At 46.9% G+C, this 284,815-nt stretch overlaps 10 protein-coding genes across 21 annotated transcripts in view; 2 read left to right on the forward strand and 8 right to left on the reverse strand.

Annotated features, from left to right (window-relative positions):
• Nucleotides 1-374: 374 nt before the first annotated feature.
• On the reverse strand, nt 375-15,832 carry LZTR1 (leucine zipper like post translational regulator 1). Of its 4 annotated transcripts, none has more exons than XM_063086043.1 (21): nt 15,577-15,832; nt 15,076-15,138; nt 12,661-12,717; nt 10,959-11,038; nt 10,288-10,396; nt 9,721-9,804; nt 8,803-8,860; nt 8,105-8,244; nt 6,875-7,076; nt 6,315-6,470; nt 5,738-5,848; nt 4,866-4,958; nt 4,606-4,701; nt 4,354-4,516; nt 3,889-4,058; nt 3,578-3,734; nt 2,663-2,789; nt 2,422-2,571; nt 1,746-1,851; nt 1,585-1,665; nt 375-1,297 (listed from the first exon to the last, which is right to left on the reverse strand). In XM_063086043.1, the coding sequence occupies exons 1-21, from the start codon at nt 15,774-15,776 to the stop codon at nt 1,178-1,180; spliced, it is 2,523 nt and encodes an 840-aa protein (XP_062942113.1). In that variant the 5' UTR covers nt 15,777-15,832; the 3' UTR covers nt 375-1,177. The 4 variants fall into 4 exon arrangements, with proteins under 4 accessions (XP_062942113.1, XP_062942114.1, XP_062942111.1 ...); XM_063086044.1 differs by having other exon boundaries at nt 3,578-3,689; nt 4,354-4,519; XM_063086041.1 differs by having other exon boundaries at nt 4,354-4,519.
• A 916-nt stretch (nt 15,833-16,748) lies between these two features.
• On the reverse strand, nt 16,749-28,360 carry AIFM3 (apoptosis inducing factor mitochondria associated 3). 4 transcript variants are annotated; one of them, XM_063086048.1, is made up of 20 exons: nt 28,330-28,360; nt 24,080-24,284; nt 23,729-23,838; nt 23,379-23,488; nt 23,255-23,299; nt 22,907-23,003; nt 22,711-22,823; nt 22,313-22,399; nt 21,771-21,862; nt 21,533-21,663; nt 21,303-21,418; nt 21,130-21,201; nt 20,997-21,060; nt 20,344-20,420; nt 20,124-20,241; nt 18,763-18,861; nt 18,423-18,498; nt 17,998-18,102; nt 17,338-17,358; nt 16,749-17,118 (listed from the first exon to the last, which is right to left on the reverse strand). In XM_063086048.1, exons 1-20 carry the CDS (start codon nt 28,358-28,360, stop codon nt 17,079-17,081), a joined length of 1,809 nt encoding a protein of 602 aa, XP_062942118.1. In that variant the 3' UTR covers nt 16,749-17,078. The 4 variants fall into 4 exon arrangements, 3 of the variants coding, with proteins under 3 accessions (XP_062942118.1, XP_062942117.1, XP_062942116.1); XM_063086047.1 differs by lacking the exon at nt 17,338-17,358; XM_063086046.1 differs by lacking the exon at nt 17,338-17,358 and having other exon boundaries at nt 24,080-24,317.
• Nucleotides 28,361-31,792: 3,432 nt separating this feature from the next.
• Nucleotides 31,793-32,137, forward strand: LOC134371185 (adapter SH3BGRL-like). Its single transcript, XM_063088212.1, has one exon. The coding sequence runs from the start codon at nt 31,793-31,795 to the stop codon at nt 32,135-32,137; it is 345 nt and encodes a 114-aa protein (XP_062944282.1).
• A 9,244-nt stretch (nt 32,138-41,381) lies between these two features.
• On the reverse strand, nt 41,382-72,316 carry CRKL (CRK like proto-oncogene, adaptor protein). Its single transcript, XM_063086779.1, has 3 exons — nt 71,518-72,316; nt 60,310-60,775; nt 41,382-45,422 (listed from the first exon to the last, which is right to left on the reverse strand). The coding sequence occupies exons 1-3, from the start codon at nt 71,826-71,828 to the stop codon at nt 45,288-45,290; spliced, it is 912 nt and encodes a 303-aa protein (XP_062942849.1). The 5' UTR covers nt 71,829-72,316; the 3' UTR covers nt 41,382-45,287.
• A 16,394-nt stretch (nt 72,317-88,710) lies between these two features.
• On the reverse strand, nt 88,711-113,918 carry SNAP29 (synaptosome associated protein 29). The gene is made up of 5 exons (XM_063087815.1): nt 113,564-113,918; nt 104,299-104,495; nt 99,993-100,078; nt 97,622-97,720; nt 88,711-92,705 (listed from the first exon to the last, which is right to left on the reverse strand). The coding sequence occupies exons 1-5, from the start codon at nt 113,789-113,791 to the stop codon at nt 92,548-92,550; spliced, it is 768 nt and encodes a 255-aa protein (XP_062943885.1). The 5' UTR covers nt 113,792-113,918; the 3' UTR covers nt 88,711-92,547.
• A 216-nt stretch (nt 113,919-114,134) lies between these two features.
• On the forward strand, nt 114,135-238,640 carry PI4KA (phosphatidylinositol 4-kinase alpha). 5 transcript variants are annotated; one of them, XM_063085694.1, is made up of 56 exons: nt 114,251-114,317; nt 117,085-117,187; nt 136,531-136,647; nt 139,861-139,954; nt 142,284-142,372; nt 144,512-144,584; nt 145,225-145,484; nt 146,016-146,082; nt 147,519-147,667; nt 149,364-149,429; nt 151,181-151,277; nt 152,619-152,810; nt 153,470-153,570; nt 154,257-154,386; nt 155,349-155,481; nt 156,643-156,738; nt 157,118-157,301; nt 157,932-158,035; nt 160,408-160,576; nt 163,406-163,456; nt 191,318-191,426; nt 191,760-191,896; nt 192,043-192,176; nt 195,070-195,152; nt 198,706-198,776; nt 198,859-198,983; nt 200,105-200,186; nt 200,477-200,560; nt 201,839-201,928; nt 203,383-203,502; nt 204,199-204,291; nt 205,838-205,994; nt 206,331-206,458; nt 213,843-214,001; nt 214,249-214,400; nt 217,023-217,130; nt 217,790-217,917; nt 219,100-219,219; nt 219,400-219,479; nt 219,732-219,925; nt 221,042-221,132; nt 221,504-221,671; nt 222,541-222,594; nt 227,433-227,553; nt 229,362-229,491; nt 230,608-230,678; nt 232,159-232,231; nt 232,319-232,389; nt 233,456-233,565; nt 233,961-234,065; nt 234,147-234,272; nt 234,608-234,728; nt 235,230-235,389; nt 236,105-236,194; nt 236,780-236,863; nt 238,159-238,640. In XM_063085694.1, exons 3-56 carry the CDS (start codon nt 136,549-136,551, stop codon nt 238,208-238,210), a joined length of 6,135 nt encoding a protein of 2,044 aa, XP_062941764.1. In that variant the 5' UTR covers nt 114,251-114,317; nt 117,085-117,187; nt 136,531-136,548; the 3' UTR covers nt 238,211-238,640. The 5 variants fall into 5 exon arrangements, with proteins under 5 accessions (XP_062941762.1, XP_062941763.1, XP_062941765.1 ...); XM_063085692.1 differs by lacking the exon at nt 117,085-117,187 and having other exon boundaries at nt 114,135-114,317; XM_063085693.1 differs by lacking the exons at nt 117,085-117,187; nt 236,780-236,863 and having other exon boundaries at nt 114,135-114,317.
• On the reverse strand, nt 167,929-179,046 carry SERPIND1 (serpin family D member 1). 2 transcript variants are annotated; one of them, XM_063087473.1, is made up of 6 exons: nt 178,974-179,046; nt 174,654-175,549; nt 171,370-171,643; nt 169,472-169,616; nt 168,524-168,723; nt 167,929-168,431 (listed from the first exon to the last, which is right to left on the reverse strand). In XM_063087473.1, the coding sequence occupies exons 2-5, from the start codon at nt 175,531-175,533 to the stop codon at nt 168,532-168,534; spliced, it is 1,491 nt and encodes a 496-aa protein (XP_062943543.1). In that variant the 5' UTR covers nt 175,534-175,549; nt 178,974-179,046; the 3' UTR covers nt 167,929-168,431; nt 168,524-168,531. The 2 variants fall into 2 exon arrangements, with proteins under 2 accessions (XP_062943543.1, XP_062943542.1); XM_063087472.1 differs by having other exon boundaries at nt 167,929-168,723.
• Nucleotides 215,185-215,655, reverse strand: LOC134371064 (prefoldin subunit 4). Its single transcript, XM_063088057.1, has one exon. It carries the CDS (start codon nt 215,648-215,650, stop codon nt 215,246-215,248), a length of 405 nt encoding a protein of 134 aa, XP_062944127.1. The 5' UTR covers nt 215,651-215,655; the 3' UTR covers nt 215,185-215,245.
• A 4,388-nt stretch (nt 238,641-243,028) lies between the features above and the next one.
• TMEM191C (transmembrane protein 191C) lies at nt 243,029-245,169 on the reverse strand. Its single transcript, XM_063083040.1, has 10 exons — nt 245,015-245,169; nt 244,586-244,709; nt 244,447-244,497; nt 244,223-244,303; nt 244,049-244,105; nt 243,867-243,926; nt 243,671-243,735; nt 243,516-243,588; nt 243,324-243,364; nt 243,029-243,233 (listed from the first exon to the last, which is right to left on the reverse strand). The coding sequence occupies exons 1-10, from the start codon at nt 245,167-245,169 to the stop codon at nt 243,029-243,031; spliced, it is 912 nt and encodes a 303-aa protein (XP_062939110.1).
• A 23,596-nt stretch (nt 245,170-268,765) lies between these two features.
• The window catches only part of HIC2 (HIC ZBTB transcriptional repressor 2), a 25,160-nt gene continuing 9,110 nt past the window's right edge, over nt 268,766-284,815 (reverse strand). Inside the window, exons 2-3 of the mRNA XM_063088193.1 lie at nt 272,995-273,092; nt 268,766-270,757 (exon numbers count right to left, since the gene is read on the reverse strand). Coding sequence (XP_062944263.1) covers nt 268,927-270,757; nt 272,995-273,020 — 1,857 coding nt within the window. The 5' untranslated portion in view covers nt 273,021-273,092 and the 3' untranslated portion in view covers nt 268,766-268,926. The remainder of the gene's footprint in view (nt 270,758-272,994; nt 273,093-284,815) is intronic.

Below are 284,815 nucleotides of genomic sequence, written 5' to 3' on the forward strand. Positions count from 1 at the left end.
CAGTATGGACTCACACAGGGCCTTCTCTAGAGTGATGAGAGGATGTGCCAGCCTGTCCTCAGCTCCCAGCCCAGACGGCATCTCTTTCACAGGAGCCAACAGTGCAATGCAGGAGCAAGGCAGAGAGGATGGGCCAGAAACATTCACCCCAGGCCACCCAGGGTTCCTCTTGGGAGGTGAGGGCCCAGTCTGGATGCCTTCCAAAGCCCTTCTCTCCCATGTGACTGGGTGGCCCCAGATCGGGGGAGGCAGGGAGTTATTGACAACATGGATGGAGAAATAGGAAAGATTGGCTGAATCCATGTCTATGGGTCTGCTGTGAGAGAGCCGAGAACCAGAGGCTGGCGGTGGAGACTGGGCCAGTGAGTCCTGTGTAGTTGGTAGCACTGCTGTGGCTTTAATGGAGGCATATCTATGACAGAATAAATACGTAGTGAGAGACACAGGGAAGGGAACTGGGGACACCTCCACTGACTTCTTCCTGGCCCAGCCCTGAACCCTGATGTGCACACAGGTGGGCTGGAATCCTGTGGCCCCTCTGAAAGCCAGGCCCAGCCCAGCATGGCTGACCTGTGGGCTGGAAGCTGACCTCGGGGCCTTTCACGCCAAAATTCATCTTCAGAGTCAGACCAGACCTGCCTATCACTGGTCTCCACTCAGCAGCTCTGGGTGGGTGGAGGATGGGGTGGGAGCAGTGTGCAGCCCAGCGGACTCCCTGGTGCTGCAGCAATTCTGCCAAGCTTCCCCCCCAGGACGGAAGGGCCTCCAGCAACGTGACCCAGTGCCTGGATCCACAACACGCCCAGGCCACAGGGGCAAGGCTGAGCCTCCCAAAGCCCATGCCCTGGCCATGCTTCCAAGTCTCTCCATACTGCTAGAGGGTGGCCAGGCCCCCTGCCTCCTCCTGCAGGGTCTCCATCTTTGAGCCCTGGCCTGCCACCCATACCTCCACACCAGGAGAGGCTGCCGGCCAGGGAGGGGATCTGCTGCACCATTTGCTTCCTGTGGGACTGGCGTCCTCAGTGAAATGGCGCCCTCTATGCCCCCTCAACTCCTTTCAGAGGCCCTCGGCGCTCTAGTCCTTGGCTCAGGAGGTGCAGCCACTCTACCACAGGCACAGGCATGGCCAGTACAGTCTGCAGTGGGCAGGCAGGCAGGTAGGCAGTCTGTGGGGCCCTCATATGTCGGCAGCACCCAGCTCTGCGCACTGCTTGTCGGAGATGTGGGAGGCCAGAGAGTCGATGATGTCAAGCAGTAGCTGCTGGCTCAAGGACCGCAGCGTGGGCAGCTTGGAGACCTGTGGAGGTGGCCAAAAGGCCAGAATGAGATGGAACCAATTCATGTGATGGCCAGGGTGGGTGGCAGAGTCCTCTGGGGGTCCAAGTGCTCAGGGCTCAGGCTGGCTCCAAGAATGGGGTGAACAGTGGCTAGTGGGGGGCCGCTCTGCTTAACCCATACCCAGGGCCTGCTACTGCAGAACATGACCAAACCCCAGGCACCCCATCCCCGCCCAGCCCAACACTGCCTTGGGTGGCTCCTGAAGGAGAAGGCTGGGACAGTGAGTGCTGAGCCAGTGGGCCTGACCTTGGTGAACTGGTGCACGATGATGTGCAGACAGTGTCGTTTCATGTCCAGCGCCTGTGTCTTGTCGGCTGCCTCCAGGATCTGCAAAAGCAGGGATGCTGAGACATGGCCCCACTGTACCCACCCTTTGGGGGAGTGGCTGCAGGTGCCAGGGCAGCTACCTGCAGCACATTCTGCACCGTCACATTCATCTCCAGGTTCTGCTTGCAGTACGCTTGCAGCCGGTTGTTGTAGAAGCCATAGTAGTAGGGGGCCGCAAACAGGTAGCTGGAGGCTGGTTAAGGAGCTGCTGCCAAAAGGACGCCTGTCCTCCCACCTGGCTGCCCTCCCCACTGTAGCCCCAGGCCCACCGCACACTGGCTTGCTCTCTAAATGCATTCTGAACCACTTGGGGGGTCGGAGACCCCATTCAAGATCCAAAGAAAACCACGAATCCTCTCCCCAGAAAAACACCCAAATGCACCTTTGCAGAGCTGTTCCACAGCCTCACAGGCCTCCGAAGAGCATCCTCACAGCCCGTGTCGGAAGTGACATACAAGGAATCTGTATGGTCACCTGTCACACAGAGCGATGACTGACCCCATCCTCCTGGTGGTTGCGAGGATCAAGAACCCACCTGTCCCTCCTAGCTGCAATCCCCTTCCTGCCAGCTGCCCAACTGCTCCAAAGAACCCTTGGAGGGCACCAGGCCCAGCACCAGGCCCAACACATCCTCCTAAGTTAGGCCCAGACCAAGATCATCTGGCCAAGACAGGGTGGTTGGGCCTCAAAGCCACCCGAGGTGGGTGTTAGGACCCTTCAGCAGTGACTGGGAGCACCCCCAGGGTGTGAGGATGCAGCGAGTCCTCGGGCGGCATGTTGACCTCCCCATAGTAGATGTAGCGCAGCATGGACTCGAAGGCCTGGCGGCTGGGCACCATCTCCCCGATGGAGATGTTCACTTGCCCATCTTCAGGCATGAAGGACCTGAACATGGCCTCAAAGTAGCTGCAGATGGGGTGGCAGACACCCAGTGCTCAGCGGAAGGAAGCCAGTACCTGGGCCCCACCCTGCCTTCCTATCTGGGCCCCAAACCTACCTGGAGCGAGCGGCCAAGATGGCCTTGTGGGCCGGCCGCGGGTTCCCATCCAGGAGCAATGTGATGTCGCAGAACTCTGTGCCCGCCCCCTCCAGGTACGCCTTCATGTCTTGGATTAGAGATGTGCCTGGGGTGTGGAGGGACCCTGAGCAAGCGCCCCCATGCCAAGAGCAGATCCTAGCAAAGGGCCGCTTCAGATTGCGGCCTTGGGACTCCACAGGCACCACCTCCCACACATCTGTCCACATTGCTGCCCTGAACGAAGCTGCCCTGGGCCTGAAGCCTCACTCTGGCCCTGCAGCGACGGGTCACCAGCCCATTTTCTTCTCTCCTCAGCCCCCTGGGCCAACTCAAGCACTACAGCCCCCGACGTCTGAGCTTCCAAGACCCAGCCCACTGCCTTCCTCCTTCCTGCCTGCTGGAGCCCCAACCAGGCCCGCTGCGTGGCCTCTGGTGTCTCCAAGAGCCAGCAGCCAAGGTCAGCACAGACCCCAGGGAGAGTTGGGGGAACAAAGGAGCCTGTGATGTCCCTTCCCAGACTAGGTGGGAAAAAGGAAGCAATGGGAGCACATTAGATCTGTGCGCTGTTCTCACCCCTCACTTGCCTAAAAGATGCCCAGCAACTCACCACTGGGACCCTGAGCCATCAGACCTGACATCCTAGCCAAAAAGAGATACCCTGTGTCCATCCCCAAAAACAGCCCATGAAAAGCACAGCAGTTTGGGGGGGGTTCTTCCTGTGAGGAAGCCTGGCTGCCCCTGTCTGTCCCTGCACTTGGAAGAGCACTCCGGGGTCCCACAGCACCCACCTGGGCCCCGAGGCCCTGGCAGGTCCTCTCCATGGCTCCCAGGTTTCCTACCCAAGATGAACACCAACCCTCCCATCCCCAGGGAAGGGGGACCAGGGCTCCCTACCGATGTCCACAGGCTGGTCTGAGGAGGTGCGAGGGGGCGGCTGCTGCTTCCGCCGCACAATCTCCACAATCAGTGGGGACGAGAGGTGCTCAAACTCCTTCATCATGATCACCTGGTTGAAGTGGGACTCCTTCACCACGAAGTTCAGGCAGTGCTCCTGGGACAGACAGGCACGGGCAGGCAGGCGGGGTCAGGCCAGGGCCACAGGCTGAGCAAGGGACTGGCAGAGGTGGGCAGGGTAGGGGCTGTGGCCTGGCACACCCCACCTAGCCCAGGAGGGCTCAGCCAGCAGCGGTGACCCCAGCCCGCACCTTGAGCTGGCCCAGCTGCAGCCTGGCAGCGCTCTCACACACCACCAGCACGTTCTGCAAGTCCACCGAGGCCTCGATGTACTGGCGGCACAGCTGCTCCAGGCGACACAGCTGGAAGCTCAGCGCCAACTTGTACACGTCCATGATGAGAAGCACGTCTTCCACATGGCCTGCACCCAGAGCACCTGAGCCTCGGGACCCCAGGAGGGGAGAGCTGGGGGACAGGGCCCAGGGCTCCCTCCTAGGATGAATATGGGTGGGGGCTGCCAGGTGGGAACAAGGCCTTGCAAGACCTCAGACGGTGGCTCCGCCACACGGTGGCTGCTGTGGCCACAGGTGATCAGGGGTAACAGAGCCTCTAAGCCTCAAGGGGCCCATCTGTAAAGCAGGGCTAGCAACACCCACCTCCTAGCTCTGCTGCTCCAACCCCAACCTGTTCCCCCTGCACTCCCACTCCAGACAGACCTTTCCGCGGGTATTTGATCTTGTCAGTGTAGAGGAACTGCATGAGCACCTCAAAGGGCCGGGCCTCAGCCTCCCGGATGGCCACGCGCAACAGGGGCAGCCGGGCCCCACCCACAGCTGCACTCGGGGCCTCCCTGGGAGCCAGGGCTGCCTCCTCTTCCAGCTTCTGGGGGAGAAGAAGGGAGCTAAAGGACATCTCATTGACAATGGACACAACTGCTTGGTGAGGGTGGGGCAGGGAGGGCACCTCACCTGGGCCAGCCGCTGCCGGGCCTGCACAATCTTCCTGCGGAGCCAGCGGCTCCGTGCAGTGACAATGGCCACATGGCCCTGAACGCACTCCTCCTTCTGTGCAAAAAATGATGCATAAGTGGAGGGCACAGGACTTTGGCCCTGGGGACAGGCACAGCCAGACAGGGCAGGCACCACTGGGTAGTAAGCCATGCCTCTGAGGGACAGACCTCCTACTCCATGGCACAGGAGGTGGGTTGAGAATAAGGACAGGCACCCACCTCGCCCAGCACAAACTCCACGTCGCAGAACTGGCGGCTCTCCCATAGCCTCCCATAGTCTTCATGCAGAGTGCACTTGGGGTAACAGGAGAACTGCAGAAGGAGACCCCAGTGTTGCCAAACATTGAGGATGGATGGCAGGGCAGGCCCAGGGTGACCATGCAAGCTGACCCTGAGGCTCCCACCAGTCATGCTGACCCTTGGGGCCCAGGAAGCAGGTGAGCCAATGAGGGGAAGAGGAAGTGCCTGCCCACCCCGAAGGTACTGCTCGCTATAGGCTTTGGCATCTGCAACTCTCTAGAGGCCCCACACCAGGAGAGGGGTTCCTGCTACTACTCTCACCTGCACTGGGCACCAGGCTTCAGCAGGACTGTGACGTCTCACTCTGTGCCTGGACCCACATACTCATGACCCATCAGCACACCCTGATCTCCCCCAGGAAGTTGTCCCTGACCCCACCATTTCCATGGACCCGCACCATGGCCACCTGCGCCTCTGGGTCTGGGAAGGGACAGCCAAGAGAAGCCATTCTCAGCCTTGGTTCCACTCTCCCCGGCTGTGGGGGCCCTTGAGGCCACAGTGCTAAGCCCAGCTCAGCCTGGCTCCCTCCACTGGCTCTGCTGTGTGCCCCCATACCACCACGCCCTGCCCCACCTGCACTGAGGTTCCCTCACTCCTAGTGTCATCTCAGTTTGCCCTCAACCTCAGGTCTCCCACCCCAACTGCCGGACTGCTCAGAAAGGCTTCCATCCCACCAGTCTCAGCCCCAGAAACAGGCACACTTGGACAAGCCCGGCCATTACCCACTGGGCCTGTTTCCTATCGATGGGGACCCGTCCACAGCTAGCCCTGCAGGTCCATGAGCCCCACACCTGGAACCTGTACATCTCCCCACTTCGGATGTTGTTGTCCACCGTGCCCCCGAAGATGTACATGGCATCTGAGATGACAGCAGCCGCATGGAAGAGCCTCCCGCTGGGCAGCTGGGAAGGGGGCAACAAGTTGGCAGGGTGGGATGGGGGTCGCGGGGCAGAGTCTCCAACAGTGCGGCTGGCTGTGGCCAGGCTGTGGGCAAGAACACGGCACTGCATGGCCGTGAAGTGGGCGCCAGAGAGCACAGTCCCCGAGGGCAGAGGGCTCCCAGTGCAGTCGCAGGCACAACAGGAGCAGGGGCTGTGCAGGTACATGGGATAGGTCTGGCTGTGCGGACCCACGGCATAGACAGAGCACTCAGTGCATTATTCTGCACCGACCCCAGAGGACAGAGCCTGAAGCAGGGCCCCCACGGGCAGGCCAGCAGGGTGTGGGCTCCTGGCCCTGTGCCTCCTTTGCTCTGCAACCCTGAGCAAGTACTTCTTTGGGCCTCAGACTCTTCATCTGTGTGAGGGGCTAATCACAGGGCCTGCTTCACAGGGTGATGGAGTCTTAATGACAGTCCCTGGCCCTTACCTCTGAGGCCAGCTGGGCAGGCTGCTTGGCTGAGGTGGTGCCAAAGTCCAGGCCGAACACATCTCGGGACTTCTTGAAGCCGCCCCGCTCCTCGGCAGTCAGGGTGGGTGCCTCCTCAGAGGCAGACACTCGCTCGGGCACCTCAGCCCCACCAACCTGGTGGGGAAAAACGTTCAGACACGTGACCAGTCAGCAAGGGTCAGGCAGGTGGCCCAAAGGTCTTCTGCCAACCCTGCCCAAGAAGGCTGTGGGTCTAGGAGGAGGGAGGAGCCGCAGGGGAGGGTGCTCGTTGCGTGGCTGGGCCAGACTGGGAGGAGGTCTGCAGCACAGCAGCCCAGTGCAGACACAAGGCAATCTGGAATGTTAAAAGCCTGAAGGCTGCAGGATAAAGAACGGGCTAGAGGGGCAGGTATCCAGGGCAGAGGGCCATGGCATCCTGACCTTGCTCTTGGTGGCTGTCTGAAGCCCTGGGAGCCCCCTGAGGCTGTGAGGAGCTGGGGAGAGGGTAGGAGCAGGTCGGGACCCCCAGGACCCCCTTCCTCGCCCCTGGCAGCACTCACTTCGCTGTCTGAGCTGGGCTGGACGACCTCCCAGGTCTGGAAGTCCACATCATAGCAATGCAACTCGTTAGGCAGTGTATTGTCGGCTGCACCCCCAAACACATATAGGTGGCGGTCAAAGGCCACCATGGTGTGTCCGTAGCGCCGCTGTGGGGGTGGTGGGGAACCCCGGAGCAGGTGCTCAGTGGGAATTCGTGTCCACCTGAGGGCACATGGCAGTGAACCAGTGCTGGGGCAGGGACCCTGTTCTCCCCGAGGCCTCTCCACAGCAGGCCCCTACTGGGACATCCCCCTGCAGTCCCTGTGGTGACCAGCCCAGGGTACTGAGAGGTCCAGAGCACGTGTGTCCAGCATCCCTTGCTCCACTTAGCTCTGGCACCAGCCCTGCCTGGCTTCACGCAGCCCACCATGAGGTCCTGCCTTAGCCTCCTTCTCCCCCTGCCATAGAGCAGGCCACAGTGACAGGGAGGAGGGCTGGCATCTGATCTGCAGGGTAGTCCCACTCTCTGGGGAGTGGAGTTACAGACAGACATGTGCAATGGCAGGTCACTGTGCTCACACTGCCCAGTTGGACAATCCCCAAAGCCAAGTCCCCATGGTGGGGAATGCCCAGACCCCACATCCTGATGCTGCTCCTACAATACTTTCTCCTTCCAAGGGTTTCCCTACAACTTCCACCAGAAAATCCCCTCTGTTAAGCTAGCGGGAGAACCAGAACAGATCCTGGCCCAGCAGAGCCATGCCATCTTGCTCCACGCTGACCCTCACTCAACAGAGTTCCCTTTGCCTGGGGTGCCCTGGCCTTCCTCCGACCCACTCCTGGTCTCCACAGCAGTTCCCAAGTTCCCTCCCAAACCCCCTTGGCCTGCAGCTGAAACTCCTTGTTCCCTCTCCTGTATTTGCTCCCAGAGCCAGAGGCCAGAAGTGCTCAGGGCCTACACACCTCCCCCTCCAGTCTTCTGACATCATATGAGAACTATGCTGGCCATATGTGTCATCTGTGGCCCTGAACAAGCTATTTGCAGGGCAGGGGGCATCCTTCACTCTCATAGAAGACAAGGCCCTATTTTGCTGAGCTGCACCCATGCCCCAAGGGGCCTGCCAGGGGCACTACACACCCCTGCTCCTGCTGTAGGCTCCTGCTGTATGCGATGGCTCTAAAGGACAGGCTGCCATAGCTACCAGACGTAGGCATGGGCAATGACCATGCCCCCCCACCAGGGCACTCACGTCTTGTCCTTGAATTCAAACTGGAAGAGGTTGTTGGTTATCTTGGCTCCACTCTGTCCTGAGAACACAAACATCTTGTCCCGGCACACAGCCACAGGGAAGTTGCAGCAAGATGGTGGGATCTCACCACTCTGGGCCACCTGAAGTGGGGAGGGGAGCTCAGCCTGGGGCCCTCACACAACCTGGGCTCATACTTCTATGCACTTAAGATTGCTGAGCTGGGACTTTTATTCTTGAAACTTCTTCTGTGAGGGTTCACAAATGGATATTTTGGAGAACAGCTTATAGCCCCATCTCACCCATGTAAATGGGCCCAGTTTTGAAGAGCTGGGCCTAAGATTATCAGGGTTAAATCATCAGGGGCTAAAACCATGTTTTTAAAGGGAAAAAAAGTCAAAGGGGAAAGGCCCCTAGCAGGACATTGGACAGCTTCCCTCACTCTGATTAAATGAGGATGAATAAGACCAAGTCACATCCTGCACGCACAGTGCTCTGCTCAGCCAAAGCACGGAGTCTTTAGTCACCGTGCAGCGCCACTGGAATTGGTTATCAGGGCTAGGCAGGTCAGGGAAAAGAGCCAGGCTGCAGTCGAGGCTGGGCTTTGGCAAGGGGGAGAAAGCAGCCTCTGGCCCACCCCACTCTGGCTTCCTGCACCCCCGACCTCCCCCCACCCCTCCTCGGCTCCCCGCACCCCTCACCTCCTCCCAGCATGTGAGCTCCCGATCCTGGAGGCCAATCGTCCACATGTCATTCAACCTGCATTAGAACAAAGGGGTCAGGACCCCTTGGGTCTGGTTATCAGGGTGGGCCTGGGCCTGCCCAGGAGGGATGGCTCCAGGGAAGAACAACCTGCCACACAGGTTAGGGGTCTATGATGAGGCAATGAGGTGGGAGTGGCTGGGGGTCCAGGGGGAGGCAGGTGCTGCACCAAATCCCTGCCATGCCAGCCCTGCTCAGCCCACACAGGGATGAGGAGCCTCATGCATGACATCTGGGGCCATGTGGCAGGGCCTGCCCCTCACTCAACTGTCCAGGGTCAGGAGAGGACCAAAGATATCACAGAAACTACCACCACCACTGTTCAGTTTCTGTAATGCTTAAGTTCTGGGGAATGAGCATGTGACACTTTTGCAATTGGAAAAATATAGCATATTTAGTATATGTTATATTTAATATTCATATTTTTTCATATTTTCATATTTTTATTATTTAATATTTATATATTTTATTAATATATGTTTAGTATTTAAATATTTCTAAAACAAGGAGGAAAATGCCTGTGACAGGCAAGAATCCAGGGTCTGAGCCCTGACGCTGCCCACCACCCACTCGCTCACTCAGCCCCTCAGAGTCACTCCTGGCTGTGGGCCTGAGTACCCACATCTGGGAAACTCAAGGGGCCACAAGGTCAGGTGAGGGCTCAGATCAGTGGCCCTTACATCCATCTGTCCAGCTTCCTCTTCCCCCCACACCCCTCCCAAGAAACCCCCAAACCGAGTGGTGCTCAAAGTCCATCAGGCCCACCCTTCCCAGCCTGAGCCCTCAAATGCCAGGAAGGCCTGCTCTGCCCCTCAGCACACTCGGAGGCAGGGTGCATGGGCCGGGCCACCACCTACCTGGCATTGCCATCATAGCCAGCAAAGATCCACAGCTTGTCACTGTACACGGTGGCCCCATGGGCTGACCTAGCGACAGGCAACCTGGTGCACGAGGGAGGAGGCAAGTGAGGCCAACCCATGAGGCAGGGGCCACAGCCGGGCTGCCATGGCCACATGTGCCTTGGGGCTCCAAGGGCCTCAGCTGGGACACCGGGAATAAGCAACAGCACCAGAGGCTAAACTAGTAAGGTACGGCAGCAGCTGGGTGCGGAATTCAGATATCCACACAGGCAAAGACCCTCTCCCAGTTGCCACCAAAATATCAAAGGGAGCACTTGCAGAGCAGGACCAGAGAAGCACCTGTCAGCAGTGCCTCCTGGTCTCTTTAGAAAGGAAGGATGTAAGGTTGGGAGCAGCTGTGGACAGCTGGGAGTTTGTACCAACTCCCAGACACCAGCCTGCTGTATGCCCTCAGGCCTCTCCAAGTCTTAGGCTCCTTATCTGTCATGGAACAGGGGGCAGATCCCAGGCCTGCTGCTACCCCGGGCCCAGACTAGTCTCAAAGGTTTCAGCAAAGTCTCTCACCGTCCTTCAATTTTCCACTCCGTCCACTGACCAGTTGCAAACTTGTATTCAAAGAGGTCGTTTTTATTCTTCAAGTTAGAATTGGAATAAATGTCCCCAGTATAGCCCCCTGGGGAAAGAGAGTGAGAAACTGTCATACCCAAAGGCAGTATCTTTTTTTTCAGACTGGCCAAGTGCAGTAATGAGAGCGGGGAAGAGTAGACAAGGAGTTAGATCTGTAACTGACTGTGAACACTCAACAGAGATAACCAAAGGCAGTATTTAAGTCTTCAAAGCCCTGGAAGCGGGGCAGAATCTGGCCCCATTCAAAATGCATAAACCAGGACCCCTTCTCCAAACCCCTTCCCACTCCCCCCACCCCAAGCACCAACTGCCTGCCTGCCTCTGAGCTGGCTTCTGGGGACAGAGATGAGCAGGATGCTGTTCTCTGTCCCCACCCAGACACTAGAGGCAGACAACCTAACTCCATGAGCTCAGGAAGGTTAGAGAAAGGGGCCCCGACCCAGCGCAGGAATTCAGAGGACTCTGGCAGACAAAGCCGAGGGCTGGACAGAGAGCACCTGCCAAGCACAGCACATGTAAAGACCGATGAGTCTGAGGCTCGGCAGGAGAACAGGGCATCTGTGGGCCCAGGAGACGGCACAGTACTTAGCAGGTGAGAGGCTACTTACCAAAGACAAACATGCTGCTCCCATAGACAACAGCTGAGTGGTGGTAACGTGGGGCTGGCGGCGTCCCAGTGGTGAAGGCCCTGGGGCGGGCACAGGGTGGTGAGTGTCAGCAGGGGTCAGCCATGCAGCCACATCCCCACAGGGCAACCCCTGCCACTCCCATGTTTCCTTTTACTTTTGTATTTCAAAGGTCATACCTGTCTCATTATAGAAACATTTAAAAAGTAACCAATAAGAAAAAAAAAAAAACAAGCACTAAACCTCATGTAATCCGACTGCCAAAAAACCACTGTCCACAACTCTCCATGAAACTTTTATTTAAAATGGAATCATGTGGTAGATACTTTGTAATTTGCTTTTTCAACGAAACAGTAAGATGTGACTAGGTCTTCAGGTCACTCCAGGATTGAAACCCATGTTCTCAGCAGCTACACAGTATTCCGTGGCCTGGGGGCCATATATTCTATTTATTGAATTAAAAAGCTCATTACACTGATTACCTGGGGCTGCCCCTTTTCCCAGCTTTTTTTTTTTTTTTTTTTTTGGCAGCTGGCTGCTTAAGGGGGTCTGAACCCTTGACCTTGGTATTCTCAACACTGCATTCTAGCCAACTGAGCCAACTGGCCAGCATTTTTTGTTTGTTTTTTGTGTTTCCTCGTTTTATACCTAAGCAATTTCTGACAAAGAATTGTAAAGCCTTCAGAATGATTTTTAAAATTTATCTGTAACTATTACCTGTACTATAAAATCAAGTGTGAGGGAATCAATATATAAACTTCTGCTGCTATCCCAGTGCCAGCAGGTGCTCCTGGGCAGTGGGTGGCAGTGCAAAACAGAGCTTCCCTGCTTGCCAGGCTCAGCGGCTGAGAGTCCTGGGCAGTCACTTGATCTCTTCAGCCCTGAAATCCTTTTTTTTTCAAAGGGGGCTATGAGACCCTACCACAGAGGGCTGCTGGAGACTGGCGGTCACACACAGAGCAATGTGGTGCCACAAGGGGCTCTGTTGGTCTGTGCTCCTATGAGAGCAGCTGGCAGAGGTCAGGGGGAAACCCTTTATCTCTTAATCTTGGGATCCATTTCTCCCCCTCAACTGTGAGCTGCTCCCAGGGCTGCTACAAATAGGCACAAATATGCAGTGCCCAGAAAAGGCAGGTGTGTTGCCCAAGGCCACACAGCTGGGGAGGGCATCTGTAAGAGGGAGGCCAGGCCTTACATGCTGCCCACTGCCTGTGTGGGATTTCCTGGCAGAGGATGGGCCCCATGTGGCAGGGAGTCAGACAGGAGCCACTCTTGCCAGCCCCTGGGCAGCACTCTGTATGAGCACAGATCCTGGAAGCATCGTGGCCCCGTGTCAAATCCCACAGCAGCCCCTGGCCCGGGAGATGGTCTGGTGACTGAAGAGCTCTTTTGGGGCAGAATTTGGAGACCTACAACTTCACCAAACAGACCCCCTTAATTAACAGGATTCAGAATAATCAACTGCAGCTGTGGACTGGAAAAGAAACCCAGGAGATGGAGGAAAACAGAGTGGCTCTGGGAGTGGCATCCCAGGGCTGTGATTATCTCCTGTTAGAAACTTCTCTCTAGCTTTCCACGATGAGCGTCACTGCCGAGCATGATTCTGCCGGCAGCCAGGACCCAGAACAGCGCTACTGTTCTCTGGCAGGAAGGGCAGAGCCCTGGAGCACAGAAGTCTGCCTACCTGCACCAGGAACAGTCCTTCACGTCGAACCGCAGGAGGTCGTTGAGCATTGTCTTCCTGAAAGGCAGCCAGAGAGAGGGTGGCGTTGGCTGGGTCTGTTCTGTAGGGCGTTGCCCTGCCAGGAGCCCAGAGATGGGCCCTGCATGCAGTCGGGGAGGCTGGGGGGCTGTTTTTGGCTAGGTAGCTGACCCCTGAGACCCGGACAGGGCCAGGCAATGGGTTAATGCCCAAGGGACAAGAGTGGTGACCACAAAGGAGGCTCCCCAGCTGATTTGAGCACTGGGGCTGCCATACAGGCACAGTCAGCCTGTCTGGGGTCAGGACCAAAGCATGACCCTGGTCCTCAGGAGCCCACCCAGTGGCTGATGTGAGGGCATGAAATGGCCCAAAGGCCAGAGTCACCACTCACACCTCAACCTGACCTCCATAATCCCCACTCGTACGTCTCACCCTCCTCTGAGGCTGCGTCACCATAATGCAGACGCTTGCCAGCACCTCAGCCAATGCCCCTTTGCTTCTCTGATCTTCCTGCCACCTCTTTATTGCAAAACCAATGTAACAACATTAATGACACAATAAAAAGGAAAACAAATCCACCACCTAACACAACCAACATGTTACCGTCCAGCCCTTGTCTTTATGACGGAAGAAGGGCAAACCAACAGAGCTTAGCACTCCCTCCTGCCAGGCCTGTGCCGGTCGCACCCCACACCAGGTGGTGCACTGGCCACCTCCATTGCACAGAAGAGATAAAAGACTTTGCCTGCGGCCACGCGGCTTGAAAAATAGTGGTGTGACTAATTCCTCCCTTTCCTCATTCACCCTCTCCCCCATGCTCCAGGAGGCCATCTTTGTACTCAGTCTTTACAAAGTTGCAACTAGAAAGAGACAAACTGTATCCTGTTTTTTAGTGTCACATTTCAAAAATGTTTCTGCTGTTGCTACATGGTTGTCATACTAACTACCTGCTGCAGAAAATTATTCAGAACAGAGGTCCCCCGTTTCCCACCCACTGCCCAGTGCTGGACACCAAAGTCTATTCTGGTTTGGGGGATTCTCATTAAAGCTCCAGTAAATGTCTGTGGGTAGATGACTCTTCCATATTTCATTCATCATTTCACAGACATGTATTGAGTTGTCTGGATGCCGGGTTACAGCGGTGAAAGGAATACAGGCCTTGCCTTGATGGAGGAGACAGATAATAGCCAACATCTGTCTGCTTCAAGGACAAATAGAGATGACAAGAGGCACGGGAGGGGAGGGAGGGGATGATCACCAGTTTGTCCAGGTCATCAGGGAAAGCCTTGCTCACAAGGAGCATCAGAACAGGGGTGGGAAGTGTGGGATGAGGGAACAGCCAGTGCAAGGGCCTGAGCTGGAGGGTGCTTGACAGAATCCAAATGTAGCAAGGCGGCCACTGTGACCCACTGCAGCAAGAAAGAGTAGGGGCACAAGTATGTAGGGCCTTACCAACTATCAGGAAGACATGGGCTTTTAGTCAGAGTGGTAGGGAGATATCACAGGGTTATGAGCTGAGGAGGAACACGCTCTGACTTGCATTTGCAATTGGATCCCTCCAGCTGCTCTTGGGGAAAGAGACTGTTGGGGAAACAGGCTGGAAGCCGGAGGAGCATGCCCAAGAAGGCCCTTCTGCTCAGTCTGCAGGTCCTAGGAGGGTCCTGACTACCCACCAGCCCAAGTCAGCTCCCCCAGGGAGTCCTGCAGGACCAAGGTTATAGTGCCAATAAAAGGCCAGCCCTTCTTGGGCATCAGGCCACGTCATGGGGCTGACAAGCAGGGCTAGGACTCATGGACACGACTGGTCATACACAGACACTCCACCTTCAGCACAGAGAAACAAGCTACAACATAACTGGGGACAGTTCATGTGAATGGAAGTACGCACATCAACAGAACATCAGGGGGTTGCCAGGAAGGTTGTTTACCAGGAATTTTAAGAAACATGGGAAAATCCTTACAAAAAGTAAAAAAAAAAACTCAGGAAATAAATAAAACTGTGTCGTCCATAACTTTGGGTTCAAATTGTGCATGTAGATGAACCCCAGAGGGAATTGCAGGGGGAGAAAATTGTCTGGCAGGGCTGGCAGTGGCAGGAGAGCTGGCTGTGTTTTTTTCAAGGTTGTGTCTACTCACTTAGAACAGGAGGGACATTTCCATGTGCCAAGCATGTGCTACCCACTGGATATCGTGCTGAGGGTCTTGAATGCAGGATCTCATTTAATCCTCCACATGATCTGGGAGGTGAGGGCAGGGAACCTCACAGATGAAGAAACTGAGGCTTAGAGTGATTAGGTAACATCTGGAAGGACAGTAGTGGAGCTGCCCAGGCCCAGTCCCTGACTACAATGCTTCTCCCTTCCTGGTCTAAACACCCTGATGCTCAGACTCACTCACCCGTTGTCTCCACCAAATACATAGATGGCATCTTTATAGGCCACCACTGTGTGCTTACTGCGCCTGGAAAGAAAAAGGAGGTGGAAGGTGGTAAGGCCACGACTCTCCTGGGGGTAACCAAGGAATGGCATTAAGCACCCGGGCTGCAACAGAAGTTAGATAACACCTCTCAACTGCCAAGAGCTACCAAGAACCCTAAATCCACCACCACCCAAAGGACCCTGCACATAGAACCTCTGGACACCCCACCCACCGCACAGCACCTGGGACCCCAACCCAAGGACCCCGTAAACACAACAGCTCTAGTAACCTGCTGGGGTCATCCAGCCTAGGACTCCCTAGAAATTCCCTGTCCTGCCCTGAACACCGTCCCGGACACCCCCTAGCTACTGTTACCAGATCCCATCCCAGGTCATCAAGCCCTGGCCTCGCCCCTGGACTCTCCCCTGGGACCCCGCCCGATCCCCCTCGGCCCTCAGGATCTCGTAAACTCCGCCGTACCGAGCACCAACGAACTCGTCGCAGGGCGGGAGGCGCCGCCAGCGATGCACTGTTTCGAAGGGCCCGAAGTTGAGCGTCAGATACTCGACGCTGTCTGAGCAGCTGTGGTCAAAGTCTACGCTGGGCGCTACCTTAGATCGCGCGCCACCTGCCAACGCCCCGGCCCCGATCGGGGCTGCCGAGCCGCCGGGCCCAGCCATCCCAGGCCCAACCGGCCACCGGGTCCGTAGAATTTGCAGCCACCGCCCTGGGGTGCCCGGAGGGACCACATTTCCCGGAGAGCCCTGCGCCGACGGCGCGTCACTTCCGGCCACCGAAGCACGTCCGCCCGCCCGCCCTTCCCGACGGGAAGTGCTCCTCATGACATTGCGGGCCAGCGGGGGACCTTGCCGACCTTACGGCGAGCATGTAACCTTTTAGGAAGCATTTCCGGTGAAGTACGGGCACCCGGTTCCCCCTTCCAGTGAACGCGCAGGCCCGTCCCCAACCCCATCGAGACCGCACGTCCCCGGCGCCTGCCATGCGGAACTGCCCGAAGACCCTCCGTGGCGGGCTCGCTGTTCCCGGCATGCCTTGCGCCTGCGCGTGGCTCAGTTCTGGATCGTCCCCCGCTCCCGGGCTCCCAAATGGAGGGTTCCGGGCTCGCAGCGGATTCCGCAGGCGCCCCAACTGTCCCCTTCCTGCTTGCGCCCCCAGTCTTGGGGCGTTCTTATTGGCTAGTAGGCAGCGTAGCACAGAGCTTCTGGATTCTCGTTCCTACTTAATAGCAGAGCCTCAGCTTCTTCACCTGCTTCTGGAGAAGCATGGAGTCCATCTCAGGACCCAGCTTCTACAGCCCTAAGAGGGCAAATACTCCCAAAGTGTCTAGCACTAGCTGCCTCTGACCTCCGAAGAAGCATTTCCTTCCTGACTCAAGCCCTTTGCACGTGCTGTTCCTTCTACCTGGAGTGCCCTCCCTTCAAAAATCCAGATCCAAAGGCACTTGCTGGAAAAGCCTTCCCTGACAGTGAGGAGTGGGGGTAGGGGACAGAATCAGTTGCTACCTCCTCTGGGCGCTCACAGGCCAAACTTCCTTGGTGTGGCACTTAGCATTCTGTGGTTGTGCTTGTTTCCCCTGTGACCTGCTTTTTACGTCGGGAGTGCTGGCCCAATTACACTGGGAGCCACAAAGATCTGCAAATGTGTGCGTTTTAATTTTAAGATAATACCTAATATGTTACAGGCTCCTGCAGGGGACCAATCCCAACAGAGGGGAAAGAGTCAGGACCTGTCCCATCTCCTGTGCCAGCTGTGAGTTGCAGCTGAGGCATTGGGGGGTGAGCATCTTGTGGAGGCAGCAGAGGCCTCTCTGGAGAGGAGCCAGGCAGCAGAAGGCAAGCACTGGGAGGACTCAGGTTCTGCCCTGGGAGATCCTGGGAAATTGGAGGTTGGCATCTGCCCCCAGGGCTTGGCATCTGTTCCTGGTGCCCCAGTGTGCCTGCCCAAGTCCACTGCTTGCAAGCTCAGGATCCTTTCCCTGTGAGCCAAGACATGTCGCCAGTCCTGCCGGAATGAGGGGAGAAGGAGTCAGGACAGAAGAGAGCAGGTTCCCCATTCTAGGCACCATGAGCAGCTGGCCCTTGAGAACAGCAGGGGGCCTGCTCTGTGCCAGGTCCTGGTGACCAGCAGGGATGTGTACTTGGGCAGAGGGGGGTAGACCATTGGGTAGAGGTTCTGGGCTGAGGTGGAAAAGACTCAGAATGGTCAACAAGAGGGACGTACTTGCTGTGCAGCACAAACAGCCTTTGCGAAGGCGAGAGAGAGACAGAGAGAAGGCCAGGAGAGAACATGTCACTCATCATGTCCCCTCTTAGTCCTCCATTGTTTCCAGCCTGAGGCCTACCCCTGTTTTGTGGCCTCCAGGTCCCCACTGGTCTCCAGGCTTTTCCCAGTCCCTGGGAGCTCTCTCCCACAGGGTGACCCTCATTGGCACCATGCTGGGATGAGGGTGATGGCTGGTGTCCAGTGCCCCCTGGACCCCAACCAACCATCCCACATCTCTGTGCAGGGTGTACCCAGGGGCATCACTGGGGCATTTCTCCACCTAGCTTCTGCCAGGATCAGCACAACCATATCCTGTGAGGTATCCCAGGCTGTCTGGTCGCTCCAGCAATGGGCCTTGAATTCTCACCACTGCACTGGTCCTGCCCTGGGACACACACCCCTCTTCCTCTGTCCCCTGTGAGAACATATAACCAGCCCACTTCCAAGCCACAGTCTTTGCTGCACACAACCTCGTAGCCCTGGGAGCCCCAGACTAACGGGGACCAAGAGTGAAGGGAAGGTCCCTGGAGGGCTGTGGGGCAGCTGGCTGCCATGGGCAGCTTGAGCCAGTCCTTCAGGGGACTTCTACCCCACAAGGCCACCCATGCCCACACTCACTCCACCTCCCGCTTCCGGATGGTACGGCCCGAGGCCAGCACCTCAGCCACCTTGGACACGATGGGATCGTAGTTCATGCTGGCCACGGCGATCACCTCGTCACCTCTGCAGGGAGAGGGTGGCTGAGTCTGAGGAATGCCCGGGAGCAGCCCCCCTTCTTGAAGACCCTGATACACTCCTGTCTACCTGTGTTCCAGGGAGGGATCTTGCCCAGGACAACAGGAATGTATTGAGCACCAGCCCTCCCTGCCTTGCGCTTTACCGCTTGGCCCAACACAGACTTAGATTTCCCTAGGGAAGCTCCAGCCTTCCTCCACAGCAGGGATCAGGGTGGGCTCCTGTCCTGGAATCTTGTCTGGGATGAGTTACCCTTCCCGACAAAGCTCCTGCTGCTTCCCTCCCTCGCTGCACCCCGTTGCTCTCACTTGGTGTAAAAAGCCACGAACTTCAGCTCCTCCAGATCCCCCTGGATGATGACGTCGTCGAAGCCTTCTCCATAGCCTGTGGGCCAGGCAGGCGGGCGGTGCCCACGCGAGCCAGGGAAGGGGATGGGGACTTCACAGGGCCCAAGCCCTGTGCCCTTCTAACTCCGCCCTAAACACCGAACCCCCAGCCCTGCGCCCTCTTTCTCTTTTCAGATAGGCCCTAGTCCCGCCCCCAGCGAGTTCTCAGCGGCGGCTTCCTAGAGCAGCTATGGCCCCGCCCCTGCGACCCTCATGGCCCCGCCCTAGCCCAAGCCCCGCCCCATCTGAGGTCGTGGCTTACCCGCGTAGCGCAGACTTTTGCCGAACATGGCGGTCCAGAGGTAGGGTACCGTGCTGATCTCCGCCTCCTGCGCCAGCATGTTCTGCGCCGCCACGCGCCCTGCGGGACCCAAGGCCGTTAGAGCCCCTACCCTCGCCCTCGCCATCCCCACTGACTGCCCCTAGCGCTCTGCGGACCCCTAACACGTGTGGCAACTCCTCCTGACCTCCGTAGAGGTCAAGAGGCACATCATTTCTCAACCCACGGCCCACCTGCGGGTGTAGCTGATTGGTGCAGGGGGACACACGTGGCTCAAAGCTACCCGTTTAGATTGCTCCTCCAGAGAATTCGAATGAAATGCCCTGCATCTGGAAGGTCTTCTTGGGGTTGGGGGGGCTGCCCAGCCATTTCGGGTGTGCACACAACTAATCAGATACATCAGGTCTAAAGAGGGAGCAGAATGGGGCACAAGTGTCCAGGGAAGCAGAGGTGACAGCCGCACACAGGACCCCAGAGAAAATAGTGCAAGTGGCTTCTCACTTCCTATGAGGCCCCACTAGACCCCCATTGTTGGATGTACACAAGAGTCCCTTGGACCTTCCCACCTAAATCCTAATTATACTTGGCTGATGAGTAGCCTTTGGTTCTTTGCTATCTAGCAGCAAATTATACCTTGGACATGAACAGAAATTGATACCAGGAGTGGAGTTTCAGGCACCAGACCCTCAGATAATGTAAAGACAGAGGGAAGGGAAGTGGATGCAAGGGGTAAGTCCCTTGTCCCAGGCTGGGAGTCTGTTCCTGGCACCTGCAACTTAGGGGCCCAGACCAGGTGTGCACAGTGGGTGAGGCTTGGGGTACTTGGTGGCAACCAAATGTGAGAAGAGGAAAGATATTTCTCAGAAAGCACAATGTCTCCACTGAGCCCAGGACTAGATGGCTGCCTCCAGGGGCCTGCACGAGACAGCTGAGTTCACAGAGACAATGGAGTAGCCTGAGAGACGGAGGCACTCAGTGGGAAGCTGACCTACTAAATCCCTCTCTCCCTTACCAGGTCTGGTCAGGAATTCTGCAGAACATGTGTCTTTGAAGACAAAAGGAAAGGAGAGACTAGTGGAAGGACGACTGGGGTTGGGGGTGTAGCTGGCTAAATGGAGGGTCCAGAGGGCACTGGAGGAAGGTCTCTGGAGATGGGTTGCAGGGCTTGCACTGTGTGCTGGCTTGATCACCTGGATAAGGCTGGCCAGACAGGCCATCACGGGGCCTTGAATGCCTAATACAGCATCCATGACCCAAGACCAGCAACTGAGTCATGGTCCTGGGAGAGGCTAAGACCCTGGGGTAACCTCCCATCCCCTAACTTGCCTTGGGGCCAGCCATACCCTGGGCATGAGCTATTTGCCAGTGTGGGATGTTCACTTTCCGGTTGTTCCTCCATGCAAGGGGGAAGGTGACAGCATCGCCAGCCGCAAACACACCTGGGATGTTGGTCTGCATCATCTGTGGGGAGAAGTCCCAGGGCTCTGTGAGTAGGACAGGGGCCCTGACCTGGACCTCAGGCCACCCCCAGTCCAGAACCTGGCCCGCCCTACCCAGCCCCACCTTATTGACAGGGATGAAGCCTCGGGAATCCAGACTGATGCCACTCTGCTTCAGGAAGCCCGTGGCGGGCACCGCACCTGACAGAACAGAGGCCACCACGTCCACTCCCTGGTCCTACCCTTCTCTCACCTTATCGCTCTGCACACCCCACACCCTTCACTCATGTACCAGTCCCAGACCGATCATCCACGGGCTGGCCACACTGGGGCCTTCATGTATCGTGTCCCTCTGCCTGGACCCCCACAGACCCCTGTGCCTCCCATCAGGCCTGAAGTATTGCCTCCTCCAAGAAGCACTCCATGAAGCCCCCAGATGGGGGTCAGTCGGTATGCCATGCCTCCCCAACCCCTGTGCTGCTGCATCCTAGCTTTGCCCGCCAAGATGGCACCTCACTGGAGGTGGGACTAGCTAGAGGCTTGTCTGTGTCCTGCAGCTCACACAGAACAGGGCATGGAGTTGAGTATTAGTGGACAGCAGTCACCAGGAGTGTCCTCCATGCCAGACCTTGACTAAGCCCCGTACACATGTTACCCAACAGCCCTGGGAAGTGGGCACAGTTGGAGTCTCCATTTTACAGATGTGGAAACAGGCTTGAGACAGGGAAGGGATTAGCCCAAGTTCACCTGTGAGCTCCCGCCTGCCCTCCCACTCACCAATGCCCACCACGCAGACGTCAGCCCGCACGACCTTGCTGCTCTTCAGCACAACCTCCTTCAGCTGTGGGGAGTGGGTGGGTGAGCATGGGGCCCAGCTCCCAGGCATGGGGGAGAGGGGAGAAGAGCCCACCTTTCCCTCCTGGGCCCGCAGCTCCGACACCTCTGTCTGCATATAGAACTTCACTCGGTTGTTCTCAAACATCTGTCAGGGCAGGTGAGCAGGTGGGCTGTGGGCGAGAGCCCAGCCAGAGGCTGCACTGGGCACCCAGTGTTTGAGGGGGCCAGGTCCTGGGGGACGCTCACCTTCATGAGGGCACGACCGACACGGTCCCCCAGGAACCTCCTGAAGGGCGTCTCCTCCAGCTCCACCACAGACACCGAGTGGGCCTTCTCGGTCAGATAGGCAGCCACCTCCATCCCTGGGGTGGTGGGCAGGGGGCGGCAGGCTGGCACCCTGCACCTCCCAAGGCCACCACTGCCCTGGCACTGGCCATAACAGCCTGACCACTGCCCCACCACCTGTAGCCACTCACCCAGGAAGCCGGCACCTACGACGACCGCATTGCGGCCCCGGGCCAGCCTCACCACGCGGTTAGCGTCCTCAGGCGTCCGGATGGTGAACACATTCTCCACCTCTTTGCCTTTGCAGCTCAGGGTCTTAGGGCTGAGGAAGGGCAGCGTCGGTGAGAGCCTCCCAGCAGCCGAAGCCCACCCATCCTGGCCAGTGCCCCGCCCAGTGTCCAGCCAAGGGCAGGAGAGACACACTCCCACCTGCTCCCTGGTGCCAGCAGCAGCTTGCTGTACTCCAGCTTGAAGCCATCCTTGAACACGACCTTCTTGTTTTTCACGTCCACTGTGACCACCTGCAACCCCGCAAGGCAGAGCATGAGCATGAGCATGGGCCTGGGCCTGGGCCTTGGCGCCCTCTCCTGAGTCCTATAGTATGCCCAGAGCCCAGCCAGACCCTCTAAGCAGCTCCCACAGGGCCTGTTCCTACCACCTGGGTTTCATTCTTTAAGCTTCAGACTTTGCCTTCCCCTCAAAGCCCTCCTTCCACTCCAAAGTCCCACCAAGTTCTCCTGTCCCAGCCCCGATCAGATCATCCATCTCCCTACACCTTGGGGCTCTGCACGTGCCCATGACCCTGCTGGAAGAAGGCCCCGTCCCAGAACTGAAGCACCCCCTAGGTGCCTGAGTAGTAGGACCAGGAGGACAGAGCAGCCCTCCACATCCTCAGGGCCCACATGGCCTCACGACCTTCATGGTTCTCACCAGCATTTCACCGGGCCTGGTTCCCACCCTTGACCACGTACCTGGGCCTCAGTGAGAACCTCGATGCCATAGGCTCGGAAGAACTCCTTGGGCCTCAGGGCCAGCTGCTCGGGCTGTGCATCCAGGGACTAGGAGACAGCCAGATTGAGACAAGGCCCAGCAGCCACTGTCCCATTTTACAGCAGAGGACATGGAGCTCAGGGAGGGTGAGACCAGCCCCAGGTCACATGGGGACTGCAGGATAGAACTCAACAAACCCAGATCTTTTGGGAGGTACCACAGATGGGCCTGGCACGAGTGCAGAGGGTAGCTGGCCAAACCCCCAAGGGTGACAAGCAAAGCTCCAAGTGGGCCTGACTGGGACCCATAGGGATAGGGGTCCAGGCCTTGCCCTGCTCTGGCTACCCCCTGTCTGGTCCCCACTCTTCCCACCCCTCACCTTGCTAAGCTTGGGCCGGTCATAGGGGAGGTGCCGGTCCAGCGTGCATAGGACGATCCGGTCTGAGAAGCCCTCCTGCCGCAGTGTCTCTGCACACACCAGGCCAGCAGCACCTGAGGAGAGGTCCTTAGCACCATGGGCCGGAAACCTCTTCTCTCCCCACCCCCACCCTGCCCCTCATGACCCCACCACCAACCTGCACCCACAATGAGCACGTTGGTGCTGCTGCTGTGCCCAGCACTTGGAGAAATACACTTGGCCATCACCTTGGTCCTTCGCTGCAGCTGCAGTGCCTGGGGATGGCAGTAGGATGGGCGGCAGCTGGGAGCTGGGGTCATCACCATCCTCCCTGTGCCACTATCCCAGCAAGCCAGGTCCTGCTGCTCCAGCCCAGCCTCATCCCCACCACGTAGCCCCTCCCTCTGTTCCCCAGCCACACACGCCAGGCTCCCTCCCACCGCAGGGCCTTTGCACATTCTGTTCCCTGGGCCAAGCTGCCTTCCTTGCCTCTGCCTTCTGCCTGAGCCCCAAGGTGCCCCCTCACCTGCTTGCTGGCCCGGACGTACACCTTCTCCTTCTCAATCTTCACCTGCAAGGGCTGCACTGCTCAGGACCAGCCCCTCACCCTGCACCCCCAGACTCCCACCCCACCACACTCCCAGCCCCACCTGGAACTTGTGCAGACTGTCCAGGCCCGGAAAGTCCTCCAGGTCTCCAGTGCTGATGTTGAAGCAGGCACCATGCCAGGGGCACCGCACACGGCCACGGGACAGCACGCCTTGGAGGGGAAGGTGCTAGGCTGGGACCACTGGCAGGGGCTCCTCTCCAAGGATCCTTGTGTCCCAGCACCTGCTGGCCCCTCCTCACAGCACAGGAGATAACACTAATAGAGGAGGACCCTGGGGTCCAGGGAGGAGCCAAGCTGGCCTGGGGCCTGGTGGGGAAGGGGTATGGATCCTGCACCTGCCAAGCCCCTTTTGGGAGGTCCCCCCTCCCACATGCACCCCGGCCATCTCACCTTTCACCAGGGGTGCACCGTAGTGTGGGCACTTGTGGCCCAGGGCATGGAATTCCCCATTGTCCTTCACCAGCAACACCTTCCCCCAGCCCAGCTCCACTTCCCGCATCCTGGGGAAGGGCTGCTCTCAGAGGCCAGGCCAGATGCCAGACACAAACTCCTGCAGGCACCTCCTCCAAGTCCAGCTTCTGGGGAGCAGGCCCAGACCAGCAGAAGCCACAGACAGTGACCAGGGCAGGAGCTGGTCATAGCCCCTTCCAGGCCTCCCCACCCCCGCTCCCCCATCTGTGGTTTGTACCTTGCCCTCCCACCTTGGGCCCTCTGATCCCCGCTTCCAGGCCCACTACCCACTGGCCATTCTCGAGGTCCTTCACATGGCAGACGGCAGCCTCCACACAGTCCTGAGGGCCAGGGTAGGTGGGCAGGCGCTCCTCGGCGTGGAAGTGGCGGGCCGTGCCATTGCCTTGGTAAGCCCGAGGGCTGCCCTTCCCGCTGGCTGAGAGCTCCTCCTTGCCCCGCTCCTTCTCGGGCAGCACCACCTCGATCTTGAGCTCCACTGTGGATGGGGCAGCTCCATGAGCACCCCCAACTCAGCCCACTTGCTCTGCCATCCCTCAAGCTGGGGGAAGGGGCCAGCTCCCCTGAGTGCTGGGAGGCTCAGCCCTGCCCCTTGACCCCCCAGAAAGCCCTGTGCCCGTCAGCTAAGAGGTAGAGGAGGGCCGGCAGGGGGTGCTCCGGGTCTGCCTGAATTCATTTCTGAGTGTTTTCCTTTTCTTTTTTTTTTTTTTAAAGATGACCAGTAAGGGGATCTTAACCCTTGGCTTGGTGTTGTCAGCACCACGCTCAGCCAGTGAGCGAACTGGCCATCCCTATATAGGATCCGAACCCGTGGCCTTGCTGTTACCAGCATCGCACTCTCCCGAGTGAGCCACGGGCCAGCCCTGTGTTTTCCTTTTCAATTACAAAATTGTGAGGGGGCACAGAGCAGAGCTCCTTTGAGCAGAGCTCCTTTGACCTGAAATTTGCCTTCCATCAGGAATCTAATCTATGTGGAGGAAAGAACCTGGATGCCCTAAGTCTTGCATCTTCTGGTGGGCAATGACCATGTCCCTGACAGCTCAGGGTCACATTTGAGGTATCACTCATGTGAACATTGGGTCCAAAACTGGGTGCAGCTCAGTTCATGGCTGGTGAATGTGGGTGACAAGAAATTGAAGATTTATTATTCTGTTCTTACAACTTTCCCATAGGTTTGAAGTTTTTTTGAAATTAAAAAAAAAAAAATGTACACGACATAATTTCCACTTCTTAAAACAGCTATTCTCACCAATTTAAGAATCATTCATCATTTATCAAGTGCTGGGTCTTCGTGTGCAGGGGTCTGGGACCCTGGGCGTGAACCCTACCTGGGGGTGTGCATGTGGACAGCATAGAGGGGCAAAGGCCCTCCAGAGCCTCCCTACAGAGGACCCTTCCTCCGCGTGCCCAGGGGGCCTACTCTAGGGAGTTAGCCAGAGGTTGTCATTTTCTTCTTTATACTTTTCCACATTTTCCAAATTCCCTATGATGTGCCTGGGGTATTTTTCTAATTAGAAGGGAACAATAAACAGAATTCACAGCAGTGATAATCCAGCCTCCTGGGCTGCTGCTGCAGGGGGGTGGTGAGCAATGGAAGCTAAGGCCTTGGCACAGCTGCGCCCGATGCGGGGGCACGAGGTGCCTCTCAACTCCCAAAGCACGGGAGACTCCGGCCTCCCCCTCCAGCCCAGACCCAACACTGCAGAAACAAAGAAGCCTGCGCGGCTGCTGAATCACATCTCGTGGCCTTTGCCTTTGTGCCGTCCCCTGGGCCCAGCTGCCTTCCTGCCAGGCCTTGGCCAACTCCTCGCCATCCACCAAGACACAGCCCAAGTGTTGCCTCCCCTGGCTGCCCAGCCCCACCATGTCCCGCATCTCATACTGTGCTGATCCCCAACCCTGGCCAGGCCCTGGGGCCTGGAAAAACAGCCCCCTCTCATCCTCATGTTCCAGCTCCCAGCTCAGGCCCAGGCACAGCAGGGGATAGGGACGAAGGTTAGTTTTTTGACCCAGCCTGGCAGGGAGAGAGCATGAGCAGATAATGGTCACCGAGACTGTCAAGTCAGGTGCAGGGTCATGGCTGGTGTTTTCTCCTCCATTTTCCACACTTTATGTAATGGTGTTAGAATGTTTTTGGAAGGATTAAAAAGAAAAATGCTTTGGACTCAGCCGATAGCTGCTACGTGAGCTGTGGGAGCTCACAAGAACAGCCTGGTGGGGGGGCCAAATAACAGCCAAGCCAGGCTGTTTTTATCCTCTGCCTCCTTCCATAAGGCTCCACGGCATGCCCGCTGATGCAGTCTCAAGGGAAGCCATTAAGTCATGAGCAGCAGTGGAAAGGTGGATGGGGAGGGCAGGGGTCTCTGCTCACCCACAGAACAGGATCAAAGCTAGCTCCATGATTCCCAGCTGCCCACAAGACCCCACCTTAGCCCTCTTGGACCAAGATGCCTTTGTTATAAAACAAAGAGAGGATAGCATTTACCTTTTTGGTGACAGTGAATGCTGAAGAATATAACATATGTAATCCAGAGGAGAAGCTAAATAGATGAAGTTGGGTAGTAGTGTTTTATCAGTTAGCTCTGAGCCTCCTGGCAGCCATGGCAAGGAGGGAAAGCCTTTAGGTAGCCATTGTGGCCTAATAAAAGGCAAGTGACCAGATACCAAGAGAAGTGCACTTCCTCCTAGTTCTGAGCTCAGCAAGAGATTTGCCAAGCGTCTTCCTGTCAGGAATATGGAACCACTAGGACAGAACACTAGGGAGCACAGCAGGAGCTCAGGAAGCATGTACCACTGTGCACTGAGCTACAGAACTGAGTGGCACAGGATAGAAAGTGAAGAATTTGCACAAAGATTTTCTGCTTGCTCTGGCATCCCTGTGGCTCCCCTGATTCCAGCTGAACCCTCATGCCCCAAATGCTCTTACTCCCACATGCTGAAATTCCCTGAGCCTCGCCCTTGACCTGCCCAGCATGGGCACCTGGGGCCTGGGCTCCGGCTGCAGCTCCACAGAAGAGTCCTGGTGGCAGAGCCAGCTCAGAGAAGAGGGAATAATAATGGTCCTCAAGTGCCTGCTCAGAGAAGAGGGGATAATAATGGTGTGCAAGTGCGTCCTGTGTGCCAGGCCCCATGCTGAGCACAACAACCTCATTTTACACACAAGGACAAGGAGGCTCAGAGAGGTGAAATCACCTGCCCAAGGCCACACAGCCAGGAACAGGCAGGGCTAGAGGGTTTAAGAGCCCAAATTCTTAGCACTGTTTCTTGGGTGGTGAGAGTGGCTAGCCCCTATATCAGAAGTCCTGGGGCCAGGGGTCCCAGGCAGGCCAGCCCTTTGAGGTACTTTAAAAGAACCTGCAGGTAGCATCTTCTGCCCAGGCCCTCCTGCCAGCCCAGCAGTCCCACAGGTGCCCAGTATAGGGCCAGCTGGCATCCTCCTGTCCACTTCAGATGGGGGAAGGCTGGGATTATGACAATGGATGTCGAAAGTCATACTTTGAGGCAGAGAAGGTGGTGGAATGTGGTCCAGGCCTGGGCGTCCATAGCACAGGAGCCAGGGGAGGGAGATAAGATTCCTGGGGCAGGCACAGGTGGGTCCCTCGGCCTGGGAGGCATCACATCTCTCCTCCCTCCCCCAAGGTCTCCCTCAGACTCAGGAAAAGGAGAACAGGCTCACGAGTTCAAGGTAATGGAGCCGATGGGTATCAGGTAAGGGGAGCTGGGGCGAGCTGGCCAGGACAGGGTGGCCTGGGCGGGGATGGGCAGAGCACTGGCTGGGCACTAGAGGCCTCTCCCAGCCTCAGTTTCTCTCCTGGCTACACACCCTGCCTCCCTGGGTGTTGTAAGGAGGGAAGAGAGAAAGTGGGGGCCAGAGACATAGGTCTCCAGTAGAGAGCAAACCCAAGCCTCCCCCAGCATCCTGGGACACCCCCACCCTGGCTGAAGCCACTTGGGCTGGGCAGAGTGGAGCTTTCCTGTACAAATGGGGAAGAAAGCCTGGAGAGACCAAGGCAGCAGCCTAAGGTCACACAGGGGGTCAGAAGAGCTAAAGAGGGCAGGGACCTGACCACTGCATCCACACAGCAACTTTCAGAGGTCAGGGTGATCAGGCCCATTTTGTTAAGAGGGAAACTGAGGCTCAGAGAGGTAAGTTGCATGTCCTAGGTCATACAGTGGCTGTGGATATCCCCAGAGCCCCCTCCCTGGGCCCTGGGGAACATAGCCCCTTCTCCAACCCCACCCGCAACAGAAGGAACCCTCTTCTCCCCTTTCCAAGAAGGATCCAGTTGCTATTCCCACCACCAGCACTCAAAGCCCAGGTAAAGAGGGTTACCTACTGGAGGGAGGCAGAACTGCTCCAGGCCCCCCAACCCCTCCTGCCTGCAGCATATTAACATTCCGAGCGGGCTCCTGCCTAGCCTGACCTACTTCGGAGGCCTGCCTGCGTGGGGGGGAGGGGGGACGGGGAGAGGAGTAGAGGGGGGAAGGAGGAGGAAGGGTGGAGGCATGAAGAGAGGAGGTACCTGGCTTGGGCTTAGAGAAGCAGCCGCCCATGGCGAGTGGCCTGAGGATGGGTGGGCAGGCAGGAGCACAGATGGTGGGCTTTCGGAGGCCTAGGGCGCCCCCCATGGGGCTGGACACCCTGCAGCCCTTAGAGATGCTGGCGCCGCCATCCCAGCTGGAGCTGCCTCTAGGACCTGCAGAAGAGACTGGGGGCATCAGGACCAGAGCTTTGATGAGGGGTGTGGGTAGGGATACAGACAGACTGTAGGGGCTTCTAAAAGAATCCTACATTTGAGTTGGGAACCACTGCGTGTAGGAGAGCCAACTCCCAGAGGCAGGGACTCTGGAAGGGACCTCCCCTTTGAGGCCCTCCAGGCTCAGCACCCTCACTCCCTGTTCTTACCTTTGCATGGACTGTGCCTACTGCCAGGGGAGTCCCTCTACCCCAACCTTGGTCCAGCCCCACAGTTGCCTCGTTTAGGAAATCCCTGATTTCATCTGTTTGTTCATTCGTTTGTTTTTGGCGACAGGCATGTATAGGAAACAATTCCCTGATTTCTGCTGCCCCCTCAGGCCCCAGTCCTTGATTTTCCCTTTCCAAATCCCACAGCCTGGGAGCTCTAGGACCCTCCATTTTCCCAGGAGGCTACCATGCCTGGGGTCAAACCATGGGTCACTTTGGACAGACCAGAGCCCTCCTTGTCCTCGGATTTCTCCTTCCTCCAATGAGGGTGACACTGGGTTCTTGCTGGCCCCGGTTCCCACCTGGCTGGCAGCCCCTGAATACCCACCTCCTCCAAGGGCAGCCACTGCTCCTTGTCCCCAGCCCAGCAGTGGATCGAGGTTGCTGAGCTTGGAAGGCAAGGCGAGAAGGGCAGGGGTCCAGGAGGCGGCCCAGCCTCCATCCCTCCTCCCAGTGTGAGCAGTGGCCAGGAGGAACTGGGGGCAGGGGGGATGCTGGGCCAGTCCACTGGTCCCCAGGGAAACCCAGCTTCCTAGTGAACAAAAGTGGGCGGCCAGCCCAGGCCTGATGGGGTTGGGGGAGAGGGGAACCAGGCATACAACCTGCCACAGCCCATGCCCAGTAGCCATAAGCCCTTCACAAATGCCCCCCAGCCCTCAAGTGCTGAGGTCACACCCAACAGCAAAGGGAGAAACTGAGAGGCCAAGGTCTCCTCAAGGTTAAGCAGCAGGTGGGGGTATTTGTGTGGCCTCTCACCACTCCTATGCACCTCAGTTCTAAGATAGGCAGGGGCCCTGGAAGCCCCTATATCACCCTGCAAGCCACCCAGCTGAGGGAGGGGGCACCTCAGCAGCAGAGAGATCACTGTAGCCAAGATGCCCTCAAGGCTACAGGTGAGCCTTCCTGAAGATGCAGCTTACAGGTGGAATTTGGAAGGCCTGGACAAAGGTGTAGCTGCCCTGTTTACAACTGACCTTCCCACAGTCCAACCCACTGTCATCTCCTGGAAGTTCTTCCTGAAGTTTAACTTGAGATGCAGCTGAGGCCCCTTGGTCTGGCCCAGATCCCAGACAGGGATGAGGGTGGGTGCCTGAGAGCAAGGCAACCAGGAAGAAAGGAGGACAAGGTGGCGAAGGACCATCTACTGCCTGGCTCCTGATCTTACTGGCCCTAGATGAGCAAGTTACAGGTGAGGAGGCAGTGGCTCTCAAGACACTTGGGTGTACCCTTGCTCTTTCCCCCACTTGTCACCAAGTCAGGTCACCTGTCCCACCCGCCCCCTCCCTGAGCACCAGGGGGCCCTCCCTAGGTCCTGACTTTGCCTCTGGCTCAGCCCTGCCCACCTCCTTCCTGCCTAGCCTCAGGCCTCACCTGCTGGGCCTTAGATCCCAGAAAACATCAGACCTGGTCTTGCCACTGGGGTCTGGCCCAGGCTGTTTCCTCCCCTCTCAGGTGCCCAAGGGTCTAGACCCTCCAGCACCTTGGGCCTAGAAGATTTAGTGGGGACCGTGTCTTCTACCTACAGTGTGATAGGTCAGCTTGGAGCCTGGTCACTTCCACCCAAAGGCACAGGTCCTTGCCAGGGGCACAGTACTCCCAGGTGTTTGCAGAGTGCTGTCCTTCCTTGCCCAAAAGCTGCCCTCTACTCAAAAGTTCTAATAGTGCCGAACGCTAACTACACACCAGGAGCTTGCGTCCTGTGCCAGGGACCTCCAACAGCATGTGAGGCAGGTATTGAATTGTCTCCACCTCACAGATGTGCCCCTGCTCTATCCCCCAGGGCCCCAGCTGGTGCAGGCTGGGTAGGTGTCTCCTTGGACCTTTAGCAGAAGCCTCTCCCCACTCCTCCACCTCTGACCCCCACCCCCTCCCATTCTTCACCCCGGGGTGGCTACTGCCCAGCTTGGGCCCTCAGTGGTTTTCAGGCGTCTTGGGGATGGCCTCTGAGCCATCCTGCATTCAAGTTTGGGGGCTCCCCTCCGCCCCTCCCCGACAGGGCTCCGGCGCAAACCTCCTGTCCACTCTCCCCGCCTTTGCACGTGCAGTTCTCTATGTCTGGGCAGCCGTTTTCAGCAGCCCTGTGGGCTCCACCGGTCCCCGCGCCAGCCTCGGCAGCCCAGGAAAGGGGACTGGCACACAGTAGGGCCCCGCCGCGAGCCGAGGAGGGGCCAACGGGGAAGGCGAGGAGGACAAGGGGCGCTCCAGTCCCCCCGCCTGTCTCTCTGGCACTGGTCAACGCGCGGACCCGGGGTCCGAGACCCACGAGGGCGCGCGCCGGCCCGGGGCGCGGGGTGGGGGCCGGGGTCCCGGGGGCGGGGGTCCCCGGGACGGGCGCTCACCTGGGCTGGGCGCGGGCCTGGGCTCTGGAAGCGCTCGGGGCCGCGGCGGCGGCGGTGGGGCGGGGAGGAGCGGGCGGGGGCGGGGCCGGCGCTGCGGCGACACTGCGGCCGGGAGCCCGCGGCGCCCAACGCCGCCCCGCCGGGCCCGGGCGGGTGGGGGGCGGCCAGGGGTCAGGGGTCAGGCCGGGGGCCTCGGCGTCCGGGTCGGAGTCGCGGGGCGTGGAGAGGACGCCGGGGGCCCCTCTGGCCGTGGATGGCCCGGGGCTGGGTCCCCGGGATCCTCGCGACCCCCGAGGGACGCCAAGCTGGGCCGCGCGTCGGATCTGGTTCTTTTTCCCTTTTTTTTTTCTTTCCTAAGACTCCTAACCAAAGTGGGCGGCCTGGGGGAAGTTGAATCACTCGGAGAAACCTCTCCAAGAAAGAAAACCCGAATCACAGCAGACCGCCCCCAAGGTACCCTCAGGCGGCGTTTGAAGAGTGCCGTCTCCCGGTGCTCCCGCTCCCTCCCACCCCTCTCCCCACACATAACAAGGTGTTTTAAATGATACTTTGTTACGTTTTCTTTTCCCCACCTGTCATTATACCAAAAGAACTTCCTGGCCCTAGCTTGATTCCAGCCGTTGCGGCAGCTGCTCCGCAGCCGTTTTCAGGACCCAAACAACCGAAACCGCTGTTCCCAGAATGGTGATCCGTGTACATATTGCATCTTCCCCTGGCTCTACGGCGATTCAGAAGCAGCAGCAAGATGTGCTTGGTTTCTTAGAAGCCAACAAAATAGGATTTGAAGAAAAAGATATTGCAGCCAATGAAGAGAATAGGAAGTGGATGAGAGAAAATGTACCAGAAAACAGTCGACCAGCCACAGGGTACCCCCTGCCACCTCAGATTTTCAATGAAAGCCAGTACCGTGGGGACTATGATGCCTTCTTTGAAGCCAGAGAAAATAATGCAGTATATGCCTTTTTAGGCTTGACAGCACCACCTGGTTCAAAGGAAGCAGAAGTCCAGGCAAAGCAGCGAGCATGAAACTTCAGCTTTCTGCCTTTTAAGCATCTTGAAAAACAAGTCTCCGTTGCTTTTATACAATAACAAAATTATCTTGGCTTCAAAAGAAATAGGCTTATTGTTGAAATAATAGATTAGGGGCCGACCCCGTGGCGCACTCGGGAGAGTGCGGTGCTGGGAGCGCGGCAGTGCTCCCGCCGCGGGTTCGGATCCTATATAAGGATGGCCGGTTCGCTCACTGGCTGAGCGCGGTGCGGCTGGTCACAAAAATGACAAAATAAATAAATAAATAAATAAATAAATAATAGATTAGTTGGTGTTTTCACATGCAAACAATCAAAATGAATACATAATTAAAATGTGAACATTATGGTGAGGAGAATGGGAGATGATAATAAAATTTTAAGTAGATATCATAGAATAGTATTGTTATCTGCCAAGGCATTTTTAGACACTTCAGTGATTTTTTTTTTTTTTTTTTAAAGATGACCGGTAAGAGGATCTTAACCCTTGATTTGGTGTTGTTAGCACCACGCTCACCCAGTGAGCTAACCGGCCATCCCTATATGGGATCCGAACCCGTGGCCTTGGTGTTATCAGCACCGCACTCTCCCGAGTGAGCCACGGGCCGGCCCCACTTCAGTGATTTTTACAAAGAAAGCACCCTATGCCTTTTTTGGTATTATTATTGCAGCTTAAGTATATCTACAGCTTAATGTTGGGGAATTTAAAAAAGAGGAAGAGAGAGAGAATATCTGTCTCTTGTTCCCAAATTGCCTCATTAACTTACTGTACAAGAATAAGTAACTTTTTGATGTGATGTTATTGTGATTAAAAAGTACTTGCAGGAAATGTTTATGATATGTTAAACATTGTAATTTCCTGCGATAATTATAACATTCCCAGTCTTTTGTAGATGAAACTTCTATGTATTGAACCACAAGTTATCCTGGCTTCTGAATGTAGCCTATCATTGCATACAGAATACATGACTTTCCACAAAAAAAAGCAATAGATGCATTCAGTTGACAAGTTCCTTGTTTAACTACATAGCTATGATGACATCATGTTTCTAAGTTGCTTGACTCATTGAAATACGCATGTGTATGTCATGGAAGTGGAATGGCAAGCAAGTTTAAAATGGCATCCTCTGCAAAGAGCTCAGACTTTTAATTAAATATTTTAAAATAGGTTGGCATTCATTGCCCAAGATTGGTTTTCCTTGAGTTTTCACTAAAAGAAATCTTAGTGGTTTTCCCCCCTTTAAAGCAAGTTGTGATCATAAATGCCACTATCTCTCAAATATCTGACCTTTTTGTTTCAGTTTAGGCATATATTGTGTGAATGCATTAATCGATCTTTTATATGCCTCTATTCCAGTGAAAAGCACAAGTATCAGATGAAAAGGGAAACTAAAAATATTAATTCTGAAGACTTCTAAAAAGATAAAAAAAAAAAAAAAAAAGGGCCGGCCCGTGGCTCACTCGGGAGAGTGCGGTGCTGATAACACCAAGGCCCCGGGTTCGGATCCCATATACGGATGGCCAGTTCGCTCATTGGCTGAGCGTGGTGCTGCCAACACCAAGTCAAGGGTTAAGATCCCCTTACCGGTCATCTTTAAAAATAAATAAATAAATAAAAAGATAAAAAATATGGCATAAATCACTTACCCAGAAGATGTACATATTGTACTTTAGTTACATAGTACTTTATTACTAAAAGCAAATACCTTTTACTTTCAACTACTTTATCATATCCGTTGTATGCAAGTCTGTACTCTTTGCCAAAATCAACATATAATGAAGACATGGGTTTGTTTATGGTGATTCAAACTTGATGCAATGCTTTAAAATAAACTCAGTACTTTTAGAAACATAAAAAAAAAAAAAAAAAAGAATTTCCTGGGTCTCCACAAACCGTGACGCCCCTGGTGTTGCGCGCCCTCCTCCAAGAAGCCTCCTCCCTGACCAGTCTCCCCCAGCTCTATCAGGCTGGTTATCCTGGCTCCTAGCACCCGGTGTTTCTCTATCCTGACTGTCTGGGTCTCTGCGTTGTGGCCAGGTAAAGCTTGTCCCCCCAGCCCACTGGAGTGCAGACACTATGCAGGAAATGAATGAATAACTCACATTCCAGGGAAGTGATGTTTTGTCCTATTATGGCTTCTTTGGCAGCTTGTGGTGGGTCCTCTTTTTTTGTTTTGTTTTGTTTTGTTTTTTTCCCCCCATCTTTCCCCTTTCTGGGCCTTACTCTCCTCTCCTGTAAGGAGGACAATAATGACAGCAGGCATTACTGCCAGGCCTAGCCAACTTTCCCAGGTAGTCCCTTATTCATGCCCCACCCATCCATCTTATAGATGTAGGCAAGCACAACCCTATTCCCTGCCCTTCACCACATCTTATATATGGGGAAGATGGCTCAGGGAGGCTGATTCTTGCCCAGGAGCAGGACCGGGACCTGCATGAGCCACACTCAGGCAGGTGGTGTGGTGCCTGTGCCTGGAGGGCACATATGGTTCGGCTTAAGCCAATCTTCTGTGGCTATGTGTCATTTCCACGGTGTGATTATTGCCACTGCCACAGAAGGGGTCCTGTCACTGAGCAGATGGCACTGCTTGGGACTGGTGCTCTTGGCCTCCAACCAGTTGGCCCCCTTAGTACATACCTGCTGATCTTACCACCTCCCCCCTTAGAGTCACACCCTAGTCAAGAAGACAATGTGCCACATAAATAACCATGGCTGTGACTTTGCATGCATTTATTCCTTTCACCACCTCCAAGTCTGAGGGCCTTTCATGAGGCAGCTCTACTAGGCCGCTTTTGGTTTTAGCTTTTGCTCCATGAAGATCTAGTAATTTCTGCCCCACCATGGGGCAGCAGGAACTGAGAAGGAAGGGTCTCTTTGTATCATCTCTATTTCCTAGATGGAGAAACTGAAGTTCAGAGAGCTTGGGGACTCCCCAAATTCACACAGCTGATCAGTGGCAGAGCAGGGCCTTGAACACTGGCAGGCTGGCTCTGCTGTGTTAAGCTGTGAGGTGGAGGTGTGGGAGTGGGAGAGGAGAGGCCAGCAGGCTGAGACAAGGCTACAGGGTCTCCAGTACACAGTTCAAGTCCTGTTTCGTGACCCAGGCAGTCACAGAGCTCTGCCCCAGCTTCCCCAGGACATGTGGGGCTAACTGTAGTGCACTCCCCCATGGGACTGCTGCCAGGACACCATGACAGGTGCAGAGACAGGCATGGGACATAGGCAGTGCTCAGGAAATGGGGTGGGAGCTGCTGAGTTTGGAGTATCTGAGATAAAACTTGGGAGACAGGTCAGTGTGGGGGCTGTGAGGAGGCCAACAACCTGGGGAGACATACTGACATGGGGCAAGTGAAGCCCTGACATGGGGCAAGTCCATTGTATCACCCTTAGCCCTGAGGACTGGGCTTGAGGTTCCTGCTGCCCCATGGTGGGGCAGAAATTGCTAGATCTTCATGAAGCAAAAGCTAAAACTGAAGGCAGCCTAGGAGTGCTGCTTCATGAAGGGCCCTCAGACTTGGGGGTGGTGCATGTGGACAAGGGGACCCAGGAAGACTCAGGAGGGAGGTCCTGATCTTGCCCCGAGGATGATTCTGGAAAGGCGATAGCATTCCAGCAGCGTTGGCAACACCACATAGGGCAAATGATTGGGCTTCAGTGAGGTGACCTGGGGTGCCTGAGAGCTTCCCCCAGACCCAGCAGACACCCCAAAGGTAGGGAGGGGGTTGCTGAGGTTTGAGCAGTGAGTATGGGGAGGATCAGCCCATGGCCTGGGAGAGGGGCTGATTCCTAAGCACTCCTAGCCCTGGAGCACCACCACTATGCAGCAAGCTTGTCCCTGCCCTCCTTACATCCACCCTCTGCTGTCAGTCTCCCCTGTTCCCCAACTCCCTTCAACCTAGTGTCACCAAGCAAGAGTGTGCAGGATGGTCCTTTTTTAGGTAAGAAAGTGAGCAAGCTTCGAAGTCTAACTATGGGATTGACACTGGCGCCCCCTGGAGGCCGGCCTTAGGGTATGCAGCGCCCTCCCTGAGCCTTGGGTTTCTGAGGGCAGAGGGCAGGTCTAGGGTCCTCTTCCCTGAAGGCTGAGGTTGGCTTCCAGGTGGGGAGACTTTAATTTAACTGACTGAACCCCTGGAAATGTTGAGGGACTGATACAACACAGCCAACACCTGAGCCCAGGCCAGCTGTGCTGAGGGGCAAGCTGGCAGCAAGTGGTGACCACAGCTGCGTGGTGATTTATTCGTAGGGAAACATAGGCTGGGGGATTGGAGTCTGAGCCAACCCCATTTTCTGCCCCATCCCTGACTCCCTGCCTCACCCTGGCTATTGCAGCCGAGCTTCTCCCCAACCCAGGTCTTTCTACATAGGTGTGACCAAGGTGTCCCCAGCACCCACTGGACTAGCTAGGGCTCTCCAACTCTGTGTTCAAGGTCAGCTCCAGCTCCACCGACTTCTTCAGCCATTGCCCTCCACAAGTTGCTGGATTTGCTACCAGTACAATCCTGTTCCCAGACTCTGGGGCAACAGTCTTAATCCCAGTCCTCAAGGAGGGAGGTGGCAGGAGCTGAGGACAGGTGGGCCCGTAGGAGTTTACCAGAGGGGTGGAGAAGAGCATCCAGGCAGAAGCAACAGTGTGGGCAAAGGCAAGGAGGTAAGACAGCAAATTCCAGGGAACTCAGAATGTGCCAGTCTAGTCTAACTTGGGCACTGAGTCCTGGGCAAGGCCCTGGCATGGAGAAGGGCTAATATGGAAGGACCAGGAGGAGCTGGGTGAAGGGTTTTCATTACATGTGTCTTCAGGAAAGAAACATACCAGCAAATAGAACTAGCCTTGGACTAGAAGGGGTAAGGGTGGGGCAAGAGGTCAGGAGACGCATGGGGAAAAGGCTGTAGGGTTGGCCCTGCTCCCATGGCCCTTAGATCCTCTGAGGATTTTCTTTTTTTTTTTTTTTTTTTTTTTTTAAATGACCGGTAAGGGGATCTTAACCCTTGACTTGGTGTTGTCAGCACCACGCTCAGCCAGTGAGCGAACCGGCCATCCGTATATGGGATCCGAACCCGGGGCCTTGGTGTTATCAGCACCGCACTCTCCCGAGTGAGCCACGGGCCGGCCCCTCTGAGGATTTTCTATCATCAAAAGATCGGCAACAGGGCTGGTTGGTTAGCTCAGTTGGTTAGAGCACGGTGTTTGTAACACCAAGGGTATGCAGTCCTGTACTGGCCAATTGCCAAAAAAAAAAAAAGAGGATCGGCAAAAACCTCCGCACATGACAGATGGACTAGTATAGCTCTCTTAGCCACATGTTGGAATATTGTTCAGCCATAAAAGGTGTCTACAGAAGGAGTGTGTAGTGGATTGCATTATGTCCCCCCAAAACTCACTGAAGCTTGAATTGTGTCCCCTAAGTTTTATGTATTAGAAACTTAGCCCCCAGTGTGACTGTTAAGAGGGTGGGAAATCCTATTATGGTAATTGAAAGGTGGAGCCTTGAAGAAAGAATTGGATTGTAGGACCGTGCAGTAGTGAATGGATTAAAAATGGTGGTCAGGGGCGTGGTCCTGAGGGCTTTAAAAGAAGAGGAGAGTCTCTCTTGCTCTCTCTGCTTTCTCTGCTGCCACCATCTTGCAATGTGAGACTCCTGGGTAACTGTCGCCACCACCAGATGGACTTTGGATTTCCCAGCCTCAGAAACTGTAAACAAATAAATTTCATTCTTTGTAAATCACCCCGTCTCAGGTATTGTCTTATATCACACAAAAAGGACTAGTACAGGATGTAATAGCATTCTATTTTCTTATACATTACTGGTGAAAGTGTAAATTGAAGCAATTCCTACAGAGGGCTATTTGACAACAGCTGGCAAAATTGCAAATGCTGGACTGGCTGGGTAGCTTCATTGGTTAGAGCATGGTGCTGATAACACCAAGGTCTAGGGCTTGGTTCCTGTATCAGCCAGTCGCCAAGAAAAAAAAAAAAATTGCAAATGCTCTGAGCCTTTGACCTAGCTATCCCACTCAGAGGAACACCTGAGATTGGGAAGGACCTAAATGTCCTCAATAGTGGACTGTCAAATGAGTGACAGTACATCCATCTCATGGGATACTATACAGCTAATGGAAGGGAACAAAGACAATATGCTGATTCACAACAATCTCTAAAACAGATTTGGGGGATAAAGCAAGGTGGAGAACAGCTATCTATGTTACCTTTGTGTAGAGGGAAAAAAAGATTGTATAATACATACAATGTATGTGCTTGTATGTTATAGACTAATTCTAAAATAAACTGAAAGTCAGAAAACTCTGGGGAGTGTAAGGGACAAAGTGGAGGGAGATCTTTCATCAGACACCTGTCTCTTGAATGCTACATCTTACGGATGTTTTTCCTTCAATGTCAAAGTAGAATTCCCCGAATTCCTCGGTGCTATTCTTAGTGAGCTCAGGTGGGCTGCAAACCGCCATTCCTGCAGGCTGGCACGGGGGCCTGGGTCCCTCTCCTGGCAGCCCTGTCCAGACCCCTCCTCCTCTTGGCCCCCGCCCCGGAGGCAGTTACTGGGCAGACCACTCACTCCTTCCCTCCTGGACTTGGCTGTTGGGGGGCTGCGAGCACCCGCTCAGAGGGCTTCCCCTCGTCCGTCGTCCTTCCTTTCTTCCTCCTTCAGACTCCTTATCCTGAATAGTGGGTTCCCCGGGGCCCTCCAGCGGGGCCTCGCTCCCTGCTAGCACTGGCAGAGCTTCGAGCTCCTCGCCTCCCCTCCGGGACCTTTCAAGGGCACAGGTTACTCAGGGCCAAAAGCCCAGGAAGTCTTGAAAGGGGAAATGCGATGGCCCTGTTGAGCGTCCGTCTCACCGCCGCCCGCTCCCCACCCCACCTCGGCTGCGACAGTGTGGGGACCGGCTGTAGCTTGGTCTGGAGATGGGGCCCGGTGTAAGGGGTCTAGAGGATGCAGAGCCGGGCGCGGCCCGGACAGGTGGGCGCCGAGGTGGTAGTAGTCATGAGAACCGGCAGACGAGGTGGTCGTCCAGGGTCCAAGTGATGCGGCCGCGCAGGGGCCGGCGCTGCAGCGGTGTCGCTGAGCACGCCTGCCGGAACCAGGCGCGTGTCGAGCCCGCTCGTCTGTTCAGGGGCCCCTGACCCCGCCTGTGGGCTGCCCTGCCGCCGGCGACCGGGACTGTCCACCCGCTGGGTCTCCCCCCAGAGGCGGGCAGGGAGGGCGCCCAGAAGTGGAGTCTGACCCCGCGCGGGGCTGGGATCCAGCCGCCCTGGCCACCGGCCGGAGTCCCGGCGGACCCCGGCCTCCCTCTTACATCACCGGGCAGAAGATGGACCACAGCCCTTTGTCCGAGGGCGTCCAGGAACTAGAGCCGCAGAGTGAAGGGGTTATTGGAAAGTGATTCTTAAACTTCGCAGCATATTAACACTCCCCCCTCTGGAGAACGTTAAAAGCTCCAGCACCCAGTCCCATGAAATCAACCTGGTAGAGGACAAGCGGTGATGTCTGAAGGCTGCAGGTCACCGAGTCTCAGGAATCAGGAAGGGAACGCACGTTAAGGCAAAGCCCGGCGCTCTCCCGGCCTTCAGCCCGAGCTGCTCCCTTGGCCTGGATTACCTGTATTTCCCTTCCTCTAGACAGCCAGAAAGCCTTCCCGAAACCGCTTGGCTCCAAAGGGCCTCCGCTCTGGAACAGGCATCATAACTTCCCCATCTCGCCAGGATTCCCCTGCGTTCCAGCTCTGACTACAAACGGGGCAGTCCTGCTCGCTGCCCTCTTAAGAACCGGGGTGTGCACGGAAGACTGCAAGAGCAAGGTTAGGTCATAACAGTTGGCTGGGGGCCACCCACTTGGCCAAAGAGCCTCCCAGAACGACGAAATGGAGAGGGGCCTGCGAGAAAAGCCTTGCTGTATCAGGTGTCAAATTTTTGCTGCAGGGGTAAGGTTTTTGTTTTTTGTTTTTTTTTAAAAAAGATGACAGGTAAGGGGATCTTAACCCTTGACATGGTGTTGTCAGCACCACACTCTCCCAAGTGAGCCAACCGGCTGTCCCTTGGGGTATGGTTTCAAGAGCCAGGAGCTAGCCTCTGCCGGAGAGCTCTGCCGCTGATCTAGCAGAAGCACCCACGCGGGGTCCCACGTCCAAGGGCTTCCCAGAGGAAACCAGTCCAGCATTGCTGACCAGGATACAAACCATTTCAAACAGAAGGTATTCTTCAAAGGTATCTCTGGGGTTTTGTTTCTTCCAGAATAATTTGAGTTTTGATATTTCCATTGAAGACAGACTTTTCTTTCCAATTCAGAAGAACCCTGAAAGTAGGAGCCAGGGACTACATTTTAGCAGCATAGTTCTACATAAATATGGATTGATATTATTTCCTGAGAAATACCACAAGAAAATTTGGACCTGTCAATACACACATAAATAGGCATGGAAATAGAGTATAGGATAAAATGTGCTGAGAGCTGGGGTAGTGGGGACAGGGACTGGCTGAGGGGTTGTGTCGTCAGTATGAGGCCTTTAGGGAAGTCAGTGGACTCCCCAACACTTCAAGTTGTCCACTTGAAGGTCCTCCAGAGTCATCAGGAAGGCCATATACAGACAGGAACAGAAAAGGACTTAAGAAAGCTGGACAGGGAGGGGGGGAGGGAGAAGGGAGGGAGGTTTTGGTGATGGGGAGCATTAATCAGCTACAATGTATATCGACAAAATAAAATTTAAAAAAAAAAAAAAGAAGGAGGGAGTCTGTGGGGGTAGTGGTTATGCAAAGGAAAGACTGAGGTGGAAAAAAAAAAAAAAAAGAAAGGTGGACAGATACCATGCCCTGACCTGGGATGAGGCTGCTTGAAACCATTCGATTCTGCTAGCTCATGCTGAACAAATATTTAACAGAATACTTCATATATGGGTGCCCAGAAGAAGGAAAAACATCCAAGTTTTTTTGCGGTGGTGCAACTCATGGGAAATACTACCTCATGCTCAGAAGGCTGAGACTGAGCACCAGGCTCCCATACAGCACCCACTATGCTCACACACTAGGATCCAGAGTCTTCTTTTTTGGAAGGAGGCTCCAAGTTGTCCTCTTCTGGGTGCCTGAGTGTGGGAAAGGGCTGATGCAAGTCCCCACTCTAGCCCTCAGTTGTCAGCAGCAGCGCGGCTGGGTCTCTGAGGAACACCAGAGGTTTAACCACTGCTCAACTGCTCGGGTGCTGGTGGGGGCTGACTGAGGAGACACTGAAACACCAAAGCCACCGCCACCACCAGCTGATGCAAGTTTTATTGAGACAATGTACAAACAGGCCATGGAAACAAGGGTTTTGATGCTGGGACCAGTAACGTAAAATGGAATACAAAAATAAAAAGGCACTAATCTGTTAAGAAAAGACACTCGATGTGTTCTAAGAATATAAGTCATTTAATACTGTTAATTTTATAGCACAAAATAAAACAAGCTATGATCCCCAAAAATAATTTTAAAAGCTTACACAGAAAATATTATTGCCTGAAGTTTATGATCTTTAAGTTATAGGTCAAAAGAGTTTTATGTTGTTGTTGTTTTAAAACACACAGTGAAGACCGTCTAGAAGCAAGGCCACTGTTCCTCCTGTAGGGACAACAATCCTGTCTCAGAGAACTGTCCTTCCATTCCTTTAGAATATACAACCAGCTCAGTGTCCACACTGACAGCAGTTACCAGGGACATAGTTCTCTGGTCCCAGAGGGTGGAGTTTGAGGCAGAGCTCAGTGGTGTCCACAGAAAAGCATTAGTCTTAGGTACTGTGTTAAGACAATCAATAATTCGTTCATTTTAAGAGGTTAATGAACATAATATTAAAGGGTTAAATTATAAACACCTGGCACAAAACCATGTCATCCCTTTTCAAAAAAAAAAAAAAAATGTTCATATTCCTCTGAGCAAACATTACAAGAGCAGTGGCCATCTGTCTCAGGCCCGCCTTGTCTGTAAACAGCTGTAAAGGAAAGCTAGCACAGTGACAGGGATGCGTGAGCTCCAAGGAGGGTGTAAGCTGTCCTTCCCTCCTTTCAGTTTTCCAACCATGAGCACAGAAGATGTTTAGCTTGGGTGACCAAAGTCATCAAATGGCAGCCAGTCAATGCATCCTCCTCTTCGTCAACCATGTCATCAGGTGGTAATACAGCACAGACATGACAGGGCAATACCTGTATTGGAGGTCCTTCCCAGGATAAACAAGTTTTTAATGAAACTGTAAATGCCCTCTAGTACATAATTTGTTTCCTTCCCAGGTGAAAAACCATAATGAGTTAATTTAACATCCAAATATTTTCTTAACACAGTAGAACACATCAAGTAGCAGTAATGAACAATCATAAAAAGAAACCATCTGGGTCAGATATGCATTGCTCTATGAAGCACAAATGTCTTCCCAGACCAGTGGGGAACCCAGGCATGAAGCTGAGGCAGGGGTGCTGCTTTTCACATATTTAGTGTGAAAAAGAGAAGTGCCCTGCCCCATTAAAAAACTAATAAGGTTCCAAGTCAAAAAGTTACTACTTTTGGCACATTTCTTGAAAGTTCAGAACTCAAGGTTCACTTTATTTTGAGCACTGAATCTCCTGGGCAGCCCTGGAGACATTTACCTAGGCTAAAGTAATAAGCTGGTTCATTACGAAGCCAAACCCTAGGCTTATGGGGTGTTTTGATTCTCAAGTGCTGCACACAAGGTGGGTCTTGCTATTGCTCAGTGACATGGCTGAAAAGAAACCTTGCTTTCCAAAACAGCCACATACTTCTTTTGCTCTGAGCCAACCCTATCAAATTAAAAGGTGGAGCCCTTCAGCTAAATGTTTTTTCATTTTTTTTAAATCTGGTTTTAAAAGGCCTTAGGGTTTGTGCTCTCTTTGAACAAGGCACACATTCCACCTTATGCTCAACTCCTCACTCAAGTGCAGGTGCCAACAAGGGTAAGGCTGAACTGGATCACCGGCAGAAAAGCAAGTGCTGTTTCAGGGCAGAGTTTGGGGACTCTATCACATGCCCACCACTTGTGGGTGCTAGGCTGGGCCTGAACTCAGAACAAGCTGACCAAACAGACCTAAACAGAAAAGGTAACTGCAACGGACAAACTTCAGAGCAGGAGGTGGCCACAATTCTCACTGGTTAGGAAGATGGACAACCATGTTGATATTTTTCCCAACTGACCATTAATTTTTTCACAAGAACACTCTCAAGATTCTTTTTTTTTTTTTTTTTTTTTTTTTGGTCGTTTTTTCGTGACCGGCACTCAGCCAGTGAGTGCACCGGTCATTCCTATATAGGATCCGAACCCGCGGCGGGAGCGTCGCCGCGCTCCCAGCGCAGCACTCTACCGAGTGCGCCACGGGCTCGGCCCTCAAGATTCTTTAATATGGCAGTTACCTGCCTGATGGAATACTGATTTAAAGAAAAATTGGAAAAAGAAGAAAAGAAAAATGGTTGTTTCACTGGTTCTGTCACCAGAATATATTGCTCTAAGCCCAAAATCTAAGAATCTCCACAGACAGGGCCATAGTTACAGCAGATGCTCAGTAAATGACACAGTTACTCATTAGGTTGTTGCTATATTTCTAGATCTGCTGTATGCATTCTGAGCTGAGGCTCGTCTTCACCAGGGCCCAGAAGGGAGAGCAGACTGAACTGAATAAAGATTCCAGAATTCTAGGGCCGACCCTGTGGCGCACTTGGGAGAGTGCGGCGCTGGGAGCGCAGCAGTGCTCCCGCCCTCGGGTTCGGATCCTATATAAGGATTGCCGGTGCGCTGCTCACTGGCTGAGTGCAGTGCGGCTGGTCACAAAAAGACAAAAAAAAAAAAAAAAAGATTCCAGAATTCTAGTCTGCTGCGTGCAACAGATGAGGGATAGGTCACACACATTGGTACCAGCTGGCTTGTATGAACAGACCTCTTTTAACTAAAAGGAAAAAGCTTTAACATCAACACACTGAGTTAATGGTAAATTGTTTAATGGTTCTCCCCAGTTACTAAAGCACTCGACAAACTCATTAACCAATTTCCAGAGTTTGCATTTCCTTTGCTTGGGAGCATCACAGACCCTTAAGACTGTGGAACCAGTATTAGCAGCACTATCTCTCTCTGACAGCCTGGTAAGGTTGGGCTGGGGGCAGGGAGGACTGGGCTTCGGTGAGTATAATTTAATGATTTGATTTAATGATTCATTAATAAATCCAATGATTCTATGAAGAACCTCACTTTTTAAAAAATTTAAGTCCTGTACCTTAAAGGGTACATTCACTGAAAAGCTGGACAGAAAATTGGCCAAGTGCTCCACCACTCCCCCACCCCTGATCCTGTCACTGGCAAAGCAAGCAAGCAAAGGTTTCCCTAAAGCACCCCCACTCTGATGCTTCTGGAGACAAAGTAATCCAAGAGGCTGTGCACACGACTGCTGACTTCTTTTGTGTTGTTTGCTATATGGCAAAACAAGGAACTACTGGCAACCAAGACAGTAGAGGCCTCTGCTTCGGGGTTCTTTTCATATTCCTTTAGTTACAAAGGCTCCAGTTTAGAAGCTCAGAGGCAGGCGTCATTCCTTGGACTATCACAAAAATCCAACCTGCTACTTAAAATCCTGTTCAGAACACACAAGTCTAATTAGTCTTCCAAAACCAAACCAAACCAAACCAAAAGAAAAACTATATTTGGGGTGGGGGGTTTAGAATTGTCTCTTCCTTAAGGTTCATTTCCTCTATTGTCCAAAGAAAAACAAGATGGCAGCTAAGTCACTGCTTTGTGGAATAGCAATGTGCACTATTTCACCACAGCCTCAAGCTTTCTCTGACGAACATGACAGAATCAGTCCCAAGTACAAACAGGGCAATGAGAAGGAAGACCCTTTCCTTGTCAACTTCTCTCCACTTGTGTGCTTCCACTAGTATTTCCAGTTTATGATGCAAAAGAATTCTAAAATCGGCTATTCTTTGACAATACGACTATGATACAAATGCCATGAGGCAGCCACTGTGTGCATTCCAAATGTGTATGAGAGACTGCCAGTCTGCAGAAAGCTGGACGTCGGCAATGCAGTGTAACTTGCCTATGAGAGAGAATGCTTTCCCACTTCAAAGGAGACTATGACAGGCAGAACAACAAAGCAGCAGGAAGCAGGGCAACAGCAATCACTCGTTTTCTTCTGGGTTTTGAGGGTCAATGATTTTGACGTGTGTAAAGGGGAAAAGCCCTTTACGCCCATTCACCTCGCCTTCCCACTGGCCATTTATGTTCATCCTTGTGACTTTCACAATGTCACCAACCTGTAGGGATAAAGAAGACAAAGTTAGTATTTCTCTGCAAACAAGAAAAAGTTTACATTAAATCACAAATAATATCCTATTCATAGGAAACTATTAAATTTTTTTTCAGGGCTAATCTTTTTTTCAGGGCTTAAACCTAAAAATCAAGCAGTGCCAAAGGTAAGTCATTAGCAATAAGCCCAGTGCACGTCTCCTCAGTTGGCAAGAATGCATGACAAGAGAAGCAGCTCTGAGCACAAGGCAGCCTTTCCCTACCCCCATACTGGCTACCAACCCCAACAGGACAGAAATGAACTCATGACTCTCTGAGAACGGTTAAAGTCATACAAAAAGGTACATTACAAAAAAATCCATCTCCACCCAAATTTACATGGGATGGAATTGCTGTCACCAAGATCTCTTTTACCAGGCCACCTCCCCTGAGCAGCAATGATGTCTCCCTGAGTTGTCCATTCCCTGCCCCCTCCGTGGTGCAGTTGTTGGGGGAAGGAAGCCCAGCTCTGAGAATCTTAAAACTGCAGGGTGATAAGAATTCTATTTACTGCCACAGGATAGGCACCAGTTAGGGGCTGGTCTGCTCATCAAGAAGGTAGGAATTTTACTTTGGAAGTGGTTTTCAAATTGTTCTGGACATCCACAGACTATAGGAAGGTGCTTTAAGGGTCCAGGGTCCAACAAATGTCTGACTGGGACTTCAATTTTTTAAAATTATATTTTATAAAGTTATAACCTCTGACACATTAACTTGTGCTGCCCTGGTAAGCTGCTTTTTATGCAGACTTTCCTTGGAATGAAGCTTCTTCTGCCATGTGTCTTACTGAAGACTATCCCCCAAATATCTAAAGGCTTAAAAACATCTACCACCACTTGCAACAAAATAAAGTTAGAAATAAAATGTATGCTGGGAGCTAACATAAGACTGCATCTGTCATTCCTAATGTTATTTCCTATCTCTCCTGCCCACTGTAACACTTAACTATTACCCCCAATTGCTTTTTTAAGAAATTCTTATAAATATCAACTCACAAAATACATTTATACTTAAACTTTTTAATCTGGCATATATTGGGGTTCTGTGCAACATTTCATGTTGAAAAGAGAGGTCTTTAGCTAAAGCTACTGGTCTAGCACATTGACTGCTTGCCTGGAGTCACCAAAGATCCTACAGTTGCTGAGTCAGCTTTAGAAGTCTGCTGCAAAAAGCTCAGGCCTTGCACAGTGAAGGCCAGCTCTGCTCTTGCCACTGTTGCTACTTTGACACAGGCCTCTGGCAAAGCCACACCTGCCTTTGCTTGTTACTAGATGGGTCACTGCACTGAGGACTGGACTCCGGGTGCCCAGAGAACATACATCTTGCCTTAAGTACATAATCTTAGACTGCCTTAGCTGATGTTTGATAAATGTGGAAGAGAACAAAATCTCACCTTCCTGAAAATCTTGCCCTGGGTAGCACTCTCCTGCATCATCTTGGGTGAGCTCTTCCCTCCAGCCTGGGGGCTGTGAAGGTGCTCTCACCTCCTGCTAACTACTCCCACCTCCAGTTCCCCCAGACTACTATCTGGCTGTACCTGGCCAGCAACCCTGCCCTGAGCCACCTGCTACAATCTATGTCGTAGCAGTCCAATCATCCCAACTCCCAGTCACCCTTCTCTCCTACAGCCAGACCCCACCCACCATACTGTGGCTATTGCTCCCACCATTTCACCAAGGATTTCCTGATGGCCCAAATCAACAGCCCGATTCCAGTTCCCTACTTCTATGATGTTCTGTGGCACTTGAAGTTGAAGACATCATCCAACCACCTCGCCTCCCTTCCCTCTACCCTGCCCCTCCTTTTTGTGGTATTCTGTAAAATAACCCTGCCAGATAGGTACTTCCCATTTGGCATTTGTGGAAAGCAAACCTCTACGAGGTCTAGCATTTTGGACTCCAGGATTCTGGCAGACACATCCAATGAATCTCCATTCTCTGCTCCTCTACCACTACCTCCCCACCCCTAACACATACCACTACACAGCACTCTCTGAAGGAGGGAAACTGCTTTACTCATTTTGCACTCCACGTATAATTTGGGTCTCTTGGAAACTACTTTCTGGAGAAGTCTGCAGAAGCAGGAAAAAGGGAGAAGAGAATAGGCTTATATCCCCCAGATGCTGGGAATAGATGGCCAAGCAAAAGAGCAAGCTTCTGGAGGGCAGAAGTGGCAGGTGCAAGGGCCTAACGACAGTAGAAGATTGACTTTTTAAAATATAAATAGAACCAGATCAACATGATGCTTTTTAACACCTCCTCCCCCGCAACCCTTTCTTTCTGCGCAAGATTAACATCCAAACTCTGATCTTCAAGGCTCTGTCTGTCTGGCTCCTGCCTCTTTCCGTCTCTGACTTCATTTCATGCCACTCTGCCCCTCCCCTCCCATCACACTAGCTTCCTTTCTATTTCTCAAACTTGCCAAGCTCTTTTTCAGATATGAACTATGTCACAGATGTGAGGACAGGATGTGCTGGATATGCCATTATACTTTTAACATCTCAAGATGTTAAAAATCACATTCTAGGGCCGAGCCCGTGGCGCACTTGGTAGAGTGCTGCGCTGGGAGCGCAGCGACGCTCCCGCCGCGGGTTCGGATCCTATATAGGACTGACCGGTGCACTCACTGGCTGAGTGCCGGTCACGAAAAAACGACAAAAAAAAAAAAAAAAAAAAATCACATTCTAGGTTTTTGCCCAGAATTGCCAAGCTGGTACTAAGAAACCTTGAACCTCTGTTCCTGAACAGTTGAATAAACATAAGCAACCCTGACCAAAGCCAAACAAGTCCTAAGGAGCATCCAAGCCTCCTTATAAAGCCTCATATGCAGATAATGAGAGCATAAAGGACTTTCAGGTGGCAGCTATTGTAGATGGGGTGTTTATTCTGATCAAAGCACTAGCTAGGTTCTTTATTGTGTACTTAGGATACATAAAGACATAAATTGGGGCTGGCCCTGGCTCACTCGGGAGAGTGTGGTGCTGATAACACCAAGGCCACGGGTTCAGATTCTATATAGGGATGGCCGGTTAGCTTACTGGCTGAGCGTGGTGCTGACAACACCAAGCCAAGGGTTGAGATCACCTTACTGGTCATATTTAAAAAAAAAAAAAAAAAAAAAAAAAAGGCATAAATTGAATGCGAGACCTACCTAAAACTACAACAGGATGCAAGCTTTTGTCTGCTTAAAACAGGTATAAGGTGGCACAGTGTGGTGGCCCATGCCATGAACTTTGGGACATGGCAGGACTGGAAGAAATGTCTTGGTTCTACCACTTTTAGTGGCTACGTGACTGTGGCAAACTGCTCAAGTTCTCCAAGTTTCAGTTTCCTTCTGATTTTGGAAGGTTCTTGAGATTATCAAATGAAGTCCTACATGGGAATTGTTAACCTGAAAACCCAGCTAAGTAAATGGTAGCCATTATCTGAGTAGAGATGCCTGAGTAGAACTCAGCCCCCATACCCATGCCCTTCAGAAACACTGAGGGAAGAGTTGGAATCAACACTGAGAAGTACAGCACTGTGTTAATCAGCGGGTTTTCAGCCTTGTCAGTAACAAGGGTCCTCTCCAAACTGATGAGGGGACAGGAAGAATGGCATATTAGAATAAGAGAAGAAAGACAGGCCAGAAAACAGGGGGTCTAATAAATTACTGTGATGGATACTAAGCAGCTGAGGAAAACAATGGGAAGGTGGAGAAGGTTGGTCAGGTATTAAAAACTGCCAAGAACACTCAGACCTCATGCCTTCCAATTAACTTGCGATTCTGGTGGTCTTTACAGGATCCTTTCCACACAATTCTACCTAATCAATTTAATAAGATTTACTGAACATCTACTGCATGGAAAATGAGCAGGTCAGCTCCTATCCTCAAGGAACTTCTGTCTTTGTTGTGGGATGGACACAAACAATCCACTGTCCAGACATGGCAGACGCTCAATGAATATTTGTTAGATAATAACACAGTGTAAAAAGCAGCAAGTGGCAGAAAAACAGTATTGAATCAACACTGCAGAGCACAGGAGCAAGGAGCAGCCTAGAAAGATAGAATGGCTGGGCGACTTCTGATGTCTACTTGACCATTAAAAGCCTCATTCTGGCCTTGCAGGAGTTTTCACATGCCAAAACATAGCACATCATTCTTCATGCTGTTTTCTATTGCAATCCAAGGCCCTCTACATGGGGAACAAGCCCCAGAACATCAACACAGAAAAGATGTCTTGGCTATGTTATACAGCCTTCTGCCCAGTTACAGGCCTAGCTGTAGACCAGTTTCTTCCACAGCTCTTCCAAACAGTGCTCGGGCTAAGATCCTAAAATGGTCACTAGCTTTGCAGCCATCTTGCTGCTTCTCTCATCACTCTCTATTTTGGTATAGTGCCCTTCCTCTGGGTTTACAGTAGACGGATCCAGCCCAAAGAAGTACTCACTTTGGAGGGCAGATCAATTTTGAAGTGGTTAGGTATCAACTTGGTTCAAGGAACAAACTAGGCCTAGATGTGGCTGACCCTATCAGTAGATCAAGACAAGGTACGTACCTAATGCGTCATCTTTACTAATTCTCACCCTATGGAACAGGACAATCCTAATCATTACCAGAAATGTCAAAATACTATCTTTGTGCCTGGCTGCACTTGGCACTTGGGAGTGTACACATTAACTCTAAAATTAAGTAAATAGCCAGAGACACTAGTCAGCCCCTTTCTTTATGTCTAGTGAAGCAAGAGGACACCTCCTGCTGCTGGCAATAGTTTTCTACAGCCCTACTTGTCCAGAGTGTGTCCAAGAAATAACTCTACTGTCTAACTCTGGTGCTTGATTCAAAGAACAGTCAAGGCCCTGGAGGCCCAAGCACTAGTTGTCACAGTAGTTTTTTGCTTCCCTAATCAGTCTCCAGTCCCTGCACTGATATTCTGAGATTGGTTATGTAACCTCTCAGGTTACATAAAAGTAAGATAAGAAGTACAATGATTACACTGGAATCAGAAGTCCTAACTTATGTGAGGTGAGTGATCAAACAACATCCTGAAAGTATATGCAGAATTGTATTTAAATGCATTCATGTATGTTGTTTTTCTGGAGAAAGATTCTACAGCTTTCACTGGATTCTCAGGAGTCTATAATCTCCAAAAGATCTAAAACAAAACAAAGACCCATATACTGTAATCACCAGGCAGGTTTCTTCCTGCTATTCATGGCTTTCATTCATTTAGTCATTCAACAAATACTGAATCTTTGTGACAGGCCCTGGATGGATAGAACAGAGAACAAAGCAGATACACAGCCAGCCCTCATGGAGTTGCCTTGGGCCCTTCACCTATTTTACTACCTGCTCCGGTGGTCTCTGTGCACTTGTACCTGAATCAAAGCTATCAAAGTTAGAGAGGCTCTAGATGGCCAGGACCCTTGTCCAGGTGCCATGGGTAGTCTCACGCATTCTTGCTCACACTGAATGCTGTTTTAAATGCTGAAAATTTGGTCTCTTCCTTAAAATTCCCATTACCCTTTAGTGCAGTAACTTGGTTCAAGAGGACTCATTACTAGTTAACACTTCTTGTGAAAATATAGGAATTTTATTTTAAGATGGTTGAGGGGTCAAATATATCATAGGCCAGTATGCTGTGATGCAAAAGATTGTGGTGTTATAGAAAGGAAGAAGTATCTATTGGCAGATGACACAATCCTATACATGGAAAATCCCAAAGATTCCACAAGAAATGCATTAGAGCTAGTAAACAAATTCAGCAAAGTTGCAGGGTGCAAGATCAACACACAACATATATCATTTGTGTTTCCATATACCAGTAATGAACAATTAAGAAAGCCACTCCAGGGGCTGGCCCGTTGGCTCAGTTGGTTAGAGTACAGTGTTATAAGACCAAGGTCAAGGGTTCGGATCCCCGTACTGGCCAGCAGCTCCCCACACACTCTAAAGCTAAACACAGTGTAGGGACCCAAATGCCCCAAGGGATCACACCCAATCACATAAGCCCTTCTCGGCCACACCCCATCATGGCGCTGGTGGCCCTTCTCTTCCGTATTCTCCTTCCCGCCGGCGCGAATTACACACAAATCAGCTCCCCCCAAACCCCATGCGGTATGCTAAGTAGGGATTGTATTTTAAGCCAATCAGCTTTCCCCTTAAAGCCCTATATATGTGTGTGTGTGCTGCCTAATAAACGGGTTCTCTCCGGTGGATCATCAACTGGTGTCGACTCTTCCTTTCACACAGAATTACCATATGACCTAGCAATTCCACATTTCTCAGCATATACCCCAAAGAATTGAAATTGGGGACTGGAACAAATATTTGTACGCCAATGTTCACTGTTGCATTATTTGCAATAGCCAAAAGGTAGAAACAATGCAAGTATCCGTCAACAGATAAATGGATAAACAAAATGTGGTATGTACATACAATGGAATATTATTCAGCCCTAAAAGTATGAAGTTCTGATACTTAGAAAAACATGGATGAACCTTGAAAACTTGTGCAAAGTGAAATAATTCAGACCCAAAGGACAGGTATTGTATGAATGTACTTACATGAGTTACCTACAATAGGCAAATTCATAGACACAGAGGTAGGTTAGAGGTTATCAGGGGCTCAGGAGAGGGGAGCTATTGCTTAATGGTTAGAATTTCTGTTTGGGGTAATGGAAATAGACGGTGGTGCTGGCTGCAAGACATTGTGAGTGTAATTGATGCTGCTGAATTGTGTACTTAAAAATGGTTAAAATGTAGGCTGGCCAGTTAGTTCAGTTGGTTAGAGTGCAGCCTTATAACACTAAAGTCATGGTTTTAGATCCCCATACTGGCAAGCCACCAAAAGGCTAAAATGTAAATGCCATTTCCCTAATTGAAAAAAAAAATGTTCAGATCCCCACAATGGCCAGCTGCCAAAAAAAAAAAAAAAAAAAGGCTAAAATGGCAAATTCTGTTATATATATATGTTTTTATACACACACACACACACACACACACACACACACACACACACACACACACACACACACACACACACACACACACACACACACACACACACACACACACACACACACCCACACACACCCACCCAACAAATTATATGATATGCCAAAGGCCAATGAATTGTATTCTATCTAAACAAAACTGCTTTAAAAAAATGTGATGGGAGGGCCGACCCCGTGCTCACTTGGGAGAGTGCGGTGCTGGGAGCGCAGCGACGCTCCTGCCGTGGGTTTGGATCTTATACAGGGATGGCCGGTGCGCTCACTGGCTGAGCGCGGTGCGGGCGACACCAAGTCAAGGGTTACAATCCCCTTCCCAGTCACAAATAAATAAATAAATAAATAAATAAAAATGTGATGGGGTCCTAACTCTGCCACATACCACCTGTAAGACTGTCAACAAATTACACAAACCTCAGTTCTAAGTGCATAAAATGGGGCTGGTGCTACCTGCCCCATAGAGGAGGCATGAGAATAAACTACTCTCTCTGTGAAGTCACTAGCTGATGATTCTTCTTACTCAACAGCTACTACCACATATAGAAAACTACCAGGTTGGAACAGACCTTGCCTGAACCACATTAGGGCCACAATTTCATGGTATTCTCACCCAATTTGCACATTAAGAGGAACAAAAAACTTTTAAGAATATGTTTCACTGATTCACAACCCAGGGAGAATATAATACGTTAGAAAGAAAAAAATATTATTAAAAATACAAGAGCCTTCTAAAATTCTAAAGGACTTCCTAAAGATTTCTACTTTTTTTTTTTGGCCTTTTTGTGACCGGTAAGGGGATCGCAACCCTTGGCTTGGTGTTGCCCGCACCGCTGAGCGCGCTGGCCATCCCTATGTAGGATCTGAACCTGCGCAGCGGGAACGCCACTGCGCTCCCAGCGCTGCACTCTCCCACGTGCGCCACGCGGTCGGCCCAAGATTTCTACTTTTGACATGATATTGTGATCAAGGAAGCAAGCCCTTTTGGTACTGAAGAAATAGAGTAAATAAAATTCCTAAAACTAGATGCTGTGAGGGACAAATGACACAACATAAAAGACAGAAGGATGGAGGAGTCTGGTCAGTCCTGAAGAAAGGCCCCAGGATGGGGGTGAAAATAATTGCTTGGGCCCTGTACATCCACACACCACCACAGAATGGGTAAAACACACCTGAGGTTCTTACTTAAGATGGTGAATGCTAGCTCATGAGCACTGCTGACAAGCCTTAGTAAGAAGGCTTTGCACTGCTGGAATGTGACTGAAGGTGAGCGAGAGCAGCTCCATAACATCAGGAGGCTATAACCTTGTATGGACTGCCAGAGCTGAGTTGATGCTTCATGACAAACATGTACAGACCCACTGTCACTGGCGGTATAACTACAGGTCACAGGGCCGGCCCGTGGCTCACTTGGGAGAGTGTGGTGCTGAGAACACCAAGGCCACAGGTTCGGATCCCTATATTGGATGGCTGGTTAGCTCACTTGGGAGAGCGTAGTGCTGACAACACCAAGTCAAGGGTTAAGATACACTCACCGGTCATCTTTTTTTAATTAATTAACTAATTAATTAATTAATAAACAAACAAACAAACTACAGGTCACCCAGCTAGAGAAACTCATGATGATCCCTGAGAGATCAAAAAATACAACCAGTACTACTGAAACCTAAATTTGTTTTGCAGACTACTTCATCTCAGTAAGTACAAGAAGCAATGAAGAAACTGCTAATGTGAATTTAATTCTGATCAATGAAGGCAAACTGATTGGTGAAGTAGAAATCTGAGAATTCCAAACCAGTCAGTAAAAGAAGTTTTGTCATGGGCCTTGGGAAGGCCAATTCAAAAGATTCAGATACCAGATGTAATCCAATGACTATGGGTTTCAAACTGGGGCAAAAATAATTCAAGAAGAAATTCCAACAACACAATCACATATGACCCTAATGGGAGTGAAGAGCAAGTATCCTGAGGACACTGGTGAGCTCAGAAAGAATGCTGCACATCATAAAAGAACATGGACCAAAGATGAAAGGATGTTCTTATGCTGATAAGGACAGATCTGTAAGTGTTCATCAAACACACTGGCAAGCAGGAGTAAGAGTCCAAGACTGGTCTCCTGCCATAAAGAAATTACATTGTAGGATACTAGCAGGGTCAAGTCTCTCGGTTTTCATCAAAACAGGAAAGATGGCAAATTCTATAAAATGTAAACCGATGAGCGTGACATAAAAATGGACAAAATTCTGGACGTGATTAGCAAACAGATGGTTTGTGTGGATTTAGAAAGAGAAGTGGAATGTCTAAAAGAAGTATGGGCTCACCAAGAACAAGTAACACCAAATGAATCTCAGTCTTTTTATAGGTATGAGACATAGATCAGGAGAGGCTGCACAGGAGGACTTTTGTACAAAGATCTAGATAGTGTTTTTATGAAACCTACAAGTTAACATGAAACTGAGGAGGGTAATCAATATGCTAGATGGCATAAACAGGATTTAAAATGATTCAGAGAAGTATAAAGATGGTACGAAACAACAACAACAAACCACCCCAAACAAAAAACCTCAAGAGAGACAACTGTAGAGCCACACACTAAGTCCAAACACTGGGCTAAGGCAAACACTGGAATGGGACTGGTAGTGGTTTGTTTTTCCCTTGCAGAGAGCTTGTTAACTACCGGAGCCACACGATACGGAATGAAGGCTTCATGAGAATGTATTTTCCAGAAATTCCACAAGGATCGAAATCTTTGTTTTGTTCACTATGGTATTCTAAGTTCCTAGCCTGCCACATAACAATCACTCAATAAACCTCTGCTGAAGAAGTAAATATTTTGGGAGGTATCCACATAGAGACTGGAGGGCCAATTGATTTAGAAACTGTAGAAGGTTAAAAGCACTAGGAGGTTGGTTAGACTAAATGACCTAAGGTATCACTACAACTTGTCTTTCTCCTTGGTTTATATCAATTACATCCCTTAAATTCCAATTACTTTAAGTCTCACTTGCAGACTGAGAAATTATTCTTCTTCTTCCACAGAATCTGTTCTGCTGACTTTGATTCCCACAGGCCCTCAGCTCAGGTCACCAACTGTTTTCTTTTCTTTTCTTTTTTTTTTTTTCCTTTTTACAAAAGTTGATTCTTAAATGTACAACAGGCTACCAACTATTTTCTTAATCCGTACCATAGGCGAATGTGAGACTGAGGCTCTATGAGATACTTGGCTAAAAATTTTCATAAAGCAAATACTCCTGGGTATGTGTACCCAGAATTAAGTACAATTCTATTATGGACTGAATTGTGTTCCCCCAAAAGTTTAATGTGTTGGAGGCTTGGTCCCCACTGTGACAGTGTTAAGATGGTGGGAAATCCTATTACAGTAATCTAAAGGTGGGGCCCTGAAGAGATGATTAGATCGTAGGACCATGCCATAGTGAATGGATTAATAATGGTGGTCAGGGGCATGGTTCAGAGGGCTTTAAAAGGAGAGCATGTGAGAATCTTTGTCTCTCTCTCCCCTCTGCCATTCTCGCTGTGACACCCTGCACTGCTGTAAAGCCACCACCAAAGAAGACCCTCACCAGATGTGTTCCCTGGACTTTGGATTTCCCAGTCTCTGAAACTGTAAGCAACAAATTTCCTTTTCTTACAAAGTACCCAGTTCCAGGTATTTTGTTATAAGCCACAGAAATGGACTAATACAAATTCTAAAGATACTAGGAAATTTCTCACCTTTTTTAGTCAGGAAGGTATACTGAACACAAGTGAGTAAGAATGATATTATAGGGAAATCAAGCATTTGTTCTAAATTTAAAAATCAATAAATAAAAAGGTAAATTTCCTGCAAACTTCAGAACTTCCAACAGTTGTGAGAAACTGCCTCATACCTCAAATGAAGGCAATGCAAGAAAATTGTTCATCTCCTCTGCTTAGTCCTTCTGTGATACGGCAATAGTCCATTTCCCCTGCTTTCTTTTGCTACTTCTGCCCATTGCCCAGTGTGCCCAGTGTGCTCACCTACCTACTTGCAGCTACTCAGTAATGTTAGTTTCATTCCTCTAAGCTCTTCTGTTTGCCAGGAATGTCTTCCCCTTCTTTACCCAGCTAGCTGCTATTCACCCTTCAAAGTCCCGTCAAGGGTCATCTCCTCCAGGAAGCCTTTTTATACCAATACCCACTCACACTCTCATCTCCACTCTCCTTCCTACTCACACTGCTGGTTTCTATCTCTATTCTTTCACTGGATGGTAAGCTCCTTGGTGGCAGGACCCTACAAGACACCCCATAGGTTGGCCGCATGAATGGATAATTAATGAACAAACTCTTAGAGAAATGCTGTCTTTTAGGTTAGGCTCAGAGACCGTAAGTAACTTGCCCAAAATCACACTAGTAAAAGCCAGGACTTAAATGCAGGTCTGTGATATTTCCCTTACCATCTCACTTCCGTATGTGTCAGAGGATGCAACTTTCACTACAGGTATTTAAAAGCCAGGACTTAAATGCAGGTCTGTGATATTTCCCTTACCATCTCACTTCCGTATGTGTCAGAGGATGCAACTTTCACTACAGGTATTTAATAACAACACCCTTGCTCCAAACATTCTCTTCTGGTTAATGATCTTCTTTTAGAAAGGACTACATTGCCTCCATCAACCTGAGAACATTCTTGTAGTGTGTGACCTGCTTCCTAGGAGCCCGCACAGCCTCACTACACCAAGTACACCAGAGAGCTGTGCTGTTTTCAAGGAGCAGGGACACCTCGATTCACCTTACACAGGTACCAAGTGTTCCCTTTCAAATCAATTCCCAGCAACACACTTCTTGAAATTACATGAGCAAGAGAGAAAAACTGCTAAACACAGACTGGTTTTAAAATCTCTCCTTTTTTTGTGGCTGGCCAGTGTGCAGATCCAAACCCTTGACCTTGGTGTTATCAGTACCACGCTCTAACCAAATTGAGCTAACCGGCCAGCCCTAAAATATCTCTTTACTTGCAGGAATATTCTTTAGAAAATCAAGTTTTATGGAAAAAACTTGTGAAATAATTCAAAGAATAAAGTTCACCTAAGCCATCATCATTCTCTGTGATACCATCAAGGGGAATAACAAAGCTTCAATTACTGGCACATTTTGTCCTACTTGTCTCATTTTAATTTTAATAGTTTTCCTGGTAACCTAATTGCAACAATCCCAAAAGAGTTGTTTTTAACAAGATCAGACAGGTATCACTATCCTTTTTTTTTTGGGATCCGAACCCGGGGCCTTGGTGTTATCAGCACCGCACTCTCCCGAGTGAGCCACGGGTCGGCCCGGTATCACTATCCTAATGGTTTTAGAAGATAACATAATCGGGCCGAGCCCCCCGTGGTGCACTTGGTAGAGTGCTGCGCTGGCAGCGCGGCGACGCTCCCGCTGCGGGTTCGGATCCTATATAGGACTGACCAGTGCACTCACTGGCTGAGTGCCGGTCACAAAAAAAAAAAAAAAAAAAAAAAAAAAAAAAACGACAAAAAAAAAAAAGAAGATAACATAATCACAGAAACATTTACTTATGCTACAACCAAAGATCTCATTTAAATATACAGAAAGAAATATCATTAACTGGAATTTGGCAAAGGTATATTTCTCAGGTCCCATTTACACTATCTCAGTGAAGCACCAAACTCTGATGAAGCTTAAATGACTCAGCATCAAGAGGAGGCTTAGATGTAGAGACTTCTCTGTCTTTGGGGTCTAAGATTTTAGGAGAGATGTGTAATAGCCAAGTATGTGGGTTATCTTAAAATGTACATCATTAGCCAGACTTTTCTTCCTACTCCTGGACTGTCTCGGTTACCCACCTATCTACCCACTCACCAAGATCTAATTTGTATCCTCTACAATACCTGGTGTTCTTGCTTCAACCCCCTTGTGCACACTCTAAAGGCACGCACACACACACACGTGCACACACACACACGCACGCGCACACACACACACACACACACACACACACACACACACACACACACACACACACACACACACACACACACACACACACACACCAGATATGGGTCTCAAAATGCACATTTTAGAGCCAGAGGTCAATAGGCAGGTGCCTGAAATTGACTGTAAACCTCACCTCCAAGGTCCTTACCCTGGTGTGCCAATAACCAGCTGCCTAACATACAAGAGTCACACCTACTCTCTGAAACCAAGCTCCCTACCCCTATGCTGAGATGACAGATGTGAAAATGCTTCAAAAGGCTGAAACCATGGTGCAAAATGGAGGGTATTAAGAGCCTATAGCATCCCATGTTATTCCAAGGTGCTGAGGTGTGGACCAGGTCACGGGTGTGTATTTGTGCAGGGGCAGGTTTATGTGGGGCTGAGGTGAGAAGGCTGAAAGGTCTGCTCAGCCAGGACTCTTATTTGTGGAGGCAGCTTCCTCTGCTTTCTGTCCTGTTCTTCTGCTGGGAAGTATAAAAGCACTCAGGTCCTCCCCAGTCTCTGGTCCCTGCCATAAGCTTCAGGTGCTCACTCTTTCTTTATAGTTAACATGAGAGAGGGATGTAATCACAGACTCTGAATGAAACCTTCAGGTATAGTTCACTCAGCTATTACTCCTGGTCCAAAGAAAATTGAGGACAGCAAATGGAAAAATGTACATTAAAAAAATTATAGCTATTTTTATGTGTGGGCAGGCTATTTGGGGGGGTTAAGCTTTGCTTTGCTTCTTTTGAAGCACCAGACTCCATTCCTTCATCCTTCTGTGATGCACCTGGGCCATCTTTCAACTCTCCCCTATTTTGACATTGGGGTGAATACACAGAGAACAATCACTAACTTAATCTGTTTCTATAATATACACGCAGTTTGATAATACTAAGGGAGATATTCAACTGTAACCATATTATAATGATACTTTATAGTAGTCTGTGGTTTATGAAGCACTTTTACAAGCATCATTTTATATGACTTCACAACAGCTTACTGAGGATAGTGTAATAAAGCGATCTGCATTTTACAGGTAAGGGCAGAAAAGCTCGGAGGTGATCTCCCCCAGGTTAAAAATAAATGGAAGAGAGCCTGGCTGGTTAGCTCAGTTGGTTAGAGTGCAGTTTTTTAACACCAGGGTCAATGGTTTAGATCCCCATACCAGCCAGCTGTCCCTAACTAACTAAATAAATTCAGCAAATCACAGTAACATGCCAACTTCTGCAAGTTTTTTGGAGGGAGGGGAGGGGCACGGGGCAGGGCATGGCTGGCCAGTACAGGGATCGAACCTTGGACTTTGGTGTTATTAGCACCATGCTCTATCAACTAAGATTTTTTTAAAGGCAGTTAATGTTTAGTTAGAAAAAAATTACTTGGCGATTTAAAATATTCAAGTTCTATTTCATGCTATTGTAATTTACAAAATCTATAACAAGCAAGGGCTGATATATTTTAAGGTAATTCCTCTGCCTAGTTGAAGAAAAATCCTATGACATTTATTCAAATTTCTCAACTGTCACAATGTTAGAAATATAGAATTGTACAAGTGGCTGTGTTTGTATGCTGATTAACCCTCTAGGTCATGGGTCTTCCTTAACAATCATCTTTCCTTACTGGAAAGTAAACCAGCTACTGTGAAAACAACATCTGTGAGGCTTTGGGAGCAAAAAAAGAACAGGCAGGATAAGAATTTGGGAGAAACAAGGAATAGGAAAGGACAAAAGAATCATGTGAAATACTAACAGTGCACCTTCCCAAATCACCCAGTTCTCTAGTTCCCATGAAGATAACCATAAATGAGCAGCCATTACTTTACAGAAACTAAATCAAAACTAAAAATGAAAACCAAATGTCAAAGAACCCAAAAAGCCAATCTTAATGCATTTTACCTCTAATGCCAAGGCAGTCTTGTCATAAGCACAGGGCACTCTTTTCTGGATTGCTTTTGCAAAGACAGGTCCATTCTGTGTAGATGGCAAAGGATTGATCGCTGCCCCAGGAGTACTGGAAACTGCAGGTAGAGGAGTTGTGGTCTGAGGTTGAGCATATGCATGAGCAGGTTCAGGGATCCCATAACTGTTGGAATTCCTATTTCCATGCTTTCCATGTGGTGAGGATCTCACAAGCTTTTCAACATAAGGGACAGGAATCATCCCAACACGGCCATCCTTGTTCCGGGCACTCCACCACTGTTCTTCAGGCTTCTCTATTATCACCAGGATCTCACCCTTTTTAAAGGGCAAGTCTTCAGCATCATTCCCAGGAAAATCATAGAGAGTCCGTACATATTCCAGATTTTCTTCTGCTGTGGGCAGGTTAGGTGCTGAGACAGATCCCATTGGTGGGTTTGGATACCTCAAGAGAGAAAAAAAAATTACTCTAAGAGAAAAATCTTACTCTATTCCAGTATCTGTCAAACTTCTTAAAAAACTACTCTCCACTATAATGAATTATTTCCCTCTCTATATTCTCGGTAGTTAAAAATGTTGTGTCATGTTGTACTTTCTGTAGTTTGTACCATAACAAAAGTGAATATTCTGAGTATGCCTTTTCAAATTACATGTCAAGTACAAACACACAAACACACACACACACACACACACACTTCTTTTGTTTACACACACAGACTATCTGTTTTGAATTTATTATTTAGATTTTGAGTTAAGTTCAGTAGCTGCCTTCCTTTGGACCCTGTTACAACCATCACACGCTCTTCCTCCCAGTCCTAATCTATGGCTCGCATCCTGCACACTTCCCTGGGCACACAGAGAGATGATGACAAAGGTCTCTGGTCCCTCAAAATATAAAACCAGAAAAGGACTTATATGCTTGCCAAAATAAAAAAATAAACCTCACATTTCATCTCATACAGGTATTACCATCTGACCATCAAAATGAACACCTGTGAAGTTTTCAGTGCAAAACTCACAGGCAAGAGCTTTCATCTAAGCATCAGTCCACAGGCACCACCACAACCTTTGCTGTACTCACAGATTCAATGTGTATTTGCTGAGTGCCTAGTAGAATGCACTCCCAAAGTCAGCTACAAAAGCACAGTCCCTGCTCTCCAGCAATATCCCATCTGCAAAAGAAGTACAGAAATCTCTCTTCACCTAAAAAATGTTCTGAAAAGTAACAAATACACCAAGTTTTGGAAAAACTTTTTCTCCCCTTAACTTTTCTGAAGCACTGAGTCTACTCTAGATTAACCAATCCTGGGCTTCAACTAGAGTCTGCAACTCTTTAGGAGATGGCTTCACCTGCAACACCATCACTGGAGCCTGGTTCTAGAACAGCTCTGAGGAAGTATGTTAGTACGGGATATGCCTGTTTAGTCAATGACATATAGTTCCAATTTGTTTTCTCTTCAATTAGCTCATGGTCATTTTCCTTCTTCCTTTTTCTTTCTTTCCCTCAATTAATGATACAAAAAGTATTTCATATATCAGGGTAATCTTCTATGTTGAAGCATTATAAGTAAAAAAAAAGTTTCAGGTAGGCCCGTGGCTCACTCGGGAGAGTGTGGTGCTGATAACACCAGGGCCATGGGTTCGGATCCCTATATAGGGATGACTGGTTAGCTCAGTTGGGAGAGCGTGGTGCTGACAACACAAAGTCAAGGGTTAAGATCCCCTTACCGGTCATCTTAAAAAAAAAAAAAAGTTTCCTTTATAAAAAGTGTCACCATATTAAAACATTCAGTTTTTAAAAAAAGAGAGAGAGAGAGAAAGAGAGAAATCCCATAGTCCCTGCCCTAAGGAAACTACAATTAACCCTCCCTTCTCTTCTCCCACTGGCCCCGTTTACGGCTTTCTTAAGAGAGTCCTATATATACCTGGGGAGTTTTTTCTGCCTAAAATCGCAGCACAGGTGTTTTCCCACATTCCTACGTCTTAATGATCACTTTCATGGCAGAGTGACATTTCATTCTGTGAGCCTGCTTCAATGAAGCATTCCCTGAATATTTAGTTTTTCTATTTCTCCCTATTTAACCATAAATTTTGCAAACCCTTTTGAGCATTATTTTCCCTATATCAGACTTTTTATAAAGCCTAGACTCCAGAACTGGAATTACCAGAGAAGAACATGAACATTTTTTATGGCCCTTGGAACATATTGCCATACTGCTTTCCAAAAGGGAGCCTTCATTGTAGTCAGAGTACCATGGTGATTAGGATGCACTTGATTTAAAACCTCAAAGGACTTGTTACTTATCAACAACTTTATAACCAAGAGCAAATTGTTTGTTATCAGTACACCTAAAAAACAGATAGCAGGAGTAAGAGCAGCAGTGATAGTAATAGAGTTAATACTTATCTATGCCAGACACTGTCTGCACTCTTTGAAGACATTAAATTATTTAATCCTTACAGCAATCCTGTGAGATAGGTGTTGTTATTATCCCTATTTTATAGATGAGTAAGCCAAAGCAGGGGTCACATTTGCACTCAGGCAATCTGGTTCTAGAGGAGTTCTCACTCACAACCTCTAAGCTAATCAGCCTCAGGGATAAACCCTGCTCCTTTCAGGTATATGAGAATTAATGTCATAATGCGTGTGAAACATTCACAATTCCTAACTTGCACCGAGCATCCAATTAGCAGGTGTACACACACACATACATCCCCCCCCTTTCCTGTGAAAAGTTTGGTGACTACCATATAAATTTCAGACACTTTACTAAGAGCACAATCAGTTCCACAGTTCCTTACCAGGGTATTTTATGATTTGTATAGTTAAAAGGTAAAAGCAGTTAGTTCTACAACACAGATCATGAGGACACTACTAGTACAGTTACAGTGGGGAGTAACATTAATGAAATCCATTCACTCAGGTATCCACCAGCCCAACTGTGTACTAAGTACTTAGGGGACAAAAAAAAGGAATAAAACCAAGTTCCTGCTCTTAAAAGACTGACAATTTAGTAGAGGCATAAAGCCTGTACTAAACAAGAACACAAAGTTTAATTAATGTGTGTTACAACAGAAGTTGATAGGGTCAAGGAGCACTCAAAGGAAGGAGTTTCGCTAAGGGTCAGGAGAACAAGGCAAGGAGGTGATGCACAAAAACTGCTGAAGACCAGATCCCCTCAAAGTTGAAAGATTTTGTTGAAGACATGTTTACATATTTGATTCTGCATTACAAATAGACTAGAGCCTCAAATTCTCCCTTCCCCAGCTGCCTTCGATTGAGTGTTCCCCTCAAAACTTGACACTAACTGTGAGAGTGTTAAGAGGGTGGGAAATCCTATGAAGGTAATTGAAAAGTGGGGCCTTGAAGAGGTGATTAGGTTGTAGGACCTAATGGATTTTAATCCATGGTGAATGGATTAAAAATGTTGGTCATGGGCTGGCTTGGAGGGCTTTAAAAGGAGAGTGAATGAGGAGGTTACTCTTGCTCTTTCTGCTGCACCATTTTCTGCCATGTGAGCCTCCTGAATTGCTGTAAAGCCATCACCAAAGAAGATCCTCACCAGATGTGTTCCCTGGACTTTGGACTTCCCAGCCTCAGAAACTGTAAGCAATAAATTTTGTTTTCTTATACGTTACCCAGTTCCAGGTATTTTGTTATAAGCAACAGAAATGGACTAATACAGATGATTGTTACCAGAGAAGTGGGGTGTTGCTTATAACAAATACTTGAAAATGTGGAAGCAGCTTTGGATATGGGTATTGAGGATAGGCTGGAGGAATTTGGAGGAATAGACTAGGAAAAGCCTAGATGCTGGTGAAAGTTTAGAAGAAAACCAGGGAAAGTTTGGAATGTTTTAGAGGCTGGTTAAATGGTGGTCAGGGGCATGGTTATGAGGGCTTTAAAAGGAGAGTGAATGAGGAGGTTAGTCTCTCTCTGCTCCACCATTTTCACAGTGTGATACTCTGCCATCACTGTCACCACCACCAAGGCTCTCACCAGATGTGTTCCCTGGACTTTGGAATTCCCAGCCTTAGAAACTGTAAGCAACAAATTTCATTTTCTTATAAATTACCCAGTTCTGTGTATTTTATTATAAGCAACAGAAACGGACTAATACACCAGCCTCCCCGCAGCCCACATAGCTGGTTCCCACAGGCAGAGACCAGGAGCTCGGCTGGCCAAGGCTTTCCTTCTGTAAAGGGACAGATGGTACACATTTTAGGTTTTACTGGCTATATATGGTCTTTGTCACATATTCTTTTTTTTAAACAACCCTTTAGAGATGTAATAACCATTCTTAGCTCCATTACACCATACAAAAAGTTCCTGTGAGTCTGGCCCAGGGGTCTGCAAACTATGGCTTGTGGGCCATATGGCCTACCGCATGGTTTTGTAAATAAAGTTTTATTAGCACACACCAAGTCCATTCATTAATGTATTGTCTAAGTTGGTCAGAGACTATATGGCCCACAATGCTTAAAATACTATCTGTCCGTTTACTGAAAAATCTGCTGAACCCTGGGTTAAAGGAGGCAGATGGTGCTTTTCTGCTTCTCTGGTGAGAGGGTGTTTGTGTGTGTGTGTGTGTACAAATCTGATAAAGATGGAATATGGCTTATAGTTTTTCTCCACTATTATACTGCTATAGTGACCTTGGGGCTCATTTTCTGATTTAGTACTTGCACAGATATCCCTAAATTTGACACCAGATCAGTCTCACCAGCCAAGCCCTTGACATAAATTCAAAGCCTTCCACTCCATATTCTCACTCATTTATTCATCAAAATCCCCTGCAAGGCACATATTAGTTCCTCTGAAGAGATGAATACATGATGTTGGCAGGTCAGATGTCTTGCCCTTTCTATTAGACAACACTGCCTAAAGAAATATTAAATATATTAATCAGAAAAATTCATTGCTTCTCAATTATTTCAGCTTGTTCTTTGAGCAAGAATGAAAATAACTCACATACTCCCACCTCCCTTTTAATGTTTACAAATAAAGAGTTTTCCAAGCCCATCAAACACCCTAGACCCATGTTTCTCACTCTCCTGTGCCTATGGTCCACGGCACATTTTGAGCTGCAAGGCCCTAGATTACTAACTGGTAACTGGCTTTTCTTATCTAATGATAATGAACCTCTTTCCTCTTTTGGTTAAAAGCATTCTCAGCTTCATGTATAAACCATATAAAAAACATCTTTAAACCTGAGTGTTAATACCTTCTAAGATTAAATCTCCTTATTCATGCTAAAGGACAAATATAATCAAGTTCTGGGGAGGGGGAGCTCCAAAGGTACTAGTAATATTTTATTTTTCTTAAGGGGGTAAATGGATAAAGATTTTTTTGTTACATACGTGTATGTATATATACACATATATTCTTTTGTATGTATGAAATATTTCACAATAAAAAAACAACAACAACAATAATAAACACCAGCAGAAGAATCAATTCCACAAAGATTGGCTAAGTATGTCTCTAGTGAAACTGTTTTAGGTAACCATTCTTTACCACTCAGTGGCATTTAAATACTGAGGTCCCTTCCGTCACTGGGCATTCAAGCCATCATTAATGGCTCTCCTTCCATGCCTGTGGCTGCGTCTACCTCCCACAGCTCCTCTTTCTCTTGCTCATTGTTGTTCTGACTGCTTTTTCCAGGTGATTCCATCTAAGCTTAGACTCCTAAATCTATATGTCCAGCCCCCACCTCTTTTTTCAATAACAAAACCATTGGTGGGCCAACCCGTGGCTCACTTGGGAGAGCGTGGTGCTGACAACACCAAGTCAAGGATTAAGATCCCCCTACCGGTCCTTAAAAAAAAAAAAAAAGACAAAATCAGTCTGCTAAACAGCACCAGGCTTCCAGCAGCTCCTCAAAAAGATTCTTCCTGTTGAAAACAATCATCCCCCTCACCCTAATCCTTTCTTCTCTCAAAAGCACCACTCAATCTTCTCTGAAGTTTACACTTCTTCCCTCACCTTCTAGGTGCAATTGCCCAGCAAAGACTGTCCATTCTCCACTTCACATTCCCCACTAATTTGATATTAGTTCAGTTTCTCATGGTCCCTTTCCAGTAACAGCCCTTAAGCAGTTTCTAAAAAGTAAAACCAATCATGACAATTCTCTTTTTAAAAACCTTAGGCTGCCCTGTGTGGATCCCTGTACTGGCCAGCCTCAAAAAAAATTAATAAAAATGAAAAAATAAAAACCTTAGATGGCCCCCACTGTTAAACTCATTTACAAAGCAGAAGAGACCCTTTTATAAGTTAGCTTTATCCTTCCTTCCTAGCTTCCTGCCCATCGCTCACATTAATTACAACTCTGTGCCCTTTCCAGTAGTCACTGCCACCTCCTCTCTTCAAGATTCAGTTGAGAAAGCACCTCCTCCTTCAAGGCTTCCCTGACCCCCAAGATGCAGTTGATCACCCTTGATTTTAAGCTCCACGGCATTCTATTTTTTCAATAGACAGAGCTTCTCGAAGACAAAAAACATGGTTTACTTCCATTATATTCCTTGAGTCTAGCACTGGGCTTTGGTATACAATAGGCCTCAATATATTGAAGTATTTCCCATTCATATTTCTATCCTTTTTTGCTTCTGAGAGCACAAAAGCCCAAGTACTCCAATTACCTCTGAGCACTGGTGTGCCTCTGCCTCTTCATTTCACTCTTCCACGGCTCTTCTCATGCTCTTAGCCATCATTCCAGACAGGTTGCCACAGGCCTGGTGGTCCCACCTTACTTAACATCTTAGCTCAGACCTAGCTCAGGATAATATGAACTGCCACTTCTAAGCAATGTCCCTTTTTACTTATCAGAAAGAATTAAAATATTTTATCCTTAAGAACCCTTAGAAATAATCTAGTCCAATTATTCAGATCAAAAGGAAAATTCTCAGGTAAAAAAATCTTTGGATTTGGAACTTTTTAAGACAAGTGAACAGATATGATGGGGGGGAGGGGAGAGAGGGAGGGGGAAGAGGAACAGGTAAAGGGTCATGAAAATCAACTACAATGTATATTGAGAAGAGTTTGTTAAATTAATGAACAGATGAGACAACCATTTATTTTAGTCAAATATACAATTAGGAAACACAGACACACAAAATAAAATAAAAAAACAAATCAATCTTTGGATTTGAGCCTTAAACAAGAGAAAGTCACAAATCCAATGGCTAGCTACTTTACATGCCATGAGAACCCAACTCTCAACTGGAATAAATTTCCATTCTTGGCATGACAACAATGTTCTGAATCAAGTTCAGATGACTTAAACTACTGATCAGGAGAAATGCAAAGGGGTTTATTCACAGTACCAAATTCCATGCTGATCAACATTACTAGTAATCCTTCTCCCCTATTCCCAACTATGAAAGTCTAGATTTGAATTCTTAAATATTTAGAACACGGGATATTGGGAGGAACTGCAACCATGCTTCCTGTAGTATCCTCCTGTCCTTGCTTGGCTTCTGCTTCACGGGTGTGAGGGTCCTCCTCTGGGCTATTAGGTTAGACTAAGCATCCTTCCTCAGTTCTCTCACAGCTACTTTACTATGCATGGAAATGGCCTTATAAAATAAAAATTTCAGAAGCATGACACAGACTGCCTGATTCAATGTTGGTTCCATATTACCAGGTATATGCGACCCTCACTGTTGAGTAAAAAACATTATTTTCTCAAAGGATCAACTTCTGTCAGCTTTTAATGGAAAATTTTTTTCTCATGATTTTTTTCCTAGCCTCCATTTATTTACATACACTAGAACTGAAAAATACAAGCAAGCTACACAAAATACACTTTCAAATTTCTAAACCATGGGAAAATGTACTTCATATCTAAACAATCCACCCAGAAATCTTTTGAAACATTTTGTTGTTAAATTGAAAATAGCCCTTATTAAATAAAAAACACTTCGGCCGGCCCGTGGCTCACTCAGGAGAGTGCGGTGCTGATAACAGCAAGGCCACAGGTTTGGATCCTACATAGGGATGGCTGATTGGCTCACTTGGGAGAGCGTGGTGCTCACAACACCCAACCAAGGGTTGAGATACCCTTACCAGTCATCTTTCAAAAAATAAAAAAATAAATAAAATAATAAAATAAAAAACACTGGAACTTACCTGAATATTAATAACTACAACTTAAACAGAATCTTAAAAATGCCTATACTCAAATAAAATGGAAGTGAAAACCACCACAGAATTTGTTTATCGAACAATTTGCAATATAAAAATTACACTCATGTGGGCCGGCCCATGGCTCACTTGGGAGAGTGGTGTTGATAACACCAAGGCCATGGGTTCGGATCCCATATAGGGATGGCCGGTTAGCTCACTGGGTGAGCACGGTGCTGACAACACCAAGTCAAGGGTTAAGATCCCCTTACTGGTCATCTTAAAAAAAAAAAAAAAGTTTGCTTCAATGCCTGAAAAGTTAAATTACTTAATTTATCCTGTTTGGGATATGAAGAAGCATTACACTGAGTTTTCCGTTTGGCCAAGATTCTACTAGCCACCAGCTTTCTATAAAAGGTTAATAACAGGCCAGACCTAATTAATGAATTTCAGGCTTGAGAGAGGCGATTCAAAGATTCAGTATAGGGCCAAGGCTCACTCGGTAGAGTACGGTGCTGATAGCACCAAGACCACGGGTTTGGATCCTATATAGGGATGGCCGGTTGGCTCACTGGCTGAGCGTGGTACTGACAACACCAAGCCAAGGGTTGAGATCCTCTTACCGGTCATCTTAAAAAAAAAAAAAAAGATTCAGTATAACAAGGTAAATCCAGCCAGGATCCAATTCAACCAGCATTGTGATCACCCGTGATACACCAAGGAAAATAAAAAACTAAATTACAGCAATATGCCTGAAGCAGAGGGCACAAAGAAGGAGAAACCATTAAAGCTGAATGTGAGGAGAAGGGTCAGGGAAAAGCCCAGTTATTTGTAAGGGAACTAAAACAACAGGTAGGATTTAAGTAGGTGGTGGAGTTAGGCGATCTAATGAAGAGTCAACAGCCTCAGCAAAGGTACAACACTATGAGTTGGTAAGGATCGCTACCAGGGAATAAGGAAGCAACCCAGCAAATTGCAGTGAAGGAAGGATGAGAGGGGGCAGACAAAGAGAAAATTACGTTTGGTATCTGACAAGACACATATATGGAAAACCAGGAATCGGTTTTGTGGACAGTGAGGAGCCACCGCAGCATACTTCTTTTCCTCCCTCTAGAAGGGGATCAAGCCACTGACGTACACTTTTGAAACAGCTGTATTATAGTAACTGTGACCTCAATGTAAGCACATGCCTTGTACACAGCATGGCTTAATAAATGCCTGAAATTAATTATATAATTCACTTTCACAAATTAGAGATGTAATTTATTTAAGCATTACAAATCCCATTATAGTGAGTTCTACGATTCTTTCCAATACTTTAAATTGGAATTATATTGTGCTCAAAGTTGACGGCAACCACCAGCATCTGTTAGGACTTGCAGGTTTCACCAATCAGATTCTTTGATGCCTTGGTCTTTATTATACAACACTTGATTTATAATCACTTTCTCCCCATTTTTCAAGTCCATTTAGTTCAGTAGTTAATCTTATAGTCATTATACTGTCACGATTTTGTTTCTTTTCCATTTCTATTCCACAGACGCAACACTTATGCATCCACTTGGTGTCCTTAATTAATTATAATAGCTTTTAAAGTTCAGAGTAAGACCTTGTCAGCAAATCTATAAAGTAAGAAACATCACCCTGAAAAATCTACATCAACACCCAATTTTAAATACATGTTTAAGAAGCAAACGAGGGTAGTAAACTACCTTTTTTTTTTTTTTTTTTTTTAAAAGATGGCTGGTAAGGGGATCTTAACCCTTGACTTGGTGTTGTCAGCACCATGCTCACCCAGTGAGCTAACCGGCCATCCCTATATGGGATCCGAACCCCGGGCCTTCGTGTTATCAGCACCACACTCTCCCAAGTGAGCCACGGGCCGGCCTGTAAACTACCTTTTATATTAAAAATTCTAGGCAACTTTTCAATTCAAATTTGGCATAATTTGAACAAAAGAAACCACTGATAAAATACTTATTAAGGCAAATTAAAGCAAATAATCAAATAAAATAATGCATTTTACTTGGAAAAGAGAATGCTTGATGATCAGTGTCACTGGGTTCTAGACTTTTAAAAAGACAGTAAGTCATTAGACTTAATACAAAAAAACTATGTTTGAAATTGAAATAAGATAGAAATAAGTGTCATTCAAAAATTTTCCTTAGAGGGCTGGCTAGAGGGTTAGCTCACTTGGTTAGAGCATGGTGCTGATAACAGCAAGGTCAAGGGTTCAGATCCTCTTAGGGAAAGCAAAAAAAAAAAAAAAAAAGGAATTAATTCTCCTTAGTAACATTTTAGCCTTATTCCACCTTGGAAATTAACCAAAGTAATCTCTAGTTTATTAATGGTCCCCCTTGGGGGAAATATAAATTTTCCAAAAAATATCCTCGTCAAAGCCAATGCACCTTCTCTTTTCTTTGTAATTACTGTACTGTAATCTTTGTAATTAATGTATTGTAAAAGAGAAGGTGTCTGTCCAGCTTCAAACTTGACAACAGAGTATCAACATACAATTGTAATATTTCACAGTTAAAGGTTTTTGTTTCTAACGGCTAAAACATTCTCATTTGGCGACTGTTCCAAAGGCTGCAATCCAGGAGTTCTTAACCTGCAGTTCAGAAAACTGCAGGGAGTCCAAGAACCTTGAATTGTGCGCAAACTGGTGTGTACGTGCATTTTCGGGGTGAGGGGGGCATGCCACGGCTATCTTCAGATTCTCAAAGAAGTCTATGGTCCAAGAAAGGTTTTTTTCAGAAAAAAAAAAACAACGACAAAACCCTGTATTAGTACTATAGCCCTGATAGGTGACGAAAAGCAAAAAGCCTACATTTTGAACTATGCGACCACCGTTAAACATATTTAAAAGGAATCCTCTCATCCAGTGACCCAGATCCTGACACTAGCCTCCCGTTCGGAACGCCTTCTGAAAAATAATTTGGTTCAGAATGGGGAGAAATGGGTCCAACATCTCCCCCCGCCCCAAGACAGCGACCGACCCCATTCTGGACCCTCCTTCGCGGTCAGGGTGGTTGCGCACCCGCAAAGGGCGGGCGCTCGAGTACCTGGGCGCGGGCTCGATTAGGGTGGTGGTGTCCAGGTAGTGGATCTTGTAGAACTCCAGCAGGGCCGGCAAATGGTCAAACTCCTGGTCCCCGATCTTAAAACGGCGGTTGGGCAGCGAGTTGATGATGTAGTGGGAGACCCGCGAGTTCTCGGACACCGACAGCACATAGTCCCCGGGGCAGGTGGAAGAGTCACGGACTAGGAACACGCCGTGGCGCTGGCCCTGGAGCCGGGTCTGCGCCTCCTGGCGAGACACCGGCCCCATGTACCAGGAGGAGCGGTCTGAAGAGTCGAACCTGGCAGAGGACATGATGCCGTGGTGGAGCAGCGACTGCTCTCGCCTGCTCTGGAAGCCTTTGCCCGTCAGACTGCTGTGGGGCCGAAAAAGGGCCTCTAGGTACACCTCAGTGCGCGCTTAGAGGGCCGGGCCAGCACCTTCCTCTCAGCTCTGGGCCCGCAGCATCCTTCGCCGCCGCCCCCTTGCTCCGGAGCCGCCTCACAGAGAGAGCCGGCCCGGGGATGCGGGGCAGAGCCCAGGGGTCGGGGCGGGCGACGCCGGGCCGCAGCGGTGGCCGCCCCGGGGCTTTCGGGCTGTCTGGAGTACCGGGGGTGCCTCCAGTGACTCCCGGCCTGGAACGCGCCGGCTCCGCAGTCCCACGGGCCTGCACCGACTCTCGCCGTCACACGAAGCACCGGATCCAAGAAGTGTTGCGCCTCTGGGACGATTTTGCCCAGCCAGTTCCCAATAGCCACAGCAACAAAATGGCGGACGCGGGAGAAGCAGCCGGCCACCTCCCCCTCCGCTCAGCGCGCTCCGTTTGCGCACGCGCAGGGCTCCGACTCCCCGCGGCCGCCGGGGCCCTCCCCGTGACGTCACTCTGAGCAGCCAGTCAGGAGCGTGGTCACGACGGTAGGGGCGTGCGCCGCTCCCGCCCGCTCCCGCGTTCTAGGAGGAGGCTGAGGAGGCGGTGGCAGCTGGCACTCCCTTCCTGAGCCGCGGTGCGCCGCCGGGGGCGCTGCCGTCGCCGGGTCTCCCAGCGTTGGCAGGAAAACAGCTGGAGCCGAGAGGGAGCGGCGTTTCGAAAACCTGCCTCTGGGAACAAAGAGTAACCAGCAGGCCGCGCATCGCAGGCCAGGGAGGCGTGGCACTGAGGTGACCTGGCCGGCCAAGAGGCCCAGGGTAGACTCAAAGGCTGACAGGCCCCGATGGGCCTAGGTAGCTCAGGAAGGGGATGACCCCGGGGGCTGCAGTGACCACCAGATAGGTGACTGGATGACGCAGGCACGAGGTAGCCTGATAGGCAAAGGGACCCAGGGTGGCTAGGTCACCCGACTGGTACAAATCGGGATATGAAGGTTGGATTGGCAGGATTAAGTAGTGTAGGAAGTCTGCAGCCAGGGGTACTCTGGCCATCACGGACTCTGAATTGCTCTGAATTGAAGTAAAATACAAACGCCTCTCGGGCGTGGCCTGAAGGCTTCACCTGCTCCGGATTCTGCCTACTTCTCTGAGTTAATCTCGCATTCCCCCTTGCTTACCCAGCTCCAACCATGCTCTTCTAATGCCCTCCTAGCCTATTTCTTCTCACTAGAGTCAATAACCCTCCGCCCCCCCCCCCCAGTAAATTTTAAGAGCAGAGATCTTGTCTGCCTTGCACAACGTTTGGCCCTAACTTGATGCTCCAAATATATATATATGTATATGTATATATATATATATATATATATATTTTTTTTTTTTTTTTTTTTTAAAGATTACCACCGGTAAGGGGATCTTAACCCTTGACTTGGTGTTGTCAGCATCATGCTCATCCATTGAGCTAACCAGCCATCCCTACATGGGATCCGAACCCGGGTCCTTGGTGTTATCAGCACCACACTCTCCCAAGTGAGCCACTGGCCGGCCCTCAAATATTTTTTGAATGAATGGCTATTGAAAAAAATCACCAGGTTAGTGGTGCGCAGTTATTGGTAGCAACACCCCCAGAACTGACAGACAAGAAAGTATGTCCAAAAAGGGAGAAGCAGGCAGAAAGAGCAAACCATACTTAGATCCCTCCACCAGTGGAATTTCAGTTTAGCAGTTTGCACCTCACAGGTTGAACATATCCTAGATTGTGGGGTGATAGGTGATGTCCATGCTAGGGTGAACTGAAGGGGAAATGTCAAGGTCTGTTTTCTTTTGTGACTCAGCATAGGCAGGTTTTCTTCTTCCCCAAAGATGTTTTCATGTGGTATTAGTTGTAGTCTCAGGTACAGTCTGAATAGTATAGAATTTTAAGCTGACTGCTTGGGTTGAATTCTAGCTAGCTGATTGACTAGCTGACTAGTTGGGCGACCTTGGACCAGGTACTTAATCATTCTGCGCCTCATCTGTATGATGGGGATAATAATAGCACTTGCCTCCTAGGTAGAACTAAGTGTATTAAACAAGCTAATAAATGTAATGTGCTTAGAATAGTGCCTAGCACATATTATTAAACATCATATAAGAGTTTTGCTTTTTTTTTAAATAAAAGATGACCAGTAAGGGGATCTTAACCCTTGACTTGGTATTGTCAGCACCACACTCTCCCAAGTGAGCCACGGGGCGGCCCTAAGAGTTTTCCATTATTATTATTCATTCTCTCCCTGGGCCTTTACCTCCTTAGCTTAAAATGGTGAGCAGATCTCTCAGTGAGTGAGTGAGGGTGGGGACAAAAATCTGCATTTGATTTTCTTTTTTCTTTTTTTTTTGCGGCTGGCCAGTACAGGGATGATCTTGGTGTAACCAGCACCACTCTCCCAAGTGAGCTAATAGGCCAGCCCCAAACAGGTATATTCTAAAAGCAGAACAAAAACTGACCACACCCGATGATTACTGTGCAGACACAGTGGTAACAGTTTGAATTAATTCTTATCACTTTCTATTGTAATTGTTTATAAGTATCTCTCGCTTCCTAATCTGAGCATCTTGGGACAGACTGTAGTATTTTGTTTGTTTTTTGGTTTTATAGTATTATTTTTTGTATTCCCAGTGCCTAGCACAGTGCCCAGCACATAGTTAATAAGTGGTTTTTGAATGTAGGTGGAAAAGGTGGGAAGAAAGCGGAGAAAAGTGAAAATTTATTTTAGAGGGCTGGCCTGTGGCTCCCTTGGGAGAGTGTGGTGCTGATAACACCAAGGCCATGGGTTCGGACCCTATATAGGGATGGCCAGTTGGCTCACTGGCTGAGCTTGGTGCTGACAACACCAAGCCAAGGGTTGAGATCCCCTTACTGGTCATCTTTAAAAATATATATATATATATGTATTTTTTTTTTAGAGAAGGTAAGGAAGACTGTAATTGTTTTGTTATTAACATAATAAATGTATTTAAAATATATATTTGGAACTAAGGTTTATTAACCCCATATCTCCCTCTTTGTTTAATCTTCCATTTGGATTAAACTTTGCCTTTCAATTTCCCTTTTTCTGTAAATAATATCACTGTTTTCCTAATATACAGGCTCAACTCAACACCTAACATATTATGCTTTTCAATTCACAGAACTTCATACAATCCATTATTTTTCTTAATCCAACCAAAGTCCTAGGAAATATCCCTTTTATAGGTGATCCAGAGGCTGTGAGAGGTTAAGTGATTTGTTCTAAGTTATATAATTTGCAAGAGGCAGGTGTGGCACGCTTAAGCCAGGTCTATTGTTTTGTTGTTTCTTTTTTTTTTTTTTTTAAAGATGACCGTAAGGGGATCTTAACCCTTGGCTTGGTGTTGTCAGCACCACGCTCACCCAGTGAGCTAACCGGCCATCCCTATATGGGATCCGAACCTGTGGCCTTGGTGTTGTCAGCACCACACTCTCCCGAATGAGCCATGGCCGGCCCCTAAGCCAGGTCTATTGATTTGAAGTCAGAGTCCCATATTTCACTATAACATGACCAAGATTTAGTCCATCTCTTTGTTTTGCAGATAGGGAAACTGAGGCCCTCCAAAGTAAATTCTGATACCAGAAAGGAATATCAGTCCTGGAATAGGATGGTTGGATTTGTCCCCCAGTTTGGATTTCAGATGCCACCACCATTCTGCTTCTAAAGTGCCAGGTTCCCCACTAAAAATTCCTCCTCAGTTGGTTAGAGCACAGCATTATAATACCAAAGTCAAGGGTTTAGATCCCCTTTATGCCCAGCCAAAAAGTGCATAAATAAATAAACAAAAACAACCTTTATTCAGTCTGGCCACTTAGCTCAGTTGGTTAGAACATGATGTTGATAACACCATGCTCCAGAGTTAGATCCCTGTTACCAGCCAGACACCAAAGAATATATATATTTGTATTTTCCTCTTAAAGATGGGCCAAAATACCTGTTTCCTCTTACTTCAAAATAGTATAGAGAGGATAAGGTGTGGGTTAGATAAAGATGAAATAAGAATGGCCGTGTGTTGTTGATAATTATCAAAGATAGGTGGGATGTGTAGGGAGTTAATTATACTATTCTACTTTTGTATTTATGTTTGGAATTTTTCATAATAAAATTTCTAGAAAATACTTTCTTTTTCTTCATTAGCACAGGGGAGACAAGTGCTTTAAAAAAAAAAAAAAAAACTTTCCAAAAAAATGTTCCTAAAAGAGATAACAAAAATGTTATCCTCACTCACTTTTTTTTGGAAGTGAGGAAACAGCAAGGAAGCATAAAAAAGGGCTGTAACGTACAGGTGTGATTCCACCTTAGCTTGTTTATTCCCACTGTTTCCAGGTGGTATTAACCTTAAACTCTCGTCTTCTACTATAATTACAATCTAGACTCCAAGGACTGATAAGGCATTTTGAACAACTTGCCTGGATTCCTTACTTCCTACCCCTGATGCTGCCTCTGCACAGACGCCACAATTTTGGGACCCACTATTTTTTTTTTTTTAAGATGACCGGTAGGGCCAGCCCGTGGCTCACTCTCACTCAGGAGAGTGTGGTGCTGACAGCACCAAGCCAAGGGTTGAGATCCCCTTACCGGTCATCTTTATTTATTTATTTTTTTTTATTTTTAAAAGATGACCGGTAAGGGGATCTCAACTCTTGACTTGGTGTTGTCAGCACCACGCTCACCCAGTGAGCCAACTGGTCATCCCTATATAGGGATCCAAACCTGTGGCTTTGTTGTTATCAACACCACACTCTCCCGAGTGAGCCATGGGCCAGCCCTTGGGACCCACTATTGACTTTTGTTCTCCCTTACCTGGGCAGACCTAATTTTGGGTGATGTTTAAGGTCAGGCAGACTTTCTAGATTGCTGTCTTACTGAAGGCACCAGAATAATCTTCTGTGCCTTCCTGCTGCCCTTGATTCTTTTCCAGCATGGATGTTAAGAGGAGAAGAGGTGTGACAATGTAGATATGGAATTACATGATGTGTTTACTTTAGTGACTTGATAAGATCAGCAGTCCTTAATCCTCTCTACAGGACTGGTTGAACTGTTTTGTTTCTACTGCATTTACTAACCGAAATCTTTGAGTTCTTTGCCTCCTAGGCAATAAATTTTCTTTCCTCAGTTCTTTTCAGTCACTGTTCCCCCATGTTTCATCTATATTTCTAAGTTTATCTTTCTAAAACAAAAAAGAACCTCATTGATGATTTTCTTTTTTCCCTCCTATTACTTTGCTACTACAATATGTATAATGTTTATATCCCCATTATAATTTTCCATGCCAAACTATTTGAAATATCAACTTAACAATCACTTTCATAGAGTGATATCTCTGAATTAAGCTTAGTTGTCATATCCAGAAGCTTTGTTGACCACTATAGAAAGCACTAGCCTACTTTGCCCAAGTGTTTTAAAGTGTGGTCATATTCCCCTTGCCATTTTCTAACATAGTTTTAATTATTATGTCATCTCTTTGTTATGTCCACTTTCTTATCACTTAGCTACTTCTGGGCTGAAAGGCAAATTCTCTTGTTTCTCCTCAATTTCAGAACACTCTAGAGTGTCATTAGTAAAGTTGTGAGCAGGGTGATTCCCCCTCACATTTATCTCAAAGAAGCCAGTTCTATGCAACTCTCTGGACGAGAGGTCAACAAATTTTTACTATAAAGAGCTAGGTAGTAAATATGTTAAGCTTTGCAGGCCAAGAGACAAATCAAGGATATCATGTAGGTACTTGTATAATGAGAAAAAACATTTTTCTACGAATTTTTTATTGATTAAATTCAAAATATATTAATAATTAAGTATAACCTTTTTGTTTTACTAATGGAATTCTTTTATTTAGGATAACATTCTGCTTAATTGGGGTTCGAAGTCAGTGTTCCCTATTAAATGCGGAGCTATTAATGCTGATCTGTAATGAGATTTTACATATTTCTTCTTTGAAAATTTCTTTCACCTTGATGGCACTGCCAATACCGATATCAGGCTATAAGCATATGATTTTAAATGAGCATATTAATTATTGGAAGGCATGTATAGAATCTATTAGATTCTTCTCTTGATATTTGCCTTTTAGCATATTATTGCAGATTAATCACCTTCAATTGAAGGTTAGGTGGAAGCTACTCAATCGTACAATTAAATTGATTTTGAAATATGGGAATTTCCAGGGCACTTGGCATCAAGATCCAAAAAATGCCTCTGCAACTGTGGCTTGAGCTGATATATTTGCTGCAAATCTATATGGGAATGGAGATCTTGCTTCTTGTTTTAACTTTGGACAGCACAAGAAGTGTTTAAAGCAGCTTAACATCACTTATGATTCAAGACAATGTTACTAATGGAATTATTGAAATGACTGTGCTACAGTATACTTTTGCATATAAGCACTGCTTTCTCCTATAATTTTAGGTTGAATTCATTAAGAAATATTATCAAGTCTGTAGCAAAAGCTTATTTCCAAAGCTATTAATTATTTGGTGATAATGGTTTATTTAGTACAATTCTTCTCTGTTCTAAAAAATTTCATTCTTGGCCCTGAGCTATAAAAACCCAGAAAACTCAATAAAACCTTATCACTGCTGAGCTGTTGAAATGCTGTGCGGTAGGACAAATCAGGATTTTTTTTTTTTTTTTTTAAGATGACTGGCAGGGGCTGGCCCGTGGCTCACTTGGCAGAATGCGGTGCTGATAACACCACGGCCACGGGTTCGGATCCCATATAGGGATGGCGGGTTCGGATCCCATATAGGGATGGCCGGTTCGCTCATTTGGTGAGCGTGGTGCTGACAACACCAAGCCAAGGGTTGAGATCCCCTTACCGGTCATCTTTTAAAAAATAAATAAATAAATAAAAATGACTGGCAAGGGGTCTTAACCCTTGACTTGGTGTTGTCAGCACCACCCTCTACCAAGTGAGCTAACCGGCCATCCCTATCTAGAGATCTGAACCCATGGCCTTGGTGTTATCAGCACTACACTCTCCCAAGTGAGCCACAGGCTGCCTCAAGTCAGGATATTCAACTTCCATTTCTTTTTTTTTTTTTTTTTTAAAGATGACCGGTAAGAGGATCTTAACCCTTGACTTGTTGTTGTCAGCACCATGCTCTCCCAAGTGAGCTAACTGGCCATCCCTATATGGGATCCAAACCCAGGGCCTTGGTGTTATCAGCACCACACTCTCCCGAGTGAGCCATGGGCTGGCCCTCAACTTCTGTTTCTCACAAAAATTCACAGACCTGATGATGGTTAAATACAAGAGCAAATGAAGTTTACTGTTGACACTTCTAGTTCAATAACACAAGATTAAAATATTTTTTGAAGATCAGTTCCAGATGGATAATTTATTTATTTATTTATTTTTTTAAAAGATGACCGGTAAGGGGATCTTAACCCTTGACTTGGTGTTGTCAGCACCACGCTCAGCCAGTGAGCGAACCGGCCATCCGTATATGGGATCCGAACCCGGGGCCTTGGTGTTATCAGCACCGCACTCTCCCGAGTGAGCCACGGGCCGGCCCCAGATGGATAATTTAATGAATAACCATAGGCTCTAAACACCTTACATCTTCTAGAGTTTTATAAATTTGTTTAACTAAGCCTCTTTCTGTTTCATACATTTTACCACCATCAATTTTAACACATCTTAGCAGATTCCACTTCAGGTTATATTGAATTAGTGTTTTCTCAACTTCTTTGAATATATATATTCTTGCTGATAGTTGTTCCATGCAAACTATTCAGAGAGGCTTATTCTTACAAAAAAAGGAGGGGAGAGGGTTACAAAAAACAAAAGAAAGAAAAGAGGCTTATTCTTCAGTGACTTCAAACTCAGCATTGACACCTCAAATAAAAAACAGCACCTAAACAGTGTTGGCAACATCTATCAACTAATCAATAAACAAGGAAAATCACTCAAAATCATTTCTTTTGTTTTTCAATTTACTATTGATGGTTCTCCCAATGACCTCAAGTCTTTTCCATTTGATATTCCATTTGAAATTTTCCAATCTTTATGACTGTTGCTTTCCTATAATTTGGAAATACTGTGATGACTGCTTAGTCTAAGTTGACATATATTGTATTCTTTTAGCACATATATAGTGCCATTACACAGTAAAGACAATGCTTTGCCATCCTTTTAAATAGCAAAATAGTCTACACTCCACTTTGTCTTGAAAGTGTGGCATTTGGGGCTTAGCTCAGTTGGTTTGACCATAGTACTGATAACACCAAGGTCTAGGATTTAATCCCTGTACTGGCCAGCTGCCAAAAAAAAAAAAAAAAAAAAGAAAGAAAGAAAGTGTGGCATTCAAAGTCCACTTTTCTTTTGATACAATAGATGTGCACTGGCAATTTTAAAAAGTAATATAAAATGCTGTGGTAGGGCAACAACATGTGGCATTTGAAACACTGTTGTTAGAACTGCATCACTATAAGGGCCGGCCCGTGGCTCACTCGGGAGAGTGCGGTGCTGATAACACCAAGGCCACGGGTTCGGATCCCTATATAGGGATGGCTGGTTGGCTCACTGGCTGAGCGTGGTGCTGACAACACCAAGTCAAGGGTTAAGATCCCCTCACCGGTCATCTTTTAAAAAAAAAAAAAAAAAAAAAGAACTGCATCACTGTAATTTTAACCACCCAACTCTGCCTTGTAGTGGGAAAGCAGCCATAGGCAATGTGAATTTATCCCAGTGGGTGTAGGTATAGCTTTATTCCAATAAAACTTTATTTACAAACCCTGAAATTTGGATTTCACATATTCACGTCCCAAATATTCTTTTGATTATTTCCCCCCATCATTTATCGATATAAAAACCACTGTTTGCATGCAAGCAAACAAAAAGAGTTGGTGGAATAGATTTGGCCCGTGGGCCATTGTTGTCAACTTTAATTATTTATTTATTTTGGCTGCTGGCCAATAAGGAGATCTGAACCCTTGACGTTACAAGGCTGGGGTCTAACCAACTGATCTAACTGGCCAGCCCTCGTTTGCCAACTTTAGACCAAAAGTCTTTCGTACTGAATGTGTGCCTTTTGTGCTGCTCCTAGTGGACCCAGGGTTTTTTTTTTTTTTTTTTTTAAAGATGACCGGTAAGGAGATCTTAACCCTTGACTTGGTGTTGTCAGCACCGTGCTCACCCAGTGAGCTAACCGGCCATCCCTGTATGGGATCCGAACCCGTGGCCTTGGTGTTATCAGCACCACACTCTCCCGAGTGAGTCACGGGCTGGCCTGGACCCAGGGTTTTTTAGGGTCACTGCCACAACTTCTAATTGACCTCTTCCCTGAAAAAGTCCTCTGATGATAACCACTCACCCATGGTAAATAAATTCTGTATTGGTTTACATCTTACTCCATCTCTCTGTGTGGCCCAGTTCTCTATTTCATGGTATTAAGCTCCAGACAGCCTGGCACATGATCCATGGTAACATCCCACTGCACTGTCAACCTCTGTCCCAGATGGAGCTCTCTCGTCTAGTTACGGTATTCCAGCCATAAGGGGTGGCTTGAGCCATCAGAGTTCTAGAACACAGAGAAAAGGTCAAATACTACCTACTCCCACAACACAAAAACTACCTCTCTTATGCCTTGTTTCATCTGGGACTGAGGCAAAAGCAGTGATTCTCAATGCTGACAGAACGTGTACCAAACAAACTGAGCTAACTGGCCAGCCCCTATTTCCCCTCTTTCTTACACTAAAGGAGACATATCCACTCTTCTGCATCTTGCTTTTTAAAAATCTAAAAATATATCCTGGAACTATTTCTTTTCTTTTCTTTTTTTTTTTTTGGCCACTGGCCAGTAAGGAGATCCAAACCCTTGACCTTGGTGTTATCAGTACCATGCTCTAACTGAGTGAGCTGACCAGCCAACCCCAAAACAAGATTTTTTTTTTTTTGGCAGCTAGCCAGTACAGGAATCTGAATATCCTGAAACTATTTTGATATCAGTATTTAGAGAGCTTCCTTGTTTGTTTTTATATTTACATACTATTCCCTTGTGAAGATATACATAGTTTAACTAGTCTCCATAGGTAGATATTGAAATTATTTCCAAATTCTTGTTATAAACAATGCCACAGTGTATAACTTTTTACTTTTTTTTTAGGTATGCAAGTATTTCTGTAGGGTGAAGTCCGGAAATGGCATTGTATATTAAAGGATAAATACACATCTATAGATATGGTCAAGCTGCCCTCCATAGAGATTATACCATTTTGTATTGTAGCAGCAATGTAAGAGGATGTCTGTTTCCCCATACCCTCATCAACAGTGTGTGTCAGAATGGGCTTGGCTTATGCAGCAGTGGCTTAAACACAACAAAAGTTTATTTCTGACATGGGAAGGGCAATGTTCCTCCGTGCAGTGACTCAGCGATCCAGGCTGATGGAAATTTCACCATCCTGAGGCTATACCAAATGGAAACTTGACCTTCTCCCTCAGTAGGTGAATTGGGGAACAGAACTGGAAAGTCTCTATACTTTAACAGCACCAGCTATTAAATCTTTCAGCCAGAGGAAATACGTTAATTTTGCTCACATTTTATGGGCTAGAATGAGTTACATGACAAGCCTAAATTCAGGGAGAACAAGAAATTGTATTCTCCATATTCTCAGAAATAGCGAACTGGATATTCATAAAATTACATGTCCAACTTTTAGATTCTTGCCCATCTGATAGGTGTAAAAAATGTTCAGAGTGGTTTTATTTTGCATTTCTCTTATAGAAATGAGGTCGAGCATCTTTTCATATGTTTAAAGGCTGTCATCAGAAGCACTTCTCTGCCTCTGTCAGATAGTGTTTCCCAGGTTGATCTTCACATTTGGCTCCCAATAAATTTTATGAAATTGAAAAATAAATAAATAAAATAAAGTCTATCATCAGTATTTTTTAAAGCTCCTAGCTAATTCTAATGAGCAGTCATGCTTACGCCTCCTGGGGCTCTCCTACTGAGTTAAGATTTTCCATTTGAGAGAAACATCTTTTTCCCTCAGTAGGATGGCAGTGATTGACCCAGTGAAAATTTGTCCTATAGCTGAGACCCTGCCTTTTATGAATAGAAATAGTTTGAGTCTCATTATAGAATAGCTTTCAATCAATAACCATAGCATTCATGCTGTACAACTTATACACCATAACGTGTGGTCAGATGGTCACTCTAATAGTCAGAGCTAGAAAATCTTTGCCTAAAAACAACCAAGATTCAATGCTTACTAAAAGTCCTGTATCAAATCTTGTGACCGCCAACTCTATTTGAAGGAGGAAGTATTTTATAATTGATCCTCACTATACTGTCATCTCTAATAGGGTAAGAATTTTTTAATGATGTGGACGGTAGACAGAAGACTTCAACCCTAAATCCACCTTTCATAACACAAGACTAAACCTCAAAAGATGGTATAAGACTATGAATATATATTTTTTCCCACTCAGGTCCCAGTTTCCACATTTTTATCTCCTACTCATCATAGAGCAGTTCCTCTGAACATCTTTCCTTGTGAAAGTGAAGACTATGTTTTTGTTTAAACCCCTAGATCATGTATGGTCCTCCCACTCAATTCTTAGTGCCAAGAGTATTAAAAAAGTACTCATGACTAAGGTCAGGGTCTAACCTTCCTGGGATTAGGCAATCAGATCAGTCTATACCTGCAACACCAGAGTGACTCAATGGTCTTGCAAAAGTTTACTCACCATGGGTTTTATGATATAATCATCTTAACTAACCAAGCTGTACTGGCATGCTTTCAGTGGCACCATTAGAAACCCCAATTCAAAGTAGTTTAAGCAGTAAGGGCATTTGTTATTTCCCGTAACACAAAGTCTGTAGTGGAGCATCTCAAGATGTCTGGGCCCTGGGTCTGCTTCTGTGTGATTTTCTTGGTTCTGACTTTCTTCAGATTTTGGGTTCATCCTGTGGATGATAGCGAGATGGCTGTAGTCATCCAAGCCTCACATCCAGTCATGACAATGCCCAGTGGAAGAAGAAGGACTGTCATTTCCTTATGTCCAATTTTAAGAGCAAAGAGCATTTCTTCTACAAACCCTCTGGGAGATTTCCCTTCACATCCCTATCCCATCAGGTCACATGCCCATTCCTAAGGCAAGGACCAGCAAGAATAAGGCCACCTGGGCTTGACTTAGGCCAAACAAGACTGTGGCTTTGCCATCAGAGAGGGAGGGAAAATTATTTTGGGGTAGACAATCAAGCAAATGTGGACTAAGACTCCCCCTTGCTGGATTTCAGGAAAAGAAGTCCTGTCTAAGATCCTGAGATAATGAACATTTAAGTGATGAGTAAACTCAGCACACCTGTATAGGGCATCTTCTGGGAGCTAGACTTGGGGATGCAAAGGTGAGTATGATAGTAGAGGAATAAGCACTAAGCAATCTTCTGATTTTTAACTTGGCTCTTCAAATAGCCTTCCTACAGGTGGAGAATGAACTTTTCAGTTGTGATGAGAATTTCGCTTTCTTACTTTTCACTCCCTTCCTGCCTTGCCCTCTTCCCCTTCCTTTTCTTACCATCCATTCAAAAAAAAATTACATTCAGAATTTTGCCTATGCTGTGCAAGGCACAATACTCTGGAGTCCCATCTTCAGAGAACTTACATCCCAACTGAAATTGTTTGACAAGTATATTTCTTTTTTTGTTTTGTTTTGTTTTGTTTTTGTTTTTTTCTTTATATATTTCTTATTATAAATGGGTAAGCATGGTCTTTTCATTTTAAAATTTAATGTGTTTTTGGTATCTGCAAGACACTGGCCACTTCTGGGCCTGTGGACTGGGGACCACCACATTCAGGGCCATTTTTGGAGGTTGCTCCCTAAGCTGACCAACTGGCTTCCCTAAATGACACTTTTGTCATAACCACAATAGGAACAAACAGAGGTTTTTAAGTGGTGGAATGACATGATCAGCATTAGCCTGTCTCAGAAAATAGGAACTTTAAGCAAAACGTTTTTGAAAAAAGAAGCCAAATCAACCTACAGCAGAACTTGGTTTTGACTTACTTTTTAAATAACCTAGAGGGTGAGCTGGCCAGTTAGCTCAGTTGGTCAGAGCACGGTGTTACAAACCAAGGTCAAGTGTTTGGATCCTCTTACTGGCTAGCTGCCCCCAACACCCACAAAAAAAATGGCCTAGAGGTGCTCTTAGTCTCAAAGGTTTGTGTGAGACCTCAGTAGATGCTGTGCCTCTAAGTACTGCCTCTGTGGGGTGACTGGTTTCTTTCACATGCATAATAGCTTGTTTCATTCCCTGTTCTTAGCCTACTGTCAAGTCAAGTCCTACCTAGACTTTGGGACATTCTGGGAGAATTTAAGACAGTAAAGTGCAAAGATCAGTGTCAAGTCAGCTTTGTTTTTTCTCTGGTCTGAGCTCCAGTTCTAGCACCTAGACTTCTGTCTTGCATCCCTGTTTAGGGAACCAGACCCTTGCCTAGGCCTCAGGCCAGAGTTCTGACTTTAAACTTGCTCTCCTTGGCTTTGCTAACTGGCTCAGGGACAGGAGGCCTCTCTCTCTCTCTCTCTCTCTCTCTCTCTCTCTCTTTTTTGGCTGGCCAGTACAGAGATTGAACCCTGGACCTTAGTGTTATCACTTTTTTATTTTTGCAACTGGCCAATACTGTGATGTGGAATCCGAACCCATGACCTTGGTATTATAAGGCTGCACTCTAACCAACAGAGTTAACAGGCCGGCCCTACCTTTTTTTTTTTTTTAAAGATGATTTATTGCTTCTCCTCAGCTTCCTCCTCAGTCAGGAGGTCTGTTCTTGAATTCCAGCCACACTGCAGAGCCTCTCCTACTTCTTGCCAAGCAGTTACGAAATTGTCTGGTGACACCAGGGCTAGAAACCCCACTACTCTGTTTTTTAATACTTGTGAAATGTGTTAATGACCAGGGTCCTTCTGAGTCCCTCATCATAACTGGGTCTGCTAGTCCTTTCCTTGTGATTTACCTCTTGTCTTCTATCTCAGCTCCCATCCATTTCTACCACACAAAGAAAATAAAGGCTGTGCTGGCTGGTTAGCTCAGTCAGTTAAAGCAAAGCCTTATAACACCAAGGTCACAGGTTTGGATCCCCATATGGGCCAACCACCAAAAAAAAAAAAAAGATAAAGTTTGCTAGGCATTGGTTTCTTCCAGCTACAGACTTACTTATATCTGTTTTTGGTTGAATTGTGCACCACTCCCCATGACAAAAATAATATGTTGATGCCCTAACCCCCAGGTCAGATGCTCCTCAACTTATTATGGGTTACATCCTGATAAACCTCTTGTAATCTAGAAATATTGTGTTGAAGATGCATTTGGGCTGGCCATTTAGTTCAGTTGGTTAGAGCATGGTGCTGATACCACCAAGATCAAGGGTTCAATCCCTGTACTGCCAAAAAAGAAAAAGAAAAAAAAAAGAGGAAAAGAAAATGAAAATTAAAAAATTAAAAACAATAAATAAAATGGGCCGAGCCCGTGGCGCACTTGGTAGAGTGCGGCGCTGGGAGCGCTGCGACGCTCCCGCCGCGGGTTCGGATCCTATATAGGACTGGCTGGTGCACTCACTGGCTGAGTGCCGGTCACGAAAAGGACAAAAATAAATAAATAAATAAATAAATAAATAAATAAAAAGAAAGGAAAATACATTTAATACACCTAATCTACTGAACTTCACAGCTTAGCTTAACCAACATTAAATGTGCTCAGAAATTCTACAGTTGAGTGTCGGCCCATGGCTCACTCGGGAGAGTGTGGTGCTGAGAACACCAAGGCCCCGGGTTCGGATCCTCTATATGGATGGCTGGTTGGTTCACTTGGGTGACCGTGGTGCTGACAACACCAAGTCAAGGGTTAAGATCCCCTTACCGGTCATCCTTAAAAAAAAAAAAAAGAAGAAATCCGACAATTGTACAAAATCCCCTAATACAAAGCCTGTTTTATAATAAAGTGTTGAAAAGATCAAAAGTCAAATTTTGAAATATGGCTTCTACTAATTGTGGACTGTTTCTGTATGATCGTAAAGTCAAAAAATCATAAGTCTAACCATTGTAAGTTAGGGACCGTTGTTAACTCAGAATATGACCTTATTTGGGGCCGGCCTGTGACTCACTCAGGAGAGTGTGGTGCTGATCAAGGGTTAAGATCCCCTTACCGGTCATCTTTAAAAAAAAAAAAAAAGAATATGAGCTTATTTGGAGATAGGGTCTTTACAGAAGTAATTAACTGAAAATGAGATAATTAGGGTGGACCATAATCCAATATGACTGGTATCCTTCTAAAAAGTGGAAATTTGGGCCAAAGAGGTGGACAGAGGGACGATGATATGAAGACAAAGGGAGAACTCCGTGTGAAGATGAAGACTGCCCTCTACAAGTCAGGGAGAGAGGCCTGGCACAGATTTCTCCCTCACCACTTTCAAAGGAACCAACCCTGACTTGATTTCAGACATCCAGCCTCCAGATCTGTGAGACAACAAATTTCTGTTGCATAAGCCACCTAGTTTGTGGTACTGTGTTATGGCAGCCTCAGGAATCTAATACAGTATCTGTGCCCACATTCTTTCTTCACTTCTTCTCCAAGCAAATGGTCTCTCTTCCTGGGTGTGTGGCTGATCTTTATTCTTCTGAGGCAGAGTTCTCTCTACCACCTCTCTCCTCACCTGCTCTTTCCCCTTAGCCTTTTTTTTGGTGGCTCGCCAGTATGGGGATCCAAACCTTTGATGTTGGTGTTATCAGCACCATGCTCTACTGAATGAGCTAACTTGCCAGCCTTCCCCTTAGCCTTTGCACAAGGTCCAGTCTCTCTCTTGACTCTGTTCTCCACCCCCTTCCTAGTTTGTCACCCTCTCTTTCTCCTTCACAGCCAAGTTTAAGAGAGTAATTGCCTCTTCCTTGCTGCATATTCACTCTGCACCCCTATAGGAAATCTGAACTCTACCCGTGCCACTCCATGAAACTATTTTTTTTTTTAAATCAATATACAATGTAGTTGATTTTCGTGTCTGCCCTGCTGTCTTTAGTGTACAATATTTGAGGACATTGAGCACTCCCTCTTTGGAACTCTGCTTTTGCTTTCCAATTGCTCTTTTCTTCCCATCTCTTGAGCTGGGTTCTTCTTGGGTGTTGCTTTGGCCTTCAATGTATGTATGTCCAGGACTCTGTTTTGGCTCTCTTCTCACTCTCCCTGGGCGGTGTCCTTCACCTTCATGTCTTTAACAGCCATATTCTGGTTTTTTTTTGGGGGGGGTGGCTGGCCAGTACAGGAATCTGAACCCATGACCTTGTTGTTACAAGGCTGTACTCTAACCAACTGAGCTAACCAGCCAGTCCGGTTTTTATGTACTTAAACGGATGAAAAAAACCCTGAAAGAACAGTATTTCGTGACATGTGAAAATGATATGAAATTCAAATATCAGTGTCCATAAAGTTTTACTAGAACACAGCCACTCTCACTTATTTTCATATTGTCTTAGGCTACTTTTGTGCTACAATGGCAGAGCTGAATAGTTGTGACACAGACCATGTGGCCTGTGAGCCTAAAACATTTACTCTCTGGCCCTATACAGAAGTTTGCCAAGTCCTGGTCTAGACAATGCTAGAAGAGCACTCTAATGAGATGAGTTTCAAGAAGGAAGGTTGTTTATAGGGCCGAATGTGGCACTCAACATGGAAGATCCCCTCCACCAACTCTTAATTTTTTTTTGGTGGCTGGCTGGTGTTGAGATCTGAACCTGTGACCTTGGTGTTATAAGGTCCACCAATTCTTTGAAAATAACTATGTAGGAGACAGAATTTGATTAAAAAACAACTTCACATTTTATTTTATGGAATATGGTCATTTGCTGAGTTGAAGACATAGAGGGTAAGAGTGTTCTGATACAGATTCCGAGCAAAAAAACTCCCACCCCATCTCCCACAATGGACACTATAATGACTAACTGATCATTTTGTACACAAGACATTTCATTCATCAGAGCTGAAGATGTTTAACAAAATTAGAAACTTTAAAAATTCTGCAGGGCCGGCCTGTGGTTCACTCGGGAGAGTGTGGTTCTGATAACACCAAGGCTATGGGTTCAGATCCCATATAGCGATGGCTGGTTAGCTCACTGGGTGAGCATGGTGCTGACAACACCAAGTTAAGGGTTAAGATACCCTTACCGGTCATCTTTAAAAAAAAAAAAAAAAAAAAATCTGCAGAAAAGGCCTACATAGGCAAAGTATAAGATTTTACTAAATGGATGTAGTGTACACTTAAAATTACATATTCAATAAAGAATAATTTTTTTTTTTTTTTTTTTGGTGGTTGGCCAGTACAGAGAGTGAACCCTGGACCTCGGTGTTATCAGCACTACGCTCTAACCAACTGAGCTAACCGGTCAGTTAGCCCTATTGAGAAGTTAAAACTGACATTTTTTTTCCTTGTAACCTGACTTAAATTCAGGTCTCCTTTCTTGCAGAATGTAAAAAAGACACACATGAACTAACTCCACTGCTGTTAAGTTACGAATTACTGGATGTTAGAAAAGATTTCCTCTGAAGGAGAATGCACTTATTTTTAAGTTAGTAGCACACTTAATATATGACCAACCTAATGTTAGAAAAGCCACTTTTTTTGAAGGCACAGTTTGTTTCCAGATCAACTGTGGAAATCAATATCTGTCTTATAATCCCCCACTACTAAATTTGACTGGCTTAAAAAAAAACAAAAAAACCTGCTTTACAAACCCAATCTGGCAAGAGGGATGAGTTCACTGGTCTCGTCCTGTGGTACCAAAGCCCAATTCACAGCCAGCTCCAGCACTGACACCTTTTAGTGTTTCTATGAGATGTGTCTAGTCAGTGGGGTCGAATGTTTTCTTTTTGATCACAATCATCACGTGAAAAAATTCTGGAGTTTCTTCAGGCCTCCCTTCATTCTCCTTGAAAATGCAAGCAACTTTGTTTTATGAAATACCATCAGCAACCAGTTCTTGGTGGGTGTGGGGGTAGGGAAGACCCAGCAGAGAGAAGCAGCTGGCCATCACGTAGTTTAGGGACAGTCCCTCAGCCAAGGACTTAGAACAAGAGAATCTGAACAGGAACAGGACAAAAATATGAGACCCTCTAATGTGTCACAGGAAGACAAATTTCCAGAAAAGTAAGGGCAACTCTCTTTCTGTATACTTGGGGTAGAAGCAAAGAACTAGGAAAGGGAGTGGTAATTGGCTTTATCAATCCAACAAAAGACAGGGAAGGTACATAAAATAAGATGTTATTTATTTATTTTTTCTTTTTTTCTTTTTTGTCTTTTTCGTGACCGGCACTCAGCCAGTGAGTGCACCAGCCATTCCTATATAGGATCCGAACCCACGGCGGGAGCGTCGCTGCGCTCTCAGCGCCGCACTCTCCCGAGTGCGCCAAGGGCTCGGCCCAAATAAGATGTTATTTTGCTTCAGATCAGTTAAATCATTAATCCCATTATGCAAATGGAAGGCCACTGATGAGAATGTTTGGAGTGTCCTTTACATGTATTTATTTGAAAAAATAAGTTTAGGCATGAGGTATAATGCCTAATCTCCATTAAGTCTATGCCTGATGATGATAAAGAAAAACAGTTATTATGACATACATGGAAAAAGGTGTTAGAGGAAAAACCTGGAAACAATTAGAATGAGTGGAAACATTCACACAAGCCACTGCACTCTGGTTTCATGCTTTTGAGCAGCCTTTTTGCTGAAAGCCCTGTGAACTCATTTTGTTTGGGCTGGGTGTTATGTTTACAATTCTCCTTCTGTCAGTTATCAAGAGAATAACAATGCTGAGCTGATCTGATAAATAAATGTCTAATCTGATTAGCTTTGATTAAGTCCTCACACCCTGGAGTACTTATAATGATGTGGGTCAGAATCCCTGAGGTGGCTGGAACATGACCATTGAGGCGGTATTTTTAGGAAGGTCATGCATTATGGGATGGGGACAAACAAATTGCTATGTTGCAGCGTTTCAAAGAGGTTTCCTTTACTTTGAGGGACTTTCGTTTATAGGATGTGGACTCTAAAGGAAAGCATCACAAAATGGAACAGGTCACATGGGCCAGTGCCATGTTTTAAGGTGAAAGACACTATTATTTTACAGTTTCTGAACTATCTTATTAAAATCAGTCCCTTTCATTCTTTTCCATATATATATATATATATATATATATATATATTTTTTTTTTTTTTAAAGATGACCGGTAAGGGGATCTTAATCCTTGACTTGGTATTGTCAGCACCATGCTCTCCCAAGTGAGCTAACCAGCCATCCCTATATAGGGATCCGAACCCATGGCCTTGGTATTATCAGCACCACACTCTCCCAAGTGAGCCATGGGCTGGCCCTATCTTCCAAATATTTTAATTAATTTAAAAAAAAAAAAAAAAGACAACGGCCTAGGACTGGCCAGTTAGCTCAGCTGGTTGGACAAGGACCTTGTAAATTCAATTATTCATTGGAAGTACCAACACAAAGAAATCAATTTTAATTAATGATTTTAAATGATGCCTTTTGTAAAATGAAAGGAGAAGATGAGCTGGGCCAGTTAAAATGACAATATATATATATATTTTTTCTTCTTAGCCAAATCCTTCTATACAAAGTCAGCATCATTTGTGGAGTTCCAGTCTAAAACTGGGTGGCAAAGAACCAAGTGACAATTCAAGTCACCTTGCAAGAAGTGCAAAAGAGTGAATGGGAATTCTGGATAGGTCAGGAGACCTCTGGTACCAAATAAACATTCTACCATACCGAGGCCTGGCCAATGGTGATTCTCAGAGGGGTGGAGGGCTCAGTGGAAGAAGACTACTGAGTCCTCCTGCTGGGCCATGTCTGTGTGATACTCCATTCCTACCAACTCTACAGGAACCCTCAGTCAGTCAGCCAGGCAGCCTTGAGCCAGGGGAGAATCTGTTCTCAACCACAGACAGTTTGACATGAGAGGAGGTGGGGAAGAGGGGTTCCCCCAATTCCCTGCACATTTTTAAGTGTCACACTGAGCAGTGCTGGTCTAAAGCCCTTGTACTAAAATGCATGCCAAGAATAGAGAGGAGTAGAAGAGGTGACATCTGTCAACAAAAGAGCAAAGAATGCAACATATTCTCTGAATCTAACACTAATCCTTTTCCTGTGTGTGTGAACGTGAGAAAGATGACTCCTAAACAAAGGTGTGGAAAGGACCCACCCCCCACAAACAACTAGCTCACTCAGTCCCTGAACACTCTGAATCACAAATGAGAAATACAGCAAACAGAGAAATGGAGGAGACTGAAATTCTGCCCACATCTTTCCATATACTCAATAAAGCGAAAAATACAACTTTTTCTTCTCATTCCAGTATGGTAATCAAAGGCCCAAGATATTCAGAGGCAGGTTATTGTGCTCAGACAAAAACTCTAAGCATTCAGCTAAAAGAACTTAGAGAGGTGTTGGCCCTAAAAAAGAAAGTGGGACACACACCTCGTAACAACAAAAATCTCTTAAGATCCACTCTATTATAGCATTTGCAAACACACATTAAATTATGTACTAAAATAATAAATGAAATTTCTTGGGAGTTTGAAAAAAGATCTTCCAAATCTTTTCATCACAATGTAGTGGAAATCCCTATTTCTAGAGTTGGCGCACTTTTCTTTCTGTGCTTTTTATATTGACATCTAACTTGTCCACTTTGGTTGTCAACCGGTCAAGAATGTCGTCTTGCTCCTCAATTTCTGTCTGTATCCCCAGGGCTATGTCCTTCAGACGGCCCAGTCCCATGGACAGCTCATCTGTGGGAGAGAAAAATGACATACAGGCCTGAACAAACATAGTCACAGCACCTTCAAATGCTTCTCATTCCCTCCTATGTGCTCAGCAACATCTGGATTACCAAGTTGTCTTCCTCATACAATGGGCTAAACTCCAGGGCTTTGGTTACATTTTCCAAAATAAGTGCAAGTGAAAGGAATATCTGTTTACTCAGTACACGGTAACATGTGCTTAATGTAGAGCCCATCCCTCACCTTCTCACCCCCAAATAACCACTGTTAATATAATGGTATTTCTCTTACCAGTATTTAAAAAAATGGATATAAATCTACATAATTTTCTAGCTGCCTTTAAACCTTCTAATAGGTTGCTGCACATTTCAAGACTACTTAGTACCCAAGGATAAGAAAAGCACAGAAGGGCCTGGAAAACACATTCCCTTCCTTAGACCCCACAGTAAGTACCTTGGAGAGGTATGCTGGTCACTAGGTTATGCTGGTCACAGCCAAATCCACTGGCCTGATCTTTAGAAGCAAAAACCTCATGTCAGTGTATAGAGCTCAGAGTGCCTGCTTTTCTTCCTTCCATCTCCAGCTCCCTAAAGCTAGATCAAGCACAGATCTGGAGTGGCAAATATGGGGACCCCCGTCTGGAAACACGTCTCAGAGACAGACCTTGTAGCCCCTACCCCAAACTCCCTCTGCGGAAGGCTGCATCCCCCAGTCCACTCTGCAGGGGCACTCTGTCCCTGCCCTGCTACCTGTGGTGCCCTGCCAGAAAACACATACTGCAGATGTTCCCATTGGACCCAAATGCTGTGTAAATCCTTTACTTCTGTTATTAAATTCGCATTTCTACACATTCAGTGGTTCATTCATTGCTACCACCTCCCAGATCCACAAACACATTGATGCTGTGAATGTGCTGAGTTATGATGGTCAGGTATTTCCCAGGACCAGGCTGCCACCATTTCCTTTGCTTACTTTATGGTCAGGAAGAAGACAGTGGTCTCTGAACAAGTTGAGTACACAGACCCCTGCAGCCATCCCAGGGTTCCCATTTCAAAGAACGAAGTGCTGAGGGTGCTGGGCTTCTTCAGACATGCCACTGGGCTGAGCCCAGGTAACTGTGGAGCACAATACTTTTGGCAAAAGCTCAGCTCTTATAATAGGTTAAAAAATTACTGCTGAAATTTAAATCTGATATGATAAGTGAGAGCCCCACTTCTTTTTTTTTTTTTTTTAAAAGATGACCGGTAAGGGGATCTTAACCCTTGACTTGGTGTTGTCAGCACCACGCTCAGCCAGTGAGCTAACCAGCCATCCCTATATAGGATCCGAACCCGCGGCCTTGGTGTCATCAGCACCACACTCTCCCGAGTGAGCCACGGGCTGGCCCGAGAGCCCCACTTCTGCAAAGGAAAAGTGTAGTATTGACTCTGCTCAGTTTTACTGAGCCTGAGTTCAAATCCTAATCCTGCTCCTTAGGTGTGTTCTGGCCCACTTGGGACTCAGACCATAGTGGAGGTGACTACCCTGTGAGAGGAAGGCACCCAGGAGCGGCCCAGCCACAACTAACCACTTGTGCTAGAATCCTTCTATATTCTCTTTCCCTCCTTAGGGCTTTTCCAGTGTTTGTAATATTTTTTTTACCTTTCATAAAGTTGTAAATTCAATCTGACATTCGTTTTTGTTTTGTTTTGTTTTTGGCTGGGATTAAACCCTGGACCTTGGTGTTATCAGCACCATGTTCTAACCAACCAAGCTAACCAGCCAGCCCTGACTTTATTTAAGAGGGATAATGTCTATGAGGATGTGGCCAGCATTAGGAGTACATGAAAGGCCTCTTTGGCACAAGATGATGTGAAAAGAACCGAGGGTGGGTGTGAGGGGCAAACATGTCAAGGGACTCTGGTGTCCCCTGGTGGGGCTGTACTAACTGTAGAAATGAGTCTTAATTGATTCTGCGAGGGTGAAAAGTAAAGCCTCTTTCTCAGGTTAGTGACTCTGTATGTGTGCACACTGGGTTGCGGGGAGCCTGCCCGGGGCTGCTTTCTGCTTTTTCACCAAGAAGAGCAGGCCAGGAAAGAGCCAGAGGAGAGAAAAGAGGTTGTGTTCTATAAGCCTTCTTACTTGTGAAATTCAATATAAAACATTAAGTGAAAAAAGGTCAGAATACACAAATAATTAGCAACTGGCACCATAAATCTAAGCAAATCAGTTTTTTAAGAACAGTCGTCAGTTCTATGCTTCTTCAGTTTATTGAAACCACGGAGAGTAAAACCTGTGAAGTCGTCCTGGGCCTCAAGAAAACAAAAAGTAGGATGAAGTAAAGTCACCAGGCAAGGGAGCTGGAACTAGAGGGGGCTTGCACAAGTCCCTGAAATAGGGGGAGGCTGTGGCAAGAAAAGTGTGAGTAAAGGTGCCTATAGGGGCAGCTGGTGTGGCCTGCGTCAGCAGAGCCAGGTGGCTGCACTCAGAACAAGTTGCCACCTCTGCCCCAACCCTCTGCCCACTCTGCACTGCGTCCCGTGGGACCCACCTGGGAAGCAAGTCCTCAGTGCCAACTGCATACCCTCAGCCTCTGGTAGTGGGCAGTACTCAGCATTTCTTCATGCCTCGTTCCTTGAATTCTTTAATTCAAGGGGACTAAGTATCCTTTTTCAGTCCTCTTCACATCCCTGCCACCAGCAGGTACCAGCCCCATCCCAGGGAAGGACAGGGTTTTTGAGACCTTTTGGAATGCGGCAGATATACCTTCTGCCTTGGAGAAATCTTGGGCTCTGGAGGTCAGAGTCAGAAGACAGAAGCAAGAGGCTGCTGTCTGGGGCTTTCCTGGGCTCTGAGGACTAAGGACAGGTGGGGCTTGGGGCCTCTCCCCCGCTGTTGGCAAGCTGGCAGCAGCCTCCCTGGAGGGTACTGGCCATGCAGGTCTGAAATGTTAACATTCACACCCAGAGCAGCAGTGGCAAGCAGTGGGTGGTAGAAACACAGTTATTTATTTGCTCTTGCTTATGTCTGTTCTCTAAAGCAATGTCTTACTTTTGTGAACATTTCTTTTAATGCTTAAAAGGAAGATTATATTCACTGACTCTGTAATTCCATTTCTAGCAATCAAGCTGCAAAATGTGGCCAAAGATTTCCACATGGGAATGGCCAAAGGATTATTTACAGTGGCAAACAATGGAAATAACCTAAACGTCCAAGAACAGGGGAATTAAACTGTTGAAGAAATTCTGTAGTTTAGGAAAGTGCTCAAGACATAAGTGAAAAAGCAAGATACAAAAATATATATACTGAGTGATCCCCAGTACCTGTGATGTTGTATATAAATGTGAAAATACATATGTCAAAAACAGAAGGATTCACATTAAATCAATGGTTACTGCTGGATAGTAAAATTACGGGTGTTTATTTCCTCATGACACTTACCTAACTTTCATAATTTTCTACAATGAATCTATATACACAGAAAGAAAGGTGAAATGTCACTATTAGTATTGTTTTTTGGGGGGGCAACTGGTCGCTATAGGGATCTGAACTCATGACCTTGGTGTTATAAAGCTGTGTTCTAACCAACTGAGCTAATTGGCCAGCCCGAGAAACATAAAGAAAAAAGAGTACATGTTTGCCTAATGTGTCACCTGTGCTACCAGCTCAGGGCTGCAGGATTGGGCATTGCCCTGGGCAAATGGGGTAAGGAGCCCATTGGTGTGTCCCTCCTGGGAGGGGGAGCAGGAGGGAGCCTGCGCACAGACACCCAATATGCATCTTCATGGCTTACAGTTTTGCTTCCCAGTACATACCTTCAGAGCAGGGGGGAGTTTTGTTTCTCTCACCCACTTTGCCAGCTCCTACCAGGGGCTGGGAACCTGATGGAGTGACCCAGGTAGCCATCAGGGGGGGACTCCTGTTCATGGAGTAGAGGAAAGAGGAGGCAGCACGTCTGAGATGTCACCCAGTACAAAATCATGGAAACTGCTCACGGGCCAACTCCTCCCTGAGCTTCAAATGAGTGACTTGTCCCTTCATTCAAAAAATAATTACTGAGTGCTTGCCTACTGGGCCCTGGGTATTACGTGGTGACAAGATACAAACATTCCTGTGCCCTCCTGGAATTTACAGTCTGGTCAGGAAAGCATTGGATAAGCCAGCAGACACATGATTACAAAGGGTTGGGGCAGTACTTAGGAAACAACGAGGCTCTGAGAGATGACGACCAGAGGCAACCTTAAAGCAAGACTCAGGGCATGAGAAGGAGCCAGTTTCAGAGAATGGGGAGGAAGGACTCTCCAGGCAGATGGGGGCCACGAGGCAGGAAAGCCTTGCATGAGCAGGCCCACAGGAGCCTGCAAAGCAGTGAGGACAGGAGGGGGCCTCAGGGGGCCAGGGACATGGACTGTGTTCTAAGTGTGCAGGGCATCCATCCACGAGAAGTTTCAGAAAAAGAATCCACTGCCTGACTTGTGTCTTGAAAGCGGCTATGTGGCTAATGTGCAATAGCAACATGTGTGCTGACTCTTACCAGGCCAGGCACTTTCCTAAGTGCTTTATGGTGTGGCACGTGTAATCTTCCTGCCAGTCCTCAGAGGCAGCCTGTTTCACAGGGGAGGAAACCAGGGGTCCAACTGGCCAGGTAGGAAGGACGGAGCTAGTGGCTGCGTCCAGGCTGTACTGTACGGCCTCTTGGGGACTCCTGGGTCCCTCTGGCTGTCATGATCCACAGAGGTGAGGATGGCTCGGCTGGACTGAAGCAGTAAGCGGAGAGGAGTGGACAGATTCCAGACAGTGAGGTGCAAGGTGGATGTGACTCAGTGTGGGTGTGATACACAGCGAGGGAGCAACTCACTGGTGCTTCTTGGTGCCCCGGCTGCACTTGGCAGGAGCTGCCTGGAGGACAAGTGACTTATGGAGGGTGGGGCAGCTCTGGGTCTTACCTAGGTTGCTGTCAATCTTCTGGTGATAGGCTCGAAGGTGTGGGTTCTTCGGATAAGTATCGGTGCTCACAGCAGAACTAGCCCCTCCAGAGACGGAGTCTGAGTTTAGAAGGAAATACAGGGAGAATGGTTAACTGACGTCCCTTGGAACACTGCCTCACAAAATTAATCTTGATCTGGAAAATGGACAGAAGGAATGAGGGATCGAGGTGGTTTTTCTGAGGCCATCCAAAGGGACGATGGTGGGAATGGATACAATGTGCTAGGGAGGAGCACGGGCAGGATCATGGGCCGAAGGGAGAGATGCTACCATGTGGGCAGGTCAGGCCTCCAGCCTCACCCTCAGCCCCTGGGAGATAAAAGACCCTCAACCTCTGGGTCACCTGGTCAGACCCTGTCATACAAGCTCCGGAAAGAGAGAAATTCCTACAAGTGACAATACAGCAGTGGAACTGCAACAACACAAAACTACACAGGCTTGTGGACAAGGTCTAAACACCAAACTTACTATGTTACGGAAATGGGGTTATGCATGACTTTTTTTTCTTTTTGAAATTTATTTCTATGCTGTCTTTTCACTTAAAATAAGCAAAAAAGAAATGTTAAATAATACACATTTGCCCCAAGAAATCTTCCTTGAACTTCAGTTTCAAAATGCACACAGGTAGGCCCTGGCATCCCAGTTTACCTCTTTTGGGCAAACATCTCTTTCTAGACTTAGTGTATTTCCTCCAGCTCTAACCTGCTAAATCCATTCTATACATACAGTGGCAAGTTTTTTATTTTTTTGGTGGCTGGACGGTATGGGGATCAGGATCCAAACCTTTGACCTTGGAATTACAAGGCCGTGCTCTAACCAATTGAGCTACCTGGCCAGCCCTCGAGTTTGTTTCAAGTCCCTTAAATTAACATACATCACACAAATGAAACTCCCTTTAATTCCTTAAAATCGTGTCTTTTGGGTGCAGGATCCTGTTCCACTTTTCCAGGGTATGACAAGGTGGGTTTTCCTGAGCCCTTTGCATTTTAGTTTTCTCTCACTTCCTCCCATGATTTCTGCCTTTCCAGACTGAACTGTGCTGATGTCAGTCTGTCTTGACCCTGACCCTGACTCTTCTTCCATCAGGTCTTTCCTTAGCTGTGTCAACCACAACCTTGGTAGGTTCTGGCACTTCCAGGGTGTGTCCTGCCTTCCTTGAAGTAAGCATTTGGTTTCTATCACCATTTTTTTTTTTTTTAAAAGATGACCGGTAAGGGGATCTTAACCCTTGACTTGGTGTTGTCAGCACCATGCTCACTCAGTGAGCTAACCGGCCATCCCTATATGGGATCCGAACCCGGGGCCTTGGTGTTATCAGCACTGCACTCTCCTGAGTGAGCCACAGGCCGGCCCATTCTACCACCATTTTGATGTGCCCGGCTTTCTAGGAGCCTATGAAGGCCCCAGGAGGCCTAAATTCCCTTCCAGATAAGGGATGTTTTGGGGCCTATCATTTGATATTAGTGGGATGTCTCAACCAAGACACATTCTATCTTGCACACCTTGTTCACGCTGCTGCTTTTCCTCCCACTTGGGCTCGAGGCTTGTATTAGTCTCCTACTGCTGCTGTGACAAACTACCACAAACTTATCTTTTAGTTCTGGAGATCAGAAGTCCAACGGGTCTCACTGTGCTAAGTTCAAGGTGTTGACAGAGTTGTGCTCCTTCTGGAGGCTCTTGGGGAGAATCCAATTCCTTGCCTTTTCCAGCTTCTACAGCTCACCTGCACTCCTTGGCAGGTGGCCCTTTCCTCCATCTTCAAAACCAGTAGCATAGCATCTTCAGATCTCTGACTGTGACCCTTTTCCACTTACAAAGGACCCTTGTGGTGATATTAGGACCAACTGGATAACCCAAATTCATCTCCCTATTACAAGGTCAGCTGATTAGCAACTGTAACCCCATCTGCAACTGTCACTCCCCTTTTGCAATATAACTAAACATATTCATGGGGTCTGGGGTTAGGATGTGGGCACCTTTGGGGGGCCATTCTTCTTACCACAGGGGTTTTCCTGCATTTGGCTTTTCACTGCTGGAAGAGCTCAGAGCTACACAGGGCAGGAACCAATGGCGAGCAGGCTCATTTTCTATGGAACACAGGCCCATTTCTTATTCCACCCTCCATGGAGAAGGGAGAGATTGGGGAGCCCCATTGTAATATACACCTCCAGCTCTGAGAGAGTGCACTGGGTCCCTAAAGCCCTTCACCCAGCATGTGTGATGCGAGCAGCTAGAGCCCCTACCCCCCCACCCCAGAGAGGCCAACACCACCCAACCCCTCAGGGTCAATGCCAAATCCAAATGTGGATGCATGTACAGGTCTCCACTCACCTGAGTTATCCAGCTTTCTGAGGTTTGGGTGGCTGGCCTGGTATTTTGCCTCCTGTTCTTTACTAATACTTATGGCTTCTTTCAATCTTTGGATTAAAAATAAAGAAAAAGAAAATTTTTACAAAGGAAAAAACACCTATGACAGTGTTATTGGTCTTTTCAAGTGATGTCTGTGTGCTGAAAGTTAAATGACTCCTCTGTGCTAAGCTCCTTCTGACCAAAGCAGGGATTTCAACAGCCCCCGCTGGGAGCACCTTGGGCTGTGCAGCAAGCTTGCATAGACCCTTCCTTAGGAGTGCAGTATCTAGTTAGGAGCCCCTGCCTAGGGAATATGAGGAGGCGTAGGACCAGGTAGATGAAAAATACATGAAATGACCAAATGGGGACTTTAGACCAGGGTCAGCAAACTATGATCTGTGGGTTAAATCTGGCCCACCACCTGTTTTTGTTTTGTTTCTCAATTTTTTTATTGTGGTAAAATAAACATAAAAAAATTCCACCACCTATTTTTGTACAGAAAAAATGGCCTTTACAGATGGCCATTTGCATTTGACTGGATGATGGGGAATACTACCTTTGAATTTCAATTAAGAATTTAAGAATTTCATTCTTCTCATGAATAGACCTGTATTACCAAAAAGATGTATTCAGCTATTATTGTTTTTGTTTTTGGCACCTAGCCAGCCTGAAGATTCAAACCCTTAACCTTTTTGGTATTATAACACTGCACTCTGACCAACTGAGCTAACTGGTCAGCCCTTGTTTTTATATTTTGAATTTTGTCATTAAAAATTTGTGGAAATTTGCTTTTTTCTCTTGTTATAGGAGTCCCTAGAAAATAACTTTGGTTTTGCTTCCTGGCCCACAAAGCCTAGTTTGCAAACTCTGGCTGTAAATAGGGACTTCTCTTGGCAACTCACAGTCATTCAGACCGTGCCTGGTGCTCTGCTGAGCCCCCCAACATCCTGCTGAGCCCCTCCATGCCCCTGTTGAGTCCTATACCACTTCTGCTGAGACCCCTGGTGCCCCACTGAGTCTCCAAAGGCATGGCAGATGCCTTGTCTGGGAGCTGAGCGTCCTCAACAGCCTGTTCTTTTCCTCTGCCCAAGCTGGGAACCACAGTTATTCTCAATATGTGCCAACTCTCTGCACAATGTCACTCTCAGCAATCCCGGTTAACAAATGTCTTCTAGATCCCCCACCCCCCAGGTATCCCAGAAATCTGGCCTTCTGCTCTGCCTCTCTTTACCCTTGCATGAATTACAGCAAATGCCTCTAAATTCAACCCCCTCTTTCCAATCCTTACTCTCCATGGGTGCCAGGCATCTTTCTTTCTTATTTATTTATTTAAAAAAAATTTTTAAAAGATGATCGGTAAGGGGATCTTAGCCCTTGACTTGGTGTCAGCACCACGCTCTCCCAAGTGAGCTAACCGGCCAGCCTTGACATTCTTTTTTCTATGCACCGTCATAAACATAGCAGTAATACATAAACGGTGAAAACTTGGTTTCTTTGTGTAAAATGGCTTCCCCCAAAGAAAGCCAATTCCTAGGGACAGTGATAGAAGTGATAAAAAAGTGAAGAAGTCTGAGAGTGGTGGCCCCTGGTCAGAAACCAAGTCTTGAATAAGTTAGAGAATTTCAAATCGGGGGTAGTTAAATCTATGACAAGAACGGATCTTGCATGAGCCTTAAATGGAAATGAGAACAATCAGCTTATGAAGCTGTGTCAGCAAGGATGACAAGGGCTTACCAAGGGACAAATAAAACTTTAGAGAAGGCTGAAGGGTTTCTGTGATAAGGATGTACACAGGAAATGCATGATTCAATAGCAGTTTGATTAGGAGAAACTCATTTTGAAAGCTTTTAAGCAACAATATTCCTGTATTTGTGGATTAAGGGTTTTGAAAAGATCATGAACATTTTACTCACAATTTACTGCATCTTATAGAAACAATCAGACATTGTTGTGATCTTCGCAAATTGAGGGATTTAGGAGCACAGAAAACGTCTTCAAAGGCCAGACCTCATTGTTAGGAGCCTGCTGGGCACGTGAAACAGCTACCAGTTGCCCATTTCCCAGCTTCTCCTGTGCTGTGACTACCACATGTCCGCCCTGACCCCCTCCTTCAACTGGCTGGCTCCTCCACAACCTCGACTGCATGCAAAAGGTGAGCTCCTCTGTGCTGCCTTCCTCTCCCCTCCTCCATGCATCGCTGTTGACTGTTTGCCTCTACCACACCTCCCGACAGACAGACTGTGCCCCTGCAGCTTCAGCTCTCAACCACAGGCACAGATGTGCAGCGTGTGGGCGCTCAGGCCACATGAAGGAAGGAACCACTCAATGCCACTGGAGCAGCCTCTCCTATGAAGCTGCACAGATCCACATTGATGCACATTTGGGGAATAGGTGAATTAGTGTGAATTGCTTCAATGAAAAGTTTTGCTTTCTCACATTTATGAAGTGATGACAAGAATGCTACAGCTGATTGGGGCTGATCTGTGGGCAGGAGGCCAGGCCAGGGTACATGACACCGGGTACCTCAAAGCCCACCTCACCGAAATAATTATGGCTCTTTCACTAATGGGAAGACTTTGTTGGGAAAACCTTGAGTTTTCCAGATACTCGGAAAAAAAAAAAAAAAAAAAAGAAAACTGCCCTTGGAGCCCCAGGACCTTAATGGCTTTTATAAGCAGTGTTTGGGACTCCAAGAGCCCTGGGGAACAGCCTTTGAGAAGAGGTCTGCGGAGGGCCAGCCCATGGCTCACTTGGGAGAGCGTGGTGCTGACAGCACCAAGTCAAGGGTTAAGATCCCCTTACCGATCACCTTTAAAAAAAAAAAAAAAAAAGAGAGAAGAGGCCTGTGGGATACAGAAAGGCGCCTATCACAAACTCATCAGTATCCCACTCTCTAAGGGCTTGCTCTGCTTCTAAGTCTGTGCAAAGGAGATGTCTTAGACCAAAGTGAATGAACATCCTACCTTCTCCTATGGTAATTAAATGTAGCCAAAAACTAGTATATAAAACATCTTTCTGATTTGAATATTGGGGAAAAATAAACCCAACTCCAGTTGGGGGAAAAAGAATGACAGACATTTAATATTAGGGTTGAGCTGGACAGTCTGGGATAAACGGTGATTATGGCTGAGCCAAAAAACAAACAAACCCTCATAGCCTTGGCTAGTGCATCCACAGAAAATGGCCCCCAAGTACCCACCAAGGCCTGTCTCTTTTCCTGCAGTTAGTTTCCTCTCCATAAATCCCAGCAACTTCACCTGCCTGTTCTTTCTGCTACAGCCACCTACATTCACCTACATTCATTTCTTCCCAGACCTACTGAGAGTTTTCTAATTTCTTCCCTACCACACCCTACATCTTGATCTGGGTGGGGGCCACACAGGTATATAGACAGGTACACAGTCATTGGCTCTCTACTTAAGATACATGCATTTTATTGTACCTTGGTTATGCATTTTTTTAAAAAATAGCTCTGAATTATAGAATTAAAAGAGAGAGAGGGAGAGATGGTTATGAAACCTGTATAATCACATTCTATCAAATATTTTTTGGGTTAAATTGAAGCAGGCTGTAAAACCAAAGGAATATCATTATTACAACTATGAAAATACTGAATAAAGGGAAAAACTAAATTTTCAGTTTCTATGTTATGGTAAAGTGTAGATTTTCTGTAATATGGCCATTTTTAAAATAATGAACAACAGACACAATGTTCTGAGATATGAATAGTAGTAATTGATTTTAGCAGAAACTTGATTCTTTTATCTCTGAACATGTGACACAAACCTACCAAAATTTCTTGGATGATTTTATTATACTTCTAGGCAAAACTTTTGAGGAAAATAATCTCTAATTATAAATGAAAATCAAAGAATAACAAAAAACAAAAAAATGAAAATCAATGGGCAAATTGGATTAGATACTGAAAAGTTGGATATAAAGACTTTCTAAAGCAAAAATTCTGTGAAGTAGGTCATGTTTGTACTGATTAAGCTTTTTGAAATGAACATTCTGTCTTCCAAAGTACTGGAGTCACAATGCTTGGAGTAGTAATTTACTGGAGATCCAGTTTATGCAGAATTTACAGACTAAACACCAATCAGATGAACATAGTCAGGAACAGAAGATGTTTCTCATTTCAAACTGTTTGAGGACGAATCCCTCCTGATGAGTAACTTACAGAGTTCCTGGATCCCTTTAAGGCACTGACACAACCTGACAGTCTTGGCCATTTGCTCTAAACCCCACTTCTGCTACTTTATATCGGGACAGCTGAAGATGTACTCACCTGCTGTTGGGCTGGGGGGCGAGGGTGCCATTCTGCTCAGGTGAGGTCTCTGCTGGTTTGGATTTGAAGTAATTAACGAGCCCCCCAAACACACTCTTAATGCTGTTGATGTGCTTCTGGCTGGTTTTCAGATCCTGATCCATCTTGTCCACCATCTTCTCTGTGCGTTCTAAGACTCCTCGCTGACGGACGAGTTCCTGGGTAAAATGAGAGGCAGAGGTATTAGACCTTTTGTAATTCTCCCCCAACCCACTAGAGGACCACACACAGTAGGCACTTCATAAACCCTCAGAGAGTACACATATGGGGACAGATATTGTCATCTGTGAGGGGCACACTATCCTTTCTGACAACACATTTCTTGGTCTCTCTATCCCCACCCTACCTCTACTTGCTTTCTTTATTTGCTTTTGAGTATGTTTTCCCAAGAGGCTGGCTCACAGGACCTCATTAAGACGTATGGAAGTATGCCAGTCAGGGTCAGAGTCCAGGGCCTGGACTGGCAGCAGACCCTCTCTAGCCACCAGTCCTGGTAATCCTCACAGGTTTGGACCTGGCATCACCCCTGGACTCAATCTTGTACTCTTCCTGTTCAGATGTAGGAGTTCCTTTTGGGCCACATGACCCTCCTGGGTCTGGCCAAATCTTCAAATTCTATTACATGAGCAAATGTCCTTTCTGGGCCATATAAGTGTTTGATTCCAGCCCTTCCACAGCTTCAGCTTTAAAGCTCGTAGCAAGGGTGACCCTGTCACAGGACTACTTTCTCTGCCTGGAATGCTCCTTACTTGGATACTTGCATGGCGGTCTCTCATTGACTTCATGTTTCCACTTGAAGGCCACCTCCTCAGAGAAGCCTTCCCCAAACATCTTCTCTAGAGTAGAACTCCTCCTTCCAGCAGCCCTCCCCTCTCCACTGCTTTCATTTTCTTTTCAGCACGCAAACTCCATGGGGTAGCGACTTGCTGTGCTCACTGCTGAGTCTCCAGTGCCTCACTCAGCAGCTGCTCACTGCAAATCTAACGAATGACACAATGCAGCCATAGAGACAGCTTGAACCTGATCCCCCCAGAGCTGATGGTTCTGGCTGTGGATCTGAACTTATCACAACAGCAACATTAACAGCTTCCTGTATGTGTGACAAACTTGCTTGAGTCCCTATTTCAGGATTTATCTACAGCCATTCCGAGCTGTGTCCTCTGTCTGTGAGCTGCCTTTCCAGCCAGAAGACTCTCGGAAGCTTTGTTTTTCCTGCTTTATGAAGTAGCCTCTACCCTCAGCTACCCTCCTCTGAACCTTCTACTCATGCATTTCCTGTGGCTTAGCAATTATATTAACTACACAAATTTTCTTTACAGTTGTTCTCTCTTGATACCTAAAAACAAAGCCATGAACAATTTTTAAACACACACCCTGGAAATGTGAAGGGCAGAAATGAAACTATATATGACTGCTGGAGCCTATTCAGAGATAAAGGTGTCTGCAAAAGGTCTGCAGGGCATTTAGGGGACCCAACGTGTAACTTGGGTTCTTGTTCAGTGGTGAAATTTAACAATATTGGGCCGGCCCGTGGCTCACTCGGGAGAGTGCGGTGCTAATAACACCAAGGGCCCGGGTTCGGATCCCATATACGGATGGCCGGTTCGCTCACTGGGTGAGCGTGGTGCTGACCACACCAAGTCAAGGGTTAAGATCCCCTTACCGGTCATCTTTAAAAAAAAAATAATAATAATAAAAAATAAAAAATTAAAAAAAAAAAAAGAAAGAAATTTAACAATATTGATAGGCAAAAAGCTAAAATAATGGTTGGATGTTTACTATTAAATTCTGTTTAACTCTTATTGGAAATAAACTTACAACTGCTGAACTTTACAGCTTTGAATGGTAATGTTTTTCACCAGCTCGTGAGACATGTTTGAATAAACCATCAGGCTTTTTAAAGCAAAAAGAAAACTGCTTTTCATATTGTGTCCTTCAATATGTCAAGCACATCTTACAAGGACTAATTTTCAGAAGAAAAAAAAAAAGCTGCTAATTTATCTGGAGTTTCTGCTTCTTCCAACACTTCAGGTTTATCAGCTTCATGCCCATACTAAGGTAAGTCTTTTCTGTAACAAGGCAGAGATATAAATTATGATTAAAATTATTTTCTCCAGTATCCATGTGTTTTTTGAGTTGATATATTTCTTTTTTTTTTTTTTTTTTTTTTTTTAGTGTATAATTTTATTTTTTTTTTTTTATATATTTTTTTTCGTGACCGGCGCTCAGCCAGGGAGTGCACCGGTCATTCTTATGTAGGATCCGAACCCGCGGCGGGAGCGTCGCCGAGCTGCTAGCGCAGCACGCTACCGAGTGCGCCACGGGCTCAGCCCTGAGTTGATATATTTCTAACAGTCCAGTCCCAGCTTACTTCACAGGCTGTGGATGACAGAAGATTTTGAAGCTGGAAAGATGCTTACAGCAGCCGGAGGTGGAAGTGGAGGGTGGGAATGAAGTCCAAGGCTCTGCTTTCATACCAGGAGGGAGGTCCTTGGTTTCTCTGACAGTGAGCTCTTCCCATCACAGCTCTTCTCATAAACCACTTGCCCTCCCACCTTGCCCTCCCCATCTCAATTTGGAAAGTTGTAGGGGTAACAAGTGGCTGACAAAACCTTCCCTAACTTGCAGTGAGATCTTATTTTCTTCTGTTCACAAGTGGCACATTCTGTCAAACCTTCAAAGAGTCTGTGTTACTGAGCTGACTTGGTAAGAAAACCAGACATCTTATTTAGATGTTAAAATGGAAGTGCAGAGAAATATGTGAGGGTGGCTTGTGATGCATATGAGGCTAGAAGGCCAGAAGAATCAGTGCTGCTCTGGTATCTGGAAGTTTCCGTGTGTTGGAAGCTGGTGTTTATTGAGGGTCATAGGCCAGCAGAGGAGGAGGAGCTGCTTCTACTCAAATCCTCCCCCAGGAGGCAGAGGAAATGACTGGACACAACATGTTTGCGACCTAATTCCAACCAACGAGGAAGAAGGGCAGAGCACACATCACGAAAAGAGAGCCCTGCTGGTCTGTAAGGAAGGCTGGCTGGGTACCTGCACCCTGACCAGTGTGAGGACAGGCCTCAAATGCTCCAGCTCCCAAGGTGCACTTCCCTCCTGAGAAGTGGAGCCACGTCAGGTCTTCTCCATCTGTCTCTGTGGGAATGAGACTGTCGAAAGGACCAGGGTGGCTGCGAGGGGAGTGAGCTCCGGAAAGTGCCCTCAGTGTAAAGTACAAACATGCAAAGTGCTTACTTAGCTCAGGTAATGACTGAGCATTACAGGTGATTCCCCTCCACTCCCCTGAGCCCCCAAAGGAGTTTTCTAAACTTAAAACAGGAGGGACTGGCTGCTTAGCTCAGTTGGTTAGAGTGCAGTGTTATAACACTGAAGTCAAGGGTTCAGATCCCCAAACTGGCCAACTGCCCAAAAAATAAATAAATAAAGTTAAACTGGAAAAAGAATACTGACAGAGAAAGGATCTGGTTGGGCTGGCGGTACAATGCCAAGGGACAACACAGAAAGGGAGAATTTCTCAATTCCTATTTGGCTTGTGGCTTTTTTTCAAGTAGAGGGATCCCTGCTGGAGCAAGAGGAAGGAGAAGACAGGCAGACAAAGATCCTGCGGGGGCACATGCTGCCCAAAGTGAGTTGACACCCGCCCAGACAGATCATGTCCAAGGCACTGAGGACTTCAAGACATCTGGGGATCCTTGCTGGCAAAGTGCTCTTTGCAAACACACACACACACAATGACAGAAGTGCTGCTAGAGCTCTACCCACAGATACTACTGAGTGCCCACTCTCTGCCAGCACCATTTCAGGGGCTACGGATTCAGTAGTGAACTCAACACCCCATAATCTTTGTCCTAATGGCATTCACGGTCTAATGGAGGGCAAGATGAGTGAAGTTCAATCTGAATTCTTATTTGTTGACAACATTGTGGTGCTGGAATTGGAGGAAGGCAGATGGGTCCTTCTTCCCTGAGCTTACAGTCTCATGGCGGAGACAGAAGAGAGCCATCATATACACACTCCATCGCTACTCTGCCAAGATGAGCCTTCCCCACTCTGCAGGAACTCCTTGCTTGGTTCAAGGTGGGGGTGGTCAGAGAGGCTCAGTGATAAGGTTGGAGGACAGACAGAAAGCTGAGAAGGTAGGAAGTCAAAGGGTGGGGGTGGGGCAATGCGGGGGCCTGGGGCAGCTGGAGGAACTGAGAGGGGAAGTGGAACTGGGTGGTGAGCATAAAAGGGGCCTAGGCGGGGATGCTGGACAGGACTCAGCAGGGAACACTCAGGGCATGATGCTGAAGTCTTGAAAGGGCAGGAGTGACCACCAGATCCCCACTGCAGTTCATAGCCAATGTACCTCATAACATCAGATGTCAGTACTAAGTTTTTCATATTAAGCTCCTAATTAAACTCAGGTACTGATTAATAAGTAGATGGAGGTCAATCTGGGATCAGTGAGATGAATCTATAAATTTGAAACTTATCTCCATTATGTCTCTCCCCTCCCAAGGGAGCACGGATGTGCACAAGCATTGGCAGGGACACATGAGCACACATGGAACATGCTCAAACCCTGGGCTCTGACTGCAGTGGTCACAGCATGGAGTGGATTCAGAAACACAAATCAGGTCTCAGTTTGCACAAAAAACCATTGAAAGCAAAACAGGTGAGCAGGGATCCCTCACTAGATGTGTGCAAGCTGACCTGGGGCTAAGTAAATGACTAACTCCGTGAGTCTGGGTTGTCTACACTCTCCACATTCCAAAGAAAGGCCTGCCCCTTGCCTGGTTCCTTGCCCTTGGAATATCCTTTCTGATAACAGTGTCTTTGTTTACTTGATTTCTTAGGCCAGGCCAGATAGTTTATGCTAAATATGATTTATGATGGGGACCTTGGGCCATGTGGTATCAGCTTGACCTTTGGTGGGGGCTGGAAACTAAAGTCAGCCATGCCTATATGACAGACCCCCAATAAAAACTCTGAACACGCAGGCCTGGGTGACAGCCTTGGTTGGCAATACTCTGTGTATGTTGTCACACAATATTGCTGGAAGAAGTAAACACTGTCCGCCTGCCTTCATTGCGAGAAAGCTTGTGCCTGGTCTCTCCTGGACTCTGCTCTATGTACCTATGATGGTTTTAATCTGTATCCTTTCACTATCATAATTCATAACCACGAGAACAACACCTCCCAACACTTACCCCTCTTAAAACAACCACCTCAGAGTTGGAAGGCTGGACAGCAGACAGCCTTCAGCTTCCTGCAGCTTGTTGCCTCATTGGTAAAACAAGGTCACTCGGGACAACATGGTGACAATCAGTGGACACGTTTAGGAAGAAGGAGCCAATATAGCCAGGTGCCATATCTGCCTGAATGGTAGGTAACAACCCAACCCCACAAGGTGCCTTGTTACAACCAAGGGGCCAGCAACTTTGCCTGGGATCCCATAACTTTCCAATGGTCTAATTCAATTATTGATAGTTTATTAAAAATTAACTAAAAATACCCAAATCCAGAAGAGACCTATTGGTGAAGATGTGGTCCAATGCCATTTCTCCACCAGAGTCCCTCCCACCTGGCAGAAACAGCCTGAGATACTTAAGGATGTGTTTTTTGGATCAGGAGGGGCATTTCATCTGGAGGCACATAGCTTAATGCACTCTTCCCACCTCAAGCTCTCCTCTCTACCTCCAAGCAATCTTCTACTCCCTCCCTTTCTTCTTTTCCTTCCCCAGGTCATTTATTCATTTGGCAACTATTCAGGGAACATCTATTACCTAAAGACACTATGCTGAGAAGTGTGGGAGTAGAAAGTTGAGTAAGAGATGGGTAAGAGGCTGCTCCTCTTTCCTAGCTGACACTTAGAAATCTGCTGAGCAATTACTTAATCTAGTAGCTGTCTTCCCTCTCCATCGCTTTTTCTAAGAACTCTGGTCACATCAAAGTCACCACAGGCTGCCTCGGAGGGGTAGCTCTGGTCAGTATAGCCCCTCATTTGGAGTGGGCTGCTCTAAGACCAGCTTCCCAGAGACTGAGAGCACCACCCTGTGTCAATGTGTCTACTCTACATTACAGGGACACCCTGAATAGATCACCTCGATGGCCTCTGCTCCTGGGCTAGGAGGGGTGTTGTCCTCTAACCCACCTCTCTGAACTAAATGCCTACCCTGGCCTGGCTTCAGTGATTATCAAGTGCTTGAAAGACACTGAGAAGATAATCAGGCTCCTGCATGAGACAGTGTGGAGGATGTGCCAGCCAAGATCACTGAGTGCATCATACTTGAACTCTACTAAACACCAGTCCTTCTCCACTGACTTTACTGTGCCAGCCATTTGGCCCTGCTCTAATGTTTGTTGCTGGACTCCTGTGAACTGAGATCCTGGGCCCCAGAAAACTGCACTGGAGCATGCTCAGCAGCTAGAGGGGAAATGGAGCATCCTGGGAAGGTGGGGCTCCTTGGCCAGGGTGGTGAGAGGGTACACAAAAACCATGTCCAAGTAGGACACATCCAAATAAAGTGCAAAAAGTGCCAACAAACCAAATGCCCATCCTTAGGGGACTGGCTGCATAAATAAAAGTAATCTGTTCAATGAAATACAATGTAGCCATTTTTTTAAAAAGCAGCTCATTATATGTTATTATGCAGCAATTTCCAATCCTATTAAGCAATATGCAGACCAGAATATACAGAACGCTTCACTTAAGTTAAACAACAACAACAAAAAGACTTTACATCTTTATCCACAGACTATCTCCAAAAGGACACAGAAGGAGCTGATGGTAACTGGCTGCCTCAGGCAGAGGGAGGCGAAGGCAGCAGGGTGGGAAGAGACCTCATACTCTTTTGTATGTTTTGAATCCTAAACCATGTGACTGGAACATCTCTTTAAGAAAATTAGACCTGAGGAAAAGGAAAGAAGAAAGAAATCATGCTTACCAAATAGAGGGAGATGAGTGGCCTACAGGTCTCTCCACAATTCTGTACTTACCAGGTCAGCTGGTTGGGACATGCCCTACGCTACTTCTCCTCTGTCCTTCGGTGGTCATGACCTGTGGCCAGAGCCCTTGTGAGACACAAACCTTGATAAATTTCACAGTAGGAGAAAGGCAGCTCTCCTTCACTAGAGGTAACTTGACTAATTTTCCTCCTTCTACCAAGTTAGGACTGACCTATGATCTTCCCAACCTAATATTATTTGTACTTCCTAATCTTCTATAAAAATCTGTCATGTTTTGGCATGTTTCACAGTGCTGGGTATCTAGCCGGCACCTGTCTAAGTTGAGAGGTTAGCAAGGGTCTGCTGGGAGCCACATTGTGTTCTTGGAGGCAAGAAGAGCTCACCCACCCCCACTCCCACCCCAACACTAGAGGGAATGAAAGACTGATTAGTGACTCAAAGACATTGGAGAATATGGGCTGGGGATACTGATCACTTCTGACTCCTAGGGCCTCTAATAATTGAGACCTGATTCAATTCTGGAAAAATTCAATGTGTAATCATGCTGATGAGAGAGCCTGTCACCTGCCCAGTCATGGTCACACTGTGCCTCTCAACTCTGCCACTCTGCCTCTGCTGTCACAGTCCCCAGTGCATACAGAGAAGGATCTTTGGGGACAGCACGTATTAAACAACTCACATCTATTATGTTTTTGCCTGTCCTGAGTTATGAGACCAGACCTTTCCCTCTCACCTCCAAAGTCTCCTTTCCTCAAACACATCCTGCCTATTACCTCCCTGCTCAGGAGCCCAGAAGCTCTGCTGCTGGGCCAATGCCTTTGCATATTCTCCTCTCTTCCCTGGGAACATCCCTCATCCTCACTCCTCCTGTCTAAACCTCAGCCTTAAAAGCCAGATTCAAGTTTATCCTCTGCCATGATGCCCTACTTTGTATCACCTGGACTTCCTACTTCATTTGTTCTCAGTTTCCAAAGATGTCTCCTCAAACAGTTCTTAGTTGGCTTCCTTGGGCTTGGGACCTTCAATCAAGTGACCCATTCATCAGGGCCTAAGACCTCAGGCAATCTTCCCAGATCTAAGTCAAGACTTCCCATTTAGACTGGAACACAGGAATGCAGTATACATGAGATTTAAGAACTACAAGCAAAACTTCCTCAACGAGGCTGAAGATAGGAAGGTAGGTCAATGAAGGATACCTTAACAGGGAGAAGTCGGGAAGGGAAATAATCCAACAAAGCAACAATGAGGAAATAATAAAGATGACTATTTGAAAAGTTAATAAAAACACCTCAAAATTGTCCAAGACCTTAAATGATCAGGTCAGAATGAACTTTGTTGGAGCAAAGAGTTATGAAGAGACCCAAGGAAAAACACAATACTTCAGTTTAAAGCATTACATTTCAAAGCTACACAATGCTTAAGATTAATTATTCTGAGCTCATGTACCGGTAGTCTATTACACTTGAAAAAAAAACTTTTTTTCTCTGCCCAAACAAAACTATTTCATTAGTAGGCTGAGAAGAATGTGTTATATAAGAAAGAATAATCATCATTGCAAGTCCTATTCTCTGAAATCTTCTATGGACAGAAAGAACTAACAAAGATGAATCGGAGCAATAGACTGTCAAACCCACACACTGTCTATCTAGGGTTTGGGAAGTAATTTAAGGCCGTATACACAATCAAACTCAAGCTTTGGCTTACTCAACTGCTGTCCAGGGAGAAGGGACTTCAACACTCCTACTGGCTAGGTGGGGAAGTGGTCACTGATGTGAGAAGAACTCGGGGCCTATTTGCTCTGATGCTTCAGGGAATCACCTGATACCAGTACACACACAGTCCTCACTCTTTCTGGCGCCCTCTGGTAGGAATGGCCGAAGCCCCCGAAGCTATGAAGCCCCGTGCCCAGGCCATTATGTAAAAGAAACAAAACAGACCCTCCATTTCCCTAGTCCAGACCCTGCTGCTCAAAATTTTTACTCACCTGGACAGAACCTAATCTGAAGTTTATTTCTGCACTAGGAATATAAAAATCATCTAAGCAGACTAATAGCTAAGTAAAATTCCCGGGGTAAACTACTTCTTTCAAGAACTCCAGACCCCCGTCTCCACATAGTTATCAGATTATTACAAACCATCAAGTCACTAAGGTACAAGAACCTATTCTAGGCGATTCGAAAATTCTCCAAAGATTATGAAGAAAACATTTCTCGACCCCATTAGACAATGCGGAGACTTGCCGGTCTAGCCCACCCTGCTCCTCGCTTACCTCGGAAGAGGCGACCCCGATCTTCTCGGATTCGTACACGAGGGACAACGACCTGCTAGTGCTGTCGGCTGTAGCCTCGGCCCTGCGCAGCATCTCCTGCCGCAGGTACTTCGACCTGTCCGCGGGCCCGTCGGGGAGGTCGCGGGCGTCTTCCCATGGGGCTGGCCGGGCGTCCTCGTCCTCCGCATCATCGTCGAACGGGTTGTAGCTTTTAGGGTAGGCCGACATGGTGCCAGCACTGGTCTGGGTCTGGGAAGGAGGAGGAGCGCGGCAGCCAGTAATCCAGAGCCGCGAACCGCCAGTCGACCCCACGGCCGCCGCTCGAGCTTCTTCCGCCAGTCGGGCGCGGGCGGCCCCGCCTCCGGACCCGACCATCGCGGCCGGCGGCTGGGGGAGAAGCACATCCAGCGCGCTCAACCGCGGCCTATTGCACAGCCTCTCTCCCCCTGCAGCGATAGGACCGCCCCACGGTCACGCCCCACCCAGTGTAGGCAACAGAAAGGTCACGTGTCTGGGAAGCCTGCTGTGTCTGCGCCTGCGCCGTGAGTTCGGGTGCTCGCTAACTGGGTGAGAGCAGCCGGCGGGGAGTGCCGTCGCGCGCGCAACGATGGCGGCGGCCGCAGCCCGGGGAAGCAGCGGCAACTCCGTCTCCGGCTCCGGCTCCGGCTCCAGCGCCTCGCGGGGTTTCTATTTCAACACAGTCCTGTCACTGGCCCGCTCCCTGGCCGTGCAGAGACCAGCATCCTTGGAGAAGGTAAGTAACCTCGGCGGCATCCGCCGAGGGCTGACAGGAGGAGGGGCCTGGGGCGGCGGAGCGGAGAGGTGGGGCGAGGGTCTGCGGGAGGTCGAGTCTCGGGGTCGCGAGCAGCCTGGGATGGAAGGGGGTTCCTGAGTGCAGGGAGCCGGCGGGGTGAGGAGGCCTGTGGGGGGAGGGGGCTGGTGAAGGGAGGGGCTGTGGGGGAGGGTTAGACAGGGCGGGCAGGAAGCTGCAGGTGGGTGATCGTGGGGGGGATGTAAGCTATGGGCCGTAGGGGAATCTTGTGACATCGCGGGGCCGGGGCTGGGACGTGGGCGTCAGTGAAGAGCAGTGGGATGAACCGAGGACCAGGGGTCAAAACCTGAGGCTCTGGTCCTGATTTCCCCTGCTTTTTATTCGGTGACCTTGGGGAGATGCCTTTCTTATAAAATGGGGGTCCTTTGACCTGCTTTGTCCGCTTCTCCGGATTGTGGTGGAGGACAGATGAAACGTTGTCTGCGAAAGTGCTTTTTGAACTGCGCATTATTATTCTATGAGGCTGGGGGCGTTAGACTGGGTAAAAGTTTGTGTGTGTGGAGAAGGGACAGTGGCGGGGAAAGGGGAGTGAACTGTCAGTGGGCAGAGAACTGAACTCGGGATTTCTTTAGAGGAGAGAGGACAGCTCGTGCCAGAGGAATCTTTATCTTGAGAGAAAGGTGGAAGACAACTCAAAGGTGTGCTTGGGGTGGTAGAAAGGACATAGATTTTAGAGTCAGACCTAAATTTGGTCCCTGCACTGTCACTGTGTGTCATCTTCGGCAAGTTACTTCAACTCTTAGAGTCTCTGTTTCCTTATCAGTAAAATTAGGTTGTTCTTGAGGATTAAATTAATTCAAGCATAAAATGCTGGCACAGAGCTTGGCAGAGTGGGTGAGTAGTAAATGTCAGTTTTCTTCTCCCACTAGTGTGTGATGAGACTCATTACACTGAGCTAGAACTGAAGAGATGGGATTATTTTTCCACACAACTTTCTGGCAGATGGGAAGGGGATGTTCCCTAACAGGATTAGGAGAGCAGTGGTGACTGGAGACCTGCCTGCTGCAGCTGGGAGTGGTTTTGTGGCTCTGACAGTTGTTGAAGCTGAAAGGTTCTTTCTGGTGCTTTGGCTGAATGACCTAGTCCTTGGCTTTGAAGGATCTCAAACTTGATTTTATCACTCACTTGCAGAGTGAGTAGGTCCTTGGAGACTGATGCCAACCTGACTTTTAGTTAAAGAGAGAGTACAGTAGAATGGAAAGTTTGGTTTGGAAGATAGGACCATCTGAGTTTAAATCTCGTATCACTTGGTTACACTAATGTGACTCTGGATAGACCACTTCCCCACTCTGATCCTCTGCTTTTTCTTGTAAAAAACAGGGACAGTACTTGAGAGGAGTATTGTGAAAATCAACAAAATGACATGAATAAAGGCAGGCCCGTGGTCGCCTCATGAATGATCACTATTGTTGTTAGATGAGCCTGACTAATGGACCAGTGCTGTTTATTAAACCAAACTCATGCCAGCTACTCAGCATATTCTCTTCTTAATAAGTGGACCAACAGGCATATCAGAAGTTTGATTGTTGGATTCAGAGAGAACAGGGAAGAGAGTGCAGGGAATTGGATGATCTTGAAGAAGACAGTCATGCAGCTCTAGCAGGGGTAGCACCTTTTCCCACTCAGTAACTCTGAAAAGTGCAACTTGAGCTCAACTTGCCTTCTTCAGCCTTGCTCTGTAGTTACAAGAACATTCTGTAATTGCAACATTGTTAGCTTTGTATTTTGTCATAACTGCCTCAATTGTCAAGATTATAGTATATTTTGCAATTAATTGACACAGCCTCAGGTTGGCAGCTCCCTAATACCACTTACTTTGGGAGGTACTTCAGTCTTATTGGCAACATTTATCAATCACTTCTGTGGGGAAGAGTTAACAGAGCAGGTCTGAGGCTGTTGTCTTTACAAGGGCCTGTTTACAAGGTTGGCCCTTGGCTAGCACTTGAACTGTTCCCTCAATTTCCTAACTGATAAAGATGATTCAGTATGCCTAGATTCTTTGTACAAACAGTGCAATTTATGTCAAAGCCTGCTTTCTTTCTGGGAATCTGGTTGCTAGGCAGATGGTACCTACATGACCAGCACCAAATTAAAAATATCACACTATGAGTCTCTAATAGGGTTTTTCCTGGGCACAAACATTGCACACATGTTATTGCATTTTTTTGCTGCTGTAGCAAGGAGCAAGCTTGGTGTATACCCTCACAGGAAGGGTAGAACATAAGGAAGCCCATGCACAGGTTTTTCCAGATTCTACTTGTGTCTTTTTCCCTTGCTAATATCCTTTCACTGTTATAAAATTTAGCTCTGAATACAACTATGTACATGTAGGCAGTCTTGGGGACCCCTGAAACAACTTATTTCATTGGGGAGGCTTCTGTAGGTGGCTGATCCCATCAAATATATGTGAATTCCTCTTATCCTCATCTAGGATCTTGGGATTTGATTATGCTAGAGATCACTGTAACTATTTAGTCCTACAATATATGTCTACTTACTACATTCACCTACTTTAAAACAATTGACAAGAAGCCCTTAGCATTGCAAAGGAAGAGTGTTGAGATTCTTAAAAGTAAAGGAATTTCTGAGTACCTACCTGGGACAATAAAGATGGAGACTTAGTGGAGATGAGTGTTAAAATCATCCCCGCCCCCTTGTTTCCATTTTTCTCTCTTCTCCTTTCTTCCAGAGAGAGGTCAGAGGACTGAGTGGAGCTTGGTCCAGATAGGGTTGACCTGGGGAAGGCTAAGTTTCCTGAACCAGACCTGACAGCTCAGACATTGGTAACTCAGGTAGCCTTTTTATTTATTTATTTATTTTGGTGTGTGGTGATGCTGGCTGGCCTGTACAGGATACAAACCCTTGACCTTGATGTTACTCTAACCAGCTGAGCTAAGCAGCCAGCCCCTGATTTTACTTTTTAATTGACATGAAATAGTGGTATATATTTATGGGGTAGAGAGTATATTTCCATACATGTAACACTGTGTGATGATTAAATCAGACTAATTAGCATATTTATCACTGCAAACATTTATCATTTCTTTGTGATGAGAACATTTGAACTCCTCTAGCCATTTGAAAATATGCAACTCACATGCTTTTAGTAGCACTTGAGGCATTTTAACCTTCTCTACCTTTGACCATCTCCATGCCATAGTTGTGTTTACTTACTCCAGTCACCCATTCTAATCCCAGGCTGTGAAACCAACCTATCACTACTCAGTGGATTTTACTTTTCTTTAATTACTTAATTCAATCTCTTATTCAGAAAACAATCTCTTATTCAAAAAACTCATACAGTTTATTGGTATGTGTTAGACCAGGTAAATAAGACAACAGTCCTATGTTTGGTTGCTCAAGTGACCAGCAACAAGTCAGACTTGCTACAAGTCCCGCGTCTATTTTTGTATCCCAGGCCTGGTGATCAGACTCCTGCCATGTGCAGATAGCCATCCCCAAACCCTTGGGCATCTGTCCTCTGACCTATGTCTGAGCTTTGACCATTTCCTGGTAGGCTGGGTCCCTAAGACTGGGGTCCCACTCCTGAGCCCCACCCCCAGGATTAGAACCCACCTCAGAGGATGCCCTCTGGACCAAGTCCTACTCAGTCTCCCAAAGGGAGAAAGAGGAGAGGAGAATAGACAAGAAGAAAGAAAAAGAGGCTTTTCTACACTGGGATCTCCACATACAGTGGACTTCCAGACTCCCTCTCTCTGATTTCTGTCTGCCTGCTAGTCTTGCTCTACTTTCCTGGTTTTCACCTGTCTTCAGAATGTTGCTGAGCTTCCCTGCCAATCTTCCTCCTAGCTCTGCCTAGTTATACTTCCTTTGTCTCCAGGAAATCGGTGACCTTTCCTTCCCTTCCTCCTCTGGCCTATGCCATACCAATGGAACCCCCAATCCTGGGACATAGAGAGTCCTGGGGAGAGCTGCAAAGTAGGCAGCATTACTTTCATTCCTGTCCCCATCCTCAGGAGGCTTTGATCAGAGTCCTTTCCCGCATGTCCTAAGATGTCCTCTCTCTTTTCTTCAGTTAGAATGCCAGAATCCTGAGGTATCTTAGCTAACTCTTAGTCTGATGTTTAAAAGGTACTGTGACATTAGGGACAGGCTGAATGTTCCCTGGTAGACATATGTACTCCAGAAGATGAGCTGATAACTCTAATCTGTAATTTTAGGAATCTGTGGCCAGGTGCTTAGGGCAATCACCTTTCTGGAGTTCATCATTATCCAGTCTTTCCTTTAGAGTGGTCTGCCATGGAGAAAAAATCGTGGTGTTGACATTTTTTCAGCATTATGAGGCTGAAAGTTTCCCATGCTTTCTCCCTTTCCTTTGTGAGGCCGTGTTAAAAAGAGCCATCCACAGAGTGAAAGGAGAGAGAATGAGAGTCAGCAGATGATATTCATGTTGCTAGAACTGTTATTAAATCAATTCTAAAATATTTTAAGAAGAAATTAGAGAAGAAAAAATCTGTACCCATAATCGTGCCATGTTAACTGTATGAGGGTACTTTAAAAAGTTCGTGGAAAAATAGAATTAAAAGATAATATGAATTTTTTCATGAACTTTTTGAGTTACCCTCGTATTAGTTTTCTAAGGCTGTCATAACAAACACAGATTTTTTTTTCTCACGATTTTGTAGGCTAGAAGTCCAAGATCAAAGTGTCAGCAGTGTTGGTTTCTTCTGAGGTCACCTTCTCCCTGTGCCTGTCTGCATCACTAGTTGTTTGCTCCCCCAGAGGCAGAAATGTTCTATTTCTGACTCCTTACTGCAGATTCTCTTTTCTGCTGTGTGTCTGTGTTTGTAGTTTGCACTCAGTGGAGATTTGTTTGCCTCTAATTCCTATTCCCATCATTGATTTTTTTTTTTTTTTTTTTTTTTGGTGGCTGGCCAGTATGGCGTCAAACCCTTGACCTTGGTGTTATAACACTGAGCTTTAACCGTCTGAGTAACCAGCCAGCCCCTATTTCCATCACTGATTTTAATTGCTGAAATTTATCTGTGTGTTTCATCTTCCTGATTACTTATTTATATATTTATTTATTTTTGTATTTACTTCTTTCATGCATCTTGGCATGTTGGAAAAAAGATTGGTCTTTCATGAACCAAGCCAGCAAGAACACTACTTTTATTTGTGTGGCAAACTGACAGATAAATACAGGATTGAGGCAAAAATCACTCTACTTTCCTGAATGTTTCTGTGTTCAGAGTTGGTATGAAAGCCTGGATTCAGGACAGCCAAGTGTATACCATTATGAAGACAAAAGATGGAAGCATTCATTCGTATGCTCTGGCATTAGAGGGAAGAAAAATAGACATGTTCTTTTAAAAAATTTTTTTTCTTTCTTTTTTTTGGTGGGGGGGTGGCTGGCCTGTACGGGGATCCGAACTCATGACCTTGGTGGTATAAGGTTGCACTCTAATCAACTGAACTAATATGCCAGCCCTAAAAAACTTTTTTTAATGAGTGTTTATGGTTCCAGGAACCCACAGGGGACTCCTTTATTCTGTTTTAAATTAAAGGTCCATTCAAAAAGAACAGACTTTCTAAAATGTTGCTTTTACATCTGTGGATTAGAACATAATATTTCTAACTTCGATTTCTTTTTTTTTTTAATTTTGTTTTATTGTGGTAAGAAGACCTAACATGAGGTCTACACTCTTAACACATTTTTAGGTATGCAATAAATAGATGTGGTCTTGTTGTCATTGAGTTTAACATGAAAAAGAGAGACAGACAGACAGGCAAGGATTAAATAAAAAATTTCAAGTAATTATAATTTGAAATGGTCACAAGTGCCAAGAAGCAAAAGTAAATGGTATTGGTGAATGAATTTTATCTGAATTTTAAAAAGGGGTAAATGGTGTGAGGAGAGGTAAAATGGGGTCCTGATTTACATGGGGATCAGAGAAGACTTTAAACAGAGCTACTAAAGGATGAGTAGGAGTTAACCAATGAAATCTGTGTAGAATACTTCTGGCAGAGGATACAGATTGTGTAAAGGCCCAGAGGTAGGAAAATTTTAGATTCATTTAATGACCTTAAGGAAGGCAATAGTAGTCACAGCTTAGGGAGCTAGGGTGGCATAAAATAGGATTGGGAGATAGGAAAGGCTTGATCACCCAGGGCAGGTCATGAGAGTGGTTTTGGACTTTATCCTAAAAGTAGCTTAATCGTTTAATAGCTTTTTAGGAGATTAGTGAAGAATTTAAAATATTAATAACAAAGTAAAATAAAATGTCAATTATAGTTAACATATGAATGGAAATATTTTAAGGTCACTTTAAATAGATTTGTGAAAATTACATTTAGTATCAATGTTAAATATTGTTTTTCTCCTTAGGAAAATAAGTCTGGTAGATCATTTGGGGGAACTTGTAATGACAATTATATTATTATAAGATCATAGGATTTTGGACCTTTCTTCCTTTTTAAACAATTTTTTGAAATTTGTTTTTACATTTTTAAAAATGGAAACATAATTGAAGAGCATTTAAAGGCATAAATTTCCAAGTACTGCTTTAGTGGCATCCCGTAAATTTTGATATATTGTTTTCTTTTTCATTATGTTCAAAATATTTTCTGATTTCTCTTATGATATCTTCTTTGAATTAGCAGTATTTATAAGTAGATTATGTAATGTCTAAAAATTTGGGGAGTTTATAGTTTGTTTTTTCTTTCTTTCTTTCTTTCTTTTTTTTTTTTTTTTGCAGCTGGCCATACAGGGATCGAACCCCGGACCTTGATGTTCTCAGCACCACACTCCAACTGAGCTAACTGGCCAGCTCTGTGTTATTGATTTCTTTTTTCTCCCAGCTTTATTGAGGTCTAATTGTCAAATTCTGTTATTGATTTCTCATTTAATTATGTTTCAGTCAGAAAACATACTCTGTTTAATTTCAGTTTTTCTAAACTTATTTATGACCCAGCAGATGTAAGGTATATCTGGTGAATTTCCCAATTATACTTGAATGTGTATTCTGCTTTTGTTAGGTGGCTTTTTCTGTAAATATCACTAAGTTCAAGTTGGTTGATAGGTTTTTCAAGTCTTCACTATCCATGCTGATTTTCTATTTGTTCTATTAATTACTGAGAGAAGATGACTGAAGTCTCCTACCATAATTGTGGATCTGTTGATTTGTGCTTTCAGTATGTTAGTTTTTGCTTCATGTATTTTGAGATGATACATATTTATGATTGTTATGTCTTTCCCACGAATTGACCCCTTTGTCCTCACGAAATTTTCCTCTATTTCCCTAGTAATATTTCTTATTCTGAAATTTACTTTGATATTATTATAGACACTCCACCTTTCTTGTTAATAGTGTTTGCATGGTATATATATTTTCCCATCCTTTTACTTTTAGCCTGTGTCTTTATATTTAAAGTGATTTTCTAATAGATAGAATATAGTTAGGTCTTGTTCTTTTTCCCAGTCTGAAAATCTCTGCCTTTTAATTGGTGTGTTTAGACTATTTACATTTAACATAATTATTGATATGATTGGATTTAAATTTACCATCTTGATACTTGTTTTCTATTTTTCCCTTTTCCCATCTAGTTTTTGTTCTCTTTTTCTTTTCTTGCCTTCTTTGGATGAATTGAGTATTTTTTTAGTATTTGCTTTTATCTCCACTATTACTTTATCAGTTATATATCCTTTATTTTTTTAGGTGGTGGTTCTAGCATTGACATATGTATCTTTTCACAGTCTACCATCAAAAAACATTATATTACTTCATTCATAGTATAATAATCTTACAACTGTATATTTCATTTCTTTATTTTTATTTTTTATTTATTTTTTGGTGGCTGGCTGGTACAGGGAACCAAACCCTTGACCTTGGTGTTACAAGGTTGAACTCTAATCAACTGAGCTAACTGGTCAGCCCCTCATTGAGATTTTTAGATCTGTAGGCTTATAGTTTATCAAATTTGGAACAATCTCAGTCATTGTTTCTTAAAATATTTCTTCTGTCCCTTTCCCCTCTTTTTCTCCCTAAGACTCTCATTAGTTGTATGTTAGATCTCTTGATAATGTCCTACATGTTGCCGTATCTCCCATCATTTTTTTACAGGCCTTTTTTCTCTGTGCTTCATCTTGGCTAGTTTCTATTGCTGTGTCTTTAAGTTCACCAACCATTTTTTCTGCAATATCTAATTTGCTGCTAATCTGTTCATCCAAGCCAGTGCTTTCCTTCCCTCCTTCCATCCTTTTCTACCTTCATCCCTCCCTTCCTTCCTGGCATATTCCACATCCAGAAACTTGATGTGATTCTTTTTTATATCTCCCATTTCTTTCCACACTGTATTCATGTTTTCCTTGAGACATTTGAACATACTAATAATGGCTGTTTAATGTCTTTGCCCTGGTAATTCCATAATCTCTGTCATATTTGGGTCTGTTTCTTTTTCAGGGTTCCCAAAGACCACCCACACATTCAGTGATTCCCTAGAAGGATTCACAGGATTTAGCATATAGTTGCACTTGTGATTAAAGTTTATTACAATGAAAGAATACCTGATAGGATCAGCAAGGGAAAAAGACACAGGCAGAGTCTGGAGAAATCCATATTCAGGCTTCCTTGTGTGCTCTCCCTCCATTGAGGAGGCACACCAGGTGTGCTCCTTTTCCCAGTAACAACAACAAAAAAGTAGAGTCATGTGTGTGTAAATGTTTCTGTCTAGGGAAGCCAATTAGAGACTCAGCACCCAAGGGTTTTATTAGTGAGTGGTCATGTAGGTACCATATGCTTAGCAGCTATCAAAATTCCAGACTCCCAGAAAGCAAGTAGGTGTTCCACATAAATCACTTTGGTCTAGGCACAGTTAACTGCCCTTACCATAGGAAATAGTGGGAACAGTTCAAGTTCCCAAATACTATAGTATCCCATATACTAAGGGCTGATCTCATAAGCAGGGCCTTCTAACTATAGCAACCTCAGACCTGCTATGTGAACATTTTTTTTTTTTTTAAAGATGACCGGTAAGGGGATCTTAACCCTTGACTTGGTGTTGTCAGCACCACGCTCAGCCAGTGAGCGAACCCGGCCATCCCTATATGGGATCCGAACCTGTGGCCTTGGTGTTATCAGCCCCACATTTTCCCGAGTGAGCCACGGGCCAGCCCTGCTATGTGAACTTTTTTCTGCATAATTTATATTGATGGATTTTTTCTCCTGGTTTTGCATTACATTTTCCTGCTTCTTGTCATGCTTGATAATTTTTGATTGGATGGAATTTTATATTGTTGAATGTTTAGATTTCGTTGTCTTCCTTTAGGGAATGTTGGGCTTTGTTTTGGTAGGCAGTTAAATTATTTGTGGTGCAGTTTGATCCTTCTGAGGCTAGTTTTTTTTTCATAGGAGCTTTATTGAGAGATAATTCACATACCGTAAAATTTACCCATTTTAAATGCACAGTTCAGTGTTTTTAGTGTATTAACAGAGTTGTGCATCCATCACCACATTATTAGACCATTTTTCATTACCCCTGAAAGAAACACTGCATCCCTTAGTTGTCACCCTTTAGCCCACCCCTCGTCCCTCAGCAACCATTAATCTACTTTCCATCTCTTTCTCTGTCTTCAGATTTACCTATCCTGAACATTTCATATAAATAGAATCATACAATATTTGGTTCTTTGTGACTAGCTTCTTTGACTTAGTGTATTTTAAAGGTTCATTCAGGCTGTAGTATGTATCATTACTTCATTTATTTTTATTGCCAAATAATATTTCATTGTATGCATATACCACACTTATCCATTCATCAGTAGATGGACATTTGGTTGTTCTACTTTTTGGCTATTATGAATAGTGCTTCTGTGGACATTCATGTACAATTTTTTATGTGGATATATGTTTTCATTTCTCTTGGGTCTATAACTACATGTAGAATTGCTGTGTCATAACGTTTAACCTTTTGAGGAACTGCCAGACTGTTTTCCAGATTTGCTGCATCATTTTACATTCTCACCAGCAATGTAGGAGGGTCCATTTTCTCTACATCCTTACCAACACTTGTTATTGTCTGTCTTTCTGATTACAGCCATCCTAGTAGGTGCAAAGTGGTATCTCATTGTTCTTTTGATTTACATTTCCCTAATGGCTAATGATGTTGAGTCATTTTATCCTATCCTGGAACAACCACTCTTTATGTATTTATTGGCCACTTGTATATCTTCTTTGGAAAAGATATCTTTTGCCTATTTTTTAATTGAGTTATTTGCCTTTTTATTAGTAAGTTGTAAGAGTTCTTTGTAAGTGTTAGATATGCTTCTTATTGAGATATATGACTTATCAGATATATGACTAGATAGAAGTTCGTTATCAGATATATGACTTGCAAAAATATGACTTGCAACCAAGATATAGGTATATGTATGACTTGCAGATATATGGCTCAGGGAAAATGCCTGCCAATTTTGCATAGTTTTAAGGTACAAGCAAGATTCCGTATATTTCTGTCTGTACACACATTTTACAGAAGAAAAACAATGACAGAGATGTTCAGGTAGGTTTTTTCACTTATCTAGGGTCACTTAGGTAAGAAAGGGCTGAGCTGGACTCAAAATCAGCACCTCCTAATTCCGTTCAGCCTTCCTGATTACTGGAATATTGCCCATTGAAATGGTTGTACCAGGAATCACATATATGCATATGTGTGCTATACCCTGTAGGGCCCATGAACAGTGCTCAAGAAATGGAGGCTTTTATTAATGTTCTCCAGCTTTTGACTCATTAACTCTATGCAAAGGTACAAGTAATGCTGCCTGTGTTGAATGTCATAGAGCCATGTTAATTGCTCAAAAGGTCATGCAGCCGTCTGCAGATGACCAAAAGAGTGTCTTTATTTTATTACTATTATTATTATTATTATTATTTTTTGGTGGCTGGCTGGTTAAGGGGATCTGAACCCTTGATCTTGGTGTTATCAGCACCCAGCTCTAACCGAATGAGCTAACTGGTGAACCCTAAAAGACCGTCTTTAATGAAACCCTGATCCAGGGCTGCTCGTAGGAACAGATGCTATTCCACTTACATCTGTAGCTCCATGTGCATCATATCACAAGCATTGTCAAGATAGCTCTGAGTCACTTAGAAAGTGTTAACTCATGTTCAGTGCTTTTTGTCTTAGGAGACAGTACATTTGAGAAAGACAGTTAAAAATGGTTTTAACAGAAAAGCATACCACTGATTCTTAAACCTTAGTCTTTAGTTCTCAAGGAATTTTGTTTCTCCAGAAAGTCTATTCCCAGAGGTTTCAAATAACAAAGGATGTACTCTTAGAAAATCGTTTAATTAGCCGGCTTTTGTAATGCTATTATCTAGCTTTATTTTGACCTACATACCTTATCTACACTCTCTGTTGTAGTAGTGATTCTTATCTGCAATTTTCTGCTCAGTCATCTAGACTTGGGAGGGCGTCTTATTTTCTTCTCGGCTTGGCATTTCCCCACCTTGGCAGTTAGAATTCACATTGTGGTATATATCTTTTAATATCCTTGGGTTAAAGTACTGCCAAGAGTTCTTAGCAGAGTCTAAGTGTATTATATCTGTTGCCTCCTGAGGTCCATTGGCTTATTGACATCCTCAAAGCGGCGGGTAGCGCTCTCCTGGATCCTTTGTGTATGTGGGAATAACCCTGGCCATCTCTGTCAGATTTTGAGCTTAGCGACCTTTTAATTTGACCCATTCCCCCCTTAAAACTCTAAAAACAAGCAACTTACTAACATTTTTGTAAAATTCTGAAAAATCATTTGATGTTATTTTTTCTTTTCATTTTAAAAAATATTATAGTATTAAGGCTTTATTTTGCATTAGGACTTTGACCTCTCTGTGTCTGTTTCATCATTCATAGAATGGGAATGATCAATAATATCTACCTAATGAGTTGTTATGAGGACCAAATGAGATAATACAGACCAGCACCTGGCATGTGATAAATGCTTAATAGATGTTAGCTGTTATTATTTGGAGAATGACGCCCACCAGAACTGGTTCTCCCTTATCTGATGTGTGATGACTTCTATAGAGCCTAGGTTCAAGTCTTCAGATGTTTTTCTCATAAGACTCCCAGCTTCTGAGGGCATTTTGCATCAAAGCCTGGACCTTGTGCCAGGCTTCAGGGCCCTCCATCATTTGGTTTTTGACTTGTCTTATTCACTAGTTGTCATGTCATTTCTATTAGTTTTATAACTCCTGCTGGATTGTAACACTTGTGAGGGAGTGACTATATTTTTTATATCTCACTTCGTTTGAGTGTTCTTCCATCTATCTCTCCATTCATTCAGTGATGCAGCAGATATTTGTTCAGTACCAACTGCCTGCCAGCCCTGTACTGATTATATGACAAGTACCACAATGTAGTTAGACCCTGCTCTAGGAAGCCTGGGTTCTTCTAGTGGTCCTCTACCTCTTTTCTTTCCTTCTCAAATGTCTGTGACATTGATCCCTTTAGTTCCACTAAGTACTGTAGTTGTTAGAGTTCTGAAATGCGTAGGGTGCTGTGGATACAGTGATGAGGAGGAAACTGTCCTGCCTGCAATGAGCAGAAGATAAGTATACAATTAACTCCAAAGTAAGATATAAGGAAAGTAATTATCTTAAGAGAAGTACAGGGTTCTAAGTGGGCTGTTGAGAAGTGTGATGGGAGAGGTTGCATCCTGTTGCAGGGGTCTGAAAATGTTTGAGAAACAGGAGACAGTTGAGATGGATCTTGAAAGAATTGGGAGAATTTTTATAGGAGATATGGCAGGTTGGATGAAATGTTGCAGGTGGTTAAAAACCATGGACAAGGCCAAGCAGGGGGAAATGAGAGTTGATATATAGGGGCTTGGGTGCCAGGCTGGACAATGGGGAGCCATTAAAGGTATATGAACTGGAAGGGGTAATATCAGAGAGAAGATCTAGTTAAGAGTTACCTAACCTGTAAAACAGGGATAGGTCACACATGACCTGCCTGAAAGTGAATGTTTGGCGCTTGAGTCTGTGTGACCTCTTCCATCTCTGCATCTGTGATTCTGCATATGTTCGGGAGTTGTCAGTGTTCCTCAGGCCTGCAGTTCTGGTGAGCATCATTTCAGTGTAGCTGTTGAACTTGTGTGTATTCTGTATATTTTTTTACAGAAATTCCACCAAGAAAAGCTCAGTGTCACATTGCTTTTTTTTTTTTTTTTTTTGGCTAATGAATTATTTTAATAATTTTTTTAAAAAATCTACATGAGCTATGAAATATTGTCAAGACAGTTTTGTGAAATTAAGCTTTACGTTCCTGAGTCTCGTTTCAGGTGGCACCTCAGTGATTCAGTCTCTGTTGTGCCTATTGCTGCAGTGTTGGGGGTCTTAGGGACAGAATAGCTGCATCTCTTGCCCCATTAAAAAGAGAAAAACTCTTCTATGTAGATTGAGACTCTTGGGGAAGTCATATTTAAATAGGAGTTATTTTACTGATATTAAGATGTTGGAATTAGGGCCAGCTCGTGGCTCACTTGGGAGAGTGTGGTGCTGACAACACCAAGTCAAGGGTTAAGATCCCCTTACCGGTCATCTTTAAAAAAAAAAAAAAAAAAAGATGTTGGAATTAAAGAGCTTGTAGAACCATTGTAAATAGAAAATGTTTGTTCTCAGATCTTCTTTCAGTTTTATGTTCTTTGTTCTTGGATTATCCAGATTCTGTTATTGAAATATTATATGCTTTTCTCTTCTGAGCTCCACAACTGTAAATGTTATTATCCTTTTAAAAATAAGATTTGCATTAATGACGAAATTGTTTCTACTATTTCAAAATATTTTTTTCTGATTCTAATGTTATTGTATTCTTTATGAAAAATATGGAAAATACAGAAAAAAAAAGAAAATAAATATTGCCTGTAATCTGATTACTCACTTTTCTGTCTTTCTTCATAGGCAGTCCAGACTTTGAGTTTTGTTTAAAACAACTAATTGTATTAGTTTCCTATTACTGCTATAACAAATTACCACAAATTTAGTGGCTTAGAACAACACACATTTATCGTTTCACAGTTCTTTTTTTTTTTTTTTTTTTCTTTTTCCGTGACCGGCGCTCAGCCAGGGAGTGCACCGGTCATGCTTATATAGGATCGCGAACCCGCGGCGGCGGCGGGAGCGTCGCCGCGCTGCTAGCGCAGCACGCTACCGAGTGCGCCACGGGCTCAGCCCTATCGTTTCACAGTTCTGAGGATTAGAAGCCCGACACAGGTTTCACTAGACTAAAAGCGAGGTGATGGCAGGGCTCCGTATCTTTCCGGAGATCCCAGGAGAGAACCCAATTCCAGGCTTTTCACAGATGCTGCCCATGTTCCTTGGTTGTTGGCTCCTTCCTCCATCTTCAAAGGAAGCAATGGCTGGCCAAGTCCTCACATCATGTAACTCTGACCCCCTCTTCTGCCTCCCTTCTACTTTTAAGGACCTTTGTGATTACACTGGGCCCATGCAAATAATCCAGGATAATCTCTCCATTTCAAGGTCCTTTATTTAATTACACCTGCAAAGTCCCTTTTACCATGTGAAGTAACATATTCACAGGTTCCTGGGATTAGGACTGGAACATCTTTGAGGGGCCATTCTACCTACCACACTGATGTTGTTTATAAGTCGCTGAATCATTATATAGATCTCTAAATTGTTTATTAGTTCTTTTTAGTAACACATTTTAAAACTGTGTGCCAGTGTCACAAATGACTTCTATTTAAATATTTTTAGTTGAGTGGGGACGGGGGAGGAAGATCCGAAGACGAAGTAACCCAGAGCCCCTCTGAGCATTTGAGGTAGAGGGGGTAGTCTGGCAGTCCAGAGGAGACAAGGGTGGTAAAAACTGTGCTGCCTTCAGATCTCTCTACTGGGCGAGGTGACAGCTGCATGGGCAGTAAGATTTAGACGTGATGATGATGCTAAATTCTTATCCTCAGGTATTATTAGAGCCTATGTCTACGCCCATTCTGAGTATTAGTTTCCAAATAAGATACCTAAAAAATAAAGGAACATGCAAACAAAAAACCAAACCCAACCCAGTGCCCCTGCCCTGAGAGAAGAAATCTATTCTTAGGCCTTGGAATTAGCCTTTGGCCTCCAGGGAAAATGCCAGGAGGAGCTGGTAGCAGCCCCCCAGTAGGGAAGGGTCAGGATTGAGAGGAAAACCTGCTGCACTGATCTGAGTGAAGTCTGGGGACAAACTAAGAATAGACAGCAGGGCCTACAGGCCCAGAAAAACTGAGCACATCTTCTTTCTGTCTATTCATCCACGTCCATGGTACAGGAGACCAAAGACGATAAGAGATGATTTTTCACTGAAGGGGCTTACAGTTTAGTGGGGCTTACAGTTTAGTTTTGTAGATTAGAAGCCAAACATAGGTCTCACTGAGAAATGCATTAATAATTGTAGCATTCATTGTGGAGTAGCTGATGTTGTTGATGTTATTGGAACCCTTCAAACATGTGAGGACAGCAATTATGTTTACCTTTAACCTGATTGTCTCCAGCCTACACATTCCTTTAACCGCTCCTTGTATGGAATGTTTCTAGGCCTCACATCGTCCTGAATGTCCATCTTTGAATACTTTCTTGTGTGGCAAAGAGGCAACTAAAATAATCTTTCCCTCACTTTCACAGCCCGCCCATCATCAAGTCTTGTAAACTCTTCTTCCAAAACATATCCTAAGGTGGGCTGTTTGTGTCTCTGCTTGTTCTGGTTACTACCATCTTTGCCTGGACTACTACAGCGATCTCCTGACCCATCTCTCTGCTTTCACTCTTGTCCTCTAAAATCCATTTTCAATGTGGCAGCCTGAGGGATTCTTCCAAACCTCAGTGCTAACCTTGAGAGTCAAGAAGGCCTCTGTGTGCCCTAGCAGCTCTGGCTTCTCCTTGCTATTAAACTATGATCCAAGCCCCTGGCTTGAACTGTGGGGACCGTCTCTGCCTCAACTTGTACTTCTGGGCATCCCTCTCTCTTTCCTACTGTGCTGCCTCTGCTGCAGCCTCTGCTGGAAACACTTTCTTGATTTGTCCTGGCTGCTTCCTTCTTAACCACATCTCAATTTAGTAGGCACCTCCTTAGAGAGGCCCTCCCTGGTCACCCCACCAAAAGTAGTCTTTCGGGCACTATTATTGGGGAAATAGAATAAAAAACAAAACATCCCAACCTAGAAACACTCTCCACAAAGGTAGAAGAGAAGGACAATACATTTATTATTTGAATAAGCATTAAACCTGAGTGTGATGTACTTGACAGACAGTCCACTAAGAGATTGCAAAGATGGAAAGACATCACTCCTGTTTATATAGTCAAACAGATACAACCTGGTACATACATGTTGTAACATGTGTATAACCCTTTTATGTAGCCAAGCAGATACAACCCATTACTTACATGTTTCAACATAAGCGATAATTAGTCCTCAAGTAAGAGGACTTGACAGCACTATCTGTCACACATAGTTCCATCCTGATTTTACCTGGTAATTGGGATGACCATCTGTGTTAGCTATTTGGTTTTGTTCAGAGGAAAAACAAAACTCATACAGGGAATTTTTGAAAGTTTGTAGAAAAATAGAATTAAGGGCCGGCCTGTGGCTCACTTGGGTGAGCGTGGTGCTGACAACACCAAGTCAAGGGTTAAGATCCCCTTACCGGTCATCTTTTAAAAAGAAAAAAAAAAAAAAAAAGATAATACAATCTTTCCATGGACTTTTTGAAGTACCCTCATATCTTTATGACAGGAGGTTGTTTTGCATCTTGGAGCAAGGCACCTGTGGAAGTTAGGCTTCAGTGGTTTTCCACAGAAACTGGGAGATAGGGATGCTATCTCCTTTGATGTTTACATTCCAGAAAGGTGGCTCCCAGGTCCTTGAGAAAGACATTTCTAGGTCATAAAGCTGAGAAAGGGCCTATCTAGTCTTCAAAAGGATTTATATGCATTTCAAAGGAAGGAGAATTTCTTACAATTATAAATTTTCTAAAGTAAATGTTCAAACTAAAAGGAGGGGAGGGGAAATGTCTTTTATTTTCAACAGGGAGAATTAAACCTTTTTCGTTTTTTTCTCTTTTTTTATTCTTTTTTTTCTTTTTCTTTTTTGCTACCTCTTTTTTTTTTTTTTTTTTAACACGTTCTTTCAACTTTATTCAAATCATAAATGCTCCCAGAGGCTTTTACCATTTGAAAAAAAATCAATTTAATGCTATCAAAAGGCGGTGTTCTCTTTAATCCTGTTTGCCTTCTAGCCGCTGTCATGAACCCTCCTTCCAGGCCACATATACAAAGAAGGCCAGCACCATGTGCACAGCTACCACTCCAACAGTAGCAGCATAAAAATAGCTGTCCCTATTGGACATCCCAAGGGAGACTTCAAATATATAAGTTGTGAAATAGAACCCAATAGGAACAGTGATCGTTAAAGCTGTGAAGAACAGGAGCGTCTTCAAGGTAGATACTAATGAACTTTCATTTCTGAACTCTGGCAGCTGCATTGTGTTGGGTACCACTTTCTCAAGGCATTCCTTGGACTAGGCTCACCTGCCATGCTCAGTCGGCTTGGCAGGCAACAGGTTGAGGCAGATGTGATGGAAGTGCCTGGGAGCACAGGGTGGCAGGCCTCTGCCCTTATTTTAAATTTGTATTTGTCCTTGCACTATCATGTCTCTGATACTTGTCTGCTTTATCTGTCCCAGTCTAGAATGAGAGCGGAGACTTCTTTCCGATTTGCATTCACAGAGTCCGGTGCAGTGCATCCAATGGAATATATGCCCAGTAAATAGTGAATGAATGAATGAAAGACATATTGACTTGATTGACCCTTATGTGAGGGGACTTCAAAGAGTTTGTGGAAAAATGGAATTAAAAGATAGAAGTAACCACACCTCAGTCACTAGATGTCTATTTAGAGTTTTTTTAAAAAGGTAAAATTAAAAAAATACAGACTTTATTTCTCAACACAAGCTCCAAGTTCAAGACACTTTTGTAAGCCATGATACTATTTAGTCATACATGTTGTAGGAAAAAAAAAAAAAAGAGCTGAGGGTCTTGGGAATTTAACCATGTCAATGCAGTCTTTTTACATTAATGGAAGAAAAATGGGTACCCTTTAAAGATTTTTTAAGATTAGGAAACAAATAGAAGTCAGTAGGAGCCCAATCAGGACTGTAAAGTGGATGCTTAATGATGTCCCATTGAAACTTCCGCAAAATTGCCGTTTGATGAGAGGAATGAGCAGGAGCACTGTCATGCTGGAGAAGGACTCTGGTGAAGCTTTCTTGAGCATTTTTCTTCTGCAAAAGCTTTGGCTAACTTTCTGAAAACACTCTCATAATGAGTAGATGTTGTGGTTCTTTAACCCTCTAGAAAGTCAGTATGCAAAATGCCTTGAGCATCCCCTAAAATTGTTGCCATGACCTTTGCTCTTGACCAGTCCACTTTCACTTTGACTGCTGCCTCTCAGTAGCCATTGCTTTGATTGTGCTTTGTCTTCAGGATCATACTGGTAAACCTATGTTTTATTTCCTGTTATATAGTTCCTTGAAGAAATACTTCAGGATCTGCTCTTGTCTGCAGCTTATCTGGGCGCAACAGTTTGACACCCATCGAGCAGAAAGTTTGCTCAACTGTGATTTTTCAATCAGAATTGAGGAAGCTGAACCAGTTGAGATGTCTGTGGTGCTGGGTATTTGTTTCAGTCCTCTTCAATTAGGGCATGAACAAGATTAATTTTTTCCTCACAAATTGATGTGAATGTTCTACCACTGTGGGCTTCATCTTCAACATTGTCTCATCCCTTCTTAAAATGAGTTATTTGTAAACTGCTGATTTCTTTGGGGCATTGTCCCCACACACTTTTCATAAGGCATCAGTAATTTCACCATTCTTCCACCTAAGCTTCACCATCAATTTGATGTTTGTTCTTGTTTCAATTTTAGCAGAATTCTTATTGCTCTGATAGAAACTCTTTTCAAACTGATCTTATCCTTCTGAGTGCTTCAAACTAGATCCTGTTAGACATGTTATAACAAGTTAGTAGGACTTTATTTTGGGGCAAAAAAAATTGAAATTCTTGCATAGCTTTCTCATAAAACTCATTTTTTATGAACTTTTTGAAGACCCCTCGTATAAGCCATTTGAAGGATGTTATTGAAGAGCAGTAGCATGAAAAATGCTTATCACATTATGTTAAGTGAGCACTGACTCCGGGTAATGACTGTGCCTTTGTACCAGATGCACCATCTCCTCTAGCTCCACGAGGCCTGCTATATAGATGGGCTCCTGTATGGTTGGGGAAGCTGAGCCTTAGCACATCAACTGCTCTGTGTCAGAGCAGAGATTTGACTCCAGGTCTGACTCCAAAGTCCATGTGCATTTCACTCAGCTAAAAGTTGTCAACATTAGATTTATTTATGTACAAAAGAAAAACAAAGCATGATCCTTACCCTCTCCCCAAAGAAATCTCTAGGGATGAAGAAAAGGACTGAGAACAAAAATATTTGTAATTTTAAGAGTTTATGTGTTTGGAATGTGTGACTGTTGATGAGTTATCTTTTTGTACAATTATGTTCTTTCTATATTGAATAATGATGTTGTGCCAGTTTTGATGAGTCTCTGGGTCTCCATGCTGTCTTCGTTTCCCAGGTATGTGGCATAGTGTATCTTCTGTGTGTTGGAGTAGGGTATTGATGAAATCTTGCACAGGACAGGGCAAAATGCATAGACTTTGATGGGACCCCAGATTCTTCCTTCTGGCTCCATGTTGACTCAATAATCAATATTTTTTGAATCTCATTGACTCATTCTGTTGTGATTCCACCTTTTGATTTCTTATTTACAGGTTTTTTGTTTGTTTGTTTTGAGAGACTACTCTTTCTTTCAAGATGTGAGTGGCTAGAGTCCCTGAAATTATCACTCTATTGTGGTTGGTCTACATCTCTCTCTTTGTATTTTATTTTCCTCTCTGATTGTGAAGCACATTCTCCTTATGAGGGGAACATTGAAGCAAAGTGGGGATTTAGGATTTCTGTTCTTCTCTTGTCTGTTACGTTATGCTCTTTTGCCTAAACATTTAATCGTAAGATTGTGGATTTTTCCCCCATATGTATATATTTTTATTTTAACTTATTGAATGTTTTCCCTGATTACATAAATAATGTTTTCTCATGGAAAACATTTCCCATATTTTGGAAAATATAGATAAAAGGACCTGCCTTTTTAGCTCAGTTGGTTAGAGTGTGGTGCTAATAACACCAGAGTCTGGGGTTCAATCTCTGTACTAGCCAGCAAAAAAATTTTAAAAAGAAACTTTAAAAAAAAGCATCTTATAAAGAGTGAAACCACTAGTCATCGTACCTCTCAAAACTATTAACATTTTAATATATTTTCTTCCACTAATTTTTCTATACATGATAATTAAAATCTTTCATCTTATGGGTTTATAGAACACTTAGAACATTGTTCAATGTCACTGCTTATTCTTAGAAAAACACCATTTTTTTTTTTTTTTTTTTTTTAAGACGACCAGTAAGGGGATCTCAAGCCTTGGCGTGGTGTTGTCAACACTACGCTCAGCCAGTGAGCCAACCGGCCATCCCTATATAGGATCCGAACCCGTGGCCTTGGTAGAAAAACACCATTTTTAATGTCTGTAATATTAGGTTGAACTTTATGAAAGGGTTTTTGTAGGTAAAAAGTGGTTGAATATTAGCAATTTCATATGGTTCAACCTAATGTTTCATCAAGTGGTTGAATCATTATTTATTCTCCTGATATTGAATTATAAGATTGTTTTCCTTTTTTTAAATTTTTTTATTTTTGGGGTGGCTGGCTGGTACAGGGATCGAACCCTGGACCTTGGTGTTATCAGCACCATGCTCTAACCTACAGAGCTAACCAGCCAGTCCATTTTCAGTTTTTAAATTTATTTATACAATATGGTGATGAATATATTTCTACATAATCTTTGCCTGAGTTTCTAATTATTTGTTTGCAGTTATTCCTAGAAGGAAAATTGCTAAGACAAAGAATGTTGCCTTCCCTCAGGTTAGAAGGTGCTTTTCTTTCAGGTCTGTGTTGTCCCTTTGTATTTGCCTTTTTAAAATCTAAGCCAACAAAAGCAATTTGCTTTCTTTTAAAAAATTACAATGGTAATTTATTAATGCATTTTCAGGGCAAACTTTAAGCAATAAATTCAATTTCCTTACCTGATAAAACATTCCACCATGACTATATGAATGTCAGTAGGTGAATTCTTGTTGGGTCCATAGCAGAACAGCCAGGTTAGGGCCTCCTAGTGTTTCTTATTGCTTTGCTCAGTGCTTCTTGTGGCAGAGTTCAAGATTGGCATCATCTGTGTTCCCATTTGTAATAAGTCCAGATTTTCAGTTCCTTTAAGACAGGCATTTGCTGTTTGTTTTGAAAATAATCCTAATTTTCCTAATTTTTCCATTTACTCAATAAATTGCTGACTTATTGCCTGTTTTGTCTTCTGCTGGCCACTATTATAGCATATCCAGTAACAGTAGATATTGTTTATTGACAACTTAATATGTGCTATGCACAGTCTCAACTGCTTTACACACATTTGATTTTTTTTTTTTTTTTTGGTGGCTGGCCATTATGGGGATTGGAGCCCTTGACCTTGGAGTTACAACACCGTGATCTAACCAACTGAGCTAACCGGCCAGCTCAGATTTTTAAAAGAGCCCTGTACCTATCTCTGTACTGGTCAGCCACCAAAAACAAACAAACAAAAAACCAGAAAATGAGAAAAGATAAAAGAGCACTCAGGATAGGCATTGTTACTGCAGGTTGGTTTGGGTAACCTGCTGATGGCACCACCAAGTAGTGGGGGTCCCATTGTTCAACTTTAGCTATTGTGCCTTATTCTCTCTGTGTATACATCATTTTAACCCTCAGCCCATGTTCCTCAGAGTATATGTGTTCACCATTGGGGAGGGGGGGCGATCATTTCAGCAGGTGCAGATGTCCTTTTTATGATTTTTAATTGAAAAAAAAATAATGACTTACTGGCTACACAGACTCACTGGGCTTTTATGGTACTGGTTTATTCTGAATGTGGTTTTACACTTTTTAAACATTGTTTTGTGGTTTTTTTGGTCTAATTTTCTAGGTCCAAAAGCTTCTTTGCATGTGCCCAGTAGATTTCCATGGGATCTTCCAGTTAGATGAAAGACGAAGAGATGCAGTGATCGCATTGGGCATTTTTCTCATTGAATCTGATCTTCAGGTAAATCTTTACTAAATTAAAGTGTCTGCAGTGTACAAGGAAGTATCATGAGAATTTAAATTTGTATCTACTTATATTTACCTAAAGCAATACTACAAGAATGCTTTGGAACCTAATCAGAGTGGTTGAGGGTAAGTGTGAGACAGGGTGGATAGAACAGATGGGAATGAGACTTCTCCATGTATACCTTCTTAGGAAATTTGGTTTTTTTGAACTGTGTGAATACGAGGGGTGTTCACAAAGTTCATGGAAGGATTTGTATTATTGTTTAATTCAATTTTTCCACAAACTTTTTTTAAGTACCCTCATATTATGATGCAAAAAAAAACTGAAGTGGTTTTGAGTTGTTATTTTTGTTTTTTTGCCAGAAAGTAAATTAAAATGTTTTGAGAAGTAATTGTATGCCCTCCAGAGCAGGCTTGGTTTTCAATCTTAGGTAAAACGCTCATCAGTCAGACTCATGGTTACCATTTTTTTCCTTCCAAAAGGACAAAATCATGAGATAATTTTGATACAGTACCATCTTTTTCAAAACTGTGATAGGTATGAATTAAGGTTTAGGGAACATGTGCCTTTTAATAGGGATTTGAAAACCAGCCTAGGAGCTCCAACAGAAAACAGCGTGACCATATTTTTTTTATGTATATAATTACCAAAGCTAGTGGAAGGAAATGATTGATCATTAGATGTAGAATCTTTATTTATTTATTTATTTTTATCATTACTAAGTACTGTTTTTTAATTCCAAGCTTAATCATGTTATGTTAGGAAAATAAAGATATTAGATATTTGAATATTTATCTAAAAAACTTAGTTTGCATGTCTTGGAAATTTTATTTCAATAAGCATTAATGTTTTTGACAGAGTATTTATACATTTGAAAAAAGTAAACATTTAAGTTATGGAGCAATATTTTAATAATTAAATAGGTCACCTGACCAAGGTCACATGAAAAACCAAAATTAGATGCATAAGCTGCATTTTATTTTTTTTCTGCCTATTTGTTTATAAATGTGAAAAGAAAGAAAATCATTTCCAGTTTTCTATTTGCCAAGTCCTATTTAAATAAAAAATGAATTATAAAGGGTGGAAAAGAATTTAAACAAAGTCTTTACAAGAAACTACTGCTGTTCAAATGTGTATTAGTGGAATGTTGGCCAGTTAGCTTAGTTGGTTAGAGCATGGTGCTGATAACACCAGGGTCCAGAGTTTGCTCCCTGTACTGACCAGCTGCCAAAAAAAAGGTCTATTGTAAATGTCTTTGGCAGACACATTACTTGGTAGATTTACCTGTAAGTTCCAAAAGTGTTGTACTTGTGTTAGACTTTTTAAGATGGCAAGGAAGAGACTAGTACAAATTACTATTGGTGCACTTGTGGTTCTGGGCGAGGATTGGCTGATCCTAGGTGGCATGTGACATTGTCCTGTGAATCATACAGGTATGCCTGTGCTTCTAGGGAAGCCCATCAGCCTCATGGATACCAGGAGAGGAGCCTAGCCTTCTTCACCAGGTTCCTAAGAAAACCCTAGGGTCCAGCTTTCTCTTGGGTTACCATATGTTTATATTCCTTGCTGGCATCCGGGATGGGCTGTGCATTGGTCTCCCTCGTGTTTAGTCAGCAGACTGCTCTGGCAGCAGCTGTGGCCAGAGTAGTGGAGGTGGTTTTATCACTATATGCTGCAAAAGCTGTAACAGAGAAGCTACTGGGGCCACTTCCTGTGCAGGGAGCCTTGCTGGGCAGGCCCTTCAGAGTTTTGTGCCTGTTAGTGCATCAGGATCCTGTACTGATGTCCTAGCTAGCTCCTTTTTATCATTTAGAGGAAAAAGTGTTTTTGATTTTGCTAAAGAAAATTCTTTATTTGTTTGGTTATCTATTTTGGCCACCAAACTACCCCCAAACTTAGTAGCTTAATGCAACAATTTTTTTTTGCTTATGAATCTGCAATTTAGACAGGGCTCAAGAGAGTCTCTGGTTCATTAAGTGTCAGCTGGGATGCTCAAAAGCTGGGGGCTGGAATCACCCAAAGGCTCATACATGTCTGGACATTGATCCTGGCTTTTAGCTGGGACCTTAGCAGGGGCTGTTGTCCAGGACAATTCTGTGTACATAGCCTCTCCATGTGGCCTGGGTCTTGTCACAGCACAGTGTCTGGGTTCCAGGTGAGTGTCCTGAAAAAGAGCTGGATGGAAGCTGCATTGTCTTATCTAACTAGTCTCAGAGGTCGGAGTCATATTTGTACTACTTTCTATACATACTAGAAGCAAGTCACTAAGGTGGCCTGTTTTCAACGGAAGGATTGTCAAAGAATTTGTAGCTGTGTTTTTAAAACGACCACATGTTTTTTTTTAGTACTTCAGAACATTCAATAGTATTCCCCTTCTCTGGAGCACACTTTATCTAGTCCTCAACTGGAGCAGCTATAAATAGGGAAATAACCTAAAAAGCCAATAATGGAAGGTAATGAAGCTGTATGTTAATTGGCTGTTTTGGAAACTAGAGGAAAGTAATTTTTTCATTGGGCTAATATTAGCTAGAAAGTCCAGTGATCAACTTGAGAGGAGTAAGAGGAAACATGAAGCAGAAAATTTTTCTTTCTTTTTTTTTTTTTTTTTGTATTTTTCGTGACCAGCGCTCGCACCGGCCATTCCTATATAGGATCCGAACCCGCAGCGGGAGTGTCGCCGCGCTCCCAGCGCCGCACTCTCCCTAGTGCGCCACGGGCTCGGCCCCAGAAAATTTTTTTAAAAAAGGAAAAAGGACAAGGGATTGGAACAACAAACGGCATCACCTAGTTGAGAAACTTGTAGCTGTGAGCTTCCCTCCAGTTCCCAGGATCTTATCCTGGGGCCCATTGTTGGGTTTTGGGTGCTCTGAACCCCTCTCCCTGAAGACAGCTTTGAGTGTGCACACCCACACCTTCTAGAGAGGCCCTCACAGGGGCCTGGCCTGTGTAGGAGGCCCATGTAAGCCATGATCCTTTCCCTTTGGCCCGGGTGGTTCAGACTGACGTGACAGCCTCTGGAGTCAGCTGTGTGGAAACAGGAAGGGAGTGATGCCACGTGAACTTACACAGGCTTTACATTATCCCTGGAGAATCTCTGAGGTGATTAGGATGTGGATATGCTTTGCTTTGGGCCTAATCTTTGCTAAAAAGCTACCTACCAATCACTTATCTTATTAAATATAATACTTTTTTTTTTTTTTTTTTCAGCACAAAGATTGTGTGGTTCCTTACCTTCTTCGACTTCTTAAAGGTCTTCCAAAAGTATACTGGGTAGAAGAAAGCACAGCTCGGAAAGGCAGAGGTGATTTTACATAATGTTTTCCCTGAATGCAAGGAAAAATAAGTATGTTCAGCATCTGTAAGGATCAAGTGTTTGTTCATGCTAACACATCAGTTAGGATGCTTCTAGCTGGTCCACTGCCGGATGTGGAACAATTAGCTGCCTACAGCAATGTGGGCTCAGCTTACTCACTGTTGTCCAGAGCCCATGGGCGAGAGGGGTGATGGCAGGCTGGGCGGGTCAGCTTTCCAATGCTCTCTTCTGAGAGTGAGCAAGAACTCTGAGACCTCAGGAACCCTTTCTCATGTCTCATTGGCCAGAATTAGATCACCTGCCCATCCCTGAACCAGTCACATTATTACTGTTAGATTAATAGGCTCGCTCCTGGAGAGAGGTCGGTTCTCCAAATTGCATTGCTGCTGCTCAGAGAGGGTGAGATGGATGTTGGGGACTCAACCACAGTGTTCAGTGTATATAGTTTTTCATTTCACTTATGTTGCTAAGATGTAGTTAAACTTTGCACCTTCAGAAATGGAATAAATTCATGTGTATTTCTTTTTAACTTATACTTTAGTTTTGTTTCTCTTTAGTGTCAAAGGAAAGTCAGATAGTCTTTTCCTCTCCTCCCCTCCACTGCCTAACTCTCCCTGCCTCCCCGCTTGCCTTCTTCCTCCTCACCCCCCAGCTGTCCAAAATATTTACATAGGTCCACACGGGCCATGCATTGTACTCAACACTTATAACCCCGATGTTCTTGTATACTGATTTCCCAAAGTTCCAAAATCAGCTTGGAAGACCTCCCAGCATTTTCGGGTTCATGACCCATGAGACTGAAGTTTCCTTGTTGTTTATGTCTGTGAGGCCTGAGGCCCACCTTTGGATAGAACAGGAGGTTGGATCTTCTTCTGTGAAGAAGATCCTTGTCATTTTCATTTGTGGCACAGCCCTGATTTGTTAGGAGGGCTCAGTCTGCTAAAGATAAGTTTTGCTATTCTTATGAACATCCTGCTTGTGCCTGTATTTCTCTTGACCTTTGGGTTTTTATCATTTCCAGTGACCTACCATGCCTAAAACTGATAGATCCAAAATTATGCATGTATCTTGCAATTTCAAGGACTACGAATTAGAGTGCCATGACTAAAGAGTCAAATGTTTGTCTACCTCTGTATTATCTAATTTGAGGAGAAGTAGAATACCACTAGATGCTGATTCTATTTTCTTATTTTTTTTTAATTTCAAAACAGATCACTTCTGTATATGTAGATTCATATTCATATATTAGAATGAAAGTTTTAGCATTATTTGAACATTGTTAGAAATATATAAATTTCTAATTGTTGGGTAACATTTCACTTTTGCATTAAGGCAGTATTACTTATGCTTTTAAACTCTAGAGCAGTAATTCTCAAAGTGTTGTCCCTCGGCCAGCAGTATCAGCATCACCTGGGAACTCATCAGAAAAGAATACTCTTGGCCACCACATCAGAGAAACTCTGGTGCCGCAAAGCAAGCAATGTGTGTTTTAACAATCCCTGATGCACACTCAAGTTTGAGAGTGACTTAGATCTGCATTTTAAAATTATAAGTGCAGAAGTAGAAATGTAATAATCTTCTGCCATGTACTATAGATATGTCCATAAAATAGTAGGTACTTTTATGTCCTTGATTCCATGTTCAATATTCAAAATTGTTTATATGTATAATCATGATTGAACCAAATAAATGACAGTGGCTCCAGCATTTGAAGGTGTGCCTGATAGAAATGCTGTACAGCTTTTGGTCTTTTAGGTATAGTGCTCCCTCCCAGCCTTGAAGGCCATGCTCCTGAGAATCTCATTCTAGGAGGCTTAGCAGCGGAAGTACTTAAAAGTTCATGGGGAGTAGAGCGAATCTTTGGAAACTCTTACTAGGATTTTTCCCATTTGCCAAAACAAAAAAGAAAAAAATATGCAAATAATATTTTATTCAATTTAAAGTAGAAGTAATAGGTATTTCCATGTGCTGTCTCTTACAAGATTGATTCTCACTTTTATTTAGGTAGGGAATAAAAAATGGAATCTGTCATATTGAGAGGCTCTATAATCTCACACTATAAATTGACTCAGGATACATTTAACAATTAATTTAATTTAAACTTTCAAGTTTATTGAACCAAAACATTTACTTAAAGAAACGTAGGGATATTTCTCAGCAAACATGTTGAATCTGTAACTGTTCTTTCGAGACTCATCTCAACAAGGGCAGCCGCTATAAACTGGTCCCTTGGACAGGCCATGTGAGAGAGGGAACGTACTGAACTGGATGCCAGTAGGCATTCTGATGATCTGACTTGTGTCTCTGTGTCTTCCAGGTGCTCTCCCAGTTGCAGAGAGCTTCAGCTTCTGCCTGGTAACTTTGCTGTCTGATGTGGCTTACAGGGACCCTTCACTTAGAGATGAGGTAAGTGTGCGGTGACTTGGTATGCATTTCTGTTAGATTGAAAAGAGTTTCAAAGTGATGAAAAAAGTTAAAAAATTTTAAAAATGGAAGTGCAATTGGATTGTTTATGTTGATTTATTTCATGCTATTAATAGCAGACCTAAGAAATGTTTCATACTTGTTTATAGTACTTTTCAGGATCTCAGGAGTCCTATCTCATTCAACTTACCAAAAAGCCCTGAGAGGTAGGCAGAAAAAGGTAGAGGCAGCTCATTTTCCTTACTTTAGATTAGGTTTTGAAGTTGTTCATAGAAGTGGATTTTTTAGCTAACTGAAGATTTTACCTATAGTGCCCAAACTTTTTTAGTTTTTGTTAATTTGGGGCGGAAATGTTACTAAGATGTATTTTATACTTCTCTCCTTTTCAAAGAATACAATCATAATACAAACTTTTTCTTAATCACATTTGTCATTTAGAAAGGCTATTCTTAGGTCCTGCCAAGAAGTGCCTAGTTGCTTGCCCGCATGCAAAATGTTCTCAGCTAGTGATGCTTTTTGAGTTCTTTCTCTTTTAGGTTATTTATTTATTTGTAGGTTGGCTAAAGAGGTAACTAGATATATTAGAATTGTGTATTTTTAAATTTTTTGGGGGGAGCAGCTGGCTATTATGGGGATCTGAACCCTCGACCTTGGTGTTATAATACCATATTCTAACTAACTGAACTAACCAGCCAGCCTCAGAATTATGTATTTTTATTAAAAAGTTAGACATTAAGTTAGGGGCTTTTCCATGAATAAAAATAAAGGTTGAAGATGATGACATGATTTTAATATGTAAAATGGAAAAAGTATTATTTTTCAGGTCTTCATAGGTTTTTCAGCATTATTTAACATTAGGAGAACGTAAGAAATTTGACTTAGTTATGAACAACAAGTCATGTCAGACCAACTTCATTTTCTTTGCCTGGGTTTTCTTTTCTTTTTTTTAAAGATGACCAGTAAGGGGATCTTAACCTTTGACTTGGTGTTGTCAGCACCATGCTCTCCCAAGTGAGCCAACCAGCCATCCCTATATAGGGATCTGAACCCTTGGCCTTGGTGTTATCAGCACTATACTCTTGCAAGTGAGCCATGGGCTGGCCCTTTTCCTGGGTTTTCTAAGACAGTAATTGAGAGAAAAGAGGTGGATGCAGTCTAGTTGATCTTCATGAAGACATTGGACAAGCACCTCTCCTGATATCCTGGACCAATTATATGGGCTTAGTGCCAAAATGATTCAGAGGGTTTTTGGACCTGCCTGGAGGACCATCCCAAAGGATGGCCTGCCTTTGAGCCAGTGCTCAAATGAAGCAAAATGAGCCAGTGCTGTAAATGAAGTCAAAAGCAAGTTGGTCTCATCTGTAGAAGGCATAGAGCTGGGAACTGGAGACCAATGTGATGAGTTAAAGCTAATACTGTGAGCTTTTGTAGGAATAAATGAAAAGTGAAAAATACCAACTATGTAAGTAGAGTTTGCATATCCTAGGAGCAGCATGTGTAAAAAGAAGTTAAGTATTTTATTTATCTGTAAGCTCTTTGAGCCAGCAGTGTGAAGTGGCTTCCAAAAAGCTAATGGCACATTCCTTAAAGGCTAAGAATCTGTGATGAGTTTGGTGATTACTCTGGGTGAGTTCCAGGATTCCTGGAATATTAATGTATTTTATTCTGAGCCCCACAATTTGAGACAGATGTAGACAAACTGGACTTCAGAAAAATCAGAAGCAGATAGTTAGCATTGTAAAGGACTTGTGACCATAAGGAATAAGGGTGAAAAGAATTTGGGGTATTTAGGCATGAAAACAGAGGATTTGGGGACCTATCACCTGCATATAGAATCTGGAGGAAGAAGTGGCTCCGAGGGATGGTGGATACAAACCCCAGAAGAACAACACTGGCCCAGTGTTAGAAAGAGCTCTGTACCAGTCCAGAGAGGGAGGGTTTTTGTCCCTGGAAGGTCAGCTGGTTGACCACTTACCACAACTCTTGTGTAGAGATATATTAAATATGGTGTTGGTCAAGATAATGCCTGAAGCTCCTTCTAATTCTAAATTAATTTTTTGATATTTATCTGATTTTGTTTATAAGTTTGGTTGTTTGTTTTTGTTTCCTTGATTATTATAGATTTTAGAGGCACTTTTGCAAGTTTTGCATGCTCTTTTGGGAATGTGCCAGGCCTTGGAGATTCAAGAAAAAGGTATGATTATAGATCTTTAAGCCTTTTTCCTTTTTCTTCCTTTGTCTCTCTTTTTGTGATTACTCTTTTTCCTATCTTCTTTTCCCTTTTCCGTTCTTTGGTACCTAATGTGCATCTGATGGATGAAAACCTTATATTAGGTTACATTTGTTGTGTGAGCACAGTTCTGGTACATAAATGCCTGGTGACCTTGGACAAGTAACTTCACCCTTCTAGGCTTCAGATTCACCTAAAACATGTCTGGGTAGATTAGTTGACTTTCAAAGGTCATAATTTTCCCCTAGAGTAAGGCTATCAATATGATCCTAGGGAGTATAAATATATTGTTTAAATAGAGTCAGGGTTCCTGATAACATGACCTAGCTAAATATTATTGATTTGAGTGTGCCTTGTACAGATCAAGATCTTCCAAGGAGAGCAGTTGTGTGTGATAGAGACATAGTCTGAAGTTATTGTTAATGACAGGTTGAAAATACTACCACTCAGCCCTTGGCATTGACCTTGTTACTGTGGCTTACTCTGAACCTTCAAATTTATTAGTGGGCAGGTTGCAAAATGTTAACCTGTGTTACAAGTTGGTACAGTATGGCTCTCTCACAGGTAGTTTCTCCTATTGTTACATTCTCACTTGGTCTTCTAGAATACCTCTGCAAGTACGCGATCCCGAGCCTGATAGGAATCTCACGAGCATTTGGGCGTTACAGCAACACAGAAGAGTCTCTCCTCTCAAAGCTCTTTCCCAAAGTCCCTCCTCATTCCCTCCGAGTCCCAGAAGAGCTTGAAGGTGTTCGAAGGCGTTCCTTCAATGACTTCCGCTCCATCCTCCCCAGCAATCTGCTGACTGTCTGTCAGGAGGGCTCCCTGAAGAGGAAAACCAGCAGTGTGTCTAGCATCTCTCAGGTGGCTGGGCTCCTGGGGAAACAGCAGAGGAGAAAGATCTCATTAAGTGCTTGTATGAAGAAAATCCCTTATGTGTGTAGTTTGAGGAATCTTAAGAAATATGAAAGGTTCTCACTAGAATTCTCTTTAATTCAAAGGCTTGCCTTGTCCTTTTTAAGATTTATAAGTGATTTCATAGTCATGAAGTTTTATTTAACAGCAGTCAGGTGCCAAATTCTGTTCTGCATGGGAGATAGATGGTGCCCTTAAGAAGTATATAATTGACTTATGGAGAAAAGATAAAAACAGAAAACACTGAGAACAATTCAGGTCACTAATCAAGTAAAAAATATATGGCTAGACACAAAGAATTTAGTGATATAGAGTGTAGTAGAGAATGCTGTAGCTGCGATGGGCTTCAGGGAGTAGATGAGGCTTGAACCAGGACTTCAAGTACAGGCATTGGGCTGGCAGAGAGAACCTTGTCTAAGACGAATCTGGCAGAGGTCTCAATGGCCTTTTCTGATCTGTAACTGTGGTTGTGTCTTTTAGGTCAGTCCTGAACGTGGCGTGCCCCCTCCCAGCTCTCCTGGAGGATCTGCCTTTCACTACTTTGAAGGTGGGCTTCACCTCTCTGCCAGGAGTATTGACGTAGTACTGGGATAGCCGGCTCAGAGTGACTTCTTGTGGTGTTAAAGATGCTGATATTAACTCTCTGTTGCTATGAATCTAGAGTGGCAAGCTTTTAGAAAGCATTTGTTTTTTGTTTTCATTTAAATTTCTTAAAATTTAATTTTCAAATATTTTATATGTAAGGTGCAGAAAATAATTTACAGACCCCCATATGCTTGCTATCAGAATTTTTGTACATCAGCTTATGAAAGCACTGGTTTTCAGGTAGAAGTGCTAATGGTGGGTACATTCAGTATGCAAATAATATTGAAGAATGTCCTACTACTACTATTACTTTATAGAGCTTTGCAAGCCACAAAGTACTTTTACATAATTTACCGATTTTGATGTTAAAATTACCTCCACCTTTACCTTGAGGAAAGTAAGACCTAGATTAAGTGATAGGAAATTGGGAAACCAGAATTCCGTGCCTCATAATGCAGTCTGTTCCAGTTTTGAACAATGTTAATTGCTAAAAGAGCATGACTCAAGATGATCTTGAGAGATGTGAGGAAAATTTTGAAAAAAAAAGTGGAAGGAGTATCTGAACTCAAATAAATGTGAGCAATTTTGCATATAGTATCTCTTGGATATGTGAGAATGTAACTTATGTTGCAATCTATGTATATGTTAGAACTAAAGGCTAATTTCATCCATTCAGAATCCCATCTCCCAAAGAAAACCACTTGTCCAAGTGTAGAATACATTTCTCCATGCTTTAAAAATTTTGGGCTGGCTGGTTAGCTCAGTTGGTTAGAGCATGGTGCTGGTGACACCAAGGTCCAGAGTTCATTCCCTATACTGGCCAGCCACCAAAAAAAAAAAAAAAAAAGTTTCTTTGCCACCTGCTTGCCCTTGGGGAATCTGAGGACAGCCATGTGTCCTGGAAGGCTTCTCTTTCCTTGGTAAAAACAGCTCTTTGTCCACCTTCCATGGTGAGGGCCCCTCCCCATGGTGGCTCCCCTCCTTCAAGTAAGTGCTCGGATTGGGGCACACCTAGGTGCAGCTGACTGCAGGAGCCCTGTACATCCCTTCAGCACATCCGACTGCCACCCACTCTGTGCCAGCGTGCTGGCCTGCACCTGCCGTGGTGAGTGGGTGAGCAATGTGCCTACCCACTGAAGCACCCCTTGTAGTAGGGCAGACAGAAGCAAGAACTGCTCCTTCTCTTGTTGCTCACACGCCTCCAGTTTCACTCAGACTCTTCGTACAGTCAGCCTCTCCTCCCTTTCCAGGCCCTCTTCCACAGCACTATAAGAATTTTTTTTTTAAGAATTATTTTTTAAAAGCACAAATCTGATCATTTACTTTTCTGCATTAGCTTGAGGGAGTGTCCTGATCATGTGTGACCATGGCTGACTTTCCTGTTTTTTCTCTCATCAGCCTCTTGCTTGCCTGATGGGACTGCCCTGGAGCCTGAGTACTACTTCTCCACCATCAGTTCCAGCTTCTCAGTTTCTCCCCTTTTCAATGGTATCACCTATAAGGAGTTCAACATTCCACTAGAGATGCTTCGGGAACTCTTAAACTTGGTAAGCAAAACATTGATAAACAGACTATGAATATAGCTAGTGGTGAAAGCCTGTATTTTTTAAAAGAAAAAGAGTACCAGTATTTCACAGTATTTAAGAGTACCAGTATTTCACAGTACAGTTTAGTAGTCACATATTTGCAAATTAAAGGAAGGAAAGAGATCGATGCTTTCTCATTTAATCCTTGCAGCAGCCATGTGCGAAAAACACCCATGCATTCCCATGTAGAGGTGAGGAAAGCAATGTGAAATACATCACAGATATGCAGGCCAAGGGCAGGGGCCAGCTCAGTCCAGGAACTCTGGCTCCAAGTCCACTGCTTTTCCATTGTACCTGACTCCCTCACAGGGGTTGCTGTATTTGGATTAATACAGACCTAACTTTTTCATATTTGGGTACCTTTGGATGACCTTCAAGGTGACACCAGAGAATACATTGGTGCCATTGTCCTAGTCCTAAAATGCTTGGATCTTTGGTCAGATCCAAAGGCCTTGAAGTTATTATGATAGAGCTGGGATGGTTGAAGACAGGTTTGAGTGGGTAGGGGTGATGACATCATCAGAGACAGGCTCTAAAGACTGGACTCTCTGTTTTGGAAATGAGAGGGAATGAGAATGATGCCTCTGAAAGCTCTCCCTGCTGTGTAGAGTATGAATAGAAATCACTCAGGGAATGGCTTTAGGCTGAAGATGCAAGAAAACATTAAAACATAGGTGCTAATTAATGATAGAGCCGTAATGAATTACTAAATACTCTAGGATGCTTCTGAATTTGCCATCAAGAGAGAAAACTTTATCTAACCTGCTTCTCAGCATTGATGTCCCAGACGGAATCGTGCTCAGGGTGGGCCATGGCCTTCGTAGATGATTCTCCCTAGTACCATGTCAGAAATCCTAATTGAAGACTGAATGTTTTACATCTTTTCTTGGGGAAATAATTTTTTCTAGTATATTTTAAGTTTTCAAGTCTAGGTTTTCTTTTATGCTGTTTTTAATTTCTTCTCCTGGTATGTTGTTTATCATTATCTATATATTTTGAAAGTGACCTTGTCAAGTACTACAGTTGTGGGGACAGGGCAGTTTTATTGACTAGTTCTGCAATTACAGAACAGTTTATTTCTATACTAATGCTTTACAGAGAACAGATGACAATAATCGCTTCTGTTAGAAATTTAAAATGTGTGTTCCCATTTGAATACCTGGGCATCTTTGGAAAAGCCAGTGCACCAGGCCCTGGGGAAGAGGGAGGAGCCATCAGCACCTGAGGACTGGCTGTGAGGGTGTCCTTGACATCTGGGAGGGGATTGTGGAAGAATGTCGCACAGCTGTGCTTCTTAACTGTGAGTGGGTGAAATGTCAGCAATGCGTGGAGTCAGAACACTTTGACATCCTGGAAATGGAAACCTAATGCCAGCAAGTTTGAGGGAGTTTTTTCCTTTTCTTTGTTTTTATGTCATTCCTATCTAGGGTAAGAAGAGAAGTCCCAAGTGATGGCAGAATTAAGAGTATTTTGTGCATATAGTTTGATTTATAGCCATAATGTATGTATTGTTGGCCTTTTATTTCCATCACATTTTTTACCACAAGTTTGTTATTGGTTTTATCTGCCAACTTGATTTATTCTTTGGTAGAAGGAGCTAGCATTCCTGTCTCTTTCACTGTGTCAGATGCTTTCTGAGGTTTTGTTTTCCTGATAGGCGAAGAAGATCGTTGAGGAGCCTGTTCTCAAATCCTTGGATGCAGTTGTAGCCAGCGTGACAGAGGTATGTCCCTTTTGAGGGCATTACCATGAGAATCAGCCCGATTTAAGCATCTGCAGGGAGAAGGAAGGAAGAGTTCATGTGGGGGCTAGAGTGAGAGGGGTTTGGCAGTGAGTTTTCAGCTTAACTTCCCTAGTCCTGCATAACAACAACACACCTGCCACTGAGTGCTTGCTCTGTGCCGCGTGCTTTTCCAGGCTCTTTTATTTACTTATTTATTATTAGATTATTTTTTGGTGGCTGGCTGATACATGGATCTGAACTCTTAACCTTGATGTTACAACACTGCACTCTTACCAACTGAGCAAACTGGCCAGCCCCTGTCAAGCTCTTTTAAATATGAGGGTACTTCAAAAAATTCCTGGAAAAATGGAATTAAAAGATAATACAGATATTTCCATGAACTTTTTGAAGATCCCTTGCACATCGCCTTACAGTGCCTCTAGCCAGCAGTCAGTGTCTCTGTTTCACAGATGGAAACTAGAGGTCAAAGGAGACTAACTAACATGCCCATGTCACGCAGTCACTGTGGGAGCTGGGAGTCCAGCCTGGGTCTGTCTGAGTCTTTTATCTTCTTTGCTTCTTTGGTGTTTCCAAAGCTGCTTCTCTGGGCTCAGAACTGCACTCTCTAGGCACACGGAAGCCTTGGCTTTTAAGTATAAAGGGTTTGTACCAAGGGAACTTTTGTCTTTAATGTATTTAGAACCAAGGTCCACAGCATTGTTTACAAAATCGTTACCTGTTGGTGCTAGGAGGTCTCAAAATCTCAGGGAACAATTGGGTCAGGCCCCTTTTGATTGTTAGGATCCAGAGAGATTGCCATTTGCCAGGCTGATTATTGTACGGGCATGTGCTGAACTCAGATTCCTTGTTTAAGCCTGGTGTTCTTTCCATCACCTGATTCTAAGTCACATAGGCCTGATACCACTGGAGCTCAGATGTGAAGTGGGGAGGGAACTACTAGAGACCTTCCTGTGCTGCAGGCCATGTCTCTTCCTGCCCTGCATGCACTGCTAGTGAGCTGTTTCAAGTGTTAGATGTATGTGTGGGGCGTGCTTTGTTCTGGGTTGGTTCTTGGCTGAGGAACACAGGTCCTATAATTCTCCAGGTTGCGGTCTGGCACTTCCTCCCTTGTCTTCAATCCTTTTGCAAATTGTTGTCCTGCCCATCATCCAGAGCTTTAGATCTCTCACTCTCTTATTGTCAACTGAATTGCAGTCTCAGAGGCCTCTTGGTTTCTGTCATCAGTGTGTGGTCATGAGTGACCAAGGGCAGACCAGGAGGACAAGGGCTGAGAGCTGGGCTGGGCAGTCAGACACCTAGAGACTTGTTGGACCTGCGCTCTACCTCTAATGAAGAGGGTCAGTCTGGGTCCTGAGGGAAAAGCTGGGGTTCTGTGGGGATCCCCTTCAGGGCTTGTCTTACTGGGGGAAGGGGAAGGCTGAGAATGTGGGACTCCAGGACCCTCCTCCCTGTTGAACCAGAGTAGTGTCTGGTATTTCTGTTTTGTAATTTGGACTTTAGTACAAACATCTATTTGAATAAATGGTTTCATGGCTCAAAAAGATACAATGCTTAAAATTCTGACCTGGAGTTACTGTAATATATTAATCATTTATCCGTAATCACTATAATAATCACCATAATATTAATCAGTATCCATAATCACTGGCAATTATTGTGTGCCAGACACATGATAGTACTTAATCGCTTGCTCCCTGAACCCCACAACAATCACCTCTGCCTTCCCGTAGGCCAGTCCCAGTGCTGATCTCTACTACACGACCTTCAGTGACCCCCTCTACCTGACCATGTTCAAGATGCTTCGTGACACCCTGTACTACATGAAGGGTGAGGACTGTGCGCACATGTGTGAGTGTGATGAGACTGGCTCCTGGGCTGCTGCCACAGGCTGGTGCTTACTTTCTGCTGGGGCCACTTAAAAAACACTATGAGCATGGTCACATGACTAAAATTTGGGGAAAAAAGCAAATAAAAAATCTGTTTGTGATCCTGCAACCCTAGTACCATGAATGGTAGCTTTTTTAGTGGGTTTCTTTCCTAAGGTGTTTTTGTGACATGTACATGTTATATTGTGCCAATCACACATACAGTTTTGCATGTCCTCTTTACACTTTTATTATTCATTTATTATTATTATTATTATTATTTTTAGTAGCTGGCTGGTACAAGGGTCCAAGCCTTTGATTGTGGTGTTATCAGCATGGTGCTCTAACCAAGTGAGCTAACTGGCCAGCCTTAGACATTTTAGAAATAAAAAAAAAAATAAGAAAATGAGACACTCATAATCTTTTAGCTCAGAGATAATATCTCAGTAGTTTAGCATGCACACACATAAATTTAGCATTTCCTTCCAGTCTCTGTTTTATACATTTAAAAAAATATTTTTCCTGCACTCTTCCCTCATGCTATTGAATGTTCTTCATAAATATAAGTTTTGATGACCACATAATATTCTGTCATGTAGATGTACTGTAATTTAGTTTATCATTATTCAAATCTGATTCCGGGAGCTCCTGGGAAGCTGACTATGTTGGAGCCCCAGCAAAGGTTTGTGTTCTCTAAGAAGGGACATCAGGGATGACCTGGCCTGACCTCTGGGAGCCCCCGAGTCCTCCCTTTCCACCTTTGCTGTATGCCACTGACTTGGTTGGCTGGTCTGACCGTGTATATCACAGTGGTTCTCCTAAAATTTCCAGGGCCCAAGGATGAGATTTTGAAAAGTCTGTGAACTCTGGGTGCTCCGAAGATCAGGGAATTCCTTCCTTTGGGCTGCATCCAGTTTTTGCCCTTATCTGATAACTGACAATTTTTTTTTAAAATATCACTGAAGTATTTCCTGTTGTCAATGGAACCAGTTCCAGTGATGATAAATCTCAATTTATGTGTTTCCTATATTGAGGTTTTAGTATATCAACTGCTTAAAAAAAAGCATGCCTCTGACTTCCCTGGGAAATGATCATTTCCTCTGATTGCCAGGTACTATGCATGTAGAGGACAGCTGTGCACAACTTCTTCCAGTGGGCGGTCTTGGAACCACAGTAGCCAGCAGCAAATGCTACCCTTCTGGGGTTTTTGTTAAAGAGGGAAAGACCATAGCCACTGACAGCTGCTGCCTGTGTTCTGGTGCTGTTTTGTTCCCAGCTGTGATGTCCACCCTCTTTCCCACAGATCTCCCGACCTCCTTTGTGAAGGAGATCCATGATTTTGTGCTGGAGCAGTTCAACACGAGCCAGGGGGAGCTCCAGAAGATCCTGCATGATGCGGACCGCATCCACAATGAGCTGAGCCCCCTCAAACTGCGCTGCCAGGCAAATGCTGCCTGCGTGGACCTTATGGTGTGGGCTGTGAAGGATGAGCAGGGTGAGCCCTAGCTGCCCGCCTGCCCTCACAGACAGCCAGACTGTGGGAGCTGTGGACACGCCTCAGAACCTTTCTTCCCACGAGTTCCCCAAAACAACTTCTATAACACTTGGCTGTTACCATAGCAGACAGTCACATTAGGAGTGGCCACCTCTGGGCGTATGCAGAGCTTAATATTAACTCCCACCACTCCGTGGATATCTGATATCCTCCTGTCCTACAGTGGAGGACCCTGGATCTGGGAGAATGGGAAGCCCAAGGCCACAGGGCCTGTGTGTTTTCTCCACTGCTTCTTGCTGGTTCTTTAGGCTTTGCATGGAGATGTGGGACCCCACTGCTGAAGTGTGAGGTATCTGTCTATGGGGAGGAGTAGAAAGGGAAGCATTCTTATGGGATGGAACACTGCGGGGACCAAGGGGCCAGCAGAGGCGAGGCAGTAGTCACACGTGGTGCAGGATGGTGTTTTTATAATATCAGAAAAGGAGCAAAGGTGAGATTTGAGTGAAGACATCTGCCTCCAAATGATTTCTCTCAGTATTAACTCTGCAAAAAGTATGTCTCTGAGGTTTAATTAAATTATGTGATTAATCAGTGAACAAGTGTTTTATAAATATTGGACTTTGCCAATCATTTGTCCCTTCCTCTGATTTTGGATTAAGGTGCAGAAAATCTTTGCATCAAGTTATCTGAGAAGCTGCAGTCTAAGACATCCAGCAAAGTCATCATTGCTCATTTGCCCTTGCTTATCTGCTGTCTGCAGGTCAGTCTCACTGATATTTGACACACTCAAACCCCATCTTCAGAACATCCCTCTTGTCATATCATTCAGGCTGTGGTTGGTACACCAGCAGCAGAGACAATACAGTGTGTGCTCTTGTCTTTAGGAACTTTAACTAGAGCCTGCTGTGGACACACCTCATCACTGAGCGTGGGCTGCCACCTACAGCAGGCCAAGAGTTTCTGCAGGTGTTATCCAGGCACAGCTCGCCTCTTGTCCTCTGTCATGAGGCTGTCTGTGTCTGCTGGGCTGTGCCCAAGACCAGCAGGTGATTGGCTGTGGGCATGCGCCATGGGACCATACAAGAGAATGTCTCTTGACAGCCACAGCGCTTAGCTGTTCTCTGCTGAGACTCTTATTTTGTTGCAAATCCCAGTGACTCCATACCTGCCATTGTTTAAAAGTCATATTTTGTACCCTCTCTCCCTTAATTGCCTTCCAAAGGAAATGAGCATACTTTAACAATATATATCCTCCTTAGGCAGAGGAGGGTCAACACCATCCCTCTTCCTTGTCTTTTTGCCTTATGGGCAGGTGGCCTCTGAGAGCTTTGACCTTGGAAGTTTTCAGTCAAGCTTGGGTGTCTGAAGGGTTGAGCATCTCCCTGCTCAGGACCTGCTCAGACGGTCCCTCCCCAGGCAATGTGACGGGTCAGTGGTGTGTTGCAGGGTTTGGGCCGCCTGTGCGAGAGGTTCCCGGTGGTGGTACACTCGGTGACGCCGTCTTTGCGAGACTTCTTGGTCATCCCATCCCCAGTGCTGGTGAAGCTCTATAAGTACCACAGTCAGTACCACACAGGTAATAGACGACTATAGTGAGGCCTTGTCTCGAGCGTCCAGTTCCCGTGTGCCCTATAAGCTGTGTTGCTGGGTGTGGGAACCCCACATAGGTTTCGTGACTGCACGTGGGCTCATTCCTCCTCCATGCCTTTCTTTCCGTCTTTTCCTACACATCCACTCACTCAGAGCAAGTCTGGTCACCTAACAATAAGTAACATTAATTAAACACCTGCTTCATGCTAGAGGCTGATGTAGTATCCACTCATCCTACCCACAGTCCTGAGAAGGTGGGTAATTTTCTCCCTTCCGATGAAGAAACCCAAACTCAGGGCAGTTGAAAGACTTTCCTCAGCTCATAGCAGGGAGGGAAAGTCCCAGGCCCTGAAAGTCCCAGGCCCTAAGGCCCCCACCCATACCTGCTCTGTGCACATTAACTAGATAACCCCAAGGACAGGGCCAGACCTCATTCGCAGTCAGAGCTGTGTTCCTGTGGGTGCTCATCAGTACTTTTGAATGATTTATTGTGAAATTGCTGGATTTACATATTTATCACTTTGTAACCTAAACATTCTTACTTTTGATTTAAACATGTTCCTTTCATCCTTTCTATTGGTCTTAGACTTGTTTCTGAAGTGTTTGGTCAGCTGTTTTTATTTTTTATTTTTATTTTATTTATTTATTTATTTATTTTTAAAGATGACCGGTAAGGGGATCTTAACTCTTGATTTGGTGTTGTCAGCACCACACTCACCCAGTAAGCTAAACCGGCCATCCCTATATAGGGATCCGAACCCATGGCCGTGGTGTTATTAGCACCACACTCTCCCAAGTGAACCACGGGCCTGCCTGGTCAGCTGTTTTTAGACTGATTGTTTTTATAAACTGAAAAGGATCAGTAAATCATCTTGGTTTTTGAATTACAGCAAAGGGAATGGAAAGTGAGAGGCTTAACCAGATACATATTTGCATTTTTACATTTAGTTGCTGGCAGTGATATAAAAATCAGTGTAACCAATGAGCATTCCGAGTCAACTGTGAATGTCATGTCAGGCAAGAAGAGCCAGCCTTCCATGTACGAGCAGCTCCGGGACATCGCCATTGACAACATCTGCAGGTAGGAGCCAGGCTAAGGGGAGGTGGGACCTGTGGAGGAAGAAAAAGTGTTTCAGATGGAAGCTTATGAAACAAGAGATATTTATAATTTTTTAAAGCTTATTTCTGATTATTCTAAACCTACACTTGATCTAAAAAGAGGGATTATTACATTATTATTACTTTTTTGTTTTTTTGCAGCTGTCTGGTATAGAGATCCAAACCCTTGACCTTGGTGTTATAACACTGCACTCTAACCAACTGAGCTAACTGGCCAGCCCCCCATTACATGATTTTTAAAAAATAAAGCTTCTTTCCTTTTTTTTCCTGATCATAAACGTAATTAAAAATGCTTAATAGAGAAAATGTGTAATGTATGGAAAATAGGAAGAGAAGAATTACTCATTAGCCCACCATCTAAAGTAACAAAACTTTGTTATGTTTTCTTTATCTTTTTTTCCTGTGCAATATTTAATAGAAATGAGAGGGGGTTTTTTTTGTTTTGTTTTGTTTTGTATGATTGAGTATCCCTTGGTTCCCAGACTCCTGCTCTGTGAACTCTTGCTTTCTCAACTAGAGAATCAGATACACTCTGATTTCCATGAATATGTCTCTCCCTCTCTGGATTCTGGCTCCTCACTGTCAGAAGCCAAGTCGAGACAGTAAGTTGGCCCTTCTCTACCTGCCTCACATTGTTCTCTGACACAGGAGCCAGACAGATGTGGAGCATGAGAGGAACATTATAAAATTTGATGTTCTTAGGGGCTTTTAAAATTTCCCCTTTTTTCTATAACATAAGCATTTCTCTTTACTGTTAAAGCCTTGATATATAATTATAATACTCAACTCTGGGCCCATTTGTCTTTTGAATCAGTTATTTTGACTTTTGTTAAGGAACAGTAGAAGTTTAAAATTGGAATTAGGTGAGTATGATATTCTAAAGGACACTGTTCTGGGCAAAATAATAAACTTATTGTTTCCAGTTAACATATGTAGCAAATGGGCAAAATCTGCAGCAGTTCTTTGAATTCGTTCTGTGTAATGACTCCCATACAGATTTCTGGGGGGAACAACTCAGAGCAGTTCTTTAAACTTTGTAGACCTGAAAAAGGAAAAATGACAGAGAGCAAACCCATCGTGTTGTTTTGATACCTGATGCCGTGTGGGTTTTCTCTCTGCTCAGGTGCCTGAAGGCTGGCTTGACAGTGGATCCGGTGATCGTGGAGGCCTTCCTGGCCAGCCTCTCCAACCGGCTCTACATCTCCCAGGAGAGCGACAAGTACGTCTCCATCCCTCAGGGACAGCCTGTTCTCAGCAGGCTGGGAAGCACCTGGTGTTGTGCATATTTATACCTCTTTCCTCGTCTCAGAGTGTAGGCATACATTGGGTTTCTCACAAGATTTAAGTTGAGGGCTACCTGGTAATGTATATCTGGGTCACTAAGTGGGAGTAGAGAATGAACTTTGTCCTCCAACTTAGTTAGCGCCTGGGGCTTTATGTTTCTTCTGGTGATTAAAGATCCTGGGCTGTCATTTTCAGATGAATGTTTCATCAAGCCTGTGATGAAATTGGGGTCTAGATTGTAGCCTCTGTGTTTTGTCTCACTACTGCATGCCAGCACACTGTCCCTAGGGCACTTCTGTTCTTCCCTCCTATAGGGACGCTCACTTGATTCCCGACCACACAATCCGAGCCTTGGGACACATCGCAGTGGCCCTGAGGGACACCCCAAAGGTCATGGAGCCAATTCTGCAGATCCTGCAGCAGAAATTCTGCCAGCCACCCTCCCCGCTTGACGTGCTCATCATTGACCAGTTGGGCTGCCTGGTTATCACTGGAAATGTAAGGAAGGCCTCTCCCGTGAGGCCTGGCTATAAAACCCACCAATCCTGTGACTATGAGGAATGTAAAAATACAGATTATGTTTACCTTGCAGGTGAGCTAAATGCTCACAACTGTGTTAACACTCAATAGTGAGAATAGTGTAATTGTTCTTGTGAGTGCTGGGAAAAAAGGGGTTTAAACTAATTTCTTGTCAATGTAAATGACATAAAATAGGATTTGAATTGAAGCTACTTCCCTTTTAGCTTTTAATTTGAGGTTTGCTTAAGCTTTAGAAATGGATGCCTTTGGGCCGAGCCCGTGGCGCACTCAGGAGAGTGCGGCGCTAGGAGCGCAGCGATGCTCCCGCCGCGGGTTCGGTTCCTATATAGGAATGGCAGTTGCATTCACTGGCTGAGTACCGGTCATGAAACAGACAAAAAAAAAAAAAAAAGAAAAAGAAATGGATGCCTTTGATGGTCTTTTGGGCCAATAGGGTCCATGATTCCAAAACTTTCCCTCTGGGAAAAAGAACTTTTCCTCTGGAGCTTTGTGTTTCTGCTGGTGGCTAAAGATCCACCATATTTTGAGGAAGGGTTTCAAGCATGAAAGAGTCATGGCATAGTGACTGTGCCCTTTACTCTCTTTCAGCAATATATCTATCAGGAAGTGTGGAATCTCTTCCAGCAGATCAGCGTGAAGGCCAGCTCTGTTGTGTACTCAGCCACCAAAGATTACAAGGACCATGGCTACAGGTAACTGGACCATCATTGTCATGACAGTATTTAACTCCCTTTGGAAATGTGAGGTTTGGTAATTTGTCTCTTAAATAAACCCTTCTTACAAAAGCAGTATATGCTACAAATCAATGCACATGCAACGGGGGGAAATGAAAACACATATGGCTGCCACCTGGAGCTGACTACTGGGCATCTCAGTGCACATGATCCAGCCCCTCTCCCCTTTTCTGAAGGGACCCAAGCTGCACACCAGGGTGACCTGCTTTTTTTTTTTTTTTTTTAAAGATGACCGGTAAGGGAATCTTAACCCTTGACTTGGTGTTGTCAGCACCACGCTCTCCCAAGTGAGCCACGGGCCGGCCCAACCTGCTTTTTTATGGTGCATCACATCAACTCTGCAATAAACATTCCTCTGCACATTGCCTCTATTGGCTGCATATTGTCTCATTGTATAGCAGTACCGAGATCAATCTTACCAGTCCCTAGCTTGGATGTTAGTTAGTTTTCCGGTTTTCCTGCTAGTGAGTACTACAGTGAGCACCGTAATAGCTACATATCTACATATCTGTAAGCATCTTTGATCCTTTCCTTAGGTTAGATTTAGAAAAGTGGGATTTGGAGGGTCCAAGGGAATAGGTATTTTTATTTTATATCCTTAAACATTTGCTATTTGTGTAAAGTCTAGCCAGTTTTCCCTGACAGACTGAGAGATGCTTCCTGTCTATTCCTTGCCCTTACCTGGAAATGCCTTGAGGACAGAGACATGTTTATCCATGTTTGGAGGATCTCACAAGAGTTTGTCAGATCAGTGGAAGAGAGAGACACGGGGGAAGTGAAGGTAGACGAGGACAGGAGGTAGGGGAGGGAAGAAAGGGGCCCCTTTATTGGTGTTATTATTCTTGGTCACTGGGCTCCTCCCTTCTGACCGTTAAGTCCAGGCCTTGGAGATTTGCTCCAAGTCAGTTTAGTGGGTAGGAGTGTGGCTGGGGAGATACACTGTGTGGCTGCATGACCTCAAAATGCTGAACCTCTCCGTGCCTCAGTTTCCTCACCTGTCAAATGAGCATCTGTCTCCAGTTGTGTGGGTAAATGAGATTGTGTAGGTGAAAGCTCTCTATCAGTGTGAGCTCTGGGCATCATTATTACTTCATTGCCTTCTTGCTGCCGCTGTCATGAGCCCAGGCTGCTAGAACAGCCTGAGGCCTGGATTGGGGACTGTGCCAGGCTCACCTCTCCTTCCTTCCATCTGTCCTGGCCTCTGCAATGGAATTGACACACAGACCAAAACACCTCTTGCTCCACTTTGCTCCACTGCTCCTAAACTGCCTGCTGCACCTCTTTGACCCTGGGCTCCTCTCCTTCCCTGTCTGTACTCCTACCGGTTTCCTTCTGACCCTCATGTCTGTCTTTCTGTAAGGAGGCCATTACTTCATCTCTTGACACCTGCTGTTGCAGTACCTATTGTTCCATCCTACCAGTTCTTCTGCTTCTGGCTCAAATTACTGCCACCAAAAATGATTTGTCGTTTTCCTCACCAGTGGAAGCATTTATTGTCCTTTGTTGGACTTGACCTACCAGGTATTTGCCTAACTGTGAAGAGAGTGCCTTTTGTCATGGCTACAATTTGCTCCATGATTTCTCGAGGCCTGACAGTGTGCTCAGTGCTTCACATGGTGTTTAGCTCCTGCAACCCTATGAAGAGAAAATTATTATTCTGGTTTTACTTAGGAAGAAACCAAGACTCACCCATGTCATGCAGCATGGAAGTGGCAGATCCTGGCTGCCTCCAGGGCCACAGAAGCCTGGCCAGCTTCTCTGGTTCATAGCGTCTGGCTGAGGGTCAATGTCAACTTCACATCTGGAGTTTACATAGAGCCAACCACCATCCTGAAGCAGTTTGTCCCAGTATCCTTGAGCATTTCCTGAGTGTTTGATGTGAGCTAATGCTAACATCAGCTTCAGGGTGGAAGGAATGTTGGAGGGAAGCTGATCATCAGGCAGAAGTTTTATTATGTGTGGTAAACGATGAATTTGGGCTGTCTGATTTGAGGGGAAAAGCAGGGCCTGACGAGAAATGCCTGGCTGTGAGTACTTACATTTTCAGCCATTCAGAATGAAGTGTCCTGACACCTTCACAGTTCCCAGTGTGCAGCAAACAGTCTCCTGCACTTCAGGAGAGAGAACCACATCATTTCTGCAGCAGTTGACTTTCTTTTGGGGTGTTTTTCACAAAATAACATGTTCATGACCTCTTGAGAGTTCTTTTGTTCACAGACCCTGAGAAGAGTGTGGTGAGGGAAGCTGGGCCCGGCCCATGTCACCTTGCCTCACCCCCGGACAAGGTCAAGGGCCTGGTGGTGGCAGTTATTTCACTCCTTCCCCCTCAGGCACTGCTCCCTCGCAGTGATTAATGCCCTGGCCAACATCGCGGCCAACATCCAAGACGACCACCTTGTGGACGAGCTGCTCATGAACCTGCTGGAGTTGTTTGTGCAGCTGGGGCTGGAGGGGAAGCGAGCCAGCGAGAGGGCCAGTGAGAAGGGGCCTGCCCTGAAGGTAGGAAGGAGGATGGCTACGCAGTTGTCCCTGCTGGCCAGGGCTGAATCTGGAGACACCATCTTGGTTAAAATATGGCACTTTCTTTAAGTGATATATATGTGTCTGGTAGAATACAAGAAAGAAGGGGATCGGTTTCTTTCTCAGGGAAGCTGGCAGGGGTCAAATGAGAGGGCGGCTTCCTCACCAGATTGCATCTGGCTCATGGCAACTGCCTCCCCCAGCCCAGGAGGATAACATGACAGCAGCCTAGTGTGGGTTTCCTCCCAGACCTCCTCTCCGTTCTCTCGTCCATCATGAAGCCAGAGGGTGGTGGCTGGGCCTAAGAGGACGTAAAGGGCATGGCATCATCAGAACACAGTGATAAGATGAGAAGGGCCAGATTTGACCTAATCTTAAGCCATCCAAGGGAGATCTGTCCATGGGAACAGACAAAATGTCATATCTTGAGTTCCCAGATAGACAGGGCAGGGGGTAGGGGGGTGCTTTGAGGCAGGTGAGGCCTCTTACCCCACCATTTCCCCTTCGATGAGTCACGTAGTACAGTCCTTCTGCCAAATCTCTGCTTTCGTTTTCCTTTGTTGTTTCCTCTCCCTCCCCTTCCCCAGACAGTTATTGTTCCTCTACTATGTACCAGGTTCTGTGCTAAGTCAGAGGACAGCCCACTTTTTCAGTAAAGGCCATACTGTAGATATTTTAGGCTCTGCAGGCCATATAGTCTCTGCTGCGGCTACTCACCTCTGCTGTGGTGGCGTAAGAGTGGCGTGGGCAATATGGAAACCAACAGTTGTGGCTGTGCTCCCGTAAAACCTTATTCACAGAAACGGGTAGTGGTTGGGCCCGTGGGCCACAGTTTTTCAGCCTTTGTCCTAGGTGAGTGAACGAGACAGACAAGGTCCCTATGCCTGTGGAGCTTAGTGGGAGGGAAAAAAAACAGGACACTGTGATGAGGGATACTTTAGATTGGGCTGGTCAAGAAGCACTTTCTTGGGCTGGCCAGCTAACTCAGTTGTTTAGAGCATGGTGTTATAACACCAAGGTCAAAGGTTCTGATCCCTGTACCGGCAGCTGCCAAAAAAAAAAAAAAAGAGAGAGAGAAGGTATCTCTGAGGAGGTGACATCTGAGTTGACAAATAATAGGAAGGAGCCTTCTGTGTGAAGTCTTGGCCAGGAGGGAGTAGTTCATGCAAAGAGGGATCCTAAGGCGCTTGGCCCTAATTTAGTTTTGCTCTGTTGGGCCGTCCAACAGAGATCTGGGTTACTAATTTCTCAAGCCTCCCAGGGTGGTGCACAGCTAGGACCATCCTGATGCCCAAGAGAGAAGGCTTAACTATGTGCTTTCAGAATTTCAACTAATCAGTGTGCTGTAGTTTAGCCACTTTTGTGCATCCAGCCACTACCTTTTATTTAGTTATTGTTAACCCCCAAATTTTCCCTAACTTGGAATGAATGTATGTTTTTCCAGAGGGGCCTTAGGATCGGGATGAGAGGGGAGCGCTGAGGATGGAGGGGGGCTGCAGCCTGTCTGAAGGGTGTTCCAGGAGCCTTCTCTCCCCTGGGAATTGATTCTCAGTGCCCCAAAGGGTGCTGCTCCCTTCTGCCTGCTGTTACCATGCCTTTAGAAAGCCTCAGGACTCTGGGGATTTCATGCTTTGTTCACAGGATAGGGGTTATGCCATGGAAAGCAACATAGGGATCCCTTTTTCTATCCACCGGGTATGAAGCTGTGTTCCATTCTTTGCAGAGTAGTTCCTGTTTGCCAGCCAAGCAGTGAATAAACAAGTGTTTACTGAGCAGCTGCTGCACTTTCCCCAATATATAGGACCTTCCAGAATAAGGGGACCTGGAGGAGCCGGGGATGGGGGGAGGGTGGCAAACATACCACCCTGTCAAGGACAGGGAGCTGTGATTATAAATTAAACTAAGGCAGGTGAGTTGTTCCCTGTATTGTGCAGCCCTGAGGCCATTGATTTCCCAGAATGGAGCAGGCTGGGCCACCGTTTGTTGGCTCCAGCCTAGGGGAAACAGCTTGGCATTCTGTCCCCACTGGTTCTGAGCAGCTGTGTGGCCTTGGCCTCTGTGAATCTTCTCACTAGAAGTTAATGTGTGTGAAGCACTTAGAACAGTGCCTAGCCACCATGGGTGCTCAGTGCCACAACTGCTGTCCTTGTTGTAAATATAGAATATAAATCAACATGCTTCCAGAACTTTGACTAATCAGCATGTGCCGTAGTTTCGCTACTTTTGTGTGTCTAGCCAGGGAACCTACCTTTTATTTAGCTATTGTTAACCCCCAAATTTTCCCTAATTTGGAATGAATATGTTTGTTGTTTTATACAGAAACTATAAATAATAAAGGAAAAAGTACCCATAATCCCTGTACTCAGATATAATCATTGTTAGCTTTTTGACAGATTTTCTTCTAGATTTTTTATGCATATGTATTTATTTTACCTAATTGGGATTGAATCGTACCATACTCCTAAATCCTGATTTTTTTTCATTTAACATTTGCTGTGGGTGCTTTCTGAGGTGACTAAATGTTTTTCAGAAAGTTCTTTTTAATAGCTGTGTCATATTTATGCAGAAGTGCCGTAATTTATGTAACATTTGTATAATCTTGATTTATGTTGGACATTTAAGTTGTTTCCATTTTTTTGCTATTAAATTATGCTAGATGAGTATCTTTATATCTGCGTGTGTGTGTGAATCTTTTCATTTACTTTAGATTAAGGAATTCCAGTTTTATATAATGCTATGTCATCTTTTTTTTTTTTCTTACAAAAGGAACACATGCTTGTCAATGACATCAATTCCGTTCTTTTCTAGGCTTCTAGCAGTGCAGGGAACTTGGGAGTACTCATTCCTGTAATAGCTGTGGTGAGTATTCGTAATTGAATGGTTTAAAATTCCAGATACTGTTCTCATGTTTTGAGTGTCACCTTGTGATGCACAGCAAATTCCTCAGAAACATGGTTTGGAGGCTACCGGTGCTTCTGTAGATGTGGCTGTGTCAGCCTCCACCTGCTCTTCTGCAGGTAGGTGTGTGCCGGATGTGACCTCACTGCTTCACTCCCTTTCTCCGTGCGCTGCCCAAGCCTCCTCAGCCAGCTGGCCAGGGAACTCGCTCTGGTTCCCTTCTTGCATGGCTCCCTGGTCCTTGGTCTGACTTGGCTGTCGTCTTCCATGTCCCACCCTGCCCTGGTGCCTCTGACTAATGCTGAGCCGGCATCCCTTCCCTAGCCTCTTCTTTTGAGGCCTCTTGTTGGTGCTCAGCCCTTGGAGCTGCAGCCCTCAGTCTCCTTTGGGGGGCGCTGTTGGCACAGGGCACACACCCTGCCTCCTGCTGCAGAGCCAGTTTTCATCTTGTCCTATCTCAGCCTGTGTCCACTTCTTCCCAAATGACCTTTGTGGAAGTAGGTTTTCCCTTTCTTAGTCATTCCCAGCTGCCAGTCCTAAGCCCAGGGCCCTCATGTTCTAGTACTTGTTTCTATCTCCTATTCTCTACCCTTCCCTTACCCCACCTTCTAGTACATCCTTTGAGTCTGCCTTCCAGTGCCTTCCCACCTCACCCCTCCCAGTGGTTCGAGTCTTGAGCACTTACAGGTGTCTTCACATTGCTCCAGAGGGGTCAAACTGACAGCAGAGCTGCTGGGGAACCTAGGGGCATGGAGTTCAGGCAAGCAGGTGGAGTCAAGGGCACAGAGAAGTTGAACTCACTAATGCAGTTCCTGTGCTCACACCAGTCTGGGTGTTCATCATCATTCTGAACCTGGAGACTTTTAGAGGATCCAATTTTAGATGGCCGAGGGGGATGAAAAATAGTAACTGACTGGTTTACTGTTTTTTATCTTTAATAGTAAAATGTTATGTATTACATTTTGTGGAATATTCCACTTCCAGGTTGTCTTCCTTCTGCCTGTACACTATCCTTTTCTCTCCTGTCCCTCCCCTAGTAAGTGGCTGATTCAGGAGGGGGAGTGGGGTCTGCATTAGGACAGGTCATCTTCCTGAGTATGCTTGAGTGGACAAAGGGCTGGGTCTGCAGCATGATGAACCTTAGCTGCCTACCTTGTGGCTTTGCACACTCCCCTGAGGACCATGCTACCTTCATACCTGCGATCAGCTGTTCTCCCACAGCCCTTTGGGAATTTGAGGATTGCCAGGACTCATTCTACCACGCGGTATTTTTTAATTGACACCCTCATTGGTTAATTTTTTAAAACATTAGTTTTTCTACCTTATAGGTAATGTTGACTAGTGTACAATTGTGTTTTAGAAGTGCCTTTTGTTTGGCCTAGAGGGAAAGGTAAGAGGGATGCATAGTCTGAGGCACTAGCACTCTCGGCCTGTTGGAGGGGAGACAGGCCCTGCGGCAGACTCCATAGAAGGGCAGGATTTAGGCAGATAGGGAGGATGCTTGGGATGACCCTCAATTCAGTGAATTCTGGGATCTGTGGACACCCAGAATTCTATGACCTGTATTCCTGTGAGCTTTCAAACATGTTCGGTGATTGTCATTTAAAATCTAATAAATGCATTGAAGAAATCTATTTGGGGTACTTTATACTTCCGGGGAGCAATGACCGGTGAAGTTGGTTGGGAGCACACAGGTTTTAGGGTCACAGGGGCCAAGATTGGATTCCTGGTGCTGCGTATAGGACCCTGCGAGAGAATCTGAGCTTCTCCATGCTGTGGGGGTGGAGGGATGTGGGGGGTGTCAGTGTAGGCATAACTGTTATCAGTGATAGCTTAGGACATACTCACTTAAATGCTCCCCTACCAGCCTTTTACATGAATAGAATGAGTATTGTATTTTTAACAAAAGTTAATGGTTATATTATGGGGAAGGAAACAAATATTTGCTTTTATTACTCAACAGAGAACACAGAGATCATGGGTTCTTGCATTTACTTTGTGGTTAGCCCTTGGACCTTCTGGGAGAAACTAATTCCCAAAGGGTTTTTTCTTTTCTTTGCACTTTTTCTTTTTTAAGAGAAAGATATACTCTATTTTGGACTTTTGATGACACAATGTCTTGAATTTCTTTGTTGAGTGGAAATACCAGTGGATTTGGGGCAGGAAGCCCAGGTTTTGGTCCTAATACAGCAGTTCACTTCTCAGTGACCTTGGGAACCTGGGGTGGGGGGATTGCTGGGAGGCTGGCCCGTGTGATCTCTGAGGATCCTTCCTGCTTAGGTTTGGTGTTCTTTGTCCTGCAACTTTGTGAATATTTCTCCAGAAATTGATCAAATTGCTTCTATTGGTATCTAGCCCATTAGTTAAGCATTTTGAAAGTTACCTAATGCTTAGAGCCCTCGTCACTCCACTGTCATAAAGTAGTGATTTAATAAGATGTGCCTCCCACTTGAAAAACATTCCTGCGCTTCACTGAGAACTGGTTTACCTATGTCACTTGTAGCTTTTGTGGCCTTGGACAGGTTACTCATTCTCTCAGTACCTGTAAAATGAGGTTTGTGGGTTAACACTTTTTAAAATTTTTTAAATTTTTATTTTGTTAGTTTGTGGGTTAACATTTTTTTAGGTCATGGACCCTTTTGAAAGCTGTGCACTCCATTTCCGTGGGAATGCATATATTCTCAAGGATTTGCATTTAATCTTCAGAAGTTAAATGGGAGAAACCCCTCCAGGGCCCCCCCAGTTAGGAACCCCTGGGCTTGATACTCTCTCAGATTAAGAGATTAACAAGAAACCCTTACCTAGCTATTGCTAAACACCAAGCACTGATCTAAACACTTTCCAGACATTAAGTCATTTAACGTTCAAAACAACCCTGCAAGGTAGGTGCTGATATTATCCTCACTTTACAGATGAGGACACTGATGCACAGAATTTGCCTCAAAGTCCCACAGCTTCTAGATATCGGAGCCAGGATTCAAACCAAGGCATCCTGGCTCAGAGTCTGTGCTCTGAATTAACACTCTACTGCCTTGAGAAATTGGTGGGCTAGTTTTTGTGAAAGGGAACCTGAGGGACTCTGGATGGATATACATGAATGAAAAGTGTGGAGACTGCAGGGCTTCTGGCCTGTGCAGGAGCACAGAGGAGCCTGGACTGGCTGTAGCTGAGGTAGGGCCCTGTAATTGGAAGTGAGAATATCACCTTTCCGGGAAGGGGACAGACATGGCAAAGGGCAAAAGAGGGTTTTTTTAGATAACTATGTTGGGAAAATGGGAGGAGCAAGAGGAACCAGCAGCAAGATGAGAAATACAGGATGAGCACTAGAAAAGAAACAGTGTTGGGGCATGTTGGAGAAGCACCAAGGGAGTGTGGGTCAGCAGCAGCAGCAGGTGTCGCCAGGAGCGTGTGACAGGGAGATTTGGCCTCAGCCTTCACTGTAGGTTCTCAGTGGGGTACTGGAGCCCAGTGCAAGAAGGTAGGCATGGAGCAGGTGAAGACAGTTAGCGGGGAGGAGCGGGGCTCCAGGGCTCACCTGCCTGGGTTTGGATCCTGGCCTGGGGCAGATCACTTCCCTCCTGTGAGCTTTCATTGCTTCTCTGCCGTGAAAAGGAGGCGATGGCAGTGCCAACCTCCTAGGGTTAGTATGAGGATCAGTGAGCTAACCTGCAGCACACCCATGCGGTAGCCTGCACTTGGTGCTCCCCTTTTGCTGCTCACGGTACTATGACGAGGTTCCCTGTGTCACCCTGAAGACAGACCAACCTGCACTTGAACTCAGCCCCACTACTTACTGCAGTGGCATCTAGGACAGGTTTCAGAACTCTTCCAACCCTTGTCTTCCTCACCTGCAAAGTGGGGAAGATAAAGCCTCCCCTGCCAGGCTGTGGGGTTACAATCAGTCAACCCACCCGCACAGAGCTTGTGACTGCCGTTCCCATGGCTTGTTTGTCTCCCCGCTGAAGGAGCACCAGCAAGCTGGCACTCTGAGCAGCCTCTTTGTATTCTGGCTGTCTCACACAAGTAGTGAAGGATCCAGAAACATGTTCCTCAGATGTTGCTTGCTTTATCAAGCCAGCCCACTATAGGACCACATCTGAGAGAGGAAAGCTGAAGTGTGCACTGCATGTAAAGATTTTGGGAACCTCAGGCTCATGTGATACTTAGAGCACTACATTTCAGGCATTCCATGCAGACCGCACCTGAGACTCAGCAACCCATGCCTCATCCTGCTGTTGAAAACGCACCCTGCTGTAGAGCTTTAGTCACTGTGTAACACTCAACTTTCTGTCAACCTTCATCATTCCTGGGGATGTCAACTCTTGATAGGCCTTTCTTAGTTATTTGAGCTTCAAAAAATAGAGAGATTTGTGTTAGATACACAGTATAAGTGGTTACATTTATTTAACTCTAGGGTGGAAGACATGGCCATGTGTATACACTGTCCTCTGGGCAGTAGTAAGGCTGCAGTAAGAGGGCCAGATGACATTTAGCATGGATTTGGGCCTTGAGAGAATTAAGCCCTAACAGCCAGGGTATCCACTCGAGGTCATTTCTACCCTGAGCATTGGAAATGGTGCTAGTTGCGCACCCTCCTTGGGACAGGTGATAAATTAATCAAATTTCTGTGTTCCATGTTCAGAGTGGGGGCCCAGGTTGAGAACAGCTTTGAGTAATACAGCCAGATGATCAAAGGTGGGGGCTGCCAAGGAAAGGAAGTACCTGGGTGCACTGTGTAGGTTTGCTGGGAGGGGGTGGGAGGTAGGACAGTCTGTCTGTAACTGAGACCCTCAGAGTTACAGCTGGCACGCTGCAGTTACATTAACTTCTAAGAACTTATGGCATTGTTTACTGTGCAGAGTTGATGCCAACCAGCTTCTCATTGGTAAATTTCTTCTCTTGTATGGGCCTTGGATTCGGATTGGTAGCGTAAACCCTGGAAGTAATGATACCAAAACATCTCTATTCTCATTGTTGGAATGAAAACAGAATTATAGTGTGGTCCCAAAGGACGTCAGATGCCCCGACCTCTATCTTTAAGAACTGAGGGGGTTGGCCACCCTCCCCATGAAGAGCAGGCAGCTGGTGCGGTGCTCGTAGACCAGGAACAGAAAGGGACGGTCGACGGTGAAGCGGACTTGGGTGGACAGCGGCATGAACCCGACCGTGGTCACAGCAGCAGCCTGGGTGCCCTCTTCATTCACTGTGATGGTGCCTTGGTGCTTGAACTGTTTCAAATTGGAAAGGAAAGATGTCAGATTCCACAGGTCAGCGTTCAGAGGGATAGAGTATCTAGCAGAGTCTCATCTCATTCAGGGAAAGGGTCCAAAGAGCACATATAAGGCAGAAATTATAGCTGGCCAAAATTACCCTTGAAAATATCTCATCACCTGTCAAGTGTGGTAATTATGCTCAGAGGCCATGTTGTATATACATACTTACATGTAAACTCTGGAATCACATCCCTCCCAGCAGTGCCCACAGTCTGAGAGGCCGGGGAGCCAAGACAGCTGCTTCAGCCCCAGTCTCCTCCTTATGCTGGGGTGCACTCCTATGAGAAGGGTGGGGCCTGGGCCTGCTTCATCACTGGACTCATGCCCTCTCTTTTTTGCTGAGTGCCTGTTGTTGGTCTGTTAAACGCGTGGGTAGTACAGTTTCTCTGTATGTGTTTAAATAGTCTTAAGATTCAGCTAGGTGTAGCTATTTCAGACTGGAGCACACGCCTCCCCTCTCTCTGCTGTCAGCAATAGTGGGGCTTGCACCAAGACTGCTCCCTGTGACTGCCTGCCCACCAAGCATCTGGCAGTGCCCTGCTCCCCTGGCCAGCCCCTGCAGAACTGAGCACTGTGCTCACAGCAGCCAGACCCAGGAGAGCAGGCTCACACCCCCTACCTGGGAAGTCAGAACAGGTGGAGGTGGGGCTATGCTGGGGTAGACTCTTGGGCCAGGGCAGGGGGTGGATGAGGGAGCAATTACCAGGTCGATGGTGATCTTTTGGTCTGAGATTCCTGCCATGTTGCCATTTTTGTCAAACAGCATTGTGATCCCCATCGACTTCAGGGCCTCCACCAGATTGTAGTTCTTCTCCAGCTTGAATTTGGGCAGAAGCACCTCTCGTGTTCTAGTTGGAGAAGAAAGGGGGCCCAGTTTTACTGAACCACAGGTTACAAAATAATCATGTTTTTCCCTTTAAATGTCTACGGCCTACCTTCCTGGGTTGCATTTAGACAGAATCAACAATTTTATTGTAAAATTTATATACCAATATTGTCAGTTGAGGATTTTGGAAAGACCATCCCATTGTAATTCCAGTCACTTAAAATTGAGGCATGTTTACTGTTATGTGGTCATTTCTTTGGTACTGTGTGATTCATTTCCTGTCTTCAAGGTCAGCAGCAGAACTTTACTGGTTTATGGTTTGAGAAGGTATCTAACATAATTCTCTTATCTGGTGCCCCAATTTCAGGCAGTTACTTTGTTAATTAAGGAGTTGAATATCTGGTCAGTGTTCTTAAAAAAAGAACATTACCTATCTATACCAGATAGTGCTGAACATTCTCAGTCCTTGCCTCAACTCATTCCATCTCTAACTGGGTGAACAATAGTGGTGCTCATGGGGCCAGTCTGGCACTTTGTGGGGATAAAGAGGTGTAAGACACAGTCCCCCTTCCCAAGAGCTTGCTTTCCTTTTGGCAAACCCAGATTCACGTTAAGTAAAACCATGAAAAAGTAAAGATGGTGTGTTAATAGCTGAATGACTAGAACAGATCTAACTTCTGGAGCCATTCAGGAGGGGGTGTAGACAAGGGGTATTCATGTGGCCTAGAAGGATGCCTGAGGCTCAAAAAATGGGACAGGACACTACGTGAGCAAAAACCTTTGGGGAGCTCTGAGCAGGGCTTGCTGGAAGGAACATGTGGGGGGAGGAATGAGGCAGTGAGGCAGGAGAGGAGGAGCCAAACAAATGGGGGGCGGGGGGCAAGAAGCTGGGGTCTTGGGAATGCTGATCTGATTGCCAGTGTACAAGTGGGCCGAGTAATAGAACAGGCAGCCTGGTTAGGTGTCCCTGGACAGGCAGAGAGGTTAGGAAGGAGGTGGGTTCAGAAGAGACACTTTTAGGGAAAAATCCACAGGACTCGATGACTGGTTGGCTACCTGGGCAAATACCTTCCTCCAAGAGCCTACTCCTTAGTTTTGTTGCATTTCTTTGTATTCTTGCCCTGTAAGGAGACTCAAACCAGATTCACTTCTTCATTTGGGCCCAACCAGTATCCAGTAAAACAGAAATAAGGCCTCTCCATTCTTTCTTCCATGATCCAGTAATAATCTCAGTAAATATTTAAAACATGCAGTTTTAACTATGGAATAATAAGTCATAATAGAGCAAAATCATGAATGACAGGTCCTCAGTGGGCTAAGAGGACCCCAGGATTTTCTGGGTGGGAAAGAGGACAGCTGATCTTTGTTGAACACCACCTAGGTTCCAGGCACTGGGAGCAATGCTCAGTGTCACATATTCTATTTATTTCTCACAGTGACCCTGGAAAGTAAGGAATCCCCTTTTAGGGATGATGAAGCTGGGGCTCCAAGATACAAAGCAAATATGTAGCAGAGCTGGGATTGTTCCCAAGCTGACTCTAAGTCACCTGCCCCTGATTTCTGGAACTGCCCTGTGGAGAGCAGGTGTGTCCCTCCAAATGCTCTCTGATCATCTCTCACTGAGCAAGAAATTTGGGCTGAATTAACAGTGGTCTGTATGACAGTTCTTGGGTAGTTGTACATACTTCTCCCTTTTCTTAAAACGACCAGAGTTCTGGTGTCCCTGGACACCCCCAGCCTCCAGATCAAAGGAACAAACCCACATCCTGAAGTACCTGTTTGTCATGCTTTTTTGCCATCTCTCCACCACCTGAGGGGTCAGCTGTGCTTCCAGGGTCTTCATCCCAGACAGCTTGTGTGGGACCACAATTAACATGCTGATGCCCCCCACATACTCTAGCTGGAGGACGTCACAGTCAAGTTCCTGGTCATTCGCTGCGAGAAAGTTCCCCTTGGTCTGCATCATGGAAACCTTGACCACCTCTCGCTCGTTCAGCCGGAAGTTATGGTTGTGTGTCATTTCCACTGGGAATTTGTTCACCCAGGATCCTGTAAAGTCAACAGGAACAGCACTGTTATTAGTGTTCCTTTAAAGCAGTGGTCTTCACCCTGGAGCATACCTGTGAATCCCTCTGGATTTATTCAAACAAACTGCAAGGTCACCCCCCGAGTCTCTGATTCCTGAAGTCTGGTTTGGGTCAAGAATTTGCATTTCTAACGAGAGAGGTTAAATGGACTGGAATGGATTTTGCATTAGATTCTGGCACTAATTCGTAGTTTCACTCTGGCAAGACACTGACTTGCCTGGGCTTGTACTTCATCTGTAAAGTGAGTAGCTTTGTGCTCCTTTCAGCTCAATGTTGATGGCTTTCACCCCTCACACTGTGGTTCTGTAGTGACCAGTAGGACACATGGGTGATGTGGGGTTGCCCTCAGGATCTGCACTGTAAATTTGGGTACAGCACTGTGTGTCTAGGAGTAAGTCCATGTCTATTTTAGCTTGAAGATGCTAGTAACTAATAATGACAGGGGACCCACAGTCGAGAGCTGGTGTTCTCCATGTGCCAGGTATTCTTCTAGGCACCTTTCCTGTATTATCTCATTTTCTGCTCATAGCAACTATATAAGGTGTGTGCTTTTTATTATTATACCCATTTTACAGATAAGGAAACAGAGGCACAAAGAAGTGAAGTAACTTGTTCAAGGTTTCCAGCTGGTGGGTAGAGCAGCCAGGATAAGATAAGCAGGAGTTGTCTTGGGAGGAGGTTTCCATAGTGGACAGCTGCTGCCTGCCTGTGATTGCATCTCATTGCCTACCCCTGAGTCTGCTTCACCCAGGATTTCTCAGCCTCAGCACTACTGACCTTTTGGCTGATAATTCTTTGCAGTGGGGGGACTGTCGTGTGCGTTGTAGGGCATTTAGCGGCATCCATGGCCTCTCTCCCTTAGATACCAATGGGGCTTCCCCTCCCCCAAGTTGTGACAACCACACATGTCTCCAGATATTTGCCCCCATTGGGAATCACTGCCCTTCCTATCTCGATGGGGCCATCACGTGTCTCCAGGACTCTTTCCTTCTGACTTCTTCCTGAGACTCGACCTCTGCTTTTATTGTGCTTTACCAAGTGATTATAACATTTGAAATTAAAATCAAATTATTAACAGATATGGGAGCTGGAAATGTAAGATTAAACTTCAAGACTCTCCTTTTCTTTGAGAAGCATCCATGAAAGATTGAGTACTGCTAGCATGTGATCCCTTCTGATTCCCAGCATTAAATTAAGTGACTGTTCCAATATGATGGGGAAAGGAAGCATATATAATTGCCACTTTTGCACTTCAATGTGACAGGAGTTACTGTGTTCAGGAGACTGTAAACTGACCGTGCCTGTCATTTTTCCACTGAGGCCAGTAGGGATGGCTTGCAGCTGTATTTCTCTGCCTACCCCTGAACACTGGCCTAGGCTAATGCACAGGCTCTCAGGTGTACCTGGGGGTACCCAACAGACTGGTAGGACTGAGGGCTTCAGTGCTGCCAAAATGTCTTCCGCTGGTCTGTTCCGAAGTCATTCTTAAACATAGGCTAATTACTTATAGAAGTAAAATGTCACTAGCAATAGCATACGTACTTCCTATCATCTTATACTGACATCATAACTACAGTTTCCCTCACTCAACTTCATTGAACTCTTGCCATTTGCCACTCAGTGGTCTAAGTGCCACATCACTGTCTCTTGTGGTTCTCCTCGGGGCCCTATCTGAGTAGGTGTTATCATTTCCATAATAAAGATGGGAAAACTGAATCACAGAGACATTGAAAGACTTGCCCAAAGTCACATGAGTGAGAAGTGGTGAAGCCGGGACTTAAACTCCTGTTTGCTCAATTCCAAACTTGTTCTTATAACTAGTAATGAAAAGGATGTGTGTCTGTTCATCATATATCTATTGCATGTGTGTGTCTCTATATCTGTGGATGTTACAAGCCTGTTAGAAACTCAACCTTTGATTCCACCCACAACGGGGCCAGCATTGTGTCTGGCTTTGGGGTGGAAGTCGGGGGAGTCAGATCTCAGATCTCAGCACTCCATACCACCCCTGCAGTCTTGGCCTCTTCAGCACTACTTGGCCCATCTGGCAGCAGGAAGCATCACCTGCCAGGCCTCAGGGACTGCTCCTCGCTGCTACCTGGTAGTCCTTGGTGGCAGAGAGAAAAAGTGGTTATTTGTCACAGCAATTACTTCTGATGCTGAAACATTCCTTGTGTCTTCCTTTCAGCACTCTTGGCTTACAGAGTGAAGTAGAGGTTCCTCCAGTCAGATCCCAGTGAGAGCATTTGAAAAGGGAGGTCTGGATTTTACAAATTCATGCCCTTTTATTCCTAGGATTCCGGGAGTCCTGGGGAGGAGAGGAGCTACCTTAAAAAGTACCTTCGTGCCTGGCCCAGAACAGTTGCTCAAGAAATAGTAGTTTTTTTCCACCCTCTCCTCCACCTGTCCATTAGTGCAAAAGAATCATGAAAAGGAGTTGTGGATGTTAATGTCAATTACTCAAGCTGAACAGTTCTCAAACACATTTCTTTAGCATTTTGTCCATATTCCTGCTTATTGATAATTGGGAAAGGAAATGAAAAACTCAAATCCAGGCTGGCCAAATGCTAAAAAGTGTTTTGCATTATTTCTTCCAGTTTAACAAATAGCTAGAGATGCCTTGCTTAAGTCCAGCCTTGGCCCTGCCCCTTACTAGCCATGTGCCCTTGGAGTATCCTTTTACTTCTCTGTGCCTAGGTGGCTTTGTCTGTAAAATGGGGATGCTAATAGCAGTGATGATCTCACATGGTTGTGGTGAAGACTTAATGAACGTAAAGCACAGAGTTAGAGCTCGGTAAGTGTAAGCTGCTCCTGTCACTTCATTGAGATCTTCCCTGTCCCTATACCTGAGTCAATCTTGTGTCTTGTTTTCCTGGATAAATTATAGCTAGAACGCAGTTCTTGACATTCAGTCTGTGTACTAAAAAAGTATGTCATGAATTTGCTTTGAGAATTGTAAAGCTATTTCTTACCTTTGAAATAGATGCAGTTTAGAATCATCATCTGAGTAGCAGGGTCTATATTCTGCAGAGCCTCTTTTATGAGGCCCTTGGTGACCTTCAGAATGTGGTTGTTGGTTTTTGATATGAAAGCAGGGTCTGAGAAGTCAGCTGTCTGGGCCTCAGCAAAGTAATACTGTCTTACTTTAGTTTTGAAGTCATCCAGGATTGGAAACTGCTTCTGGATGTAAAGGTCATTGACTGACCGCAGTGTGTATCCAAAATTCCTCCTGAAGAGGCGATGAGTCAGTTTACGGAAGAGGTTATGAATGGTCATGATCTCATACTTACTGCTAGCATTAACAAAGTCTTTAAAATGCAAAATTGAGTGCACTTGTTCATAGGTCTCTCCCTTCAGGCCTAAGGAAATCATCCCCATCGCAGTAGAAATGCCAACAGGTGCTATGAAGATGTTATCAAAAGTGTTGGCCTGGTCCTTCAGTGCTCGGTAAAGGTTGAAGGCAAACTTTGCGTTGAGGATGTTAAGACGCTGGATCCGGCTCTTGCCTTGGAAAAGCTGGAGGATGTTCCCGGTACTCGCTTCTGAGTCTGTCGGGGAAACTGCATCAATGATGTCAATGTAGTCATCATCTTCACTGAAGATCTTCTCCAGGTCCAGATAGTCGTCATCCTCCTCCCCTTCCAGAATCCAGTCGTTGGTGACCGTGTTTTCTTTGTGGAAGTCCGCAGGGAGAAGAGGCATGCTCAGGTTTTTATTATTTAACTGCTCCCACTGGGGATCCACAGACTTCAAAACATCCCCTCCTTTCTCAGTCTGATCCACCAGACCTTGGCTGACACCACACACAGATGTTACGATGAGAGAAATGAGAAGATGGAAGGGGCATTTCATTTTGGCAGAGCTAAAGCTAGGAGGGAAAACAGAGCACATGGTGAGAAGTGGCCTGGCTGACCCCACCCCACTGCAGTGTTCAGATGGCAGATTCCCTGTGCCCGTGACTCAGGACAATACCCATGCAGCACCAGTTCTTAACCATTTTAGGATAGTGGACTTTAGAGAACCTGATGGAGATAACATACACCTAACATTTTGTGTGGGCTTCATAAACCTCCGTGAAGGATCTGTGGGCCCCTAAATGAGAATCCCTTTAAAGGTTTGCAAAACTGTGACCTTCTAGAATACTGGGGGCTTCTCAGGAGTCCCTGGGGTGAGTTTCTTTTTCATTCATTCACCAAACATTGTCTTCTGTCTCCAAACAGCATATTAAGTGCTAGAGGCACAAAGGTCTCCCCCACCAAGAGACTTACAAGCCAGTTGGGAGACAGATGTTCTGTAAGGCCAGGACTCTTAAAAGGCATGTAGCTCTACCTTGTTTGGTAGGAGTGGGGGTGTCTGGGAAACTTCACTAAGAGATGGGGTTTGAATGGGTGCCTGGGGCTGGTGTCTGGAGAGCTAGGCCAGAGGGGAATTTCCAGTGGAGGGACTTAGCCCTACCTGAACAACCCAAAGTACTCCATTTTGGGGATGGACATGTTTTAAAATGTGCATGGGCCAGGCTTTCTGAAAACAGATATTCTAAAGATATTTGAGATTTGTGTAGTCATTTGGGGTTGTTTAATTTGCATGGGATTTGGAACTTGTCTGTTATGCTGGGACCCCCTGGGGCCTAGTGAGATATGGCAGGTGGCAGCCCCTGAGGCTATTAGGATATGTGGCTTGCTGCACGCATACTTTTTTCTCCTTTGTATCTGTTAGACAGTCAGCTCCCTCTGCTGTCAGGAGGAACTAAATCTTTTCTGCTTGACTTTTCTGCTTATAACATGGGGTTAGAAATAATCTCACCAGGCAGATAAGGTCTGTGTAAGGGTGATAATCAGAAAGCTCTTTAAGGCCTGAGGGTCACTCCCTTATTTAAGTAAACAAAGTATATTTTTAACACATAGGCCTTGTGGTAAGCCTGTCTTTATCTGCCTTGTTCCAAGGAGGATTTGACTTGGCCTTTCAAATCTGTTGTGGCTGCCAAATGGCTCTTTCTCTTGCTGACTTCCCAGTTATTAACTGCATCCTGGGTAGATGAGCTATTATTTGATGCTTCCATGTTTCACCAGGACAGTGGCCATCAAACTGTTTATAATGCTGACCCAGACAGGTAGTATTCTTACATGATCCCAACTTCTGATCACCCAGAAAGAAGGACTGTGTTCTGTTAAGTTTTTTGTGTGTCATATTTGAGGACCAGAATATCTGCTGCCAGTCTAGACCAGATAAGAGTTACCAGCTTCTGTTAAGCAAATATTTGAACGTGCTAGGCCTGAAGATGGGGCTAACTATATGGATACCCTACTTGAAACGCTCTGGATTTGGTTGATGTTGATGATGGCAATGACTGTTGTTGGATGCCAGGCACTGTACAAGGTACTTTGTCTGTGTAACTTCATCCTCCCAGCATTTTACTGTCAGAAGACTGAGCTTTTCATCACTATCACTAATAAGTGGCAATGATTGGAACCAAGCTGGTTGAGCCCCCAGCCCCCATGTCAAGTGCTCTGCCTTATTTGACCTGAGGGTCAGGGTGCTCCTATACTTCCCGGGCCTGAGGAGTAGCTGCCCAGCTGGTTTCCCTGCTGCTGGTCTCCCTTAATGGGTCTTCCCATCATACTGTTAAAATAATCAGCTCCAACGTTGTTTTAATCACAACCGAGAGACTTGTTTTATTTTGTTTTTGAGAGACTTTTGAATTGCAGATTTTGGGAAGGGAAAGTCACATAGTTTCTGACTTTGAAAATGTCTGTTGTCTTTTCCAGCCCTCCCTATCCACATCTTACCCAGGCTGCAGTGCCGTGCATGGTCTGCACATGTAAAACAATTTCTAGAAGTGATTTCTAATGTGCATGGCTGCAAATAGAACTGGGCCCAGTTTCCAAGTAGAATCAGGCATGGGTATCAATCAATGGCAATGTACTTAAAAAAGGAGAGAAGATAGTAAGCAACTTAGTAGAAGTCTCCTTGCTTGACTGCACTTAAAAATGTCCTCGGATAAAAATTAGGTTAAAGGACAAAACAAAGGCCAACTTGAATAAGTAAAGGTTCAGGAAAACAAGTCTGAGGTCAGATAGGGAGGCAGGGTGGAGAAATTTGTGTTTTTATCCTGGTATTCAGAGAGTATATTTGGCAGCTTTTTTTTTTGGTCCCCTAATCAGGAGTATTTGGAAGCTTCTTATATCCTGTTTCTACATTATATGATGAAAAACCAAAACTAGTTTTCATTATTCCCTTATCAGAGGAAGGAGAAAATATCTCTGATATTTTCTGTGGATTGAAATTAAGGATCTAAAAGGTAAATCTTCCTATTGTTTTATTATTTGGTATAACAAAAATTATATAAGACGTTTTAAAACTATCAGTAGGTTGTGATTAAGTCCAGATTACTATCTTTGAGAGAAGCAATATATTTTAAAGGTAAGTAAACCATTCCAAAGCTTGTTTTTCTGGAAACTTTTATATGGCACTTTCTTGCCAATTGCATGGAGCGGGGTTGGCCTTTTTGGTCATGTATCCAAAGCATAACACCCATAAACTGCCGTCCCTCCTGGCTTATTGTCTCCAGGCCCAGAGAGCAAGTGGAGTGGGAGAAAAGCAACTGGAAAACTTTTTATTTTGAAATAACTTCGAACTTACAGAAAAGTCCAAAGTATAGTAGAGCAACCCCTGTATACCCTTTACCCAGATTCACCGGGTTTTTACATTTTGGAATATTTACTTTGTTATTCTCTCTTTCTCCATATGTATGTGTGTATGTATATCTATGTACACACAAAGGCACACATGTACACATTAATTTTTTTTCTGAACCATTTGAGAGTATGTCTCTTATATTATGTCCCTCTAAACTTTAATATGAGGTTATTCCAAAAAATTCATGGAAATCTCATATGGTTTAGCAGTTTTAAAGAAAAAAAGTTCATGGAAAGATTTGTATTATCCTTTAATTCTGTTTTTTCATGAACTTTCCAAAGTACCTTCTTACTAATATTTCAGGAAAAAATGCCTAAGAACAAGGATTTCTCATACATAATCACAGGACAATTTTCCAATTTGAGTAAATTAACATACATACAATACTTGCTTCTGTTGCACAATTCCTATTCCAGTTTTGTCAATTGTCCTTGTAATGTAACTAACAGATTTTTATAATAGCCAGATTAAAAAATAAACATATTTTTCCACTTCTAAGACAGTGTAGGAAGCTTCGATAAAAAAATGAACCAGTTACTCAGCTCTAAACACCACAAGAATTTATAATCAGCAAAAATGTTAGAAACCAAACTTACCTCTGGGCTTCTGAGAAGTGGCTTTACAGAGATGAAATCAACCAAGGTCACCAGTGGGGTTTCAGCGTGAACTTTGGTGCTGGGCTGTTGCTGTGTATTTTCCAAAGTAAATATGTCCCAATTTAAATACCACTCAACTAGCTTTGTCAGCAGAAACCCCCTCAACATGCCTTTGGTCACTGAGTGACTTGTGATTCACAGGCTCCAGTTCTCTTGCAGCTGGTGTTTTGAATGTGTGAGTGTTGCCATGCGACCTGCACTCACTGCCCAGTGCAAGAGCAGCCCTCACTGCAGTTCCCACGTAACCGAGGGGCTCTTCAGAGTTCTGGGGGCTTGGTTGCATCAGGGATAGTTGTATTTGACCCCTTGAAAGTAGAGGCCACATGTCTGCCCTCCAACTGTTTTCTCTCTAGGGTGATGGCAGCATCTGACCTCGCCCTGCTCTCCAGGGCTAACGGGGCTGTTTCAGCTACTAGAAGCGTATCCCCATCCTTCCATGAGTTTGTCCCTCAGTGAAAAGTGGAGGAGAGAGAATGAGATTAGTGGCTTAGAGAATAAACCGACCATAACATAGATTTTTCTTCAGTCAAGGGTTGCTGTGTTTGTTGCCAGAATCTGTAGCCCAGCTCTCCTGCCTGTTGTAGGACAAGTAGGGATATTATTGAGCAGTGCTTCCCAAACTCAGATTCACTTAGGCATTCATGGGGATCTGTGAGGCTATGGTAAACTATTTTTAATTTGTGCTTTTAACTTTATGATCTAAAAAGTTATTATAAGAGTATTCTGGATTGTCTGGAAGCTCAGCTTATCACAGAGCACTGCTCCCTGATTTTGGTACCCAAGAGTGGGAGTGTTGGCACCCAGAGGCCATCTTTTTTTTTTTTTTTTTTTTTTAAAAGATGACCGGTAAGGGGATCTCAACCCTTGGCTTGGTGTTGTCAGCACCACGCTCAGCCAGTGAGCAAACCGGCCATCCCTATATAGGATCCGAACCCGTGGCCTTGGTGTTATCAGCACCGCACTCTACCGAGTGAGCCACAGGCCGGCCTGCCCAGAGACCATCTAAAGGGAGAGCGTGACTCTTAGACAGGAGAATCTGCAGGTGTGTGAGGGGCCCATAGGGGCATTTGTATGTTGCTCAGTTTGAGAAATTCTAGTGTGTAAAAGGCAACCTGCATTCAGGACGTGGAAAATGTGGCTGTGTTTGAATCTGGTTTAGCGTTCTGGAGCCTTCTTCTCAGAGCCCTCATCCCTCCTCCTCAACAATAAGTCCTCGGCATGGCTCCATCGTGCTGCTTTGAGAGGCTATTCCCTGTGTCCTGACTCCTTTGTGGGCTCTAGTAAGCCCACAAGAGCTGCTCCGGCAGCTGCTCCGTTCTGTCTGTTCTTGCACACGCCAAGCCTACCCCTAGTGGAGCCCTGGTGTGCGTTCTTCTTTCCATGGGGTGCATCTCCCCTCCAGATGGGCATGTGGTGCTGTGCTCTCTGTCCAGCCTCTGCTGCACTGCTCCATACCCACCAACCTGGCTGACAGAGCACCTACCACATAAGCTTGTTGTAGAAATGAAATGAGATCATGAGTGTGGGGAAAGCACATGGAGTGGTGTCTGGCACGCTGTCAGCACACAGGAAACGTTAGCCGTTATCTTTTCATAGTAGGGATATTCATTCACAGTAAAGGTCTGGGAGAAGACGCAGGTTTCATTTTTTACTCTATGTACTTCTTTGTTGGAGTTCCTTTTCTATTTTTGTTATTTTTTTAAGCCAGTAACCAGTGATCTTTCCTGCATATCTAGATTTTTGATCATGTGACCCACTATTGAATAAACAATTTCAGCCCTCTTGACACTTTGACATTTTTGCATCTCTTTTCCATTTAGAGATGACAGAGTGTGCATGGTGTCAGCCCCCACTGAAATGTGGTACCTTCTGTCACACATTCTCCATTGTTTTCATTCCATTTTCAAGGCTTGCCTCATGGTTAGATATTTTTTCCAACTTTTTAATATGAAATTTTAAAAACATGCAGAGAAGTTGGAAGAATTGAATAATGAACATCCATATACCAACTACCTGGATAAAACAGTTATAATATTTTGCCATATCTCCTTAATTGTGTATGTGGGGGTGGTGAGGCTATGTTATGGGGTATTTGCAGGTGAGACGACATTGTAACACTTGAGCCCTGGGCACTAAAACCTGTGTCTCTTAATTGGAAGGGGCCCCATCCTGCTCTGTACTACTATTATTCCTGGAAAAATCATAGTCTGTACATATATGTCTAGTCCAAGGCAGATTTGTCCATGACTTCAAAAATGTCTTTTTATCACTATCCTCTCAGTGACTGAGACACAAGGATTACTCAGAGCCCAACTTTGTGAAGGCAGTGAGAGGCTCATAGGGACTACACCAAACTAAATCCCACAAGAAAAGAGAGAGTAGGTGCAGCCCCAAGCTCGGGCTTGTCTCATCTTTTATTGTAATGTCAAGACCTTAACTATGTAACAAACTAAGTATAGTATCAAAAGAAGCACAGAAAGGAGTGTGTAAACAGAACAGAAAATGATTTCAGTGTTTCCTACTACTCAATCAGAACATTTTTGCTGTTTTCAGCACATATAGTTCAGATCCTGTACACTTAAGGCTTTTGCCCAAGGCTTTTGCCCTTTGTGCTCTCCCTGTTCTAATCAGGCCCCTATGTTCCCATATCTTCCCCTTTTTTGTTTAAACGAAAGTTAAGTCTGCAAAAATGTTTGCAATAAGTTCAGGAATCAGAGGTAAGTATTCTTTTGTAATAGAGTCATCATGGCTTCTGCATGGAGAGTCCTGTGGAAAATGTGGTGTAATGCCTTCAACACTGCAAGAAAACACAGGAAAAATAATATACCTATTCCAGCAATAATCCATATTCTGATGTTAAGTCCTGAAAACCAGTTGGTAGGATTGAGCCAATGAGCCAAATCATTTAAATGATTAATAGTGGCATTTTGAGCTTCTTCTTGGAGTTGAAGCATTTGTCTTTGAAGTCTATTTATAAGGTTATTAATATCTCCAAGTAAATCAGAGCGAGAAGCTCCATGTAGTAATTTTTGAATATCCTCCCGAGAAGTAGAGGTGTTGAAAGGAATAGAAGTTATACACATGGAACGATATCTAACATCACAATTAAGTTGATTTCATGTCCAGAGTGCTTGTTGATGTTCACCAGGCCAAGACACTGCTGCCTCTAAGGCATCAAGTCTCTGTAAGATTTTTTGGTGTATGTTTGTGCTAGAAGTTCAGCAGTTACATTTTGAAAATATCCGTTCATTTTCTGTGCTGCTTGGATAGAGTGAGATAAAGCAACTATAGCAGTTGCAGCTGTGGTAGCCATGGCAGCAGCTGCTATAATAGAAACCCTTTAGGACAAATTTGCTCTAAAGCAGAAGTTGTCTGTTCCAGAGCAGAACTTCCCATCCATTCATGAGTATGATTAATTGGCAACCATGTTCCTGCTCTTTGTTTTAATATAAACACATGAGAAATATTAAGATTAGAAATTTTAAAGTGTGTAATGCAAGGAGTAAACCAAGTAGATTTGGCAGGGAGAGTAATATTGATTATAGCGCACCCTCAAGAGAGGACCCGCCAAACCAGGATTCCATTGAGATGATTGACCAGTGGTATAAAGCATACACCACCAAGCTGGGTAAGAAACAACACTCTCCGAAGTAATCTATCAGCTGGCGAGCCCCAGAACAGCAGTTTGGGTCTGACTGGGAAGGTCCTAGGCAGAGCGTCCTCCCCACGGGTGAGACTCCAAAGTTCTCCTTTACCTTTTGTGGTTTTTAAAGCAGTTGATAACAAAAGTAGCAACATTCCGACTGCACTTACGTGACTTAGTGAAAGTTTATCCTCCAAGAACCAGCCAAGTGCCCGAAGCATAACCCGCTCACCAAAATAATCGATAGCTATGCTTAACTTATCTGGAGATAACCCATCTAGAGAACTCAAACTATCCTTCCCTGCAAGCCAAGCATGATGTTCCTGGCGGTACCTAGTACAACTCCCCTAGGGCAGGCCAGGCCAGAAGGAATCTGCACGTACACCAGTCTTCTGAAAGGTTGTTAAATACTTAATTAGTCCCTGCAAGCAATAGGTAAAGGAGATCTCTATGAAGATCTCAACTTTATTTCCTTTACAGGGAACTACTATAAACAGTTTGCCACGGAGGTCTGGTGAATGTGCTTAGGCCCCCCTCCATTACATGAGGGGATGCCCTATGCGGGGGTGGCTCCTGGTCAGTGGACCAGAATAATTAAAAGGGAGAGTATAATTCCAGGTGGTATTAGAATCCAGTATCAGTAAGTCACGTGGACCCCAATTTTCTAAAGTCCAATTATTAAACAATGTGTTTTCTGTAAAATTAGTGGAGTGGCAAGAAATCCAATTAAGGTCTTGACTGTCTCCAATAGAAATCCAAAGATGAGAACATACAGGGATACTGGGTTTAGGATGGTTTTTGCTCATTATAGAATTTCCACCTACTCCTGCTGTGGAAATGAATACTTGACATTTTACAGCCAAAACATGATTAGGGTCTTTTACAATATGATTCGTATACCATTGGGGTTGAAAAGGAATACAGAAATTGCTAACAGTGAAATTATTTACAGCACATAAAGGTAATTTTTCAGTAAGAAAATACCAGTCATGAAGAAGTTTATGCCATCTGCTATGATAGCCCCCTTTATCACAATTTAATCCACAGTCTTGTAAGGGGCCAGAAGGGGGGAGCCACTTTCCTCCCGTGTGTGTTGTATCATTGGATGATTAAAGGAGGCTCTGTATCTTCTCATGTAATCAAATCAAAAACAGGAGGATTCAGGACATGGGTCCAAAAAATGTTATTACTTTTGCTTACGGAAGGTTGGATAATACAGAGGAGCCCATATATTATGAAAAGACATGTTACCTTTGGACCTTTGGAATTTATAGTTGTGAGCAAGCATGGCCAAGAATAAATTTTCAGGTGTCTTGGGTGTTCCGGTAATTTCCAGTGTATTTTCTGCTTGTGTGGTAAGCTTTTTAAAATCATCCCAGGTTGGTTCAGAAGAAAGCATTGTGGAAGCAAATGGATTTCTCTTCCACTTCAAAATTTTTGTTCAGCATTCCTGGAGGTGGTTGGTGCCACATGATATGGACGAACAGCTTTAGCAGGCACCCAAAGAGGATCTGTAGGAGACAAAACAGAAGCATGCCCTCTTCCCCATGTTAATAACTCAACAGGGCCCAACCATTGTAGCCCTTGTAAGGGATGTCGATATACAAAACCAAAGGTTTAGGCCTTTCATTAGGGCAGGTAAAGTGTCGATCCACTGCTGTCAAATATTGTGAATTACAATTCAGAAATTTAAGGTATATAATGCTTTCATTAATTGTTCTTGTGGTGTGAAATTTCCCTCCATATTCCCCCTATTTTGTTTATGTAATTGTGATTTGATAAGACTATTAGCTCTTTCTACAATGGCTTGGCCAATGGGGTTATAAGGGGTTCTCGTGACATGTTTAACATTCCATACATCATAAAACATTTGAAAAGCTTTGGAGGTGTATGCAGGTTAATTATCAGTTTTAATATGTGTTGGAACACCCATAGTGGCGATATAAGAGAAAAGACGTTTTTGTACATGTTTTATATTTTCTCCTATTTGTGCAGTGGCATGAATAAATCCTGACTAAGTGTCTACAGTGACATGTAAATATTTAATGCCCAAAAGGGTCATAATGAGTACCATCCATTTGCCAAATTTCATTTCCTTTAATCTATGAGGATTAATGCCACCTGGGGAGATTGTTTTAGAATATCTTTGACAATCTGAACAGGCACGAATGATTTCTTGAGCTTGTCTGTAAGGAATTTGAAAGGAATGAACCAGTGCTTTAGCACCTTGATGAAAAAATTGATGAGAAGCCATAGCTTTCTGTATAGCGTTTGTGTACATTACTAATTTGTCAGCTCGGTCATTACCTTCTGTAAGAGGACCTAGCAACCCAAATGAGATCTGATATGAGTTACAAAGAAAGGATCATTTCTACATTGAATTAATTTTTGTAATTGTCTAAACATTTCAAAGAAAGTAGCATCATTCCCATCATGAATCAAAGCGTCTTGAATAACTTGTACCAACTACGTAAGCAGTATCAGCTACTATATTGAGTGGTTGATGAGGAAAATGATGTAGAGCTGCAATAGCAGCTGCTAGTTCAGCTCGTTGTGTGGAACTATGATGAAGGGTAAGGAAATGTTTCCAACAACCCTGTTCATGCCAGAGAACAGATCCTTTACTTGACTTTCCAGAGCCATCTATAAATATAGTTAAAGCATCAGGAACAGGAATAGGTGACAAAACAGTAACAGAAGAAAGGGGCAATAATTGAATACCTTGTAATATTTTATCATGAGGCAAGGAAAATTCTAAAGTTCCCATAAAATCAGCCAAAGCAATTTGTAAAGATTCTGATGGTCTGAGCGCTGCCTGAAAAATCAGTTTTAGAAAGGCCAGGATTAATCATTTCAGGATCATAACCAGTAAGCATTTGACAATGGCGTCATCCCTGTTCTATTCTACAAACCTGTTGTTCAAATTGAGTGCATAATTTCTTTTTAGGGTGGTGAGCTTGGAAAATCCATTCAATAACTCCTATATTTGGAAGAAATTGGCATATCGGCCCAGTAGGGCTATGTGGGGTGTTTAGGACAATTAAGTGAATAGGTTCCCCTGGAGTAATGCAATCGAGCTGTCATGAACTTAACCAAAGCTCAATCTGTTGGAGTTCTTTTTTTGCATGGGGGGAGAAGACACATAGTGTGGGGAGATCAGGATCTCCTTTAAGAGTATTAAATAGATTTTGTAACTGATATTTAGGAATTCTCATAGAAGGTTGAAGCCAGTTAATATGACCAAGAAGTTTTTGTAAATCATTAAGGGTTAATTGATTTTTGATAGATAAAGAAATTTGTTGAGCATGAATAGATCTTTGTGTAATAATATAACCTAAATATTTCCATGGTTCTGTCTTCTGAATTTTTTCAGGAGTGTTTGAAGCCCTACTTCTTTTGTGTGAGTTAAGATGTGTAAGTAGATTTGAGACAGTATATTTGAATTTGCATGGGCGACAAGAATATCATCCATATAATGATAAATTAATGCATCAGGAAAAGCCAATCAGGTAGGGCGCAAAGAACGATCCACAAAATCCTGACAAATACTAGGACTGTTGATCATTCCTTAGGGAAGGACTTTCCATTGGTATCTTTGTGAAGGAGTCCCAGCATTATTGCTAAGAAGGGAAAATGCAAGTTTTTCTTTATCATCTTCATGTAAAGGGATGGTAAAAAAAATCTTTTAGATCTATAATAATAAGATAATGTCCTCTTAGAATAAGTGCTGAGTTAGGGAGCCCAGGTTGTAATGCTCCCATTGGCACAATTCGTGCATTAACTTGTCGGAGATCATGTAAAAGTCTCCATTTCCCTGATTTTTAGGGGATGCAAAAAATAGTATTCCATGGGCTGTATGAGGCTCAATATGGCCTGCTTGTAATTGTCCTTGTATTAGAAGATGAGCTTGTAATTTCTCCCCTTTAAGAGGACACTGCTCCACCCACACAGGGTCCAGTAATCCATTGCAGTTTGAATGGCAGGAGTTTGGCAGTGGCCTTCATGATAAATTTGGAGGGGAAGTGCCTGTGTAAACATCCCATGTGTAAGTAAGTCTCTCCCCCATAAAGTGATAGGGAGACTCAGTAGGAAAGGCACAATAATGACAGTTTGTTCTTCATGTCCTATACATTTTAAAGGATATTTACTTTGGCATGGGGTTTGTGTTCCTCCCAATCCAGATACAGTCAGGAAAGAGGAACTAGTTTTCCAGGAGGGAATCCAATCTTTGGAAGCAATTATAGTAATATCTGCTCCTGAATCAATTAAACCTGTTATTGTTTTTTGATTTATGATGAGAGTGAGGAGGGGTCGTCCATTATTTATCTTTGTAACCCAATAAGCTTCAGTACTACCAAACCCTCTGTCCCTCTTTCTTTGAATGTCCAGGAGTAATAAATGGTATTAATATTAATTGAGCAATATGAGTTCCTTTGGGAATGACGTGATACCCTAAACTAGTAACCATAATTTTAATTTGTCCAGTATAATCTGAATCAATAAGTCCTGGTATTATTTGAATACCTTGACTGGAATAACTAGATCTTCCTAAAATAAGTCCTGCTGAACCATTAGGCAAAGGCCCCCATATTTCTGTAGAGACAATTTTTATTTGTCCAGCCTCGTCTAAAATTAAATCCTCTGTTATGGATAAATCGAGGCCGGCACTACCAGTGGTGGCTGCTTTTAAGTCAGTCACTCACTTTCTTGAGATATTATCTCATTCTTGGGAGGCTCCCATGCTGGAGCGTGGACATTCCATGTTTGACTCCCTTTTTTTGTAGGGGTGCAGGAGCTGACACCCCTCTGTCTGTTTCCCGAAATCGGATTGCCTTCAGAGTCAAATTTAGATTTACATTGAGTGGCGGCCCAATGAAATCCCTTTGTACATTTAGGACATTTTTATTTTGGTTTAATTTGATTTTTTTTTTTTTTTTTTTTTTTTTTTTTTTTGTCGTTTTTTCGTGACCGGCACTCAGCCAATGAGTGCACTGGTCAGTCCTATATAGGATCCGAACCCGCGGCGATGCTCCCGCCGCGCTCCCAGCACAGCACTCTACCAGGTGCGCCACGGGCTCGGCCCTTAATTTGATTTTGATATCCTTGTTTACAATCCTTTTGAAAATGTCCTTTACCTCGTTTATGACATTTTCTAGATTGAAGTGCTGCAGCAAGCACTTGAGCCTTATAAGTTTCTGTACCCACATTTTAACATGCACGTATCATTTCAGCAATATTAGGCTTCCTCCCTTTTAAAGGAGCAAGAATTTTTTGACAATCATTATTTTAATTCTCATAGGCCAATTGTAAAAATAGAACATTTGCAGTTTGAATATTATCTACTTGTCTAGAGATAGCATCTTGAAGTCTGTTAAAATCTATGTAAAGTTTGGTAGGCCTTTGTCTAACAGTGGCAGAAGAGCCAGTAGGAATATTTGTTTCTGGAATTTTGTTCCATGCTTTAACAGCTGCCTGTGACATCTGAGCAAACACCTGAGGCTGAAGCCTGGCTTGATCCCGAGGTTTAAGATAAGCCCCTTCGACAATTAACATATCTATACCTATAAGAATGTTATTATTTAAATTTTCCATTGAAATAGTGGTGGCGGCATCACGAAATTCCTGAAGCCAAACACTGTATTGAGCTGTTGTTAATATGGTTTTAACAAAGGTGTTCCAGTCCCATGCTGTCATATCATAACTATCGGCTATAGCTTCTACTATTCCTTTAGTAAAAGAACTTTGGAGACCATTTTCTGTTATACTTTTCCGAAATTCCTTGTAAACAGCAAAAGGAAGGTTCTAATGCCAAGGACCTTGATTTCCACCTCAGGTGAGAGGAAAGGCATGTAACATTTCTCTCTCAGTTTGACGTCCCTCACAGAAACATTATTCCATGATAGGAGTAAAATCTGAGGGAGGCAAATCTAAAGGAGGTGGTGGCTGGGGAAAACCTGAGGCAGAAGGAGATGGATCCTGTTTTTCCAGTTTAGCTATGGTTTTGGGACTTTATATTGGCCCTAAGGCAATTTTACATAAATTCCATGTTGTAAGATGAGAAGTCTTTACAGGACCAAGAACATTTTTTAACCATCTGCCAATATGTTCCCAATCCTCTAAATCAAGACTCCCTTCTTGTGGATATCAAGGGCATTGTTGTCTAATTACCAGTAATAATTTTACAAGCTGGTGTTCAATTACTTTACATCCATCTGCTTTCAAGAGACCTTGAAGCTGTAAATTATGTTGCACTTCTTTTGATAGTGAAGTGCCCATGAAAGGAAAGTAAAAGAGAAAAAAAGAAAAAAAAATCTCTGGGTGAAAAGACCTAAATTAGACCTTGCTGTAGATGTCCCACTACCCCATGGTCGTCTATGTTTCCTTACCAGAATGAATGTCAGATGCATCCTTGGTTCCTTTACCAGGCTTCGGAAGGTCAGTCTCTGTTCCGTGGATTACAGATGACTCACACAGGGCACCACTTGTCACTCTTCTCTCAGTGAAGGAGATTCAAGGATTACTCAGAGCCCAGCTTCGTGAAAGTGGTGAGAGGCCCAGAGGGACTACACCAAGCTAACTCCCACAAGAAAGGAGAGAATAGGTGCAGCCCCGAGCTCGGGCTTGTCTCGGTCTTTTATTGTAATGTCAAGACCTTGACTATGTAACAAACTAAGTATAGTATCAAAAGAAGCGCAGAAAGGAGTGTGTGAACAGGACAGAAAATGATCTCGGTGTTCCCTACTACTCAATCAGAATATTTTTGCTGTTTTCAGCATGTGCTGTTTTCAGCACGTATAGTTCTGATCCTGTGCACTTGAGGCTTTTGCCCTTTATGCACTCCCTATTCTAATCAGGCCTCTATGTTCCCACATCTTTTATAGCTTTCTTTCTTTTTTTTTTTTTTAATCCAGACAGGGTTTATGCATTGCATTTGGCTATGATGTCTCTTTAGGCTCCTTTATCTGTTTCAGTCTTCCTACTTTTCCCCTGACCTTGATTTTTTTCAGGAGTGAGCTAGTCAGTTATCTTGTAGCCTTTTCCTTTCCTGTCTTAGGGGCCAGACAGGACCCCTCATCATCTTACAGCCCTTCTCTAGAATGTCCCAACTCCTTTCTGTCTCTCTTTTTTTTTAATTGAAACATAATTGATTATACGTATCTGTGAGGTACACGGTTGAATATCAATACCTGTGTACATATGTGATCAAATTAGGTTAATTGGTATATTCATCATTACAAAAATAATCATTCTTTGTGACCCTGAACCAATTTCTCGCTAACCTCCCTCTCTCTCCCCATTTCCCACCTCTAATTACCACAGTTATGCTCTTTCCTTTTCTTTCCATCTCTCTTGAAGTACAGGAATATTTACCCACACAGGGTCCTAACCAGCCATGGCCATTTCATATCTTTATCTAATGACACGTCAAAGAGTTTCTAGGGCCTTTTCTGATACTACCCTGCTCTTCCCTTTCTGAGGACTAGAGCAGTCTCAGGTGGGATGATGGCCAGTGGGCCAGGAGTGGTCAGAGAGCAGGGAGAACGCACAGGGCATTTTCATGCCTAAGTCCTTAGAGGGAGCCAAGAAGTTCATAGGGTGAGGAGTAGCAGCCCAAATCAAAGATAGGGTTGAGTCACTTTCTCTTACCTGTGTCAAAACCTCTTTGGGTTTCACAGCCACTTGGAGCCTCTGTTGTACCAATTTATAGTCCTGCCAGCTGTGCGTGAATGTGCCTGTCTCACTGCATCCCCCTCACTTCCCAGCAATGAGTATCATGACCTTTCTCCACTCTGGGTCCCTTGCCCATGTTTGGCACTCATAAGTGGTTAGATCGCAAAGCCCCCCTCACTGCAGGTTGATCATCACTGTACCGAGTTTCTGTGAGGAACTACCTGTCCAGCTGGGTGTTGTGCACAAATTTAACCATTTTACATAACTGATGAGCCACTCCCTGCTTCACACCAGGTGAGACGCTGTCTAGAACAGGGATGTATGGGCTATGGCCTCTCACTCTGCCACAGTATGCTGCTGCTTTTACCTATTTTACATATTGGGATACTGCCCCGCATTACTGTTGGAAAAAGTTGCGCTGCTGAAAAAGATTGAAATCCACTTCTTCTTGACCCACAAGATTTCTCCCAACCTCCCTGCCTTTCCAATTGCATCCCTTCCTCTGAGCACCAGCCCCCATTCACCATTTGCCTTTCCCTAAGCACTCCATGCCTCCCACAGTGCCAGGCTTTGGACCTGGTGCTCCCTATCACTGGGCAAGCTGCTTTCTTCTCTGTGCCTGGCTAAGCTTTACTCACATGGCAACTTTGAGACCTATGACACCTTCTCCAGGGACTCAGCCCTGCTGTGTTTGTTTGCTTACCTCCCTCCAAACTAAACAGAATGCCCTTTAAGTGCAGGAATGCCTACCACACATTAGGTACTCAGTAAATGAATGAATGAATAAACTGCTAATACTTATTGGCGAAATTATCAAGAGGCATTGGTCACTGATCAGTGTGCAAACCCAATCTGACTGAGTCTCTGAGAATGCTCTTGGAGAATGAGTTGATGGTTGATTTTACACCTACAGGTGTGAGGGTTTCATGAACAAATAACCACCTTTCTCCCTCTCTTCTTGGCATATCAGCTTACCCGACGACTGCCGCCCATCAAGGAAGCTAAGCCTCGGTTACAGAAGCTCTTCCGGGACTTCTGGCTCTATTCTGTACTGATGGGATTCGCTGTGGAGGGGTCAGGTAGGGGGATGATCTCTCTCCCGGGGAAGGCAGAGTGCAGAGTGACAACAAAGAGAGATCAGAGTCAGCCTAATTATCAATGTGAGCACATTTGAGATGAGTCCCAGTGCAGCTGCTGCTTTCTACAGGTATTTGCAAATGTTACAGTTCCCAGATGTAGTTTAGGCCACATACCTTAGGAAAAATCTGCCCAAGTTAGGTAACACACTCATTTCTATGCCCCGTTTTTGGGATAATTGTCTCAAAGAATCCACAACTCTAGAAATTGTCAGAGCCAGTCTGCAGAGCTTTTCGACTGAGGTAATCTTCTCAGTTCTATTCATTCTCTTCCAGGACTCTGGCCAGAAGAGTGGTACGAGGGGGTCTGTGAGATAGCCACCAAATCCCCCCTGCTCACCTTTCCCAGCAAGGAGCCACTGCGCTCTGTCCTGCAGTATAACTCAGCCATGAAAAACGACACAGTTACCCCCGTAAGGATTCTCCTCTCATTTTTGCTAAGCTCTTTGTATTGATAAGGGCCGATCTTTCTGTTGTACTTAACATGTGTTGCCAGCCACTGGGGCCCATTTCTCCTGGGGAGGTGCCAGCGAGCCCTCGGGTGTGTCTTTACCTCCAGGCCGAGCTGAGTGAGCTCCGCAGCACCATCATCAACCTGCTGGACCCTCCTCCTGAAGTGTCCGCCCTCATCAACAAGCTGGACTTTGCCATGTCCACCTACCTCCTGTCTGTTTACCGGCTGGAATATATGAGGTACATGAGCCTGCACCTCCCCACACCTCCACATTTGAGTGGATTTGTTATTTTTGGACTCTTCTGGGCATGGGACTTTTTCAACTACTCCCAAGACATACAAGATTCTAAAAAAAACAAAAACACCCTTTGCTTTTCTTGTATGTCTCCCTTCATGAGTATCAAAGGCCACATCTAGTAACACCCCCTGGTGTCTGAAGCCTGCAATCATCCCCTCTCTCATAGGGAACAGGCTTCTGGGGCCAGCCAGTTAGCTCAGTTGTTTAGAGCATGGTGCCGATAGGGAACAGGCTTCTGAGCAATGACAATCAGTGCTGCACACAGTCCATTGACTGGGCGAGGGCCCCTCTGAGGAACCAGGCCTCACTGAGAATGGTCCTAAGACACTCACTGAGCTGGTTTCCAGGACCACAGCTGAGTACAAACAGCAAACATGATGCAGGATGCAGCCAGCTCCAAAACATTTCTCCAGGTGGTTTCACGCTCAGGATGTACCTGTAACCACAGCAGTCCTAACAGCTGTAATGACTGTTTTGGTCTGTAATTGTCATCATGGTCACATCAGTAGCTAACATGGATTGAGTGCTCATGCTGTACTAGGTGCTCTGCTAAGTTATGTATATGGGCACACTGTGCAAAAGCCTTCAGGTAGGGCCGGCCCGTGGCTTACTCAGGAGAGTGCGGTGCTGATAACACCAAGGCCACGGGTTCAGATCCTATATAGGGATGGCCAGTTCACTCACAGGCTGAGCGGGGTGCTGACAACACCAAGCCAAGGGTTAAGATCCCCTTACTGGTCGTCTTTTAAAAAAAGAAAGGCTTGAGGTAGGCACTGTTATATACCCATTTTAGAGATGAGGAGAACGAGACATTGAGCAGTTAAGTAAATTGCCAAGGTAATAATCCCTGGTGTAGACTGGAACCCACACTGTTTCCTAAGCACTGTGCCATGCTGCCTTTTGTAAATGAGGGCTGGAGGAAGCCACCAGGACACACAGACCCAGCACCTGTGGCCAGCCAGTGTGGGTTCTGCAGGCCCCCATGGTAAGGCCTAAGGCATCCTGCACATCCTGCACCGAATACACTAGCTACTAAAAGATGATTCTCTGTCATCAAAAAAAGGTCAAATTATTCTAAGCTTTTTTGTCTAAGTCACGGGAGGGATGCAATAAGTTATGGAATAATTTCTTTCTCGGGTGATTTGAAAAAGAAAGTGTTAGTTCTTAAAAGGAGGGATATTTGGAGAACAACACTATTACCTTTCTTTGGTGCTATGCAACCTCTGGTAAAAGAAATCGTACTTGAAAGCTCAGAATATAACACAGATTAAAGCTGTTTTGGTTAAGAGCCATGTGCCCCCTCCCTCCTGCTCAGTCCCCTCCTTCCTGCTTCTCGGCAGCCGAGGGCTCCGTGACAGATCAGAATTTCTCCCCAGAGTTGCAGAGAACCAAAGGAGTTTTGACTTTTTTTCTTTTCATAATAATTTTTTAAAAATTTTAGTTACTTAAAGTAAAAAGAGAACATTACAAAAACTTGCAAAACAATTGGAAAGAAATAAACCCCACTGATCTCATTACCATCTCCTGTAGCATGGTAGTATAGCTCCTTCTGGTTTTTATTACAAAGAATATGTTTTCAAAGACAAGCCAAGTCAAAACAGAGCAAAAGATGTCTCAGGACTTCCTTAGCCTCATGAGTTTCAAGGCAGGGCTGTCCCCACCTCCCCATGAGTATGCCCCTGAGTGGTAGTCTCAGGTTGTCAGGACAGGTTTTTGGGTTAACTGGCAGAGGAGGATGCTAACAGACCAGCCTACAGGCAGCTCCGACAAGTCCAGCTTCAGTCTGGGCTGCCTTCCAGGACCCTGCGAGCACTCTGCTAGCACAGAGAAGCAATCCGAAGCCTCTATTCAAGACTGGCTTAGATTCCCCACCATGGTTATTGGGAGAACTTTAAAACCACAAAGTAGAACATGTGAGAAATCAAGTTAAAGCTGTGTGCTCGTGAGCACCTGAGAATGCATGGCTCAGAGCCACCCAGCCTGCCCCACTGAGGCTGAACTCTGGGAAACCTGGTGCAGAGGCTGATCGCTGCACGCCGCAGAGCCCTGCAGTCTTAGCACAGCCCTGGAACTCACAGTGGCCACGGTCCAAGCACATGCATTTCTTTTTTCTTTCTTTCTTTCCTGAGGTCAAAGATATGTTTTACTGTAAAAGTAAAAACATTCATGATACATAAAACAAAAACAAGAAGAAAAAACATTGGAATAGTACAAAAGATTCTAAATGTGAAAAAATTCAGGTCTCACTTTCCTAGCCCCAAATCCTTCATTACTACTATCGAAAGATGCTCACTGTTAATAGTCTCTTATTTTTCCCTCTAGTAATCGTCTGTGCATAGGCAAGCATATATATCCTACATGTGCACATGCACAGAAAGGCCTTTAGGAAACTGTCGGCAGGATTTTGCTGTACGTGTTTCCCCCACACCTTGCTTTTTTCACTTAATAGTATGTCTAGGATGTTCTTTATCAGCACTTATGGAGCTGCCTCTTGTTTTGGTGTCTGTGTAATGAGTCATCAAGTGGTGTACTTTGGCTTATCTGACCAGTCTCCTAGTGATGGACATTGAGATTGTTTCCGTTTTGGGGAATGCAGTCAGTGCTGTTATGAGAATCCTTGTGCACACAATCCTTAAGATATATTGCTAGTGTGGGGTTGCTGGGTTGAAAATATGGGAATGTTGTGATAGAAGGTACACATCACCTTACAGAAAGCCCAGGTCATCGTATGCCCCTGTAAATGGCAGAGCCTCACCAATTCTGGGCAGTGTCAAATCTGTGATAGGGAGGGCCTGGATTTTTCAAAATTTATTCAAAGCTGTTTTCCTTGTTAGGGTACTGCGTTCAGCAGATCCTGATCGCTTCCAGGTAATGTTCTGCTACTTTGAAGATAAAGCTATTCAGAAAGACAAATCTGGTAAGCCTATTATGATGGTACTCTCATGATGAATTGAGCTTTAAAAGGATAAAAAGGAATACTACTTCCTATTCTCTGTCTACATGGAGAAAATTTATGAAGTTACATACTACACTGGAAAGATCAGTATAAAATATACAACCTTAAAATATACATCTTTCTGCCTCTGCCACTGTTGCAAGGGCCCTAAAACAGAAGGCATGTCACTCTGGCCCACTGCCTGTGCTCAAGTGTGCTCTAGCACCTAGACCCTGGTCCCTAATACTATCCTCTGCCAAAAGGAACCAGGGCTCTTCGGATAGTCATTGATGGACCTGGAGCATCTTAACTGTTGTCAGAGAGCAGTCATGCTTTTTAAACATCAGGAGCAGGCTGAGAGGACCAAGGAACCAATTTAAAAGGATTCCCAATGGACAAATTATAATGATTTGAATATAAATACAATATTTTTATTATATTGCTTAATTGAAACAAGGTTTTTGTTGTTTTTTTTTTTTAAAAAGATGACCGGTAAGGGGATCTTAACCCTTGACTTGGTGTTGTCAGCACCACGCTCAGCCAGTGAGCGAACCGGCCATCCCTATATGGGATCCGAACCCGGGGCCTTGGTGTTATCAGCACCGCACTCTCCCGAGTGAGCCACGGGCCGGCCCAATTGAAACAAGTTTTGATTGTGAGAGGTATGAGTTCATGACACTCCAAAAAGAGCAAAGTTTAATATAAAATGAACAAGAAGATGGTTGTAATTACAAAAGAAGGATGAATACACTGGGATGTGTATGTATATGTATATATAACGTTTGTTTCTCCATTAAGTATTTGTGAAGTGGAGCCATGTAGTTTTTTCTCTTTGTGTAATCAGGAAAGAGGAAACACCAGGTAAAAGCCACACAGTCCAGGAACAGGGCAAGCACCAGCAATAGAGGGACTGATCACACCTGATCTCAGAGTGACCAGGTAGCAAGAGCATCCAGTGTGTGATGGTCAGAGGCATCCCACAGAGTAGCCGGTTAAAGATGCTCTATTAGCCGAGACCTCCAGAGAGAGCTGGCTGCGGGCACAGCCATCATCATGAGGGTCTCCACGCCTTGGTAGCCCTGCCAATTGTGAGGAGACACCATTCAGGGACGGCAGTAGGTCAGGCTCTATGGGTCACATATGAGTCAAGACCTGCACCATTTCTGGGAACATTTCAGAATATGAAAATCTGTATGAAACACAAGTCTCACAATGCAGCATGTCCTCAGACCCTGAGTGCACAGAGGGCCTCAGCTGTCGCCAGTTCTAGCCAAGAGGACTGAACTCCTAGGAAGACAGAAAAATAGTGGAAACTCTAGGAAGGCATAAAAATATTATAGTTACCAAAACCCTGTAAGGCAAACCTAAGATGAGAATAGGAACAAAAAGAAGAGATGGAAAACTGGAAAGGGGCACAAAGAACTTTCTGGACTGATGGAAATGTTCTGTATTTGTTTGGGTGGTGGTTGGATGAGAGTACACTATTGTTAAAAGTCATCAAATTGAGCATGTAAGATCTGTGGATTTTATTATATACAAATTATATCTCAACTCTTAAAAAATTACAAAGGGAAAAATTACAAAGGGCTAACATTAAATAGGTTTTGCAAAAGTTTATTTAGTCAAAAATATAAGAAGAAGAAGAGAGATTAAAATGGAGACAGCAAAGAAAAAAAGTTAAATGCATAGTATAGGCACTTTTGATCGGTTTTAGTGTAAGGACAATGATAAGTCTGATTTAAAGGTGTTTAAAATTTTAAGAGATGCTGAAGCATTAGACCTATGTTTTAATTAAATGCTTCAAATACTTTGATTAATTTTGTAATCATGTTTAAATATGTAGGGAATTTGGTAGAATCCACGAACTTTTTCAGGAATGCTTACTGATAAATTCTTAAGTTTAACAAATTTAGTGTTAATAAAGTACAACTAGTAGTGAGTAGTCCTTTCCATTGCTAGAAACCATAGGCACATTGATGAATCTCTCAACTTGTTCTTTCTGATGGAGAAATCCCTGGATACTTCTGGTACCATTTTTTTCATTTGTTGAAAAATCAATGCTTGAAGAAATGTTTTTAAAAAATCACCCCAGGGACTCCGAGATGCTGCTTTATGTAAGACTTTCATCCAATAAGTCCTTTGCAGAGTACTTCACACTGCTGCACAACAGAGTCTGGAAATTAGATGCATGGATTTCTTTTTGCAGCTGGGAGCCAGTGGGGTAAGCAAGGAAGGATGATGTGAGGGTTCTGGAGCCTCTTGCAGGACAGGTCCCAGATACAGAAGAGGGATCCCCTTGGGGCTCAAAGAGTCTCACATACACGCCCAAGGACCACTTGGGGGTAGAGCAGAGATGCCGTCAACCACTGGCTGAACTGCTCATTGATTCATTCCCCTAACTTGTCCACCAGTGTTTGTGTAGCAGTTATTTTGTGCTAGACAGTTGGCTCACCCTGAGATTCTTTGATTCTAGGAGGGAGAGTAAGCAATACAAAAATGGAAACTACCAACCCCTAAGGAGCCCCTAAGGAACCTAAGGATCTAGCACATTTTGTCAGCCTCCCAATGAGAACATCTGTTTCTGCAGGCAGAATCAACTGAAAGGACTGGCTAGTTAGCTCAGTTGGTTAGCATGTGGTATTACAACAGCAAGGTCAAGGGTTCAGATCCCCATGCTGGCCAGCTGCCAAAAAGAGAGAGAGAGAGAAAACCATCAGAATCCACTGATGGATGCTAAAATCAGTGGGCAAAAATTTAAAGACAAATGAGATATTTGCATAACCTCAAAATCTCTTCCTCCAAATATTTATCAGTTGCTGGGGTAGTCTTAACTCTCATCCACCAATTCGCTTTGGGAGGTAGTGCTTAATTCCTTAGCCCCTGGTGTGGGCTGGGTGGGCTTCATGACTCACTTCTAAAGAATGGAGTATGGAAAGGGACAATTGTAACTCAAACCAAGGATTAAGGCTAACCTCCCCAGTGATAAGAGATACTGATATCACATACCCCTGATATGATGTGACAAGAAGGGCACATCACCTCTGTGGTTTTCTCCCCAAAATCCTGTGACCCTAGTCTAATCATGAGCAAGCATTAGACAAACCTAAATTGAGGGACAGTCTACAAAATACCTGTGTTCTTCAAAAGTGTCAAGGTCATGAAAGACAAAAACAGACCGAGGAATCAACACAGATTAGAGGAGACTAGGCAACATGATGAGTAAAAGTCACATGGTGTCCTGGATTGGATTCTGGAACAGAAAAGGGACATGAGCAAGGGCAACTGGGGAAATTTAGATAATAAAGTCTGAAGTTTAGGTAATAGTATTGTATTGTCATCCGTTTCTCAGTTTTGGCAAATGCAACCTGGTTATAGCAGGTATAAGTATCTGGGGAAGCCAGGTGAAGGGTATATGGGAACTCTGTGCTGTCTCTACAAGTCTGAAATCATTTCAAAAGAAAATGTTTGAAAATAGCCAAGTTTGGTTCCTTTCTGGTGCTGCACCTGATCCATGGAAACCTACCTGTCGTTTCAGGGATGATGCAGTGTGTGATTGCTGTTGCGGACAAAGTGTTTGATGCTTTCCTGAACATGATGGCGGATAAAGTAAGCCTTATCAGAGCGTGAGCACGTGGCTGCTGGAAGCACACGAAGGGCGCTATTGTACCTGTCTCTTCTGAATCTCTAGGCTAAGACCAAGGAGAATGAAGAGGAGCTGGAGCAGCATGCTCAGTTTCTGCTGGTGAACTTTAACCACATTCACAAGAGGATAAGGAGGGTGGCCGACAAGTATCTGTCTGGTCTGGTAGATAAGTAAGTTTATTTTCCTTCTAATGCTTTGGGTGGGTGGGTGGGTGGGTGGGTGTACACTTTTGTGATTTGGAATATGGGGAAAAGTACAGAAAAAAATGGAGTCAGAATGAAAATTCTCAAGGGCAATGCAGCTTCCACAGTTGTCAGTGAGTTTGCCACAGAGTCTGAATTTTGGTCCTGAAACCTCCATTCATTCTGACCTATCCATGTTATTTATGGTATGTCTTTGGCTGATCAGGGTGTCATGTTCCTGTGTTGCTGAATCCCACCCACTCTGGCAAGGGTCTGCCCACTATCTCCTAGCACAGAACCCAGCCAGAAGTCTCCTGGTAGAATCGGTGTCTTTTGGGCTTCTCAGGAACTAAAGCCCACACTGGCCCTGTTCCACTACATGCCCTCTGTGCTGGTAGCCAAAGCAGATCCTCTTGGGACACATTCCCACACTGATGAGAACCCTGGGCCAGCCTCTTTGAGGTGTGAAGGCCAGAGGCAGCAAACACCCACACTAAGCCTACCACAAATGCTGTGTTGCCTGTCCAGGCATCAGTGCCATCAGCGGTGGGGCCAGAGCCAGCCAAGCACCATGAGAACAATCCCAGCACACATGTGGCACATGTCTGAGCTGAGCCTCCTGAGCGCTGGGCCACAGATAAGTTACAGCTGTGCAGAGATGCTACACCTGTTGCTTTCAGGAGTAGGCAACTTTTCTTCTCCAGGGTGTCATGCAGACACTGTTGTTTTCTATTTGTGCCATGAAGTGAGAAATATTGCGGAGCCCTGGTTGAAAACTAAGAGAATTGCTTTCAGAAGTGAGGGGACATGACCTGGCCAGTGGATAACCAAGACAGTTGGTGTCAGGTTCAGAGCAGGTTGCTTGGGGCATGTCTCGCCCTGAGGAGTGGGGCTGGCAGGGGTCTGGGGAGCATGTCTGACCGAGCACCATCCACCTCGCTGCTGGGGAAGGCAGGTACCCTCCTGCCTTCAGCTGGTCACAGCACGTGTGGGCTTGTGCCAGGGCAGGGGGAGGTAGCAGAGGGGGCCCCAGGCCCCACCCACCAAATAGAGCCTGGCTTCCTGAGAGGGTTTGATGCCTGGGCCCTGAGAGCTGGCTCTTGGTGCAGATTTCCCCACTTGCTCTGGAGCGGGACTGTGCTGAAGACCATGCTGGACATCCTGCAGACCCTGTCACTGTCGCTGAGTGCTGTAAGTATCCTTGGGTGACCTGGGGTTGACTGATTCATCTCTGATCCACCCTCTGTTGTGGCATGCTCCTCTCGTGACACACCTGAATCTAACTTAGGCTACACAGGGCATACCAGGGATGTGGGGCCCAAATCCCACCCTGGGGTTTCTAGTCAGCTGCAACAAGTTCAGAAGCCTGTCACAGGATGCATGGGGGAGGGGTGGCAAACGTTCTGCTGCCCAGTGTCAGAGGCTTGACAGCAGCAACATGGGAAGGCAGTTTGGAAGAGGGTGTCCCACTGTGCTTGCAGGATATTCACAAGGACCAGCCTTACTACGACATTCCTGATGCCCCCTATCGGATCACAGTTCCTGACACCTACGAAGCCCGAGAGGTAGGCCCCACGTGGTCCTCTGCAGAAAGGGCCAGTTCACCACCACTCCTTGAGTGTGTCTAGGCAGGTGCTTGGTGTATACGAGGTCACCCAGTCCCCAGCAGTTTGGGGTGTGAGAAATACTGGCCCCATCCCATGATGAGGAAACTGAGCAGTTGCTGGGGTCCCATCAATGATGAGGGGAGCTAGGCCGCCCCCAGGCTTGTCAGTCCTCCAAGCCTGTGCTCTGGCCACTCAGTCAGGCTGGCTCTCAGCTGTGTTCCTGGTTAGCTGCCAAAGAGGTTTCAGCTTCCTATCAGTTTATAGTTTCTCAAATCCACATTGACACCAAAAAGATAAACAAATAAATAAATAAAGCAAAAAAAGGGCTGGCTGGTTAGCTCAATTGGTTAGAGTGCTACCTTGTAACACCAAGGTCAAGGGTTTGGTTCCCCTTGCCAGCCAGCTCCCAGAAATAAGTAAATAAATCCACATTGAGCAAGCATGATTTTCAGACGAGCTTCACTTCCTGAGGTGTCCTGACTTTGTTATTGTGGTAATAGAGTAACATGACTTCGGCTTTGCACTGTATTGTGGGAAACCAGGCAGGGTGAATAGCTCCAAATGATGAGGCAATGCTGGGCGTCTCCTCTTTCCAATTCAGTCTACCCAGATCCTTGCTGTGGCAGGACCAAAGCTCAGTTTGGCTCGGAGCTCCTCCAGCCTGGGGCTTGGGTCCTCTCAGCCAGACCAGCTGTCAATGGGGAGTTTCCCCACACAGTGTCGTGGCACCTGTGAGGAATTTTGCTACCCAGAACCTGCCTCCCTCTTCAATTACTGACTCGAGACGTATGTTGCATGGTGGCTGTGTACTGTGCTATTCATGTAGGCTCTGCCACACAGCCTTGTTTAAGAATTACTGTAGTATGTGTGGGCTTCCAGTGCTGGCAGCCTTGGTGTTAGAACACAGTCACTGAGTTAGTCTGCTGGGCTTCCATAGCAAAGTACCACAGACTGGGTGGCTTGAAAAAGACATTTATTTCTCATAGTTCTCAGGGGTAGAAGTTCAGGATCAAGGCGTTGGCAGTGTTGGTTTCTCTTGAGGCCCTTTCCTTGGCTTGTACATGGCCACCTGCTCTCCATGTCTTCACGGGGTCTTCATTCCCATTCTGAGGCACTGAGGGTTAGGGCTTCAACTTAGGAATTTGGGGGGAGGACACAATTCAGCCTATGACAGTCACCTCAACAGCCCAGAAGAAGTACTCTCATTTTGTTGAAAAGCAGTGTCACCCCTTCTAGAGCATTGTGAAGGACTTTGCTGCACGCTGTGGAATGATCCTACAGGAGGCCATGAAGTGGGCGCCCACGGTCACCAAGTCCCACCTTCAGGTACCGTCTTAAAATCATGAAAAGGCAATCTCTATAAACTCCTTCAAGCTGTCTAGAGAGTTTTACACAGACACAGAGAACTCAAAATACAAATGGCACTAGTGAGAATAAATAGAGACCAAAAACATGAGTCTAGTGCCTGAGAATAATGAACGTCTTGGGCTGCTCTGCCTTAGGAGCACCTGGGGGTGAGTGTGCTGGTCAGGGCAGGTGGGCCCAGGGGACCTGACTGCTCACACCAGGGGAGGTGCTAGGTCTGTGGCAGGACTTGGGGGCTGCTCACAAGATGGATGGAGGCGGTGTGGTGGGCAGGGGAGGCTGTCAGGTGGTGGCAGCAGCTCTGAGGACCAAGTGCAGGGGCTTGACTAAGGCTGGTGAAGCAGAGGCAGGGTTGGAGACGTGTCCCATCAAAGCTCTATCTAGAGTAGAGATAGAATAGTGGTTACAAGAGACCAGGAGGAAGGGGGGTAAGGGAGAGGAGGAACAGTGGACTGATGGGTACAAAACTATCCTAACTACCCTAAGTGAATCATTGTCAGTATGTGCACGTATTAAAACAATACACTGTACCCCACAAATATGTACAAGTAATGTTCAAATAAAAAAAGACAAATTTTAAAAACAGTTCTATCTAGGCTGCACATATAGGTGAATGTGAGTCATCTTAAACAAAAACACTATTTTGTAAACACAAATGAGGTAAGCTGTTGTTCTCCAGGAGCCCCCTAGAACGAACGGCACAGTTCTGTGTGTACATGCTCATGTGCAGTTTTCTGCAGGGAGTGACGTGGCTCACCCTACACTCCTTTACCTGGTTCAGGAATCCTTTCCGACCTAGCCTGTCTCTGGCTCATACTGGTGCCTGCCCTCTCACTCCTGTAGTTGGTGTTCCTGTGGTGCTGAGTCCCCTGTAGTCTCCAGAGCAGGCAACCTCCCTCACACCTCTGCACTCTGCCAGTGTCCCTTTGCCCCGATGCCCTCCTTCCACTGGTCAGCCAGGTAGACTCAGGTGTTTGCTGTGTGCACCTTTTGTCTGTCAGGCCCACCCCTCGAGGCAAGGGTGCTGCAGCAGAACAGGGGCCTACATGTGGCTCCACACTGTGCTGACAGCAGGACCAAGCTTTACAGCTTGTTTTCCCAGCAGCTAGCACAGCCCCTGGCAAATGGCAGATGCTCAGCAGGGACGTGCTAAAGGAATAAATGGTCCTCTCTCATTGACCATGTGACTCTGTACTGAGTATATGACAGCCACTCTGGGAATCAGGCCTTGCCCTCATTCAGAGATAAGCAGCAGCCAGTCAGGAAGGCCTTTCACTTCCTGCTGGTCCCACAGCTCATTAGTGAGGGGCAGACGCAACATTGAAACCCAGCGTTTGCTCTACTGCACCACACCCTGACTTGTAAAGTTTTCTTTTTCCCTTTCAATGAAGTAGCATGTGTTTTTCCTATCTCAGGAATATCTGAACAAACATCAGAACTGGGTGTCAGGACTGTCCCAGCACACGGGGCTGGCCATGGCCACTGAGAGCATCCTTCACTTTGCTGGCTACAACAAGCAGAACACGACTCTTGGGGTACGTGCAAGCCTCCTATGGAGCAGTAACCCCCTTCACTGTGGGAGCAACAGTGTGGGGGACAGGGGGAGAACAAAACTCACATGTAGCTTTTCACGAAAGACCCACGTGCCCATTGTGCGGCCCCGGGTCTGCGAGAGTAGGAGGTAGGGCTGGGAGGCTGAGGCTGAAGCAGAGCAAGTGGGGGAGGTGTGATTTGCTATTATTTTCTCCCATTCTGTGGTTACCTTTGTACTCAGGATGTGCCCCTTTCTGTCTTCTACAGTTAGACTGATGAGCACCTAGCTGGCTTTTGCTCTCACCTTTAGTTGTCCTTTACCACCTTTAAGTGACATTTGCAAACCAGTACTCACCCAGAGAGGAGACAGCCATGAGCTTTGACTTTTACAGTGTTTCCATCACAGATTCTGATTATTCTCACAGCAATCTAGTGATTTTTCTCTTTTAAAGCCCTGTTCACCTACAGTACAAACTGCTTTCCAGAAAAATCTTGTATCAAAATTTTAAAAAATTTTTCCCATGGGACTTATCAGACTAGAGGATGTTCTAAAAATTTTCATTTTACTAACTTGCCAATACTGAATATTTTAATAGCTCCTAGATCTGAACTTCTTCGTTGGACTTAAGTTTAGCCAATGTAAACAGGAGAAAGAGATTACGTTGCAGCAATCTGAAATAATTGTTATTTGTCTATAGGCAACTCAGCTAACTGAGCGCCCAGCTTGTGTGAAGAAAGATTACTCCAACTTCATGGCGTCCCTGAATTTACGCAACCGCTATGCAGGCGAGGTACTTGTCTTGCCCTTGTGTCCAACGTCCATCCAAGTATCCTCTTGCTTTAATGCCAGTTAGCTCCTTCCCAGTGGAAAATTAACAAGGGGTCTGGGTGATGTGGAATTGACTCATTTTAGGTGGATTTGAACAGCACGGGACCCTGCAACTCATTAGCATCTTCTGGGGCACTTATGACAGTTACCGCCTCCTCAAGAGCATGACCTCCTGTACATATGCTCTGGCTACATTGCAGCGTTGTATTTTTTAGGCTTTTTTTTTTTTTTTTATAAAGATGACCAGTAAGGGGCTCTTAAACCTTGACTTGGTGTTGTCAGCACCATGCTCTCCCTACTAACCGGCCATCCCTATATGGGATCCGAACCCGTGGCCTTGGTGTTATCAGCACCATGCTCTTCCAAGTGAGCCACGGGCCAGCCCTTGGCTTTTTTTTTTAATTAGTAGCAAACATTTATCAAGTGCCATGCATTATCCTGGGCACTTGGTGAGATGTACATACTATTATTCCAGTTTTACACATAGAAAAACTGAGGCTTCTGAGATGAAGTAACTTGCCAAAGTCTCACGGGCAGAGCAGGATCAAAACCACATCTTCTGACTCCGCGTTGAGGGCTTTCATCCACCAACCACAGTTTAGTTCAGCCTGACCAGTCACTTCACCCCTCTGGGCCTCAGTTTCCTCATGTGTAAAACTCAGAAGCTAGTTTACGCCATTTCTAAGGTCCCTGACAACTCTGAAAGTCCATTAGTGGCCTGGTCGGAGTGGGTGGCTCACCTCCGCCTGAGCACTCTGCTGCTTGCATGTTCCAGTGGCCGCTCTTCCCATGAGCTTTGGCAGGTGGGACCCATGGCATGTTCTCAGTCTCTGAATTCCCCAGTGGTGGTGGGAAGTCTGTCTTTGGGGAAGTTTATTTTTTGGAAGGAGTCAGATCTCCTTTACATCCAAGTCTTGTGAATAAGAAAGCAATGGGCCGAGCCCGTGGCGCACTCGGGAGAGTGCGGCGCTGGGAGCGCGGCGACGCTCCTGCCGCGGGTTCGGATCCTATATAGGAATGGCCGGTGCACTCACTGGCTGAGTGCTGGTCACGAAAAAGACAAAAATAATAATAATAATAAAAAATAAGAAAGCAACACTTTCTTGGGGGAAAAAATATTATGTCTAACTTTAGAGTAGTGAAGCTAACCTTGTTTGAGTCATTACTTGAGTCTGAGGAAGTTTATTTATCCAGCTCACATTGCTGTAGTCCTGCTGAGAGTCAGTCCCAGGCTCAGTGCTGCGTACAAAGATGAGAGATCAGGTCCCCACTCTCAAGGAACATCTATTATGGTGGGAACATGAACATGCATTTCTAGAAGTTTTTTTAGAAAAAAAGCTGTGAGCAGTGGTAACACCATTGAAATGCACCTTTCTGTGTGCGTGAGCTCTAGCTTGGGACAGCAGGGCATCCACTGGTCCTACTGTGAGCATGGTCAGGTGGCAGCCAGGGCCTCTCCCAAGTGCCTGGATTACATGCATGCCTTCTAACATATGTGTTTTTTGCAGGTATATGGAATGATTCGGTTCTCAGGTGCCACAGGCCAAATGTCTGACCTGAACAGAATGATGGTCCAGGATCTGAATACAGCTTTAGACCACAGTAATGCTCAGCACTACACGCAGGCCATGTTCAAGCTCACCGCAATGCTCATTAGCAGCAAAGGTAATGCACAGAAGCACTGTGGAATTCTGGGTTCGTTTCTTTTTTTTTTTTTTTTTTTTTTTTTCGTGACCGGCACTCAGCCAGTGAGTGCACCGGTCAGTCCCATACTGGGTTCGTTTCTAAATGGATGTTTGCCTTAGTGATACTAGTAAGCTGGAATACTGGCCAAAGAGAGCTGGAGCTTCCTCAGCAGAGATCTAGGTGGTGTCTCTCATGGGAGGAAAGTAAAGGTCATTGTTGGCCCCAGCCAGTGCTGACTCTCTTGTTGACTCAGGGAAACCATGTTTGGGTTCAGCCAGCTTTGGAGGCCTCTGAACAGCATGTGTTTGTTTCCAGACTGTGACCCGCAGCTCCTCCATCATCTGTGTTGGGGTCCCCTCCGGATGTTCAACGAGCATGGCATGGAGACTGCCCTGGCCTGTTGGGAGTGGTTGCTGGCTGGCAAGAACGGCGTAGAAGTGCCGGTAGGACACTGACCATGGGTCAGCCCTGAGGGCAGGATGGAGTAAGAGGTGGAAAGAGACTGCCCTGGCTCTGCCACTGCATAGAGACCCTTGGCAAGCAGCTCACCCTCTCCAGCCTCTCCTTACATAAGGGTACTTCAAAAAGTTCACAGAAAGATTCATATTATCTTTTTTTTTCCTTTGGTGGCTGGTGAGTACAGAGATCGAACCTTGGACCTTGGTGGTACCAACACCATGCTCTAACCAACTGAGCTAACCAGTCAGCCCCTAATGTTATCTTTTAATTCTATTTTTCCATAAATTTTTTTGAAGTATCCCCCTAGGTTGTGTTATTAATGCCTGACCATACATCTGTTACACAGAATAGAAAGAATATACAGTTGTCCCTCGTTATCCATGGAGGATTGGTATCTGGAACTTTTGTGGATACCAAAATCCACATATGCTCAAGTTCATGATATAAAATGGTATATAGTATTTGCATATAACCTGTACACTTTAAATCATCTCTAAATTATTTATAATCCCTAATACGATGTACATGCTGTGTAAGTAGCTGTTATAATGTATTGTTTAGGGAATAATGACAGGAATTAAAAGTCTGTACATGTTCAGTGCAGATGCAATTTTTTTTCGAAATATTTTTAATCCGTGGTTGGTTGAATCCACGATGAGGAATCCATGGATATGGAAGGCCCACTGTATGTTAAAAGCATCTCAGAAGCACCTAGAAGCTGTTATTTTTTAAAAGCTCGATAGGGGGAGCCATTTCTCTATTGAAAATGGAAGACCCTGTCTGGACACCTGTTGTCATTAGATCTGATTGGAAGCAGTGGTGTTTGTCCACATTTTTCTTGGCCTACTAACTTTGGGATCAGCCATCTCTCCTTTCATCAATATTTCTGGAATTGCTACTGCAGAGAGCCCACAGTGAAGGCTACACTCACCTTTCAGCTTATTGCATAACATCTACGAATCTAAGAACATTTAGGCCGTTTGGATGAACACCTAAAAACAATTTTTTATTTTTCAAAAATCCCATTAATTTTCATGGTAACAGGGAATTTATCATATTTTTTTTCTTTGTTTCTTTTTTTTTTTTAAGTTATTTTTTAATTTTTTGTTGTTGTTGTTGGTTTTTCGTGACCGGCACTCAGCCAGTGAGTGCACCGGTCATTCCTATATAGGATCCGAACCCGCGGCGGGAGCGTCGCGGCGCTCCCAGCGCAGCACCCTACCGAGTGCGCCACGGGCTCGGCCCTCTTTGTTTCTTAAGATCAGTTAAGTGGTCAAAAGGAGTGTTTTGTTTTCTTGTTCTCTTGGGGAAATGGGAATATTTTCAAAGGGGTGGAGTTAAAATGTTCCAAGCAGGTGGTAGTGGCAGTAATCACATTTGCCTGGTATTTTATGACTGCATGGGGTTTGTGTTAGTCACACCATTTGGACTTTTTTTTCTTGGTGGCTGGCTGGTATGGGGATCCAAACCCTTGTCCTTGGTGTTATAAGGTGGTACTATCATTCAGATTTCTGAGGAAACATTTTGGTCCAGTGGGCTACTGTGGGAAATTACCTAATCAGGGAGGGACATACACCCCTGCCTCTCAGAAAAGGAAGGGGTTTAGGCCCCTGGACTCAGCCAGTGGTTCCTGGACCCTTTCTCTATGGAACTAAGGTGGGGTCTGTGCCAGCCTGGCCAGCTGCTCTCATCACAAGTGTGCAGAAGGGCCTGTGGAAGTCACCACACAGCCTGCACGGCTCTGACTCCAGAGCAGTGCTCCTCATCTGCAGAGTGGGAATCCTAACAAGGGCACCTACACCCTAGTGAGCTATCGGGAAATGCTAACTGCTGCTGTTATGGCAATTATTGTTATTGCCAGGGAGAGGATTCTGCAGAGACAACTATATACTATTGCTGTTATACACACCCGTTGCTGTTATACATTTCCAATTTCTCCCTCTCTTCCCTTGTGTCTTGCTTTCATCTGTTTGACTACATGTTCCTACCTTATAATTTTGTTATTTTTGTTCTAAAGTCAAAAGTCTTTAAAAGAAATTAAGAAAAGGATTTTTTTTAAAGCCTTATAAATGTATCCACCTATTTTCCATTTCTCACACTCTTTAAGTCTTCCTGTAGACCTAATTGTTCTCTTTAATCCAAGTAATTTCCTTTAGCTTTCCCTGTAATGTAGCTGGCCAGGATAAGGATAGTACCCTGGATCTTGGTGCTGTGAGCACCATGCTTTAACCAAGTGAGCTAAACAGCCAGCCCTAATCCTAATTCACCTTCATTTTTGATACATATGGTTATTTTTTCTGGATCTAGGATTCTAGATTGACAGTTTTTTGTTTTATTGCTTTTAGCATGTTAGATTTATTGTCTGTCTGCTTGTACAGTTTCTGGAAAGAACTCAGCAGTCGTTCTTACTGTTTCTTAGTATGGTTATTGTTTTTCTTTTGGCTACTTTTAAGATGTTTCTCTTTACCCTTGATTTTTAGTAGTTTGACTATGATGTGTCTAGGTATGGTTTTCTGTGTTTTTATCCTGTTGGGATTCATTGAGCTTCTTAAATTTAAAGATTTGAGCTTTTCATTAAACTTGGAAAATTTTAAGTCACTATTTAAAATTTTTTTTACCTTATTCTCTCTCTTTTCTCCTTTTGGGATTCCAAGTAAACATATGTTGGTGACTTGATATTATCCCGTAGGTCATCGACATTCTCTTTAGTCTTTATCGGTTTTTTTCTCCTCTCTCCTTTTCATTTTGTTTAATTTTTATTGGCCTGTGTACAAACCAGTTCACCAATCCTTTCTTCTGCCTTATTCATTCTGCTGTAATCCAGTTTATATATTTTTTATTTCAGATGTGATTCTCAGATCTAGGATTTCTATTTGGTTCTTTTTTACAGTTTACATTTTCTGCTGAGATTCCCTATATCTTCACTTATTCTTTCCATCCTTTCTTATAAAGCTTCGAACATATTTGTCATAATTCTTTTAAAATCTTTATCTGTGAGTTCTAGTATTTGATCTGGGTCAGTTTCTGTTGGGTTTTTTTTTTCTTCACTGTTTGAAAGTTTTTGATTGTGTACTGGACGTTGTACATAGAAAACCTGGTTATTGAGGAGCATTGCTCTTCCATTTTCCTAGAGTAGAAGGTCTTCCTTATATCCAGTGGCTCTCCCCACCCCAGGGGCTAGACTTAGCAGGAAGGTCAGGTTCTTCCTGCTTTTCACATCATCCCCCACCCCCCTTTTTTTATTTTTCACCCTAGCAAAATTGGGAGAGAGGTCATGGAAGGGTTTTTATGTCAAGTAAATTACTGCTTCATTTGGGACCTTTCAGATTCTGGTCTGTGTTGCCTGTCCCTGCCGTCACCAATAGCTTGGCTGGCTTCAGGTCCCTCGGCCTATGACAGGCCTTCTCCAACCACTTGTACCGAGACCCAGCACTGGCTCTGGCAGCTCGTGGTTGTCTTATCTGTGTCCTCTCATTCTCTGTCTTTGCTTAGACAAAGACCTGACCTGTACAGGCCCAGTGGTGCCCAGGGATGGGGAAGCTTTCAACTTTTATTTCTGTGATTTTTGTATTGCTGGATTTAAAACAAAAATTTTTTTTCTGGGCCGGTCCTATGGCTCACTCGGGAGAGTGCAGTGCTGGTAGCGCCGAGGCTGTGGGTTCGGATCCTATATAGGAATGGCTGGTGTGCTCACTAGCTGAGCATGGTGCGGGCAACACCGTGCTGAGGGTTGCAATCCCCTTATGGTAAAAAAAAAAAAAAAAAAAAGGAAAAAAAAAATCTATGCCCTAACTTCAGAGACAATGGCTGGTGGCATCTTGATGTCTTTTCTTCCATTCTGAGGAGATGCAGAGCTAATGAGCTTGTTGATTATATCTCAGTTTGGGGACCAGTTATGAGCCTGACCTTCTCACTAGAGTCTACGGCCTTTATTCCACTAAAATGGGAAAGAACTGTGATCCCTTGTGTGGTACTCAAATTCATGGCCCAAAATAACTGAATGAGGGCTCCATAGTAACTATAGTAACTACTTGTTCAGCTCCTACGCATGCCGGCCTGAACAGGGCTCAGTGCATGTCTCTCTCTTCTCTCCGTGGAGCCCAGAACTCTAGTCCTGGCTAACGATCACAGCTTCCCTCGACATCCTCCTCCTGGTTTCAGGAGGGACCCATTCCTAGGAAGTGTTACCCACACATACCCTGTGTGGGCTGTTCCAGGCCTCAGCACCAGTACTCTGTCTGCAAGGACTTTATTTTGGGGACTATCAAACCTCCTTGTTTATCAGGAATTCTCCCAGGGTCTTTCAGAACTGACTGGAGGTGTTTCCAGTTGTCATTGAACTGGTGGCTGTGGGTGTTTAGTTGGTGGGGCCAGGAACACCTAACTTTCTGTAAAATGGGAGACAGCCTGCACAGCAAAGCATCATCCCCCTGGAGCCCATCAGCCCCACCAATGCCTGCCGCATCCTGCAGGCAGCAGGACACGCCTGTCTGCACACGCCATCTCTCTCGATGGGACTCCCGCTTCTCAGGAGGGCACAAGGATGGCCCTCCTCTTAGGCTATCTTCTGGAAGCCCTGGTTTCACCACAGATTGTGACTACAAGAAGGCAGCCCTGCTGTGTTCAGCATTCCTTTGCACAAACTGCTCCACAGAGCCTCAAACCTCATGTGGGCCCTTAGAGTAGGGGCTGCAGCTGTTGCTCCCCTTTCACAGGGCAGGGTGATGGCTTCTGACCACGCTTGTCATCCCTCACTTTATGCCTGGGGCCTGAAGCCCAGAAGATCCACCTATTTCCTCCTTCACTTTCTTAACCCAGGTTCCCTTGAACCTCTGACCTCCCTGTTTGGTCCTCAGATAGGAGTGGGTTGGAGGAGCCCGTGGGGATGCCTGGTGGCAAGAAAGATGGAGCACAGACCTCACCGAGCATGTCTCAGGTGAAGAGGGGGCACACATTAGCCCCAGGAAGTCTGCTCACAACTGCCATCATAGTTTTGGGTCTTGAAAGCAACCACTGTGGGGCGATAACACTCCCTCCCTGGGACTTTTACCTTTGTAATTTTTGTAACCCTTTCATCCTCCTGAATAGTGGGAGCCCCTTGAGCTCATTAGGGACCTCTAAACACAGTTGTGCCCCAGGGCTCCTTTTCCCTGTCTGGGCATTCTCACCACTGCTGCCACTTACTCCAGCCCTGACACCCTCAGAATAGGCACATCTCTCCAGCCGCCTGCCCTGCAGCTGATCAGCATCCCCAGCTTGACAGGTTCTGACTCAGCTCCAGATGCCACCTGCACTGGCCACCCATCCCCGCATTGTGGTAAATGCCAGCATAATCCTTCCCCCTCCTTGGACCAAATTCCTTACAGCCATCTTTGACACCTCTTTTTCGCACTTCCCACAATGGTCCTAGCAAATCCTGTCAGCTTTGCCTTTTGACCTTTAAAGTATATCTAGAATCTGACCACTTCCCAGCATCCCAACTGCTGCCCCCAGCCTGGCCTCCTGTGTCTCTCCTCTGGACTTTGGAGGCAGCTGCTAGACTCCCTGCTCCCACCCAGCCCTTTCCTGCTTCTCCACAGGAGTTGGAGCAAGTCAGTGAGATGTGGGTCAGTTGCCCTCTGCTCCCCTCACTTACTCCACTGCAGCCACTCTGGATGTCACTGGGCTTGCCCCCACCTCAGGCTGTATCACCTGTTCCCTCCTCTCAGAGGGCCCATGCCTCACTCCTGCATCTCCTCCATGGCTTGTGTCAGATGCCCCCTCCCCAACCCAGGATCCCCAGCCACCCTGTCTGAAAGGTCAAACATGCACCCCGTTTACACTGCTGCTTTCTCCTTAGCACTCCTCAGTGTCCAAGGTCCATAGCTCTTTCCTGACATTTGTGGCCCCTGCCATAGACTGTGTGGATGTTTGTCTTTGTTCATAGCTTTATTCCCAGAGCCTGGAAGGCCCTGGCCCAGAGCTGGCCACCAGGACATGGTTTTTGAGTGAGTGAGTAGGAGTTTGACCTCCAGCTGAGGCTCCTCAACCCTATCAGTTCTGGAGTTCCTTTCCTCCCCCACTTTTTTGCTCCCTCGTACTCTACCATAAGACTTATGTCTGGCTGCCAGAAGCCAAAACCAAGCTGCAGTGCCTCTACCACCAGGAGTTCATCCTCATATTGTGAACGGCTCAGAGGGAAGAGACAGATTGAGCATCTTGTTGCTATCCCAGGCTCCTATCTGTAACTCTGCCATTCTTAGAGTGTGTGGCCTTTGTCTTTACCTTCATGGCGTCCAGGCAGGAAGGAGGGAAGAGGGTGGAAGGTGAGTATGGCTGCCCTGGCTTTTCTACGAAGCATGCCCTGGCTTCCTTCCCCAGACCCTCTGCAGTCGACTCCCACCTCACTCACTAGTGCTCATGAGAGCCATGGCTACCCTAGCTGCAGGGAGTCTGGATGAGAGCACTAGTGACTGGTCACTGCTACCCTGAGCCAAATCATGAGGCAGGAGGGAGGGGTGGCAGCTTGGGAGGGAACTGGGTGTCTGCCCCACTCACCAGTCTGCCCAGCCACCTCTGCACAGGAGTCTGGAGCCTTGAAGGAGCTGATGCTGTTGGGCCAACAGAGGGATGGAAGCTCTCACTGGCTCCTTCCTGGTCTTCCCTATAGAAACAACCATAAACTGCAGGTGCTTTCCAAGTATGAGCTGGCACCCCGTACTCTTTTCAGCCCCTCGTGTCTTCCAGGCCACCACTCTGCTCCACCGGGGTGCCCCTCATGCCTCCACAAGGAAGGGGGCCTGGCTGAGTGGCTGGGCCATGGGAGCAGCATGACCATGGGACCCCTGGGCCTGGCCTCTGGCAGCTATAGGTGGCTCCCTTGGCTCCCTTGGTGATTCTAGGGCCTGTTAGCAGGACAAAGGTGTGTGTAGGGCCCGTTTCAGGGGAGAAAAGCAGCTAGCTGTGGAGCTGGAAGGTGTCCTGCCCTTGCAGCTCAGAGGCCCGAGCAGGCGACCTCACCTGCACAACCACAGAGGGTTTTCAGGATTGTGGAGAAGATTCACCTAGATGGTACCTGTGGAGGGCCCACATGGCATCGGGCACATCACAGGTGTGCCACCGCCTCACACCCTGCACCTCCCAGCACCCTGAACTGGGACAAACAAGACATGGCCTGGAACAAAGGCTGGAAGGAAATACACCAGACACTAATGTGGATGACCCCCAGGAGGTGGGGTTGTGGGTGATCTTTATTTTTTCTTCACACTTTGCTCAGTTTCTAAATTTTATTCAGTGAACATATATTACTTTTCTAATTAAAAACAAAACAAAACAGTAACGCCCTTTTTGTGCCCCACAGAGGGGCTGACATTTGCTCTGCTCTTACAGTTCATGCGGGAGATGGCAGGGGCCTGGCACATGACAGTGGAGCAGAAGTTCGGCCTGTTTTCTGCTGAGATAAAGGAAGCAGACCCCCTGGCAGCATCAGAAGCGAGTCAGCCCAAACCCTGTCCCCCCGAAGTGACTCCTCACTACATCTGGATCGATGTACGAGCCTACCCCCATTGCCTCTCCCACTTAACATTGGGGATCAAGGCTCCTCCAGGGATGGGCGGGCCTGGAGTCTTTAGGTTTTAAGACTGCCTGACCTGAGAGAGGGGATGACTGTTCCAGTCCCCTCCCCAGGCACTGCTGCCGCTCCTGTCAACCCAGAGCCCTTCCTCAGCTGGCTCGCCTGGCGCTGGGATTGGGCTGGTCTGGCCCATCACCGCAGCATGCTTTTCTTATTGCTCAGTTCCTGGTGCAACGGTTTGAGATCGCCAAGTACTGCAGCTCTGACCAAGTGGAGATCTTCTCCAGCCTGCTGCAGCGTTCCATGTCCCTGAACATTGGCGGAGCCAAGGGGAGCATGAACCGGCATGTGGCGGCCATCGGGCCCCGCTTCAAGTGAGGGCTCTCTTCTTCTGAGGGTCACTAAGGCCCTGGGTGTGTGTGTTGGTCACATGTAGTGGGATGGGGTGGTGGAGGGGTGTGTGTGTGCCATGTCATAGAGTGTGGGTCATATGTATATACCATGTCACGGGGATGTGGGGCATGTGTCTGTGTGTCCAGTGCAGTGTGGGGCATATGTGTGTCATGGTGCTTCTGTAGAGTGTGGAGCAAATTTCAGCAATCTGTTCCTAAAGAGAAGGGGAAGCTTTTTGGAAACATCCTTCCTAATTGTACTGAGGTGAACTTGTTCTGGGCTGATTATTGTGTCCCCTACCCCCAGCTCCTTTAGTCCAGCCCTTCTTGGAACCTGCGGCACCCGATCCCCATCACCAACCCAGGCACAGTGGAGGCCTTCACTTCTACTGCCTCCTCTGTCTGCCCCTTCCCCTGAGCTCCAAACCTGTGTCCCCATTGCCCACTGCCACCCACTGGGGCCATGCTTCTCACACCAGCTGCAGGAAAGATCCAGTTCTCTGTTTTCTTAATTTCTGACCTGTTATGGACCTATATATATATATATATATTTTTTTTTTTTATTGCTTAACTGATTTTAATAACATGACATAAAGCCCCTAGACTTGATATAATCATTATGCAAAATACATAGATGAATACTGTCTTTTTTTAAAAATATGAAATAAATAAGCAAGACATGTGAAAATAGGCAAGTTTCCATTAAATAAATGAAAATTTTTTAAAAAAGAAAGTTTTTCTTTCCATGTCATTTGAAGGAGGGAAATTATCATTTTAAACAATATTCAAAAGTTTATTAAACAAATTAAAAAAGTATTATAAAATGTTTAACTTTCATCAGCTTCAAGGTTTATGTTGCTCCCAAATTTTGCATATAACTGAACTTTCAAATCTGCTAACACCCGCTGAATGGATTCCACTCTGGATTCTAAGGCGTCAATTTCTTCTTGCAAATTTTTCTTTGCTTCTTCTAACATTTCTTGTGTTTCCTCCTGAGAATGGCTAATGAAAACATCCCCAATTTGATAAGGTATCATTAGGCAATCGTCATCTGCAAGCATGATGTCATCACAAGCATCTTCTAAATTTTGGAGTTGTTTCTTTTTTACTTCTATTTCTTCCTTTAGCTCTGTGATTCTACTTGTATTCCGTGCAAATTTGTTTATCTTTTGTTGATCTTCGAAAGTAACGTTGACATCTTCCGCAGCCGCCTTCTTCATGGTGGCCGCCATCTTGGGACTGGACTATGGACCTATATTTTTATAAAATGCACGCTGAATGAATGACTAAAGAAAAATCCTCACTGGACTGTCACAACAGCCTGCAATTGCCATAGAGATGGGCAAGCCTGCCCTCTTGGCTCCCTGTTTATGCAGGCAAGCAGCTCTGATGTTGAGGGTTGGCAGGCCTCCTAAATGCATAAAGAGGCATGACCCGGTGCACAGCCTGCCTACCTCTTGCCCTCCCTCCCCATCCTCCGACCTCATACGTAGCCAGACATGGATACTTTTGGTTCTCCCCACAACATGTCTGGCCTCTGTTGCTTTCATCCACATCTACAGCCTTGGTTCTTCCTGGCTACTCTCACTAGAACCAGCCAGCTGCCCAACTGTGGCCCTTTCCCCTGCTACAGGCCCTCCCTGTGGCTCAGGTGCAGGGTGGTACTGTGCCTCTAGCTGGAGTGGAAGGCCCTCTGTGGCGTAGCCTCCTTATGCTCTGCCCCTCCTCCTGCGCTAGCCCAAGCCCAGCCTGACCATTGTGCCCCTCAAAACTCCAACACCCCATCCTTGTCTCCTACAGCCACTTACTCCTGGACCCTGATTGCCCTGTTTCTACCAAAGTAAAAGCTGCTCCTCCTTAGGGCACATCTCACTGCCAGACCTTTCCAGACCTCTCAACAACTAGGGTCTATACTTCTGGCCAAGCCCCCGTCGGAACTGGACCTCTCTTTTGTGAGATTGACAGTGGCGTTTTGCTCTATAGGTGTCTGTGTCTCTGTCTCTCACCTACCACTGGGACTACTGATGTCTCCCCCACCCCCATTCTAAGCTCCATAAGGGCAGGAGCAGTACCTCTCACCACCTTGCTCAGGGCCAGGCCTGGCTAAAACCAGGTGCTTGGTAAATTTCTTTTTTTTTTTTTTTTTTTTTTTAACTTGAGTTAAATGTACTACCTTCATTTCATATACAGGTGACTGTACCTCAGGGAGTAGTCTACAGATAGTTTATGAGAACAAAGTTTGTGGCCCAGGCAGCTTAACACACAAATTATTCACTTTTCTCCTAATAAAATTACAAGTTAAAAAAAACTATTTCCTAGGGGCCAGCCCGTGGCTCACTTGGGAGAGCACGGTGCTGACAACACCAAGTCAAGGGTTAAGATCCCCTTACCAGTCATCTTTTAAAAAAGAAAAAAATTTCCTGAGACCTTTTCGGTAAAAGAAATCTGTGACCAGTAATCACCTGGTCCCCCTCCAGGCTCTGCCATCCAAGATGTTCCCTGAGCTCAAGGGCCACAGGCTTTGCACAGGAGACAAAGCCACTCACAGGTGCAGCCCTAGGCCTGGGTTCCTGCTCTAACTCGCCCTTGGGGCCTCTCCCTCAGATTGCTGACCCTGGGGCTGTCCCTCCTGCATGCTGACGTGGTTCCAAACGCAACCATCCGCAACGTGCTTCGAGAGAAGATCTACTCGACCGCTTTTGATTACTTCAGGTACTCCCCCCAAGGTGTGCTGTGTGTGGGGTCCCGGGACAGTCAGCCCCACCCAGTGCCCTGTTTTCCCAGACCACCAGGAAGTCACTCACAGGAGGACACAGTTTGCCTGGTTTATGCTCTCCCACTCCTTGTTCAACAGCCCTGGGGCCACTAGATTTGAATATCCTCAGCCCTGTGCCACGTGTCCCTATGTGTGTGCATGTATGTGCACGTATGTTCACATATATGTACTTAGTGCTAGCCTCCCAACCAGATGTACACAAATTTTCCCTCAGTTACATTGATTTAAGAGATTAAGTGAATGCCATTTAACTTTCCTGTTCATGTGAATGGTTATCACACAAAGGATTGCAAATACCTACTGCCAGGGGCTTTGCAAATGTAGGCTTTGTTGTTATATGTAGACAGCTCAGTTGTCATGATCTGCCACAGCACACCATCCAGCCAAAAGCTGTAGAAGTCGCTGAGAATAGTGGAAGAAGTGGGCATGAGAGGGCTCTAAAATCATCCTACTTTGCCACGGGATGACTAGCTCTGGGCTAACCTCGTGTCATTAAGAGACCTTTTATGTAACTTCCCACCGCTTTATGTGACTGGCTTCTAGCCCCTGACGCCAGTCACTCAACTCTTGTTCTCTTGTGGTTGTTTGTCTGAAGTTGTCCCCCAAAGTTCCCGACTCAAGGAGAAAAGAGGCTGCGTGAAGACATAAGCATAATGATTAAATTCTGGACTGCCATGTTCTCAGATAAGAAGTACCTGACTGCCAGCCAGCTTGTTCCTCCAGGTAAGCATCGCCTGCAGCAGTGTGTCTGCTCATGGGGCAGTAAGGAGGGCAGAATGGGCTCCATGTGGACAGCCCTGAAGGGGCAGGGGTAGAAGAGCAGTCAGGGCCCAGCTGAGCCCTTGCCTGGCCATGCCACACAGTTGGTGGGTCTGTCGTTGGAGGCCCAGCACCTGCCTGGCTGCTGCTGCTCCTGCGCTGAGGAGCGTGACCAAGCACAGCACGCTTCTGAGCAGACACCACTGAGCCTCACTTTTCCCACACCAGCTCCAGCTCTGGCTCCATTCACAGATGCCCACTGAGAGGCTAACAAGCCAGTATTGGGCTAAGGCTGGTGGACCAAGATGAGTAAGGCACGGTCCATTTTCATTCAGTAGGATACAGTCATATCGACAGGTCATTTCAATGAGGGGACTGTGGGAGCACCCCTTGAGTACAGACAATTGATCCAGCTAGAGTTAGGGAGTCAGAGATGGTTTTCTAGAAGAAAAGACATCTGAGCTGAGTTTGAAAGGATGGATAGCAGCTAGCAGGGTGGACAGGGACAAAAAGCCTTCCAAGGAGAGGGAGCACCCGAGGAAAACGCTGAGGCGTAAGCAAGAGCAAACCTCCACAAGGAAGCCACGTTCGCGTTTCTCTGAGCACGTAGTTGATTACACAGCACAGCTGAGAGATGAGGAGAGGGGTTTCTATAGGCAGACCCACGCTGACAACCTGACTAGTGGGAAAAGGAAAGGAAAATTAAAGGCAGACACAGTGATTTTTGTAAGTCACCTTTCTGGCTCCACTTAGCACAGGGGAAACAGCCCCTATAATCTGCCTCCACAGGCCCTCAAGTTATCACTGTATAAAGGAAAATACAATGCAGATGATCAGATAACTGCCATAATCTATCAAGATAAATGATAATATTTGTTTTATTCTATTTTAAAGGCTAGGAGGAATATAATAAATTTTAGAAAGCATTCCATCTAGAATGGTTAAAATAAAGAACTTCCCAGGTATTTGGAAAACTCACTGTCTGAGAGCATCTATTTCACAGAGACCTTCTCCATCAATTCCCGGGCTCCAGAAAGTGCCTGTTCTACCACTGATTGCCTTATCTCTGGTGAAAACTCAGTTTACTTTTTGTGATGCCTTTTTGTGAGCCCCTCATTGTAGAATCGACAATGTGTTTGCCCTCAGATAACCAAGACACTCGGAGCAACCTGGACATAACTGTTGGCTCTCGGCAACAAGCCACACAAGGCTGGATCAACACCTACCCCCTGTCCAGTGGCATGTCGACCATCTCCAAGAAGTCAGGTCGGTGGGAGGTTTCTGTCTATATCCATTATATCCGAGGCACCATCCTGGCAGCCTGATGGACATTTGCTCAGATGGTAGAACAGAGCATTGAAAGACAGCTTCCTCTGGGTTCTAGAAACTCAGGGCAGGCAGGTGACCTCCAAGAACTACACTTGTGCTTTTGTTATTCCTCCCTAGGCATGTCTAAGAAAACCAACCGGGGTTCCCAGCTGCACAAGTACTACATGAAGCGCAGGACGCTGCTGCTGTCCCTGCTGGTAAGGCCCACAGGCACAGCCACTGCCTGTCACCTGTTGACACAGCACCAGTATGGGGGTGACAAGGGAGAGTGCAGTGCTGATAACACCAAGGCCATGGGTTTGGATCCCATATAGGGATGGCTGGTTGGCTCACTTGGGAGAGCATGGTGGTGACAACACCAAGTCAAGGGTTAAGGTCCCCTTACCGATCATCTTTTTTTTAAAAAAAAAAAAAAAAGATGTATCAGGCATTGTGTCTGGTCTTGTCAGGCCACTGAGATTGAACGTCTCATCACGTGGTACAACCCACTATCAGCCCCGGAGCTAGAACTGGACCAGGCCGGAGAGAACAGTGTGGCCAACTGGAGGTCCAAGTATATCAGCCTGAGTGAGAAGCAGTGGAAGGACAACGTGAACCTCGCCTGGAGCATCTCTCCTTACCTGGCTGTGCAGCTACCAGCTAGGTGGGCCCCTGGTCACCCCTGCCTGACAAGGGCCTTGCCAAAGGTCCAATGCAGAGCATTTCCTGTCTGGGTCGTGAGTGCTAAGGAGCATGACGTGGCCCCTACCAGGGACAGTTGGGAAGTGATCTAGCAGACCAGTCCTCCAGCCACAAGACAGTCACTTAATCTTTCTAGGCTGTTTACACAGTGACCCTCACGATCTTGTCAGACTCCTACCTGAGTGCTGCAGCACCCTGGAGCCCGTGGAGGTAGCATCAGGGTGAATTCAGGTCTACGATCTAATTCATTGAGGATAAGAAGCATGTAGAGGCTATCACGCAAGGGAGGTGGGCTGCAGAAACAGGCTCGGGAGGGTTTGGGTTTGTCCCTGGATATTACTTTCAGCAGCAGGCTACCCTGAGGAGACATGCACTGTGCCCACCAGCCCAGTGTCCTGTGAACTCTCCCTTGACAACTCTGAAAGGGACCAAACTCTTAGACTGATGGTAGCTGAGAAGGATGGCAGAGGCCCCCCATTTAGCAATCCCACCAGCCTGTCTTGCAGCCCCCTGTGAATGTGTCCAGGGTCAGACCTTTCTTCACTGTGAGCCCAAACTTGATCTTCTGGAGCAGGACCAAACTAGTTCTGCTTTGTTTCAGAACACGGTATTGATGGAAAGCCTGTCTTGAATTAGCCTGGGGGAGTAACACTCTAAAACTACACCTGCCTTCTCACCCGGTGGGTGAGGTGCATCATGGCCCAAGGTCTGGGGACTAAGACGTTGATTCCGTGGAGGACCAGGGTGTGGGGAGTACAGTACAGAAAAAGAATAAAAGGTGGGGGTGTTCTAAAGGCAAGGACAGTAAAAAGGAGGACTTTGAACAGTAAGTATAGGATAATTCCTATTTGAGAAAGTTGGGAATTTCCTCATAGCCAATCATAATGCTGTTTTTTTTTTTTAAACACTTGCTTTCAGACCATCGATATATTGGTAGCGTAGAACATTTAGCTATCACATGATATTGACCTGAGTGCCTCCAGCTCAGCGTTGCTCTCCAGCTCCCCACATTCCATGACTGAGGGAGGTGCTTATCTGATGGTGAGACTGCCCCACCCACATCCTCTGTGCACCATAGGTTTAAGAACACAGAAGCCATCGGGAACGAAGTGACCCGTCTGGTTCGATTGGACCCAGGAGCTGTTAGTGACATCCCTGAAGCTATCAAGGTAGTGTAGCCCAGGTGCCAGGGCCTGAGTTTGAACTGCACCAAAACAGAACTGCATCCATAAATGCCTGGAAACTAGAAACTAGACAAAAACAGTGACCTGGTGAGCTATGAATGATTTTTTTAACTTCCTGTGTTTTTCACTAGTAGTAAGTAACATTTATTATATTTATGATTAAAAAAAATTAATACACTTCAACCTATCTGCAATTATGCTGTTTTATGTAATGTGTCAGAAGCATTTTCCACATTGTTATAAATGCCTTATAAGCATCACTTTGTGGCCATCCTTGTGGTGTGGCCATGAGCTGGGTATTTCCAGAGGGGCCCCGGGGACTGCTGAGCCACACCGACTCCCTGCTTTCTCCCCAGTTCCTCGTCACCTGGCATACCATTGATGCTGACGCACCAGAGCTCAGCCACGTGCTGTGCTGGGCACCCACGGACCCGCCCACAGGCCTCTCCTACTTCTCCAGCATGTATCCACCGCACCCTCTCACGGCCCAGTACGGGGTGAAAGTTCTGCGTTCCTTCCCCCCGGTGAGCCCAGGGCCCTGCCTAAGCCGGTCTCGGGTAGGACTGTCCGGGAGTGGTTAAGTGGAGAAATGAAAGGCAAGACTTCATCGTCAGCTGGGAGGTAGCCTAGTTAAATAGTGGTCCATCTGAGAACTTGTCTTCACTCCCTGCTTTTGTTCAGGTAGTTGTAGAAGATGGATTTAGTTCTAATTCAGATGTGTTTATACTTACATTTGTTTTTTAACTTTAATTTGGTGTTTGAGTTAAAAAACAGGGCTGGCCAGTTAGCTCAGTTGGTTAGAGCATGGTGCTGATTGCACCAAGGTCCAGGGTTCAGTCCCTGTACCAGCCAGCCACCAAAAAATACCTCCCCAAAAAACAAAAAGAAAGTTTACCTGAGTTTGGTTTTAGAGGTGGCACGTCGGTCAGCTTCAGGCCACTGGTTAGCTAACTCCCCAGACAGTGCGTCTGTGCTTTTTTAACCCAACAGCTACTCTTATGGGGAGCCTGGAGACCCTACATGACAGCCATGATGATGGTTGGGGGAGGGCCTGTAGAATGTTCTAGAATCTGCCTCACTGCAGCTCCAGCATCACGGAGTCTGCTGTAAGCTGCAGCCCATTTCCTGAGGCAGACTCTCCCGTAAGGAACACAAGAGGCTCCTCCCTCTCCTGGCAGGCGAGGGAGCCTTGCTTCTTTTACTTTTCCTTGCTATCCTCTGAGCCTTCCCTTGGGCCTTCCCTAGTTCTCAGTCCCACTGTGGTGCTCAACGAGGACAGCGTCCCATGGGCAGGTCCCAGTGCCCAGGGTTGGCATTGGGTGGGGCCCTGGGGCATGGGTCTGTGTTGGTTGTTCTAGCCTTGGAGGTCATGGTCGATTCTCCTCTTCCGCAGGATGCCATCCTGTTCTACATCCCCCAGATTGTGCAGGCCCTCAGGTATGACAAGGTAAGGCTGTGCCAATATGTGCCATCCGAGCCTCATGCCCAACCTGGTCCCCAGCCTGTCTCCAGCCCTCTCCACAGGTCCTCCCTCAGAAACAAAGCTACCCAGCCATGACTGCTGTCCCTGCACTTCTCTCACTCCTCCCCACCCCCCATGGTTGTCCCTTAGTCACCAGTGCCCTGCGCAGGGAGGCTCCGCTCACCCACTCTCTCAACCTGAGGCCCAAGTCTGCTCTGCAGTATGAGTTGCCAGCCAGGGTAGGAAGCCTGGCCTGGGTTCCTCACTCATTGGATGGGGGTCTCAGCAGGTCAGCTAAACTCCCGGAATCCAGCTCCCTCGTTTCTTCAATGGGAAGTGGTGAGGAGGGTTAGAGGAGGTAACATATGCATTACTCTGCTGGGACTGCCATAGCAAAGTACCACAGACTGGATGGCTGACGCAACAGAAATTCACTCTCACAGTTCTGGAGAACAGAAGTCAGAGATCAAAGTGTCAGCAGGCTTGGTTTCTTCTGAAGCCTCTCTCCTTGGCTTATAGATGGACATGGTCTTCCTCTGTGTATGTCTGTGTCCTAAATTCCTCTTCTTATAAGGACCAGTCATATTGGATTAGGACCTATCCTCATAACCTCATTTTACCTTAATACCTCTTAAAAGACCCTACCTCCAAATACAGTAACATTCTGAGGTACTGGGAGTTAGGGCTTCAACATATGAATTTGGGGAGGGAGAGACACTATTCAGCCCACGACAATGTAATGTGTACATAAAATGCTTATTAGCACAGGGCCTGGCACAGAAAACACCCATGGGAATGACCACACTAGGAGCCCACACTGCTTATGCCTTGGGGCAGCCCCACCACCTGCCTGTTGCTGTTTCCTTTAGCCACAGGGGCTGTGATCGCTGTGGCTGGGTGTCCTGGGGGCTGGCTTCTTCCCTGTAGATTGGTGTGATGCTCCATCTAGGGTCCGTAGACCAAAGTGCTTCTAGAACAGTAGCCAGCTGCTCTTGAAAGACCGAGTCCTGTGGAACCATTCACTGTCCTAACTAGGTAGCTGCCAAACTCCCTCCAACGCTGAGCAGTGATTTTTATACCATGTGGAGCCATATTTGTCAAGCTGAGGCCTCAGCACTGGTCTAGCACACATGAAACTGTCGTGAGGCACCTTCTCTCCAGCAACCCCTTTTTCCTTTCCCCTCCATCTCCCCTCCAAATGTTGTCCTCCCTTTACTGCTCTGTTCTCTGCTTCCATGTGAACATAGCAGAAGGGTCTGATCCAGGGGAGGAAGGAGCAGGAGCCAGCACCCAGTGTCTCCACGTGAATTCTCTCTGGCGGCCCCCAGAGAATAACCCCCCTTCCCAGCCTGTATGTTCAGTGGTCTGCGTTTAGCACTTGGAGACTTAGGGAGCCACAGTTACATGCGGAGGCATAGAGGGGGCTGCATCTAGCATGGGGAGGGGCTGGTAGGCTGCAGTTTCTTTTATTTGGCCTGTATTTTATATAAGCTGCTTTTTTTTTTAATTCCTTATTTATTTTCCTTTGTTCCTTTATTTTCAAAATAATGACAATTCCTTAGCATTATCCAAAGGTGACCAATGAGTTTTTCTTTTATCTTTTTCCCAAATATCGTTATAAACTCATGGGTTTGGACACATTTGATGTGTATCAGTCCTCTAAGTTTTATTCTTTTTGATGCCCAGCTTTCCAACTGCTGAGAACCCTCTCACATTATCTACTCTATTCTTCGATCTTTAGTCTTCGAGAGCCTCCTTCCTTTCCAGAATGACCAAATATTCTAGGCTCTTGTTCTTTTCACCTCAGACCTGGAATCAACCAAGTTTCAAAAAAACTCTGGTTCATTTTAGTGGGAAATGGTATTGAGACACCCTAATTGAATGCTAAGAATGTTCATTGCCATTGAGTTGGTCATTGTTTCTAGGCCTTTCAGTAGTAGAGCTTAAAACTTTTTCAAGAAAAAATACATCATGACATTATACTGATATATCCAATTCAAATGTAGGATTCTGAGGTTATTCACTCATTTTGTTTTGCGTTTGAATATTTTAACACTAAAAATATTGGTTGCTAACAACATTAACATATTACTTTTTTGCTTTATTGTACTATATATTTAATAGTTTCAAAATAACAATACCAATATTGTTACTAACAATATAATTACTGAAAACTGGCTTAGAATTTTTTGCCTTTTCGTCATTGGCATATTCTCCATTAGGGACATCAATCAGATCACTCCTTTTCTTTTTCTTTTTTTTTTTAATTTTAACTTACACATTGTAATTGTGCATACTTATGGGGTACAGTCTGATATTTTGAAACATATATAGATTGTATAATAATCATATCAGGATAATTAATGTATCTGTCACCATGCATTTATCATTTCTTAGTGGCAAAAACATTCAAAAGCCTCTCCTGTAGCCATTGTAATATACAAAACTTAATTGTTAACTACAGTCACCCTACTGTGCAATAGAATATCAGAACTTATTCCTCCTGTCTAATTGTAATTTTGTACCTGTTGGCCAGCCCTCCCTATTTTCCCTCCCTCTCCAACCCCCTCCCCAGTGTCTGGTAACCACTGTTCTATTATCTGCCTCTATAGTATCAACTTTTTTTCTTAGATTTCACATGTAAGTGAGGTCATGTGGTATTTGTCTCTCTGTGCCTGGCTTACTTCAAACACATTGTCTTCCAAGTCCATCCATGTTGCTGCAAATGACAGGATTTTATTCCTTTTATGGCTGAATAATATTCCACTGTATATATATATACCATGTTTTTCTAATCCATTCATCTGTTGTTGGACAGTTAGGTTGGTTCCATATCTTGGCTATTGCAATTTGTGCTGCAATAAAAATGGGAGTGCAGATATCTCTTTGACATACTGACTTCATTTCCTTTGGGTATATACCCTGTCGTAAGATTGCTGGATCAAATGGTAGTTCTAGTTTTAATTTTTGAGGAACCTCCATACTGTTTTCCAATAACGAGTGTACTAGTTTACGCTCCCTCTGACGGTGTGCAGGTTTTCCCTCTTCTCCACATCCTCACCAACACTTCTTTTCTTTTGTCTTTCTGATAATACGTCATTCTAACTGGAGTGGGGTGGTATCCCATTGTTTTGATTTTCATTTCCCTGATGATTAGAGATGTTGAGCATTTTTTCTATGTTGTTGGCCATTTGTATGTCTTCTTTTGAGAAGTGTCTATTAAAATCCTTTGCCCATTTCTCAAGTGGATTTTTTTTTTTTTTTTTTTTTTGGCTGTTGTTGAAGTTCCTTATATATTCTTGATATTAATCCCTTCTCAGATATAGAGTTTGCAGATATCTTCTCCCATTCTGTAGGTTGTCTCTTCACTCTGTTAACAGTTTCCTTCAAGGTGCAAAAGCTTTTTATTTTGATGTGATTCCACTAGTCTATTTTTGCTTTTATTGCTTGTGTATTTGAAGTCTTATTTTAAAAATCCTCGCCCAGACCCATGTCGTGAATCATTTCCCCTATGTTTTCTTCTAGTAGTTTCATAGTTTCAGGTTTTACATTTATTTATTTATTTATTTGTGTGTTTATTTGTTTATTTATTTAGCTGGTTGGCTGGCCAATATGGGGATCTGAACATGGCTTTACATTTAAATCTTTAATCCATTTGGAGTTTATTTTTGTATATGGGTAGAGGTACGGGACTAGTCTCATTCTTCTGCATGTGGATACCCAGTTTTCCTAGAACCATTTATTGAAGAGATTGTCTTTTTCCCAATATGTATTCTTGGCATCTTTGTCAAAGCAGATCACTCTATGCTAAAGTCACCTGAAATGATTCTTCTCTTTGTGCTTATACCAGTTCAGGACTCAGCTAGCTTCACTGGTTTCTTTCCATTTTTAGGGAATTGTTTTTTACGTCTAAGCTTGTGGGGATACAAATGTATATGCATATTTGCTTATATATTTTTTAAAAAGGAAGAATAAACCAAGAACTAATAAAAATGTCCAGGGAGGGAGAGAACAAGATGGAAGTGGCAGGTATGTACCATGTTTAGTAGTTTTGACTTTGGAATTCTGTCGATGTTTACAGAATTATAAAGCAAATATATTTAAAAGCACTACAGATTGAGTATTCATAGTTTGTCTTTAGGTTCATTTGCTGAGTGAGAATGGAGAATCCCAATTGAGAACATCTGTCCATGGAATACTTTACCAGATGGGTGGCCACAAACCACTGCAGGGGAGGAGAGACTTCTCCAGGAGTCTTCCCAGAAATACCAGCCCACCTTTTTTGAACCTAGAACATAGGACATGGTAATCAAAAGTGGAGTTACTCATATGAGTAGTGGAAAATGACCCAGAAGGAAAAGGAAGAGAGGGCCTTAGGATGGTGACCATAGCTGTGTCGACTCATGAAGGCAGTAGCTCTTCATTAAATAGAGTTTTCTGGACCTGTCCACCACTTTGAAACGTTGTTCTGAACAACCAGCTTACAAATGAGTTTTTAGTACACACTCTACTTGTTTCTCGTATTTGACAAGAGTAGAAATTGGTTTGAGAGTCATGGTTCTTAAAGCCAGGGAGAAGAAATAGAGGAGACAAATGCTGACATAAACCTGTATTGCAGACCACACACCCAACTGGAACGTGTCCTAGCCCTTGGGCTAGACTTACCACCGATTAGCTCAGCCACAGGGTTGGAAACCAGTTGGCTTCACTCTTGCTGGGTGTGCCAAGCGTGGGAGTTAGCTTCTGCACTGGGTTAGAAAGAATCTTTCTTGGTGGAGAAGGGACTCCAAGCCTGGACTGATTGGGACCTTGCTCTCCTACAGATGGGCTACGTGCGGGAGTATATTCTGTGGGCAGCATCCAAATCCCAGCTTCTGGCACACCAGTTTATCTGGAACATGAAAACTAACATCTATCTAGATGAAGAGGGACACCAGAAAGACTGTGAGTATTATGTTATCTTCCCTCTGGCCTCCCTCCTAGTCTTTAACACCTTCAGCAGCTGCCCGGAGGCTTCCGCCACCTCCAGTGCCCTCCATGGTCTGTGCTGCCCCCACCCATAGACCTTTCTCCTTCCCACCCTTTGACAAGGCACTTCTCACCTTTTAACGTGCAGTGGGAGCAGGACCCCTCCTGCATACACCTTTGCTCACCCACCCTCTGGTTGCCACTTGAGCGAGAGCGTGTGAGTGCCTCCTGCTGGGGAGCTGCTTCCCTCCTGCTTGACGTGGCCTGGGACACTGTGAGGATGGGCCAGCCAGCTCAGGGGTCGCCTCAGGGCCCTTCATACTCTTAAAACCTATTGAGGGCTGGCCAGTTAGCTCACTTGGTTAGAGCAAGGTGTTGGTAACATAAAGGTCTAGGGTTTGGATCCCCATGCAGGCCAGCCGTGAAAAACAAAAAATATGTATTGAGAACCTCCGAGTTTTGGTTTATGTGGGCATCAGCTATCAATGTTAACCAGGATTAGAAATTAAAATGGAGAAATTTCTGAAAGGTAAGCTCATTTACTACATGTTAACATAAATAACATCATTTTATGAAAAATAACTTTCAAAAAAACTCAAAAATAAGCAAGAAGAGTGGCATTACTTTACATTTTTACAAATCTTTTCTTTGTCTGGCTTAGTAGAAGACAGCTGGATTCTCATTCTCTTTCTGCTTCTGTGTATCTCTTCCAGTATGTTGTTTAGGTTGAAGTAAATGTGAGAAATTTGGCTTGCACAGACATATAATTGGAAAAGGAGGGTATCTTGGTAGTCTTTTAGGTCATTGAGGATATTCTTCATTGATAGTACACCAAAGTCAATAAGTGGTACTTTCTTAAAGGTTAATTGCAATATGGCATCTGAAACATTGTCAGTGAATTTCTCGTGCCCTGTTGCATTCAAGTCTACTGGTCTACCTTGCACTTGTACCAATGGAGGCTTTTGTGATAGCAAGCAGGGGTTGTTTACAAAATATAGGTCAGCGAGTTATGCAGATCTTCCACATATTGACACATTTCATTATACAGCATTGAAAAATCACATTTGTTAACACCCCACCAATCTTATTAGAAAGGGTTTTAAGCATCCAGAAGCTATTGAGCTCACAGTAGCAGATGCAAGTTTTCCAAAAAAAATTTTTAGTTCTCCTTTAAGTGGCAGGTTCATTTTTTTGTTAATTTTTAAGAAAACATCTGTCATATATCAAAGTCTGAATAACTGTATTCAAATAAATAAATAAATAAATAAATAAAATGAATAACTATTCAGTCTGTCAGTCATCCTTTCAAGTAAAAATAAAATTCCATGGAAAAAGAGGTTAGTTCAGTTCAAAAGTCAGACAAACACCAGGTGCTTCTCAGGACACCAGGTGCTTCAGATGTGACAGGGACATGTCACACACATCCATTTCATCACACACAATATTAAGACACATATTCGGGGTAGTGTTTAATAAAATTAATAATTGTTATCGTTTGAGGAGAGACATTCTTAAGTGACACTGGTTTTTTCTCACTGCTAGTGCATAGCAGTGAGAAGTCCATGACCACTGGTGCCCTTGGGCCCCTGCCCTGAGCTCTGGTCAGGCACCGACATGGCCAGTGTCAACACAGTGAAGGGGCAAAGACGACGTGGTGTGGTCTCACACTAAGTCTGCAGAGCGCACTCCGAGCACCGCCAACCTGGGCGCCAGGAAACACCGCGGGTTTCTTTAGGGGCCTCTGCAGCAGCCTCAGGGACTCAGCTGCTTTGTTTCCTCATCAGCTGACATCGGTGACCTCCTGGAGCAGTTAGTAGAGGAGATCACAGGCTCCTTGTCGGGCCCAGCCAAGGATTTCTACCAGCGGGAATTTGATTTCTTTAACAAGATCACCAATGTGTCAGCCATCATCAAGTAAGTGGCAGCACTTTGAAACCATCTCTGGGATATCGCCTTCCAGTCCCTGCAGCTCATCAGAATAGCCTGGGAAGATTAAAACTGTCTGCCCCTCGGACCCACCGCAAGTGAAGGAGAGACTCCAGCTCTGCTGCTGGGCCTGCTGCTAGTTCTGACGAACAGCTGGGTGGGGGGAGTACTGGTCGGGGGATTCAAGGCTCTCAAAAATAGGGCAAAATGCACAGCCACAGCAGTTTCAGAGAACACATCTTAGTTTCATTCCATACACTGTCCCACAGTTTGAGGCCACTCTTCTCCCTCCAAGCTCTGAAAAATCCTAATGGTGTTGGAAAAACCAGACTTCCTTTGCAGCCACCATCATTGTTTTCCTGGGCCCTCCATTCAGGCGGGTCTGATGCCATCCTTGGACATTGGTGGCATTGCCCATTTGTATGGAACAGGATCATGGAGTTGTAGATGCCCTCATGCCCGGGGGCGAGCCCAGGCAGGACAGCATTGGGTGCCTCACTCCCTGGGCTGACTCCAGTGCTCAGGCTACTCAGACCTTGGTCACTCTGTAGCCTGTACCATGTCTCTTGAGGCCCTTTCCTGGGCCAGGCACTGAGTAAAGCAGTGATACTGGCAGCTTCTAGCCCACAAAAATAAAGGGGTGGGGGAGGTGGCATTTCCTTACGTGATAGTCACATGTCTCCAGTTTAACCCCTCTTGTCCTCATCCTAAGGCAGGAAGTCTAAGGGTCCTGCCCAAAGTAACTCAGCAAGTAAATAACAAAGTCAGCATTTGAGCCCAGAACTATCTGAGCCCATAGCCAGCCAGCTGTGCCTCCAAATGCCTCTGACAGCAAACACCCACAACCCACATGGGTGAGGGGCAGAGACAGCCAGAAAACAGCTCCACCTTTTTCCCCAAGGGTTGTCCAGGCTTCTTGATGAGGAATATAAGGCAGAGGTCCCAGCAAGTAGTCTCCTGGAGGAACTAGGCGTGGCGGGCCCTGCAGGAATAGCTAGAACTGAGAAGAGAGGGTAGCCCAGATAGGAGGGGGCCCTGGACTGTCCCCCCCCAGGGCCAGTTAGTACAGGAGACAAAGCAAAGCATTTCTGTCTTATTTCTCAGGCCCTACCCTAAAGGTGATGAGAGGAAGAAGGCTTGCCTGTCGGCTCTGTCTGAAGTGAAAGTGCAGCCCGGTAAGCAGGCAGCCTCACGAGGCCGACGGGACGGCCTCTTCCTGCGGGCGGGCAGGGTGGGTGTGGAGACAGTGGCTGGCCCGCCCGCTCAGGCATCGGCATCCAACACCCCAGGACCCCAGTCCCTCTCCAGAATCTGCCCCTAGTGAGTTGGAGCTGCTCGGCGGTGGATACTTGTGGTCTTTCTTGCTGCCCACTGTTTTTCTGAAAGTCAAGACACTGTCTTCCACAGCTGTTATCCTAGAAGAGGGTTCCTCAACCCCAGGGTAACAGGAGCAGCACCAATCACACAGACAAGGCAGTGGGGGTGGGCAGGATGGCCCAGGTGTCCTGAGACCATCAGACCAGGGCACCTGTGCCCCCTGAATAGGAAGCTGCTCCTTGGTGCCTATTGGTTGTTGCTATTCAAGAAGCCCAGCCCAGTGTGCTTAAACCTGTGCTTTTTCAAGAAAAGATGAAAACCCAGATTTTACTGTGCAACGATCCATTTTTAAAATGTTGGTGCAAACTTGTTTTTCAAAACCCTGGCCGGCCTGTGCAGACGTTCACACTGGCTGGTATTGGCCATGGATTCCTGGCGTGGGGCCTCAGTTTTTGTTTTTAAGGCCCAAAGCACCCAGTAGTACCAGGTGGTCTCCCATCCTCGTGCTAACCAGGTCCAGCCCTGCTTAGCTTCCAAGATTAGATGAGATCAAGAGCGTTCTGGGTGGTATGGCGTAGATGGGGCCTCGGTTTTAAACACTTCTTCCTACTTGTGTTCAGCTCAGACGACAGCTTAGCTTCTCAGGGAAGGCCTGACATCCACACAGGGCCTCTGTTTCCCCTCATGGGGAATGCCAGAGCTTCCAGGGAGGTGGGGGAAAGAGATGGAAATCATTGTACTACACAGCAATGCACATGAGCCCCTGGCCCCTGGCTCCAGACCATGTGGCGAGTCTTACCCCAGAGGCCCTGAGAAGCCAGCCAGGGCACTAGAGCAGAAGAGAACAGAGGTGGTATCTGTGTGAGACAGCCTTGGAGCTGGTGACGTAAGAACAGGTGAGAGGGAGGAGGAGATGGTGCGCCCCTTCCCTCCCCTGGTGGAGCAACCATTCGGCACCACAGCCAGGCCCATCTTTGTTCCCCAGGAGACCAGGTCCCCTGGTCAGGAGGCTCTCCCTCTCCCACCTTGCTGGGGCTCAGGGAGTGTATTAGTCCATTTCTGTTGCTTATAACAGAATACCTTAAACTGGGTAATGTATAAAAGGATGAAATTTATTTCTTACATTTTGGGGGGCTGGGATGTCCAAAGTCCAGGGAACACATCTGGTGAGGGCCTTCTTAGTGAGAAATCTACAGAGCCCCGGGGCGGCCAGGGTATCACATGACAAGAATGGGCTGAGCAAGAGAGAGCTAATCTACACATAGAATCTTTGTGGAAACTGGTGTGGTCTTCCCGCTGGTCACACACCCCCTGACACTCACCTCTGTCCCTGCGCAGGTTGCTACCTGCCCAGCAACCCTGAGGCCATCGTGCTGGACATCGACTACAAGTCCGGGACGCCAATGCAGAGGTGAGAGCAGCCCACTGTCTCTTGCAGCTTCCTCATACAGGAGCTTTATTTGCTGTGTCACATGTGCCACTTTCTGTTGTTTTTCAGTGCCGCAAAAGCCCCATATCTGGCCAAATTTAAGGTGAAACGATGTGGAGTTAGCGAACTTGAAAAAGAAGGTCAGTGAAGAATTCTGATTTAGTTTGGGATCTAAATGGCTCTTCCTTGCTAATACCAGTTTCTTTGGTAATTTAGCTAATTACCAGCTCACCATAAAAAGATGATGTATATCCATCCATTTGCTCTCTCTCAGTCTGAACCCTCATTTGGCTATGGCATGGAGCTTGTGTGCAGTGACAGATGTGCCTACCCTGGAGATCTGTCTAGGAGGCCCCTTCTGGAGGCTGAGTGGCCTGGGGCTGCTGTGCAAATAACCATAGACTGGGTGGCTTAAACAACAGAAGTGCATTCTCTAACAGTCCTGGTAGGCCAAAAGATGTCGGCAGGGCCATGCTCCCTCTGAAGGCGCTGGGGCAGAATCCTTCCTGGCCTCTGCCTAACTTCTGGTGTTGGCAGCAATCCATGGTGCTTATTGACTTGCAGCTGCATTGCTCCAGTCTCTGGCTCCATCTTCACATGGTCTTCTCTCCCCTGTGTGTCTGTGTTTAAATTTCTCTCTTCTTATAAAGACTAGTCATTGGATTAGGGCCCATGCTAACCCAGTATGACTTCATCTTACCTTGATTACATCTTCAAAGACCCAATTTCCAAATAAGATTACATTCTGAGGTTTTGGGGGGACATTCAATCTAATACAGGGGGTGTGGCCAGCTCTGCAGAGGGGCTGTTGGCCAGTGCAGGGACATGCTTTCCATGGCCTTGCCTACACTCTGGCCCCCAAGCCCACCCAGGCACCCCAGTGTGCAGACACACTCCGCCATCCCCCAGCTCACAGTGTCCAACATGACCCTGGACACACCTGGGTCCTCACTTCACATGAAAATGGGGCTCTGTTTTTAGTTCCATATAAGCTTAAATGTTCTTAGGAAAAGACCCTGGCCAGTGATTCCACCTGCTGACCCATGTTTCTTGGGCCCTGCTGGGCTGCTTGTTCACCTCCATGGGGCTCTGCAGAGATGATCCCTGGGGTTCCTTCCAGGCATGTGAGTGGGGCTCGCCCCTGGCACTCTCAGAGGGCTTCTCACTGCCCTCGGGCTAACAGGTGGCCCCTTCACCTGCACACAGGTCTGCGGTGCCGCTCAGATTCTGAGGACGAGTGCGGCACACAGGAAGCGGAAGGCCAGAAGGTCTCCTGGCAGGCGGCCATCTTCAAAGTGGGAGACGACTGCCGGCAGGTAATGGGGTCAGGCCCGCCTCACTCCAAGGCTCCAGCCACACCAAACAGTGGAACCTCCCGTGCACAGACACGAATCTTTGCTTCTACCCATTTGGCTCAGGTGCCGTGGAGTAAATTCATGCTTCTGCAAAACCCAGTGGTCTTTCTGTCCAGCCTCCTCCCACTATACTTCCAAGGCCCCGCCAGAGGGAACTGCCCAGAGGGGTCAGGCGTCACCTACACCCTGCCAGGCAGTGTGGCCCCAGGAGGACGCTAAGGCCACAGCCTCTCACCCTCGCTCCTCGCTGGCCACTGGGCTTCTGCCCTGCATGAGGCAGGAGGGCCACGGGGGCTGCATGGGTGGGGGGAGCAAGGAGGCCGGGCCACCTGCATCCTGTGCCTCCTCGGTCTCAGGACATGCTGGCGCTGCAGATTATCGACCTCTTCAAGAACATCTTCCAGCTGGTCGGCCTGGACCTCTTTGTTTTTCCCTACCGCGTGGTGGCCACCGCTCCTGGGGTAAGTTCCCCACGCAGGAGCCTGGTGAGGTACCTGTAGTGCCTACCACAGGCCGCCTCAGAACTCGCTCTTCCTCCCCAGTGCGGGGTGATCGAGTGCATCCCTGACTGCACCTCTCGAGACCAGCTGGGCCGCCAGACAGACTTTGGCATGTATGACTACTTCACACGCCAGTATGGGGACGAGTCGACCCTGGCCTTCCAGCAGGTAGCCCCAGGGTGGCCCCTGCCTGGTTGTTAGCCTCTCCTTCCCACCTTGCCGCCCTGTTGGTCAGCTGCTGCCTCCTCCCTTTCCTGCTCCTCAGAGTCTGCCTTCACTTGGGGATAAAATCAGGTCACCTGTAACCTTCCTTGAAAGTCAAAGGAACCTAGAGCTGGACTCCCCAAAAGAAAGCCAATCCTGGGTTGGAAGGAAGGGCCTACTGTCCCTGCACCCCCAGATGCAGCCCCTTTCACTCCGGCTGTCCAGGTCTGGCTGGCTGCCTCCAAGGTGGGGCACAGAGCTGGGGGAGCACCGCATTATGAGCCACACTCTCCACACAGGCACGCTACAACTTCATCCGAAGCATGGCCGCCTACAGCCTCCTGCTGTTCCTGCTGCAGATTAAGGACAGGCACAACGGCAACATCATGCTAGACAAGAAGGGCCACATCATCCACATCGGTCAGCTGGGCCACAGTGCCACCCTTTTCCTCTCCTTTCACCCCTCAGAGCCCAGGGGAGCATAAGAGTTCCCACCCCACAGAGGGCAGGAGGCATGCCCAGGGGCCACCCAGCCAGGAGGTCAGGGTGGGCGTTTGTGTCCATCTCTGAGTCTGAGCTGTTGGCTACCAGGCTGTCCTGCTGCAGAGGACACCTGGGCCCCAGAAGCTGGGGTGGGAGTGAGAGCCAGTGCTCTGGGTCAGAAGCTGAAGCCATGCAGAGCTGGTCTCATCCATGCTCAGTCTCAGCCTTGCTCTGCTTGAGCTGACTCCACCTCTCCTGTTTTCTTCCTCTGCATGCAGCTTGCCTCCTGTCCCCAAGAAAACATGGCCTATAGCTGCCCGTGGGGTGTGGTGGATGCTGGTGTCTCTAAGTCCTTTTTTAACTCCTTGAAACAGGCCACCTATCCCCACCCACCCTAAAACCTGACCCAGTCACAGATGGCTTTTGGGGATTTTGCAGACTTTGGCTTCATGTTTGAAAGCTCGCCGGGTGGTAACCTTGGCTGGGAACCAGACATCAAGCTGACTGATGAGATGGTGATGATCATGGGGGGCAAGATGGAGGCCACACCCTTCAAGTGGTTTATGGAGATGTGCGTCCGCGGCTACCTGGCCGTGCGGTGAGCCGTGTGAGAAGGGACGGCGGCACGGGGGGGAGGCCACTTCCACACCTGGGGCCACTCAGCCAGCAAGGCCAGGCACGAAGGGCCCATGGGAGCATTCTTAGGCTCCCTTTAGGATGAAGGGAATGAGGGTCAGAGAGAGAGGAAGGTGCGGGCAGCCACCTTCTGGTCGCTTCTCTCTGCCCACCTGTGCCAACAACTCCCTCTCACTCTGGGCAGCCAAGTCCTATCACGTTCTACAGTCTCCCAGGTTTGACCTCATCCTGCCAACACCCCTCAGCCTTGAGCTCCCACTTCTGGGCATCCTCCCCACCCTTTCACTAGAGCTGCCACCTGCCACCCCCAGACTGCACGCTGGAGATTGGCATTGTCCTGGTTTCACATAGAGTGTCACTTGGCCAAGGCCATGCAGAAGGATGGGGTGACATCCAGACTCCAACATGGGTTGGTACCGACTTCCCTGCAGGAAAAGGAGGGTCAGGGTGTCTTTTTCTGCATCCATCCCCAGCTGGATGCAGAAACCACAGCTGGAGGCCTCATGTGGGAGGGACCAGGGTAGGACAGCTCAGGAAGGGACTGCTCAGCCCATCCAGGGGTGTGTGTGAGCAGCCCAGCCTGGGCCGTGCAGGGGCTACACACGGAAGGTGCACCAGGGAGGTGGGAGCCTGAGCCTCAGGCTGGCCTCTGTCTACCTCCCTGCATCTCTCCCCAGGCCCTACATGGATGCAGTTGTCTCTCTGGTCACTCTCATGTTGGACACGGGCCTGCCCTGTTTCCGCGGCCAGACAATCAAGCTCTTGAAGTAGGTTTCTTGGCAGACACTCAGGCCATTTGGGGGACAGTCACCCATTAGCTGAGGCTGTACTCAAGATTAGGAACCTTTTGTATAATTGTTACTGTCATTATCATTTCCTTGGAACCCCAGAGCAGAGTCCCTGAGTGAGGTAGTCACCAGATCATATTTGTAAAATGCCCCAGCTTCTGCCAGACACAGCAAGGACATACCAGGGACCCTTTAGTTCCTCAAGGAAGCTGCACCAGTCCCTGCCTCTGGGCCCTGAGCCCCCAGGCTGCAGCAATTATCTCCCCAATGTGTAGTTCTCCCTTAGCCATGGGGCCACTCAGGCTGGGGAGATGCTGGGAAGGGGACAGGGCCCACAGTAGGCCAGGCTTGGCCCTAACAGCTCTGACCCTATCTCCTGACACATGCACACCAGAGGGTACATTTCCAGGGTGTGGCCCTTAGCTGAGCAGATTCTTACAACTGCTTAAGTCCAGTCCACAGTCAAGACCACTAGCCCACCAGGGAGGGGCAGCCTCGCACACATCCATGGGCTAGGAGGGGCGATGCTAAGCCAGCAGCAGCCCTGCCTCGGTCTTTCCCCAGGCACAGGTTTAGCCCAAACATGACAGAGCGAGAGGCTGCGAATTTCATCATGAAGGTCATCCAGAGCTGCTTCCTCAGCAACAGGCGAGTCGCCCCACTGGCCCTCCTCTCTTGGATCCACCCATCCTGCCCCGGTAGTCACTGGGCACATGGCTGGACCAGGCAATGAGGATGTTGTTGTTCCTGAGCCACTCCTCACATGGAGACCCCTGGTCACTCTCAGCCATTTGAGCTGTGAAAGGAACTCTGGAGGAGCAATGGGGTACTGGTTTCGAGGGGCCAGTGCATGCTGAGGGGAACACCTGGCAGAGACCTGAACACTAGAAACTGTGCCGCCCAGGGGTAGGGCTCGGGAGGCCAAGGGAGGCGGGTGCACAGGGCCCCAAGGGGCAGGAAGTGAGGCGGGGACGGCCTTGGGTTCATTCCATTCAGACCCGCCGTTCCTTCCCTGCACCCTTCTCAGGTTGCTGTGTGGGCAGTGACTGAAGGGGCAGGTAGGGGACAGCTGTGATAGGTGAGGGGATGGCTGGAGGGGCATGAGGAGGCTGAGTTCAGGTTCTGAAAGCAGAATCCCAGCTGTGGGGCTCGCCTGCAGTGAGTCAGGTGGCTCTGAGGTGTTGGCCTGAACAGTGGAAGGCAGGCAATGCCAGCAGGTGGAGGAGGGGAGGGAACCTGTAGACATGGGGCTGGGTGAGGCCTCAGGGGGACACTCCACACCCAGACCAGGAGGAGGGGGCCAGCGGTGGGGGCACCTGCATGGGAAACTCCTGGATGAGCCTGAGAGGAAGACAGAGAACCCCAAGAGGTTTGGTGACCTAACAAGTGCGGTGCAAGAAAGAAAGGGCCGAGTGGGCACTGGCTGGCTGTGTGGCCTGGAGGACGGGCCAAAGGAGTGCCACGTGCTTTTGCTGATGAGGGAGCAGAGAAATGGCAGGTAGCTCAGGGCAGATGTGGTAACGCTTAGGTGGAGAACTGCCCCAAAACATCTCTGAGTCAGTTGCAGGGAGAAGTTTGGGGGCAGGATGAGGAAGGTCTCTCCTGAGGTGCTGAGAACAAGGAGGGAGTGGGGATAGGGAGGAGTGTACAGACCCCTTCCAAGTGTCTGGGTATGACAGGCCAAGGGGCAACAGGGGCATCTGGCAGAGTGGTGGCTCCTACAGATGTAAGGCATTTGGCTGAGGAGGGTCTATCCCCCTGGGCCCATTTTGGGGGTCCATTGAGGGTGCGGAAAGGCACATCCCAGGACACTGGCACCTTCAGGGAACTGGGCAGGACTCCACAGTGCACCTCTTTGGACAGGGTGAGGCCCCCAGGGGTGAAGGACTCAGACCGGGGATCTCTTCTCAGGCGCCCTTCAATCTCTCCCCTCTATCTTCCAGGAGCCGGACCTACGACATGATCCAGTACTATCAGAACGACATCCCCTACTGAGGAGGGGCCTCCAAGGCCCCACACCTTCTGCCATGTGTGGGGACCCCCACAATCATGGAGCTGCATGACCACCTCCGCCCACCCCCTCGCCCCACAAGAAGTTCCCACCCTGCGGTCAGAGCAGGTGAACTGCTGGCAGCCGCCATTTCATCCAGTGCAGTTGTTCTTACAGGAAAAGAACAGCAGCCCTCAGAGCCCAGCAGCCGATTCCTCCTTAGCTGGGGCACATGTTGGCATGGCCTTGGTGATGCCATAGAGACTGAGATGACAATCATCTGGTGGTGCTGTCTCTGCACAGGTGTGACTCCTTTGTTTGCACTGGACACATTCCCTACCTGTCTTATTTCATAGGTACATGACGTATTTTCTTGTGTATTAAAAAAAAAAAAACCTATTCTACCTAAGATTCAACCAACGTGGACAAAATAAAAACCCAAAAAAGTGCTGTGTTGGAACTTGACTGTCAGATTTAGTGTCAGGTCCTAAGTGCAGACACAGCCCAGGGGCTGCTGTAGGAGTGTTGCCTGGGCTCCCCGCATGGCCTCACAAGACCCTCTCAGGGCCAGGGCCCAGGTGATGGCTTAACAGACTTGAGCTTCACACACACAAACTCGCCACAACACAGATATACCAAAAATAACACTATTTTTCCTAACTGCCTGCTCCAAAGTCATCTCCCTGAGGGCTGCCATGGAGACCACCTGGCCTGTTCCGCCTATGTCTGTCTTCAGTGTCCTGCCTCTGCCCTGGTCTTTTCCGTGCTGGACAATTATTTCTATTCTGTCATCTTCCTCTTGTTTATTTTCACGTGCTGTGCTCTGGGACCTCAACATCTTTGGGTGACCAGCCCCCAGAACCATCTCCCACCCACCCACTGTGGCCTGCTAGCTTAAGCACTTAGGAAGTGAAGACCTGAAAATGGGTGGGGGTGGGGGGGAACCTTCAGAGGATCAAGTTAAATAGCAGGTAAGGTACAGCTGAAGAGAAAACAATCACTTGAAAGCCAGAAACAATGAAATTACCAAAAATGGAGCATAAAGAAAAGGAAAGTTTCAAGGGTTCAGATCCTCATCTCGGTCAGCCACCAAAAAAACAAAACAAAAAACAGAAAAGGCACGTTGAATGAGAAGCTCCATGGACTTCTAATGAGATTTCCTGAGTTGGTGTAAAACACAAATACTCAGCTTCAGGGAGCACAGTTGAGTCCGGAGCAGTATAAATAAAAATATAAATAAAACATCAACATGTAAGTTAACGTGAGCTTTTTAAAATATTAGGTGGGTCCAAGTGCTGTGGTATTTACAACTAATTGATCACAGATCAATTACAGATTTCTTTGTTCCTTCTCCCCTACTACTGCTTCATTTGACTCGCCTTAAAAAATAAAATATATGGTTACCCGTACCAGCCAACTGCAAAATAAATAAAATGTTGCAGTAATCCAAAAGAAGGCAGGAAGGGAGAAGCAGAAGAAGAAATAACAGACGGGACAAAGAGAAACCATACAATTATAGACTTTGATCCACCTATATCAATAATCACATTAAATAATGAACTAACCACTCTAATTAAGAGGCAAGGATTATAAACATGGATTAAAAGTATATATTTGCCAATTAATATGCTGACTATAAGAGATGCACTTTAAATATAACAATATAGACCTAAATAAATAAATGGAAAAAGATCCACCATCCATCAATATGTGTATGAATGCTTACAAAGCAAAATTCTAGTCATAACTAGAGATTTTAATACTCCTCTCTCAGTAATTGATAGAACCGTCAACAAAGTCACTAAACACAGGACGCCTGAACAACCCTGTCACCTGCACCTGCTGGGCATTTATAAAACTCCCCATCAACAGCAACAATACACTTTCTTCTCCACGTTCAACATTATAGGCTATATGCTAGGCCACAAAACAAGCCTCAATAAGTTTAATAGGATTGAAAGCATGCAGAATATGTTCGTTTGCCACAATGGAATTAAGTTAGGAATCAATAACAGTAAGATATCTGGAAAAATTTACAACAATGGAACTAAAATACAAGACAAAAATAGCACATATGATCAGAGAAAACGGTCTTAAAATGCTTTACGGTAGTATTGGAGAGGCTTATAGACATGATCCAAGTTCAAGTAGTTAAGGATACTGGAATATAGGGTATAACTCCAGAATGATCACACACAGGATTGGGAAGGAGCATAGTAAAATCAGGATAAACACATATAAAATAGTAGAAATAAGTTTAAATTTAGCAGCAATAATTTCAAATCACAATACTTGAAAACACAGCTTGTGTAATTGACAAAGAAAAAAATCACATGCTATGTAAATTATACTCACATCTTAAAATACTAAAAATGCTTTTTACAATACTGGGGAGTGGGGATCTAAATCAATGAGCTGATAGGAAAATAAGGAATCTTCAGAGACTAAAAACCAAATGAAATTTTAATATCCTGAGAACAATCAATTTTCTTTTTTTTTTTTCTTTTTAAATAAGAAAATGAAATTTATTGCTTATGGTTTCTGAGGCTGGGAAGTCCAAGGAACACATCTGGTGGTGGCGACAGTGACCCCTCACATTGCAAGATGGTGGAAGCAGAAAGAGCAGCGACTCAAGCTTCTATTGATGACATGGGAGACAGAACACAAACTCAAGAACCTAATAATCCCTTTGAAGAGTTTATTGGGAGACCTTAGACCACACTGTCAGGAGAGGGGTGTACTAAAGGTAAAGCCAGGCATTAAAAAAAACAGGAATCTCGGGCCGAGCCCGTGGCGCATTCGGGAGAGTGCGGCACTGGGAGCGCAGCGACGCTCCAGCCGCGTGTTCGGATCCTATATAGGAATGGCTGGTGCACTCACTGGCTGAGTGCCAGTCATGAAAAGGACCAAAAAAAAAAAAAAAAAAAAAAACCAGGAATCTCTTCAATGTGAGTATCTACTACAAAACCTACAATGACCATTAAGGTTTACAAGGTGAAATACTGAAATCTGTCTCCAAGATGAAGAGTGAGGTATAGATGTACCTGTTGTCACCACTTTTATTTCACCATTGTACTGTAGACTGTAGTAAGACAATAAAAAGGAACAGTTTAAGAATTTGGAAAGGGGAAATAAAATTCATTCAGAAATGGCATTTATGTATACAGAAATTCAAATTTATAATCTATAGTCAGGGTTTTAGGATACAGATCAATATACAAAAATCAATTGTGCGTGTATTTCTGTGTGATTGCATGCAACATCAAGTACCAGGACTGGCCCATGGCTCACTTGGGAGAGTGTGGTGCTGATAACACCAAGGCCATGGGTTCGGATCCCACATAGGGATGGCCGGTTGGCTCACTTGGGAGAGCCTGGTGCTGACAACACCAAGTCAAGGGTTAAGATCCCCTTACCAGTCATCTTTTAAAAATAAATAAATAAAAACTTGTTTTTCTTATTAGTTGACCTAAAACAGTTTGGTTAAAATAGTAATAGCAACAATGTAGTCAATTACAGTTTATGTGTAAGTGAAATGAATCATAGCAATGATACAAGGGCAGGAGGGAGGGATTAGGATTACTTTGTTATGATAAGGAACCTGCACTACCTGTGAAGTGATATAGTCTTGTCTGAAAATGGACTTAGATTAGCTGTAAATGTATATTGCAAACTGTAGGGCAACCATTAAAAAAAGTTTTAAAAAATACAATTAGTATGCTAAGTAAGGAGAGAACATGGAATCATAAAATGCTCAATTAAAAGCACCAAAGGTGGAAAAAGAGTGTAAGACACCAATAGAAATAAAGAGCAACAAAAAAAGTAACAAATATGATAAATATAAATCCAATTATATCAATAATCACTTCAAACGTCAATGATATAAATACATCAACTAAAAGTATTTAGAAGAAAATATGATGGGCTGGCAGGTTAGCTCCGTTGGATAGAGCGTGGTGTCATAACACCAAGGTCCAGGGTTCGGATCCGCCGCCTGCCAGCTGCCCGAATAAATATTTTTTTTAAAGAAAATATGAGAATATTTTTATGACTTCCAGGCACAACTGGATTCTTTAGGACATAACGCATAATTTTAAAATTTTATAAAATTTGATACACAGGATTCCAGAAAAAAATTTCAATAAGAAAATGACTGGTAAAAGGCCATAGGCAAAAACCCATGTATATTTCCACAAGGATGTAGACACATTGAACAATTTCACTAATAAAAATAAGTAGAGCAATATTCGTATCAGAGAACATCTCACAGGAATAAAAAGACGACTCCCAGGAAGCCCACAGTCGTCAGGGCACACTACCAGCAGCACCCAGACGCAAAGCAAGGGAAGCGAACCACAGGGAGGACCACGCGCTGCCCGCGTCGGGACGGGGAACTCGCCCAGAGGGAACTAAGCAGGCAGCCGACCAAGGAACCGCAGCTCCACGGAGAAAACCTGACCGGCCAGCGCCCCCTGCCCCGCAAGACTCAGGCTCACTAGCAGAGAGCCGGGGGGAAGCACAAGTTCAGTAATCAGATGCTCACCAACCTGACGTGCAGCCCCAGGGGCTGTGGGAAAGGCCAGCCGGAGGGCCTGGCTCAGGTCGCCCACTCCGCTGCGGGGCGCCCGGGGTCGCCTCCCGGGACGCAGAGTCTGCCAAGAAGGCTCAATACCCGCTGAGCCGAGGTGCCACGGCAGGTCGCTGGGCCCCGAGGGACAGACACACGAGCCCCACTCCCGGCCGTCTCCCCTCCGCCTCCCCCAGGCGCCCCAGAAACCACACGGAGACAGAGGTGCAGACGGCCGCAGCCGGCGTGATGCGCGCTAGGCGGGCAGCAGCCCGTGCACGCGCAGCTCGAGCAGCGGGGACAGCACGTAGCGCAGGCGGCGGAAAGCGGCGTCCGAGCCGAGGCGCGGGAGCCCCCAGCGGATGGCGTCCGGGTTCGTCAGCACCAGGAAGAGCAGCGGAAGCGCCAGGAAGCCCAGCGGGAGCAGCAGCAGCGTCTGCAGTGCGCCCAGCGCCAACAGCCTGCGGACCGATGATGGACGGACAGATGGGAGGCGGCTCGGGAGCGCATCTGGACGTGGACCGGAGCCGCGCGCCCGCTGCCCGACTCACCTGATGCACTTCGCGCCCGCGCGGCCGAATAGCCGCTTCTCCTGCGGGGAACGAGAGACGCGTCCAGCGGCGAGGGGACGGAGGCACCGCGCGGTCCAGGTCTCTCCTGGAGGGGGCGGGAGTCGCGGGGGCGGGTCCCTGCGGGGGGGGCGGGTCCCTGCTCCAGCCCACTCCTCCCCGGCCGGCGCTCACACAGTCCGCCCTGGCCACCTCCTCCATGAGCGATCCCGCGCAGTCCTGCAGCCGTCGACGCCCATCTCGATACCTGCGGGGGCGGGTATCGAGATGGGCGATCTGCCTCGGCCCCACAGTCTCCCGGCTGCGTTCAACAATCCTAACTCCCTTACGGTTCCGGGCCGCCACGCGAGGCGTCCAGCGCAGCCGCCGCCTCCATCACCTTCCCCTGCAGCTCCTAGAGGGGGTGGGAGTGAGGACTCAGGCTGGGGGAGGAGGCGGGAGTCCGGGCCCCGCAGGGCTAGGGGAGGAGGGGTGGAGGCCGCAGCGTCGTCGGAGGTGGCGGCTCTCAAGGAGGAGCGGGCGCACCTGCAGGACCCCGCTCTGCTCCTGGAAGCTGGCCCAGTCCTCTTCCTTCCGCTGCGCGCTCTGGGATGAGAGGAGCTCTGATTAGACTAGGGGGACACACCCCTCCGCACCCTCCTAGACCTGGCCAGGTCCCACCCACACAAGAAGCCGATCCTCCCACAAAACCCCGAATCGGCCCGCACCTGCCGCAGGCTCTCCGCCTGCATGGCGTACTTGGCCTCCACCAGCTCCAGCTGCTTCTTCGGGAGGAACCAAAGCATGTCAGAAGCCCGTTACGCGCTGCACCCTGCCGCGCCTCACGCCCACGCCCCTGCCGCTCCGCCCCTACCGCGGTCCTCGGGGCCCCGCCCAAGCACCTGCAGCGCCGCCAGCTGGGTCTCCTGCAGTTGCTGCTCCGCGCGGTGCTGACTCAGCTGCTCCCCTCCGTAGTAGAACAGCTGGGGGGTGGGGCTTGTGAGGGCGGGGCTTACGGGGCTTCTAGGGGGGGGGTCCTGCAAGGAGGGGACGGGGCGGAAACGCGGACGGGGACCAGAGCAGGACTGCAGAGAAAGACGGAGGCTTTCCCATCTCCTACACGTACCTGACTGGACAGCTCCTCCCATTGCTCCTGCAGCTGTCGGTTGTGTTGCTCCTACGGACAGGGTCGAGAGGAATATCCAGGCCTCTCCCCGGGCCCCGCCCCCTCCCTCGGCCCCGCCCCAAGCCGTCCAGCACCCCACCAGGTCCTGCTTCTGCCGCTCCGCAGCCTCCAGCTGTCCGCGCGCCCGCTCCGCGCTCTCCCGCGCTGCCTCGCGCGCCTCCCCTCGAGGAGCTCGCGCCGCCTGGCTTCGCCTCCGCTTCAGGCTGCAGAGGGAAACTGAGGCCGGTGCTACGGCGGTGGCGGCGGGCGCTCAAGATCCCCGGGTACCCGGGAGGGACCAGCCACGGGCTTGGGGTCGGGGCCGGGGAAGCCCTCTCCGGGTCCCCGGGGCGCCAGTACCATCCTTCCCCTCCCGGGTCCCCTGGGTGGATCTCCCCGGTCCTAATGGCATAGAGCGCAGGTGTGGTCCCGGGGCGTCAGCGAACACTCTGTGAGGCCCCCAGAGCCGTCACCCACAGGGCCGACCCTTGCGCTCCCTCCTGCCCGTCGGGCCTAGAGCCCCGCACACCTGCGCTCGCGCTCGCGCAGGTCGTGCAGGCGCCCGGTGAGGTTCTCGCTCTCGGCCTCTAGCCCGCGCACCAGCTCTTCCAGCTCCTGCTTCCGCAGGCGACCATCGCGGTTGTCCTTCTGCAGCTGCAGCAGCAGCTCTTTCGTCTCGGCCATGGCTCCCAAGGCTCGGCCGGGAAACCGCCTGCTTCTGTGACCCGGCCTGCGGCCGGCGTCACAAAGGACGACAGGGGGCGACCGAACGCAGCCTCCCCCCACCCCCAACCAAGCCGGGCAGAGGTGAGTCGGGCAACATCATATCCTTAGTCCATCATCTACAGTTTTTTCAAAGAGCCACAATCGGACCAATAAAACATTAATAAAATAATGCCTGAGGCAGGAAAATTGAGGCGATTGGCTCCCCCACATTGCAGCTGGCACTTCCAAACCGATCAATCTCTCTTGTGGAAAAGACTTGGAAATATGTATCAGGATCCATTAATATGTTTATATCTTTTGACCCAATTATCCCACTCCTGGGAATTTATCCCAGAAAGAAAAAAAAAATTTTTTTTTTTAAACCCATTACATGGGCTGGCTGCTTAGCCTTGTAACCCCAAGGTCAAGGGTTTGGATGCCTGTACAGCAAAAACCAAAAATAATAAATAAAATAAACCCACTCCAGTAAATCATTAAATGGTTCATTGAAGTGGTTACAGAAACCACAAAAAAGGAAACAATTGTAATGATTGAAATGATGTATTTGAATATTATGTGGCATGCATAGAGCTACAATGCTGTCTAGAGAAAAGTAGAATATGATTTAGTATTTATGCTAAGATAACTAAGATATAATGCTCATGGGAAAATCTATAAAGGAAACAGGAGAAAGACAAGCTATTTCATTATCATGTGAGACTGCAGGTAAACTTGTCCTTTTAAAACCTACCTTTATTTGGCCAATTTCAATTATGAACTTGGATGCAAAACTCCAAAATAAATTATTAGCTAACCAAGGGGTAACAAAAAAAGATACATGGAAAACAAGCAGAGTTATTTCAAGGATTGTTCAGGATTAGAAAATCAGTGTCATTCACCACATAGGCAGGCTAAAGGAGGAGATGCTGAAAACATGATTAAGTTCAGCATCTAGTAATAATTTTTAAACCTCTTATGAAAGAGGGATAGAAAGGACTCCCTAAACTGATAAAGACTACTTAATAAAAAGGTGCTGTAAACATAGTAGGGACACTTGTACTGGCCAGTTGCCAAAAAAAAAGAAAAATAATTAGTAAGGAGAAAGTACTAGCAGCATACCTTTTAAGATTTTAAGAAATGAGAGATACCCTCTTGCTGAGGTCTGACATAGCACTGGAGGGCCGCAGAGAAGCAAGAAAGAGAACTAGGAAAGCTTGGAGAATATTCCTGGAAGTGCTGCAGACACCTTGTAAACATGAGGGGCCGAAAAGAGCAAATCATTCTGCTCTATCTTGTAAGTCTCTTTCGGGGGGAACCTTTCACAGACTTTCCCTCACCTCGTACGAGCCAGAACTAGGGCACGTGCTTGTTTCTCAGACAGCCACCAGCACGCAGGAACGGGAACCAAGACTAAGGCAGGTGGCAAGGTGGCTGTTGAGGAGGCATCCTCATGACCATGGGACAAATGGTGCTGGGAAAACTGGCTCATGACAAAAAGACGAATAAAATTAGACAGCTGCTTTACATTCAATATAAAATGTAACACCTGAAGGATCAGAAACTTACATGGGGAAGCTGTTATACTTGGGACTTTGGAATGGGGAAAGATTTCTTAAGCACAACACAGCAGGCACAACCATGCACTGAATTACATCAAACTTAGGGGTTTCTGCTTATCAAAAGACACTGTGGTGAAGGTAGTGTTCTCTACCTTGATGGAGGTTGAGTACCTGGCTTCACACGTTAGTCAAAACTTGTTGAATGGACTGACCACTTAAGAGGTGCACATTTTATTCTATGTCATTATATCTAAATTAAAAACAATCCACTTGGAACAAAAAGACACCACAGACAGATTTTACAAATGGGTGACAGAATGGGAAAAGATCTTTTCAATAAGATGAGAATATATGGGAAATCCTGACGCCACTCTTAGAAAGACCAAAAACCAAAGGGAGGGAGGGGCTCTTGGATCTGATGTGGCAACCTTCAGACAGCAGTCCTTTAACACTCAGCAAGAGTAAGAGAAGCTCTGCTCTTTACCTCCACCAGAGCAGCCAAAATGAAGGTGTTCGCTGACATCAAATCTAAGCAATGAGAAATTTAAAAAAAAAAAAAAATCAAGCAATGATGTGAGAGAACAGGGACCCACACACACTGCCACCAGCACTATCCGTGTGGGCCATTTGAGGGATCAATTGTGAACAATTGGCGACTGGGTATGATCACGTCCATGACCTGCAATCCACTACAGGGTATATGCCCCGGAGGAACTTTCTTAGATATTCACAAAGACACAGATTTATAAGAAAAAAGCACTGGGAACAGCCTAAATGCTCTACCAATGCCAGGGAATTGAAAAGTGAAATGTGGGCCGGCCCGTGGCTCACTCGGGAGAGTGCGGTGCTGATAACACCAAGGCCGTGGGTTCGGATCCTACATAGGGATGGCCGGTTAGCTCACTGGGTGAGTGTGGTGCTGACAACACCAAGTCAAGGGTTAAGATCCCCTTACCAGTCTTTAATTAAAAAAAAGAAAAGAAAAGTGAAATGTGACATATGAAAACAAAGGAATCCTGTAGACACAACAAGCTAGGATCTATTCAAATCAACCCAGAGAAACCTGAAAATAATGTGTTGAAGGAAAAAAAATAGGAAGGAAATGAGTTGTACCCTATGATAACATTTACATAAACTAAATACATAGGTACCAGGGGTTGGGCAACACAAGGAGGAGAATAGGACTGGGCTGGGAGGAAGGGGGCCATGCATGCAGACACTAGGAGGGGGCACTCTGCAGGCAAAAACTCTGCAGATGCAAAGTTTAGGAAACCTGCTAAAACCAAGAGCTGGGTCTCCTTTCAATAATGCTGAGAAATGTAAAAAAGATGTACAACTACAACTTTTCAAAATATTGACAGTTTTAAATTTCTGGACACACACAAGCTCCCAAAACTGAACCATGAAGACGTAGAAAATTTGAACAGACCAATAACAATAAAGGAGATTGAAGCTGTTATCAGAAGGCTCCCAACAAAGAAAAGCCCAGGACCAGATGGATTCACAGCAGAATTTTACCAAACATTCAAACAGGAATTGACACCGATTCTTTACAAACTATTCCAAAAGATTGAAACGGACGCAGATCTCCCAAACTCATTCTATGAAGCAAACATCATCCTGATACCAAAACCAGGTAAAGATATAACCAAAAAAGAAAACTATAGGCCGATATCCTTGATGAATATAGATGCAAAAATCCTCACTAAAATACTAGCAAACAGAATACAGCAACACATACGAAAAATTATTCATCACGATCAAGTGGGATTCATCCCAGGGATGCAAGGTTGGTTCAACATACGCAAATCAATAAATGTGATACACCATATTAATAAACTCAAACACAAGGACCATATGATCATCTCTATAGATGCTGAAAAAGCATTTGATAAAGTTCAGCACTCATTCATGACAAAGACCCTCTATAAGTTAGGTATAGAAGGAAAATATCTCAACATAATTAAAGCCATATATGCCAAACCCACTGCCAATATCATCCTGAATGGGGAAAAGCTGAAAGCTTTTCCTTTCAGAACAGGAACTAGACAAGGATGCCCACTCTCACCACTCCTATTCAACATAGTGTTGGAAGTACTAGCCAGAGCAATCAGAGAAGCGAAGGAACTGCCATTTGCAACAACATGGATGGACCTTGAGAGAATTATATTAAGTGAAACAAGTCAGGCACAGAAAGAGAAATACCACATGTTCTCACTTATTGGAGGGAGCTAAACATTAATATATAAATTCACACACACACATACACACACACACACACAAATCGGGGGGGGGGAGGGAAGAAGATATAACAACCACAATTATTTGAAGTTGATACAACAAGCAAACAGAAAGGACATTGTTGGGGGGGAGGGGGGGAGGGAGAAGGGAGGGAGGTTTTGGTGATGGGGAGCATTAATCAGCTACAATGTATATCGACAAAATAAAATTAAAAAAAAAAAAAAAAAAAAAAGAGAAGCGAAGGAAATAAAGGGCATCCAGATTGGAAAAGATGAAGTCAAACTGTCCCTGTTTGCAGATGACATGATCCTATATATCAAACAGCCTAAAACCTCTACAAAAAAACTATTGGAATTGATAAATGATTTCAGCACAGTAGCAGGATACAAAATCAACACACAAAAATCAGTAGCATTTCTTTTCTCCAATAGTGAACATGCAGAACGAGAAATCAAGAAAGCCTGTCCATTTACAATAGCCACCAAAAAAATAAAATACTTAGGAATTGAGTTAACCAAGGAGGTGAAAAATCTCTATAATGAGAACTACAAACCACTGCTGAGAGAAATTAGAGAGGATACAAGAAGATGGAAAGATATCCCATGCTCTTGGATTGGAAGAATCAACATAGTGAAAATGTCCATACTACCCAAAGTGATATACAAATTCAATGCAATCCCCATCAAAATTCCAAAGACATTTTTCTCAGAAATGGAAAAAACTATCCAGACATTTATATGGAACAATAAAAGACCACGCATAGCCAAAGCAATGCTGAGCAAAAAAAATAAAGCTGGAGGCATAACACTACCTGACTTTAAGCTATACTACAAAGCTATAATAACCAAAACAGTATGGTACTGGCATAAAAACAGACACACTGACCAATGGAATAGAATAGAGAATCCAGAAATCAACCCACACACTTACTTCCATCTGATCTTTGACAAAGGCACCAAGCCTATTCACTGGGGAAGGGACTGCCTCTTTAGCAAATGGTGCTGGGATAACTGGATATCCATATGCAGGAGAATGAAACTAGATCCATACCTCTCACCATATACTAAAATCAACTCAAAATGGATTAAGGATTTAAATATACACCCTGAAACAATAAAACTTCTTAAAGAAAACATAGGAGAAACACTTCAGGAAATAGGACTGGGCACAAACTTCATGAATACGACCCCAAAAGCACGGGCAACCAAAGGAAAAATAAACAAATGGGATTATATCAAACTAAAAAGCTTCTGCACAGCAAAAGAAACAATTAACAGAGTTAAAAGACAACCAACAGAGTGGGAGAAAATATTTGCAAAATATACATCTGACAAAGGATTAATATCCAGAATATATAAGGAACTCAAACAACTTTACAAGAAGAAAACAAGCAACCCAATTAAAAACTGGGCAAAAGAGCTAAGTAGGCATTTCTCTAAGGAAGATATACAAATGGCCAACAGACATATGAAAAAATTCTCAACATCACTCAGCATCCGGGAAATGCAAATCAAAACCACATTGAGATACCATCTCACCCCAGTTAGGATGGCTAAAATCCAAAAGACCCTGAACGATAAATGCTGGCGAGGTTGCAGAGAAAAAGGAACTCTCATACATTGTTGGTGGGACTGCAAAATGGTGCAGCCTCTATGGAAAATGGTATGGAGGTTCCTCCAACAATTGCAGATAGATCTACCATACGACCCAGTTATCCCACTGTTGGGAATATACCCAGAGGAATGGAAATCATCAAGTCGAAGGTATACCTGTTCCCCAATGTTTATCGCAGCACTCTTTACAATAGCCAAGAGTTGGAACCAGCCCAAATGTCCATCATCAGATGAGTGGATACGGAAAATGTGGTACATCTACACAATGGAATACTACTCAGCTATAAAAACGAATGAAATACTGCCATTTGCAACAACATGGATGGACCTTGAGAGAATTATATTAAGTGAAACAAGTCAGGCACAGAAAGAGAAATACCACATGTTCTCACTTATTGGTGGGAGCTAAAAATTAATATATAAATTCACATACACACACACAAAACGGGGGGGGAGAAGATATCACAACCACAATTACTTAAAGATGATACGACAAGCATACAGAAAGGACATTGTTGGGGGGGAGGAGGGGAGGGAGAAGGGAGGGAGGTTTTGGTGATGGGGAGCAATAATCAGCCACAATGTATATCGACAAAATAAAATAAAATAAAATAAAATAAAAAGGAAGGAAATGAGTTGTACCCTATGATAACATTTACATAAACTAAATACATAGGTACCAGGGGTTGGGCAACACAAGGAGGAGAATAGGACTGGGCTGGGAGGAAGGGGGCCATGCATGGACCACGACGAGGGTCATGCATGCGGACACTAGGAGGGGGCACTCTGCAGGCAAAAACTCTGTACATGCAAAGTTTAGGAAACCTGCTAAAACCAAGAGCTGGGTCTCCTTTCAATAATGCTGAGAAATGTAAAAAAGACTGGTTGCTTTTAGTTACTTATAATAGATTTTAAATGACCACAAATTATCAGCAGCTCCTGCCATCCAGAGGTGGAGCCTGTTTCCCCAGCCCATGAATCTGGGCTCCCCCTTGGGTCTTTTTCTGACCAACACAACAAGGGAGAAATGACATCGTGGGTTCATGAGCCTGGGCCTCTGAGCCCTTTCAGCCTCTTGCCCTTTAATAACACACCTCATAACCCTCTTGGAACCACAGGAAGAAACCTGGCAGGCTGGCAGCCAACACCAACCAGCAGCATGCAAGCGAAGCCATCCCAGGCCACCCAGGCCCCAGACAGCCTTGCAATGATGGCAGCTGCATGATAGAGCCCAAGCCAGGTCTGCAGAACCACCAACTGAGCCTGCCCAGCCCAGCCCAAGTTGTCAGCCTAAGAGAATCAAGAGCAAATAAAATGTCTCTGGTTTCAAGCCACTAAGTTATGGGAGTGGTTTGTTTGCAGCATGATGTTTGCTATATAGCTAAGAATTACTAGATGTTTGTGTTACTAGCAAAGGATTACTAGTTACTAGTTACTAGATGGTATTCATATGAATACTACAGTGCAGCAACTGGGCCACTGAGGTGGGGTGACCATACATAGGTCATTCTTGGCATCTCTTGTAGTGGAATCAGTCCCCTAGAGGTCAAAGGAGGGGTGCGGGCAGGGACAGGGACAGAACAGGGGGAAAGGATCTGCGGTGTTTCAGCATTGACCTCACTAGGCACATGGTTTCTATGAACTTGTTCAATCCTGACATCTCCAAGGAGGTCGCACTTAGGTCTTCAATTTACAGAGGAGGGACACAAGGATACATGTGTCCCTGAAGCTCTACTGCCACCCTTGGATTCAAACCCAAAGGTTGGAAAGGGGGTATTCCAACCCGTTGAGTTCTTTACCAACCCACTGAGTGCCTGCCTACATGCATCACAGGCTGCTGCTGCATGCTGCATGCTGCTGCATGCATCACAGGCTACTGCAGACATGGATGTCCGTCCTTGTCTGAGCTGCCCACAGATTGAATTACTGTAGATGTACATTGTGATACGGGCCACCCTCAGTAGCACAGGTTTGTGACTGTGCTGTTCTGCTCTTTGCTCTCATTCCCATCGGATTGTAAACACTTGGAGGGCAGGGACAAGATCTTGTTCTTTGTTGCCCACCCCCCAATCCAGTGCAGGGCCTGGGGAGCAACCATTTAGGAGGGTCATTTCTCATCCAGATAAACTTGAGAGCTATCTCATCAGCTTCTCACAAATACGATGCTGGGGTTTGCATGGGGCTGCAGAAGAGCCTGCCTGTGAAGCCTGCGTACTGAGAGGGAAGAACAGACACTCTCCACTGTTCAGTTTTCTGCCCTGGGGATGGAGCATTTCTGTCCTTTCCTGCAAGTCTTGCATTAGGTCTCCTACCAATGTTTTGTTGTTTTCAAATAAGTTTAGCACATTTATCAAGGTAATTCCTATGTAGTTTATGTTTCCTATTACTATTATGAAAAGGCTTTTTTAAAATTGTACCTTCTAAATGGCTGTCATGGTATACATGTGTCAGGGGTTAAGCTGTGTTCCCCCAAAATTTGTATGTGGAAGTCTTAACCTTCAATACCTCAGAACATAACCTTATTTGGGACTAGGCCCATTGCAGGTGGCATTAATTAAGATGGGATCACAATGGAGCAAAGCAGACCCCTAATCCAATATGACTGGTGTCCTTATAAAAAGGGGAACTTGGACACAGACACACACACAGGGAGACAGTGTTCTGCGGCCACAAGCCAAGGAATCAGCAGAAGCCAGGAGAGAGGCCTGGATCAGCTCCTCCTTCAGAGGGAGCGTGGCCCTGCCACCACCTTTACCACGGACTTCCAGCCTCCAAAACTGTGAGACAATAAATGTCGTTTGTTGAAGCCAGTCAGTTTGTGGCGCTTTGTTACAGCAGCCCCAGGAAACAACTCTACCATGTCACGCATGACATCTGTCTGTAAGGAACCCGCTGCTCTCACAGTCTTCCAGTGGGGTTCCCTCTCTACATACACAGAAAAGAACAGGGGTTAGCCTGGGCACACATCTTGTAGCAGAAGGCCCCGATCACCGCAGCAGAGGGTGGCTTGTGGCAGGAACAGCTGGGAGGAGCAATGAGGGTCAGGTTAGCCTGGGCCACACTGTCCTCAGCCTTGGCAGAGAGGGTTCTGGGGCCCATCTCCAATGTTTCACACAGGGAGGATCACAAGGCCGGTCGTTTCAGAAAGACCCAGTCTTCTAGAGTGGCCATGGGTGCAGGGATCGCCATGGGCATAGAGATGGGGGAACGGGGTGCTAGAGAGAGCCTGAGGCCAAATCAACAGGACTGTGTGAGGCATGGGTCAGGTAGTGTGGTGGGACTGCTGGCAGATGCTCTGCTGAATGGTCCTATCTAGACTGGTGGCTTGACTCTGGAGTCCCACATGGTCACTTCTTTCATGGCTCCAGACCACACACCCTCCTGCTGTGGCCTTGGAGCATTCCCAGACCCCACCACACCTGGCTGGGTAGGCATTGTAATCCCTTTTTACAGATGGGGAAACTGAGGCTCAGTGTGACAGGTGACTAGGCAGTGGCAGCATGGGCGGCCACCTGTCCCCTCACCTGAGTTACAAGAGAAAAGTTGAAAGCAAGTGTCTAGCCATAGGATGGTGACACTGGCTCAATACCTGGCTTTACTTTTCTGTAGCACTGGAGGATGGGACAGACCATGAGCCAGCAGGGTGGCCATGGCCTGGGGCTCACAGGGCTTCTTGGGTGCAGCCCAACCCCCTCACTTACCCCCCCGGGGTGAGGTAAAATCTCTGCTGGGAAAGCTTGGTGCTAATTATGCCTCTTGGGAAAACCGAGCCATGGAGAAGTCGGGAAGAGGCATGGTGCAGGAATCGAAAGGCTCCTGGCCTTGGTGACTTGATGCCCCACCGGGAACCACGGGGAACCTCCCCGCGCACACGCACACACACACCCTGGGCCGCAGCACGCTGGGTCTGGATCCTGTAGCCCCATGTGGCCCTGCCACCCAGGTCTCTGGGGGGCTTTCCCACCCAGCCTTGTCCTTGCCCGTGCTGGACCCCCTATGGGAAGCGCCTGCCTTGCCCCCCATCTCAGCCTGTTTGGCCAATTTCTGCTCTTTCTTAAGGACCCAGATTTGATAGCCTCCTCTCCATGAGCCAGGCTGGGTTAGGAGCCGCCACCACTCTGCACAGTAATGCCTAGTTTCTCAGCATCCCTCTGGTGACACGGGATGGACTCTAATCTGTGCCACACCCCAGTCCGCACAGATCAGAAAGGAAGAGAGGCCTCCTGAATGACCACCCTGCACCACCCTAGACATTTCCTAATATTTTCATATCTTTGGCATATAGTTGATCAAAAATAGCCTAGTACATGTAGGCCACACTTCCCCCAACATTTATGAATAGAAATTTATGAAATGTATGAATTTATGAAAGTTTTCAAACATAAAGAGCATAGAATTTTAAAGCAAACCCCCATAAAGCCAGCACCCGGATTCCACAGCTGGTGGTCCCCCCTCTCACTTCAGGTACAGCCATCCATCTCCTCGAAGGAAGTGGCTGGTGTCAGCGCCTGGCAGGGGCCAGGTTTGTGGCCCAGATCAGTGCTAGCCTTTTAGGACGTAGGTTGGTGAGGTTGGGATATGACTGTAAGCTCATCAATGTGTTAAATTTGGGGGTGCAGTGTTTTTGTTTGTTTTGTTTTGGCAGCTGGCTGGTATGGGGATCTGAACCCTTTTTTTTTTTTTTTTTTAAATAAAGATGACCAGTAAGGGAACTTAACCCTTGACTTGGTGTCGTCAGCTCCACGCTCTCCCAAGTGAGCTAACCGGCCATCCCTATATGGGGATCTGAACCCGTGGCCTTGGTGTTATCAGCACCGCACTTTAACCAGCTGAGCTAATCTCAGCACTAGTCTATCGCTGAATGCATATTTAATGTTTAATTACGTAGTTATTGTATAGTCTTATGAGAACATCTGTATGGTGCAATGAACTCAATAAACTAGTCTTTTGAAAAAGAGAAAGTACAATTATACAACCTATCCCTGTTCTACAGACCTCAGAAGCCCCCTTTTATTTACTTTTATTTTTTGCACAATAATGGAAAAAAGATTCAAATAATCTGTGTTATATCAAGATAGTGGAAGAGCTTCCACGTAACAGAGTAGTTGATAAAAAGGATTAGGTAGCATTAAGCTACAGCAAAAAAATTTAAAGAATAAAATCCCAAATCCCAAGTTCTTTCTCATGGTACACAAAGTCCTCCAGTTTGGGGGCCCTGCCCACCTCCCTCCCAGCTTCTGGCCACTCTCCCACAACAGCCGGTGAACTACACTTTCATCCCTTACACTAACCTCTACTTTTCTGCCCCAATACCTTTCAAATGCTGTTCCCTATACATGGAAAAGCCTCCCCTTGAATCACTGCTCATCACCACCTCTTCCGGGACGCTGTCCTGACCGCTTGGTTTTGGGCCCCCATCTGACCAGTTCCTATCATTAGTCCTTGTTCATGTCGAGCTTCTATTCTAATTGTTAAAGCTTCAGTTACCTGTGACAGAGCAGTCCTATCTGAAGGTCAGATGATGAGCTTTTTTTATTTATTCCTTTTTGCTTATCTGAATTTTTTGGTTTTTTTTTTTTTTTTTAAAAAGATGACCGGTAAGGGGATCTTAACCCTTGACTTGGTGTTGGCAGCACCACGCTCAGCCAGTGAGCGAACCGGCCATCCGTATATAGGATCCGAACCCGGGGCCTTGGTATTATCAGCACCGCACTCTCCCGAGTGAGCCACGGGCCGGCCCAATTTTTTGGTTTTTTATGGTCAATATTTGTTGCTTTTATAATAAGAAAAATGTTTGTAATTGGAAGAGGAAAAGCACTGCAATATATATGAAAGGTGAAAGCTACCCAAAATGACAGCAAGGCGTGGCCTTGCTATCTAAACAAGGACTTGCTCAGCCCACCGTGCCCAGCACTGCCACTGCCACTGCCACCATGGCAAGGAGACTCAGCCAGTTCCCAGGAGGCCCTGCCCAGGGGATCCCTGCAGCCAGGCTCACCCTGGGGAGGGAAAGGGTGGCCCCTGGTCCTAAAGGCTCACCCAAGGGAGGAAGGAGGTCTCCCTGGCTAAGGCTCCTCCCCTGCCCTGGGGTCTCTCCTCTACTCAGTGGGAGGAAACCAATACTCCAGCACTGTTTCCTTTAGTGGCCCCCCAGGAAATGGTCAATCCTCATTCTCCCTGACCCGCCTGCTCGCCACACTCAGCCAGCTGGGTGACCCTGGCTTCTCCTTCTTGGGGAAGACTTCCCTGGCCACCCCATCCCAATCTGCAGCTCTGCACCCACAGTGCTGCTTTCTTGGTACACTTGGCCTGCCCGGGACACATTTGCTGCCTTTACTGTCCCCCTGCTGGCATAGGAGGTCAGCTAGGATGGTGCCTGGCATACAAAGACACCAGTGTTGGAGAGATGGACAACCTATCTCCACTCTGGAGCCACAGCATATTGACCAAGGGCATAGGCTACTATCAGGAGGGGCTGGGATCACCGTGCAAGTGCTGTGGCCAAAGCCATGTTCTTCCTATGACCCCACAGCCACTCCTACCCATTTACCAAACTCCCCGTCTCGCCTCCCTCCCCCTCCCATGCTGTCCCCACAGGGACACACTTGTACCCCTGCACCCCAGCACATGCATGCCTGTGGGGGCCACTGCCCGTGGGGCCAGCTGCCTGTCAGTGCAAGCAGAGGGCAGGCCAGGCAGCCAGCCCTCCTCTTAATTCCAGCAGCTCCCCCAGCAGCGGCCCCTGCCTCCTATCTAGGGACAGAGGCTGGTCAGCGGCTGTCTCCTTTGGGCTGCTCTGTGAATGCTGTGGCCTGCGGCCCCAACAACAGACAGGTGACATGAGTACACGTGGAGGTGAGATCTCAGGGGTTTTGCTGGTAGTACACTGGCATGAGCTGGGAAAGAAGGACGGGGGCAGGAGATCCAAGGACAGTGCTGCCTGCCATCCTGGGAAGCCCACGTACCAAGGCCTGGAGAATGCTGCTTGTAGAATCCTGGGGGCACCGCCAGCCAGGCTCTGGGTGTCTCTTACTGCCCAAGATGAAAAGGACCAGTTCCCCACCACCCTCTCCATGGCTACTGCAGCATCCTGGGTGCCAATGCCTGACCAACCACCCCACATGCCTTTGTGGTGGCCTGTGGCCAAGGCAACAGTCCAATGAGATGCTCGATGAGAAACTTTGCAAAATGAAGGAGTGGTGGGAGCAGAAAAGGACCCCAAGGGAGCTGGATTAGGACCCAACCTAACGAACTCATTTTACTGTAATTACCCCTTTAAAGATCCTATTTCCAAAAACAGTCACATCCTGAGGTACTAGGGGTCAGCACTTCAACATATGAATTTGGGGGGATCCAGTTTAGCCCATAACGGGGCACACAGAGAGAGATGATCTGTGTGGCCTCAGGCAGCTACAGAAGCCGCCAGGCACACTGTGGACCATGCTGCCTAACTAAAGGAGGAGCAATCTTGCCAGGTGCCCACTGAGGGCAGACGTGGTCTGCACCCCAAAAGCAAGGCCTGTGCGCTCAAGGGCCAGGAGCGCTGGGCTCACCACTCTGAGGAAGGAGAAAGGTGAGGCCCAAGGCCTGGCTTGCACACCCACTTCATCAGATGCAGGACAGAGGTCCGCCTGGGACTCCTGTGGCCACCTGAAGCCACACAGGTCATCTCTCTCTGTGTGCCCTGTTATGGGTTAAACTGGATCCCCCCAAATTCACATGCTGAAGTGCTGACCTCTAATACCTCAGAATGTGACTGTATTTGGAAATAGGATCTTTAAAGGGGTAATTACAGTAAAATGAGGTCATTAGGTTGGGCCCTAATCCAGTATGACTGGTGTCTTTAGAGGAGATTAGGACACAGACAGGTTCAGAGAAAACCCTGTGGGGACACAGGAAGAAGACTGCCACCTGCAAGCCAAGGAGAGAGGCCCTACCAGGAGCCACTCGACCTGGGACATCTAGTCTCCAGAGCTGGGAGACAATTAAGCTGCCTGGCCTGTGGAACTTTGTCATGGCAGCCTGAGCTCACTAATACACCTCCCTTCCCTCTCCCTGCAATGGCCCAGGCCTACCTGCACTGCCCAAGCAAATCCCAGCACTAGCCTGGTGGCCCGACTGACCGTCAGAGTCAGGCCCACTGTGAATGGGGCGCCCTGGATGGCCTTTCGGGAGCAGGGCCTGCGTGGGAATGCCATGGTGCCACAGGAAACTGTCCGGCTCCTTCAGCCTCAGGGTCAGGCCCTGCTCTTTGGTTTGGCTTCTAAGGCCCTTTACAACCCAGCTGGTGCCTGCCAGTGCCTGGCTTCTCACTGGTCTCCTCGCTGGCTTCTCCCGGCTGTGACCACAGGAGAGGTGCTTCCTTCCAGCCACATGCCATCTGCAGTGGATTGCATTATGTCCCCCCAAAACTCACTGAAGCTTGAATTGTATCCCCCAAGTTATATGTATTAGAAACTTAGCCCCCACTGTGACTGTTAAGAGGGTGGGAGATCCTATTAATGGTAATTGAAAGGTGGGGCCTTGAAGAGGTGATTGGATTGTAGGACCATGCAGTAGTGAATGGATTAAAAATGGTGGTCAGGGGTGTGGTTCTGAGGACTTTAAAATAAGAGGAGAGTCTGTCTTACTCTCCCTGCTCTCTCTGCTGCCACTATCTTGTAATGTGAGACCCCTGGGTCACTGTCGCCACCACCAGATGGACTTTAGACTTCCCAGGCTCAGAAACTGTAAGCAATAAATTTCGTTTTTCTTTATAAATTACCCAATCTCAGGTATTCTGTTATAGCAACAAAAAAAAGACTAATACACCATCCCTTCCCCCGGCCTTACAATACAACATTCTCTTGGCCGGAGACACAACCGTCACACTGCCACTGCATCTGGTCGGAGCCCTGGGGATAAAGGAGCAACAGAGTCCTCTTTCCCAGGCAGCAGCTGACACTCTGGACTACACTGTAGAAGCCCCTGGTGGCTCCCATACCATCTCCTTTGCCCCTGTCCACAGACCTTGTCACTACTCCAAGCGCCCGCCAGCGAGGTCCTGAGGCAGCAACTCCCCTCCCCATAGACCACTGGCTAATGGCATGAGCGGATGCCCACCAGTCTCTGGAGCATGCCTGGAGGCATGTGAGCTGTCGTTATTTATTACCATTACTGCAGTGATTGGCCTGCCTGCCCCTCCCATAACACTCTCCGAACCAAGAGGTCAAAGACCCAGTCTTTTGCACTGTCCTTCCCCATTGACAAGCCCAGGACTTGGAATGCATCACACATTCAAATGTTCTAGGCTCCATCTAGATGATCTGGACTCACAGCCCCCTGGCAGGAAGCAAACCTAATGTCCCTTAGTGCTGGACCTAACTGCACCCCAGGGACGCACGCAGGAGGCGACCGGCTTTGCTACCTGTGGCCAGAAGGAGGTGCTGAACATGAACTAGGTTAATCCCAACATCATTTGGGGCTGACATTTCCCTAAACTCCCTGGTCTGCAGCGTTAGCAGATGCCGCAGGACAGCCGAGCTCAGAACGTGTCTGTCCCAAGGAACACATCAACTCTTCTCCCAGGCCAGCTGCCCAGGCAGGGGCCTCAGCAGCACCGAGGGTTTCTTTATGGCGGGGCAGTGACTGGTGAGTCTTCCAGCACCTCTGCCTCCCGCACCCTAAGGGGCTGCTCAGTGCTGAGGCAGAGCCTGGGTTCCGGAGGGCAGGCTGTCCTCCTGCACTGCTGCCAATGCCTGCCACTCTCCTAAGACTCAGAACTTCTGCCTCGTCTGATTTCTGTAACAGAGAGGCCACCTTCTGGTTGGTAGAATGGCAGCAGCCCTACCCTGCAGAGAGAAGCCCTTGGTCCCACAGGCCCTTGCTGTCAAGGGCACGCAGGCCATCTGGCCTCCAAGGGAGCCTGCGCACCTGCTCCTTGGTCTGTCTGCCCTTCCCAAGCCCTGCTCCCCATCTGGCCCCTTGGTGATTTCCCCCTTCAGTGCTGGGTCCTTGCAGTGTCTTGGTCTGCAGGGGGCTTCCCACTACCTCCCAGCTGGCTCCTTTCTCCTAGGCCAGGAGCTGTGCAAAACCAAGGCCGGCCTGTTCTATGTGGACAGACAGCATGGATTAGGTCCCAGGCCAGAGGGCTGCAGGGCCATAGCCCGGGCACTGGAGCTGAGGTCTCACATGTGTCCACACATTGTTATTCACATTCTGAAAGTTGATCAGTAGATGCTGCACGTTACCTAATAGCCCAGAGAGCTAGGGGCAGCCCTATGTAACCACCTACAGTAACCTTCTGCAGCACACCTGAGACCTCTCAATGACCTGGCTTTTACCAGGTCATTTGGGAAAGAACCATTCAAAAGCTTCCGTCTACACGTGCTGTGCAACTTAGGACATGTCCTCTTAGGAGGGCCAATGTGCATATTTCTTGAGATATTTAGCATCAGGGACACATCCTCATGCGTGGATGGAAACTGCTAATTCACCTTGACCTTGGCTTTTTCCTCCCTCCCTCTCTCCTTTTTTATGGGGGGTGGGGCATGCCCACCAAGGCATGCAGAGACAAGTATGGTGCTCAACCACAAATTCTGGTCCCATGAGAAGCACAGTAGCTTTTTTCTACCCCTGCTCCTTTTCTGTGTCAACTATTTTCTACCACATAAAAGTCTTTAATTGCAATCTACCTCAAATGGCTTTTGGAAAGAGGCATGGTTTTTAGGGGTTTTTTTGGTGGCTGGCCAGCATGGAGATCTGAACCTGTGACTTGGGGTTATAAGGCTGTGCTCTAACCAACCGAGCTAACCATCCAGCCCTAAATAAAACACATCACTAAGTAAATAGTAGAGCCTGCAACTTCAAACCTGTAACCGCAGAATTACTCCCTAGTCTAGCTTTGACTTAAGCTCAGGTTGCAATATAATATTTCATCTCACCTTCTTTATCTAGAGTTCTTCAAGACTCCAGTGCTAGGAAACTTCAGACCAGTCCAGCTTAACAAGGCCCTCGCCCTGGCCCCTCTCCGTGAGCACCATGGCCCGCTCATAACATGTGAAAGTGGAGAGCTCACCTCCCTCCATCTCACCATGCAAGAACAAGTGTGATGAAAAGCACACATCTTAGGGGACATATGGTTGGTTCCAAGCAGCTTTTTAGGGTCTTGTTCTTAAATATAAACAAACTGCCGGGCCGAGCCCGTGGCGCACTCGGGAGAGTGCGGCGCTGGGAGCGCCGCGACGCTCCCGCCGCAGGTTCGGATCCTATATAGGAATGGCTGGTGCACTCCCTGGCTGAGTGCCGGTCATGAAAAAGACAAAAAAATAATAATAATAAAAATAAAATAAATAAAATAAAATAAACAAACTGCCAAGATCACCCAACATTTGAGAAGAGCCTTTAATATTACAGAAAAAGGGCCTGCCTGTGGCTCATTCGGGAGAGTGCGGTGCTGATAACACCAAGGCCACAGGTTCGGATCCTATATAGGGATGGCCAGTTCGCTCACTGGCTAAGCGTGGTACTGACAACACCAAGCCAAGGGTTAAGATCCCCTTACCGGTCATCTTTCTAAAAAAAAAAAAAAAAAAATTACAGGAAAAGATAATAGCAGGGATGGCCAGTTAGCTCACTCGTTGGTTAGAACACCGTGTTGATAACACCAAAGCCAAGGGTTTGCATTCCCGCACCAGCCAGCTACCAAAACAAAATAACAAAAAATAAAATAAAAACAAACTGAAATGGGGGATCTAAAAGGGAATTAGGTACAATGCAAGGAACAGAAGAAAATGTCAAAAAAATTGAAATTTCCTTAGAAAGAGAAGAGATTACACCCGTGGGGGGAAAAATGCAATAATCAAGGAGCAAAGAGAAGAAAGGGCTCTTGGAAATTAAAAACAATAGCTGAGATTTTTAAAAATCAGTAAGAGTTTACAGAGGGAATGAGTCTCTGGAGTAAAACCAGCCCATCAAGTGCCTAGCCTAATGAATAGACAAACCATGTAAAATAGAGAATCCTAAAGTCTTCCAGGGAGGAAATCAGGACACATACGAAAGGAACTGCACTTGTCACCACATTGGATGGGAGAAGCTAAGAGAGCAACACAAGTATGTAATCCAAGAAAGACCTGGGACCCAGAAGACAGGGCTTCTAATGCAAAAACAGACAGGAAGAACTTCAGCCCGCATGTGTGCAGGACACCAACAGACTCCAGGAAGGATGCCTCCAGAAAAAAAATAAATAACAGAACAGAGAGTGTCTGGCTGGAGGCACTTCACAGAGTTAAAGGGTGGAGGAAGACAGAGACTCAAATAAAACTGAGCAATTTAAAAAAACAAAAACCCCACATAATATTAACCTCAAGAAAAATAAGAAATTGTACAAAGAAAAAGATGAAGACCCAGTACACTATCTGGCTTGGCAGAAAGTAGGCAGATTTTACACAGTGATAGAAACAACCAAATTATAGCCTGCAGCTCTTTTTGTAAATGAAGTTTCGATGGTACAACCATGTCCATCTGCTTACACATCGTTGATGGCTACTTTTGTACTATGGACAGCAGAGTAGTCAGGACAGACTGCATGGCCTGCAAGGTCTGAAATATTTACTCTACAGAGAAAGTTTGGCAACCACAGATTAAACAAAATGTCTAGTAACTATTTGGGGAATATAAGGTAGGGGGAAGAGAGTATAAACAAACTAAAATACTCACCGGTTACAAGTCCAGACTCTAAAAAGGGTGAATCAAAAAACAGCAGTATAGGAATATCATTTAAAAATGTGGACATAAATACAGAAGAAAGCACTACAAGAATTAAAAGTGGTTGGCTGTACAATATAGGATGGGTTTGGGGGGACAAGAAATTTTTGTTTTAAGCCTCTTTAAGAACCATTTAATGGGCCAGCCCGCGGCTCACTTGGGAGAGTGTGGTGCTGACAACACCAAGTCAAGGGTTAAGATCCCCTTACCGGTCATCTTTAAAAAAGAAAAAAAGAACAATTTAAGCTATACTCAGGACTTTTTTTTTTTGGCGGCTGGCCAGTATGGGATCTGAATCCTTGACCTGTGTTATAACACTGCACTCTAACAAACTGAGCTATCTGGCCAGCCCGGAATTACTTTGAAAAAGCCGAAAAATAATTTTAAAACAGAACTTACCAAGATTTAGAGTAGCGAAGACTAAGTTTTTCTGGGGGGACTATGCTGCCAGGCCTATCTGCTGTTCTCCTGGAGCCACTGTGGACATCGGCAGTCTGAATCAGGGGTCTAAGGTGGTGATCACCCTCCATCCCTGCTCCTCCTCCTGGGTCTTCATTCTCGGATTTCCACCCCAGGTGGCCCCTGGGAATGAACATTATCCTCTTTTCCTTCCTCCCTCCTCCACCTTCAGGCCAAGCAGCAAGAAGGAGCAGTGGGAAGGAGTTTTCCCCTTGCCCCAGCCCCTCAACTCCAACCTTGCTGTTCCAATAGGGGTCCCAAGCACTAGTGAGACCATCCCCCTCTTCCCAGCGGCCAGACCCACGCCCACCGTTAACTGTCCACTCCTTCCTGGATGGCCTCAGCCAACCCAGGCCAATGTTGCCCAAGAAGATGCTGACCATGCAGTGCTAGTCCCCTGGCCAGTGCCAACCCCAGTGCCGACAACCACCACCAAGCCCATCTCAGACCCCATCTTCCTAGAACTTGGAAGCCGTCTGTCACTTTGCCAGAGAGAACAGCCACAGCAGAACACAGAGACCCCACATTGGATAGTTTTCAATCAAGCTTTTAATGAAAAGATCATAAAATAACAGTTTCTCATCGCTGTACATTAAGACTGCACGCTTCTGGAGAGATCAGTCGTTGGTGAATCGCTTTTCTATGACACTGGAGGGCTGCGTACCTGCAGCTCTGACCTGAATTTATCCAAACTCTCAAGGGAAGTGAACTCAATGTGATGAGTGACTGCAGTGGTGGCCAGTGCAGGAGTGCGATCCCGGTGTCCCTCCCCCTTCCTGGGAAGGGCAAAAAATAGGACATGATCCCTTTTCCAGTTCCAATTAAACAAAACAGCTATAACTCCATCCCTTCCCCTCCCCCTCGAGGTATTTGTGAATGGGCCAGTGCCCAACCTGGGGCCCCCCGAGGGGAGCAGGGGGGAAGCAAGTGATGGGTGGGATACAGGGAGGCTCCCCTCAGCACCTGGCCCCACAGGGCCCCACCAAGTGGAGGGGGGGAGCCCTGGGGATCCTCCCTGCCCCGAGTGAGGTCTGTTATGCAGCATTTTTGAGGTCAATAAATTACAGCAATAAATAGTAAGGTGAGGTAGGGGGAGGAGTTCCCGGTAGAATATTAAAGTGAGGTGACTGAAGCTGGGGGCATCCTAGGAAGGGGGTCCTGGGCAGCCTCAATTCCCACAGCTCACACCCACCCCCTGGGTTGGAATGTCAGGCTGAGGCTCTGGTTAGGTCCCTCCCCATGCCCTCACTCCCAGCATCCAATTCACAGGTTCAATAGCATCTGCCCCAACAGGATTCTGGGGAATAGGAGGACCTTGGTCCCTGCAAGGGGGCACGGCAGGGCTGAGAACACATCCGTCTGCTCTTAAGGCCTAGTGCCTTTGGCTATTGTCCCCCAAGCTTAGGGGGCAGGACGGATGCAGCTGCCTGCTCCCTGAACCCTGCCCTGCTGGCTGCCCAGGCCTCACCCCAACTCAGGACGGCCGCAGGGGCAGGTGGGGTCTGCCTGCCCAGCCAGATCGCACTCCTGCACACAGGCCTGAGGTCCAGTGAATACTGACGGGTGGGGGGTGTGGGCAGCCAGCCCAGAGCCCCCAAGTGGTGACAAACAGGAAACACACACAAGGCTGCGTGAGGTCAGGAGTCATTCTGGGTTCGGATTGTTTCACAGGCTGAGGTGTATGGCTATGCTGTGAGTCTCTGAGATTCTTATTTGCTTAAAGGTTTGTCTTTTCTTTTACTCCTTTTTCACAATCCTGGAGGAGCCCTTGCTGGGGCTGGGGCTGGCGGGAGCGTGCAGTGGCGGAGCCTGGCCTGCCGCTCTCTCGCTCACCCCAAGTCTGAGAAATAAATACATTCATCACTGCACAAACATATTGATACAAAAACAACACTGTTAAGAGTGTTTGCACCGTCTGTGTTGGTAAGGACCAGGCCCAGTCAGCCCCTTCCGCTGCCTGGGTGGGGTTGGGGATGGGGGATCCCCAGGGATTGGGGACCTGCCAGAGTCGACTGAGCTGTGCAAAGGTCCTGGCTTTTTGGCTTGAAGGGGACCCTCACATCAACCCATCCCCAAGGGTCATAGGCAGAGTAGCAGGGGGAGCCTGCTTCCACCCCGGGGACCAAGCCCAGACTCGGGTCCTGTGGCCAGAGCCAACAGCCACCCCCAGGAGGCCTTGGGGGCTGGTCAGCACGGGCCTAAGCTCTTTGGTGCCAGCTGGGCTTAGAGAGAGGCCCCGGTACAGGGATGAGGGCTCAGGTGAACCCAGGGAGGCTTCCAGCCCCTTCCCCGGCCCCTGGCTGCCTCTCTACCCATGAGCCGCTCCAGGGCCGACTCAGGAGGGCCTCCAGCAGGAGGTGAGGATTTCCTGGGACTGGCCTTACAGCTGCTGAGGTCTGAAACTGTAAAAGCTTATGTAAACAATGAGATAAATATATTAGTATCTTTTTTCTGAGCCCATTGAGGTTCCATATTCACTCAAAATGTGCTTTGGTTTAAAAAATAGGTTTTGTGAATTTGGGTATGAGCTTTTTTTTTTTTTTTTTGTTTATCGTCTTTTTCCTACGTGACATCTGCTATTTTCTCTGTTTCCTGTTTCTCCGAAACATTCAGGAATTAAGTGACTAAAGCAGAGAACTGTAAGCCGCCTTGGCCTCCAATGGCCTAATTTCCTTGCGAGGCTCTTAACATCTCCACACACACACTCACGAGCACACACTCAACATGGAATCAAAGGAAAAAGAAAACAAAACCAAGTGTTGTGTTAATCCCCCACCCCACAAACCCTTAAAGTCTTAAATAGGAAACTAGTGTTTTGCTTTCTCATTAAAATACAGAAAAGGCTCGATACAATACTAGGGTGGGTACAATACTATGTCGCACAAACGTCATTGAGTGAGGGGGCCTTTGCTCCCAGTCCCTGAAGCTCTGCAAAGGCATCACCTGCTTTCACAAGTCACCTCACAGACGCGGCTGCCCACGGCCCAGGAGGCCATGCACCCGCCTGGGTGCATGTACAATTGCCGTGTGGTACAGACTTTGTGTCGTGTGGCTTAAGTGCTGACGGGGTGGGGTGGGGTGGGGTCAGGAAAGCAGGGGGCCTGGGACTGGGCCCTGCCCCTCACTGGGTGAGGGTAGAGCACAGGGCTCCACTCTGCTCAGGTCCTCAGCCTGACTTGGTGGAACTCCAGACCCAGGGTCCAGTTCTCCGTTTCCCACCCAAAGGGAGCAGGAGCCCTCATGTGGCCCAAGCTCCCTCACTCCCAAAACACGCCGTTCACCACTCGGGTCCCTGAACTTAGACTCTGTTTTCAGCTGGAGGGTGTCTGGAGGGGTAAGCGTAGGGGATGACTCCGGAATTTTTTGGTCTGAACTTAAAATAGAAAGAAAAACACAAAGAAATAAAAGCATGAAGCAAAATGAAGAAGATAAAGCCTGCTAGCCTAGCCCTGCAGCTCCAATTAGTCGAGGACAGTGGGCCCAAGCAGGGCGACCTTGGTCTGGCCTTGTGAGCCCAGCCCGGACCCATGGAGTTGTCTGAGGCTGGCTAAGAAAGCCCAAGGTGAGGGGTGGGGGGTGGGACCCAATAGGGCTAAGCCCATCAGTGGTGGCTGGCCTCCACGAGAGTGGCTGGGGGCCAAGACTGCTCAGAGAGGTGCCAACCTCCATCCCCCAGAGGGTACCCAGCACTTTGGTCAGCCCCTCCCCACACCACCCATGGCCAGGCTGGGCTGCTGCTCTCCCAAGCTAACGCTCTTTCAGGCAGGGGCCCCGGGGGCAGGATGGGGGGGGCTCACTTCCACCTCATCCTGGGCATGGCAGGAGCTGCAGAGTGCTCAGGTGCCTGGCACCTGGCCCCACAGGGGGAAAACAAAAGTGTCGCAGCCTCAACTGCCAGTCACCAACATACTGTTGTCACAAATTCAAGAGGTAGCAAAAGGTCAGAAGTCTCTCCACCTTGTTCAGTGAGGAAGGAAGGAACGTGAAACATCTGTCCACACACACAGCACGCACACACACGTACACACACACACAATGAAAAATGAGTACCGACGGCCTGGCATCAGGTCCAGCCTCCCCCCACCCCCCAGAACCCCAGACCTTCCAGTTCAAACAGTCACATAAACGTTACACTGGTTTTTCTCTTAATAAAAAACAAGTACCTCTAAACAAAGAATATTCCTTGAAAACTATAGGAAAAGCACTCTCTCTCCTGAGGCAGCCGAGGCAGGGCTCGGGGACCAGGGAAGCCTTTGCGCAAGAAGGGCTTCTGGGCCTGGAGAGATGGGATCACGATACTCCCACAGCGCCAGAACTGGGGGCATGAGAGGGAGGGGTGGTGCCCCTGTTACATTCAGTCTGCAGACCCAGGCTCAGCCCCAGAGGGGCCAGGAAGAAAATAAACTACTGTTTGTTTTGGTTCAAAAAACAAAATTAGAAAAGGAAAAAAAGGAACAGATCAGTAGAAATAACAGCAACACAGGCCCAGAGGGCTCTTTAGTTGTAGAGAGGTAGGCGGGGGCTCACCCTGACTGTCCCAGTGCCAATGAGCAGTGCTGCCCTGGCTCAAGGAGGGAAGGACCTATCCCCCCGAGCACCTGCTTCCCATAGAGCCAGGGTCACACGCACCTGCACACAGACACAAGCACACGAGCACACACACAGACACACCCCTGCCAGGGTGGGGGCCTGCTCGATACACCCCCGGCTGCAGGCAGCCCTGCCCCTCACCGGCACAGAGTGGCCCCCTCACTCCCCCTTCTCCAACCCAGCCTGTGGGAAAAGGACTAGGTCCCAGTGAGACCCACGTGACCCCCCCCCCACAGGCCCCGTGCCTCCCCTCATGGGGAGCCAGAGGCCTGGGTGGGATCAGGAGGTAGACTGGACACCAGCAACATGCAAGCAGGGCTGGCTTCCCTCCTCTCGGCTTCCCTTGATACAGACTGTCCATTAAAGCTCTGGGGGTGGGGAGGCTGAGCCAGAAGGGCCATCAGGAGCCCCCCACTGGACCTCAGGGGTCCCGGCCCTCCCGCTGCACCTCCTTGCATCTCCTTTCTTGCTTCTCCTTTGCTGGGTTCCCGAGAGGCGAGTCTGCAGAGGGTGCCCCGGGTCTTTGGCTTCTAGGAGGGGGAGGTGTGCATGCGCAGGTGGCTGATGAGGTTGCGCTGCTGGGTGAACTTGCCCCCGCAGAGCTGGCACTCATAGGGCTTCTCACCCGAGTGCACGCGCATGTGCTCGGTGAGGCGGTACTGGCGGGTGAAGCGCATGCCACACTCGTCACAGGCAAAGGGCTTCAGGCCCAGGTGGCTCCGCATGTGGCGTGTCATGGTGCCACGCTGCGTGAACATCTTGCCGCAGATGTTGCATGGGAAGGGCCGCGTCAGCCAGTGCGTCTTCTCATGCTGCCGCAGGGTGGCTGGGTCCTTGTAGGTCTTCTCACAGACCGAGCACTTGAAGGGTCGGGGCTCAGCCGCGTAGGCAGTGCTGGGCGCGGACAGGTCCTCAGCCTCCTCCTCGGCGCCCCCGCTGCCGGTCTCGTAGGCCCCTTCCTCCTTGATGAACAGCTCCTCCTCCGTGTGCGTCTCCACGTGGGCGTTGAGCTGCTCGGAGCTGGGGAAGCCCTTGGCGCAGGGGATACACACGTACAGGTTGTCGCCGTAGGGCACTGTCTCATAGCCCTCCTGCCGGTACATGTAGTGGGCGCCAGCGTGGCCGCTGCCCCCCTCACTCCCACTCTGCGCGCTGTCTTCGCTGCCGTCCTTGCCGTTCTCCTCCTCCTCTTTGCAGGGGTATGGGGGCTCCCCATAGGGCCCACTGGGGCCACTCACGCCAACGCCACTGGCCAGGATGCCATTGGGAACTCTGTCCCCAAGCACCTCACCCTCTTCCCCAGGGCAGGGGCCCTTGGGCCCTGCTTCTCTCCGCTCAAAGGGGGAGCTAGCCACGGGCTCTTTCTTGCTCCACTCCTTTTTGCGGGCTGAGTGCCGGAGGCTCTTCCGAGGCTGCCCACCAGGCCCCTCCAACAGACTCAGGTGGTTGTCCTCGGCCCCCTCCAGATCCATGGGCTCATCGGGGGTGCCCCCTGGCTCGGCGTAAGAGGCACTGTTGGTAACAGGAGGGACAGAGGCCGAGGGGGGTGAGTCGTGCTGACTATCGCTCAGCTGGGCCGGGTCGTCAGGGGTGAGGTGAGGGCCGGGGGTTGCAGGGGGCACAGGGGGGCTCTTCTTGGATAGGTCCAGGCCCAGTTCCTGCTCGCAGCCCCCACTGCTCCCATTGGTGCTGCTGCTACAGCCACCCAGGCCCGCCTCCCCGCTGGCTGGGCAGAGAGCCCGGCCCAGGCCATGCGTGCTCTCCTGGGTGGAGCCACCCAGGAAGAGCTCGTCATCTGAGCCTTTGGCCTGGGGATGCTCCTGAGAGGTATGGGCCCCCTTGCGCCCATCTGCAAGCCCCGGATACCGAGCCTGGATGACAGAAGCCGAGGACAGCCGCTGGCTGCGGGGAGGCCGCCCCATGCCAGCGGCCCCCACCCGTCCAGAGCCAAAGGACTTGCCGGCTCGCTTGAGTTTGCGGCGACAGAGGGCTGCCAACTCGGGCAGCTGGAGGTAGCTGGCGGCAGTGAGGAGGGTGCTAAAGTTGGGCTCGGTCGGCTGGTCGCTGGGCAGCAGCTTGCCTGTGTAGATGAAGTCCAGGATCTGCTGGAACACCGTGGAGCTAACCATATCTGTGTCCAGGTTGATGAGGTTGTCATGCAGGACCAGGGATTTGAAGTAGATGCTGCTGGCAGCCAGGACATTCTTGTGGGCCCGAAAGATTGAGTTCTCCACCATGATAATGACATCACACAGGAAGCCCTTGGTCCTCTGCTGGTTCAGCTGCAGCAGGAGCTGCTTCGAGTGGCTGGGCAGCTCCATGTCGGGCCCCATGTCCCCTCGCCCTGCCCACGCACACCACCTGTGGGCAAGAACAGGCACACACCATTGGCTGGCTGAGAAACTGGTACCAGAGCCTCGGGGCAGGGTGGAGCTCGAGGTGGCACTTGGAGGAGCCACTGTACTGTCCTGGCAGCTGTCACTGGCCATGGCCCCGCCCCCTCACGCACAGTGTACAGGGAGGGAACTCACACTATCCACCACGTGCAGATGCTGTACACGCATCACCTTACTGAGGACTCAAGCTGTCTGAGAAGGGACAGAGGCCCCCATTCCACTCACACCAATAAGAAAATAAGATGCTGATGGTGGTGAAGGTGCCAAGTAGAAAAATAGGGATTGAAATTTGGCTTCACAGCCCAGGCTATCTCTACAATAAAGGAAGTTAATCACATGCCAATAGGAACCAGCAGGGGACCCCAACATGACCAGCATGTGGCTATGACATGTGGGAACCAGAGGCTGTCTGCGGAATTGGGAGCCCCCCCAGGTGAGCCGACGATTCCCACCTAAGCAGACAGATCCATGGACCTGATCTTCCCAGCTTTCAAGATAAGCTAGAAATCCAGATTTTCATGTGTAATCTACCAATACTAAAGGAAGGTTCTTTTTTTAAGATACTGTGTGGGTCAAAGCAAATATATCCACTGGCCTCCAGTGCACAACCTCTACTCTCCACTGCTGCCTCTCAAACAGCCTTAGAGGCTGCCCAAGCTTTAAAATTTGCCAAAAAATCACATTGCAACCTCCTAGCCCCTGCAGCCTGACCACTGCCTAACCACTCCCATGGCCACCGTTCCTCACCAATGCCCACCCCCACCCCACAAGCACTTCCCAGCCTTGGCCTAGAGGTGCCGAGCGGGAAAGGTAACCTGGCTGAGTCCCTGGCACCACCTGGGCCCTGCATCCTTTCTAGGAAGGGCAGCCACAGTCTGAGCCTAGGGAAGGCAGCCAGCTGGCCTCTGCCAGACAGGCTGGCACAGACACTAATTGAGGTTTTTAAGTAATAAACACACAGGTGCCCCTGGTCTCCATAGGAACCGTGCGAGCCCACTGGTGCAGCAGTGCGCATGGGGCTCTGAGAGTGGGGTGCTACCCACCCTCACTGACCAGTCCTCTCTGCCAAGGACCAGGGCACCCCCCTCTGGGGAGAGCAAGGGCAGGGCAGAGGAGTACCCAGTAGGCCCCAGAACAACCCAGGGGAGGAGGGAAATGCCCCTCCAAGGGAACAGGCAGGGACTGGGGCCAGTGGTGCCCAGGATGATGCTCAAAGCCATCCTCAGCCCCAACCCCAACCCCCAATTGAGGGGAGCAGCATCCCCAGCTCCATCCTCTCACGCCTGCCAGAGCCTCAGAGAACAGCTCATCAGAGAAGGGCGCAGGTGCAGGGCTGGGGAGGGCATGCTGGTGCCCAGGTGTCCACCTGCACCCAGCCCCTGCAGGGTTCCTTAGGGGAGGAGGCCAGGTGGAGTCAGAAACTCTCTGCACTGACTCATGACTCCTGGCAACTGAGCAGCAGGGCCCTACATGCAAGGCAGTGGCTCCCAGCCCTCTCCAGTCACTCGAGGAATGTGTGCCCTCCCACAGGCAGCCCCGTGCCATGCAATTCAGGGTCCAATCTCCATAAGGAGCTGACCTGCTCTGAGCCTTGCCAGCCCCCAGGATCTCCTGGCCTTCCCAAAGCACCCAGTCCTGCTTCCCACTGGAGCAGAGCCCTGGAAGACGTAACGTCCACCCTGCTCTCCCTTCCCATGACACAAAGACTCTTCCCAGCCTGACATCTGCCCTTGTTTGCAAAGACAGAGGGAAAGCCTAACAATTACAAGCGCCCCAAAGCTGGCATTCTGGAGCTTAACAGCAGGAGGCAGAAGCTCAGCCAGCACAGCTGAAGTAGCTTGGCAGGGTACTCAGAGGTCGAAGATTTAGGGAACCAATCCTCCTCCACTCCATGCCTCCCCCACCAGCAAGGCAGGGACAAAGAGCCCAAGGCATGGCTTCCACACTGGGCCTCAGACACCTGGTCCCAGGGAAATGCCAGTGCCAGCTCTGCCAGCACCAAGAACACCTGGTGCCCCAAGCCTTGCAAGGGTGCCAGCCTGGCCCTGGGCTCCTTCCATACCGCCCAGAGCTGCGTGCACACAGGACTGGAGGCCAGGACCAGAGTGAGGCAGAGAGCTGCGGGGCTGTTTGAGCTGCCCAGAAAGCTCTGGGGAGAAGGAGCAGAGAGACGTCCCCCCCCGCCACGCCTCCCCCTCGTACCGGAGTGCCAGGGGCCCAGAAACCATGTGAGCAGCAGCCAGCAGGGGTGGCCTCCTTGAGTGTGCAGACTTCCCGGGGGTGCATCAATGCCTGGTCACCTGGGGAGGATAAGACAGACAAGGTCACCCAGACAGGCATCAGCTAGGAAGGGAGGGAAAATGAAGGAGAGGAGCCTGGAGCCCTCAATGAAGGAGAGGAGCCTGGAGACCTCACTCTCTGAAATGTCTGGGGGTGGGGGGGTCTGGCTGGCTGGGATACCCAGGGGCAGTCCATCAGGAGATAGGGGCTGCAGTGCCCCAGTGAGACCTGGGAGCAGATCTGGGGAGCTCTGTGGGCAACACACGCACGCGCGCGCACACACACACGATACCCCCCCCCCCCCACACACACACACGATACCCCACACAAACGCGCGATACCCCACACAAACGCGCGCGCGGGATACCCCAGGGGCCAACTAGGGGTGGTGGGGGGAGGGGGGGTTGCGGGGTGCTGGTGGCAGGCACACAATCCCTGGCCAGCCATGGTGGCAGGAGGCCTGGGCAAGGCCCTTCCCAGGCTGGCCATATTTACATAACAAAAGGTCAAAATTGGAGCCACTTGTGCAAGGGCTATTTATGAGAACCAGTCTCAACCGCTTCTGGCTCCTCCTGCCTCCTTCTCTTCTTGATCTGCTCTCGCTCCCTCCCTGCCCAGAGGGCCCAGGCCCCTCCTGCCCAGCCCCGCATGACCACATGGCCTCCCCCCTCCAGAGGTTTCACTGCCTAAGGGCTCACGACAGCAGCAGGCTTGGCCTTTCAATACCAGCCCGCCAAAGCCATAGGCAGTTGCCTCCAGCTGAGGGTGGGCTCCTTCTCCCCCAAGAGCTTTGGGTCTTGTAGGAGGGGGATCCTGAGGTTCTGGGTCCTTGCACCCCACACAGGCCAGCCTGGGCTCCCCTGGAATAGAGCCATGGGTGGGGGAGGGGACGTGCAGCAGCCTGGAGCCCATCCCTGTCTCCCCTTCCCCCACCCCATTCCCAGGGCCAGGGATGCTCAGCAGGTCCCTCAGGAATGTGACCAGACCCGGGGTGCAGGCCCAGGACTGGGAGGCCTGGCTTCAGCCTGCCAGCTGTCTCTCTAGTCTCTAGTGCAGCTCCCCTCTCAAAGGGGGCATCGGGGGAGGGGCCCAGGATCCCACCAAAGGCCCAGAGGGCAGCAGAACCAGCTCAATAGGGCTGGGCCCCTCACCCAAGAGGGCTCAAGCCAGGCTGAGGCCAAAGACAACTCCATCAACAGGACAGAACCAAGCCTGGCCTTGGGAAGGGGAAGCAGAAACCACCGAAACACTGGTGAGGGCAGCCTGGAAGACTGGACAGGAAGTCATGGCACACATCTGAGCCACCAGATGCCCACTATGCAGCCCTGAGCCAAGCCATCTGCTCCTCACCCAGCTCCTCTCAGGACCTCAGGTCAATCAGAGCCCCGCCTAGGCACAGTGCCAGCCAGAACCTACAACTAACTAGGGATTACCTGCCCTGTCAGAGGCCAGGCCAGCTGCTGGGCACTGTGAAGGAAGTGGGTGGCAGAACAGGGCTTGGGGCACCTGAGCACTGTAGGGATGGGAAGGCCCTCCGTGGGTGCCCATGGCTTGGCCTTTCACCAGTCCAGGCTAGGCCAAGTGACAGATCAAGGCCTCACATCTAGGGAGGGGGGGGTGTGTGGAAACCTAGGCTGGTCAGATGTCACTGGAGGTAGAATACAGGGGCAGAGCTGCTGCTCAGAGTTCACAGCAAGCACAATGGCACCCTGCCTGCCATCCACATCTAGACTGGGCTGCCACTATGTCGGCAAGCAACTTTGCATCCTCACCCCATGAGAGGGGGCCACACGCTACCCTGCTGCAGGACTCCTATGAAGCATTGCTCTCTTTCAAGCCCAAATGAAAACACCCAGAGATCTCTGCCCTACCCTCTCACCACTGGGCGCAGGAGCAGCAAGCACCTACTCTAGAGAGGCCAAGGCTATGATGAGGACGCCGCCTGGCACCCAGCAGCACCTGGACGCAGGCCCAGGCAGTGTGCCAATCAGTCCCAAGGACAACACACCTGGTGTGGCCTGCCCAGAATGCTAGTTCCCAGGGTGCCCAGGATCTGGGGCACTGGCACAGCAGGCCTGGGCTGTGAGGGCCAGCTGGGTATTCCTCTAAGGCTGTGACCTGACCCCTCCCAGGGCTGTCTCTCCACTCTCTAGTGCAACTCCCCTGAGGGACAGAACCTTCGGGGGACCCAGAGAAGGGACAGGAAGGGGTGGCACAGAAACTGCCTCCCTGGGTAGGACCCCTCAACTCCAGCCACTGAGGAGAGGCCAGGTCTCTCTCTTGTAAGCACAGAAAATACAGTGGAAAAAAAAAAAAAAAACACTCTGGGTTACCTTCCCAGGCCCTCCATTAGACATCAGATCCATGACTCTTTATGGAATGGTCACCACTCATCTGCCCCTTTCCTTCCCCTTCTGCTCCCTGCCACAAAAAAGCCAGAGGCATATTACCCATACTGAGGGTACACCAGGGCCCAGAGAGACTAGAACAGCACTGAGACAGCCCAGACTTTCAAGCCACTGGTAGCATTTGCCCCCTCTGCCAAGTCTGTAGAACTGAGCCAGGGAGATGAGGGGGGTTCCTTATCCTCCCTCAACTAATGGTACCTCAGCCACTTTGAAGGCCCACCCACTATTCCATCCTATGGAAAGAAATACCTTGGGGGCAGGCACATCCACCTGCTAAAATGAGGCTGTCTCTGGGGGATGGGATTATAGGAAAACTATAGAGAGTCTTCATTCATTTCTGTAATACTCATCATTTTAAATTAAGTAGGTATTACTTTTAAAATCCTTAAAAAAAAAAAAAAAAAATTGGGCAGAACTGATGCAAACTCATGGATGAATTTCACAGCCATGGCACTGAGAGGAGGAAGCCTTGCACAACAGGCTGCTCGACTCCATTTACATCAAGTGCTAGAACAGGCAAAACTAACGCAGGGTAGAAACCAAATCAGAGGTGATGGGCAAGGTGAGGACTATCTCAGACAGGGCATGAGGAACTTTCTAGGATGAGGGCAGCTCTCTATCTTGCTGGGAGTCTGGGTTAAGGTGGACACACTGGTCAAAGCTCATTAAGGGCTGCACTGAAGATCAAGGCACTTCTTTGTACGCACATTCCACCTTGAATGAAACAAGCCAATTAACCTCCAGTCTTTCACCAGACACTCCCCTCTGAGAAACTCAGCACATGCCTCCCCGCCCTCCTGGAAACACCACCAGCCAACATTTATTGGGCACCGCTATAAGCCTGGCCACACCTGCCCTTGCCATGCCTGCGTTATTTGACCCCCAGGGCCACCCAGAAGCCATGTGCTCTATGGCTCCCCATGTAAGGAGGCAGAGCCCCTCTCGTCTTTACACAGTACAGTTTGGCTGAGCCTTTACCCCACCACCCACCCCTACCTCTCACCTCCCCACGAGGTAGGAAGACCTGAGGCCAACAGTGTGTCTACAGAGTGAGCATGGGCACCCTCTCCTGTTGCTGGTTTCCAGCCCACCCAGGGGTGCCAGTTCGGCCTCAATTTCCCAACTGGCACTGTGCCTGAGGGCACACGGGAAGCAGCTCCTGAGGTCAGAGCAGCCACAGAGGAAGCAGGTCCCTGCCTCTCCTGGCTTCTCCCTGGCTGGATGACCGTTGGTGTGTCTCCAGAGGGCAGTCAAAGCCCTAGGCTAAGGACACCCTTCAGATGCCCTACCCTGTGCACCCACCCCTGCCCCAACACATACCAGCCAAATGGCCAATGAGGATGGCAGAGGGTAGGTCCTATGGCTTCCTGCACCCACCTCGCTGCCTCTTGACCCTTGGAGCAGCACCCCATCAAGGAACCCACTAGCCCACGATCCCATGCAAGGCAAGGCCCCACCTGCCTCAGTGTCAAGTCCTTTGTCACAGCCTCGGGGGCTCATGGAGAAGATAGATCAGTACACTTTGAAGCCTCTCTTCCTAGCACCCCACAAGGAGCAGGAGAGCTTGCTTTGGCCCAGCATCTCTCAAAGGCTGTGAGAGGAGGTTTTAAGATGAAAATGATCCTTGCTTAGGCAGAAAGCCAAGAACTCCACCCCCCCACCCAGACAGGCACTGGACCAACTCAGCCTGGACACCCGCCCTGCACAGAGCTTTGGCAGGCTGGGCACTCAGAACCACTCCGGTTATTGGGCCTCCCCGTGGTTCCCTCTGGAGACCAGGCTGACAGCCCTGCCTTTGGGAGACAGGAGCACACCCCACACCCACCTCCAGGCCTGCAGGTGTGGGCCAAACTCAGGGTGTAGTTACACCCAGCCAGGACAGAGGTCTAGAGAGAAAGTGAAGTCCAGGGAAGGGGACCCTCCCTGGGCAAGCCTCCTCACCCAGCCCTCCTGGGAATCCTCATCCTGCCTCCCTCCCTGGTGGCCATCCCTCACTTCCCCAAACAGGGGCTTCCTATGGAAGACCTGGAGCTATGCTGGGGGTCTGAGGAAAAGCTCCTGCCCAGCCCACCTCACGGTGCCAAACAGGAGACAGCTCTTTTCACCTTAACCACCTCCTGGCCAGGAAGTGCCTAGCCAAAAGATACAGAGTGACATGGGGACCCTCCAGCTGGCACTGAGATGAGATTGGGTAAACTGCCTACTGTATCATGTTGCCTGCCATTGCCAGATGGGAGGAACAAGCCATGCCAGGCAGAGGAGAAGAGATGGGCAGGGCACAGCCACCAGGCAGCTTCCACACCAGAGGTTTAAGCATGTGTGAACAGTGTCGGAGAGGGCCCCAGACATGTTACTGCTGCCCCCAAACCTGAGTTTGAGGTCCCCATTATGGTCACCTCCAGGTGTGAAACAGACAGGTGGGGCTGCAAGGGTGGCCCTGTGGGAGCACTGCCTCTGCCTCGAAGCCTCTCCCCCAGCTAAGGGAAAGACTGCCTGGAAGGTACAAAGCAGCTGGGCAGGAAGCAGCCCAGGATCCAGAAGAGCCCTAAGGCCCAGCCCCCAGACCCACCACCCAGCCCCAGGCAGCCACAAGCAGCCACAAGCCCAAGACTCTGTCCATCCTGTCTTCATGGCCTGGAGTCCTCTACCACAAAGCCTTGCCCACCCCATTTCAACAGGGCCAAAGCTGTACCCTGCCCTCCACCACAGCCCCTTGCGAGATGGCGGTCCACTTGTGGGGAAGACTGAACAGGTCTGGTCTCACTGAATCCTCCCACCAGCCCTTCAAAGAGACATTAACTCCACCTCCAGTTTCTGATAAGAATACAAAAGTTCTTGGGGGTTAAGCAACTTGCCCAAGGTCACAAGAGCAAGCAGGTAGCAGAGCAAAGACCCAAAGCTGACCCCAGAGCTGTGGTCAGACTTTCCTAGTCCACGCCCAGGCAGGGCCAGGGATGCCACTCACTGACGGCCCCTGACTACCAAGCAGCTCAGGGGTGGCATGCCAGGAAGAGGGCCGGGAGGGAGGCCTCGGACTGCACCACCTGCCTGTGTACAGCAGGGCCTACCAAGGCCTACCTGGGCTGCATTCTCCCGACTTCAGTGTGAGGGTGTATGGTCTGTCCACCTCCTCCACCAAAAGTGACAGGGTGGGAACCATGTCATGCTTTGGGTGCCACAGCTGTGCCTGCTGCTCCTCTGGGAACACCCCTGTCCTCTGTGACCTTCTGCCTTGTCCCACTAGCCATGGGCTGGTGATGGGTGGGGCTCACTGCTCTGGAAGCCCAGACATGTAATCCAGCCCAGACATGGCTGCCGGCCAGCAGCTCCTGGCTCTTCTCCCAGACCGTCCTCCTGGAAAGCAACAGGCTCCACGAATGCCAGGAGCCTGGCCCGCCTTCTGATGTGGCTTCTATGAAATAAACACTCAGGTTCCACTCAGCACTTTGGTGCTGTGGTGATGGGGACCCAGGGCTGGCCTCCACCCCAGCCCCTGATGACTTCTGTAAGCCTGGCCTGAAATGCCCGCAGGACCTATTGAAGACCAATGGCTGGCCAAGGCCTTCCTGGTACCCCGACCACTGCCTGTATGTGCCGCTCCCTTCTGAGAGGTGAGGAAGCTCTTGGGTAACACACCACCACAAGGAAAAAGCTAGAAAGGGCTGCTGCGAGAGGAGTCTAAGCAGGAGGCGCTACATCAGGTCCCACAGCCCCCACACCTTGCTTCCCCAGAAGGCACAGTCTTGTCCCCTCCTCCCATCACTCCTGGCTGGAAAGCCAGTGAGGAGTGAGGTCAGAATGATCTTGGGGACCTGCAGCTGGATTTCCCCTGCTGGTCCTAGCACCCAAAGGGCCCCAGAATTCTGAGGCGGGCTGAGGCTGTGAATGCTGTTGGGGAGGAGCAGATGGGCACCGCTAAAAGAAGTGAAATAACACTTCAAGATTGGGATGATCATTACGAAAACTACGCTCACTTCCAGACTCTGCTCCCACACCACCCTGCCCCCGAGAAGGGGCCTGAGCTGTGGGTAAAAGCCTCACTGGCAGCAATAGCAGTAGCCCATGAGAGGCTGACAGGACAGCAGAGCAGGGGGAGCTCGCCACCCCTACTAGGGAAGGACAGAGTGAGGAGTTAGCAGCCACTCACATCCAGTGTGCTGGCTCCTACAGTACTCTCCAGCCCCATTCTCTGCTCTTTATGCTGTCAGGCATGGCCCATGGACAAGCAGAAATTTCACCAGAATCTGGAAATGCAGATGCTCAGACCCCACCCCAGACCTAAAGACCAGAGCCTGCATTTTAGCCCTGGGGGACTCAAATGCACATTCATTCAAATTATACACACAGACTTCAAAAAGTTCATGGAAAATTTTGTATTATCTCTCAATTCTATTTTTCCACTAACTTTCTAAAGTACCCCTGGTAAGTTTTCCACTGCCTGGTAAGCCTAATGCCCTGCAAGTAGTAAACGCTCAATTGATGGGCATGAAGTTGGAAGGAGAAAGTCCCAAAAAGGAAGACACACTTCCCAAGTAAACAAGCCCAGTGGGTGGTGAATATAAATTGTGGACCTGGAATGTGAGACGGGCCTCATACCACAGGCACGTTGGAGCCAGGTTGGTGGTCACAGGAGAGTGGGGTCATGGACGAGGAACCCTATCCAGAGAAGCAGGTGTGGGGGGCAGGCAGAGAACTGGGCTCTGCAAGGAAGGTAGGAAGTACAGGCAGCAACGGTGCAGTAGAAAACAGGCGGAAATTCCACACACAGCAGCTAAAAAGGCACCAGGAAGCCTGGGCCACCCAGCTGGAAGGGGCTATCATGATCATCTCACCCGCCTCAGGACACCCTTCAAACGAGATAACTGAGCCCTAAAGGGAGGTGCATGTCACAGCTGAGTCACGAGAACTGCAGCTGCCCAGCCCAGGGCTCGGGATCTGGGAGAGGGATTCTCCAACTTCACAATTTCAAAACCAACCCTGGTTGCTAACAATTTCTTATGCCAAGTAAGGACTCAAAGAATTATGAACAAAATAAGAATCCCATCATCTTCCATCAATACTTCATAAAAGAAAACATTTCAATGACCGAAAAGCAGGAATAATCACCTCTCAAAGTAGAGGAGTTCTTCCCAAGAGAGGGCGGCTGACAACCCTTCACCACACTGCTGTCCTACGCTGGTGAAAGGTAACAAGCAAGCCGACGTTAAGGAACTGCTGCTGCCCTGCCCCACCACACAGCCTGACCCCCTGGTGGGGACAAGACCAAGACAGCATTCTGAAGGGGAATCATTGAAAACAAAAACACCAAAATTCAATGCCAGACAGTAATGACAGGATATTAGTCGAACAAAGACTAAAAGAACATTTCCCAGGGACGAAAGAGAAAGGGGCTATTTTGTTCCTGAAAGAAAAAGAACTTCAAAAACCAATCAGGAAAAAGACAGGTGAGACCAAATGTTGGCCAGGCTGCAGGGCAACTGGAAGTCTAATGCATTTTAGAGAAACCTCAGATGGTATATTCTTAAGCGGTGGCCCTGAAAACTCACTCCAGGGTATACACCACCAGGAATTTATACGTATGTTCACTAAAACACAGGCAGACATGCTCACGGCAGCCCTGCTCACTGGAGCTCAACACCAGAAACAACTCCTGTGCCCACTGACAGAAGAGACAGCTGAAGGTATAAGGAACTACAACCCGGCAGTGAGCAGGATGGAATGTGTAGGATGAACCATATGAATTCGACTTTTAAAGGTCAAAAAAAGTTGACTTGTTGAAAATTATACGGTTTGACTTACACGCAACACAGATGAATCTCTCAAACGTATTGTCAAGCAAAGAAGCCTGAACCAAAGAGACTATGGAGGATGGTCTTATTTACATAAATTCAAAAGCAGGCGGCACTAATACATGGTGCTGAGGGGCTGGGGTTTGAGAATGACTAAAGGGACACACAAGGGGCTTCCAGGGTTGTGAATCTTGTTCTGGACACTGGTTACACAAGCATGTTCACTGTGACAAATTCTTACAGCTACACACACTTCTTACATAGGATATACTTCTATTTGATATAGTGCAAAGAAATCTTCAGGATGGGAAGCAGAGATCAGACTCAGTTCTGATTGGCAAATAGACTCAGTCCTGGCAGTAATATCCCCTGAACCCCCAACTAATAATAACAATTACAACATAGGAAGCAGAATATTGGCAGGACAGCTGGCAAAGTGGCAGAGTTCAGGATGGAGTGCCCATCCGGAAAGAGGGAACTCACACAGACCAGGCAGGAACCCACAGGAAACCGAGACTACTTTAAAATCTCTTATTAGGGGCCGAGCCCGTGGCGCACTCAGGAGAGTGCGGCGCTGGGAGCGTGGCAACACTCCCGCCGCGGGTTCGGATCCTATATAGGAATGGCCAGTGCACTCACTCACTGGCTGAGTGCCAGTCACAAAAAAGACAAAAAAAAAAAAATCTCTTATTAGGGGCAGATTCATATCTGCTATCTAAAGATAAAAACAATCTGATAATGTTTTTCTTAATCATCCTAAGATCTGACACTTCCAAAGAAGAGAGCTGAGGTTCTTCAAATCCTGAAAGGCAAGACCAGGAGAGAACAGGAAATTTGGAGCAGGGTGGGGAGGTTCAAACAGGACACCAAAGAGCTCCCAGCAAGGGCCTCAAGCAGGTCCCAGTGGCAGCCAGCTGGGAATATCAAAGGAAGGAAGCCAAGAAGAAAATGGATGAAGCTCTCAGGGATTAGAGGCCAGCAGGAGAAGAAAACCCACTTGCTCCTGTGTATGTAATCAACCCCCCAAATCTCCAGGGCCTCAAACAAATGGCTCAGTAGCTAGAGCCAAAGTTCAAGTATCAGGTTATTTTACTCCAAATAGGAAAACAAAACAAAACAAGAAACAAAGAAAACAAATTAGAGACACATTGGGGCATCCGCTGTAGCTTTTTGTTGTTGTTGTTTTGTTTTTTTTAAAGATGACCGGTAAGGGGATCTTAACCCTTGACTTGGTGTTGTCAGCGCCACGCTCTCCCAAGTGAGCCAACCGGCCATCCGTATATGGGGATCCGAACCCGTGGCCTTGGTGTTATCAGCACCAAACTCTCCCAAATGAGCCACGGGCTGGCCCTCGATGGAGTTTTAAAAAGTGATTTTTAGGGATAAAAGTAGGGAACTACTATGGAAAATATTACAACCTATGGCCCTGTGCCTGAAAAGCCTCCAGATGTGGCACTTTACAGAGAAAAGGTCTTACCTGTCCAGCAGCTAACTTGAAACGATCTAACAGAGGAGCAGCCAAGAGCTCAGAAACAACCAGAGGGATATGCTCAGATTTGCGGGGGGAAGTGTGCATAAAGTTTCACTGTACTTTTATTTTTTTGGCAGCTGGTCGGTACAGGGATCTTCACTGTATTTTTAAAATTGAGTCTCAGTGGTGCTAAGGGATCGTTTGGCAACAAGGACCTGGGTTTAAAGAGAAATCAAAATAAACACTTCTCTGCCTGGAGAAACAAATCTCAGGGGTGAAAAGTGGGCTACTTAGGAGACAGCAAAAACAAAAACCATCCAGGCCAGCCCGTGGCTCACTCGGGAGAGTGCGGTGCTGATAACACCAAGGCCCCGGGTTCGGATCCCATATACGGATGGCTGGTTCGCTCACTGGCTGAGTGTGGTGCTGACAACACCAAGTCAAGGGTTAAGATCCCCTTACCGGTCATCTTTTAAAAAAAAAAAAAAAAAAACCATTCAAATGTTCACTGTCGGTAAGACAGGTGATGATGTGTGGAACAGCGCCACCTTGGAACACCTGGAGTGGGGGACAGGAATGCAGGAACTGCAGCTACACACACTGCGTTGTCTCAAAAGAGTGCATAGCACCCGGCTCCATGTACGCAAACAGCAAACCCGGCCAAAACAAGCTGCTCGCTGTTTAAGGATCCAGACAAATGTGAGAAACTGACAAAGAATAACTAGGAAATAGTCAACCCACAATTCAGAAAAGTGGTGACTGCTTGAGGGAGGTGGGGAAGATTCAGGGAGAAGCACATATGAGCATTTATGGGGCTAGAGGAGGCTGTTTCTTACATGGCCATGGGGGAGCAAAGGTGTTCCACTTATTAATGTAGCAGTGGGTTTTCCACTATTTATCCCCATATTCTTTAAGATGTGTGTACTTCTGTGTATCCATGTAATTTACACCCTGTGGTTAATACCTTGTAAATAACTTCTCAGAGGTCAATCTCAAAGTCTACTAAGGAAGCTGAGCTTGCTCTGTGCACAAGTCCCAAAACAAAGGGGGAGAGGGTCATGAGACCTTCCTGATCCAGGGAGGAGCCAAGAGGCTAAAGCAGAGAGACACACACTGAGCACCTCCCTCACACCACGTGAGAGGTCACCTGATCCACAGAGCCCTGGAAAATGCAGCAGGGCCACACAGTTTGTCAACTACGTCAACAATTCACGAATGAGGGTTGATCCCACAGAGAATAACCCAGAAAATATCACCCTGTCCCAATAAATACAAAGCAACAGAAGCCACCCTGGAGCAGGTATGCCTAACCCAACAGGAGTTGCCCAGGAGTAATCCTAGGAACCCTCCCAAGGACTAGAGGGGGAAGAAGGGCAGAGTTAGAGCCACTCCAAGTGAAAATAACAAAGTCTAGAACACAATTCCCCTCTGCAGCCCCTTCAGCCAAGCCCTTGCCCAGTCTCTGCCCCTTCTGATTTTGAGTCCTCAACACCCATCTCATCAAGCCAATCCCCTGCTTAAAGATTTCAATGGATTCCAGATGCCTGGGATAAAAAGCCCATGCTCAGGCCTGGAATGCAGAGCCCTTCTGAGAGGGGACACCAAGCCCACTGGCCCCTTCCAGTCACAGCAGACTGCGCTCTCTGCTGAGGGCCGTTCCCAGCTGGTCCCTTCCTCTATGAAAATGGTCCTGGGCCGGCCCGTGGCTCACTCGGGAGAGTGCGGTGCTGATAACACCAAGGCCCCAGGTTCGGATCCCATATACGGATGGCCGGTTAGCTCACTGGCTGAGCGTGGTGCTGACAACACCAAGTCAAGGGTTAAGATCCCCTTACCGGTCATCTTTTAAAAAAAAAAAAAAAAGAAAGAAAATGGTCCTGCTTTTCTCCCCCTCTTCTCAACCAGTGTCAGCACTAGCGGGTGAGCTGCTAGTCTACAACACCTCCCCTCCTGCCCACCCTCACCGACTAGCACCCAAAATTAGAGATCCTGTGTCCCAGCCAGCCACAGCACTGGGCATGCAGCAGGTCCTCATAAGTGTTTGTAAGGTGAGCAAATGCCAGTCAGGAAGAGCC

Source organism: Cynocephalus volans, chromosome 2 (assembly GCF_027409185.1).
Source record: "Cynocephalus volans isolate mCynVol1 chromosome 2, mCynVol1.pri, whole genome shotgun sequence".
In the NCBI taxonomy this organism is placed as follows: Eukaryota; Metazoa; Chordata; class Mammalia; order Dermoptera; family Cynocephalidae; genus Cynocephalus; species Cynocephalus volans.

Coding starts and splice junctions, on each gene's coding strand:
- SERPIND1 (XM_063087473.1), bottom strand. CDS start 175,533: ATGAAATGCCCCTTCCATCTTCTCATTTCTCTCATCGTAACATCTGTG. Junction 171,644..174,653: donor AAACTGCATCTATTTCAAAG/GTAAGAAATAGC, acceptor TTGACTTTACAG/GATCCTGGGTGAACAAATTC. Junction 168,724..169,471: donor AAAAGATCACCATCGACCTG/GTAATTGCTCCC, acceptor AATTTGAAACAG/TTCAAGCACCAAGGCACCAT.
- PI4KA (XM_063085692.1), top strand. CDS start 114,171: ATGGCGGCGGCCGCAGCCCGGGGAAGCAGCGGCAACTCCGTCTCCGGC. Junction 200,561..201,838: donor ACACCTACGAAGCCCGAGAG/GTAGGCCCCACG, acceptor CACCCCTTCTAG/AGCATTGTGAAGGACTTTGC. Junction 227,554..229,361: donor AGAGGGACACCAGAAAGACT/GTGAGTATTATG, acceptor TTTCCTCATCAG/CTGACATCGGTGACCTCCTG.
- LZTR1 (XM_063086041.1), bottom strand. CDS start 15,776: ATGGCTGGGCCCGGCGGCTCGGCAGCCCCGATCGGGGCCGGGGCGTTG. Junction 8,861..9,720: donor GGCTATGATGGCAATGCCAG/GTAGGTGGTGGC, acceptor GTTCTAATGCAG/GTTGAATGACATGTGGACGA. Junction 5,849..6,314: donor CTGCCCAGCTGGCCTCAGAG/GTAAGGGCCAGG, acceptor CCCCCTTCCCAG/CTGCCCAGCGGGAGGCTCTT.
- AIFM3 (XM_063086046.1), bottom strand. CDS start 28,360: ATGGGCGGCTGCTTCTCTAAGCCCAAGCCAG. Junction 20,421..20,996: donor CGTCTGCGTGGTGGGCATTG/GTGAGTGGGAGG, acceptor CTGTTCTGTCAG/GTGCGGTGCCCGCCACGGGC. Junction 18,103..18,422: donor TTCGTGGCTTTTTACACCAA/GTGAGAGCAACG, acceptor CTCTCCCTGCAG/AGGTGACGAGGTGATCGCCG.
- TMEM191C (XM_063083040.1), bottom strand. CDS start 245,169: ATGGCCGAGACGAAAGAGCTGCTGCTGCAGCTGCAGAAGGACAACCGC. Junction 244,498..244,585: donor AGCGGCAGAAGCAGGACCTG/GTGGGGTGCTGG, acceptor CCCTGTCCGTAG/GAGCAACACAACCGACAGCT. Junction 244,304..244,446: donor GGGAGGAGCTGTCCAGTCAG/GTACGTGTAGGA, acceptor CCCACCCCCCAG/CTGTTCTACTACGGAGGGGA.
- LOC134371185 (XM_063088212.1), top strand. CDS start 31,793: ATGGTGATCCGTGTACATATTGCATCTTCCCCTGGCTCTACGGCGATT.
- LOC134371064 (XM_063088057.1), bottom strand. CDS start 215,650: ATGGCGGCCACCATGAAGAAGGCGGCTGCGGAAGATGTCAACGTTACT.
- CRKL (XM_063086779.1), bottom strand. CDS start 71,828: ATGTCCTCTGCCAGGTTCGACTCTTCAGACCGCTCCTCCTGGTACATG. Junction 60,776..71,517: donor CTAATCGAGCCCGCGCCCAG/GTACTCGAGCGC, acceptor TTCTCTCTTGAG/GTATCCAAACCCACCAATGG. Junction 45,423..60,309: donor AGACTGCCTTGGCATTAGAG/GTAAAATGCATT, acceptor TTATCCCTACAG/GTTGGTGACATTGTGAAAGT.
- SNAP29 (XM_063087815.1), bottom strand. CDS start 113,791: ATGTCGGCCTACCCTAAAAGCTACAACCCGTTCGACGATGATGCGGAG. Junction 104,496..113,563: donor TCGGGGTCGCCTCTTCCGAG/GTAAGCGAGGAG, acceptor CATTTTACCCAG/GAACTCGTCCGTCAGCGAGG. Junction 92,706..97,621: donor GAAGATTGACAGCAACCTAG/GTAAGACCCAGA, acceptor TCTCTCCCACAG/ATGAGCTGTCCATGGGACTG.